Raw genomic sequence first — 288358 nt, forward strand, 5'->3', positions numbered from 1 at the left:
CCACTTTACCTATTCCAACGCATCTAACAAACTACTGAAAAGTCGTCTTCCAAAAGTAGATTTCCAATCAGTGGTTTCCCATTGCCTTTCAAGATAAATACAGTCTCCTTTCTCTAGCTTTTAAGGTTTTGACATGTTAAGCCTGATGGCTCACTCCCAACATTCTCCCAGCATGACCTGCTTTCATGGCTTTATCTCTTCTATGACTGTACTAGAAATATTGTCCCTGATGTTTTTGATTATCAAAATCTTATCTACCTTTCAAGATTCATCATAAAAGCTATTCAGAAAATCTTATGTCACCTCTTGTTATATAGACTCCATTTGTAAATAAAGTGTAATTAGATACTTTATGTATTCAAAATCTGTTGCATTTAAAATTAGGATCATGCAAATTTTCATCTTTAGCTCTATAAATAAACTTTATACAATAGCAAGTAGAAGGAAAAAAGGATTCCACATTTAATTTCTATATCTACAGACACTTTTTTGTTTTTTCCTTCACAACTGTTTATTTTCAAATGGGCTATAGATGTTACAAAATTCAAAAGTTTCAAAAGGGTGTAAAATGTAAAATAAGACTTCCCTTGCTCCTGTTCTCCCCTCCCCCAGTTCCTCCTCCCTAGAGGCAACCATGTTACCGGTTTCTTGCCTGTGTTCATCCAGGGAAAGTTTACTAGAGGTACATGTTTAATTTATATATGGATTTGGGAGTGGTAGAGGTATGCATTCAAACTCAGTAATAAGAAAACATGCTATTCAATTTAAAAATGGGCAAACAATTTGAATAGAGGCTTCTACAAAGAATATATATGGATGGCAAATAAGCACATGAACAGACATTCAACATCAGTAGTCATTAGGGAAATACAAATTAAGGCTACAGTGAGGTATACCACATAACTATTAAAATGGCTAAAATTAAAAAGACTGACTACATCAAGTGTGGGTGAGAAGGAAGAGGAACTGGAACTCTCATATGCTACTGGTGTGAATATAAAATGGTACAACTACTTTGGAAAACAGGCAGTTTCTTAAAAATTTAAACATACACATACCATTTGATCCAGCTATTCCTCTCCTAGGTATTTACTTAAAAGAAAGGGAAACACATGTCTACATTAAGACATATATACACAAATGATCTTAGCAGCATTATTTGCAGTAGTCAAAAACTGGAAACAATTCAATGTTCATCCACAGATGAGCAGATTAACAAACTGTGGTGTGTCCATAAAATAGAATACCACTCAACAATAAAAAGGCACCAACTATTAATACATGCATCAACATGGATGAATCTCAAAATCATTATGTTGAGTGAAAGAAGAAAGAAAAAAGGTACTGTATTATTTTCATATTTATAAAATTCTATAAAAAGGATACTAATCTATAGCGACAGAAAGCAGATGAGTGATTGCCTGAGAATGGGTGGGTAGAACTGGGATAGGGATGGATTGCAAAAGGGACTAGGAAAATTTTAGAGACATTGGATATGCTTATTATTATGACTTTGGTGATGGTTTCACATATGTATGACTATTTTAAACAAATCAAATTTTACACCCTAAATATGTGCAGTCCATTATATGCTAATTTATATTTCCATGAATCTGTTAAAAAACAGTGAAAATCAAGCCTCGCATTCCCCGTTTGGTTTTTTTTTTCACTAATACTTTTTATAGGGTTGGAAGAAACTCCAAGTCTCCCTCTCCCTCCCCGACCCTACCACAAGAAAACCTTAACCAACACCATCTACCTGGTCACTGAGACATCAATCCCGTCTCCCTGGGTGTTTTCTCTCAGCTTCCCGCTAGGGAGCAGGAGGGGGAGGTCGAAGCCCTTGCCTCTCTAGCTCAAAACCAGCGCTTGCATGCACTTCCGGCCCCGCTCTGTTCCGCTTCTTGAAGGATGTACAAGCTGCGGTACGCGATCCCTGTGGTCTGTAAGCGTTGAGGATATTCTGCTCCGCGGGTATTTGCATCTCGGAGTTAGGCAGTCGCAGTCGCTTCTTAGCGGGAAGTGTATCGGGTTCACCGCTGCTCGGAGCGGTCCTTTGTTTTCCACTGGAGCGGAAGGAGAGTGCTGCCATGACGGCCCCTGCTCAGCCCAAGAAAATCGTGGCCCCTACGGTGTCCCAGATCAACGCGGAGTTCGTGACCCAGGTGCGCTTGGGCGAGTCTGGTGTGTGTGAAGGGGTGGGACGCTGAAGCCCCGAGGCCAGGACGTGGGATTTTTCTTGGGAACGGGAGCACCGACGAGGCATTCGTTTGTCAATTCATACACTCAAGTCTTTTTACTAAAGAGTACGTGCTGTGTACCAGCAACTGTGCTAGCTGTTGGGGAGACCGTGGTGAAAGAGGCTCTGCCCCGAGGAGTTCATGTTCCAGGGGAGACAGACACGTGAAAAGAAAGTTATTATGCGAGCTTTTCTATGTTAGAGTTCGTCGCAGGAGAGATGGATTCACAGAAGGAACCACCCCAGTCACCTGAGACTGGCAAGAAGGTTCCATAGCAGAAGTGATACTGAACTGAAGGTCGAAGGAGGGATAGGCTTATTCTTAGCCTTAGAGTAACCTAGATCTTTGAAGGGAATGGTGAGAATTTGACAAGACACCTGCTCCAAATACATGCATCTACGAAGAGAGCAATCCCGTGGTCAGAGAGCGTTTATTTAAAACCTGTTTATTGTGTTGCATGGTGAACCGCGGTTGGCTTTGAATAGGGAAACACAGCCCTGTAGCACTGAGCAACTTTCCTAATCCTTATTTGTTGCTTTGGGTGTTGGATAAGAGTGCAGGTAGCTCTATGCAGAACTTATTACTCACTTGCTTCTTTCTTCTCTGTGCCCTGTTTCAGCAAATTTGCCAAGGCAGAAGCATAAGAGTCATTTTGAATCCTTTCTTAAAGAGTTCTAATTGCCCTTAGGATAATGACTGGAATCATTCACCTTGTTTTGGGATCTGACCCATGCTTATATCCAGTTTCCTCTCTTTTTTTCCTCCTTTTCTCATAGTGTTTAGCCATACTGAACTGCATTTATTTGTGCCATGCAATCTTTCACCTCCTGGCACCTCCTTTCAACATTGTTCCCTCTACTTCATTTTTTTCCCCTACCTTTTCTTATATGGTTAATTCGCTGTCATCCATCTACATTAATTTGGAGAGGTTTTTCTGGACAAGTTAGACTAGAACTCCCTTTTCCCATTGCTTGAATTTTTGTGGTAAAAGTTATTAGTTTCCTCCCCTCAGGGATCTTACATTTTAGAGGGATGAGTGAGATAAGTGAACAGTGTAGTTTCAGACAGTGATTATTGCTATCAGGAAAATGAAATGGCATTGTGGCAGACTGGGTGGGGTTTATGGAGAGCAGTCAGGAGAGTCCTGACTAAGACCCGAATGAGCTAAGACCTGAATGCAAAAGCTAAGACCTGAATGCAAAAAAGGAGCCAGTCTGGGGAAGAGCAGGGAAACAGTCCAGGGAGTAGCAAGTGGAAATGCCTTATGGTGTGTATGTAAAGAAGCCAGGAGAGCGAACTTAAGAAGTAAGAGGGAGGATGGTATGAGATGAGGACAGAGAGTATGAAGGGATCCTACCATTTCCCTGCCCCTCCTCCTCCATTATTTCTGAGCACCTGGCACACCTGACCAGAGAAGGGGCTTTTTAATTATTATTGAATAAGTAAGATGTAGAGGTTAAAATTTAGTTTTAAGAAGATCAGATATCTGAACTCTGTGATCTCACTTTTTTTTTTTTTTTTTTTTTTTTTTTTGCGGTACACGGGCCTCTCACTGTTGTGGCATCTCCCGTTGCGGAGCACAGGCTCCGGACGCGCAGGCTCAGCGGCCATGGCTCACGGGCCCAGCCGCTCCGCGGCATGTGGGATCTTCCCGGACCGGGCACGAACCCGTGTCCGCTGTATCGGCAGGCGGACTATCAACCACTGCGCCACCAGGGAAGCCCTGATCTCACTTTTTTTAATGATGGTTAGCATTTTTTAGCAATAACGTATTTTTAAATTAAGGGATGTTCATTGTTTTTTTTAAGACATAATGCTATTGCCACTTAATAGACTACAGTATAGTGTAAATTATAACTTTTATATGTACTGGGAAACCAAAAAATTCATGTGACTTGCTTTATTGAGGTGGTCACTTTATTGTGGTGGTCTGGAACCAAACCTGCAATATCTCTGAGGTATCCCTGTATATGTATTTAAATTCACATTTTTCAGGTAAAACCTGCTTTGCTGAAATATAACATACTGACTCTTTTATTCTTGGTAATAACCCACTGATAAACTACAATTTTTTTTAGGTTTTGTTTAGGTGTGCCTGAATGTGTACTAATCACTTAAAGATTATTGTTTTGCAAATCAACATTCCTGAGGATTTTGAATTCTGTTTTTTAGTACTGGCTCACCTGTTAACTGATTGTAGTCTTGGGCAGCTCATTTAATCTTTCTAGACCTGGGTTTCATTAGCTCTATGCTGAAGGTGTTTGACTGTGGTTATTAACTTCACCCTATTGTTTCCATAGGAGTAGTTTAAAATATATTTTGTTTTTTTAAAATCATAGTGGCAGGGTGCCGTGCAGGGCATTACTGGCATTCAGTGGATTGGGCCCAAAGATGCTCACTGGTCTGCAAGCCCATGTAGTCCCCTTAATAGGTAAATTACTCTATCGCCTCGCCCTGCGCCAGTGCCCTGTTAAGAAACAGCTTGTTTCTGAATGATCTCAGTCTGTTAGTGGTATGAATCTTCAGTGGTATGAATCTATGACTTACTGTTTATACTGTTTACTTTTGCAGTTAGCTTGTAAATACTGGGCTCCCCATATCAAGAAAAAATCACCTTTTGACATAAAGGTAAGTATTTTTGGTTTGCAACATCCCTTTTGAATAGGTATGCTCTTTGTATCTTTTTCAAGAGCTAATTCGACAGAAGCTCTTCATAATTTTTTTAAAAGTTAAAATGAATGGTTTTCTAAGCTAATAATTACTCATAATAGAAAATTTGGAAAATACAGAAGCTACACGTAAGAAAATAAAAATAACTACCCAGAGATAGTTATTTATTTCCTTTAAGCTTTTTAAAAAATGTGTGTGGATTTTCCTGTTTATAGATTCTTAGATTGCTCTGATTTATCATTATTAGGTGATCATGTAATGAATATCTTTGTAAATACACATCAGTTTTCCTACAGTTTTTTTTTTTTTTTTTTTTGCGGTACGCGGGCCTCTCACTGTTGTGGCCTCTCCCATTGCGGAGCACAGGCTCCGGACGCGCAGGCTCAGCGGACATGGCTCACGGGCCCACCCGCTCCGCGGCATGTGGGATCTTCCCGGACCCAGGCACGAACCTGCGTCCCCTGCATCAGCAGGCAGACTCTCAACCACTGCGCCACCAGGGAAGCCCCTTCCTACAGTTTTTTTGACAGATCATCTAGGATAAAATCTATTGTTTTCTCTTTTATTTTTAGGTTGATGAACTGAAAGATCTGTGATAATGGTGGAAGAGGTGGAAGTTGTTTAGAGAATTAGATGACTGAGGGCCAGTCATATTCAATTAGGGAAGGGACTTAGGATTCAGGTGACACAATTTAGAATAAACGAAAGGCAGGATTCCTAATGGAGGATTAATTCTCATTGACATAGGTTCTTAAAGAGAGGTCTTATAGAGCTAACATACACATGCCATTTAACAAGTAGTGAAGACTCGCTTTAAGTTTGCCATTGTAAATTGAATTGTGATAATCTAGGCCCTCTTATTAAAACTGAACTTAATCCCAAATTTCTCACATTAGTTTAGCTTAAATGTTTTAGTTATAAATATATTTTTGTTTGCCAGCAATCCCATTTTATTCATCAGGAGGATATTCATAAACTTGACATACATTAATTACTCATAATTATCAGCCAGGTTGCTTTATCTTACTATATGCTGTTTGTGTATGTTTGTGCTTGTATATGTTGGGTCTGGGGGTTCCTAGGGTCATTTCTCATTAATAACAAAAATATCTTTATGAAACTACTAGATTGAGTTGAACTTAATTAGATCAAGGTTTTTAGAGATTAAATTTATATTCAGATCATTTTAGTTAACACTAGATGAAGCTATGTATAAGTTGGTATTTAAAGAAGATTATACCCATCATTTTATTATTTAATTTGGATTTTGATAAACAGAAAAGCAATGACAGAAAATTTCATACAAATTCAAGACTTGCTTGCTTCATTGTCTTCCTCCCTTTACCACCCACAAACATTTATTTGAGAAGTATACTTTGAGCAGTTAAAAGACATAGTTGCCATAAAATAATATTATATTATACCATGTTAAAGTACTTCATAATTTTAGAGTAAGTTTTTTTTTTAACTACTCTTGTCACTAGCACTACTATTACTTCTGCTACTGATAACTGTTATTAAAGGCTTACCATGTGCCAGGACCTGTACTGAATTCTTTACATGTGTTGTCTTATAGCAACCCCACGGGGTACTTATTATTAGATCCTTTTTGTATACTGGGAAACTGAGCCTTAGAGCAGTCATGCATTTGCAAAGGTTGTAGTCTCCAGCAGTAAAGGTGGATGGTTTGAACCAGGCTTCCAACCCCAGAACCTGAATTCTTATGTATTATACCATCCTACCCACCCTAACCCAAGTAAGTGGAAATTCTGAGGTTTTATCATATGTGCTTGGAAAACAGGATGTAATGATAAGCATTTGCTTCTGTTATGTCTTTGCACTTTCAGTTTACTTTCTGGTTTCTGAAAGCACTTTGTTAAAACTCTTAGGTGGAGCCTGTTAACATTTATATACTTTGTTAAGTTTTAAAAAATATCCTGATCTTGTGAATTTTTATTTTCCCTAGAAATGAAATAAATACATGATTTTAATAATTATTTCTAGAATTATTTTTATTTAGATATATTTTATTATTTATTTTTTCCTACTGCTTTGCTTTCTGTTATTTTACATTTTGAGGGATATAATGGGATTATAAAAAAATCTCTTAAATATTATTTCAATAGCAGTGATATTTGATAGCTTTCCTAAACCACCTTGTTTTGTGTAATCTCAGTAATTGAAAACTCTCAATTTCGAGTCTGAAAAAAAGTTATTTGAGATATTAAACATTTTTATATTTTTAACAGGTGATTGAAGATATATATGAGAAAGAAATTGTCAAATCAAGGTAGGAATGAGTTTAATTTTCATACATAGGAAGTAGATGGGACTAACTTGGATCTCATTTGAACTTCTAAACTAAATGTTATCATAAACTTGGAACTTTCCTTCTTTTGATTTGGTCATCAAGGAGATGGTGACTAGAAAAACTATATCTAGCTGCTGAAGAGGCATAAGATATTTTTTTGCCTTTTAATTTTTGGCTCAGATTAGAGGGATTAAGTTCTTTAGGGTTTATTTTGTTTTTTAAGGAACGTGAGGAAGAGTAAATATGGAGATTTTAAAATTTCAGTTCAACTAATACTAATTTTCTTATTTTCTGATAAATCTTTTTGAAAGATTATTTAAAAATTGGAAAAGTAAAATATACATGATAATAATTAAATACAAAATAATATGCATTTTGTACGTAATGTACAAACTATATATATAATAAAAAATAAAAATTATTTTGAACCGTACACAGAAAGGGTAAGTTTCAGTACATCTTCTTCCCTGTCCCTTAACCCTCAGTTTCTTTACTTATGTATACATCTGTTCCAGTTCCCTACCCCTTTGATTTTTTTTAAACAGCAAAGAGTTTATACTCTACATACCATTCTGCATCATGACTTTTTTTTTTAAGCAATGTGTCTTGGGCATATTTCCATATCTGCACCTGTAGATATATATGCCCAATGAGTATTTTAAAAGGTAACTAACCGTTTTAATATGACATAGAAACATTTGCGTTATGAATGTCATAGACCTTATAAAATCTCAGATTTTATTTTTTTCATGTGTTTGAGTCTTAGGAGGTAAATTTTACTAAATATTGTAAAGGCAGTGTCAAAATAAGAGGCCAGTCATTTTTTTAAAAAATTTATTTATTTAGTTATTTATGTTTGGCTGTGTTGGGTCTTTGTTGCTACGTGTGGGCTTTCTCCAGTTGCGGCGAGCGGGGGCTACTCTCCGTTGCAGTGCTCAGGCTTCTCATTGCAGTGGCTTCTCTTGTTGTGGAGCACCGGCTCTAAGCACGCAGGCTTCAGAAGTTGTGGTGCGTGGGCTCAGTAGTTGTGGCTCGCAGGCTCTAGAGCACAGGCTCAGTAGTTGTGGCACACTGGCTTAGTTTCTCTGCGGCATGTGGGATCTTCCCGGATCAGTGCTCGAACCTGTGTCGCCTGCATTGGCAGGCGGATTCTCAACCACCAGACCACCAGGGAAGTCCCTGTGCAAACTATTTTAAGAAACAAGTTTTCGGGCAAAATGAAGACAAGAAGAATCTAAGAATGCAAACAACATACGTAAAAGCACTTAAAAATAAAAGACTATTTTACTGACATTGATGATTAATGTCAGCATGTGGGATCTTCCCAGACCAGGGCTCGAACCCATGCCCCTGCATTGGCAGGCAGATTCTTAACCACTGCGCCACCAGGGAAGTCCTCTTGTTGTTTTGTTTTAGCAGTCCCTTCCTGAGCCTGTAGAAGTAGGTTGGGCCAAAGACCATGTTAAGGTTTGTTTGTTTGTTTGTTTGTTTTAAATTTGAAGAGAAGTAGGAAACCAGTGAAGCATGATGGTGGTAGTTTTAAATTTTGGAGGGAGCAAGAGGCAGGAAATTAGTTAGGTGAATATTGTTGTAGTCAGATTGAAGATAATGATGGCATGGACTAGCATGGAAAGTTGGGATAGAGAAGAGTTACCAATCTGAGAGATAGAAGTGCTTGGTGGTTGGATGTGGTGAACACAGGAAGGGAGGAATCAAGGATGACTCCAAAATTTTTGGCAAAGGTTGTCAGGTGATTAGGTGCCATTACTGACTTTTGCTGTTGTTGGTGGTGGTGGGATTGGGTGTAGATCACTAGTCGCTTTTGGAAATGTTGAATTCTAGCCACTAAAGAGCTATAGAGAGAGATGTAGAATAAGCAGTTGGGTATTTAGGTGTAGAGTTCTGAAGAGAGGATTGGGTTGAGCCTACTTTGTATCAACCACCATTTCAATGCTAAGGGTGCATCAGTGAACATGGCAGATGAAGCCTCTACTCATGAAGCTGTGTTCTAATTCTTATCTAGACAGACAAAATATATACATATATATATAGTATCAGCAGGTAGTAAGTGCTATGAATTAAAGTGGGATTAGGGTATAGCGACAGGACTGCCATTTTAGATTGATGATCAGGCAAAGATCCTCTCTTAGAGTGAAGTAAGTCAGAAAGAGAAAAACAAATATCGTACATTAACACATATATGTGGAATCTAGAAAAATGGTGCAGATGAACGTATTTGCAAAGCAGAAATAGAGACACACACGTAGAGAACAAACGTATGGACACCAAGGGGAGAAAGAGGGGGTGGGATGAATTGGGAGATTGGGGTTGACATATATACACTACTGTGTATAAAATAGATATTTAATGAGAACAGAATTTGTAGCACAAGGAGCTCTACTCATTGCTCTGTGGTGACCTAAATGGGAAGGAAATCCAAAAAGAAGGGGATATATGTATACAGATAGCTGATTCACTTTGCTGTACAGCAGAAACTAACACAACATTGTAAAGCAGCTATACTCCAATAAAAGAAAATAAAGATATCACATTTGAACAGATATGTAACATATGACTTGTTGGTTGAAAGTGGGTATGGAGGAGATTGCCTGAGGAAAGTAAACTGAAGATGAGTGGGTAGATAAATTCTAGGACCCTTTTTTATTATATATTAAGGATATACCAATCTGGAATTTACCTTGAACATTCAGAGCTAGTTCTCTGCCTCTTTGTAGAACAGGGTTTCACTCCAATGGATTGCTTAGGGTTATAGGGTTTTTTTAAATTTAAACCTTTGCTACTAATATTGCATCCTTGAATATAATTTTTATATAATTAACAACTAAAAGCTGCCGGTGATTTTTAAGTTACGTAGACTTGGCTAAGTCAGTTTTAATTGCTGAAAGTAGTAACAGTCGTTGGCGGGGCTCCCTAAGTCTTATCACGGCACTCTTAACAGCCATATTCTCATGTTGTACACATTTAAACACTTGAATAAAAGTGACCTGATTGCATTTTGCCCCCAAATCCTTAAGTTCAAAAAGTTAAATAATGCACCTGTGTAGCACAAAAACTGTAGTGTATATTTAAAAATTTAAATGACCATTTTTTTTTAGACTAGTGCCTTGTGGAAGCTGTTTTGCAGAGTTATATGCTTGTAGCTTCTTCATTATTGGGGAATGGCTTAATGTAAGATTTATTTACTTGTTTGTAGGCTATCAAAATAGGCAGTTTACAGCCATAAGGCACTCTTAATATGATACATTAAGGTTCTTATAATACACGTTTTTTTGTACATCATCCCTATTTCCCTAGGAGGCATCTGGGAATTAAATCAATCAGTTCTTATATTCTTATGGTATAAATGATCACTTCTAGAATCTCAAAATTAGGTAGATCTTAAAATACCATATTGTTCAGTCCCCATTGTAGTGTGTGGTATATTACACAAAAGATTCGTATTTGCTATCCTTACCATTATCAGATTTGGTGGATTTGTCTTAATGTATTTTTATCTGTTTGATTTTAAAATATTAAAAGTAACAGTAATTGTCATTTCTGGAGTGCTTGCTATGTGCCAGCTTCTGATCTCAGCACATTGTATATAGCAGCGTATTTATCCTCACAACAATTCTGTGATAGGTACCGTTATCCTCATTTTATGGATGATGAAACTGAGGTATAGAGAGATTAAGTAACTAGCCCAAGATATTTTACCATGGATACAGACAGCGCCAGGTTATTAAATCCTTGTTCTCTGGCTCTTATCCAATACTCTGTTCTTAAATAGGACAGGGTCCATTTGCCCTTTAGGACTCTCTTAACCCACACACTTTGGTATGATTATTAATCCTGTTAATCCATCCAAGTGATTTTTATACTGAAAGATAAAAAAGGGATGACTTTTAGAGCAATTTACTTTTGTCAGTGTTTATATTTCTTTTTATTAAAAATGTTTAAACCTCTTTACTATGAAATTAACAGAAAGCACATAAAATGTACAGAAACATTTAGCCTTCTGAATTTTTACCACCACTGAGGTAAAAAAAACCAACCTTTTAGCATCCCACAAACCCTTATGTGCCCTTGCTATATCATTTAAATATGTAAGTATGCAAACGTGAACACTATAGTTTAGTTTTGCTTGGTTTTAAACTTTAAATAAATGGAATCACATGATATGTACTCGTTTGTGGCTGGCTTTGTTCACAATTATTTTTTGATTTTTTTAATCATCTATTTAACAATAAATCTGGAGTAGGTAGTTCAGAAGTTCATAATGTGAGGGTGTTTGTCAGCCTTTTAACAAACTTTCTGGCTTTCCCTATGTGGTTGCAAAGGGGCTACCACAGCTCCAGACCTCATGTTTTCACACAACCATATCCCAAGAGAGATAGCAGAGGGCAATTATAGCAGCAAAAAAAAACCCCTTTGACTACCCCTCCCCACTGTTTTTTTTTTTTATCAAATTTAATCATCCAGTTAACAATATGGTTAATAGACCCAACGTATTGTATATAAATTATCCAGCTTTGGGAGGATTTAATGAAATGCATGTTAAACCCTTGACCGGAGTCAGGCTTTACAAAGCATGCTCTCAGTAAATATTGGTAACTTAATAAAATAACCATCCCCAAATCCTTTATTTATATTTCTCATTATTTCTTATACTTTTCATCCTTATCTTTAAAGATTTTCTGGCATAATATCTAGTCTCTAGACCCATTTTTATATCTTATATGTATCCCTTTAGTTAAGTTCTTTATCTGTCTCAGAAAGTTTACTGGCAGAAGCGTAAAACCCCCAATTTAATGAATACCACCAAGATTGCTATAAGAGAAATTGAGTGTTTTTGCATTATCTTGACCCATCAAAACTGATTTTTCACTTGTCCAGTCTCATCCACAGGAAAAAAAAAAATTGACCACTTCACCTCTTTTGTACATGAGGAAACTGGGTCCCAGGGTGTTTAAAGATGTTGCCAAGGTAACACTAAATCATGACTAGAATACTGATCTATCTCGTGAACCAAGATTTTCTTTCTTTCATCAATGAGGTCCTGTTTGTGGCTGAAGAAATTAAGGGTGCAGGTATTTGCATAGCAGGGCCTGAATTCTGTTGTCTAACACACATGTAAAGTGAAATGCCTGCAGCTGGAGATCTAGAGTGTACAACACAAGCTTTTGTATCCTCTCAGTGGCTTTGCTGGCTGTAGAAGCCAGTGCCTTGGCAGTGTTCTGTCTTTGTGCTGTTGCACAGTTAGAGCCTTCATTTCATTCTCACTAAAGTTCTCTGACATTGCTTGCTCAGTGAAACTATTTAAGAGATCAGAAATCAGTGGAATAGGATTTTGACAGGATAATGGTCTCTTGGGGTATTATAAATTTATAATGCATACTGATTTAATTTTCAAAGCTGGAGGCTAATATCCAGTGGCATGGTTCTGGTCTGGCTACTTTATTGTCAATATACAAAATGATAAAACTAAATTAGTGGACGTTTGAACCTACCTTTGGAAGGATACCTTGTAACTACTGCATCATTTATCCATATAAAACAAAACACTCTGATTTTTAAAGTATATAAAGAGATATCTGATATTCCCTCCACAATTTTCTAATATTTTAAACTTAATGTCAAGGCTACAGAAGCCTGATTCCCATGTTTGTGATATAGATACATGTGTCCCTTGTGCTTATAGGAGGCCATGATTTCAGCAGAATGTTTTCATTTGATTATTAAATGGAAGAATGTTAGTCAGTGTTTAAGAATTGAGACAGGCTAGCTTTTGGCAGTTGTGATCTAATATTATGAATATTGATGAGCACTTGTGTTTTGATTAAAATTACTTGGCTTATTAATGTATGTGTTGTATCCTCATATGTCATGGTGCTGATTGTGTTTGTTATATGGGTAGGATATAAGTAACTGTTCTTAGTTTTTAAAAATAAAGTAAACTATCTGAAACAAAATACAAACAAAAATAAAAAGAAAATTTGCTTTTTTCAATGCATAAATAAATATAATTATTCTGATATGTGAGTCAAAATTAAAACAAGATTCCAAAATACATCTGCATTAGTAACTCAGAAATGTTTATTTTCTCTATTTAAATATTTTTACTATTTTTATATTTTTAGGTTTGCCATCAGAAAGATAATGCTCTTGGAATTTAGGTGAGTTTAAAGACTTTACTTTGATGAAGTTAAAGATGACAGTGTGACTTAACTTTTAGCTAAGTTTTCTGTACATTTCTGTGAGTGGATAAGAAAATAATTATAAATTTTAAAAGATTTATATTTTTGTGATTGGCTTATTTTGGAATACGTGTATGATAGCCTTTGTTTTCAAAGATGATGTTCCATTATTAGTGTGACTTGTATTTTGAGTTGTTTTTCACTAATTAAGATAGTGTGTGCTGAGCAATTTCTGAACTCTTCTTTGGTTCCTTAGTGATAATGGGAGTAAATTGGAATGCATTCTGTAACCATTTTTTCCTTCCAGGCTAACTTGTTATTACTAAGCCAGCATTGTTCTGACCTAAGCCACTGATAAATATTTCAGATGAAGAGAATATATAATTTTTAGGTTACAATTTAGATTATATTACAACCAGGTATGGCCAGTGGGCTGGAAGTAAAAGCCAAGGTTGCTGTTGATGATAGTAGTATCTGCCGTTTATTGAACCTTGTGCTAGGCACATTGTTAATAAACATTTTACATACAGAACACTCACAGAAACCCTGCAAAGTCAGTATTCTACTCTCCACTTAGTGAAGGAGGAAACTGAGGTCAGAGCAGTTATTTGTTAAAGATAATGCATTTAAGTAATTGGCAGAGCTGGGATGCCAATGTCTGATGCCAAAGCTCATGGTTTTTTCACCTCTCCACACTTCTTGAGGTCTAGTCTGCATCAGAAGTCAGTCTCTATTAACAACTGTTTCTCCCTACATACACTGATATGATCCTCGCAAAAAATGTCCTGATGTAGGTGTTCTTATTATTTTTACGGAGAGAAATTGAAGTTTATAGCTATGAATTAACTTGTAAATAGACTCCTACTATATCCTAAGAACTGTATTGTCACTGAATACTTGATCTCATTTAATCCTCATGATAATCCCAGTAAGAGCTTCCTTATTTTATAGAGAGCACTGAGGCTAGAAATTGGGTCCATCTGGCCCTTAGATTAATATGCCCTTTTTATCATATCATGCCATCTTTCAGAAGGGAAGTAAATAAAAATCAAGAGGATGCTGATATATGATTAGGATAAAGCCAGAATTCTATGGTCCTGGCAAATATCAGATACCAAGAGAATTGCAGGAACTGAAGGAGAAAGCAGCAGAGCATATTGAAGGCATCAGTGACAGTGAAAGTTTTTTGGGTTTTTTTTTTTTTTTTTTTTTTTTGCGGTACGCGGGCCTCTCACTGTTGTGGCCTCTCCCGTTACGGAGCACAGGCTCCGGACGTGCAAACTCAGCGGCCATGGCTCACGGGCCCAGCCACTCTGCGGCATGTGGGATCCTCCCGGATCGGGGCACGAACCCATGTCCCCTGCATCGGCAGGCGGACTCCCAACCATTGCGCCACCAGGGAAGCCCAGTGAAAGATTTTTAATAACTGAAAAAGGGGGTTGTTACCTTCCAGGAACTTTTATGTATAATAATTTCTGGGTTAGAATGCCATTTTCTCTGTGCCAGCCTCCAGACATAATGAGTCTCAAGTTTGTAATAAAGATAATTGATGGTCTCTTGCTAGAGTGAAAACTGAGATGGCATGGAGGAGGTGCCTGGGTACAGGAGAGTGAACTGAATCTTTGATGAAATGCGTAAGAGGGACGTGTTATTATATAGATTACATTTGCTGTGATTGCCAAAATAGAATCAAGGAATTATTGAACAGTCCTTACGTTTGGATTAAAGAGATGTAGTTTGGAGTCAGTTCTGTATCATGTGTATATCATGGAGATAACTGCATCATCTTGGGCAAATCATTGACTCTAATATTCTCAGATTCATCATCTGAAAAATGTAAAGAATAGGTTTGGAGTTTGCTGTGTAGTCAGATAATACCCAAGACATTACTGTTAAAAACTGTGGCAAGACAATATCTGTGGGGCATCTGGCAGGAACAAATATGAAGATACTCTGAAAGGACATGTATTCCAACTATACTGCAAAAATATCCTACAGCTAAAACCCTGGTAAAGATGAGTTCAAACTCCCAATTACAAAGCACATTAAGGCAAGATTTAGTTGAAACAATAAAGAATAGAATTAGATATCCCCCAGAAAATCCCAGGTAATTATATAATTGATACACACTGTCCAATCATGTTTAAAATTATTATGGGCATAATAGAACACATAGAATATGTGAACAAGAAACAGGACACTAAAAATGGACAGTTTGGGGGAAAATGAAAATAAAAATCATTGAAATTTAAAAACTCAATGGGCAAATTAAATAGATGAGACACAGCTAAAGAGGGAATTAATGAATGGGGATTTAGAGCTGAGGAAATTAACAAATAATAGCAAAGAGAAATAAAGATGGAAAGTGTACAAGGCAATTAAGAGATCTAGATGCTAGAATGAGAAGATCCATTAGGAGTTTCAGAAGAGATTTAGAGAGAATGAAGGAGTGTCATTTTAGAAGAGATGATGGTTAAGAATTTTCTACAGTTGAAACATATGAGTCTTTTAGATTCAGGAAGTATGTATAGCAAATTGTGAACAGAGGAACAGTGACAGGGTAAAGATCTTAAAATCTGCTGGAGAGAAAAAGACAGATTACTCAAAGAGGAAGAAGAACAAATTGATTGTAGACTTCTCAATTGTAATGATAGAGAAGATAGTAGTATGAGACTAGTACATAGAAAAAAAGTAGAACTATCAACCTAGAAAGAATTCTATCACCAGCTAAACTGCCATGAAATGAAGAGATTTCAGACAGATTCACATTAACAGACTTGGTAATGGAAGTTCTAAAGGGCATAATTCAGGAAAAAATTTAAGCTTATAAGAAAGGAATGATACGAAGTTTCATGCATTTTATTTATGAAAGAGTAGTCTCTAACTTGGAGCCTTTTGGCCATTGTTTAGGATAAAATACTATTTACCAGTTTCCTAGGCTCTTGCAAATTAAGCAAGAATGATTGCTAAAGATAGACCCATAGAAATACCAATGTGAGCAGACCTTTGAAGAATAAGAGAAAGTAGAAAAATTATATGCTATAGCAGAATCTAAAATGCATAACTCTGCGTGTGTGTGCAAGTATGTGCACGTGCACTTGTAACCAATTGAAAAGTAATACGTGTGGAGTGATTTAAAATGGGAACAAAAAGTCCTTCTTTTTTGCATTAGTGCTTGAGAGTATTTTACAACCCCGTACAGTAACTGATGTTTATAATTACTCTGAATAAGAAATGGCTAAGCTTTGTTTTAGAAATCAGAAATACTTACTTCGTTTAGGAATATTTTCACCAAAGTCTTAGAATAAGAATTTGGCATCTTGAGGGGGAAATGCCAGTTACCTTGAAAACTGACTTATGTTGAATACCTTGTAAATTAAGTAACAAATCCTCTTTTTGATTTGTTAAGTCTCTTAGTTTCCAGAAATCATTTGGTCCTGATGTGAGTTCATGTTAATTTCTCAGATACATTTCTCTGTGAAGCTGCCCGTCATATCATTCCATTTTAGAGCTGATATTTGCCAGATATTTTTATTTTTTACTCCACGAAATGCCTTAGATAAGGGAATATCCAGTGCTCTAATGGTGATAATTATATATGTCAATAACCTTTGAGGTCTTCCTGCTTTAAAAGTATAAGACTCATTCTCCAAAGCCACATTTGCTACATATGTTTATAGTAGGTAGCACTGACCTACATTATAGGTAAATTTGTGAAGGATTCTCAAACTATAAATATAGATTTTGAAAAAGTTATAAATAATTAGGCTTTTTCAGGGGAGTGATATATTACAAAGAAGTGGTGGTAACTAATGAAATATTCTATCCCTTTTCATTCTTCCACAGCCAGTATCTTGAAAATTACCTCTGGATGAATTATTCTCCAGAAGTGTCCAGCAAAGCCTATTTAATGTCAATCTGCTGTATGGTGAATGAGAAGTTCAGAGAAAATGTCCCTGCATGGGAGGTAACAGATTTAAATTACTTCATAGCTTTCTTACTGTGCTCACTTAAGCCATTACAAAGTAGCACACTTTTTACCAATAATAAATAATGTTTTTAGAACAGAACTTTATCCAATAATAAATTAAATGTTGAGAAAAAGAATGGGTGTATGAAAAATAATATTAGGTTTCTTTCAGTTTCAATACTTTCTTTAAACTAATTTACTGTGAATTGAAAAATTATGGATGTGGAGTTATTTTTCTGCTTTGAACTTAAAACAGAGTGGCATGAGTTATAAAGACTTTTACATCAGATAAAGTAAAATTTATATTAAGTAGCACAAACAGATAATGCTTAAATGAGATATTTTTCAGTGCCTTGTTTCACAGCAGGGGGTATATATTTGTAGTTTTATGTGAATAAAGTAGTGTTTCCAAAGTTGAGACAGATATATTGTAATTTCAATTTTCTCTTTGTCTCTGATTTGGGATCTGTTTTCCCTTTTTGACATTTCTAATAGACTGACATTTTCTCTTTGTGCTACTGTAGTAGAGGCTTGATCAGCTAGTAGAGGTCCAAAATTTTGGCTTTCTTTGGCCACCATGAAATGGTCAGCTTATCAAAAGAGTTTCTTCCCCTCCAGTCATACTTTTTTAAATAAGGAAAGGCATGGGTACTTGTCATCTCTTTTGAGGGGATGGTCTCCAAAATGAAAAGGTGTTAACATTCTTTAAGATAAAACCATGGACACTTCACTGAAATATTCATTAAGTGACAACCATCATATGGCAGATTAGAACCCAGAGTAAACTAAGGGCCTTGTGTCTTATTGGGAGATCTTAGGGATTTCGTGAAGTTGCTTCGAACTACCAAAGGAAGGCAGAGGGAAGCCAGAGAATGACTTGATCAGTTTGCAGGTTATAAAAACCACTTTGGTGATTAGAGCTTGAAACAGAGAAAAGACAATACAGATAAAGAGAAGAGGTTACACACAGGTTTGGGAAGTAGAATTGATTAGACTTGATAATTGAAGTAGCTTTAGCTGGGAGAGGTATTATTTCCAATAACTTTCCAGGCTTGGGCAACTGAATGTAAAAGATGAGAGTGCCATTTACCAAGATAGGTAGAAGAGGGTTGAGGAATACTTTGGAGGGTACAAAATTATTGAATTGAGTTTTGGACTTACTGAGTTTAAATTGCTTTTGGAATATCTAGGTGAAATTGTCTAGTAGACAAAGGAATCTAAGGGTCTAGAGAAACCTGGACTGAAAATGTGTATTTAGAATCATTAGCATATGGTATTTGAAGTAATGGGAGGGGGAAAAGAAGAATGAGGCTAGAACCCTAGGAACACTGGTCTGTAAAGTGACAAAGGAGGAGGAGCCTTCAGCACATTGAAAAGGGGTTGAGTGTTGGTAAGAGTCCTTTGCACTTGACAGCTGTAACAACTTCAGGGAGTGCTGTGGGTGGAAACCTGTTGTAGGGAAGTAAGTGAAAACAGCTAGTGTAGGCCACACATTTGGAGCACATGCCTATGAAAGAAGGGAGAGGTAAGTAACAGAAAGAAACTAGGTGGGGAGGTAGATCACAGAGAGGCTTGAATATATTTACATTATTTACCTTTTTTTTTAACATTATATGTTAAGAGTAAAGAGAATATAAAGGAAAGGCTGTCTTTGAGATTAGAGTGGGAAGACTTTAGTTTTTGCTAAAGATGTTGTTTCTTTTGTTTAAATTAGAAGAGTTAAAACACTTTAGATCTTTAATAAGAAAACAAAGCCTAAGCTAATTACCAGCCTAATCCTTGAAGAAAAAATAAAGGAATTGAAGCCATTATTTTATTAGCTGAACGGTTCTGCAACTCTCACATAGTCCTGCCAGAAACCTATATTTGACTTGCTACCGTTAATAAGAAAGCAAATAATCTTTTTGTAATTATTAGGTATTGTTAATGGACTACTAAAAAGTCCACCAGTGTTTGCTTAAAGGAGAAGAGGTGAGCAAGCCATTTCAAAATGAATTTTTATTTCTCTTTTCAGACTTTTAAGAAGAAGCCAGATGACTTCCCATTCTTTTTCAAGTGTATCTTGAAAGCGGCATTAGCTGAAACTGATGGTGAATTTTCACTCCATGAACAGACAGTCTTACTGCTTTTTCTTGATCATTGCTTCAATAGTTTGGTAATTTTTCTTTATCTTTTGGGGAAACGTTCAAGTTTTCTTGTTCTTTTCAGTTGAATGTAGATGAGATTACCTCTGTAGCCAACTCTTCATGGTAGTGGGGAATGAGGATAATGCTAACAGCTTGATTTCAGCCCCTTCTCAGTAAAATCTTTTTATAAGATCTGTTTGCTTTTTAATAGATTTAGACTTGATCACTCCTTTTCTCTATCTAGCCTCTAAGTAAAATGATAATAAGAGCTGAAGTTCTCCAGACGTAGAGCAGCAAAGAGTCTAATATTAACATTGAGTAATGAGATGTGTGTGTAAGCTATACACAGAAACATGGTTTCATTACTTCTCAGTCATACTTCATGCATAAGCTGGCAGGTCAGCAGGAGAGTTATGTTTTGAGTTGACTGTGTAGGGGTGGTTATGGATGATCTTTGAAAGTCTTTTGGGTTGTGTATGACACTTTTCATTCTTCATAGGATTATCTTCTAAAAAATTAATATTTACCGTAATTACTATTTCATTCGTGCTTCTCTACTGTGGTTATCTGAAGGTATATACCTATTTATTTAAAGATAGGTGCTTCTGAACTGATAGTGCATTTAGACCCATACAGGAGAATGCATGGGGTTTTTTCTTTCCCTGAAAACAGTCTTGGTAGATGGATGATTATTATCTGTTTCCATGTAGTACCTCACATGGATCTTGTAAAGACATAAGAAAAAGATTTATGATATGTCACTATTATCTCTTTAACATTTATTAAATTAAACAAAGCAAATATAAATAGATGTGATTCCTTGTCAGCAATTGAACAAAACCAAGATTTAATTAGTATTAGTAGTTTGGTGCTAGGTTTAATTAACTTAAAAGCTAGCTTATTATTGAAATACTTGATTTTTTTCAGCTTACCATCAGTTCTCATTATTTGAGGTAGCTACGCTCTATAAAGTAGCTGCAAACACTGAATTAGCTATAACTGAACCATTGCTCTTGGGGAAAATACAGGGTTAGGTTCATGCAAGCCTCTGGTCACGACAAACTGATCAGCGTATAACTGTTTTATGTGTTTCTGTTTAAAGTCACCTTATGTAATATATGTTGTTGATTCATTAACATTGAACTCGTGGTCAACAGTGCTGTAACTTAAAACAAACCTTATCTAACACACATATTTCCTCTGTAAGGCACATCACAGCCTTCTAACGCCCAGGAACACTGGACGACACTTCAGTCCTGTGCTTGAGGCCATTTTAAATAGCAAAATCACCAACCAAAACCACAATAATGTGAAAAAGTAGCACTAAATAGACCAAAAAAAGATGCTAGTGTATAATGTGAGAGCTGAAGCAAGAAGGCAGAGCATCACCTTGTCCAGCCTCAGCTGGAAATGTGTGTGTCGGGCAGCTCACGTTTTTCTCTGCTCTGTGCTGACAATGAATGACAACAAAAGCTTTGGGAATATTGAATTGGGGATTACAAATACATTTTTGCAGGTGGATGAATTCACAAATATGGAATCTACAAATAATGAGGCTTGACTGTATCTTTTTAAAAAAGTATTGAACTTCTTAATAATAAAATATCATTAATTTGAAAATACTGATGGCATGTTTTCCCCCAGGACTTAAAAAGGCAGTACGCGCCTTATGTAAAGACTTAGGTTAAAGTGCTGGTGTGTTTATATACTTGGTTTCTTCATGCTTTATACAGGAAGTAGACTTGATACGGAGTCAAGTGCAGCAGCTTATCTCCCTTCCAATGTGGATGGGCTTACAGCCTGTAAGTATCTAATTTCAGAAACTTACATATATTTATAAGTGGAACATGTGGTTTTAGACTGTGTAGCTTTAATATGGATATAAAATGGTAGCTAAAAGTCCCCTTTCCTGCTTACAAAATTTGTCTAATTTACTATGCATTAACTTATCATAGATGTAGTTTTTTCCGTTTTAAAGTTTTTATATGTAAGCTAGCATACGTTTCACCTGATTTCATTATTGTAAGGTGAAATAAGGTAATATCTATTGTGCTCAGAGAGGAGTTAATTTAGTAAAATATTATTACTCGTATATATGTCTTTGGATGAGACTAAATACAGACTTGAATTTTTTATTTTTCTTGATTGGAATGTATATACAGCTATAGGAGAAGATCAGAATTATGTTTAGTATTAGCAACTTCATTTTTCTCATCAAATTCTTGTTGGATAATATGTGCCAGTATCAAATGAACAGATCTTAGGGAATAAAGTTAAAACTATCAAATTTCAGTATAATACTGTATTCAGAATTCCATTTCCTGCTCTTGGGTGGTTTTGTAGATGCCCAGATAGGCAAGCTCATTCATAGGTACAGTTGATGAAGGTGAAAACAGGCACGTATAAATAATTAATACTAAGTTAAAAATAGATAAGTGCGGTAAGAAAGAATGTGGTGGTGTGGACATTTCCTTATTGTGATAGCTCTTTTATGTTCATTGTTTCAGACCCTGTTTTTGAACTTTAATGCTCCTAAATGTTAATGCTCATTTTTCAAATTAAAGTCCTTAATTTTAGAAATAAGAAAAAAATATTATTGAGCTTAAAATCTTGACTAGAAAAGGCAGTTTCTTCTGTCTTATTTTTTTCTATTAACAAGTGTCAGAATTGAACAGTTCCTTAAAATATAGGTATTCGTTTCTTAGTTTTCAGGTTTTGTCGTGTTGCTTTCTGGTTTTATCCCATTGCTCTGTATTATATCCATACATTAGAAAACTACCTAATAGTTGATCTAATCTTTATCCTTGTAAGCTTTGGGGTTACTGATAATTTAATGTCACATCACTCTTTCAGGCACGATTGGAATTAGAATTAAAAAAGACACCTAAACTAAGAAAATTCTGGAACTTGATTAAAAAGAATGATGAAAAGATGGATCCAGAAGCAAGAGAACAGTATGTTGCCAAAGCTTTGTTCCATGTTGGTTTCTTATGCTGGGTTGTGAGTCTTAGATATTGCTGACTTGATTTGTTGTTTCCTTTACATACTGCTGAACCAAATAAATGATTAAGAAGCACTTAGACTGTCATAGGAATATTTTTCTCAAAGGTCCAAGGGAGAAGCCAAAACTTCACCATGTTTTTCTCCTTTCCCTTATCTCTGCTCCAGTCATAAGTGTATCACTGGGTCTTCCCCTTGCCTGTTGTCCATCATAGTCTCTGTCGTGGATGGTTCTCAATTTTCTCCACAGTCTGCAGGCTATCATTCCAACTTATCTTTATTTTTCTTACTCCTGCACTCTTAACAATTACTAATACACTCCATTTTATACAGTTCATTCATTCCATAAATATTGAGTGTTTATTATTTTGCTGAGTACTATTATAGGTATAGGGGTTGTGGCAGAGAAGAAAATGGAAAGTAATTCCTGGTCTTGTGGAGCTTACATTCTAGTTGCGGAAGGCAGCAAATAACAGATGAATTATATGGTATATTATATGGTGGTCCATGCTAAGGAGAAAAATAAATCAAGTATAACAATTAAGGAAGCAGATGAGGGTTGCAGGGTATTTCAATAGTAAGTATTACCAATTGGATAAAAGTCTAGTAGCAATTATTTATTTCATCAAACAAAGTGCTGTTAGTAGGACACAGGGGAAGAATCTGTATACTCTAAGAGATTTGTTCCGCTCTCTCTTTGAGGCTAGCTGGTCTAACTGTGTTCTTGCCTTATTTACTCTCTGACTCTTCCAGCAGTGATCCTTTTTCTTTCTTCATCTTTAAGTGCTCTTTTCCACTCACTATTTTTTCCCTCTGCTTATATGCTTAGGACTCGCTTCCCTTGGGCCTATGATAACTTCTTCTGACTCTTATTTTTTCCTCCACTTAGGAGAGTAGTCTGTATACACCTGTAGATAGTAACTGAAGTCATGTGTATGAGTGAGATTATGTAGTGAGTATGTAAACTATGAAAAGAGGGTTGAGGACAAAAAGAAGTGAAGCTTGGAGTTTTGCTGGTGATTACTGAAAATGAGAAGAACTGAAAAAAGCTGGATATCAGAGAAACAAGTTTGGGAGTAAGGAGGTGAGAGCTATAAGGACAGGATATTAGGGTCAGAATAGGAATATCCTTTCTTTAACTTCGAACTCCAGTCTCATCTCTTCCATGGTATCTTTCTAACCAATAGGCTCTTGATTGGGCTAATTACATGATATCTTTGCATTATTTTTTTGACTACTTCTAAAAAATTTAAACTCTCTCTTCCCGTTACCTCAATATGATTTAATTCCAAATCGATAGACTATTCATTGTTTTGTAAACATTCCTTCCCTAACTACCCTTTCCACTCTACTCCACTTAATTGAAGGGTAACCTTCTAAATGCTCTTCCACACCAACTACTTTAGGCCACAGTGCTTTCTTCTTCTGAACTCCTAAAACAGACTGTGTTTCTTATTGAAACATCAGGTCTTTTCATAATGATTAGACTATGTATAGTTGTTTAGAGTATAGGTTCTACAATCAGACTTAACTAGGGTTCACACTCACCTGCCGTGTAAATTTGGTCAAGTTACTATACCTCCTTGAGCCTCAGTGTGAAAGCAAGACAATAGTACCTGTTTCGTAGGACTGTTGTCAGTATGAGACTATTTTGTATGATGTACTTAACACAGCTCACATCCTGGCACGGTAAGTGCTCAGTTAATGTCAGTCAGTTTTATTAATGCTGGCTTGTGCTATTAATTATATTTTATGACTTGTCATTTCAAGTATATTTTAGTCATTCTCCTCCTTTTTATTTCCACCAGGACTGGCATAATCAGTTGTAGCCATCCAGTACCTTATGATTGTTTTTTGATTAGTTGGTACATAGTGCATCTTAAATTAGTAATGAGTAAAAAGTTGTTTTTTAAACTAACATTTAATTTTTATACATCGTAATACTCTGTTTAATAGTTTAAACATATTAAAGTATGTAATTGCTTATCTCATTTTAACTACATACTGAAATGTTAGATTTTTTATGTTTCAAGAGCAGACTGTAAATGAAATTTTGAAAACTTTCTAGTTCTGACCTTTAAATCACAAGTGAAAACTTTTACAGTAAGAAGATAGAGATGCTTTCTTGGCTGGTTTATTAGGCCAGTAATGAGGCTCTTCTTTTCTTCATGTAGTGCTGTACTTACATTCAAAGAAGAAGCTGTGTGTTTAAATTATGGTCCTCATTTCAGAGAGAAATGGAACATTTTGAACAGTGTAAGAAAGGCTGTTCACCATTTAAATTTTACTTTTGAAATAATTATTTCTCAAAAATAATTTGGTCACTGTTTGTTCTCTCTGATTTTAGAGCCTATCAAGAAAGAAGATTTCTTTCACAGCTCATCCAGAAGTTTATCTCTGTGCTGAAATCAGTTCCACTTTCTGGTAACTATCTTCCTCTTCTCAGCTCATTTGTGAAGTTACCATTTAGATTCCCATATAGTATTTACTAATCTTTAGTCTAAAAACTGCTCTCAGAGTGATTTTAAATTATATTGACAAGGGGTTATGTCCTTCCCCTTTCAAATAAGTTACCAGTCTGAGTATCGTGGCTGCCTTAGAAATTCACGTAATTTAAGGGCACCGGCATGGTTATTAAAATGTTCATTTATTTATTTTTGGAGCTTGCTTATAAGCCACAGGTCCTGAACAAGGTTCTGGGACATGGTGAACAAGACACTCACAGACCCTATCTACATGGCATTTACAATTTGCTGAGTAGAGTTTTCAAGCAATATCAAATATTGTTAGGAGGGGAAGAGGAGAATTATTTTGAGATATGAGCTACAAGATGAGATGGGAAGGATTTTCCTCCATTGTGGCCCCCATTTATTGGTGAAACATACATAAATATATGCTATGTTGAGTATAAATTTCAAAATATATCATGATTATACTGTATATAGATGTGTGTGTGTGTGTGTGTGTGTGTGTGTGTGTGTGTGTGAGTGTGCGTGAGAGACCTATGTACCAGGAAGAGCTAATTACATTATTCTGGGTTCGCAAGATCTTTATAAGCATTTATGTATGATATGTCATAGGTTGTTAATATTTTATTTTCTAACTGGAATATAATCTAAGAACAATTGCTGTAGGTGTACCATATTTATATGCACCAGAGATTATAGCATGTATATGAATCAGATTGTAGCTTTGTTTAAACTGAAATACAACAATTATTTACTTATAAATGTTGCTGCCCCCCCCCAAATAATAGTTTACAACGGAAAATCACACCTGTAATTCAGTGACGAGTAGATACTAATGCTATAAATGCTAATTTATGGTACCTGATTTGGGGCATAATATCAGTATTACTACCAGCATCAGTATAAAGAAAAAATTGTCATATGCTTGTAATCTATGTCACTTAATATTTGTGTATTTAAATCTTTCAGTTAAGAACCTTAAACCTGGAAAGAAGACTTAGATTTGGTTTCCTTGGCACAAATAGTAATAATGAGAACCTGTAATGTCTGTAACAATTAGGGTCATAAAAATTGATGTCATCTTGGGAATTCCTTCATGGTCCAGTGTGTAGGACTCAGTGCTTTCACTGCCGTGGGCCTGGGTTTGATCCCTGGTCGGGGAGCTAAGATCCCACAAGCCACGCAGCGTGGCCAAAAAAAAAAAAAATTGATGTCACGTAGAAAGGTTTGAAAGTCAAGTAAATACAACAATATAGGACCTGCAGTAATTTTAACATCCTATAAACTACTAACTGTTGCCATTGTCATAATATATTGTCAGAAAAGAAAATTTCTTAGATTGATCTTGAGCTTTAATCAAAATTTGTTAACTTTCTGGCAAAGGAACCAACAAGGTGATGAAAATAGTGTGCCAGTTCAGAGAGGGCATAAAAACAGATAGAATATATAGTTAGGAAACAGAAAACTAATTTATAAAAGAGTAAAAAAGATTGTGTGTAATTTCATTTTACAGGGTCATTACAGACAGCCTGTTCATATCAATTGTTATAAAGGAAATCTGTATAGGGTGGTCTGAGATGTCAGGACAGCTATCAGAAGAAAGGAAAAATACACAATACACATAAAAAGCAAACAATAAGGATATACTGATGTCTGAAACTGAAATAACAGGGCTTCAGCTCTGAAGAATTATGCCTAGTAGGGCCAATTAGTGTAAAAATATGCTGTTTTATCCACCAGAACTCAGAAATTGAGTACCAAGCATCACGTTCTAATTTTAAATAGGCCATTGCCAGTAATTTTCTCAAGCAATAAATAAAAATACAAATACAGCTCCTGTTCACTTTTAAAATTTTGGACAAAATTATTTTCCTTTGACAGTAATAAGGAAGAAAAGATACAACAGAGGACCGATTTGAATGGATTTAATTTAAAAGTCGCTCTTTTAAATTCTTTAGTTTTAGTTGCTGTGTGACCTAGACTATGTCTCAGAAAACCTGGATTCCAGTTCTAACCAGCCATTACTTTGTTCTATACTTTTATCAAGTCATTTTCCTCTGGTCCTCAGTTTCTTACCTGGAAAATGAAGAGGTAGTACAGATGTTCTCTGAGGTCTTTTCCAGCTGTGAAATTCTATAGTTATGTTATTTTAGGGTTTGGATTATGGGCATGTGTTAGTTACAAAAGTATTCATATTTCTTTCTTCACATAAAGCCTTCTAGTTCCCTGTATGCTACAAGTAAAAGAGTGGATTTATTTAAGCATTTGTAGGATGCCTTCTACAGGTCTAGCACTGGTTTATTTGCTGCTGGGAGACCTTAGCCTAGGGACCCTGAAATTATCTCCTTTTCAATTGAAACAGTCTTGTCAGGTTGGTTTCAGCTGGTAAAATAGCAGAACATTTTCTGACATTAGAAAAAAAAGACATTTGTAATCCGAAAGCATGTCATGTCACAAGGTTTGTAATTCTTTTAAAAACAAAAATGTTTTTAAAAATAGTACATTAATGCTCATGAATAACACAAGATAGTGATTTAAAAAAATATTTTATTGCTCTATGTGTCATTGACATTTTAATGTCAGTTAATACATGTACAGTGAAAAAAAGTCACAAAAATTGTCCCTTTTATTAGTTTGTTTTGTATCTTCCCCACCCATTTTCTGTGCATTTTAAAGATATATATATATATATCTTTGTGTGTATACAGGTACACATATGTGTATGTGTTTATGCATATGAAAGAAATTCTAGATGTTTAGTATGTGAAGAAAATAAGGAAAGTAGGTCAATAACTGAGATAAAACTGCCTTTCTAGTTTTTCTATTCAAGTTTTTTCAACATCTAATCACTTGGTACACATTTTTAAAAATTAACACTTTAAAAATATTTTTGCACGTCTGATTTTTAAAATGTGTCTCTCATCTAAGCTGCATTTTTCATTTTCTCATATTTATAGAGCTTACTGTAAGGGTAAGGCCTGCCCTTTTTGAAATATATGTGAGGTCTGTGCTCTGAACCATAGTTAGTCCAATCCTGATGAATGAGACAAATAACCTTGTTTAGATAACTAAATAACTGCCAATTTTAAGATATAGTACCATAAAACGCCCTAAGTAAGAAAGTTTTAACATGTTTTCTCTGTTATGTCTAGAACCTGTCACTATGGACAAAGTTCATTATTGTGAAAGATTTATTGAACTTATGATTGATCTAGAGGTAAGAAGTGTGCGGTGACTTCTGTTGCATAATCATTAAGGAGGCTAAGATTAAGCCTGTGACTATACATGAAATATTTCTTTATCACCTCAAACTGGCCTTAGTTTGTTTGTACCTATTTCAAAATGTCTTATAGAGAAGAGAGTCATGGACATATACACACTAACAAACGTAGTAAGGTAGATAGCTAGTTGGAAGCAGCCGCATGGCACAGGGATATTGGCTTGGTGCTTTGTGACAGCCTGGAGGGGTGGGATAGGGAGGGTGGGAGGGAGGGAGACGCAAGAGGGAAGAGATATGGGAACATATGTATATGTATAACTGATTCACTTTGTTATAAAACAGAAACTAACACACCATTGTAAAGCAATTATACCCCAATAAAGATGTTAAAAAAAAAAAAAAGTGATTGACCCTTGAAGTTTTCAGATGACTGTCAAATGGCTGCATTTGTATAAAAAACATTATTTAGTGTAGTTATTAAACACGAGTCCAGCAATGGCAATTTATTTTGTATCATATTTAATACCCTTACGTAGAGTTTTAAAAAGGGCTGAAGTTGTAGATTTATGGCCATTGCTTTAATCATCTCACTTTTCTAAATGTGCCTAATATTATTGATGAAGAAAGATATAGCTGCTTGCTATAGTCAATTTTTAAAATTAAGGTTTTTAAAAAAGATTTCATGCTACTAGGTGCAAGATTTTGATACAGAGTTCAGATGCAGAGTTGGTCTAGTTCAGATTGAATTCATTTCCATTCCTTTCCTCTCGCTCTTTAATGCAGAAAATTGAAAGAAAATCTTTTCTGTTCATTCCTTATCAGGAGAGCTAGGGTGGTTTCTAGACCTGAGGATTAGAGTACTGGACTCGCAGTCATTCATGAGATCTTCATTGAGATTCCAGCTCTGCCAGTAACTATAATCTCTGAGGATCTCAGTAACCTCCCCTTTAACATGAGGGTATTTGACTAGATGAGTGGTTTCCAAACTGTGATTGTCATAGTTTCTCAGTATTGTCTTTCTGACTGTCATAGAATGATATGGGAAGAGGAAACTGAGAAAGGGATCTCCATTTAGGGTTTTCCACTCCCTTTTCCCCATTTTTAAACCTGCACACAATACATATTGGGATTTCATATAGGATTTTGTTTGCAAACTAGTGGCCAGGGTATCTGAGGTTTCTTCCAGTGCTGGATTTTATTTAGAAACATTACCACTGAATTTATTTACAGCATGGACCAGACCCTTTGCCTTGTGCAGAGTGTCTTTTGGGGGGCTGAGGGTACTTTGTATGTGATTAACACTTCTGCACTGTGTATCAGTAGACTTCACCTGTAGCTGGGAGAGCATGCAGACTTATTGCTGTGGTGATTATTTTCTTTAGGCCCTACTCCCCACAAGACGCTGGTTTAACACCATCCTGGATGACTCCCACCTTTTGGTTCACTGTTACCTTTCCAATCTTGTTCGTAGAGAAGAGGATGGCCATCTTTTTTCCCAGGTGAGCACTGGTGGATCTGAACGTATTTATTGTTTTCATTTCTAAGTCAATCTTTTCTTTCTTTGCCATGCACCTGGGAGTACTGGGGCATGGTGCAACATATATTTTGCTAAATACTGAATTGAATGATGTAAATTCCTCATTAGTCGTTTTAAAGTAAAACCAGGGCTTTCCTGGTGGCGCAGTGCTTGAGAGTCCGCCTGCCGATGCAGAGGACATGGGTTCGTGCCCCAGTCCGGGAAGATCCCACATGCCGCAGAGCGGCTGGGCCCATAAGCCATGGCCTCTGAGCCTGCGCATCCGGAGCCTGTGCTCTGCAACAGGAGAGGCCACAACAGTGAGAGGCCCGCGTACCGCCAAAAAAAAAGTTAAACCAAGTCTTAATATACAAAACGGATGCCTTCTTGTATAGGTGGCCTATACTAATTTTATATTATAACCTTTTTTTCTCTTCTGAATATTCATTTTATTAATGTAAACAGTAAAACAATTAAGCATTTTAAATTTGAGGGGATTAGGTAATTCAGATAAACGTTTTGTTAATCATATGTGATTTTATTATTGGACTAAATTATGTGTGATGTAGTCCCACATACTCATATATATTTTGATTCTATGTCAGTAACCACCGTGGACTATAATAGATGATAAGCATTACTTTCGAGTGAACTGTGCCCTAATATCATGGCTCTCTTTGCATAAGACGAGGGTGACAGAGGCAGTTGATAGTGTGGAAGTACATATACACTTAGACTGCTGCCTTGAGTTGGAAGGCAAGTGAACTTTGTTTACTGCCTTGGGTAGGAAGACACACTATTAAGGTTTCCCATTTCCTGTAGTGTCATCCAGAAGAAAAGTCTTCTAACAGACTTCTAACACTCGCCTTTCAGATCACAGCTGGAGATAAAATTTTCATGTGTGTATTTGCACACTGTCCTAAGAATTCTTTTATCTTGTATCTGTGAGCATTCCTTTTTTTCCTATTCTGTTATTAATTTTACCCAGTGATTTGTTGCATATATTAAAATACATTAAAATCCTAATATCTGGGGGGGATAAATTGGGATATTGGGATTGACACATAGACACTACTATATATAAAATAGATAACTAATAAGAACCTACTATATAGCACAGGGAACTCTACTCAATACTCTGTAATGGCCTGTATGGGAAAAGAATCTAAAAAACAGTATATATACGTATACGTATAACTGATTCACTTTGCTGTACAGCAGAAACTAGCACAACATTGTAAATCAACTATACACCAATAAAAATTAATTTAAAAAATCCTAATATCTGATCTGCCATAGATTAGAATTAAGAATAATAAAAATTGGGGGAGAATGGAGCCCCAAATTCTGTTGATTCTGTTGATACTGCCAGCACAGGGGGAAAGCAGGCCTTCTTAAAGCACCAGGAACTAAGCCAAAGAGCTTGATGGTCATGGAGACGGAAGAGAGGAATGAATAGCTTAGCTTTTCCCACCTTGCTGTTTTTTCTAATAGAAGCATAGAGAAGAGTATCTCTAATTGTGAATTGCAAAACCCTCATCAGAAAATTTTAAGTGGCATAAGACCTCAGGAGTTCCCTCTAATGGTATAGTTCTATATAGATAGATTTTTTTTTCCATTAAAATGATTGGCTTTCTTTGATTAGTTCCTTAATGTCTCTTTAGTATTGGGATTGCAGTTGAAGTTCTTTCCTGTAGAAGTAGACCATGTGTATGAAATAGACTTAACAGTTTGTTCACAAGGCATATACTTTATGCTCACATAAATAAAACACGTTTGCATATGTGCTGAAATGTTTGTTGCAATGTTTACATTCCAAAACTTTTCAGTACCTCTAAGAAGGTATGTGGATTTTATTATTTTTAATACTGTCGTATTTTTGCTTTCTTGTTCTCATGTTTACATAGTTTATTAATTTAAATGTATCCTTTCAGCTTTTGGACATGCTTAAGTTCTATACTGGTTTTGAGATTAATGATCAGACTGGAAATGCTCTGACAGAGAATGAGATGACTACGATTCACTATGATAGAATTACTTCTCTACAGGTAATTGAAATGCATTATAGCCTTTGCGTCTGCTCCGTGAAGTTGAGTCATAAATAATTTAGGTTTTATGTAGTACTAATTTAATAGTGTGTTCATCTTGAATTTTTAAAATATTGCTAATTCTGATGGATTCGTGAAAAAGAATGCTTTCTTTTATAGTTCTCAATCTTGAGACTCAGTATATTGATATTTGACACTCAAAAAATATTAGTTACTGGGCCAGTGTAGTGTGTTTAAGTATCAGTTTTATTTTATGAAAGGGTATTTCAACTTGACAAAGTATGTGTAAGTGCTTTGTACATTTTAAAGATAAACACATGTAATGGGACTGAAATTTACCAGTGCAGCTCAGATGTGCCCCAAAAGTACCTTTGTTACTATTACTGAGCACATTTTGCTCTTGAACTCAGTTTTGTCTGGTGGCAGCTTTTATTTCTCAATTTAAAGTAATTCAGTTCTTTACATTTTAAAGAGTCTTTTTTTGGGTAAAGACTCAGCCAAACTTAAGTTCAAATTGTCTTTCATAATCAGCTCAGACATGTTTTCCTGCTTTTCTCAGAACATTAGTGTTTTTGTCCTTCTGCCTCTGCCCTTGAAGTGACCACAGCGGGTGTGGTGTGTGGCTGTTCTCTTGGCCACCAGCAAGGCACAATGACTGCGCCCTTGGAGCTTGGTTGTCAGCCTACTGACAAGGCCCCAGCCCTTGTTCTTTTTTTTTTTGCGGTACGCGGGCCTCTCACCGTTGTGGCCTCTGCCATTGCGCAGGCTCAGCGGCCATGGCTCACGGGCCCAGCCGCTCCGCGGCACGTGGGATCTTCCCGGACCGGGGCACGAACCCGTGTCCCCTGCATCGGCAGACGGACTCTCAACCGCTGCACCACCAGGGAAGCCCCCCAGCCCTTGTTCTTGATGGTGCTGGAGTCCTCCTGGGAGCTGACTCGCCTTCATTTCCTAGCTCAGGCAGCTCACTTTCAGGCTTGGTTTCAGGGTCATTTTGCCATTGCCTGTAGTTGTTTCATGGCAGGCTCATCGATAACCTTGGCAACCTTCTGTGTCATCCAGTACAGAGCACGTGAAAACTTGTGGATCTTCCCAGTGCCACATGAGCATTATGGAGGACTAAGAATGTTATTTCACACATACTTAATCAAATCAGCATGATGCTGCTCTTTCTGTTTTCCTTGCAGCTTACCCCACGTTGGTTGGAGGTGTTACCCTGCGAGGTTCTCTCTTTCCAGAGTTCCAAAGTAAAGCAGGGCACAAGCACACTATGCTGTAGGCCTCTCCCTTGAGATACATCTTCATTGGGAGTTGCCCTTGAGACTTTCTTATGGTTTTGTTAGGCCAATTCTTGATCATAAAGTGTTTTGTTTTGTTCTTTCTCTTCTCCTGTCAGTGAAGCTGGCCTTCCTGGCTATTTTCCTTTATATGCAAAATACAGTTTTAGAAATCAAAAACTGAACATTGATTCTTTGTACTCTCCGGCTAGAACAATTCTGTTTTTTTCCCCATTGAATCTAATGCTTTTGAATAAGGCAGAGGTCACATATGAGAAGCATATAAGAAAGAGAATTGCATTAATTAAAAAATTTTTTTTCCATTATACAGTATATAAGTTGTAATTTATTATATTAATATGTAGGCATTAATTAATTAATTAATTCTGTTCTTTTCTAGAGAGCTGCTTTTGCACATTTCCCTGAACTCTATGATTTTGCCCTCTCAAATGTCGCAGAAGTAGATACTCGGGAATCCTTGATCAAGTTTTTTGGACCTCTTAGGTAAGGCAATATGAAAGGACAACTGAATTTTAATGTTCTTTTTTGGTTTTAGTTATTTTTGCACTACTTTAGGTGATGTTACTTGTTGCACTACTGTTTATTGAAAACTAGAGCTAGTGCTTCTCTCTAGCATTTGTTATCTTTGAGTCACTTAAATATAATTATACATCTTCTCTTTATTTTGGTAAAATTTTTATTTTTCGTAACTTTTATATTTTTCCTAGATCTCAAATTTTTTTAGAGTAGAATATAAGCTGGTATCCCATCAGTCGTAAACAACATACAACAGAAACCAGTAAATGTTCATCCTATGTGATATTAGAGGTTAGGCATAAGAAAAATTTTGCATGTTTAAAATTTATTAAATTGTAATGTTCTCTGGCATCTCTGTTAAGTATACTTTTTTGAAAATAGCAATAATAGCATACATTTATTTACTTTGTGATAGGTACTCTACTAGTATATAAATAAGTTAATTCTCAAAATATTCATGTGAGAGGAGTAGGTACCATTTTACATATAAGGTAGCCGAGGCACAGAAGAGTTGAGTACTTTGCCTGAGTCACACAGCAAGTAAGTGGCAAAGATAGGATTTTTTTTTTTTTTATAAATTTATTTTATTTTATCTTTGGCTTCGTTGGGTCTTCGTTGCTGCGCACGGGCTTTCTCTAGTTGCTTCGAGTGAGGGCTACTCTTCATTGCAGTGCACAGGCTTCTCATTGCGGTGGCTTCTCGTCACGGAGCATGGGCTCTAGACACACGGGCTTCAGTAGTTGTGCCACATGGGCTCAGTAGTTGTGGCTCATGGACTCTAGAGCGCAGGCTCAGTAGTTGTGGTGCCTGGACTTAGTTGCTCCGCGGCATGTGGGATCTTCCTGGACCAGGGCTGGAACCCGTGTCCCCCGCATTGGCAGGCGGGTTCTTAAGCACTGCGCCAACAGGGGAGCCCCAAAGATAGGATTTGAACCTAGGTAGTCTGACTTCTGAGCCCTAATTATTTTTTTTTTGAGGTATAATTGACATAAAACATTATATTAGTCTCAGGTGTATAACACAATGATTTAATATTTGTATTTATTGTGAAATTAATCACCACGAGTCTAGGTAGCATTTATCTCCATATATAGAGAACTTTTTGGTCTTGTGGTGAGAACATCTAAGATCTACTTTCTTTGCAACTTGCAAATATGCAGTACACTATTACTAATTATAGTCACCATGCTGTACAATTACATACCCATGACTTATTTATTTTATAACTGGAAGTTTGTACATTTTGATCTCCTTTACCATTTCACCCACCTTTGCCTTGGGCAACCACCAATCTGTTCCCTGTTTCTGTAAGCTTGGTTTTTTTTGGGGGGGAGGGTTGTTTTAAAATTCCACATATAAGTGACTCATTAAATTCCACATATAAGTGACCCATACAGTATTTGTCTTTCTCTTTCTGACTTATTTCAGTTAGCATAATGGCCTTAGGGTCCATCCATGTTGTTGCAAATGGCAAGATTTCATTCTTTTTTATTCTGAGCCCTAACTTTTGACCATTGTGCTCTGTTATCTCCTCATTTTCCTTAACTCTGGGGAGAATTTATGTGTAGTTAATTGGCTATTTAAACTGAAGCAAACTGAGATTGGTCTGGTCATTCATTTTCATATGAGGATATGTAATAACTTATAGTAACACACACGTCTACTTCCTTCTTTTAAATAATGGCATTGAGTTCTATTGAACAGGTCTACCATACTTTTTTTTTTTTTTTTTGCGGTACGCAGGCCTCTCACCATCGTGGCCTCTCCCGTTGCGGAGCACAGGCTCCGGACACACAGGCTCGGCAGCCATGGCTCACAGGCCTAGCTGCTCCGCAGCATGTGGGATCTTCCGAGACCGGGGCACGAACCCGTGTCCCCTGCATCAGCAGGCGGACTCTCAACCACTGCGCCACCAGGGAAGCCCTACCATACTATTTTTTAATCACTCACCTATTGACGGATCTTTAATTTAAAATTTTTTGACTATAACAAACAATTAGGCAATGAACATTCTTTTTACTTCTATTTTTAAAATTTTAGTACTGATTCCCAGAAGCAGAATGGCTGACTCAAAGGGGTTATGTGTTTAAATTTTGTTACATATTGCTAAACTATCTTCCAAAAAAATGCCAATTATACACTTACATCAATAGTGTTTAAAGATTTATTTCTCTCCCTTCCAACACTAGGTAAATTAGTTTTTCATTTTTGCCAATCCAAGGACAAAAAGATTCTCATTGTTTTACTTGCATTCTGTGATTGTATGTTACTTTCTGATTGTTATCCTTTGCTATTTTGTATTCCATTGTTTGTCATTTTATTGATTTGTTAAAATAAGGAACCTTTATATTATATATCCAGGAACCTGGATATTATTATTTTGTCTAGTTCTGTTGCAATTATTTTGTCTCAGTTTCTCCCTTTTAAACTTTGTTTATGGTATATTTTGTTATTACAGATGTTTTAAATTTTTAATCACATCTTTCAGTCTTCTTTTTAATAACAGTAACAAATGTTTTATTTTATTTATGTATTTTATTTATTTATTTATTTTGTGGTACGTGGGCCTCTCACTGTTGTGGCCTCTCCCGCTGCAGAGCACAGGCTCCGGACGTGCAGGCTCAGCGGCCATGGCTCACGGGCCTAGCCGCTCCGCGGCATGTGGGATCTTCCCGAATTGGGGCACGAACCTGTGTCCCCTGCATCGGCAGGCAGACTCTCAACCACTGCACCACCAGGGAAGCCCACAGATGTTTTATTTAGAAGGCCTTCTTCACCAAAAGATTACAAAAAATATTATATTTTTTAAGCACTTTTGTAGATTTTTTTCTTACATTTAATAGCTATATAGTCTGTCCAGGGAATTTATTTTTGTCCATAGAGCTCCTTTATACTCTTACAAATCATTGAGGATCACAAAGAACTTTTTTAATGTGGATTATAGCCATTATATTTACTACATTAGAAATTAAAAGTAGAGGAATTTTAAATATTTAATTTATTTTAAAAATCAAGTAAAATCCATTGTATCTTTCATACATATTGTTAATGAAAAATATATACTCCATAATGAAAAAAAGAATACATAGTGAGAAGAGTAGCATTGTTTTACAGTTTTGCATATCTTTTTAATGTCTGGCTTAATGAAAGACAGTTGGATTTGCAGATCTGTTGTTGGTTTCAGTTTGTTTTAAGATGTTATTTTGCCTGAAGTAAATGAAGATAATCCACTCTTACACAGAGGGAAGTTTATTTTAAAAGCTTTTTCATATTTAGGAATATTATTCTTTGATACATATCAAAACTTGACAGTTGATAGATTTCTTGAAAGTTTCGTTGTGGTATCTGAAACCATGTTAAGGAAGTCTGTGCAATTAAAGTGAATTGATTTTAAAAATGGAGAGATACACCTTGTTCATGGATGAGAGGACTCAGTTGAGGTGTGGATTCTGCCCAAATTGATCTATAGATATAATTCATTTCCAGTCAGAGTCACAGCAGGATATTTGATAGAAACTGACAAGCTTATTCTAAAACTCATATGGAAAGGCAAAGGAACTAGAATAGTCAAGACCATTTTGAAAAAAAACAAAATTGGAGAATTTCCACTACCTAATTTCAAGACTTACTATAAAGTTAAAGTAATCAAGACATTGTGGTATTGAAAACAGGGTAGACATTATAGATCACTGGAACAGGGTCAAGTTCAGGAATAGACCACACGTATACGGTTAGTTGGGTTTTGACTAAGGTGCCAAGGCAACTCAGTGGAAAAGAAATAATTTCAGCAGTGGTTCCGGACAGCCATATGCAAAGTATGAAACTTGACCCATTCCTCACATCTTATACAAAAATTAACTCAAAATGAATCATAGACCTAAATATCAAAATTAAAACTTAGGAAATATAGGAGAAAATCTTTGTGATTGTGCTTTGTGCAAAGATTTCTGTAGACACCAGGGCACGGTCTTTAAAGGAAACAACTGATAAATTGGACTTCATCAAAATTAAAAATTTCTATTTGAAAGACATTGTTAAGAGAATGAAAGACAAACCCCAAACTGGGAGAAAATATTGGCTAAATACATGTCTGATGATGGACTGGTATCTGGAAGTTTCAGAACTCAATTATAAGAAAACAGCTTAATAAAAAAAATGGCTGTAGATTTGAACAGATACTTCACCAAAGAAGATATATAGATTTCAATAAGCCTATAGAAAGGTGCCTAACATCATTAGTCATTAGGAAAAGCGAATTTAAATCATAATGAGATATCATTATGTACCTATTAGAATTGTTTATAAAAACAACAGTGTATTAACTCTTGACCAGTATGTGGAGCAAGTGTAATTCTCATACATTGCTGATGAGAATTCAAAATGGTAGTGCCACTTTGGAAAAATTTGATAGTTTCTTGCAGAAACATGTGCTTACTGTGCGATCTAGTGTTCTCACAGACATACCCAAGAGAAATGGAAACTTACATTCACAGAAAAATCTGTACAGAAATATATATAGTGGCTTTATTTATAGTTGTCAAAAACTGGAATATATAAATATGCTTCAACTGGTGAGTAAATAAACACATTGTGAAATATCCATACAATGGAATATTACTCAGCAATAAAATGGAACCAACTACAGATACACACAACAGTGTGGGTGAATCTCAAATGTATTATGCTGAGTGAAAGCTGCCAGCGTCAAAAGGCTACATAATGTATGATTCCATTTATTTGACCTTCTGGAAAAAGCAGATTTATAGAGATTGAAAACACATTAGTGGTTACCAGGGACAGGGATAGAGAGTTTGAGGGGCTTTGGGGGGTAATGAAACTGTATTTGAGTGGTTGAAAGCTGTCAGGTAAGTAGTGGCAAATGCAAGTTTTTCAAAATTTCAGTTTTTCACTCTGAAATTCAAATTTTATCTTTGGCAACGTATACTGTCAGTTATTTTCCTTGAAGTTAGGTTTATTTTGTTCAGATTTTTTGCTGTTATTCAACTCTGAATAACTAGTTTGTCAGTCGTTTTGACAAACATTCTTTTTACACAAGTAAAAATTGTGTGCAAAATGTGTACTTCCCACTCTGTCACACAGATTTTTTAAAAAACAGATACTCAAGTCCAAATTTAATAACCTTAATAATTTTTTACTCTTTCATCAAGGACATTTTTAAACAAAACTGGTGGGGGTTTTTTTGTTTGTTTTAATAACTGTGTCACAGTGAGGAATGCTGGGACCACTTATTGTACTGGTTGGTGCCACTGCCTTGATCCATGCCACCAGTTTTACCCATTATCGCACTGTCACTGTATATGTAAAGACAGTGAGAAAAAAACTTAATAATGTCTTGGTATTAATATGAAAAAGTATTGTCCTTGTAGCTTCCCTGAAACAATCTTGGGGACCATGAGAGGTTTGCAGAAGACAATTTGAGAATTCTGTATTAGGGGTTTAACTCTTTGCTGATTTCATATATTTGTTGCTTGTGTCATAAGATTATATTTTCTACATAAAAATTTTTAAGCCATCTGTAAAATTATGTTTCAAAAATGAATTAAATTGTAATAAAATATTCTGATCTGAATATTCTTTATTCTGCAGTTCAAATACACTCCACCAGGTGGCATCATACCTCTGCTTGTTACCAACTCTTCCTAAAGGTGAAGACACGACTTTTGATAAAGAATTTCTTCTAGAATTGTTGGTAAATATTAATGTTCTTTGAATTTTGCATGTGGTTTTCCCTACTTTTTTGAATCATTCTTAAAGATGTAGGTTGGTACAGATTTTTTTCTGGGCTAAAAAATTGGTAGGTGATGCCTACTTGTTTGGGAACTATATCATCATTTGATTTTGTCAGATTTCTTTTTCATCTCTTAGATTTCTTTTTTCAAGTCTCTTACCTCTTAAAACTGCTTTATAGGATGGATTTGTTCCATCAGATATTTACGAGCAACATCTGTGTCAGGCACTGGATTCAAGCACTGGGGATACAGAGATGGCCGACACTGTTCCTGCCTTTAAGAGATCACAGTTATACCTACACACACACATACACACACACACACACACACACACACACACACACACAGATATCTATTTATCTGTTTATTTTTAAGTTATTATTTAAATATAGTACCTTGAATATTAAGCCATACCTTTCACTAGAGAGCTCAGGAATGTTTAAAAATAGAAAAAGTTATTACCGACTTAGTGGTTTAAGAATTCTAAGGGATTTCTCAAGCATTTTGGGAAATGAGTATTAGTTTGAGCATCAGCTCTTAAACTAATACTTTTTTGTCTGAGGTTTTATTTTTTTTAGTACAGTTTCAGGTTCATAGCAAAACTGAGGGGAAGGGATGTACTTTATTTTTTAAACTTCCGTGAGATATTTCATAAAGTGGATGAGTATTTAACCATACGCCACTATGAATATCTAGGTTGTTTGCATGCTCACTAGTACAAATAATGATGCAGTCTTAATATATGCCTCTTTGTGCCCATATGTGGACATTTAGGAGAGGTACCCAGAAGTGAAATTATTTGATGTGCTTATTTAAAAGATAAAAGATGCAGCCAAACTGTCCTCCAAAAGCTGTATGTTCCCATCAACAGTGTATTAAAGTATGTCTCCTTAAGCTTTTTTCGGCATTGGTTGCTGAGTCGCCTCAATTTTGCCAGTCTCATGGGTTAACAAAAACTTTTTTGTTTGCTGACTGCTATAAGGTTGAGTTGTCTTTTATACGTTTCAGACATTTTTTATGCCTATACAAATGTACACTGCATGGATTTGTAAATACATTTTTTTACACATATGGAACAATAATGGGCACATGTTTTTGTAACATATTTCAAGCTAATACTTCTAATACAGGGTATAAAATACAGTTCCTTACTGTAGAGAGGAAGATAATATGCTTATTTTGGGGTAGTAACAGGAAACTATTTGTAGCAGGTGTTTTAAGCCTGGTGACAGGTGTTTAAGTGCCATTTGGAGAGAAATCCTTGGGAAGGGTTTTAAATTAACTCAAGTATAGAAAATACTTTTTTATCGATATATTTACTTGCATGAAATGTATGTCTTGGGTCACTATCTTTCCCTTCCTTCTTACAAATCACTTTTTGTTGTCTCTGACTACAAGTGCTTTCTAAAAATTCCTTGTCCTGTTTTCTGATAATGTAAAATCTTCTCTGGTAAGTCAGGTTTTGGAGATTAATAATAAATCCTTACTATAGAAAGAAATGGGGACTTTTCCAGGAACCTTTCTAATGGAAAATAGGTTTGAGTATAAAGTTGATCCTATCTATGCTTTTTAGGGTCTTATAGCTAAGACTTCATCCTTAAAATTTAAATAGTTACTTGAAAAGAAAACAGTTTTAAAAATTTATAGTACTACAGCATTATCTTTCATTTCCTCCCCCTCTTAAAGGAGTTTTTCAGGCTTTGGAATCTTCTAATATCCAACCAAATATGATTAAAAAATTCAACTATGCATATTGTTTAGATGATATCACACTGTCTTCTTTCCTAAAACAATACTATCTCTACTGAAAAGAACGTGACACATTTTTCAAATATATCATTATTTTGGCATCTCTTAATTAGGTAACAAACTTACTTCTGTATTTGAGGTAGATCACTGTAGTATTAACAATGGAGGGGTACATAGAGAACATCAAGTACAACTCTCTCGTTTTACAAAGAAGACTGAGGCCAAGTTATTAGTAAACTTATCCAGATTATTTAGCTAGTTAGTACAAGAATGAAAACTGTAACCTAGGACTTAGGGCTCCCATTTTTTTTTTCTTACATTGGTGAATGCTGTGTTGCTGTGGGTTTTAAGGTCTTGGCATGTGCCAGACACTTTGACATTATTTTACAATATTCCACTTCATTTTCATAAGAAACCTAAGAAGGGAGTGACATTTTAATCTGCTTTACTGAAAAGGAAACTAAAATCAGGGAGTTTGAAGTAACTTGCCCAGCTTTCACATAGCCCATAAGTAGAGGTGCTAGGTGTTGAACTCAGATCTGTCTGATTCCAAAGTCCATCACAATCAGTACCTCTTTCTTCTTTGATTTGTGGAGAACATGAAAAAAGGAAAAAAAAATCTCTTGTTAAGTGCTACAATAACTCAAAGACATGAAACTTCTCATTCCATACTTTGTGTTGAATTTCTCCATAAATTATTTTGATTGAAAAAAGATACTTCTGACTTTCTTTCTAAACCTGTTTCCTTTAGGTATCTCGTCATGAGCGTCGAATTTCTCAGATTCAGCAGTTGAACCAGATGCCTTTGTATCCAACCGAGAAAATCATATGGGATGAAAATATTGTCCCAACTGAGTACTATTCTGGGGAAGGTATGGTAACGAAGTACAGTATTCAGATGTAACATGAAACTTAGTTTAGAATTCATCATATATAACTGAACATACTCCTATCTGCTATATACATTAGGGTAATTTTCTGGTACCTTCAAGTTCAACTTTAGAAGCTAGAAACTATTCAGTGTTTTGAATGCTTAACATTAAGGATTTTTATTAAATTTAAGCATTGCCTAATGAAATGTGTGTTTGTGTGTGTGTGTGTATCATCCTGTATAAAATGTGCCCGTAAAGCTGTGTGTTCAGGAGACCTAATAATACAAGAAGTGTAGCTTTCATTATGTCACTGTAGCAGGCTTTATTTGGTAGTGTTTTATTTTTCAAAGCCTTTTCTAGAGGTTCTTTTGAATTCCTTGTAGAGCCAGCTAATGACCTTCAAAAGAAAGACATTGTCATTAGTTAAGATAAACCCTTAGTTTTGACCCAGAGTAGTATTGCCTAGTATGTTCATCTCCCTCTTTCAACAGATTTGTTTCTAAATGCTTATCCTCTAATGATGAGAATTTGCCACAATTGAGTATATGCCAAAGTGCATTCTGACACATTTTGAAGGCATATTTCAAAAAAAAATTTCTGGAGGTTTTTTGAACAACAGTGTCATGATTAGTAGAGATGTGGCTATTTTAAAGAGATCACCAATATAGGTATTGGTATATTTATTTAAAAGAAAATTGTCTCTTCAGAGTCATATCCTAGAGCCATAATTCCAATAAACCCAGTGCACTAAAATTGTACTAGATTTCAGAATAATCAGTCTTCATATCTTTTTATATTCTGACAGTGATTAATGCATTGCTTTCTCACTTTTCTAATTTGTTCATACTAAAAGCATTTGTGATCATATATGTATGAATAACACTTAAGAATATTTTGTCTTTTTAATGAAAAGTTTGTGTCCTTGAAAATGTAAACAGTCTTATATCTAGCTTTTGGTACTATTCAGTGATGTTGGTCTGAGTTTAAAACATATTTTGCTTAGTATAAAGTGTTGCTTTTCTTTCGCTCCTATGATTAATGAAGTTAAGTAAAAAGAATTACTTCTCAAAATTTGTCTTTGTACCTGTCTTGCCATGGTTCTTCACTGACCATGGGTGAAACTGTGCTTGTGGGGCTCTGTATTCAATGCTGTGAGATAGGCAAAGATCAAAGCCAATCCAGCACAATTATGCAAGCTGCTTCCAGCTCCCAAGGAGAGAAAATAAGTGTGAAATTGGGGCAGATATTTAAAAAATACAGTATAAGAATTGTAAAGAAAGTCTTTGTAAAGTGTTGCCTTTTTAAAACCTTTTTATTGTAAAATAAACACAAATATAGAAAGCCCACACAAAATAAAGATAGAGCTTTACTAATTATCTTAAGGGAAATACCCTAAAACCCTTATAATCACCTTGTCAGCTATCCCAGAATCCTCCTGTGTACCCCTTCCTACTTACTGCTTTCTCCCTCCGCTAGAAAGTAACCATTTCTTGACTTTTATAGCAATCACTGTCTCACTATTTCTTCATAGTTTTATTACCCAGTTGTGCATCCCTAGACACCGTAGTCAGTCCTGTACATTTTAAGATGCCTTTTATTTTACGGGTACCAACTGTATCCCTTTCTTTTGTCTGTTGAAAACCCTGAGTTGTTTGATCTGTATAGTTTTCCACAGTCTAGATTTTTCTGATTGACTACTCACAGTACAGTTCAACATGTCCCTCTGCTCTTTATTTATTTTTTCTACAAATTGGCTTGATCAGGCAGAGGTATTCTCTCTTTGGCAAGATCCTTGGTGGTGGTGTATTCTTTCATCAAGAGGCACATGATGTCTAGTTGTGTCTGTTTTTGTGATATTGCTGTTTAATACCTAGATTTGTTAATTCAGGGAGGGTTACAAAATAGTGATATGTTAATTTTTTTTTAATATAAGTATGCCATCAAAAGAGATGCTTTCAGCTTCTGGCTTGAAAGAAATTGAATTAGATTATAAGTCAGAGTTTACTAACAAATGATGTGAAATTTTTGTACATTGATGTTTCTTGCTTTTAGGTGCATTGTTTCTTTGGTAAGTATGGATAGGGATGATGAAAATAATATGATTTGCTAGTAAAATGTGTTTGGGGGTTCTTTTTTTTTTTAAGATTTTTTTGATGTGGACCATTGTTAAAGTCTTTATTGAATTTGTTACAGTATTGCTTCTGTTTTATGTTTTGGTTCTTTGGCTGCGAGGCATGTGGGATCTTAGCTACCCAATCAGGTATCAAACCCGCACCCCCTGCACTGGAAGGCGAAGTCTTAACCGCTGGACCACCAGGGAAGTCCCTGGGGTTCTTCTTTTTTGACCTTTTTGATATTGGTGCTGAGTGCTTGGTTACTTATTATCCCAGGGAAATAGTGTTAGGTGAAGGTAATGGAAAGAATATGGTTCATCAATGTTGTCAGAGAAGGGAAATAACTCCAGGAATAACATACAATCAATCCCTTATCCCTAAAGGCTAGCAAAACAGCAAAGGTTCAGAGCATAGTAGTGATCACTGAAGATAGAGTTGTGTAATGTAATATACTAATTCAGTTTTCTTGGTAAATTTGGTCATGGGCTATGTTTATGGTAGCATTATTTACTTTGAGATTCGCCAAATACAAATTAGGTGGTAAAGAAAGAATTTTTAAACTACTTGTGTTAGTTTTAAGTATCTTTAAATACTTTTTAGAAGCACTGTTTGCATATGAGTCATTGATGTGCAGATTACATGTATTAATGAAATTCATCCTTTATTCCCAGTCTTAATAGATGGCATTTGTTAACTTGGTTTCAGTTTCTGTGTGGAAATAAGAATACGACCTTATCAAATATGCTGTATTTTAGACACCATTAAACTAGATTCTTAACAAATTTGTGCTGCCTTGTTTTAATATGTAAAGCAGATGTCTGATTAAAACAAATAATTCAAATATGGATGTTATTTTCCTTTTCAGGTTGTCTTGCTCTTCCCAAGTTGAATTTGCAGTTTTTGACTCTTCATGATTACCTCCTAAGGAACTTTAATCTCTTCCGCTTAGAATCAACTTATGAAATTAGGCAGGACATCGAGGATAGTGTCAGCAGAATGAAGCCATGGTTAGTAAATTGGTTCCACTTGCAATGAAGAGATGCAAACAGTGACTGACATACTTCTGTCAGAAACCTCACATGTGTAATTAGAAATAATATATCTGTGGTGAAGATGCCCTTTAAAATATGAGATATTTATTCTGTGAGAAGTTCTTGAATGTGAATTAGATATATCCAAAGTGCTAAAATAGAAAATATGTATCTGGGTCGTTGGAAGTGGGGCTGAGGGTAAGAGAAGAGAGGTCATTGTTCTGGGAAGTGGGGCAGGAGGGAGAAATGTAGCGGGGAGGAGGTTGGGCATTAGTAAAAGGGTAAAGAGGGAAGGGTATGGGCTGGCCAGCAGGCCTGTACTAGGCAGGGCAGTTTAAGTCCTGGGAGAAGCTTATGATAAGGGGGTATTCTGTTACTCCAGCCGCTCTTGTGGCTGTCACCACTAGTCTCAGTCAGCCTCTCTAAAGGACCTGGCAGGAGATGAGGGGCATAGCTGAACATTGCACAGAGTGGAACGTTGGAACATCTTCCCTGCCCTCCATCCATAGGTTGCCTCGAAGAGACTAAATCATCAGCATTTACTTTAAGGGCCTGTTGAGTAGGTTTCGTTATTTGAAGAACTTTTCTGCCTAAACTCAGCTTTCCACCTGCTAGCTTCTGTCTGGACTCCTTTAGCTAAGAAAAGACTTTCATTCTGTTGTAGGCAGCTCTGCATTATAAGATTTGTGAAGGTTCATTTTGCTTTTTAGACATGACTAACTTTGGGTAAATGCCCTTCGTTCACTATTTCATTCTAGGTATGAAATTATTGGAGATAAGTTATATATCACAGTTGACTGTAAATGAGTAAAATAATTCTGTAAAATGAATTTTCATTAAATTATTATCACACCATGCATACATATGTACAATTATACTGCATTCTGTGTGAAAAGCTTAACATATTTTGAGTGTGAACTGATTCAGGTATCTTCCAGGCTTCTCTCCTTACTAATTACAGAGAGCTGCATGGACACTGTGATTATGATGTTTTTTTCACTTCCATATTTTATTTCATACACAGTTCTAGTTTTTAAATAATTATTATGTGAAAAGTTATTCTGGGTGAGAGTCTAAAACACAACAAAGTATTTTTGACTTAATAATCAGTTGAGTCAGTGGGCAGGCTAGCACTGTGCAATTTGTATACCCACTGGCTGATCGTTTCTGCCCACAGCTTTGCTGAAATTATTGCCCATTGTTTGGACCCCAGGGGAGTGCTTGATCAGAAAGCTGCCTTATAATTTATGGTTACCTTGCACTTATATGCTCAGACTCTGGACCTAATTTTGGTCATTTTGCAAAGTAGGGACTTAGTAACTAGCAGCTCATCAAGTAGAATTCATTTATATTTTACTTAAATGCCAAATAAAGCAGTAATACTTGGAGTTCTTATGGTTTACTAATAAAATATATATATTTTTTTCTTGTGTTACGCGGGCCTCTCCTGTTGCGGAGCACAGGCTCTGGACACGCAGGCTCAGCAGCCATGGCTCACGGGCCCAGCCGCTCCTTGGCATGTGGGATCTTCCTGGACTGGGGCACGAACCCGTGTCCCCTGCATTGGCTGGCAGACTCTCAACCCCTGCGCCACCAGGGAAGCCCCATTTTTTTTAAATTTACATTATTTTCTGCTAGTGGAAGAAAATGTTACGTTTTGGAGATAACCATTGATAATAAATTTTTCTAAATTTTCATTCCTAATTGCCCATTATTGGAAACTGTTAAAAAATTATGAGATCTTGAGGGATAGGGCTTCCTTCTGTTTCATGTCTTGAAGGTGGAAAAGTAGCAGAGGCATTTTTACTTATTATGTAGTTCTAATCATGTTTTTAGGCTACTGAAACTACTGAGCAGTGTAAAAGAGGATGTGCTTATGAGGATCAGAAATCTATACTCTTTTAATGCCTCATGTTGCAGGTAGATTTTATAAAGGAGGAAAGAATTGGGGAGAGTAGATTAGTGGTTGCTTGGGAGTAGGAAGGGTTGACTGCAAGTAGACAAGAGGGATCTTTTTAAAGTATGATGAAGATGTTCTAAAATTGGATTGTGGTAATGGATGCGCAACTTTGTAAATTTACTAAAAGTTATTGTACATTTACAGTGAATGAATTTAATGGTATATAAATTATATTGCAATAAAGTTGTGAAAAATGGGGGAGGTGATAGAAAGTTATTACAAAAGCTTTTAGACACAAGGTAATGCCTTTTAGAAATTGTTTTAGTACTGACCAAGTCATTGGATTGCAGAACTTTTATTTTTAATTAGTTTCACTCTTTGATGTTATGAAGTTTTATAATTTTCTGTTATTTACAAAAGCCTTTACTTAGGATATAGGTTTCCTTTATCTTTGTAAGCGTGTCATTTTTGGCAGTACTTTCCAATTTTGGAGTGTTGCTGCAGTTTTTGTATTACAGATTTCCCCAATACACTATTTAATGTAAAAGCTAAAGCACCAATATAAGAAGAAAGAATGAATATTTGCTTGTTAGTGGTTCTGGTTATTACAACTAGCTTGATGATTCCCCACACTGCCATCCATAGCAGTGTCTTTTCAGTGTTTTAAATATTGTGCCCTAAAGAAAGCATTTGCATAGATATTGTCATTTGCTTGTTTTTAATTTCTTAAGGTCTAGCTTGTTCTAAAAGATTTTTGAAGCAACTTATAGAAGTATTTATAATACATAAGATAAAATGTAAACAGTTGAGGCTATCGTGATGAAGAGGGGAAGAGGGGAAGAATATAAAATAAAACTGAATGTGCTGGATTATTTCATTCTTCGACAAAATGGCTCATCTCTTACGTACATAGAGTTATATGTTTTTCTGGTAACGTGGGGGACATTCCTCTACTTCCCTTTCTTTTGTGGGCCATGTTTGCCTGTTTCATCCTACCATATATACTTCCTAAATATTGAGATTTAGGGGTTTTTTTTAGTTTAGAAATAAGAGTTACTAATGTTAGGGCTTAAATACTAGCTAACCATGTATTCTTAGTTACTAGTTTAACTTGTCCAAAGTTGAGCAAAAGTTGATCTTTGCTTGGGTAACCAGTCTTCTGCTTCTGGTTTCCAGGCAGTCTGAGTATGGCGGGGTGGTATTCGGTGGCTGGGCGCGAATGGCCCAGCCCATCGTGGCGTTCACCGTGGTGGAGGTTGCCAAACCCAGCATAGGCGAGAACTGGCCAACCCGGGTTCGCGCAGATGTCAGCATCCATCTGAACGTCAGAGACCACATCAGAGATGAGTGGGAAGGTAACTTTGCCTTTCAAGAAGTGGTCACCTTTTGCTGTTACAATTTATAGACTTTTACTTAGAGCATTAGCAAAGCACATTCACCAGATATTGCCCTTTTAAATTTATTAAATTTTATCTTTAAAATTTGTTTTAAAGAATGGCAATTGATTTATAGTTACTACTAGTAAAAATACCAAAGATCATACAAGAATAATTAAATACCTTCATACTCTAATAAAAAGCATAAAATAGCACGTATATCAGTGTTGTGAAAATTGCAGTTGGCAGAGCTGAGAGGAGAGCATTTTAAATCATAAAATTTAGGAAGATAATGTTTATGAATTTATAGGATCACTATAAAAAGAATAAAATACTTGTGTTCACTAAAGAAAGGGGGGGAACCCACATATAACTTGCACACATGCAAAGCAAGTAAGGAAAATTGGTATTTTTAAGAGATAAAAGCAGTCAAAGTAAAGTGAATAGGGATGCATACAATTTGTACCAAAGAGAAGAAGTCAGATAAAAAAAATCAGTGAAATCAAACGTATTCAAGGATAAATAATAATTGCAGGGAAGTTATTTTCCCTATTCTTTACTAAGCAAGATTTTAGGGATGGGAGTTCTATGTCACAATTTTATATAGAGGCAGATATGTTCTAAGTTACTAAGTCAAATGGAGTTAAAACATCAATACCACCCACCTGTGCCAGAAATGGCATGTAAACTGATTTTTAATTGGCACTTTTGTATTTTTCTCCCAGCTGTCTATGAGAGCTCTTGCTGTCCCATTATGAGAAACAGGAGCTGGTAGGTTTTATCTCCTTCTACCTTCTTGGCATGCCAGAAGGAAAGGGATAGTCCCTTAATGGATCAGTTTTCAGAAATTATTGCTCTCAATATAGCTGTTTATAACCATAGGGTCTGTATGATATATTTATCAAATAATTCTGAAGGAAGCCAGCAACAAAGCTGGCCAAATGTTTAACAAATGGCCACCATAGTTGGTATAGTTTGTGACAGATTGGTTTTTTTGGCTCTTGTATCCTTCAAAATTGTTCAAATCTGGTGCATTACACATCTAGAATAATAGGTACCCTTATTATTGCTGAATTGTGAGAAAGTCATTCAGTTGCTGAAGAAGGTTTTACATTTATTGCCTCTTGGAGCTTAAGGAGGTATTAAAATAAACACTGTTTTACATAGTGGGTAATGAACTGAAATAACTTATTGGCCACCCCTAGAAGCAGTGATGGCTAAGAAGTAAAACTTGAAGGAAAAAAAAGACCTTTTGTAGAAATGTATAGATGACAGATGACAAGCCTGCATTATAGTGTTAAGGAAAAAAAAGGATTTGTTATCCCAAACCCCTTACGAGTCTCTTACCTCCATTACTTTGGAGACTGGTAGTCAGAAGACCATCAAATAGTCTTTTTTGTTTTTTTAAACATAGGCCTCTGGTAGATGAGAAATAGAATGGGTAAATTTTGATGGGCAAGATAGGGAACAATAGGGTATTGTGGGACAGACAAGCAATTCCTCTGGGGCATGGTGGGGAGAAGAGTGTTTTCTGGGAGGCCAAAGCCAAAATGCAGGCCCTTTATTGATTCCAGATAGAGCAACCAAGTAAAAAATGAGAGGGAGGTTCTGTAAATAGCAATGAACACTGTCCTGTAAAAACAGAAAATTTTTGAAGAATTTAAGCTAAATGCTGTAAAACATTGTTGTCCCTTCAAGAAGGTGTGAAGCTCAGGCCCTTATCTTCTCCATTACCCCATTTAAAATTAAGGAAACAGAATTAGTGAAACTGAAATGTTGGATCCTGCCCTAGAAGGCACAGCCAGGAGTAAATGCAAATGGTTGAAAGGAGAGTTCAGCTTATTGTAATACAGGTATTTTTAACATGGATGTAAGACGTCCTACAGCATCCCTCTGTGATGCCAAAAGGTAATATTGGTAGGGATTAAATTACTTCTCAGGGCCACTTCTTTGGCTCTGAGACTGGGAAGTTTTAATGAGTTGTGCAGATCAGAAGTCATATAGGTGGTACAACTCACATAGTAGATCATTTCCCCTTAGTTTTCATTGTTCTCCTGCTTCTTCGCATAGAATTTGTTGGGAAATAAACAATGAAGTCATAATTATGAATCAGTTACTATTTCTAGCACACTTAAACCCTATTCCATATTGAAACAAACCAGAATGGTGCTAATTAATACTATTAGCCACGCACTTACGTGGCTGATTTGATTTAGTTGTATCTCTTATTACCAAGGTTATGAGCAAGCAGACTGTTTAAATTTGCATTTATACTATACAATGACTAACAGAAGTGACTTGGGGGACTTCCCTGGTGGCACAGAGGTTAAGAATCCACCTGCCAATGCAGGGGACACGGGTTCCAGCCCTGGTCCGGGAAGATCCCACATGCTGTGGAGCACCTAAGCTGGTGCACCACAACTACTGAGCCTGCGCTCTAGAGCCTGTGAACCACAACTACTGAGCCCGCGTGCCACAACTGCTGAAGCCCGTGTGCCTAGAGCCCGTGCTCTGCAACAGAGAGAGGCCACCACAATTAGAAGCCTGCAACGAAGAGTAGCCCCCCGCTCACTGCAACTAGAGAAAGCCCGTGCACAGCAACGAAGACACAACACAGCCAAAAATAAATAAATAAATAAAACTAAAGAAAAAATGAATCGGGGGAAAAAAATGAAGATTAAGTGGTGTAACATTATATGCTGTGTGGTCTAATTTTGTGTCCCTTGTCTTCCAGTGTGTATTTTTAATAGAGCTGGGAATCCAGTTGAATCCATAATTTGAGCAATGACTGAGAAACTACAGACTTTGGCACAAGTCTCCTATTTCTTGGCATTTGCTTATAAAAATTTCAGCATTTGCCAACTGAAGCAATATATATTCAGCTGCCTTCTCAAGATGCTATCTATAAACAGTGCTTTTGTGCCTTGATGAATTATTCTAGACTTGACCTCTTCTGGTGAAATACAATTAGACTGTTGAAATGACACTGATGGACAATTTAAACTGATGTTTGAAACCTGCTAAATATGATATAGATGGATTACACGCCAACCATATTTTTGGTTACTTATTAAGAATGTTATAAATAAGAATGATGACAAGCATCCAGTTTTGGAGCTGTAGCATGATCTGGAGGACTTATTCAGTAATGTATATACAGCATAAAAGTTTCTAATTTTAATATAAAGAGAAATTTTTATTTAATTATTGCTGTCAAACATTGAGTATTGAAGGTTATAGGAAAACCCATAATTGTATTACAAAGCACGTATAATCATTGATCACCTCTGATATTTTAAATGCTTTTTATACCTTTTCAAAAGATAAGAGGATGAGAATTTGCCAACAGGAGACAAAGCAATGTCATTCTAATAAGTGGACATGTCTTTTGTGTTTTACTAGGACTTCGGAAGCATGATGTATGCTTTTTAATTACTGTACGTCCCACAAAACCTTATGGTACCAAGTTTGACCGGAGGAGACCTTTTGTTGAGCAGGTTGGCCTGGTTTATGTCAGAGGCTGTGAGGTCCAGGGCATGCTGGACGATAAAGGGCGTGTCATTGAAGACGGTATGGTGATATGCATGTTTGAAAGAGTGTGTATACGTAATGATAAATGTCTTTGCCGTTTTTCCTTTTTGTGTCCTAGGTGATTTTTTTAATTTGTTTTATATACTAAGTCAACACAAAGAATTATATATAAAAGTGTGTAGGGTACCTACCACCCAGTTTTAGAAATAAATAATATGGTTTCTAAACTTCTGTTTTAGATATTGGACAGGATCTTTTGGAATTGCCAATATTTAAAATTCTTCCTTATATGATACTTTACAATATTGCTTTTAAAAACCTCTAAACACCTCTTATAGTTGTTCAGTGATATATTTTTCTCATTTTTCCTTTTTAAGTTTTACTGATTTGATTCATGAGAGCAGTGGTTCTCAATTGGAAACAGTACTACCCTGTGTTTCAAAATACATGGTGGTATGTCATATGACTGGGGTAGAGGAAGGGGATGGTGAGCTCTTGGTGTTTGATGGATGGGGGTCTGGGATGTTGAGTACCTTAGCAGAACCGTCTTCTAGAAGGGACTGTCCTGCCCAAGATGCCAGCATTACCCTATTTAGAAACGCAGTTTGATTTCTTAGGCTTAACTGATTGTTTTTTGAAATTCTTTCTTTTGTTGTCCTGACTTTTTTGATAATACTATTAAATTATAACTGCATCTATGTCCAGTGCTTATTTTACAATTTGTTTATGAAACTTCTGTCAGAACTTGAATCAGCTTCTACTACCTGTGATTTCAAGATTGAATCATTGCTAAGGGGCTGAAAGTTAGGCTACTCTTATCACTAGAATGAAAGAAAAAGGAGAAGAGAATGGAGGACAGGTAGAATAAACATAAGGCCACGTCCTGGGACCAGAGTTGGAGGTCTAAGGCAAAAAGAAAGGAGAGAGGGCAAAGGGGCAAGAAAAAGTGTCTGAGCTTTCAGCCACTAGTATATGAAATTTCCTGTTATACTAGTGATGTTACACATGGAATATGGAAGGACAAAAAGAGTAATCAGACGAGTACCTATTATATGTATGACGATAGGAGGAGCTATGAGTAACTGACACAAGTAAAGTTCTTTGACCTCTAAGGATCCTATTCTAGTTGAGGGCATACACAAATAATTGCAATTCATGGCATTGCACCATAAACGTCACATGACTGTTCTGGAAAGAAATAGTGACAGTTTAGAGAAAGGAGAAAATATTTTCAGCTTGGAACTCAAAATGGATGAGTGGAAGGCATTCTAGTTGGGGGAATTGCTGGAGTTAAATCTGGACACTTTACTCATCATTTCTAGAAAAGGAGTTCTGCTAACTTACTATGATATTTGAAAAGTATATATTTCATTTAATAAACTTTAAAAAAATGTCTAGGACCTGAACCCAGACCCAATCTTAGAGGAGAATCAAGGACATTTAGAGTGTTTTTGGATCCAAACCAGTATCAACAAGATATGACCAATACGATACAAAATGGAGCAGAAGATGTGTATGAAACTTTCAATATAATAATGAGGAGAAAACCGAAGGAAAATAACTTTAAGGTAATTTGGGGGCTATAAACTAAAAGTAGTATTTCATAATTTGAATAACTTTTAAGACATAAATATGTAGATCCTAGGTTAAAAAAGATTTGTCAAAATAACGATCACTGCTTTTGTTTAGATTCTAAACAAATCTCTTAAATTCTTAACATATAGATTAAATATAAAAACTTAAGTAAATTTATTTGCTAAATCTTACTTTGTCTTTTGATGAGTTTGGAAACTTAAAATATAAATTAATCCAGGTGTTATTTTAAAAACCAGCCTCCCTTCTTGCTTTTTGTATATTAGATACTCAGTTTATGCTTCAGTCTGAGATGAAGAAAACTGCTTGTTTGTTTACTGAGACTTCTTTTTAAAATCAAATGTAGGTGTATTTTCAAATTACTTTAAGAGTACAGATGTGGAACCTCAGAGTTCTAAATTACTCTGTGATATTTTGTATTTATACTTTACTCATTAGTGGGAAAAGGGAAGTTTGGGGGCTAGAGAGTTTTACCTTTATAATAACTTTATGGAGAGAAAAGGAGTTTTAGTAAGGAAGAATTTGAAAGTATTATTTGAAGTTATACTATAAAACTTAAACATTGAGCAGGTCTAGCATTTGATAACACTAGCTTTTGCACAAATGCCTTTCTTTTCTCTCTCCCCCAAAACAGTGCTTCTTATACATTACCACTTTATTACCATTTTTAAAAAAAGAAAATCTCATATACAAAGGAATTTATTTTCTATCTCACACTCCACATCCAATCCATCAATCAGTCTAATTACCTCACCACCTCCACTGATGCCATGTGCAAGACACCTTCATCTCTCACATGCCTGCTTCTCTTCTTGACTGCTCCTCCCCTTATATTATTCTCCACATAGTGACTGAATGTGAATTATACCTTGGTACCCCTGTTCACGCTCTTTAGTGGTCTCCCATCACAGTAGAAAGTTGTTACCGTAATCCAAAAGTCCCATTATTATCTGTCCTCTGGCTGCCTCTCCAACACCATTTTCTAACACTTTTTCCTTATTCACTCCATGCCAGTCACACTGACCCTTTTGCTCCTCTTTAATAATGCAGGCTTCTGTACATGGTATTTCCGCTTACCTAGACAGTCTTCTCCCAGGTAACTACATGGTTTTTCCTTTCACTTTACATGGGCAGCTCTGCTTAAATGTCACCTCCTAAGAGAAGTCCTCTCTGACAACCTTATCTAAAGTAGCATTTCCCTTTCTCATCGTTCCTTATCCAATTATCTTTATTTTTCCTCACAGCTTTTATTATACCTGATGATTATATATTTGTTAGTTATCTGACTTTAGAAGGACTTTATATTTGTTAATTCTCTAGCATTAGAATGCAAACTTATGCGGGCAGGGCCTCTGTTTGGTCTGTCTCTGTTTTATTGCTCAGTAATGAGTGAATTTCAGTTAGTTTACTAAAAGAAAAATAGTTTCTTTCTTATATTCATTTCTTTCACCATTTTATTTAATGTCTGTTGTGTGTCTAGTATTGTGATAAGTTATATGGAGCTAATAAAGATGAGTAAGACACAGCTTATACCTTTAGGGAGCCTAGACTACTAATAAGAGAAGTTAGAAATATAAACAGGTAACTGTTTTGAAAGGTTAGAAGTCATAAGAACGATGCATGGAAGTTCAAAAGAGGCATTCAGTTTCTGATTCAAGGAAGAGAGGGAATGATTAACTTGCCTATGTTGGGAAAAGGAAGAACACTCTTTTAGTATCTTTGGTGTTTCACTATATAGCTGGGCAACATCCCTCATCTATTTCCTTCTCTCTTTCAGTATCCTGTCCTAGCCTGGATACTCTACCTCTTGCCTAAGTAGTTGCATTAAATAGCCTCCTCTGTCTCTGCTCTTATTGTCCTCATAGTCAGTCACCTGTTTTACATTCACTTCTCCTGATCATTTCACTGTTTCTCAAAACATTTCTGTGACTATCCATTAATGGTGAAATAAGCTTTTCCACAAATCTTTTCCTTGAACTAAATTGAAATGCCACTGTCCTGCTTGAAACCTTTCCTAATATCAAAAGTCTCCACTACATCCATTTCTCACTCACTTTGAACTGTTTTCCTATTGTATTTTGTAATATTCTTTACTATTTGCCACTTTCTGCTGCTTTGTATCATTGGGAAAGACATATTTTATCTCCCTACTAGAGTTGTAATTACCTTAGGGAGTAGAGCCCTCATCTGGGGGCTCCATTATGTGAACATACTCATTTATCTGCCCATCTATCCATTTACCTACCCCATATTTAAGCTGTTCTAGATCCCTGCTCTCATTGGAAATTGTATTCTGATGGGGATTAGACAAATGATAAACAAGTAACCAGTTCTCTCATGAATAAGAGAATTTTAGGTAGAGGTAAGTGCAAGAAAATAAAATAAGGCAATATAAGTGTGATTAACATCACTATCCTGTTATTTTATTATCTTGTTAGATGTGTAGCATTTATGATATAAAAATGTCTGGTTTGGTTATTTTATTCTTTGAAATTAATAGCCTAGCCTTCTGATTTCCATATGTGGCATAGATCACTTTGTTGAAATAATTTTTGGAAAGCTTAAGAATTTGCCTTAACTTTTAGCAATTACTCTTGACAATGTATATATTAACTGCTATAATGACCTTTCATTGTAGTTCTAATTCTTTCATTCTGAAATTTTGACGTTTCATTTTTATCATCGTTCACTTTATATTTTATTTCTTTTTTCTAACAATGTTAATTTTAGTATTTCTAAACCATATGTTTCACAATCGAGGCATACATTAATGTGCCTCTGGTTGTATGTGGTCTTAGCATTGAGGAACTATGGGCTATAAAGAGGAGAAAACTCCAGTAATTTCTAAGAGGAAGCATTTTTTTAAGGGTTTGTTCTATAATGGTCTATAATTATAGACCACATCAGGTCTATAATGTGTAGACCTGATCAGATTTTCATCCTGCTCAACAGAAGTCAAGTGGTAAACTCGTCTATGACATTCTGTCTAAATGAACTACTAATGGATAAACTGTTCTTGCTGAGTTTGGTCTTTTGTTTAACTCAGTGTATGGTATCAGCTGAAAATATAGCTGTTGATTCAGTCTAGCCAAGCACCTGTCAGCAGAAAATAGCTTCTTGCCCTGAAACACTCAGGAATTCTGGTTAGTGCAGCCAGCTCGGCATTCCATTGAAGTGCAAATGTTTGAGATGTCTTCTTCACAAAATCCGTTTTTGTCCTCTTACTGACAGGCTGTGCTGGAGACTATTCGGAACCTGATGAATACTGATTGTGTGGTACCTGACTGGCTGCATGACATCATTTTAGGTTATGGGGATCCAAGTAGTGCACATTATTCCAAAATGCCCAATCAGATCGCCACCCTTGATTTCAATGATACATTTTTCTCCATTGAGCATTTAAAAACCAGCTTTCCTGGTCATAATGTTAAAGTAACTGTGGATGACCCAGCTCTACAGATACCCCCTTTCAGGTAAAGTCAAAACTGGATATACTCCTTTTAAGCTTTCTGTAGTGAGTCTGAGTTAGGCCATCAGGACTGTAGCTAAAGTAAGTTTTGAGTATCATATCTGGATTATGTTTGGGTAGTCTTTACCCTCACCATATAATCACTGGGATAAATTTATTTCTAATTCTTTGTGTAGTAGCTATTTTAAGACCACAGTAAAAGTAGCCTCATGTCTTACAAGGGTTCAATAAATGCTTTTTGTCTGAAGAGTACTATATAAACGTAGCTGTAGCATTTGACTGAAGAAATATGTGCTAATTAATACACATAGCCATGTGATTTTGAACTTTCTTTTGTTTTAGGAAAAAATTCTCTTTTTTTCTTTTAACCCTGATTGCTTTTACAGATTTTAAATATTCATAATATAGTTATACGCAAAGTTAAAGGAGCTTTGGTTTAATTTGAGTAGAAAAAGAACAAAGTACCTGAAGTGCTGATTGCTTCATGAATTCTGTCATATGGATTAGTGGTGAAGCACTAAGTATACCTTGGTGGTAGCAGAGGACTTAATTACTTTCTTAGTTGCAAATTAGAATGTTTTTAATTAACTGTTATATATAAATATAATAATTCTGCATATTAAAAGCATGTATGCTTTATAACTCCCAAACCTAGTCTTCCTCTGTACTTTCCTCATCTTGTTAATGGCAAAATCATCTTGAAATCTCAGCAGTGTTTTTTTTGTTTTATTTTTTGTTTTTGCGATACGCGGGCCTCTCACCGATGTGGCCTCTCCCGTCGCGGAGCACAGGCTCCGGACGCGCAGGCTCAGCAGCCATGGCTCACGGGCCCAGCCGCTCCGCGGCATGTGGGATCCTCCTGGACTGGGACCCAAAGCCGTGTCCCCTGCATCGGCAGGCGGACTCTCAACCACTGAGCCACCAGGGAAGCCCAACACTTCAGTCTTTATAATGGCAATGTCTTTGCTCCCTCTGTCTCCTTGCTTAAACCCATTACATGCCTTACTGCTAGAGTCATTCCATTGTCTAACAGTTTAATTTTAGGGTATTCATCGACTTCCTCAGGCACCTATGGGAAGTTGCCTGCTGAGGTATCCCTGACCCCAGGCTAAGAACTTCTGCCTTAAAGGCTTGATATTCCAAAGGTGTCAGAACAAGGCTCCAGCCTTTCTCTCTAGCCCTTATTTTACTCTGTTGTATCCTACACTTCAGCAGAACTGGCTACTTCTTTCTTCCTGGAATGTCTATTGAGATTCATTTTAGATGCCACCTTTCCCATAAAGCCTTTTCTGATTAAATGAAGGACAGTGTGTAAGGCACTTTACAGTGCATGTGCCGTAAGCATATAAATTTTCTTTTGTAAACATGCTAAGTGAAAGAAGCCAGACAGAAGAAAACAAATATTGTATGATTCCATTTACATGAAATGTCCAGAATAGGACAGTATAAAGACAGACTGATTGCCAGAGGCTGGGTTTAGGTTGGAATACAGAGTGACTACTTAATTGCATGGGTTTTCCTTTGGACTGATTAAAATATTCTGGCATTAGAGAATAGTGATGACTATACAACATTGTATAAAACCCATTGAATTGAACCTTTAAAATGGTAAATTTTATATTATGTGAATATTACCCCAATTAAAAAAATAGTTAATTATTTCCCCTAAAAAAAAAAATAAATATATAAATAAATGTTTCTTCTTTGATTCTCCTTTAATCAGATGACTTTTTTCTTAATCTAAACACCCTTAACTGCATTTTAATGCTTTTAAATATACTTTTTTCAAAATTTATATGCAGATAGTAAGTTCCTTTAAACTATAAATGTTTCTTACTCATCTGATTATCCTCTATACAATGTCATGCACAAGATAGGTGCTTGGTAAATTGTTGTTAATTGTAGAAATGAACAAGGTTTTGGTCTTGTAGGATAACTTTTCCAGTAAGAAATGGAAAGGGGAAGAAAAGGAAAGATGCAGAGAAGGAAGATGAAGACACTGAAGAGGCAAAAACCTTAATTGTTGAACCTCATGTTATTCCTAATAGAGGTCCTTATCCTTACAACCAGCCCAAACGGTAATTTCACTATTTCTGCTAATTGTAATAATGAATAATAGTTTGCTATTTCAAGTGGATTAGTAATATTTAAAAATTTTTCTGATTTTAAAAATTATTTAGAAACTTCTGTTTCTGGACCCTGTTTACTTCTCTTCTGTTAGTTTTGGCCATTTGTAGTAATATTTTTGGCCATTCTGTAGTAATATTTCAAAAAGAAACATTTTCAGGTACTATGAGAAATAAATATTAACAGTCTACCTTAATGGGAGCACAAGGTTCTTACTTCATGACCATGTGTTGCATTTAGCAGCTACCCTTGTGCTTGTGTGCCATGACTAATAAAGTGGCATCGTATTTGGTGTTAGATTTGGAACTAGAATTTTGACACTCTTGTTAAGATCTGGGCTGGGCTAAATATATTGGAAAATAACTGTAGTCTTTTCTTTCCACAAAATTCATTCAGTTTTAATTGGTCTGTGGAGGGGCGGAGGTAAAGAGGGTCATTCAGAAGAGATTGGGCCAGTCATGTAGGATGTAAAGTTCTTGAGATCTGCTGTGCAACATTGTGCTTATAGTTAACAACACTGTACTGTACATTTAAAATTTGTTAAGAGGGTATATCTTATTTTATGTACTTTTTACTGCACACACACCCACAGAAAGGGCTGGATTGGGAGGAGGAAGAAATTGGGAAACAAGGGGCAAATATAGAGCCGATGTTCAGACCTCTGGTCATTGTTGTCTAAATTCTTACTAACGTCATCCATCATTATTTTTAACGAACTTCTTATCAACTCTTATTTGAAGGAATACAATTCAGTTCACTCATACACAGATAGAGGCCATCCGTGCTGGAATGCAGCCTGGGCTAACTATGGTAAGATAGTCACTGTTCTACAAGTTCTTAAATGGATTCAGACTAGAACTGTCAGATTTTCAGCGTGTATTCTGTTTTAAGCCCAAAAACCCAACTGAATTAAGTGTTTATAAGTAATTGTGGCATCTTATGTGTATGGACGCTACTCATTTCAATGTTCATAAATAAAGTTTTGTTAGAACCTCGCTGTGGCCATTCATTTATGTATTGCCTATAGCCATTTTTGTGCCACCACAGCAGAGTTTAAATACTTGCAGCAGAGACTGTATGGGCCACAAAGAGTAAAATGTTTACTTGCTGGCCCTGTACAGAAAAAGTCTGTTGACAGTGCTTTAGAAATGTGTTTAATTTCCAAGTATTTGAAGGTTTTTACTGATTTCTGGTCTAAGTCCATTATGGTCAGAGAACATACTTTCTATGATTTCAATTTTTTAATTTATTAAGGTTTGTTTTATGGCCCAGGATATGATTTATTGGTGAATATTCTGTGTGCACTTGAAAAGAATGTGTGTTCTGTTGTCTTGGGTGGAGTGTCCTGTTTATGTCAATGAGATCCATTTGGTTGATGCTGTTATTCAGTACTTGTCTATCCCTGCTGGTATTCCACGTACTATTGCTGTTGCTGACTGAGAGAGGAGTATTGAAGTCTCCAACTGTAATTGTGAATTTGTTTCTCCTTTCAGTTCTGTCCATTTTTGCTTCATGTATTTTAAAGCTTTATGGATATGTACATACACTTTCAGGGTTGTTGTGTCTTCTTGGTGAATTGACACTTTTGTCATGTATAATGTCTGTCTTTATCACTGGTAATTTTCTTTACTCTAAAGTTTACTTTGATATTAATATAGCCACCACAGCTTTCTTTTGATTAGTGTTTACATGATATATCTTTTCCCATCAGTTTACTTCTAACCTACCTATTATATTTGAAGTGAGTTCCTTGTAGACAGCATATAGTTGGTGTGTGGTTTTTTTCCTCCATTCTGACAAATCTCTGCTTTTAATTGGTGTGTTCAGTCCATTTACATTTAATGTACTTATTAATGTGTTTGGGTTTAGGCCTACCATTTCATTATTTGTTTTATGTTTGTTCCCTTTTTTGTGTGTTCCTGTTTCCCTTTTCCTGCCTTCTTCTGAGTTATTTGGATAGTTTTTAGTGTTTCATTTATATTTATCTATTTTGTTCTTTTATTATATCTCTTGTATAGGTTTTTCTTAATGGCTGCGCTAGAGAATTACAATATACATACTTACTCTTTCACAGCCTACTTAGAATCAGTATTCTGTCTCTTAAATTGATTGGAGGATCCTTGCTTCTGTATAGGTCCCTTTACCTTCCCCTTTTATGTTGTAGCTGTCATATGTTTTACCTGTAAATACACTGAAAATACCATCAGGCAATATTAGAACTTTTTCTTGCAGACATCAAACATATTTTAAAGAACTCCAGAGGAGAAGAATAGTCTGTTATATTTACCATTTATCCTTTATTCCTGATATCTCAAGTATCCTCTGGTATCATTTCCTTTGTCTGAGGATTTCTTTTACCAGTTTTCTTTTTGTTGGGTTTTTTTTGCGGAGGGGATAGGCGGGCCTCTCACTGTTGTGGCTTCTCTCGTTGCGGAGCACGGGACGCGCAGGCTCCGGACGCGCAGGCTCAGCAGCCATGGCTCATGGGCCCAGCCGCTCCGTGGCATGTGGGATCCTCCCAGACTGGGGCACGAACCCGTGTCTCCTGCATCGGCAGGCGGACTCTCAACCACTGCGCCACCAGTGAAGCCCCCTTTTACTAGTTTTAAGAGCAGATCAGCTAGCAATGAATTACCTTTATTTTCCTTCATATGAGAATGTCTCTAATTCATCTTCATTCTTTAAAGATATTTTCACTGGACAAAGAATATTGCATTGATAGTTTTCTCCTTTCAGCACTTTAAAAATGTTATTCCACTTCCTTTTGGCTTCCATATTCTGATGAGAAGTCCACAGTCATTTGAAACATCTTTTTGCTATATGTAATATATCATTTTTCTCTGGTTGCTATTAAGATTTTTTTCTCTGTCTTTAGATTCCAACCATTTAATTATTATGTGTGTGGCCTTAGATTTCTTTGGGATTATTCTGTTTATGGTCAAACGAGCTTCTTGAATCTGCGATTTATGTCTTTTGCCAGATTTGGGAAATTTTCAGCCATTATTTCTTTAAATACTTTTTCTACACTGCATGCTTTTCCCCTTCTTTCTAGGATTAGAAAGATATGTTATACCTTTTAATATTGCCTCATAGATTCACAAGGCTGTGTGTATTATTTTTTTAATCTTTTTTTTTCTGCCTGTTGTTCAGGTTGGGTGATTTCTATTGATTTGTCTTCAAGTTCACTAACTCTGTCTTGTCCATTCTGCATTGAACTTACCCAGTGAATTTTTACATTTATTTTATCTTTCAGTTTTAAAATCTCCATTTTCTAACTATGCGATAACTTAGTAGTTTGCTATGTGTTCATCTGCTTTTTAGGTTGTGGGCCCACCAGGTACAGGAAAAACAGATGTGGCAGTCCAAATCATATCCAACATCTACCACAATTTCCCAGAGCAGAGGACTCTGATTGTTACTCATTCCAATCAGGTAAAAGAGAGAGTATGTATGTGCGTGTGCATGCATGCACTCCATACATGCATGTATGAAGTGGACATGCATGTATGGAGTGGGAGATGCATGAAAGCACAGTGGAGATTTCTGCTTATATGATAACCTGATTATGGACTCACAGAGTACCAGGAAAGGCTGATGAGCATAGTGTTTGTTATTGAGTTAATCTTGGATTATCTCTGGTCATGACCAGACCATATTGAGAAAAATATAAAAACAATCTTTTATTTCGAATAGAGGCAGTCCAAATGTGGAAAAGCTGAGAAGAATATTTGGATATGTGGTAATTGCCTTTTTCTCCTATCATCCATGCTAAGCTAGACCTTTTACTTTGAGATCAAAAGCATTACCCTTTACTAGTAGTATTTTTCTACTAGTAGAATGGATATTCCTAAAAGACTAAATCCAGATCATATTAATACTGGATTAAATTTTAAATCCTTATAAAATATGCATATGAATATGTATATTACATGGAAGGACAATTTTAGGTTGCAGGTCCAATACATAAGGCATTTATAAATAGCTAAAACAAGGAAAACAAACTCCTTTCTTGTAAATAATGGATGAAAAATGGTCTTTACATCTGTATGTGTGCTGAGGTAATTATTCTGAAGCTGTCACTACCATAGAAATGAAAAAGAACAAGTGATATTAACTCTAATGTAAAATGTGACAGGGAACTAGCTCTCAGAACATTCTGAAACATGTTATGAAACTCACATGGTAGTCTAAATCTCCAAAGGTACTTGTTTTCTCTGAATACATATTAACAATAGTGATTTCAGTTGACCAATTCTTTAAAAAAGTTGGTCTACAGAGAAACACTGAGTTTTTAGAATGCTAAATGTTATTTATGGTTATTCATCAACTTAATCTCAGAATTTTAAAATTAATACTATCCAATTCATTCACTTATGTTTTTATTTCTTTAAAGTTTATAAGTAACTGGCCTGGTGTACTAAAATTGTGCACAAGAGAGGGTTAAGACTTTATCTTGATAAAAGAAACAAACTGTGTAAAGACTTCTTTCATCTATTTAATAAAATTCAGTCTATAATAATGTTACCTATTTGCAGGTACTTAGAATGAATAAGGAATTATTCAGTGTTGTTTTAACATAATATTTTTTAGTAAATTTTGTCATAACTTGATAATGACTTTCTATAGTATCCTCTACTTATGACTGTCTTGTGTAGCACAATTATAGAGAAGGTTATTTTGCAAAAATAGCCAAAGATTTCTTTGCTCCTTTGATAATCAGACCATCCTCTTAAACGCAAATTGTTGATATTTCACAACTGTTTTGTTTACCAGATCTTGGTTCCCATCTATAATTCTAGCAGTTCTCCAACATCACTTTAATTCACGATGAAATCTTGCAGTTTTTTCTGAGATTGCAATGTGCTAGTATTTTTTGTCCCCTAAATCTATGTGGTTCGTGAGTTTGGATAGGAAAGGTTTGGACAGTGAGTAATGCCATGTGGTCTGATCTATTGCATCTCAAGTTTTAGATGGAAAATACCAAGAGTTTAGATAGCGTGAATTTTTTTCCTGAAGATTTATGTTTATCTCATCAGTTTCTGAGCTCTAATTGCTAGAATTTTGATAGCAAAGGATATCTGTATACCTTACGTAGCCTGGATGTTTACAAGACTGGATGCTGACCTCATGGGCGGGGTTAAACTAGTGGTAAAGTGGGAGAAATATTTGAGTGGGGGCTAATTTTTAAATGTCATTTTATTAGCATATCTTTCCATGCAATGAAACTTTTGCCTTTCTGCAAAACCTTATAACTGCAGATGTTCAGATAGTAAATACTAGGATTTCAGGGAGCCCCAAATACGAACATTTCATAGGTAAATGGCTTTCATCAGAACAGTTTGCAATGAGTGCTCTGCTTCTTAGTGTATAGAGAGCTAATTTAGACTTTCAGTCTAAGGTTTGAATGTTGCACTTTACCTTTCCTCTCTGTGATCCTTTTGAAGTATTCTACCCACACATCTCCTAAGAGGACTTCTCCAACCACAAAAACTTTTCAGTTTTCTGCAACTCATGGAAATTCTGTTAAATAAAATGAAACTTAATGTGATTGTTAATTATTTTACTAATTTTTACTACTTGAGAGAAATATATACTGAGCCAAAGCCTTCTCTTTTCATAAATTATCAGAGATGTAATGGATAGATGGTTTTTATGATTTCCAGTTACTAATTTGACCAAGTATATGTATGTAGCAATATCAGAAATCAATAAAAATACTGTTTTGTTTAAATTATAAATGGCCTTAATATAAGATGTTTCCTTCTGTGTTTTTACTTTGGTTCTTATCTGACTGGGCAATGCTCATTCGTTTCTATCCTTCTGATTGTTAGTTTTTGTTACTTTTAAAGGAGCCTACTGATTCTATAAAATTCTCCATCATTCTTTTTCTTTTTATTCTCCAGGCCCTGAACCAGTTGTTTGAGAAAATCATGGCTTTAGACATTGATGAGCGTCACCTCCTGCGTCTTGGTCATGGAGAAGAAGAGCTGGAGACGGAGAAAGATTTCAGCAGGTGAGCAAATGGGGATTAGTTTTGAAACGGTATATAAAGAATTTTTAACCTTCTCCTCTTTTTCTTTAATAAAGAACAGGAAAAGAGAGCAGTAAATACTCCAACTGAATTCTGAAGGGTTCTAGTGTAACCTACTTAGGCTATCCTAATTGAACCTAAAGTCTGTTCAGGATTTCCCTCTGCTCCAGTTCTGCATGTTTATGCCATTTTTTTCCTCATACAGTTATTTCAGTGAAGAGAGTTATCTTTTCATCTTGTTTAAATTGCATATATCCATTTGCTTTCTCTTTATTGAAGTAATTTTTAATGTTGCCAAGCCCAAACTGTACAACGTTACGCAATTCCTGTTCACATTTCATCTGCACATTTAATTTGCATATATTTTAGGCACCAATTAACTGGATTCATTTAATGAAATGCAGTTGGAGATTAATGATAGTATAAGCTTTGGGGTTGTAAATACTAATTCAGGAACTTATTGCCAGTTTAGCTGGACTTTATGCTTAATATTACATATTGTAAGGTGACTAAAACTTTAGAAGTCAAATTTCTTCTGCTGTTAGTATTTTGGGTTTTTCCTCATTTCATTTATATTTAAATTCATTTTTAAAGCATAGTTTCAGTCAATAGGCATAATTAACAGCTGTACATAATAAATACAGCCTTTGACTATTGAACATTACTTTTGACTAAATTGATTATAGACATCAAAAGAGCTAAAAGAGTGTTAACTTATTATGTTGCATTTATTTTGAGTTCTTGTATTAAAGAGATCACGCAACAGTATTTCTTTTTAACCTCTTTATAGGAGTATAATTGCTTTACAGTGTTGTGTTAGTTTCCGCTGTATAACAAAGTGAATCAGCTAAATGTATACATATATCCCCATATGCCCTCCGTCTTGCGTCTCCCTCCCACCCTCCCTATCTCACCCCTCTAGGTGGTCACAAAGCACCGAGCTGATCTCCCTGTGCTATGCAGCTGCTTCCCAATAGCTATCTATTTTACGTTTGGTAGTGTATATATGTCCATGCCACTCTCTCACTTTGTCCCAGCTTACCCTTTCGCCTCCCCATATCCTCAAGTCCATTCTCTAGTAGGTCTGCATCTTTATTCCTGTCTTGCCCCTAGGTTCTTCATGACCTTTTTTTTTAGATTCCATATATATGTGTTAGCATATGGTATTTGTTTTTCTCTTTCTGACTTACTTCACTCTGTGTGACAGTCTCTAGGTCCATGCACCTCACTACAAATAACTCAGTTTCGTTCCTTTTTATGGCTGAGTAATATTCCATTGTATATGTGTGCCACATCTTCTTTATCCATTCATCTGTTGATGGACACTTAGGTTACTTCCATGTCCTGGCTATTGTAAATAATGCTGCAGTGAACATTGTGGTACTTGTCTCTTTTTGAATTATGGTTTTCTCAGGATATATGCCCAGTAGTGAGATTGCTAGGTCATATGCCAGTCCTATTTTTAGTTTTTTAGGGAACCTCCATACTGTTCTCCATAGTGGCTGTATCAATTTACATTCCCACCAACAGTGCAAGAGGGTTCCCTTTTCTCCACACCCTCTCCAGCATTTATTGTTTCTAGATTTTTTGATGATGGCCATTCTGACCAGTGTGAGATGATACCTCATTGTGGTTTTGATTTGCATTTCTCTAATGATTAGTGATGTTGAGCATCCTTTCATGTGTTTGTTGGCAGTCTGTGTATCTTCTTGGGAGAAATGTCTATTTAGATCTTCTGCCTATTTTTGCATTTGGGTTGTTTGTTTTCTTGATATTGAGCTGCATGAGCTGTTTGTAAAGTTTGGAGATTAATCCTTTGTCAGTTGCTTCATTTGCAAATATTTTCACCTATTCTGAGGGTTGTCTTTTCGTCTTGCTTATGGTTTCCTTTGCTGTGCAAAAGCTTTGAAGCTTCATTAGGTCCCATTTGTTTATTTTTGTTTTTATCTCCATTTCTCTAGGAGGTGGGTCAAAAAGGGTCTTGCTATGATTTATGTCATAGAGTGTTCTGCCTATGTTTTCCTCTAAGAGTTTTATAGTGTCTGGCCTTACATTTAGGTCTTTAATTCATTTTGAGTTTATTTTTGTGTATGGTGTTAGGAATTGTTCTAATTTCATGCTTTCACACGTAGCTGTCCAGTTTTCCCACCACCACTATTGAAGAGGTTGTCTTTTCTCCATTGTATATTCTTGCCTCCTTTATCAAAGATAAGGGGACCATATGTGTGTGAGTTTATCTCTGGGCTTTCTATCCTGTTCCACTGATCTATATTTCTGTTTTTGTGCCAGTACCATACTGTCTTGATTACTGTAGTTTTGTAGTATAGTCTGAAGTCAGGGAGCCTGATTCCTCCAGCTCCGTTTTTCTTTCTCAAGATTGCTTTGGCTATGAAGGGTCTTTTGTGTTTCCATATAAATTGTGAAATTTTTTGTTCTAGTTCTGTGAAAAATGCCATTGGTAGTTTGATGGGGATTGCATTGAATCTGTAGATTGCTTTGAGTAGTATAGTCATTTGCACAGTGTTGATTCTTTCAACCCAAGAACATGGTATATCTCTCCATCTGTTTGTATCATCTTTAATTTCTTTCATCAGTGTCTTATAGTTTTCTGCATGCAGGTCTTTTGTCTCCTTAGGTTGGTTTATTCCTAGGTATTTTATTCTTTTTGTTGCAATGGTAAATGGAATTGTTTCCTTAATTTCTCTTTCAGATTATTCATCATTAGTATGTAAGAAGCAAGAGATCTCTGTGCATTAATTTTGTATCCTGCTACTGTACCAAATTCATTGATTAGCTCTAGCAGTTTTCTGGTAGCATCTTTACGATTCTCTATGTATAGTATCATGTGACCTGCAAACAGTGACAGTTTTACTTCTTCTTTTCCAATTTGGATTCCTTTTATTTCTTTTTCTTCTCTGATTTCTATGGCTAAAACTTCCAAAACTATGTTAAATAATAGTCGTGAGAGTGGGCAACCTTTGGTCCTGATCTTAGTGGAAATGGTTTCAGTTTTTCACCATTGAGAATGATGTTGGCTGTGGGTTTGTCATATATGGACTTTATTATGTTGAGGTAGGTTCCCTCTCTGCCTCCTTTCTGGAGAGTTTTTATCATAAATGGGTGTTGAATTTTGTCAAAAGCCTTTTCTGCATCTACTGAGATTATCATATGGTTTTTATCCTTCAATTTGTTAATATGGTGTATCACATTGATTGATTTGTGTATATTGAAGAATCCTTGCATTCCTGGGGTAAACCCCACTTGATCATGCTGTATGATCCTTTTACTGTGCTTTTGGATTCTGTTTGCTAGTATTTTGTTGAGGACTTTTGCATCTATGTTCATCAATGATACTGGCCTGTAGTTTTCTTTTTTTGTGAAATCTTTGTCTGGATTTGGTATCAGAGTGATGGTGGCCTCATAGAATGACATTTGGAGTGTTCCTCCCTCTGGTATATTTTGGAAGATTTTGAGAAGGATAGTTGTTAGCTCTTCTCTAAATGTTTGATAGAATTTGCCTGTGAAACCATCTGGTCCTGGGCTTTTGTTTGTTGGAAGATTTTTAATTAGAGTTTCAATTTCATTGCTGGTGATTGGTCTGTTTATATTTTCTATTCCTTCCTGATTCAGTCTTGGAAGGTTGTGCTTTTCTAAGAATTTGTCCATTTCTTCCAGGTTGTCCATTTTACTGGCATATAGTGGGTTGTAGTAATCTCTCATGATCCTTTATATTTCTGCAGTATCACTTGTTGCTTCTCCTTTTTCATTTCTAATTCTGTTGATTTGAGTCTTCTCCCTTTTTTTCTTGATGAGTCTGGCTAATGGTTTATTAATTTTTTTTAAGCTTCCCAAAGAACCAGCTTTTAGTTTTATTGATCTTTGCTATTGTTTCCTTCATTTCTCTTTCATTTACTTCTGATCTGATCTTTATGATTTCTTTCATTCTGCTAACTTTGGGGTTTTTTTGTTCTTTCTCTGATTGCTTTAGGTGTAAGTTTAGGTTGTTTATTTGAGATGTTTCTTGTTTCTTGAGGTAGGATTGTATTGCTATAAACTTCCCTCTTAGAACTGCTTTTGCTGCATTCCATAGGCTTTGGGTCGTCATGTTTTCATTGTCATTTGTTTCTAGTTATTTTTTGGTTTCCACTTCGTTTTCTTCAGTGATCTCTTGGTTATTTAGTAGTGTATTGTTTAGCCTCTATGTGTTTGTAGTTTTTACAGTTTTTTTCCTGTAATTGATATCTGGTCTCATAGCATTGTGGTCGGAAAAGATACTTGATACGATCTCAGTTTTCTTAAATTTACCAAGGCTTGATTTGTGATGCAAGGTATGGTCTATACTGGGGAATGTTCCATAAACATTTGAGAAGAAAGTGTATTCTGTTGTTTTTGGAAGGAATGTCCTATGAATATCAATTAAGTCCATCTTTTTTAATACATCCTTTAAACCTTGTGTTTCCTTATTTATTTTCATTTTGGATGATCTGTGCACTGGTGAAAGTGGGGTGTTAAAGTCCTGTACTTTTATTGTGTTAATGTCAATTTCCCCTTTAATTGCTGTAAGCATTTGCCTTATGTATTGAGGAGCTCCTATGTTGGGCGCATAAATATTTACAATTGTTATCTTCTTGGATTGATCCCTTGATCATTATGTCGTGTCCTTCTTTGTCTCTTGTAATAGTCTTTAAAGTCTATATTTTCTGATACAAGAATTGCTACTCCAGCTTTCTTTTGATTTCCATTTGCATGGAATATCTTTTTCCATCCCCTCACTTTCAGTCTGTTTGTGTCCCTACGTCTGAAGTGGGTCTCTTGTAGACAGCATATGTACGGGTCTTGTTTTTGTATCCATTCCGCCAGTCTGTGTCTTTTGGTTGGAGCATTTATTTTTTTTTATTTTTTTTTTTTTATTTTTTTTTTTGCGGTACGCGGGCCTCTCACTGCTGTGGCCTCTCCCGTTGCGGAGCACAGGCTCCGGACGCGCAGGCTCAGTGGCCATGGCTCACGGGCCCAGCCGCTCCGCGGCATGTGGAATCTTCCCGGACAGGGGCACGAACCCGCGTCCCCTGCATCGGCAGGCGGACTCTCAACCACTGCGCCACCAGGGAAGCCCTGGTTGGAGCATTTAATCCATTTACATTTAAGGTAATTATTGATATGTATGTTCCTATTACCATTTTCTTAATTGTGTTGGGTTTGTTTTTGTAGGTCTTTTCCTTCTCTTGTGTTTCCTGCCTAGAGAAGTTCCTTTAGTGTTTGTTGTAAGGCTAGTTTGGCAGTGCTGAATTCTCTTGGCTTTTGCTTGTCTGTAAAAGTTTTAATTTCTCCATTGAATCTGAATGAGATCCTTGCTGGGTAGAGTAATCTTGGTTGTAGGTTTTCCCTTTCATCACTTTGAACATGTCCTGCCAGTCCCTTCTGGCTTGCAGAGTTTCTGCTGAAAGATCAGCTGTTAACCTTTATGGGGATTCCCTTGTATGTTATTTGTTGCTTTTCCCTTGCTGCTTTTAATATTTTTTTCTTTGTATTTATTTTTTGATAGTTTGATTAATATGTGTCTTGGCATGTTTCCCCTGGGATTTATCCTGTATGGGACTCTCTATGCTTCCTGGACTTGATTGACTATTTCCTTTCCCATGTTAGGGAAATTTTCAACTATAATCTCTTCAAATATTTTCTCAGGCCCTTTCTTTTCGTCTTCTTCTTCTGGGACGCATATAATTCTAATGTTGTTGCTTTTAATGTTGTCCCAGAGGTCTCTGAGACTGTCCTCAATTCTTTTCATTCTTTCTTCTTTATTCTGCTCTATGGTAGTTATTTCCATTATTTTATCTTCCAGGTCACTTATCCCTTCTTCTGCCTGTTATTCTGCTATGGAGTCCTTCTAGAGAATTTTAAATTTTATTTATTGTGCTGTTCATTATTGTTTGTTTGCTCTTTAGTTTTTCTAGGTGCTTGTTAAACGTTTCTTGTATTTTCTCCATTCTGTTTCCAAGATTTGGGATCATCTTTACTGTCATTACTTTGAATTCTTTTTCAGGTAGACTGCCTATTACCACTTCATTTATTTGGTCTGATGGGTTTTTATCTTGCTCCTTCATCTGCTGCGTATTTCTCTGTCTTCTCATTCTGTTTATCTTACTGCGTTTGGGGTCTCCTTTTCGCAGGCTGCAGTTGCATAGTTCCTGTTGTTCTTGTTTCTGCCCCTAGTGGCTGAGGTTGGTTCAGTGGCTTGTGGAGGGGTCTGGTGCCTATGGTCTGGTGGGTGGCGCTGAATTTTGTCTTTCTGGAGGGCAGGGCCGTGTCCATTTGTTGTGTTTTGGGGTCTCTGTGAACTTAGTATGATTTTAGGCAGCCTTTCTGCTAATGGGTGGGGTTGTGTTCCTGTCTTGCTAGTTGTTTGGTATGGAGCATCCAGCACTGTAGTTTGCTGGCTGTTGGGTGGAGCTTGGTCTTAGCATTGAGATGGAGATCTGTGGGAGAACTCTTGCCGATTGATATCACATGGGACTGGGAGGCCTCTGGTGGTCCAATGTCCTGATCTCAGCTCTCCCACCTCAGAGGCTCAGGCCTGACACCAGGCTGGAGCACCAAGACCCTGTCAGCCACATGGCTCAGAATAAAAGGGAGAAAAAAAGAAAGAAAGAAGGAAAGAAAAAAATATATAGACATGTATATTTTTTTAAGTTATTAAAATAAAGAAAATAATAAAAATAAAAAAGAGAGCAACCAAACCAGGAAACAAATCCACTAATGATAACAAGCACTAAACACTAAACTAAGATAAACATAAAAATCAGAAACAAATCAGTCGCAGACAGCAAACCCCAAGTCTACAGTTGCTCCCAAAGTCCACCGCCACAATTTTGGGATGATTCGTTGTCTATTCAGGTATTCCGGAGAGGCAGGGTACATCAAGTTGATTGTGGGGATTTAATCTGCTGCTCCTGAGGCTTCACGGAGAAGTTTCCCTTTCTCTTTGTTTGCACAGCTCTTGGGGTTCAGCTTTAATTTTGGCCCACCTCAGCATGTAGGTTGCCCTCTGGCATCTGTTCACCACCCAGATAGGAGGGGGTTAAAGCAGTGGCTGATTAGGGGGCTCTTGCTTATTCAGGCCAGGGGGAGGGAGAGGTGTGCTAGTTACAATTGGAATGTGGGGTGAGCCTGAGGTGGCAGAGGCTGGCGTGATGTTGCAACAGCCTGGGTGCGCCATGTGGTCTCCCAGGGAAGTTGTCCCTGGATCACGGGACCCTGGCAGTGGTGGGCTGCACAGGCTCCCAGGGGTTGGGAAGGGGAGGCGGGTGTGGACAGTGACCTGTGTTTGCACACAGGCTTCTTGGTGGCTGCAGGAGCAGCCTTAGCATCTCATGCCCATCTCTGGGGTCCGCGCTGTTAGCCACGGCTCGCGCCCGTTTCTGGAGCTCGTTTAGGTGGTGCTCTGAATCCCCTCTTCTCTCGCACCCCGAAACAGTGGCCTCTTGCCTTTTTTTTTTTTTTTTTTTTGCTGTACGCGGGCCTCTCACTGTTGCGGCCCCTCCTGTTGCAGAGCACAGGCTCAGCACACGCAGGCCCAGTGGCCATGGCTCACGGGCCCAGCCGCTCTGCAGCATGTGGGGTCCTCCCGGACCGGGGCACGAACCCGCATCCCCTGCATCAGCAGGCGGACTACCTCTTGCCATTTAGGCAGCTCCAGACTTTTTCCCGGACTCCCTCCGGCTGTGGTGCACTAGCCCCCTTCAGGCTATGTTCACGCAGCCAACCCCAGTCGTCTCCCTGGGATCCGACTGAAGCCCGAGCCTTAGCTCCCAGCCCCCACCTGCCTCGGTGGGTGAGCAGACAAGCCTCTATGGCTGGTGAGTGCCAGTCGGCACCGATCCTCTGTGCAGGAATCTCTCCACTTTGCCCTCCGCACCCCTGTTGCTGCGCTCTCCTCCGCAGCTCTGAAGCTTCCCCACTCCATCACCCGCAGTCTCCGCCCGCGAAGGGGCTTCCTAGTGTGTGGAAACTTTTCCTCCTCCACAGCTCCCTCCCACTGGTGCAGGTCCCGTCCCTATTCTTTTGTCTCTGTTTTTCCTTTTTTCTTTTGGCCTACCCAGGTATGTGGGGAGTTTATTGCCTTTTGGGAGGTCTGAGGTCTTCTGCCAGCGTTCACCTGTTCTGTAGGAGTTGTTCCACGTGTAGATGTATTTTTGATGTATTTGTGGGGAGGAAGGTGATCTCCACGTCTTACTCCTCTGCCATCTTGAAGGTCCCCCTCCCAAAATATTTTAGCTTCTGAAAAGTCAGAGGGCAAGATCAACACACATTAATTTATTTAGGGCTGTAGATTCTTAATTTTGGATCAGCTTGTAATGCTTCCCTGAGTTCTTCCCATGGGTATTTCTTATTATTAAACCTAACTTACACAAGTGGGCTCAACTCTAAAATCTACCAATCCATAATTCATCGAATGTATGGGTGCTCATGGTATGCTGAATAGTGTAATTGTAAGTGTGGTACAGTTCAATTCCTGGTATTTAAAGATATTATAATAGAAAAGCAGCAGAATTTTAAAAATGATTTCAGGTGCTACCATGTTTCTCAGGAAAAACGTACTTTTTGCTTTCTGATAGGAAAGTCAAGCTCCAGACCTTGTTAATAATGTGTGTGCTTGTTTGTTCATTTATTTCATATTTCTCTCTTTGTCATAATTAAAAAGAAAAATAGTGACTATTGTTTCACAATAAAATTAATATCACTTTCCATAAACAAAAATTTTCGTATCTAGTAAGATAGCGGAGAGGAAGTGATCACTCATAATGCTACTTCTCCCAAACAAGTTTTTATTAGTCTCTTTTTCAATAATCATCTGTAACTATGCTATTGTTTATAATTGTGTACAGGCATACCGCAGAGACTTTGCAGATTCAGTTCCAGACCATCATAATCAAGTGCATATCACAATAAAGCGAGTCACATGGATTTTTTGGCTTCCCAGTGCATATAAAAGTATTGTTTACACTATACTATAGTCTACTAAGCATGCAATAGCATTATGTCTAAAAAAACAATGTACATGCCTTAGTTAAAAAATACTTTACTACTAAAAAATGCTAGGCATCATCTGAGCCTTCAACAGGCTGTAATCTTTGCTGGTGAGGGTCTTGCCTCAACGTTGATAGCTGCTGACTGATCAGGGTGGTGGTTGCTGAAGGTAGGCGGGGGGGGGGGCGGCTATGGCAGCTTACTAAAATGAGACAGCAATGGGGGCTTCCCTGGTGGCGCAGTGGTTGAGAGTCCACCTGCGGATGCAGGGGACGTGGGTTCGTGCCCCGGTCCGGGAAGATCCCACATGCCGTGGAGCGGCTGGGCCCATGAGCCATGGCCGCTGAGCCTGCGCGTCCGGAGCCTGTGCTCCGCAAGGGGAGAGGCCACAACAGTGAGAGGCTCACGTACCGCAAAAAAAAAAAAAGAGAGAAAAAAAAAAAAAAATGAGACAGCAATGAAGTTTGCCATGTTTATTGAATCTTGATTTCTCTGTAGCAGGCAATGCTGCTTGGTAGTATTTTACCCATGATAGAACTTTCAAAATTAGAGTCAGTCCTACCAAACTCTGCTGCTACTTTGTCAACTAAATTTATGTAATATTCTAAATCCTTTGTGGTTATTTCAACAGTCTTCATGTCACCTTCACCAGGAATAGATTCCATCTCAAGAAACTTCTTTCTTTGCTCTCCCATAAGAGGCAACTCCTCATCTGTTAAAGTGTTATCTTGAGATTGAGGCAATTCAGTCCCATCTTCAGGTTCTACTTCTGATTCTGGTTCTCTTGCTACTTCTACCACAACTACAGTTTTTTTTTCCTCCACTGAAATCTTAATCCCATGAAAGTCATCCAGGAGGGTTAGGATCAACTTCTTCCAAACTCCTGTTAATTTTGATATTTTGACCTCTTCCGGTGAATCACGAATGACCTTAATGGCATCTAAAATGGTGAATCCTTTCCAGAAGGTTTTCAGTTTACTTTGCCCAGAACCATCAGAGGAATCACTGTCTATGGCAGCTATAGTCTTACAAAATGTGTTTCTTAAATAATAAGACTTGAAAGTCAAATGACTCCTTGATGCATGGGCTGCAGAACAGATGTTGTGTTAGCAGGCCTGAAAACAACATGAATCTCATTGTACATCTCCTTCAGAGTTCTTGGGTACCAGGTGCATTGTCAATGAGCAGTAATATTTTGAAAGGAATCTTTTTCTGAGCAGGAGGTGCAAACAGTGAGCTTAAAATATTCAGTAAACCATGTTGTAAACAGATGTGCTGTCATCCAGGCTTTGTTGCATTAACAGAGCGCAAGCAGAGTAGACTTAGCATAAGTCTTAAGGGCCCTAGGATTTCTGGAATGGTGAATGAGCATTGGCTTCAACTTAGAGTCGCCAGCAGCATTAGCCCCTAACAGGAGAGTCAGCCTGTCCTTTGAACCTTTGAAGATGGGCACTGACTTCTCCTCTCTAGCTATGGAAGTCCTAGATGGCATCTTCTTCCAATAGAAAGCTGTATTTTTTCCACACTGAAAATCTGTTGTTTAGTGTAGCCACCTTCGTTATCACAGCTAGATCTTTTGTATAACTTGCTGCAGCATCTACATCAGCACTTGCTGCTTCACGCTGCACTTTTACGTTTTGGAGGCAGCTTCTTTCCTAAAACCTCATGAACCAGCCTTGGCTAGATTGAAACTATTCTGCTGCTGCTCCCTCACCTATGTCAACCTTACTAGAATTAAAGGTAGTGAGTTATGGCCTTGCTTTGTCTGGATTAGGCTTTGGCTTAAGAGAATGTTGTGGCTAGTTTGATCTTCTGTCCAAACCACTAAAGCTTTTTTCATATCAACAATAAGGCTGTTTTACTTTCTTATCATTCGTGTGTTCACTGGAGTAGTACTTTTTTAAATATTTATTTATTTATTTATTTTTGGCTGTGTTGGGTCTTTGTTGCTGTGTGTGGGCTTTCTCTAGTTGCGGTGAGCGGGGGCTACTCTTCATTGTGGTGCGTGGGCTTCTCATTGTGGTGGCTTCTTATTGTGGAGCATGGGCTCTAGGTGCACGGGCTTCAGTAGTTGTGGCACGCGGGCTCAGTAGTTGTGGCTCATGGGCCCTAGAGCACAGGCTCAGTAGTTGTAGTGCACAGGCTTGGTTGCTCCATGGCACGTAGGATCTTCCCGGACCAGGGATCAAACGTGCGTCCCCTGCATTGGCAGGCGGAGTTTTAACCACTGCGCCACCAGGGAAGTCCCTGGAATAGCACTTTTAATTCCCTTCAAGAACTTTTCCTGTGCGTTCACAACTTCACTAACTGTTTGGTGCAAGAGACCTAGCTTTTGGCCTGTCTCAGCTTTCAACATGCCTTGCTCCCTAACCTTAATTATTTCTAGCTTTTGATTTGAAGTGAGACATGCAACTGAACACTGAGAGGCCATTGTAGGGTTATTAATTGGCCTTAACTTCAATATTGTTGTGTCTCAGGGAATAAGGAGGCCTGAGGAGAGGGAGAAAGACGGGGGAATGGCCAATTGATGGAGCACATCAGAACACACACACAACATTTATCGGTTAAGTTTGCCATCTTGCATGGTCATGGTTTGTGGCACCCCAAAACAATGACAATAGTAATATCAAAGATTACATATCACAGATAGCAAATGTAATAATAATGAAAATGTTTGAAATAGTTCAAGAATTTCCAAAATGTGACACAGAGACATGAAGTTAGCAAATGCTGTTGGAAAAAACAGCACTGATAGACTTGCTCAATGCAGGGTTACCACAAACCTTCAATTTGTAAAAAATGCAGTATCTGCAAAGTGCAATAAAGTGAAGCACAATAAAATGAGGTGTTCCTGTACCTTGCTTTTAAAATTAATTAGTAGACTTTTTTTAGTATAGTTTTAGATTTACAGAATAATTGAGCAAATATTACATAGAATTCCATTGTATGTTGCTTTTTTTTTTTTTTAATTAGTGTTAAAGGATTGAAGGAGGCACTTTTTATGGCGGAAAGAGTATACATAGGCTTTGGGATCCAATTCTGGTTCCACTTTTTTTCTTAACTACCTATCTCTGGGCCGGGTACTCTCCAAATTTTAGTTTTCTTACTCATTCAGCAAACATTTATGAACATACTTGGTCCAGATGCCAAGCTCCATGCTCTATGCCAAAGAATGATCAAATAAATTTTAAAATTACTTTTCAAAACCTTTAGAGCTAATCTACTTTTATGATAGTGCTATTAAGAGTAGCTAATCTGTAAACTATATTCTGGTCTGTTATGAGATGAACTAGCACCTGAATGCACTGTAGTGTTTCCTTTTTTGTGAAGGTCTTTTTATGAAGAAAAGAAAAAAGCCAAACTAGAGGTGTGTTTAGTAATGTAGTTGATTTTCCTGTCTCACAGACCACTAACACATTTGCAGATCAGCCCTGATCCATAGGGTACATTTTAAGTAGCTTTAGTATAAAATAACTCAAGAACTGTTACTTATAGTAAATATAAACTTATGTTTTCTACCGTTCTTTTTTTCTCTTTGACCATTTATCGTTTCTATTATGATTTTCTTCAATATTTTGCTGACAGTTTCCTTGCAAGTCTCTTCATTATGTAATTTTGCCTTTTTGCTTAATTGAAATTTTTAGGTATGGAAGAGTTAATTATGTCCTAGCTCGAAGAATAGAACTTTTAGAAGAAGTCAAACGATTGCAGAAGAGTCTAGGGGTTCCAGGAGATGCGTCATATACTTGTGAAACTGCAGGCTATTTCTTCTTATATCAGGTAAGAGATTAAGGGTTTTAAAATCACACTTTATTGTAATATGGTCTTCAGTTGGAAACTGGGATGGGTTCTGGAGATCCTTTCTTGAAAGCTTACTTTTTTATTGAGTAGATTAAAATATATGCTATTGCCAAAGCTATATTTGTGAGTGTTAAATGTTTGTACTTCCTATTCCCTTCACTTTTCTTTGCTAAATAACTTTGCTTGATGACTCATTCAGTGAAAGGCCAATGTTGCTACTTTATAAATATATATTACATTTTTTTCTTGCTATTGACAAAGTTTCTAGTCTCTCTCTCTCTCTTTTTTTTTTTTTTTCATTTTTTTCCATTACTATAGAACTATAACCAAACAGTCTAGCTACCCAGTGGTAACAAATACAGTTCTTTAACTTGCTTTTGCTATGCATATTAATCAAGTAATGAAGAAAAACATACTTCCTTTTTAAATTTCTAGAAGTACATTTTGTTTTAGAATTAATTTCAAAGTAGGAGTTTAAGTTAAAAATTCTTTGACTTCAATTTAGAGGCATGTTTTTGCTTTTGTTTGGGGGTGTGAAAATTAATGAGAAATGTAAAGCCAAATAAAATAAATAAAAATAAACTTTAAAAGTCAACTGGTTTACTAATAATTTTAAATGGATTAAACATAAATAATGAAGATTTTTGTATAACTGTATTTGTTCTCTTTGTTCTAATGGTATTTGTATGTTTTAGGTATAAATCGTAACACTGAAATTGTAAAATATATATGAAAAAAGAGTTTATGCTCATTATAAGCAGGTAAACCAGTTGAGTCCGTTCAGAATGAGCTGATTTCATGGTTCCTTGTGAAACACAGGACATAGGCATGATCTTGCAAAGTTGTCTGTATTAGACTCAGACTGTTGAGAACTTCGAATAATGGAGTAAAGATCATGCTTAAATGCATGTTTGTCACAAAATAAAAATCACTAGGCTCTCAGTGAAAACTAGTTTTAAAAGTAATAGAAATAATATATAAATTATAGAACCTTAAGTAATAAATTTGAGAAATATGAACCTGAGGCCTCAGAAGGCCTCACAGTTTTGAACACACAATAATCACATTGGGAAAGTTGTTTAAAAAGGGAATTCTCAAGCTCTGTCCCCAGAGACTTTGTTTTAGTAAGGTGTGGCACCAGGTATCTACATTTTTATTTAGCTTTTCAGATATTCTGCCTAAGGACCACACTTTGAGAAACACTGAAATTATAACAGAAAAATTGAGAGAATTACAAAAATGGAGATTAAGTAGGAACTGAGTAGAGCCATAGTTAACATTTATAGCAGGAGGTAATTGAACTACTTATGTCACAAAAGTCATAAAATGAGCTTTCAAATATATACACAGCTTAACCAGAAGTTCTTTATAAGTATACTAAAGAGAATTGGAAAAATTATGAAGGTCTAGGAGAAGGGTTGACAAGTGCTAAATTGATTAAAAAGCTACTAGAGCTGAACTTAACCATATATGGAGAGAAACTGAGATAGTGAAAAAATGAGGAATTTCTTTGTCCAGAGAGGTTTGGTGGTTTTTTTTTGATCATCAATCATAAATTGTTTTGAATATGCATAGAAAATCTGAAATGTCTGAGATAAAGTCCCATGAGATGATCCTGAGGTTCTTACCCATCCCATCCGTACATTTTTTATCAAAGAGGTTTTTTTCCTACAGTCTTAAAGGTTACTTTTATAAAAGAAGGGCAGTCTGTCAGTGACTTGGATAAGCAATAGTCCTGTTGGCTCAAAGGTTGCTTTTCTTTTCCTTTTCTTTTACCTACCAAATCTTATTTTCACTCAATTCGTTTTTTATTTTATTATTTAAAACATAAGAGCCGGCAAATTTAACCTCAAGTCTCTTTTGTTCTTACAGGTAATGTCTCGTTGGGAAGAGTATATCAGCAAAGTGAAAAATAAAGGTAACACGTTGCCAGATGTTACTGAAGTCTCCACTTTCTTCCCTTTTCATGAGTACTTTGCAAATGCCCCTCAACCCATTTTTAAAGGCCGATCTTATGAAGAAGACATGGAAATTGCTGAAGGATGTTTCAGGCATATTAAGAAAATCTTTACTCAGCTTGAGGTAAGGGTTCTCAAGTTCTTTTAACTTTCCTTTAAAGGTTTTAAGCTTAGTTTGTTGTTTTTTTTTAAATGTAGTAAGTGGAATATTCAAATCTAGCAAACCAGATTATTACTTTTAAGTGAGATTATTGGAAGCATTTATTTTTCTAGTTGAAGAAATAAGTAAAAATTAAGATATGAATTGAATCCCCATTTTTCTGGTGTGAAAGTCTTAGTATTAAGAAAGGAATGCTTTCATTAGGAGATTTAACAGTGGTTCTTTGATTTGGAATTTGGCCATTCTAAGTTCTTTATGCCTTTGATCTGTAAACAAAAAATGAGGTTGCTATGTTAGCCAGGATGACTGTTCCTGATTATTAAGGTGAAATAAGAATCACCACTATATAAAGGGGACAGAGAAGAATATATTTGGAACCCAGGGAGCCCTGGGATGCTTCATAGTTTTCTCATTCCTTATTGGAAACATCATTGGAAGACTACAGCAATGCTGTAGAAGGATCGCATTCAGGCTCAGATTCCTCAGTAAGAACATTTAGGATTACTTCAGATAAAAAGGGCAAAGACTGTGTCTTTTTTAAAGTCTTTGTACCTTTTAGATATGATTTTATCCCTACTTCCTACAACAATATCTGGCACGTAATAGATGTTCAGTAAACACTGATGTATTGTGTGAGTTAGGTGGCTAGAGATGGATGGATGGTAGGTACAGAATAATAAATAAATAATGTATATACATATGTAGTATGATAATGATAAATAAAATTTTAAAACCTGCAAAACAGTATTATAGTATGTTTATGATTACATAAATAGAATGTAAAAGGATAAAAACATATAATTTCTAGTAGCTGCCTGGGGAGAGAGTGGGAAGAAGGATATATACAGGATACCTCCACCTGTACCTGTGATGCTTTAATTATTTTAAAAAAAAAAAAAAAAATGTTTAAAAGTCTGAAGTAAGTATGATATAATGTTCCGATGTGATAAAACTTGATCTTAGGTGCTCTGCACTGGCTTGTTTGCTCCTCATGTCCATCTGCTGTCCATTCCCCTCCTCTCCTCTATGGGGATCCTCTGCCATGGTCAGGGCTGAGACTGGTCCTTGGAGTTTTAATTTCCCAGCCTCTCATGTCAGCTGACTTTTGTCTGGGTTTAGCCAATGAGAAATGTGGCAAAAATAGAATAAAGAGAGAAGCCAGGATATTTCTGCACCAGCTCTCTCGGCCTGAGGTTTCGTCTCTTCCATGGCTCCAGTTTCTGCTGGCCTGGCCCACCGCAGTTCCAGCTTATTCTGGTACCCCAGTTTCTGGGCTCTGATAGCACTTCCTCCTCATTATCCTTCCTAGCCTAGGAATGGTCATAATTTCCTGCTGTTGCCAGTCTCTGGCTTACTTCGCCATTCCCTGGTTGGCTTTTCTGCTCCTCCATCACCTGTATAACGAGCTCCCTGCAATAAATTCCCTTTGTTATGAATGCTTGAAGTAGTTTCTGTTTTCCTGGAGAGACCTTGAGTAATATAGACACAATGGTGATGGATATTTTATTCAGTATTTTTGTTGATACTGTAAATATTTTATCTTATACCAAAAAAAACAGTCCAAATTGTAGCTTGACTGTCAGTTATTATTTGAACTCAATTAGTACCTTATTAATTATGGACAGAATTACGATTCTTTAGGCTTAGCTTATGAGATATTTATATTAATTTCTCATATTGTCTCATAAACTGGATTGTATGAATATATGCATGAGCTGTTTATTTTCCTAAAATAATATCTCATTGTTCCCCCACTTCCGTAGGAGTTTAGAGCCTCCGAACTGCTTCGAAGTGGACTAGACAGATCTAAATACCTTTTGGTGAAAGAAGCCAAAATCATTGCTATGACCTGTACTCATGCTGCCTTAAAACGACATGATTTAGTCAAGTTAGGCTTCAAGGTAAAGACTTATATTTTAGTTCCTTAATTCATCTATGCAGCTGTTAGTTCTCTTCCCCTCCCCTCCCCCTCCCCTCCCCTCCCCCTCCCCTCCCCTCCCCTCCCCTCCCCTCCCCTCCCCTCTCCCTCCCCTCCCCCTCCCCTCCCCTCCCCTCCCCTCCCCTCCCCCTCCCCTCCCCTCCCCTCCCCTCCCCTCCCCTCCCCTCCCCTCCCCCTCCCCTCCCCTCCCCCTCCCCTCCCCCTCCCCTCCCTCCCCCTCCCCTCCCCTCCCCTCCCCCTCCCCTCCCCTCCCCTCCCCTCCCCTCCCCTCCCCTCCCCCTCCCCTCCCCCTCCCCTCCCCTCCCCTCCCCTCCCCCTCCCCTCCCCTCCCCCTCCCCTCCCCTCCCCTCCCTCCCCTCCCCTCCCCCTCCCCTCCCCTCCCCTCCCCTCCCCCTCCCCTCCCCTCCTCTCCCCTTCCTTCCCCTCCCCTTCCCTTCCCTTCCCTAGGCCATTTCCCTTGGACATCTGCTTCTCACTGAAGTTTGCATTTGTAATTACTTTAAAATGTCTCTTTTAAAAGTGACGATAACCTCCCATGTTTATATGATTAGTAAACTCTAAATCTAATTTTTCTAAATTTAGTTATCAGACATATGTCCTTTAAGTAACATTATAACCACATGATTGTCTAACTTCTAATACTTGTTAAGGTACATTAATTTATTTTCACTATGTTAAAAAAAATCTCCAAACAGAAGTAAAAGCTTTATACAAATAATATTTGACAACGTTTTTCACCTATTAGAAATATGTACACTTGTTTACCTTTTAAGCACACATACACTCCCAGTTATTTGTTCATTCAGTAAATAAAAAGCCATCTATGTGAGGATGTGTAATACAGTTACTTATACTGTCAAAGGAGATATTTAAATGACTTCATCTTAAGATAAGGACTGGAGAGCTAAAGGGCAAGACAGCCTGTTACTCAGTTGAAATGGAATGTAATAATTGAGCAGTAAATTTGAATTTGCAGACACTTTGTGACTTTGCTATTGATACTGACTAAACTCTGATTTTAATGCACATCATTTAACTTGCCTCAACTGTTTCATCTGTCATTAGTTATAGTGTTTGTGTACTGGTTTGAATTTAAAGTTAGCAAAAGCATTTGTTGTTGATGAAAATAACTGACAATTTTTAAATGTTATGAGCTCACTGGAAGATAGGTGCTAAATAAATTCAAGGTGATAGAATTATTGTTAACTTGGATGAAAGTTTCCTCAGTTGCAAGGTAGGACAAATATGATAATTTATTAAAAGGTAGTGTGAACTTACCTAGTGGTGTGAACTTACCTTTTGCAAATTTTCACCTAAATATTTTTTTCTTGGGGCTGACACATAAAATATACTTTGGATTGATATTAAAGTATATCAGTTTAATAATACAGGGAAATGATGCAGTCTAAATAGAGCATTTTATGCTTTCATGCAGCTGTTCACATGCATATTTTACAAAACATTACTTGTAGCTTATCACATTTCCATTGATCATTTTCTTACATTGTGTTATATACATCTAAAGATAGTTAACATGAGTGCTGATAGTATCCCGTACATCTTTTATATTTTTAATTTTGAAGTTTTATTTTTATCAAACTAACACATGCATCTGATGTAAGAGCTTAAAAACTTTGTAGCTCTACTTAACGTTAAAAAAAAGCAGTCCCCTACTCCCCTTTACTCTCTAATTAATCTTTCAACTCTTCTAGTATTTCCTTTGTCCTTTCATTTATATCAATAAAGAATGTTAAATTTCCATTAGGCATATGTTTTGATTCTGTGCTGTCCCCAAGGAGACATGCAAGCACATTTGTGTACTCTTTTCCTTCCTTAAAACACCCAGTATAGTTGTGTCATAATTTTGCTCTGTGATTAAAATCTCCTTTTCAACAGAATCTATAGATATGTTTTTTTTTAATTAGAAATAATTTTTTAATTTTCAAAGCAGAGCCACAGTAAATTCCCATAAAACCTATTCATTAATCATCCAAGTTTAAGCAAAGACAGCTTCTCAGTAAATATTCTAGGGTGTTAGTTACTTATGAAATGTATCTGGTGCAGAGAATTTTTATTATTTTATTTTATTTTTTTATAGATATGTTTTTATAAGTTAAATCACATTAGATTTGCAGAATTATTTCTCGGGAAAGAGGCTCTTTTTTTTTTTTAACATCTTTATTGGGGTGTAATTGCTTTACAATGGTGTGTTAGTTTCTGCTTTATAACAAAGTGAATCAGTTATACATATACATATGTTCCCATATCTCTCCCCCCTTGCGTCTCCCTCCCTCCCACCCTCCCTATCCCACCCCTCCAGGTGGTCACAAAGCACCAAGCCGATATCCCTGTGCCATGTGGCTGCTTCCCACTAGCTATCTACCTTACGTTTGTTAGTGTGTACATGTCTATGACTCTCTCTCGCCCTGTCACAGCTCACCCTTCCCCCTCCGCATATCCTCAAGTCAGTTCTTCAGTAGGTCTGTGTCTTTATTCCTGTCTTACCCCTGGGTTCTTCATGACATTTTTTTTTCTTCTTAAATTCCATATATATGTGTTAGCATACGGTATTTGTCTTTTTCTTTCTGACTTACTTCACTCTGTATGACAGACTCTAGGTCTATCCACCTCATTACAAATAGCTCAATTTCGTTTCTTTTTATGGCTGAGTAATATTCTATTGTATATATGTGCCACATCTTCTTTATCCATTCATCCGATGATGGGCACTTAGGTTGTTTCCATCTCCGGGCTATTGTAAATAGAGCTGCAGTGAACATTTTGGTACATGACTCTTTTTGGATTTTGGTTTTCTCAGGGTATATGCCCAGTAGTGGGATTGCTGGGTAGGAAAGAGGCTCTTTAAGCTGTCGTCTTTGAGCTGTTCCCACTCTGTTTTCCATATTGTGTCTATCACCTTCAGAGTCCACGTGGGAACTTCTGAGAAAACATGGCTTTTGGAACCTCTCCCTTCTCCTAGGTTCCTACCAGGATGACCTAATTAATCATTGTAATAGGGAAATTTAGCATTAGATAGAGCTAGAGAAGACACCCATCCACATGCCTAAAACTTTCAGGTAGTTTCGATAGAAACAGTGCAGAACTGAACCTTAACTTTATCATGTACAGTGGAAATCCAGCTCAGCTACCAGTTTTGAACAAATATAAGCATATTTTGGTAAAATGAGTAGCACAGAAATTAGAGGATATATGAACACAGTTAGTTTAAAAGAGTTAATTAAGTATTAAGAGCAAATATGCTCCCCCTACCTTCCACTTCCTTAGAAAACAAAATAAGGGGAGAAAATTTTGAAAATAGAAAATAAAGGAACTCTAATTGTTCTAGGTGAAAGTCTCAAAGAAAGTATTTTACCGATAAAACAAGGAATAGGATATCTTACTATCATAAGTAGCAATCAGAATTAGAAGTGGAAGGGAAAAGATAAAACCTGTTGAGAATAAATCTAGAAGAAAATTGGGCACATCGAAGAGCAGGTACATGAAAGAAAGAATGAAATTTCCTTAGGTTGGAGAAAGACTTGACTTTTCATTATTTTACAAATGTGCAGTGCCTAACATTCCTGGAAACTGGGCTAGAGGGAAGATTCAGGCATCAAACAAGTACATAAATATACAGGTAGCATTATAAATGTGATGTGCCGTGAGACAAAGGCACAGAGTACTGTGAAACCCGTTTTAGATTGAGAGGTCGGAGAAGGCCTGGATAAAGTGGGTTTTAAGCTGATACTTTAAAAATGAGAACGAGCCAAGCAGACAAAAAGTGAAGAGAAAATAGCATGTTCAGAGGGCCTGAGGCGTGAGTGGTTTTACCATTTCTGAGAAAACGAAATAGGTCAATGTAGTTGAAGCTTAGTGAGTAAGGAGGAAGGTGACATGTAAAGTATGAGAGGAAGGCAGGGGCCAGCTTGAATACAGGCCCTAGTTAACACATCTCTTACAGTCCACATTAAGGGTCTTTTTTTTCCTAGGAAAGATGGAAACCAATGAAGGGTTAGAAACCAGGTGACGTGATGTGATGACTTGTTATATGAGTGGTTTAGAGGAGGCAAGACAGGAAGGAGAGGGACTAGTAAAGAGATTGCTGGCGGTAGTCAGAGTAGCAGCTTGGATTAGAGTGGTGGTGGTAGTAGAAATGTAGAAAAATGAATAGATTCTAGAGGGAGTTTTGAAGGTAAAATTGACATGCTTTGGTGATGGATTGAATGCCGGGGGTGGGGAACAAAAGGAGATTGTTGAGTGCCAAGTAGGATTCATAAGGGAAAAAAATTACTGCAAAATACTACCTAGGATAAGAGTACCAATGGAAATGACCTCATATATGAACATAGGTTGATTCTTGCTTATATAGAACTTCAAAACTGAACTGGAAATAACTAAATTGATAATCTCAATCCAAGAAATGATAAACGAGGCTTCCTTAATGTAGAGTTGTATGTTTAGGGCACTTCCTTAAAGTTAAAGACTTGAATTGGAGAAGCGGTAGCATAATGGTAAAGAAGATCATGAACTTCCTGTTTGAATAATCTGTTGTTATTTTGATCTGAATTATTTGAGGGGTTTGGGGATGCTTATTACGGTCATGGTGGTAGCTGTTTGGCTTTCAAGCTCTCTTTTTGACAAGCTTTCTTTTTTCTCCCTTTCTCAGTATGACAACATTTTAATGGAAGAGGCTGCTCAGATTCTGGAGATAGAAACTTTTATACCTCTTCTTCTACAGGTAAGATACTGAGATTGAGACAAAGAAAGTAGAGTTTTGGGCTTCCCTGGTGGCGCAGTGGTTAAGAATCCACCTGCCAATGCAGGGGACACGGGTTCGAGCCCTGGTCTGGGAAGATCCCACATGCCACAGAGCAACTAAGCCCGTGTGGCACAACTACTGAAGCCTGTGCGCCTAGAGCCCGTGCTCTGCAACAAGAGAAGCCACCGCAATGAGAAGCCCGCACACCACAATGAAGAGTAGCCCCTGCTTGCTGCAACTGCAACTGCAGCTAGAGAAAGCCCACATGCAGCAACGAAGACCCAACACAGCCAAAAATAAATTTATTTTTTAAAAAGTAGAGTTTTAAGAATTCTGGGGGGTAGCATCAGAAAACTACCCAGTTTGGGGGTGCCAATTGCTATGATTATGTGTTCTCCTTAACTTCATTATGTTTGGTATTCTATTTTAATCTATTCGCTGGTTATTGAGTAGTTTGTATTGTTTGGGAGCACTATTTAAAAATTCATAGTTTATCTCTAAGTTTTAAAAAGACTTAGTAATTTTAATCAAGAAAATTACATTGTTAGGCAGTTTGGAGGGAAGATGAGCTTCTTTTTCATTTCTTTTATTTAGAGTTGTTTCTGGAACTGTTTTTGATCCCTGGGTACATGGCTTTTCTTTATTTTGTGCCTGAATTTTTTTAGATAAATGATGTTTAAGAATGTTTTCTTATTTTACAATAGTCTTTACTATGGAGCATAAAAAACAAAATGTGGAATTCCTAATTGAAGAATAGAGGCTACTCTAATTTATAGATAAATTGGGTTCCGAAAATTGTTTTATAAAGCCAAGTTATTTGGGACTTGTATTTTATCAGAATATGTTACAAGGAACAAGGAGACAGAGTAGGAAACTGAAGTACTAGTGTAGGAAATTAAAGAAGGTATAATTTCTACTGCCTTGGGGGGTTCGCAAACTGGCTCTTGGCGTAATTGTGATACAAGGTATTTACTTTGACATCTTTCCATTTCCCGGCTTGGTCATCTGTTTCTTTCTGTGCACCCTTTGCCTAATTATGACCTAAGTCTCCCAGACCTCTTTGGGTTACCCTGCATATTAAAGTACGGTAATTCCGTGCTTGCCTCTCAATCCCTCCATCCTCCCTCACACACTGTCAGCCAAGAGCAGTGGTACCCATACAAGTCGCTCTGTAAATTTGCCAGATTCTTTTCTGTGGAACTGGGGAAGAGCAAGAATTAATAAGCTGTTAAAGCCATCTTGTGAATAGCAAGAATCTTGTGCAATAAATTGGAGATTAACAGGGTAATATATTAGAATATTTTGCCATTTCCTCACTTTTTATTTCTAGAATCCTCAGGATGGTTTTAGCCGACTAAAACGTTGGATTATGATTGGTGATCATCACCAGTTACCTCCAGTCATTAAGAACATGGCCTTTCAGAAGTATTCAAACATGGAGCAATCTCTCTTCACTCGCTTTGTCAGAGTTGGAGTTCCTACTGTGGACCTCGATGCCCAAGGGAGGGCCAGAGCAAGGTAAAGGAGACAGGGCAACGGGGGCCAGGGAGGGTGGATGGTAGGGATATTATTTCTATTTAAGGACATCATTTCGATGATCCAAGTATTCAATAACATCTTCTGTATAGACTCTTATCTGTTATCCAGGAACTTGCCTGGATACAAATCTGCAAATTGGAAAGTACCTTTGTTACCTTCAGCATGGGGTGTGAATTGACCAAATTATATCCTTCATTTTATTCATTGAGAATAATTTAAGTGACTTCTCAGCTAAGAGCTTCTTTTCACTGTCACCTCCCTTTTTTTCATGCCCCCAAAAGATATACGATTAATATCATTTTGAAATCTAAAGCTAGAGGTGAACAAGAGGAGAACACACTAATTCTTAGTTCATGAAATGTACAGGTCCCCTCTCATAGTTACCTCAAAAATTTTTTCACTGTGCAGACTCTTCCCTGATGTTTTTACTTAAGGAATAAAGGTAGCATTTACCTCAGAGAACGTAATGGAGCTATCATTTCTTGTAATATCATCAATCTTCTGATTTGGTTACTTACAGGGAGACAAAGGTTGCAAAAGCATTATTGTTAAAAAGAGCACAATGTGGATAATATGAAAATTAACAGGAAGAGCCCATCCCTTAGAAACCCCCTTATAAATATTAAAAGGGGATTTACAATGCTAATATTTCCTGTTTTGGGGGGGATTTGTCTTTGAAAGCTTGTGCAACCTCTACAACTGGCGATACAAGAATCTAGGAAACTTACCCCATGTGCAGCTCTTGCCGGAGTTTAGTACAGCAAATGCTGGCTTGCTTTATGACTTCCAGCTCATTAATGTTGAAGATTTTCAGGGAGTTGGAGAATCTGAGCCTAATCCTTACTTTTATCAGGTAAGAAAAAATAGGAAACTTTTAAGTTTATTTTGCATTTTCCTGGCTGAATTACTACCTAAATCAGTATTACTGAACCACTTGGACAAACCATTAAATAAAGCAAAGTTAGATCTCCACCTACACACAACACACAATTTTCCATTTCAGATGGATTAAAGATATATACACCAAAGAAAAGAAACTTATATAAACATACTAAAAAAGAAGAAAATAATGATGAATATATAATGTTGGGGTAAGAAATGTCTTTTTTAAGCTCATTACCAAAATCATAAAGAAAAATATTGCTTGATTGAGAGCAAAATTTATTTTCAGCCTTTAAAAAACAATGGGTTGAAGTCTGGATGTGTATAGAATTCTTTAAAATCACTTACAAAAGAATCAACCCCCCAACAGAAAAATGCAATAAGGACTAGAATATGCAATTCACAGAAGAAGATATAGATTTGTAGCAAGTATAAATCACTGGAATATATTTTCACCTCTGTTGGGTTAGGTTTGGGAAACTATATTCATGCAATGCTCGTAGGAAAGTAATTTGGTGAACATATTGTTAGTATGTATTAAAAGCAATACTCTCACTTATAGGAATTTATCCTTTAAAAAATGGACAAATTTGCAAAGACTTACATGCTAAAATGTTCATCACATCTTTTTTTTATTGCAAATTATTTTTGAAAGGAGAAACAACCTTAATTACACTTTCACCTATTCCATATAATACTGAATAGCCACTAAGGGTGACATTATAACTTGGTTTACTGACAGGGAGAACTTTTATGCTATATTAATGAAAAAATCAGCTTGCAAAGTGTATCTATAGTATCCCGTTTTGCTTTTTAAAAAGCAAAACATACATATAGAAATATGTACAGATAATCTCTACAAAAAGATCTGGCAGCATATGCACCAAAAGATTTGTTCTTTTATCTATATTAGCTGATGCTTAGATAAATGTAGTTTGTTATCAATACAGAAAATGGAAAGATTTACACAGTCATGTGGCTCCTGTCTTCCAAAGAACGAGAAAATTTAGATGAAGAGTTAACTGAAGCTGTGTGTCACCAGAATACAAATGATTTTTCTGAAGGTCTTCCTGTAATTTTCCTGTTGCCTTTACATGAAATCCAGCTTCTTGTCTTTTTTGATTTTCATGTTATGTTTATGTTCTCATTTTACTTTCTTCTCTCATCTGTTACTTTCAATTTAGTCTCTGTTGAACTGTACTAAGCAGCCTTGTGTATGCTTTCTCACTCTCAAGTAGTGTATTTAAGTCTTGGTCCTAAACTCCTTCCCATCCATCTTTACCTAGACCCTCTAAGGTCACAGCAGGACAGAATGATCAATTTGAGGCCACATCCTCTTCCCATCTGAAGTGGTCTGGTAGAGGTGGCAACCATTAGTAAGAGAACGAACATAATACACACACAAAAAAACTAAGAAGTATGAAGGAAAAAGGAAAAACATTGTGTCAAAATTGAGAGCCAACTACGGTACTGCTGGATGTGTATGTTAGACTGGATTTTCTGCTGGCTTCTAAGATAGTTACCTTGCTTCTTTATGTTAATATTTCTTTCCATAACTATAGTTGCAGTACACTGTAACAGGATATTATTGATCTGTATTGTGATTGTTATGGTCCCAGAAATATTAAGCCTTTAAGTTGGTGACTTTTATTTTATGATTGTTCCATGTATTGCAAGTATATTGCAAATGTTAAAGGGAAGTAATTACCACATACTCTATTTTTATTTATCGTTGTTAATTTAGGATAAGTTATTGCTCAGTTTTATGAGAGGTATTCACTTGTCCAAGATATTAACTGTTCACTTCTTGAGGTGTGATAAATGAACAAATTGTGCTAGTTAACTGTTTTTTCTTTAAAGGGAAATAAATACACAATCTGATTAATGTTTTCATTACAGAATCTTGGAGAGGCAGAATACGTAGTGGCACTTTTTATGTACATGTGCTTACTTGGTTACCCTGCTGACAAGATTAGCATTCTAACAACATATAATGGACAAAAGCATCTTATTCGTGACATCATCAATAGACGATGCGGGAGCAATCCATTGATTGGAAGACCAAATAAGGTAGTTTTACAAGTATAATATGTTCTCTTATTCATGTTGTTGGCAAGATGGAAAGATTTATATTTATTATGAGTTATTTATGTTGTTCTACCTTGTCTCTTTGCTATCTCCTTTTAAAATATGTGAGAAAATGAAATAATAGGAACTCTATAAATCATTCTCTGGCAATTCTGACAGTGTTATTAGTTTGCTGTGAACATCTGTCTCAACTATCACATTGAAGATTTTTGTTGACAGTAGTCAGAAATAAATGCTTCTGAAACTTTTTGTCGGTAAAATGATGTCTAATGAAATTATTTATGTCCTTTATATTAGAAATAGGAATTGTAGCATTTTTTTATTTTGTTTGTCTTACAAAGGTATAATTTGTACTGCTTCTTATTGTGTGTGTGTTTAGGGGGGTGTTTTTTCTTGAGGCTAAAGGAAAATCATAAAGTACATTCAGACCTTAGGATTTTTTTTATACTTCTTTATGTGATATGATGGAGTAATTGCAAATAAAAATGAAGATGCTTGATTTTGTCAATTAGAAAGAATAACAAACATAAATATAGTATTAGTAATGATGCAATTAGTACTTTGGCTGTGAACATAGCTATATAAAAGCTCTTTTACCTTTTCTTGGAAATCATCCACAAGTAAGAGAAAAATGGGAGGAAGAAAAAACAAATTCCATTTTTAGTGAGAGGACATGTGACTAAGATCAAGAAGAAAAAATGGGAAGAGAATTTAGGGTCTTGAAAGTGCCAGCAAAAGCACACTTTCTGAAAGTGGTGGCATACTTTGAAGTATAAGAGCCACATCCCTATTATTCAGCAACGGATATGGGTATTGGGGTGAGCAGAAGCCTTCCTGGTTCCACGCTGATTCAAAGAAGACTACAGATGAGCTATATTTGAAAAAAATACACCGTCTCTATAGTAACAGTGAAAAAGAGAACCATCTGTTGTTAAAATCACTGAGCCTTTAGAAGAAAGTTCCGCTCACCCTAACCTAACCTCTTGTGCATAGCTAATCTGAGAAACCCGCCTAATCAGTGGTAAAATAGAGGAGAAAAGGAAACTAGCACAAGCTCAATTTATAAATGAGGGAAAGAGCATCCAAACAAACTAATTGACAAGATAACATTCTCCAGAAAACATGTTGGCCTAGAATAGATGAAAATTTTGAATGCATATTTGGGTATGAATTTTAAGATACTTAATGAAGTATGCATTTCTGTGAGGGAAGGCTACAAAACAGAAATTGAAGAACCCAGGAAGAGATGAAATGTGAACTGGCAGAAAATAAAACAAAATCAAAGAAATGGAGACAAAATTAAAAGGAATGGGGAGGAACAGGCACTGTAGAACACTCCATAAGGGATATAGAGAGTGAAAATGAGAAACTAATAACTTTGAAATATAGGAAGTTTAGAAATAGAAGAACCTCAGTGTCTGAGTCCTTTTATTTATGAGTAATAGAAAAACTTAAACAATAAGGAAAGTTACTCTCTCTCATAAGAAGAAGATGAAAGTAGTGTGGCTCCAGGTTAGGTTACAGTGTGACGCAATGATGTCATGAAAGACCAAGGTTCATTTCATCTTTCTGCTCTGCTGTCCTCAATCTGTGAGCCCAGTTCTCAGACAAGCTCTCCACATGGTCAGGATGACAACAGAATTTCCAGGTATAATATCCACACTTAAGAGCAAAGGACTATATCCAGAATATATGAACTCCTATAAAAGTCATTGTAAAATATAGACAACCCAATACAGAATTGGCAAATGAATTGGACAGCATACAAATGGACAATAAGCACATGAAAAAATGCTTACCATCACTAGTTGTCAGGGAAAATGCAATTAAAACTACAGTGATGCACCACTACACATCCAACAGAATGGCTAAAATTATAAAGATTGACAGTATACCACGTGTTGGCAAGGATATGGAGCAACTAGAACTCTGGAACTGGAACAGTGCTAGTGAATGTGTGTACAGCAACTTTGGAAAACAGTTTGACAGTTTCTTATAAACACCCACACAGTCCAGCAATTTTACCCCCAGATATTTATCCAAGAGCAATAAAAATGTATTTATACAAAAGTATTTGGACATGAATATTCATTGCAGCTTTATTCAAAATAGCCCTAAACTAGAAACAACCCAAATTCCGTGAACAAGGGAATGAATAAACAAATTGTAGTGTATTCGCTCAGTAGAATACTATTCACCAGTAAAAAGGTATGAACTTCTAATTTATGATTCCATTTTTATGGAATTCTAGAACTGGCAACAAAATATAGTGACAGAAAGCTGATCAGTGGTTGCCTGGGGCTGGGGGATACAGATTTGATGACAAAAGGGACTGAGGTAATGGAAATTGTGATTGTGATGGTGGTTATTTGGGAGTATATATTGTCAAAATTTATCAAATTGTACATTTAAAATGTTGCTTATCAGGTATATAATTAGCTGAACCCCAGTCCCTGCTTTCATGGAGCTGAGTAGTCTAGTAGGGGGAAGATTGTTAATTCCACAAATATAATAGTTACTTAGGTATCTGCAGAGTTAAAGATGAGTGCTATAAGTGTGAATAACATAGGGACATAGCCGAATATGGTTACCATGGTTTATTTCATAGTGTTCATTAACTTGTTCTTTCAATTCCAAGTATATAGTCATGTTCTTTGGGGATTGATTATTTTAAGGATAAGATTTTTATTTCTAGCACTTTATTTAAATGATCTCTATAGAGTTTTTGCTTTTGAAAATATACCATATTCCCCCTTTTTTTGGGCCTCAGGTGACAACCGTTGACAGATTTCAAGGTCAACAGAATGATTATATTCTTCTTTCTCTAGTACGAACCAGGGCAGTGGGCCATCTGAGGTATGTAAGGAAACATTTTCATAATAGTGTTGAACTTTACTGTATGCTTTAATTTTGAGCTTCTCTGGCTAAGTAGTTTTAAATTTTATGTTGAAATTTAATCAATTAACTTTTGGTGCTTTTTGTTGGACTGTAGCAGTATCATATTCTTTGTATAGTTAATCATTGCCATTGCTTCTGAATTTTTTGAATCTTAAATGTTTTAGTAATTTTAACTTTTTTACTCTTCAGGAACAGTCAGAGATAGCATTTAATCATAATATATATATATATGTATGTATGTATGTATCTCCTATGTCTGTTTGAAACTTAATGTCAGAAATTAAAGGAGGTAAAGTGGTAAAAAGTCTAAGAGTAAACTTTGCATTGCACAGGATTTCTCACTTTTCCCTACACAGTCTTTTAGCTTCAGTGTTAGGATAAAGGAACCATTTGTTCTCCCATGATTAAGAATTGTCAAAACGAACAGTAATATATTTTTGTCATTTATTGTGATGTATTTATGTGCTGGGGATTTATGGGTATAATATCTCCTTGTTACAAAGCAGCCATTTAGTTTTATATAAACGTTCATCTCATATGACTTACTAGCAAAACTATAAGGAGAGTTCATTTTATTATTTTATTTGATGAATATAAAAAGAAAATTCTGCAAGCTCTCATAATGTTGTCATTAAGTCAAGATCTATTTGGTGCTTAACCCAGAGTGATCAGGTTCCATTAGACCGATAACTTTTACGTAAGAGTAAACAAAGATGTACTGTTTCAAGAAATTGTTTCAATACTATAGCATTCTAAAATACAGTGTGTTTTTACTTAAGTGTCAAACATGTTTTGGAGACTAACTTTTCTAAAAAGCGGTTTCATTTCCACATTGAAATTTATAGCTGCTGCTGCATAGGGTATCATTATGATTTACATAATTAAAATCTCTTACCCAAACTCACAGTATGAATACGTGAATACTGCTTCCTCCCCTTCCCTTTTTCTTACTCTGTAGTGCTTTTCTTGTCTTTTTCACATTCCCATGACTTTATTTCTATGCTGTTTTTTACCTGACTTCTGGAAACTTAAAAAAAAATAAAGAGAAAGATGATGATAATAAAATGCTTATAAATGAAGGCTTAAAAAAGAACCTGATCTCATTGTCGTCTTACATATCTAAATTTTCTTTATCCAGATAAATTAGTCTTCTTTGTATTTGCCAAACTTCCCTTTTGGAAGTCTACCTTCTTCAGGGGCTGCTGGTGGTGGTGGTAGTGTTATTAAATCGTAGAGGGGAAAAAGTCAATTGACCTATGATTTACAATTCAACTCTCCAGATAGGTTAGGTATCTTAGCTAGAATTTTATCAAACTCCTCATAGAATTTTTTGGTTTGTAGATACAATCTTTCATATCTTTCCTTTTCTAGGAAGTAGTAAAATATTTTGTTTTTCAAGTCTCAAGAGACCAAGGAAACCTACTTTCTTCCATATTTCTCTTTTTACTAATAGCTTTATTGGGATATAATTCACATACCATACAATTCACCTATTTTAAGTGTACAGTTCAATGATTTTTAGTATATTCATAGTTACACAGCTATCTTCACGATTTTAGAACATTTTTATCACCCTATACCTGTCAGCAGTTACTCCCCTCCCCTCTCCCCTAAGCCCTTGGCAACCACTATTCTACTATATGTCTATACATTTGCCTATTCTGGACACTTCATATAAATGAAATCACTTAGCATAATGTGTTCAAGATTCATCCATGTTGTAGCATATGTCAGTACTTCATTACTTTTAATTGCTAAATAATATTTCATTATTTTTTGTGTGAATTTTTTACTTTTTATTTATCCAATCATCAGTTGGTGGACACTTGGGTTGTTTCTACTTTTTGGCTATTAGGACTAATGCTGTTGTGAACATTCATGTACAAGTTTTGTGTGGAAGTATGTTTTCCTTTCTCTTGGGTGTAGACCTTGGAGTGGAATTGCTGGGTCATATAGTAACTCTGTGTTTAACCCTTTAAGAAACTGCTAAGCCGTTTTCCCAAGTGCCTGCCTTTCTTCTTTTACCCACATCTTTTTTTCATCCAGGATAGACTAATCAGGTGATTAGGAGCCAGGCTACTGAGCGTCAGTTCCAGAGACCTGTTTTAGGACACTGTGGAGCTGTTTAGAAGCTAGAGTAGTGAGACATTTCTGGTTCCTTTTCCAACATTCATTGTTCTTGTCCCTACTGACTTGAATAGCCCAGCTACAAATAGAAATGCTTGTGACTTGTTCAGAGCAAAGCAGTGAAACTGTAACTTTCCTGTGTTGTCTCCTTGTAGGGGCTCTATCAGAGTGATGGCTTGTTGTTTAACAGTGCTGTTTCTGTCCAGCCATCTTCTGGGGACTGTGAAAGAAGGTGGTAGTTCTCATTGCCCTGGTTTCAAGATACAGCTCCAAGGAACCCTGGCTTTTCATGCTGCCACCCTTTGCTTTTTTTCCCTGGTAGTTTGTTATGTTTATAGTGTTTGCTCATTCATTTAACAGATGTTCTCAGATCCTTCTATTATTTGGCAATGTGATGGGTTCTTGATATATAGTAGTAAATCTAACATTCATTATCTCTGTCCGCATGGAGCTTAGAATCCAGTGGAGGAGACATTAAACATGTCCTTGGAAAATACCTACATTTGATTCTGCAGAAGATTTTAGTCTAACTCTCCTCATGTACAGTGGAGATCGAGCTTAGTAGAGCCACTTAACTGTCCTACAGTACTAAGGACTGGAGGGAAAAGTTCCTCAGAGGAACAGGTTCATTGTCACTGCTCTGCCTAGAGATAGAGCCTTCTGGATGAGAAAGGGAGAACTGAATATCATAATACAGGGATTACCATGAAAACAACGGCTTAGGTCACCTCCTTCCACCATGCCCTCCCCACCTTTTTCCCTGACAACATTGTTTTAACAAGTGTTTTTATTAAGTTTATAATACTTAGGTGAGAACTCATGCTAAGTATTTCTAGCATTGTACATCCAGTTACTAGTTTTGGAACCACCCACCTATAGCGTGACCCCTCGGGCTTCTAAGGGATGTGGAGGAAGTAAAAACAATTTGGCCTGTAGTGACCTAGAAGGTGACATTTCCTTCGTGAATCCAGGGTGTCACAAGTGTAGAAATTCCTCAAAGCTACTGCAAATGGGTGTGCTTTCTCCTCATACCTAAATGAACTTCTCTTAGTTTGGGTTGCTGGGAGGTGGGGATACCCCCTCAACATAACTGCTATTATATATGATGTTGCACAGTCCCTCCTGATAAGGGAAACTAGATCCTTATCAAGGCCATAAAACACAATAGAAAATGAGGCTGAATTAGAGATATTCCCCAAATATCTTGCATTATGCAGAGACAAAGAAAAGCCATTTGATAAATATTCCAGTTCCCGATTCTCTGTCTAGTTATTATATGATCTTTGTAACATTTGACCTCTGTAACACTCTTTAACACTTTCTTTCAGGAGTTAGGGATGACTGTACTAGATTTTATTATTATTCATGAAAGCCTTCTCTTTTGTAGAATACTCGCAAATTTAAATAGCCGTCTAAGAGCATCTCAAGAAAACAAGCTGTCCTCTGTATTTGAAACCAAAACTATATTTTCTTACTAAAACACATTCTAACTAATAGTGAAGTGAAATTAAACTTACATAGCCACTCTTTTATAATTTTTTTTTCCTTTTACACATAGCCACTCTTTTGTAATTTTTTTTTTCTTTTTTACATGGTCCTTGTTGGTTATCTGTTTTAAATATAGCAGTGTGTACATGTCAATCCCAAACTCCCAATCTATCCCTCCCCACCCCACTTCCCCCCTGGTAACCATAAGTTCATTCTCTAAGTCTGTTTCTGTTTTGGAAATAAGTTCATTTGATTCAAGTAAATTCAGATAAAGTTTTAAGAACATGTTCTTTCTGAAAGATAAAGAAAACTGCTATCGTTCATCAGATAGACAGCTACATGTATAGCTGGCTCATGCATTTTGACATTTTTATTACTGTTTATGTGAACACTGAGACCTAGTATAGTCCAGCCATTGGGCGTAGGTACTAGAGTAAATGCGTGAATAAGAGATGGTATTATTATGTTATATCATTCGTCATACTGTATTTCTGTTTGTATTTGTAATTATTATTATAAATAAGTATAAAACAGTATGATAAGAGTTATCTAGGAAGTAAAATTTGACCCATTAACCTTAACAGAGCATGGGAATTTGGTAGGTGAAATGGAGCAAGGGCTGGTTTGAATTGACTCAATGGTGGTGATACAGTAAATTGGTAACTGACAACCAAACTGTATCGTAATACTAGTGTAGCAACTTACACCTTTTTAATCAGTCATTGGTTATTTTGTGATTCTCCCCACCCTCTCCCCGCAAAAAAAACATGGAAGTTGATAATAAAGCATTAACTTCTTACTTGGTTAACTAGTTACATAGCATTGATTAACTTAATGTTTATTCTCTTAAGTTTTTAAGAAGCTTAACTCTTTATTGCCACAGCTTAACAGGAATATTTAATGGAATATGTTTTAAAAATAAAAGGCTGCATAAATATGTTACTAATCTTGATATGTTTTAATTCATTCTATTTGTTTCTCAAAGGGATGTCCGTCGCTTAGTGGTGGCCATGTCTAGAGCCAGACTTGGACTTTATATCTTCGCCAGAGTATCCCTCTTCCAAAACTGTTTTGAACTAACTCCAGCTTTCAGCCAGCTCACAGCCCGCCCACTTCATTTGCATATAATTCCAACAGAACCTTTCCCAACCAGTAGAAAGGTAAGCCTACAGGTGACCACATTAGCAAAGAGCATCATCACATAAATCATCTGAACACTGGTTTAGAGTGCTCCGTACGCTAAGGAACTGAATTAAGATTTTCTATGTAAAAATAATACCAGCTAACATTTACTGAGCACTCACCACATATCAGGCAACTTCTCTGATCCAGTCTCCAACATATGGGAAATGGGGTTAATAAAACCTATTGAACAGATTACTAATAGGAAATAAAATAATGTATGTCAAAGCTAATAGCCTGATACATGGTGAGTACTCAATAAATGTTACATTACATACATGATCTCATTTCATCTCAGTAACAGCCCTGTTCAATAGGTTTTCTTATTAACCTCACTTTCCATATGTTGGAAACTGTGGCTCCGAGAAGTTAAGTAGTTAAGCCACACATCTGAGTAGATGGAGAGTCCAAGATTTAAAAACCCAGACAGCCTGACTCCAGAGTCCATGTTAATCATCATCATACTATACTGCCTCTCTTCAGCTTTGTAAGGAGAACTTAACCAATTACTTGATAACAGAGTAATAACTGGTTTAACTCTTGGAGAACCCTCAAGAAGCTTGCATTCTGAGGGAAGGTGTCAGGGAATAGCACAAACACTTAACTCAGAAGTGCCACTCTCTCCTCATCCCTGCTACCCATCTCCTATCTCCCCTTCTTTCTTCCCTTTTCCACCCTCAGCTCCCAGAGGTAACATTATCTCTTCAGTTTCTGGCTTAGCCTTACTTTTGCACAAAGGAGCAGGTAACTTTATTTTCTTACGTTGTTTTCTTTCTTACATGAAGGTCAGCATACTATAGACTTTTGGGCTTTGTGTTTTTCATTTAATGAAATGTCTTGGAGGTCCATTGAATTTTAAATAAAACTGTCTTAAATGTTCACAGTATATTTCTTTTCCCCACCTCTCTTTTTTTTATTTTTAAAAATTTTTTTTTATTTTTTCATTTTTTGGCCTCACTTGTGTGGCTTGCAGGATCTTAGTTCCCTGACCAGGGATTGAACCCAGGCCCTTGGCAATGAGAGCATAGAGTCCTAACCACTGGACTGCCAGGGAATTCCACCCACCCCTCTTTAAAAAAAAAAAAAAAAGTTAAATTCTGTGTGTTTGTTTTGTAATAATGTTAAGAACTTTTTTTTAATTGTTTTTTTTCCTTTAAATAAAAGAAATGCTGCTGTGGAGGAATAGCAGGGAAAGGATTGAACGATACAATGGGGTGGGGCCATGTGCAGCCTTGAGTGTCAGGCTCTGAGGTCTGGACACAGTCCTATAGCTATGAGGTTCTCAATCTTTTGTGGACTGATTATTAAACAGGCACATTGCTGATGAGAGGTCTGGGGCAGAGGCTAGGTGTCTTCAGGTTTAACACACTCTCCAGGTGCTTCCTAGCCAAGGGCTGCAGACACACCTGGAGGCAATACCAAGAAACAGAAGGTTTGGAAAGTGGTGCTCTAGGCAGTACCATGGACTCAAGCCCTGGGGGCTGAGGGCTGGGAGCATCTCCCCATCCTCTGCTCAGGAGACAGTGTGAGGGGTGAGGAGGACTGCGCAGCCCTGAATCTCAGGAGAGGCTGCTCCCAGCAAAGCCGCCAGAAAATATGCAAATACAAACAAACAGAAAGACTTCCATGCTTTAAAGGCAATATTCCATAGTTGTAACAGCATGGCAGTCTTTGCACACAGAAGTTGTGACCGTTACAGGAAGTGACCACCGTCCAAAGAACACCTGCTTATGTGCAATACCGCCGTCCTGCTTAATTCTGAGAAATGCTATTTAATGTACTAAATATTTCTAACTTTATGTGCTTTAAATAATTTGTCACTTTAAGGTGAAATCCTTTTTCTTGATATCTTTTTTACCTCTATGATTTTCTGAATTGTACAGTAAGATAGGATGAGACTTTATAAAAATTTTACAATTGACTTTAAATAGGAAAGTTCTTAATCTTTATTCTCAGATGGTTTAGAAGAAGTGCACATTTTCTGTTTTCTTCATTTGCTTTACCACTTTACCTACACCGATAGAGTGGTGTTTCTCGGGTTGTTGTCAGAAGCCACTGCATCAGAATCACCTCGTTCTCCCTCAGACCTACTGAATCGAAATCACTGGGGGGCTACAGCCCAGGCCTCTGTTATTTAACACTTTCCCCACATGGTTCTGATGGGTACTACAAAGTTTACACCTTAAACTACTATTTGCCAACATTTTTGACCATACGCTTTATTAGTAAAGAAAAAACAATCTTGCCGGAATTCACTGGGGATCCAGTGGTTAGGACTTCACGCTTCCACAGCAGGGGGCACAGGTTTGATCCCTGGTTGGGGAACTAAGATCCCACAAGCAGCATGGCATGACCGAAAAAAAAAAAACTGGCAAATATTAACCCTCATGACTAACAGTCTATATATTAAGTAATAATAAATGATAGCTTCTTATTTTTTAGAAAAACATAAATGGGAAGAATAATTTTAATATTTTCTTTGTGAATAGTCTTGAGACTTGCCTTTGGAGCCTATGTGGTATTGGAGACCACTACTTGAGACCATGTTGATGGTTTTTTTCTATTCAAATGATTGCTTATTTGTTATGAATTCTTCTACATTAGTTAGTAGACCAAAACTCATGTTTTACTTACCAACTTGAAATTATATTAAAAGCTAGTGACTCTTAGCTCTCTCCTCATCTCTGCCTTTTCTCAATTTAAATTGAATCACTTCTCTTCATGAAATCCTTATTCGACTCTAACACTTACATCTTAATGTCCACTTACTGTTCTTATTTCCTCCAAACCCTAATAGTCAAATAGTGTTCATACGTAAGATGGAGACATGGGCTTCTGTTGAAGTGTTAGCTTTCAGTGTCTTTCACTCTATACTTAACTTTCTTTTTCTTTTTTTTTTAAATTTATTTTATTGATGTATAGTTGATTTACAATGCTGCGTTAGTTTCTGATGTACAGGAAGTGATTGAGTTATACAAATATACACTCTTTTTCATACTCTTTTCCATTATGGTTTATCACAGGATATTGAATATAGCTCCCTGTGCTATACAGTAGGACCTTGTTGTTTATCCATTCTATACATAATAGTTTGCATCTGCTAATCCCAAACTCCCAATCCATACCTCCCTTACCCACCCACCCCCACCCCCCCGGCAACCACAAATCTGTTCTCTATGTCTCTGAGTCTGTTTCTGTCTCGTAGTTAAGTTCATTTGTGTCATATTTTAGATTTCCACATATAAGTGATTATACTTAACTTTCTTTTTGCCGTCTTCTAGAATGGAGAGAGACCATCTCATGAAGTACAGATAATAAAGAATATGCCCCAGATGGCAAACTTTGTATACAACATGTATATGCATTTGATACAGACCACACATCATTATCATCAGGTAAGTTTTCTCAAAATTGACTCTTATTTTTCTTGCTGGAGAATCTTCTCTGTTGCCGAATAAATCTTTAACATACTTGATTCCTTGCAGGAAACCAGCTAAACCAAAGTAGATTACTATTCATGTAACATCCATATTTTAAAAACATCTTTTGTAGATATAATTTGGCATACAATAAATTCCACATATCTAAAGTATACAGTTTGATATGTTCTGATATTTGTATATATCCATGAGACCATCACCATAATCGAGATGATGAACATATCCATTATCCCCAAAAGTCTTCCACGTACACCTTGATAATCCCTCTCCTCTCTCACCAGTTCCTTTTCCACCTTCTCCAGGAAACCAAGGATCTACTTTATGTCACAATAGATTAGTCGCCATTTTTTAGACATTTATGTAAATAGACTCATACAGCATGTACTCTTTTTTCCTACTTTTATTCAGCATTATTTTGATATTCATTTATGTTTCAGAATGTATCAATAGTCCTTTTCCTTTTATTGCTGAATAAGTAATCCATTATACAGATTACCAAGTTTACCCATTCATCCAGTGATGGACATTTGGGTTGTTTCCAATTTTGGCTGCTACAAATAAAGCTACTATGAACGTTCTCCTACAAGTCTTTGTACTTTCTCTCGGGTAAATTTCTAGGAGTGGAATGGTTGGATAGTATGGTAAGTATGTATTCAACTTCTTTTAAGAAACTGCCCACCTGTCTTACAAAGTGGTTGTACCATTTTATATTCCCACCAGCAATGTATGAGAGCTCACACACACTTACTATGTTTGGTCTTTTTATTTTAGCATTCCGGTAGGTGTGTAATGGTCTCGTTGTGGTTTTAATTGGCACTTCTCTAATAACAATTGATATTGAACATCTTTTCATGTGATTATTTACCATCTGCATATCTTTGAGGATGTGTCTGTTTAGGCCTCTCACTCACTTTTTTGGGTTGTATTATTGAGTTTTGAGAGTTTTAAAATTTATTCTGACTACAAGTTCCTCCTCAGATGTTTGTTTTATGAATATTTTCTCCTAGTCTGTGACCTGTGTTTTCATTTTTAAGTGTCTTTCAAAAAACAGTTTTAAATTTTGACAAAGTCCCAGTGTATCAAGTTGTTCTTCTGTGATTCATGCTTTTTATGTTCTAAAAGAACTTAGCCTGACCCAAAATTACAGGGATTTTTTCCCCTAATGTTTTCTTCTAGAAGTTGTATAGTTTAATTTGCTATTTAGAGGTATGCTACATTGTGGGTTAATTTTTTTTATATGGTGCAAGGTAAGGTTGCATTTTACTCATTTGCGTGTGGATATCCAGTTGTTTCAGCACCATTTCCTGAAAAGGCTATCTTTTCCCTCTGTTGACTTGCCTTGTCATTTTTTTTTTTTTGAGATTAAAAAAGCAGTTTTTCAAATTGAGATATAATTGACATATAATTTTAGTTTCAGGTATATAAAATAATGATTTGCTATTTCTATATATTACAAAACAATCACCACAATAAATCTGATTAACATCCTTCACCACACAGAGTTACACTTTTTTTTTTTCTTATTTTGAGAACTTTTAGGATCTCACCTTGTTTTAGTAGAAAAATCAATTGGCCACGTGTGTGAGAGTCTACTTCTGGGCTTTCTATTCTGTTCTGTTGATCTTTGCATCTTTCCTTTTTGCCTTTACTACACTACCTTTATTAGAGTTTCTTTATCGTAAATCTTGAAATTAGATAATGTGAGTCCTTCAGTTTTGTTATGTTTCAAAATGGTTTTGGCTGTTCTAGTTCCTTTGCTTTTCTGTATAAATTTTAGAATCAGCTTGTCTATTTCAACCCCCAGAAAAAGCACGTTGAGGTTTTGATTAGGATTTTGGAGTATAACTGCTTAGGATCAATTTGGGGAAATTAACATCTTAACAATATTGAGTCTTCTTTCCATGAATATGATATCTCTCTCCACTTCCTTAGGTCTTCTTTGAATTCTCTCCTCAGTGTTTGGCAGTTTTCAGCATACAGGCTTTATACATATGTTGTTAGTTTTATTGCTGAGTATTTCACATTTTGTGCTGCCATTGTGAATACTACTTTAAAATTTTTTCAGTTTCCAACAAGAGAAACAGTTCCTGAAGAGAGAAGCCCAGCTTTAGCTCCAGACTGCCATGGGGTAAAAGGGAAGCCAGGCATATAGAGCTGCTCCAGTGTTCTGGTTAAGTGGGACAGGAGCCTTGTGCCCTGCTGCTCTCTCCCTTCCGTGGCCTTGTCTCAAGGCTTGGTTCCTTCTCACCCCTCACAGGACCCCTTGATTGAAGTTGGTCCTTTCTTGAGTTGGTGTGGCAGTCAGTCCTAATCAGCCACTGTTTTTCCAGAGTGTTACAATAAATTCCTTTGCTAAAAAATTTAATAGCTTTTGATATTGTTTTTCTCCCTGAGGATGTAATGTATGATCTCATCATTATTATCTGATATCTAGGCAGGCATGTTCCATGGAGTCAGTAAAACTTAGGCCATTATCATCAGAGTTGTTACATCTGTAATATAACATGGCCAGCAGTGTTTTGGAGAATTCTACAGTGACAGTATCAATTAGGAAGATAATGTGAGAACTTAACTTTATAAGCCAGTGTCTTTTTATTTGGATTCTTTGATGTCTTCCCTCTCTCTCTCTTTCTTTTTTCTCTTTAGACTTTATTACAGCTACCACCTGCTATGCTAGAAGAAGGTGAAGAAGTTCAAAGTCAGGAAACAGAATTGGAAACAGAAGAAGAGGCCACGCCTGCTCAAGCTGACATTGTACCTAGTCTAACAGATGCCAGCTCCAGTCAAGAAACCTCAGCCTCTCAGACTGAGACCATCCCCAGTCACACAGGAGACAGTTCCAGTTCAGAGGCCATCCCTACTGAATCCGAGATCACTGCTACTGTGGCAGAACCTGTAGCTGTACCAGCGGAGAATAACACCCCTCAAGATGCCACATCCGCCCCCAGAGAAACCAAGTAGCCAAACTGTAGCCCTTCTTAGGGAGGACATTTCATTTATAAAGTCTAGGTAAAGTTACCTTTTGTATTTTACATATTCTTCTGCCAATTTAATGGTCCTTATTTTTGTTAGCTGATCTCAATGTTTGTCTTCTGGTATATATGAAAAAAGAATGTGTGTGAACAACTCCAACTTTATTTGTTCAGTCAGAAGAATAAATAACCATTCCTTTGATATTTTGATTATTAAATAACTATATCTATAATCATACCTACATTAGAAGAATTTTCTACAGAGTAATAGTTCACATTTTTAGTGAACTTCGCTAAAGAAAAGGACAAAATATACTGGAATTAACTACAAATGACTTCAAGCAAGTGTCCAAATTGGGGAGGAAATCATTTCTTCTACCATAATGTAAGATGCTCAAGTCATGTTTCTTTCTATCCCTCCTTTCTTTGCTGTCTTCCTTGATGGAAAGGCGTCAACACCATAGGATATAAGTTGCTCCGATCCATTAAAGAAGACATGCATTTCCTTCCCCCAAATCTCAGAATGTGTAAAATCACCTAGAATGTCTCTTTATTTTGGGGGCCACTCCAGGCCTAATGAATCAGAATCTCAGGGTTAGAGCCTAGGAACCTGCATTTTTATTTTTGCAGGTGCTACACAATTAATGTTTGAGTTGCTGGCCGAATGATATCAGATAAGGCTGGTGAGGCTGGGCCAAGATTTGTCATTCATCTAAGCAAGAAGGATCTGGCAGATCCATTTGGGCAGGAACAAAGGTCCAGGGTCCGGGCAGTGAAAATCAGTGAACTTAATTAATTCCTGTATTCAGGATGGATTTCTTCCAATGCAGAGCTTCTGAGTTTTCTGCCCTGTTTAGTTCTCTTGATAGATAACCAGCCATAAGGAGACCTTAAGGTAAAATGTGCTCCAGATTTGGGAAGGCATCTGTACTAGGACCTTGCTACTCAGGTGTGGTTTGCAAATCAGCAGCATCAGTGTTGCATTGAAATTTGCTAGAAATGCAAAAGTTTGGGCTGTACCCCAGATCTGTTAAATCTCAATCCGCATTACAGCAAAGTCCCCAGGTGATTCAAATGCACTTTGTAGTTTTAGGAGCGCTGTACTGAGATTACTGTGCCATCCTCACATCAGTGAGAGGTTGAATGGTGATCCTATGATGGTAGAGTTTACAGTGAGTATGACTGTTTTCTGACAATGGACCTCTGCTTATAAGGTCCCTGGGCATGGTGACCAGAGAAGAGATGAATGTATGTATGTGGGAAGGGTCAACTTGTCCACTAGTTCTCTTCCGCATTCCCACATCTGCTAGAGTTGCTAAGGGGAGCATTTCCCCAAATCTAGTGCATCTACCTTTAGGCTTGACCGTGTCCAACGAACTTTTTTTTTTTTTTTTTTTTTTTTTTGGGTAATTACAATGATTTTATTCTGCATTTATCTTTAGTTTATTTCAAGCAAAAAGGAGTGTTTTCAATATCAAGAGGCATGCATATATGTGTGTCTTCCATGATATTTCTTTTCAATAAGGTGCTTTCATTGCAAATTAAAAGAAATGGAGTTCAGCTCCTTGGTGACCCAGGAGAAAAAAAAAGTAAGAACTAGAATATTATTACTTATTAACAGCGAGGCTCTTGTCATGTATTATCTCAATTACTTTTTATATTAATGATACAGGTAGGTACTTATTGTTGCTTTCAAGTTATATGGGGAAACAGGCTCAGAGAGGGTCAGGTCCATGGTCATATAGTTCGTAGAGGACAAACACAGTATTTGAACCCAAGTCTATGCTCTGAATCCAGATGTACATGACATTGTAGGGAATACTCCCAAAGGGTAGGGTCTTTGCCTTTCAAACTAAAAAACTAGAATAATCACAATTATAACTGTAGGGAACTGTGTTTTAAATGAATAGGATCTATATTTCCTGGCAGATGATCTCAGAGTCACTTGGAGGCACTGAATAAAAGCAGAAATGAACCCAAATTCTAGGTGTTCTAGCTATTGGGACTCTGTTCTTTCTCCAGACACTGTGGTTGGCACCTTCACTGTGGATTTTTTTACAATACAGGACCAGGGAGGGTCAGACTGTGGCCTGCACTCCTGCAATACCCAGCCATCTGCCCTGCCGTCTGAGGTACTAGGGCAGTTGTCTTCTTCCTGGAGTCATTTCACTGCTCAGGCCTGAAGGTCGCTGCGGTGCCAGCCAAAGGCTTTGGAGCCCACGTTGGTGGGCGTGAAGCTGTTCTTAACCACACTGTCAGACCTGCTCAGCCAGCCCGCCATCTTATGGGTCACACAGGTCGCAGTGTTACAGGATCTCTTCTGGGCAGTGATGCATTTTGGAGGCTGGGAAGTCCAAGATTAAGGTACTGGCAGATTTGGTGTCTGGTGAGAGCCCACTTGCTGGTTCATACTTAGATGGCTGTCTTCTCGCATGGCAGAGGGCCAACGAACTTTTGAAGAATTAAGCAAGCACTGCACACTGCCAGTGACCAGACCAGTGCTTCTCATCTTGATATTTTGAAGCAATGATGAATTCATAAGGAAATTAAACCCAGAACGTCAAGTCAATGATGTTTTTGAGTGACTAATGTTTGCTTAAGTTTACCAGTCTATGGTGGGTAAAATTTAGACTCCTGTCTTACAGTGCTTCTTGCAGCATCAACAATTGTGTCGGGTGGGGAAGGGGACGATGAAAGTGATGGGATAACAAGGGGAGTGAAATGCCAAGGAAACGAATGTAGGAAGCCTAGGTCTGTTTGTTATCAGAGTTAGGATGGAGCCAAATGGTCTGTTACATAATTTCTCTGAGTATAAGAATTTGAAAGCAGGTGTCATGGGCATCTGTATGAGGACTTGCACTCAGAATTATGTTCATCTGTGAATATATAGTATCAGGCTAAGCAAGAGGGAAAGAAGCTTTACCATATTACTGTCTTTCCTGGAAAAGATTGATTTTTCCCTCTGCCCTTTGGAGGAAATGACTCTGAGACCTGCAACCAAAGTAAAGCAAAACTGTTGTGCTGCTTTCTCCTTAAATAAACCATTTTCCTAACACTGTATGTCACTCTGTCTAGCTGGGTGGCTGAACGTTTTTCTCTGCTGCTTGGTTTTCTATCACACTGAAAAGAAAATTTTAACTGGAAGATGAATAACTCCTTTGCCTCTGTCAAATTAAGAAAGGGATGATGAAAGTGGGACTTGCATTATTTTAAATTGTTTATTCACTGGAAAGGCCAGTGAACTGCAATTGACTATAGAATTGTGGAATTTTTAAAGGAACTTAAGAGATCTTTTCTAAACTTAAATAATGAGGAAACTGAATCAGATGGTCGTAACCAGGGTGGCAACTGTGGGAGACTGGGGTAGAATCCAATCTATAGTCCAGGGCAGTTTTGTGCCTTTTTTTTTTAATCAACCACACATGAGTAATTGCTTCATAAATTCAAAATTTTTCCATTTAATTTGGGATTACTACAGACACAGGTATTCTACCCAGGTGACCATTTCAGATTAGTGTTCCCATTGCTCTCCATCCTGTTTTTCATATCCGAATATGTCGTGATTTTGGAGTTTATTTTTAAAAGCAGACCAAAAAGTCACATGCCAAGAGAAAGAGCATGAAATGAAGCAATTCAAGTATTTAGCCTTTTTTTCACAAAATGCTGAGTTAAGAAAGTACATTACCAGCAGTTGGGAATAAATAGCTCTATTGATTTGGGCAAATGAATGAGAAGATCTAAATATTATCAGGTCTCTTGAAGTTAGTGCGATGATAAAAGTTGATATTTTGCTAGATACTGAGAGAAATGGTATACATGGGCCATTTGTGCTCCTATAAAAAATGAAGTTTTTATTATCAGGGGACAACATGATATTGTAAAACAGACTTTGGACTCATCCAGACCTGACTCAAATTGTACGTAATTTGCTCATCAGCATTTGGTTTGACCTTGACAGGTGTTATAACCTCTGTAAGTCACAGTTTTATCTACAAAATGGGGAAAAGATCTGTTTGTTTGTTAATGGGGTAATGTTTATGAAAACATCTGGCACCTGGTTGCTTGGTAAATACCAGTCCCACCCTCTGCATTTTCCCCCAAATCTTTGAGACAGTGTAGGATATTGCCAGCCAGTCCTCTGACTTGGGTGCGTAGCTATGCCCCTATCCAGGGAGTATGGAGGAGGATTAAGAAGGGAACACGTGGTGGCAGTTGACCTTTGAAGATCAAGGGTCAAATTTACTGATTGGAAACCTCGAAATCAGCCTATGGCAGCATTGAGGATGGTCTCTGCTGAAATTAAAATTTCTAGCAGAACAGCATACCCAGATGGAGATAGTAGGTACCATTGTGCTTGGATATATTGGTAACATCAATTCTGTATCCTGTACTCCCCCACCCCGAGATCATCTATATTGTTGCACTTACCTAGCTTGACTGTGCTTTTTCCTTTTTATCTTGTACTCACATGGTATTTTAGAGGTGTTTCTTCAATTAAAATAAGATAAAAAAGATTTTTTAAAGAACGCTGACCCTTTTGCATGCACCAGAAGAGCAGTTAAAAACAAGCAGTGCCTTGCTTCCTGTGAAAAATGCTTGGCAGTTAGCCTTTGTAATTATGAAGCAATCATGTTAATAGATGTTTAAGAATAATACAACTGGAGCTGAACAGAGCCAAGGATGGAAATGAGCACATGAGACCATTTTTTCTTTATCCATTGCTATTCTTCAGTGCCCGAGAAGGGGTTTTAATTCAGCGGTAACCAGAAGCTTTGGACAATTTTTTTCTTCATAGGGACAACCCTGAGCTCAGTCCCCTGGAGCATGACTCAGAATGCAGCACAGTTACTGCTGGCTGCCACCTTTATTGCCAGCTCTACCTTTTGGCTTACACTTACTTCATTAGCTACTTAAACTTCTGCACTTACATATAAAAGATGGCTAATCCCAGTATTTCTCAACATATGTTACAAAACCACCCGTCTTCAAAAATACTTTGAAAAACATGTTCCATGGTCAAATAAGTTTGAGGAACACAATTAATTATCATTCCCCATTTGCAGAATAACAATGCATTGTTAGCTAATTAAAGGTTCTTTCCTGCAGGAAAAAATCATGTTAACTTTGTTTAATCTAGCATTTGATTATCGCAAGCTTATTTGACCATAGAACTCTTTCTTTTTCTTTTTTTTTTTTTTTAAATAAGACATTCTAAAGAACTAGTTCCTCAGAACAGTTTGGGAGCCAGTATTTTTACATTAGCAAGTGAACTTTGATTCCCCCTTAGAAAATTAAGGGGATAAGAATATACCAGCCCCAATATGCTACTTTGTCATAAGGATTATTTTGAGCTGAAGGCAGTTGACAAACAGCAGATGCAGAAAGTATTCTCTGTCCTTGTGCTTCTGCCTAAAAGCAGGGCATAAATTTCCCTTTGTAAAGATGACATAAATTTCCATTTGTAAAGGTATCCCCTCTCTCCTGTACCAGGAAGAAGACAACAACCCTTATCACGGGACACAGAGATGATGCTGTGAAATGAGTCTGCATAAACAAACCTTACTAAAATGACCCTTATCTTCCATTAATTTCCCCGTGTATTTACTTGCCCACAATCTACCACCCCTAAAAGCCCAAACTCCCCCCCCTTATTTTTTTGTCTATTGACTTCTCCATAATTTATTGTCCTTTGTTAAAATGATATATAAACTTCAAAGCCTAACAGCTTTTGGGGGGAGTTTTTACTTCTCTGTGTAGCCCCCCTGGAAGTAAAGTTAAAAACATCAATTAAATTTGCATGCTGTTTCTCCTATTAATTTGTCTTTTGACAGTTTAATTCACAGGCCCCAGGTACAGACCTAAGAAGGTAAAGTCTTCCCTCCCCTACAAAAATAAGACTTTAATACATCGTTTTTCCATTAAGTAACCAGAGGCTAAAGTAGCACAGCTGAAGAAGAACGTAGAGGCGAAGTGATTTGGACAAAATGTCATATTATAGTGTAATTAACTGTTGAGTGTCACATGGTATTAATAGCAACATCCTGAAAATACAAATGAATAAAAGTTTGATCAATGTACCATGACATTCATTCGTGTGAGCCTTCTAAGAAAAGGTCACTGAGCATTCTCTGTTTACATTTTAATTTTAGAGTCCAGGATTTCACACTAACCTTTTCTCATTTCTTACTGTGCAGTAGAAGGACAGTCCGTATTTCCAGTGTGTCTTGTTTTCTCAGTTCTCTAAATGTTTGTTTTCTTTAAAAGTCTGTTTCAAAAGGGGAAAAGATTTAGCATGGTAAATAGGGGTGGACAAGAAATAATAGAAGAAAATTTAGGCAAATATGAAGAAATTTTCCTTAAAGAAGAGTGTAAGAGAAAGGACCCCAAAAGTTACCTTGCATAGGACATGTTGAATTGTCTCTTGGTTGATCTCCAGAGATAATCGTCCCCACCATCCTCTTTCTCTCTATCTTTGACTTACGTCGTACATTCACCCAACACTCTTCTTGCAGTAAATCTAAGTGCAAGAACCTCAATGGTAACTGCTGCTCCTTGGGAGATACCTTGTTTAATATAAATGGCTCTTTTGAGAAACTGATTTTATTGACCTTTTTAAAAAAGTCAAGAGTTCTTGATAGGAAGTGGTCGTATAAAATACCTTTTTCTACTCTCATTCATTGGTTCATTTTGAGGGGAGTTTTCTTCTGGTTTTTAGTTCAGTTATTTACAATAAATGTGGTTACTGTATTATGGTATTTTCATTACCCATTTTCTTCTAGTAGCACTTTCCAGTGCTGATTTCTTCTAATCCCAGACTTCCCCAAGAATAGTAGTGGAACAAGAATAGAGCTAGTTAATTTGCATTTTATTTTGCTGGTTGACTACTTTTCACAGAAGTGAATTGAATTAAAAATAGTAAAAAGTTGGGGCTTCCCTGGTGGCACAGTGGTTGGGAGTCCGCCTGCCGATGCACGGGACACGGGTTCGTGCCCCGGTCCGGGAGGATCCCACATGCTGCGGAGCGGCTGGGCCTGTGAGCCATGGCTGCTGAGCTTGCGAGTCCAGAGCCTGTGCTCTGCAATGGGAGAGGCCACTACAGTGAGAGGCCCGTGTACTGCAAAAAAAAAAAAAAAAAATAGTAAAGAGTTGGAAGGTGTCTTTGAAACTATCTAATTCTTGTGCATTCATAGACTGAGTACCTACTGTATGTCAGGCAACAATGCCATAGTTCATAGGTGAGAACACTGAGGCATTGGATGGTTTGCCTAGGACACTATGGTTAGTTGAACTGGGACCAGAACCACCATCTGACATTCAGGCAAATTCCTTACCTTGCTGTTCTTTAAACTTATTTGCTTGAAACAAATCCAAGTAGAAGGAGCAACACTTAATATTTCACAGATGAGCAAGGCAAGCCTACTAAAGAATTCCTCTCAGGTTTAGAATACCAGAGAGGAGACCAGGTTGCCAAAATCAGGATAGGAAATAAGAGGTCTATGAAAGAATATGCTTTAATGTTACAGTGCTTATACTTACAGGTGAAAGCCAAATTAATACTTGTTTTGGATTGAAAAAGGTATGAGAAACATATAATGGGGAGGGGCTATAGTAAGTAGTATTTAAGTGCCAAAATGTGAATTATCCTAACGCTGTTTTAGTTTTAGGCAAAGTCAGAACAGTTTAAATAACAACAGTTTTAAAAGAATGTAATATATGATAAGGGAAAAGTTAGAATTTACCAAGACCTGTACTTTAAATTGCCATTATAGGCAAACCTCAGAGATATTGTGGGTTCATTCCAGACCGCTGCAATAAATTGAATATCACAATAAAGAGAGTCACACTAATTTTTTAGTTTCCCAGTGCATATAGAAGTTATTTTTATACTATATTGTAGTCTATTAAGTATGCTAAATAGTATTATATCTAAAAAGGCATACATACCTTAATTTAAAAATACTTTATTGCAAAAAGAAAAATGCTAACCATCATCTGAGCCTTCAGCGAGTCATAATCTTCTTGCAGTAATAACATGCAGGATCCCAGATCACCATAATAAATATAACAATAATGAAAAAGTTTGAAATATTGTAAGAATTACCAAAATGTGACACAGAGACACAAAGTGAGTAAATGCCCATGGGGAAGTGTTGCTGATAGACTTACTTGACACAAGGTTGCTTCAAACCTTCAATTTGTTAAAAACATAGTATCTACAAAACAATAAAGTGAAGTGCAATAAAATGAGGAATGCCTGGTTCAGCCTTCCAGTTTAACTCTACCTGCCGCAAACCCAACGTTAGCACATTTGGGAGCTGAAAAGAACATCTGTGTGAGCTAAAGTTCCCAGGAGCAAACGTCTGTTTCTAAAACAACTCAAAGCAAGACGCTCTTATGCAATTACAGAAATCAGTTGCGGTTTTTTAGAGGTCGCCATTGCAACTCTTGGTCTAGTTGGGCTCATTAAATGAATGGGCTCATCTGAGCAAGTAGAGAATGTGTTTCCTCTGCAGAAATACAGTCGTAGCTTTGGTGAAAAGACTCATGAATGTCAACTGTCATTGACACTTGAGAAATTAAATTGGTCAAGTGGTTCTCTTAAATTGACATGGTACTATGAATATTGGGCATGGGTAGTTTGGCCTGCTTTTGAGCTACATAAAAATGGAATCGTACAAAATGTACTTTTTTTTGTCTGCCTTCTCACATAGATTGTAATAACATGAGGTAGGAATCAAGATTAACTGAGCACTATTTATTAGATCATTCTTTCTCTCAACACTATACTGTAATCTTTGTCATAAATCAAGTAATTGTATATGTGTGGGTCTGTTTCTGGAATTGTTCCATTGGTATAGTTTTCTTGTGCCAACATTTAACTGTCTTAATTACTGTAGCTTTACATTAAACCTTGACATCTGGTTGTGTATTCTCCCTTAGCTATATTCTTCAAGATATTGGCCACTCTTAATCTGTGTATACACTTTAGAATCATCCCATCAATTCTAAAAAAAAGTGAAAAAAAACTTGCTTGGATTTTTATTGGGATTGTATTGATTCTATAGGTCAATTTGGAGGAAAACTGATGTCTTTATCATTTAGGAATATGGTGTTTCTTTCCATTTACTTAAGCATTCTTTAATCTCAATAATGTTTTGTAGTTTTCTAGATAAAGGTTTTGGCCATCTTTTGTTAAATTTATTCATATTTGATTTTTTATGCTACTATAAATGGTACTTTTAAAACTACATTTTATTATGTTTTGTCATTATTTGTTACTGGTATATAGAGATACAGTATCTTTCTTGTATGTTGCCCTGGTATGTAGCGATCTTGTTGAATTCACTTATTATAGTATGACAGTAGATTATTTTGGGTTATCTGCATACATAATTATGTCATCTGTGAATAATGGTAGTTTTATTTCTTCTTCTTTGATCATTATACTTCTTATTTCCTTTTTAATCTCTGTGCCTTTTACTTCCCTTTTCTGCTTATTGGCTTATTGAAGACCTCCAGTACAGTGTTGAATGGAGGCAATCAAAATGAGTATCTTTGTTTCCCCCCAATCTTAGGGACAAAGCTTTTGATATTTCACCTATTGCTATAGGTCTTTGTGACACCCTGTATCAGATTTTAAGAGTTTCTGTCTATGCCTAATTTGCCAAGTGTTGTTGTTGTCATTGTTTTTAACAGGAATGGATGTTGAAATCTCACAAATACTTTTTCAGTGTATCCTCAACATGATTATATGCTTTTTCTCCCTTATTCTGTTAATGTGGTGAATTGCCTTGGTTTATTTTTCAACCTTTTTTTTCTTTTTTAATTTAGTTTTGGCTGTGTTGGGTCTTCGTTGCTGTGTGCGGGCTTTCTCTAATTGTGGCAAGCGGGGGCTGCTCTTCGTTGTGGTGCGTGGGCTTCTCATTGCGATCGCTTCTCTTGTTGCGGAGCACGGGCTCTAGGCGCGCAGGCTTCAGTAGATGTGGCACACAGGCTCAGCAGTTGTGACTCGCGGGCTCTAGAGAGCAGGCTCAGTAGTTGTGGCACACGTGGTTAGTTGCTCTGCAGCATGTGGGATCTTCCCAGACCAGGGCTCGAACCTGTGTCCCCTGCATTGGCAGGCAAATTCTAACCACCAGGGAAGTCCCTGGGTTTATTTTTCTATTGATTTTTTTTTCTTCTCGTCATGGGCCAAAATTGCTACTCTTTACATGCCGAATAAATTTTTAGTTGAATACTGGAAATTACAAATGCTATGTTGTTGAATGTTTGGATTTTGTTGTCTTCCTTTAAAGACTGTTGAAGTCTGTTTTAGCAGGCAGTGACTTGTGGGTATTAGTTGACCTTTTTGATGTTTGTTTTTAAGCTTTGTTACACAGGTATAGAGTACTTTACTCTAGGACTAGTTTAGCTCTTTCACTAAATTGTGACCTTTCTGTGGTCACTGCCCAAGGTGTTCAATGAGATGTCTCTACTCGAGCTGGTAGAAATTTAAACCTTAATTTTCATCAAGGTGAGCTCTGGGAAATGTTTAGCTTATAGCTCCCAGGCAGTTGTTATTCAATTGACTTCATGGAGTTTCACACTGTGCATGTATAGATCAGTATTCAGCCAAAGACTTGAGGGGACCCCTCTTCAGACTTCTGGAGTTCTTCCTATGCATAACTCTCTCCTTTCATAGACTCTGCCCCCAAATTCCACCCAGCTCAGCCTCCTCACGTTTTAGTTCCTAAAGTCGGTGAGACTGCTGGGCTTCTACTTAGGTTCTCCTTCCCTGTGCTGCCGTTTGGAAATTACCTCTCGGCAAAAAGCCAGCGCAATCACAGGGCTCACCTTGTTTTGTTGTGTTTCCTTTCTTTCAGGGATCAAAGACCTTTGCTGCCTGTTGTTCAACGTCTGAAAATAGTTGCTTCGTATATTTTGTCCAGTTTTCTAGTTGATTTTAGTGGGATGATGAGTTACTACTTCATGAGCAGAAGCAGAGGTTCTCACATTGATTGGTTTTTCAAATATTAAAGTGACCTCACATTCCTAATAATTTTAAAATAATTGCTGTATTAAGTTACTAATATTTTTATTAGGATTCTTGCATCTGTGAGAATTATAGAGATTGGTCTATAATTATTAAGATGATGATGATATTACTTTTATCAGATTGGGTATCAAGATTATGCTGACCTCATAAATTGAGTTGTAAGTATTCTCTTTCTTCTTTTAGTGGAAGAGATTTTGTAAAAGTGGTATTATTTCTTTTTTTAGCATTTGGAACAATTTACCAGTGAAGTCATCTAAGCCTGGAGATTTCTTTGTGATGTTTTAAATTTCAGATTTAATTTATTAAATGGTATAAGACTATTCTGTTTCTTGTTGTGTTGGTTTTGGTAAGTTGTGTTTTTATAGGAATTTGTCCATTTAAGCTGAATTTTAAAATTTATATGGGCAAAAGTAACGTATAATAACTTTTCAGCACAACTTTAGCTATATCACGCACATCCCATATCATGTTTTCATTAACATCCAGTTCAAGATGTTTCCTAATTTCCATTGGGACTTTTTTAAACACATTTTTTCATTTTCTTTGAAAATGTTTTGGAACTTAATAGAGGTGGTGGTTACACAAACTTGTGAATGCACTAAATACCACTTAATTGTTCTCTTTAAAATGGTTAACTTTATGTTATGTGAATTTCACCTCAATTTAAAAAAAAAACACAAGAATGCCTTTTAAGAAGTGGGTTTCTTAATTTCCAAGCATTTGGGCATCTTTCTTATCTTTTTGTTATTAACTTCTAGCTTTGTTCCACCATGGTCAGAGAACGTACTCTGTATGATGAAAATCCCTTGAACTTTGTCAGGACTTTTATGGTACATGTTTCACATGCACTTGAAAAGATTGTGTATTCTGTAGAAGTTAGGTACCATCATATGTATATACACACACATATAAATTAGTGTTATAAATTGTTAATTATTTTGTTCAAATCCCTTATATTCTCACTTTTTGTCTGCTTGTTCTATCAGTTACTGAGAGAGGTGTGTTTTTAAAAAAATCTGAGTGTGTTATAGGCTTATTTCTTCTTTTAGTTCTATCAAGTTTTGCTTGGTGTATTTTGAGACCATGTTATTAAAAGCATACAAACATAGAATTATTATACCTTCTTGATGGATGGATTTTTTCAGTTATTTAGAAATGTGTCTCTTTAAGTCTAGATATGCTTCTGGCCTTGAAGCACTACCTTGTCTAACATTAATATAGCTATACCAGCTTTCATTTGGTTGCTTTCTGTATGGCATATTTTTTCCATTCTCCTACTTGAACTTTCTAGGTCCTTATATTTAGGGTTTTCCTGTTGTAAGGAACATATCCTTAGGTTTAGGATTTGATTTTACCTATTTATAAGTAATACGTTGAAGACACAAGACTTCTGGGTGAGAAGCAAAAGACTGCATCACTCACAGAACAGCAAGCAGCATGGGCATCAGCATGTTTGTTTGCATCAGTTCCTCTTGCTTCCCGAGTCCCACAGAGGTGACCTGGAGGGCCCTAACGTGTCCCTGCATAGTCATGGGTTGTGTTATAGGAGAGGAACACTGGGGAATCCCCCACTTTTACAGTAAGCAGCAAGCAAACCTGTTTGTTGTCCTCACCCCTCAAGGTTTCTTGCTGCAAACTCAGCCCTCTTGGGAAATGACCTGAGTGAAGAGCAGCCTTGTATTCTTGACACACCCACCAAGAGCGTGTTGGGATACTCTGTGAGCTTATTTATTTCTCCTTGTAATTCTGTCAATTTTTGTATGATGTATTTTGAGACTATTTTATTAAAAGTATACATATTTAGAATCATTATACCTTCCTGATCAGCAGACTTCTTTATCATGAAAAAAATGTCCCTCTTTAACTCTAGTAATGCTCCTTGCCTTAAAGTCTACCTTCCCTTATATTAGTTTTAACTACACCAGTTTTCCTTGGGTTAGATTTTTCATGCTGTATCTTTTTCCATCCTTACTCAGTCTTTCTGTGTCCTTATATTTAATTTTTTTCTTTTGTAAGCAACATGTATAATTAATATAACCTTTGTCTTTAGAGTAGATCATTTTAATTTTATATAATTTAAAAATTTTTATTTTATAATTATATAAAATTATATTTTTATTTTATATAATTATAAAATTATATAAATTATATTTGGGTTTATTTTAACCATTTTCCTCTCCTGTGTTTTATGTTCACTTTTCTCATCTTTCTTGCCTTTCTTTGGATATATAAAGTATTCGTTATTATTTTATTTTTCCCATTCTTTTAGTTTGTAAATAACACCTTTTTTTGGGGGGGGGGGCACACTGCTCAGCTTGTGGGATTTTAGTTCCCCAACCAGGGATTGAACCCGGGTCCTTGGCAGTGAAATCACCAAGTCCTAACCACTGGACCCCCAGGGAATTCCCAATAATACATTCTTTTACCTGTTATCTTCAAAAGTACAGCAGGCATTCTTGACTTATTACAGTCTACTAAGAATTAATACCTGTTCCACCTCTCACATGATACTAAGACTTTGTAATACTGATTTTATTCAACCCCTCCTACTTTGTGTTATTATTCTTATACATTTTATTTCTACATAAATTTTTGTAGAAATTTTTCTACACTCCAATAAAAACATTATTATTGTTTTGCAAGTTAATATTTATTTTGATTAACCCATACATTTACCCTTTCCATTGCTCTTCTTTCCTTCATATATCTTTATTTTTCATCTGGAAAATTTTCTTTCCTTATGAAGAGTTAAATCTGTTTAATATTTCCTTCAGTGTAAGTGTGCTACTGACAAATTTCTCTCAGTTTTTGTTTATCTATTTCACCTTTGTTTTTTGTTTTTTTTGCGGTACGTGGGCCTCTCACTGTTGTGGCCTCTCCCGCTGCGGAGCACAGGCTCCGGACGCGTAGGCCCAGCGTCCATGGCTCACGGGCCCAGCTGCGCCGCGGCATGTGGGATCCTCCTGGACCAGGGCACGAACCCGTGTCCCCTGCATCGGCAGGTGGACTCTTAACCACTGCGCCACCAGGGAATCCCTCACCTTTGTTTTTGAAGGATATTTTCCCATGTATCTAAACTGTCAATTATTTTCTTTGAGCACATAAAAAATGTCATTTTATTTTCTTCTACTTCCATCTCTCTTTGGAAAAGTCAGGTGTCAGTCTTTTGTTGCTTCTTTCAAAATGATATCTCTTTTCTCTAGCTGTTTTTTACAATTTCTAGCTTTGTTGTTGATTTTTAGCAGTTTGCCTTGCATGTGCCAGCGTGTGCGGTCTGGTTGTTTTCTACTCATCTACCTTCCACTCCACTAATCTTATCTTCTGCTCTGCTCTATTTGCTGTTAAAGCTACCTATTGAGTGCTACTATTAGTTTTTGCATTTTCCACCTCCACAATTTTCATTTTATTCTCTTTTAACAAATTCCATTTCTCCATCTTGTAATCTATTTTCTTGAACATATTAATCACAGTTGTTTCAGTGTGTCTGATAACTCCAGTATCTGGATTACCTGTCTATGTTTCTGTTGCCTGTTTTTCTCTCAGTCCTGTTTCTTGCTATGCCTGGCAGTACTTTAATGAATGTCTGACATTGTATGTGAAACATTGCACGGGCTCTGGATGATGTTTTCTCCCTCCAGAGAGGATTTACCCTCTCCTCTCACAGGCAGCCTGGAGGCAGATCACCTCAATCCAGTTGGGGCCACACCTCTCCCAGGCTGGTGTGCGGTCTTTGGGAAGGTCAGTCGAGTTCTGGCTCGCTCTTATTCCTAGGGTGTAACCATCTAGACATCCCAGCTGAGGGCCTGAGATATTTGGGGGGGATCAGTCCTTTTGGGTAGGTTCCAAATTCAGTTTTTGTCTCCATAGCATTATGAAATTGCTAAATATTCTGCTTTGCTTTTTCAGCCACTTTCTGTTTGGCTCTAAGCCTCTTGCCTGCACAACTTAATCAGTAAATAACTTGAAGAAAACTTATGCTGATGTTGGGATCACATTTTTGCACCCCTCTTCTCTAGGATCTTGATTCTACATGTCCTAATTGCCGTGGCAGCTTCAAACTTCAATTTTTATCTTCCCAGCCCCGTCAAATTACTGCTAACTTCTCAGCCATTTGCCCTGCACCAAGAATTGCCAAATGCCCTGTCTTATTCCATGTGGGTAACAAAAATACCATAAACTGGGTGGCTTAAGCAGCAAACATTTATTTCTCAGAGTTCTTTAGGAAGCCTAAGATCAAGGTGCTGGCAGATTTAGGTCAGGTGAGAGCCAACTCCCTGGTTCATAAAGGACCACCTTTTCTCTGTGACCACACACGTTGGAAAGAGGGCAAGAATGTTCTCTGGGGTCCCCTTTGTAAGGACACTAATCCCATCCACGAAGGATCCACCCTCATAATTTAATTATTTCCTAAAGGCCACACCTCCAAATATCGTCACATTGTGAGTTAGGATTTCAACGTAAGAATTTTGCGAGTATACCCATTCAGTCCATTGCATGCCCCTAGGGGTAAAGCAGTGTGAAAAAACTTGGGATCACCTCAATAAGTCGCCTCCCCTCAAGTCCTGACTATCTCGGCAGGTTTCCAGTGCCTTCGGACAGATTTTTTTCTCAATTTCTATCCAGCTTTTTCAGTTGTTCTTGGTGAGGATCGGTCAGGCCATTCCATCACAGCTGGACTGGACCACATTTGAAAAACACTGATTTAATGCCTTTCTGTACCTATTTGGTACTGTCTCATTTCCCTTACTGAACTCTAAGTCTCTAGGGAATTACCATTAATCCTCAGGTTGATCACACTCTGCCTCATTCCTGATACCACTGACTCTTCTTTTCGTCAAGGAATGTTTAGACTCCACCTGCAGGTATAGCCTTATCCTTGACCTTTGACCAATCCTGGGACTCATTAGAAGAAGGTGAAAGAAAGACAGGTAAGGCTAGCCCTGTGACCCACAGCTTCAGGTCACCCCTGCTACCAGATGGGCTCAGAGCATATTCACTAGACACGGGCAGTTCCAGGTTTTGGTGGGCCCAAAGTGTATACAAATTTAAGAGCCATATTTAAGAAAAAGGATGCAAAATTATGAACACAAAATTAGGTATAAGGCTTTGGAAGGGGCCATGCAAGAGAGGAGTCTTGAGACTTAACCTTCATTAGCTTCATACTAACTCTCTCTGGTGTTGGTTTAAATTTGGGGTCCTAGCTTTCTTTCTCCACCATATTTAAACCCCTATCTTAAGGAGCAACTACTCTAGAATTGTTTCTTTCACACAAGGTTTGGGGTTCTGACATGGAGTTGGGTTCTATTTCTTTACCTGGCCTATTTCCCTGAAAGTGGCTGGCAGGAAGGAGTGTCCTAAGGTCCTCCAGAAATAAGAACCATGGAGCCAGGAAAAGGAGGCTCAGAATCAATGAGAGACACTGAAGATAGACTTTCAGACAAAATATTAAAGATGTTTACTGAGTATTTACTATATGCTAAATACTGTGCTTTTAAATGCCTTCTCTCATTTAATTTTCTCAATAACCCTGAGGCTTTGGTATTACTTTGAAATCTCCACGGTACAGATGAGAAAACTTCTCTAAGCCTTATTTGTCCAAAGTAACAAAATTTATAAGTGAGAGAACTGGGATTTGAGCTTCGAGTCCAAAGTCCATCATTCTCTAAACTGTTTTCAGAATATAACCACAGAGGCCTTGCTCAGAGCGGGGTTGTATTGTCTGTGACGATACTGGAAACGTTGCTTTATGATGTGGAGTTCAGGACACGTTGGAAATCTACTTTTCTCTCTGTTTGCTGGAGATGATAATGTTTTGCTTATAACAGCCATAGAGTTTGCTTCAGGCAGGTCCTCTTTGGTTCAGTCACCATGGATATGAATTTATTTACATCATTTGTATTTAAGCATTTTTTAGTTATTTGTGAATCGAGTGTCAGAGAACTCTCCATTGCCATTTATTCCTAACTTGTACCATAGTGCGCTTAATTTAAAATATCATAGAGGGATACAGACTCATGATCATTTCATTATTAATTACCAGAAGAGTCAGTATTCCTCTAGCACCAGAAGAGAAACCCAACAAACACTATTTCATCTTAGCAGGATCTGGAGTCGTACTGCTGCCTTTTGTCAGCTCTGCTTATGTAACTGGGAAGAAGAGCACTTATCACTGTTCAACAGACTTTTTCTCAGACAGGGCCTGGGTGTGCAGCACCCTGCCAAGTTCCCCATTAGTTATGGAGAAAAGCCATTCGTATTCTGAAATTGCAAATCAGCGAGGCAATCACCACACAGAAATAGCCCCCATGAAAATACAGCAGTGCTATATTTGAATCCTTAGTCATGTATATTTATAGACCTGAGTTGAGTTCTATTTGGAAATTTTCACATTATACAGTAACATTGTGATTACCCACATGCTCAGAGGGTGAAGGGGGATGGGATGTTTGATCCACTTAAATTTTCTGAGTAATGGGGAGTTAGTCACAAAGAACTTTTCTGTCTATCTTTTGCTGAATGCCTTTCAAAAATTGCTTTGGTAGGCTCATAAGGAGATCAGAAAGCCACCTATGAGGTACTGGGGGTGGGAGGAGTAGGGAAGTGTGTCCTCACCAGATTTGTCACTGACATATAGAAATCCACCATTAGAGATTCAGTTTTGTGGCTTAGGATCTGTTCCCACAGTGAGACGAAAAGTACTTGGGTTGGCCAACGCATTGCACATGTTAGTGTTTATTAGCACATTTCCTGAGAGAAGATTTGAAAAGATGTAGGGTACCTGAGGGCCTGTGGTACCTGGAGTAAGCAGTTCACCTGTTTCCAAATGCTGCCCAGGGCCAGGCCTGTGGGTGACCGTCTGCCCTCCTTCAGGGAATACTCATCCCTGATCTGTGTGACTCAGATTCTGTGGGCTCCTCAGACCTGCTCCTGTGACATTCACTGTCTTCCTGTGTCCTAGGCACTCATGCTGGTGAGGGAAGGCCCCACTGAGCAAATGCTGGAAGAGGGTGAGGCAGAGAGAATAGCAGTGGAAGGCCCTGACCCAGGACATGGCCCAGGTGTTTAAGACGGGGGGGGGGGGGGGTGCCAGGCAGACCTAAATTAGAAATCCCTGAAGGAGCTCCGCCGCTCGCTCACTGGGTGACCCTGACCCACATTGCTTTAGTTTCCTCATCTGCATAATTGAGGTAATAAGACTTTCCTTGAAGAGTTGTTATAAGGATTAAGTATGTGGAGATACAGGATTGACTAGTGTAATGCCAGACCCAGAGTGGGAACGCAGTAAATCATAGCTGTCATTACCGTTATTATCATCTACCTGAATGGTGGTGTTACCACATGATGTTATAGTTCCTTGCTTATGAATCTTCTTCTCTCCCACATTAGATTGGATTCCAGAGGGGCAGGTTTCAAGCAGGTTAGAAGCCACCTGATATAAAGAAGGAATATGTGACTTGGTTTGCTAGACAGAAATTTTTCAGGAATCATTTATTTGGCTAAAAATGTTTAGGGCATCCTTACTGTGTCGCAGCATCCTTCTGTCAGACCAGTAGTATAATAAGTATGTACATCCGAACCTGCTGAGCATGGTTTTAAATAGTTGAAAAGATCTGGACAAGAAGGTTCCTTCTTATTCCTGGCAGTGTCCAAATCCTCCGCTCCTGTCATACGCTGGTTTAGCAGAACAACGTCAGGGAACAACACATGCGATGGGGCTGCTGTCGTCTGCCTCTGACATGGAGCAGGCATGATCTGGGGAAAAGACCTGAGATGATGACAGTGATGGTGATGATAATGGTGTTTACTGAGTATTTATACATCAGATGCTGTGGTATGTGTTTTACACAGATGGTTACATTTGATTCTCACAACAACCCCAGGGCAATAGATTTCCTGTTTTATAGATGAGGTCATCGAAGCTTAAAGTAATTAAGAAACCCATTCAAGGTTGACACAGCCAGTAAGTGGTAGAGCCAGGATTTGAACCAGGATATTTGAGTACGGGCCTTATAACTGTGACTGGTTCGTGCGTGGAGGTGCTACCCAGAAGGGCAGACCCACGTTTTGGGAAAGGGGAGGGGTGGCTGGTGTGTAGAGTTCTGTGCCACCAGGAAGCAAGGTGGAGGCTCTGGGGGAGTGGAGAGGGGCCTGCTGACAGGCAGCAGGCACGGAGTCCATTTTCATCTGTTCCTGAAATACGTGTAGTGGGTGAGCAGCTCACTCTGGCCTCTCAAATTAGCAAAAGCACCACTTGGCTTTCTGAAATGTATTTCTAGTGGCGGTGGTGCCCTGACAGAGCCTCATGTGTTGCTGCTGGGCAAGCTCTACCTATCCTTTGGCACCATGGACGGCAGCATCACTGATGGACAAAAGGTATTCAAGGAGCATTCATTCCCCAATGCCACGCTGCTCTTAAGATGTGAATGCTTTTATTAGTAAGACACATAATGGGTTCACTCACATCCGTTCTGAAGGTGAAAAACCAGCTCCTCCTCAATCATTTTTCTTTTTTCAGAAATGACTAGAGACTTGGCTTCAAAAAAGGATGAACAACGGCCCAGCGCTGACTCACCGCTCAGCTGCAAGTGCCTGGCCGAGAGGGAGGCCGCAGGCGTCCGCACAGGAGCGCATCCCACTAAGGTGGCGTGTGCTGGGGGGCGCACAAAGCCTTCTCTTCTGCTCTGGCTCACGGCCCAGGCTCTCCCCTGGGTCCCTTTCCCCTCCTCCTTGTCAACATTTGCTGCGACTTCCAGTGCCAGAGGTCTTGAACTCTTCACTGCCCTCCGCAGGCCCATCCCAGCCACCGTGCTCACCGGCCTCTTTTCGCCTCCACTCCTGCATTCCTGCGCGGGGCAGGGAGCCTGTGCTCACCTCCTTTCCTTCCCACGCCCACCTTGGCCCAGCCGAAATGTTTCCTCCCTCCTTCCTTCGCTGTGGTGGAGAAGCTGTCCAACAGCCTTCAGATGAAGACATCGCAAAGCACATATCCAATCCCAGTGGCCGTGCCCTGAGCTGCTCTGGTTAAACCCTGCCTGGAGCTTCGAACAAAGAGGACCTTTGCCATCACAGACAAACTAAAACGTCAAACATTTGACCACTGGGAGGAAAGTGGTGCACATACTGACAGACATTCGCATTGAGAGAGGAGCTGTGAGAAAGCGCACCAGCTAAGGTCACCTGTATGGCATGTGCGCCGCGCTCTGCTAGGGTGTTACCGACTGAATTTCTTTTCAAGCCTGGGAAGCTAGCACAGCGCCATTTAACAGCTCAACAGGGACAGTGTACTGATCCTGTGGCCATGTGTTTGCAGCATCTGAAGGATGCCAGCCATCCCGCAGCTTTCTAGTTGCTCAGGGTCAGCATCAATCATTACCTAGTAAGCACCAAATGCTCACTCACCTGAATGTAGTGTGCTAATGAAATCTTGAAGTGGTGGAATTTATAACTGGGTATCTGTGCTTCTCCCCAGTCATTTAAAAAAATTCATTCCCATGCCTGGAGAGCCAAAGAAAGATAATATATCTCTAGGCCACTGTCATCACCACCACCTTTAGAATGAGTGAGAGGAAACCAATCAAGGGTCCCTCTCACAGCCCCTCACTGCTCCAGACTGCCTGCAGTGTATGTAATCCATGCAATTTGGGGAGTAAATTAAATAGAAGTTCTGTGCTATTGTTGATTTGAGGAAGCATCAAGGTGTTGCACAAAAGCTTCTTCAAACAGAAAGAGACTTTTATGAGGAAACTAGATATGAAGGCCTTCCCACGTCTTTGTCCCAGGAAAACAGAACGAAACTTGCCTTGTCCCCGGCTCCTAAGAAATAGAAGACCCATCATGCCCGTGTTAGAAATGTGAGCTGCAGGACTACTCAGGTTAACAAAATAATAATGACTCAGTGCTTGAAGATGGTCTACAAATAAGTGCATCCAGTGAAGACCAAATCTGGAAACTATGATCCTTGAAGAAAACGCCAGCATTCACACACAGATCCATGCCTGCATGACAGAAGTAATTTGCACCATAAAGGTGGGTCCAAATACAGTTCATTCCCCATCCACACTGGTTGAGGGTCACCAGCAGCTTCTTCATGAGGCAGAGCATGAGATTGATACTGGAATCCTCTGTATTCCCGTTACAGTACAGTAGGGTGTCGGTTGAAATTCTCCAAAAATACCCTTTGTCATTATCATTAGGTTTTGTCAGAGGTAAGCAACCCTTTTAGGCACAGTTATTTATAGATAGATACATCTTCTTACCCCATTGTGGAAAGAAGGCTTACATAAAAGAATACATATGTTACGATTCCACTTATATAAAATTCAAAAACATGGTCACTGGAATCTATGGTGATAGGAATCAGAACAATAATTGCTTGTGGGTATAGAGATTGACTGGAAGGGGCCTAAGAAAACTTTCTGGGGTGATAGAGGTGTTCTATATCTAGACTGGGGGTACTGGTTACATGGGTGTAAACATTTTTTAAATTCATCAAGCTACACACTAAAATATGTACGCATCAGATTTGTAATTCTCAGGAAAATTTATAGAACTTTAAGTCAACCTAAAAGGAAAAAAATTACTCAAGCCCTTAGGTTACTGTAGTGGATAGCATTTTCTAGACTAGCCCCTTCATCAGAACACATCCTTACCTCTCAGGTTTTCAGTTGCCTCTTCCTTTTATTCTTTTTTTTTTTTTGCCTTTTTTTTCCATTTCTTCCCCCCATCCCCCCACTCTTCCTTTCTAGCATCTGGAGATTTTCTTTCTTTTTTTTTTTTTTTTTACAAAGACTTCTATACACTTATTAAAAAATACTCCTATTTTCTATCCAACATTTCTAGTTGTTTTTCCTAGGTTAGTTTAAGATTATCCTGTTATACCATCTGCTGGAACCAGAAGTCTTTACATTCTGTAATAACTTTGTAGTATCTTTTACCTTGCATTTGAAATATATTATATATACATATTTATGTGTGTGTGTGTGTGTGTGTGTATATATATATATATACACACACACACACACTCACACACACTTATATGTAAAAAGTCTATCTTCTCTTTAGTAGCCTTGAGCTTCTTATCTTGGATTAAAACATGTGCTTTAAAACCATTGTCCAAAATCTGCTAGGGGACAAGCCAGGTTATATATCAGGGATACCTAAAGGCAGTCACCTCTTATCAGTAGTATCTGTCCCAATCCTATACCTGAATGTTGCTTACTGAACAGCATGCTGCTGGGTAAAGCATTGAAAAAGAAAACAGAAAACACTGTCATGAAAACCAGCATATCCTTTGGGAGCTGACAGATGGCTATATGTCATCTTCTATTCTTGTTTATCTTTTCTCCTTTGCCGTACATTTTTCTCCTGTGGTTAGGAGCCATGTTTAACTTCCCCCACAAATGTCCCATCTAACCTCTTTATTGAGTTTTAGAAAGTGATTGTTCCTAAATAATTAAAATTATATAAATCAACGTAAAAAAAATCCAGTCCCGTATGTGATACGATTTAAATGCCTCTAAACACAATGAAAATCAGTGTTGGGATCACCACTGCTATTTATACTTAGCTGTGTTCGCATGTGACGTTTAGAAGTTCTTCATCTGCTTTGGGAATTTCCTGACTGCCGTAAATTTAAACTAACCATGATATCGTTGCACTGAAATTCTCATTTGCACTGTAATATCTAAAGAAGGGAGAATGGCACCCAAACTGTGAAAATCGTTTCACTTATGTGAGAAGTGTGTCTACTGGTGGCATGTGTTCATCAGGATGTGAGATTGAAATATATTTACTGTGATGTTGGAGGTTTTCCCACGTAGATAATGATGACGATGGTGTGTGTGTGTGTGTGTGTGTGTGTGTGTGTGTGTTTGAGAGAGGGAGAGATATTAAAATATATATAGGTATGCTTATGAGAAAAAATACACATTATGTATGTATGACATATATATATGTATGTTTATAAGAAAATCATGTTACTTGGACTCTAAGATGTACCTTTCTCTCTAACATTTATAACCATGTATACATTTTATAGGGTGGCTTCTTTTTCCCCAAATATCAATTGTTGAATTGATGGTGGGTTTACAATCGATAGCCTCCTAGTCATGGGAGTGCTGTGTGCACACATGGAGAACCGAGACTTTTGGTGGAAGGGGTGGCATCCAAGCATGCATTTCATCAGCACCCAGATGCTCATACCTACTAACCCAGTGGGGAATTTCACAGAATCAACATTTTCTGTTTATCAGGTTGTGCTTTCTGGGGACTACCTCGAACATGCTTTTCAGATCATTCAAGCCCCCCCAAAATACCACATTTGAGAAATATTTATTTAATTAAAGGTGAATTGGCTTGATCGACGTTTCTTCAAAGAAGTTAGGTTAAATGAACAAATATGTAACCATTTTTATGGCATTTTAAGATATATAGATTGGATGCCTCTAAGAGAAACATGGATGGGTAGAAACAAGGAAATACATTTTAAAACTTAAGAAACTTGGAGAATAAATCTTCCACCTTTCAGTCAACCTGTTTTACAGTAGCAAGCACAGTGTCTTGCACATAGTTGATATACAAGTATTTATTTAATGATTGCAAATATTTATTTAGTGAACTATATTTAGCTGTCAAAAAAGAATAATTTCAATCTTTCAATGAAAAACAATCAGTCTGCAATGCTAATACTTTGCTTGATGCAGCTATGATCTGAGATGCTTTTTCCAGTATCCTCTCTTCATAGTATTGGCTGTTACATTAAAATGTAGATATAGCTGAAAATTCTGGAATGCATGCATGCTGAGAAGTGCATTTGGAAGACCTCAGACTTGGCCCCTTATTTGAGATTCATTTCTTCCACTCTAGTTAGGATTACTGAGTTACCGAGCTGATTACTGAGCTGATGAAATCATGAGCAATATTGTTTTTTAATACAAACTTCATTAAGTTGATTCAGTAAAGTAATAAAAGTTGATTAAAATGAAGTGTGGGCAATTTGAAAACACTAACTCTAAGTGGAAACTATAACTGTAGCAGAGCGTAGGTGGTGGCTTTTCTTATTTCAGTGTTTAGTCCTAACTGCCCAAAATATCTACCAGTATTAGCATAGCAGAAATAAGACCATATGCTAAAATAACGTAACTGCAGACCTCGCTGCTTTATATGGAAATGTGGGGACTCTTAGCTGTAATGCTGAACAGAAGAAAAAAACAGGCTGTTAAATTTCCAACAGTGATCCAGCTGACTATTACAAGACTCTAGAAAAACTCTGCCAAGATCCAGCCATCTTTCCTAGTCTGTTGCTTACAGAGCTGTGCATTCTCCAGTTCATTCAATGCAATTCATTCCATTCCTCCCATATTTTCAGAACTTTCTAATGAGATTGTTAGCTTTGATTCCTCCTCCACTTCCACATAATCTTTTGGGTTTTTTTTTTGCGGTACGCGGGCCTCTCACTGTTGTGGCCTCTCCCGCTGCGGAGCACAGGCTCCGGACGCGCAGGCTCAGCGGCCATGGCTCACGGGCCCAGCCGCTCCGGCGGCATGTGGGATCTTCCCGGACCGGGGCACGAACCCATGTCCCCTGCATCGGCAGGCGGACTGTCAACCACTGCGCCACCAGGGAAGCCCCAATCTTTTTGGTTTTGTGGTTTGTTTTATTCCTGAAATATTAACAAAGCAAGTCAGAAGTGCATCTGATTCTCTATTTTGGAAAAAATTAGAGTTTTAGTAGACATTTCATAGTCACATCTTTTACTAGAATTTTCTCTTTTTGCCAGTTTTATAATCTATGTCACGAAAATATTACCCTTATCTTTATTCTGGCTCGATGGTCTGTAGCATATCCTGCAAAAATAGCATGTGTCTTTTTCTTTTCTTTTATCCCTAGACAAGTGTTCTCTGCTGTATGACTATCCATGACCATGGATTTCCATATGATTTAAATACGTTTTAAAAATGCAGTTCTATACAATGCAATAGCAAAAAATAATAATAATAATAATCTGATTTTAAAATGGGCAGAGGAATTGAATAGACATTTTCCAAAGAAGACATAAAAATGGCTAACGGGTACTTGAAAAGGTATTCAACATCACTAATCATCAAGGAAATGTGAATCAAAACCACAATGAGATATCATCTCATACCTGTTAGGATGGCAGTCATCAAAAAGACAAGAGATAGGGCTTCCCTGGTGGCGCAGTGGTTGAGAGTCCGCCTGCCGATGCAGGGGACACGGGTTCGTGCCCGGGTCCGGGAAGATCCCACATGCCGTGGAGCGGCTAGGCCCGTGAGCTATGGCCGCTGAGCCTGCGCGTCCGGAGCCTGTGCTCTGCAACGGGAGAGGCCACAACAGTGACAGGCCCGCGTACCACAAAAAAAAAAAGACAAGAGATAACAAGTTTTGGCAAAGACATGGAAGAAAGGGAACCCTTGTGTACCATTGGTGGGAATGTAAATTTGTGTAGCTACTATGGAAAACAGTATGGAGTTTCCTCAAAAAATTAAAAATAGGGGCTTCCCTGGTGGCGCAGTGGTTGAGAGTCCGCCTGCCGATGCAGGGGACACGGCTTTGTTCCCTGGTCCGGGAAGATCCCACATGCCGCGGAACAGCTGGGCCCGTGAGCCATGGCCGCTGAGCCTGTGCGTCCGGAGCCTGTGCCCCGCAACGGGAGAGTCCACACCAGTGAGAGGCCCGCGTACCGCAAAAAAAAAAAAAAAAAAAAATTTAAAAATAGAACTACTATATGATCCATCAGTTCCACTTCTGGGTATATGAAGGAAACAAATCGCTTTCTTGAAGAAATATCTGCACCCCCATGTTCACGGCAGCATTATTTACAATAACGAAGACATGGAAATAACCTGTGTCCAACAATGGACGAATGGACCAAGAAGATGTGGTGTATGTGTGTGTGTATATATATATATATATATATATATATATATACACACATACACAAGGGAGTACTATTCAACCATAAAAAATAAGGAAATCCTGCCATTTGGAACAACATGGGTGGACCCTGAGGGCATTATGCTAAGTGAAGTAAGTCAGACAAAGAAAGACAAATACTGTATGATATTTATATATGAAAACCAAGAGAAAATTAACTCATAGAAACAGAAAGCAGATGAGTGGTTGCCAGAGGTAAGGGGTAGAGGGTTGGAGAAATGGGTGAAGGTGGTCAAAAGATACAAATTTCCAGTTATATGATAAATGATATATGATAAATAACTCTGTGGATATAATGTACAGCACGTACATTACTTTCAAATATACAGTGTTTATCTTGTTATATACAACTATAGTTAACAATACTGTATTGTATATTTTAAAATTGCTAAGAGAATAGATCTTAAAAGTTCTCATCACAAGAAAAACATCTGTAACTGTGAGGTGATGGATGTTAACTAAATATGTATTATTTCACAATATATACCTATATCAAATCATTATGTTGTACACCTTAAACTAATTCAATATTTTATGTCAATTTTAACTCAATGAAACTGAAAAATATAAAAAGGCAGTTCTATTCCCCTCAGATTACTTTCAGCATCTTCTGGTTATGAGTTTTATTTCACCAAGTCCATGATAGCTAGGAGATAATTCCAAGTTTATTTAATTTGTTGTCCACTAATGTGTGGAAATATATAAAGAACTTCCAAATGAGAACAGTGGCTCTATTTTTCAGAGCTGTCTATAGTAAGGGACTCAGCCACTTTCAATGGTGTTTGGCAGAGACTCAAAGGCAGGTAGGAAGTAGAAAAGCTTCATAGTACAAACAGGAGGGGGCCTCAGGTATGTGCTGATTGGAGGCTGTTCACCTGTGGAAGCTGGATGCAGGCTAACTAGAAGCAGGGCAGCTTACGTGATTGGTCTGGGGAGCATATTTGACTTCCTCCTGTTGGTCCTGCACTGGAAGCAGGGATTAAAGGTAGGGAAGCTGGCAGTCTTTGCCCAAGTCCTGATCCTTCTGGGCTGATTGCTACAGAGGTTGAGGTTTGGCTTCCTGGATTGGTTGCTGCAGACCTTGTGGGTCTATTGTCCTATATACCGTCTTACTTTACTGTTAGCTGTTTACATACTCATTCCCTCAAATGTCAGAGTTTTGGCTTAGTAGCTGTTTGCATCAGACCCAGGAATGGCTGCTAACTGGCTGGGTTCACTGGGACATGGCATGTGAGTTGGGACAGGTAATGGAGCATCCTGACGTCTGACAGCCAAATTCTACATAGTAGACAATGGACAAAGTAGCACGATGGGGGAACATATGTAATGACCCCAAAGACCTCCTTCAACTCTAAGAATCCCAAGATTCTGTGAGATAGTTGTTGAGAAATGCAGTCTTTCAACTCCTGCACAGCCACATAAGAATGGGCCTTGGCCCTGGAAACCTTCCTTAAGAAAATAAAAAGCCCTCACAGCCTGTGCTGGGCCTATTGCCTTGTGCGGAAATATCTTTTCCTGTTTTAGACTCAAATGTCCTCCTTTTGTTCTGTGTAAGCCTGTGTGTCATGTGGCACCTGGTTAACTCCTCTACTGTAGCCATTACTGGTGAGGAGGGAATCGGGTCCTTCTCTTGCAGCAGGAGAAGGGTGTGTGCAGACCATCACCCTGCATCAGCTGCAGGGCGAGACCCGCTGGCCATGGGGGAACCAATATGCAAACACTGAAGCTGATCTTGCTTTTTCTCTTCTCTATTTGAGGGAAACGTTGTTCCATCCAGTTCCTGCATGAATTGTGTCTTTCTTCGTGACTTTGAACCATGGAGCGGGTTAACATCCTGGGACTCCTCTCCTGGAGGTGACAGTGGGTGTCACTTGCCTGATAGCTGTCATCAAGGAAATCTGGCTGTAGGAAGAGGGAACCCAGCCATGAGAATAGGATTCCAGAGGAAGATTTAAAGCCTAGTTCCTAGAGCACTACCAGGTACGTAGTATGTAGATGAATGAAGGGAGGACTGAGAAGAAGAAAAAAATCAACCTTATCCAGCAACTTATGAGGATAAAAAACGGTGCTAGATCTGGACAATAAGGTTCTGAGCCAGAACCCAGGCACTATTCATAGAACAAGAACATGAGGTCCCGCTCGATGCTGAGCTACTCGAAATTCCTCATTAGAAATTAAATGGGCCCCAAACAACTCTATGTGAAACTGCGGCTGCCAGGCAACCTCACAAGCCATGGGTCTCCATCAGGCCCAGGGCCGAGCTGCCTGCAGGAGACTGTTGAGATTGGGTTATTCGTGCTGCTCCGCCCAGCACGCACCCTCTCTCCTTGCCTCCTTTCCAGAGTCTTCCTGTGCCTCCAGAGCATCCGCCAGATCCCCTCATCTCTCCACCTCCCCTGGTTTCTCCCTGAGGTCTTCTGCCACCAGCCCATCGGAGGGGCAGCTACCTTCCTCTCACACTCACCCAGAGTCCTTTCTTTCCACTTGTCACCACTGCTGCCCTTTCTCTTGTAACCAACGTCCTCCTTGGAAGCTATAGTACCCTCTTCCTTCCTCTAAATCCTGTCATCTCACAGTTTAAATCCTTTGATATCTTCTAATTTCTCTTAAGATAAAGACCAACACCCTTAACAAGGCCACGTAAGGCCCTGAGTGAGCTGGCCCTTGCCAACAGCGTCAGCTGAGGATGAATAAGTTCCCACGACGCGCATGGATTTATGTGGTAGAGAGTTTATCTTTAACCTAAATGAATATGCTCCCTACTGCCAGGCATAGAGACCTCCACCTCAGATTCTTGAGCCTTACACTCGTGCAACAAGTATTTATCAAGTGCATACCTGACACAGGACACTGAGGCAGACACTGAGGATATAGCAGTAGAAAAAAACAAAAAAAGCAGGTGTGACCCTTGCCCCTCAAGGAGTTAAGACTCTAGCCCATTGGCTCTCAAACTTCAGTTTGCATCAGAATCACCCTGCGGGCTGCTTAAAACCCGGCCCCACCCCCAGAGTTTCTGACTAAGTAGGTCTGGAGTGGGGCTGGAAGATTTGCATATTCCTAACAAGTCGATAGGCTGATGCTGTTGGTCCACAGCCCACACTTTGAGAACTCCTGCTCTAGGAAGGCATAAAGGTAAAACAATTAATTACACAGTACTTTATTTACTTACAATATATGCTGAGGAGAAGCATAGGGTATTATGGTCTAAGTTAGCCAAGGCTTCCTTGAGAAGTCATTGAGCTGAACCTTGGGAATGAACCAGAATGGGATGGATGAAAAAGGAGAGGGAGTAAGATCATTCTAGGCAGAGGGCCTTTGTGAAGTTTTGATGCATTTGGAGAATTGAAAAAAGGCCTTGGTTGGAGGTCAGAACAAGAGTGAGAGCGTGCTCTCAGATGAAGTTGGACTCTTACCTTCCTTTACCAATCTGCTTAACAGGTGGTGTTTCCTGCTCGTCAACTAACAGAACACTTCTCAACCCAGGATGCACATTGGAATCACCTGGGGAACTTATAAAACTACTAATGCCCAGAAATTCTGATTTAATTGGTCTAGGTCGGGACCTGGATTTTGATAATTTTTTAAATCTCCCCAAGTGATTCTATTTCGCAGCCAGGGTTGAGAATCTAAGAAGATTGCAATTTCCATCTTTTGTATCCCTTCTCCAAAGGACTTAGGATTTCTTAGGATTTTCTTCTTTTCCAGTAGCTTGACATATTCTTGAATACGAATTCTTCACTTCCTCTTTAAGATATATCCCCTGGGATCCGTTGTAAGATGAGAGAATGCAACACAAAATTCACTAGTAGTTTCTTCTTTTAAGCAATCAACAAAGTAAAAATGGAAACAGGAGAGAAAAAGACTGATTTTAGTCAGCTGAGAATATCATTTTAAGTTGTGGTCATTGGCTTTTAGGCCATAGAATTTCTGTTTGAGGTTGAAATTTTCCACAATTTAATCTTATTTCAAGTAAACGTTCTGTTGTTGCTCATACTTGTAGTTATAAACATCTAGAGAGAAGGACTATGTCTTATAGAGTCAGATATTTCCCACATAACATAATTTTCAATGACCGAATAAAAAGTTAATATAGAAGTGGTCATTATTTTATATTTCTATCCCCATTTACCTGTAGGCTCATGGTTTTCCCCCATTACACTTCTTTAAGGGAGACCAATCTTATTCCACTCTCCCCTCACACTGTCACTGCAGTCAATGAACACTTATGAAGGGAAAGAAGAGAAGGAAGGAAGCCTGAGAGAATGGGAGCAGGGAGAGGAGAGAAAAAGCACCGAGAACAAGGGTGACCTCAGGATCCTGCGCACATGGCAGGAAAGGAGAAGCAAGGGGGCCATCTGTGGGTGGAGCGTTGAGGCACTCCGCACACGCTGCTTCATTTTATCCTCCCAAATACCCTGTATGATGGGTACTATTATTCTCATTTTGCCCACAAGGAGCCAAGACTGAGAGAGTTTAAGGTTGCACATTTTTTACTCCATGCTAGACACTGTGTTAAGTGCTTCCCATGAATTATTTTCTTAAACCCTTACAACTGCTTGAGTTGGGCACCACTATCCCGTTTTTACAAAGAAATCATTTTGGAGAGGCAAAATCACCTACCTGATCATACATACCTAATCAGGGGAGCAAGTGGGATTTGAACTCAGGCAGGACCTTCTCACCCCACTTCCAGGCTCTTCACACTAAGTGGGAAGGAGGTGGTTCTCTATGACCCAGGGTCCCTGGCGTTTTCAGTGATACCGTATTGCAGAGGAAGAATATGTTTGAAGCATAGAAAAAGGAAGGTCAGTCAAGGAAGGACTTAAAGAGGAACAGGGGGAAGACTTCCCTGGTGGTCCAGTGGTTAAGACTCCGCGATTCCAATGCAGGGGGTGCAGGTTCGATCCCTGGTCAGGAAACTAAGATCTCGCATGCTGTGCAGAGCGGCCAAAACTAATAATAATAATAAAATAAAAAGCATTTGAAAATTAACCTATCTCTGTGGACAGACAAAAATTTTAAAAAAGAAGGAACAGGGAAGATGAGACACTAGAAGACACTGGTTGACACTTACGAATGTTGTCTCCCTGGGACGACCTGTGTGGAACTACATACCTGGCTCCGAGCAGAGGACAAAAGGGAGAAAAGTCACGACTTCTGTTCTTAAAGACTCACGAGAGGATGTAAATAGATGTTATGTGCGTGAGAACACAAATGGAAAAGGGACACCGTGTAAATAGCCCCAGTTAAAAATGCACATGTACCAAGGGCACTGTGGAAACTGGACCAAGGACCTGGAACCAGGGAGTGTAAGCTGGGACCAGAGGTTGGTTGGTGGGAAAGAAGGGGTAAGCAGGAGAAATGCTTTGAAGGTGACTGTGTGAGGAGCAGAGGATGTGGACTTTGCCAGGGTGGGATGTACTAGTCGACAATTTAGCCAAGATGTGGCAAAAGGTGAGGGCAGCGGGGTCACAGAGTTGAAAGGCTGGCAGACCTCGCTAGAGTCCTTAGAACTGCTGAGTGTTAATGAAGAGTCCTACTCAACAGGCCAACCAACCTTCTCCAGCCAGAGTTGGAAAGGACCTTAGAGGTCATCCGGTCTGCTGCTACTCAAAGTGTGGTCCTCAGAGCCTGTTAAGGATGCAAACGCTCAGCGCCCTCCCACTCCTGAATTAGGATCTACTGGGTTTTTTTTGTTTTGTTTTGTTTTTTTTGCGGTACGCGGGCCTCTCACTGTTGTGGCCTCTCCCGTTGCGGAGCACAGGCTCCGGACGCGCAGGCTCAGCGGCCATGGCTCACGGGCCCAGCCGCTCCGCGGCATGTGGGATCTTCCTGGACCAGGGCACGAACCCTTGTTCCCTGCATCGGCAGGCGGCCTATCAATCACTGTGCCACCAGGGAAGCTCAGGATCTACGTTTTAACAAGATCCCCTGGTAATGGTACAAACATTGAAGTGTATGAGGCACTGAAGGAGAATTCATCAGGGATAAGAGCTCTTGCCTCCTGTCAGTGTGCAAAAGAACAATGCCCAGAATGCTAAGGAACCAGAATTTCGTTGAAGAGGGAACAGGCTTTTTCATGCATCTTGTTGTTTAATGCTTCCCTAACATTGCCTGGTACTGCTAGAATATTGAACTTCGTGAGAGATGAAAGGTGAGCCCTAAGCCGTGGAACAGTAAAAGTTGTGGTTTAGCATCCTAGAGGTCTAACGTCAGTGATTTCAGGATACTTCAGCCAGCTGATCCTGGTTGCTGCGACCCTATTATGAAGCACAAAACCCCTACAAAGGCCAGAGAGTAGAGGCCCCTGGGAAGAGTGGTCTGAGGAATGAGAAGGGAGCCCGGTGTGACGCAGGTGATCCAGAGAGCCAGACCTGCCTCCCAGGATCTTGGTGGTTGTTAAGCATTTCAAGCTGGTGGTAGCTTGAAAGCAGCTGTGGTGGGAATCTTTATACCACAGAAATCAACAAACGCTAACAAATCCAGGCTTGCTTTCTTTCAGAGAGCCAGTTTAGCGGCACACCACTGTGGGAGAGTACAGGTGGGAGGAGAAAAAGTCCAGGAGTTAGTACATGTAAAGTGTGGAGGGAGAAATTCAGGGAAGAAGACAAGTGAAATCCTAGGAAATGATGCTACTAGAGGTCCTTCATTCCAAACTCCTGGTAGTAACTGGGATTCATCCACTAGCCGTACTTCTAAAAGTCCTTTTCACAGGGCTGTCTCAGGAGTGGGAGTTCATTGAAGCTTTGAAGGAAGTGAAAAGGTGTGAACTAATGTGGAGAATCAAGTCATGAACTGACCAGAGAACATATAAAGATGGCTGGGCAGCTAATGCTCTATGTGGGTAAAATGTCCCGGTAAGTTTTCATCTGCTGGGGTATAAGCCCGGAGAAGGTGCATGGTGGGTTCATGTAGGATGGGGGCTTTTTGTCAAACACATGGATGTGTGTTTCATTCTTACTATGTTTGCATCCAAACCAGTCTTTTCTGGTGACTTAGATGTACCCCTTGTGCTCCTGATATTATCATTACTTCTGGTTAAAAAACAAGTTTCTGATAAAGAAGCGTGTCATTAGAATGCATCTCTCTCTCTCCTTTTAATTAAGTTGTCAAATGCATTTCATAAACTATATCCCCAAACATCTGTGCTTCAGCCAGGCCACGTTCCTTAGTTTCCATTGAAAATGTCTTGAACTTTCCCACCTCTAAGGCTTTGCTTCTTCTGTGCTCTTGTTTGGGATGCCACTCCCTTTCCTGTCCTCCTTGTCAACTCTACTCAAACCTCAAGACCGAACACTACCTCCTCCAGGAAGTCTTCCCTGATCACTCCAGCCTGTAGTAAACTCTTTCTCCATTCAACACTAACTGTCTGGACAATGTCCTTGGGGATTGTGTCTTCTATTTTTTCAAATGAGTATCAGGAGGTATGGTCTATCTACTGCAGAGCTCCAACTATGCAGACTTATGACAGTCAACAGTTGCCTTCAGGAGGGCACTTGATAAAAATAATACACATTTTCTGCCTTCACAAATCTTCTCTCCACCGTCAAGTTCCTCAGTAGTCTTCTAAGCATGCATCCCCTGTGCCAGTTATCATTCTTCTCTGTTTGTTGTTCTAAAACTAGACATTGTGACAATACCAGCGGCACTGCTGCCCTTCCTTTCATCATACCAGCCAGCTCAAGCTGGCAAAAAGGATCAACTGACTTTGGTTCCAATCTAAATCTTTGCTTTTAGATGATCAAATAACATAAACCTAATTTAAGTAAACAAGAATAATGTGTTTTTATAATACAATAGGCTTACCCTTATTGGGGCAAAGGGAAAAAAAGAAATACCTTGATAATCCCAACTGAGTCTCTAATTAGCTAAACAGAAAGGAATATAGTTTTGAGAACTGGGAGAAGGGAGCAGTGCAAATATTCCCAGACCCCCTCCCTGGCACCCCCATGGCAGCACAGTTAGGTAGTAGGGAGGCCTGATCATGTAGGCACGTTTCTTACACGTACAGAGATTTTCCTTGAAGAGAGGATTTTTTTTTTTGCCTCCTGGTGCCTTATGAAATACTAAGACTGGGTCGTGTCACACATGGACATGACCAGATCTCTGGAAGAGCTAATTATAAACATGGTGTTTATTTTCTAGGCCTCGTGTCATCTGGTTTTCTTTTCATTTATATGAAATAGGAGACATCAGCTTTGAAGACTTGCTGACACTTTAATGAAAAGAACTTTGGTTGTGAGTTCGTTGCTTTTTATTTCTGTTTCCATGCAGTCCCTAAATTGAATATCTCAAATTCACTTTGGAGGTGAGATTCACATCTTACTTTCTACTAGAGAAAATCCACAAATTAGCACAGGATAGGAATCTCTCCCTGACTCCGAAGGCAGGGCAGAGGGACAAGTCCAGTACAAGTCTCTGATACATTCATGATTTCCCCTCCTTTGTTTGGCCAAGGTTAAATTGTTCTATATTGTACTGACACAATGTTATACATAAACACCCAGGTTACAAACCCCTTCCTTCCCTTCCCCCAATTTACACATACCCTAATTTTTTTTTAGAGCAACTCAACAGAATCTGGAGATAATTTATCACAGGATAAGAATTCTTTCTCAGTTCATTGCTCAGAAAATTTATAATCCTTTGGTGGTTTTTCAAGACCATCAAAGAAGTAAGTTGAAAATAAGTAATAGCAAAGGCAACTAAATTCTTAAATAGTGTTTTTCACATTCAAATATCCTTAAGAGTCAAAATATAGAATAAAACTTCCTCCTTAAAACAGATAAAAATAACATTCTTAAAAACTGTTGTATTTTTCTTAGCTTCACTCAATCAAAACTATACCTTATTAGCAGGCTGTGAGGGAGATAATACACTATGGTTCCTGGACTTTGGAAGCCAACATTTCAAAAGAAGAACACGGGTAAGCACAAAGAAGTTATTAAAGACATCTGACTGAAGTGCATGTGTTTATGACCTGCAATAAACATAGAACAAGCAACCTGTATCTGTTAGAAGAAGGGAGAGCAGGGGCTGGCTAGGGGTGACACACAGGAAGGAGTGTTGGGAATCAAGTTGGCTTGCCATTGTGCTGGAAAGATCTTTTGAAAGGGAATGCCTACAGAGATTAGAAGAAAAGGAGAAATGATTTGGCAGGAAAGATTAGAGATAATACTTATGTAGGTCTTCTTTAACTTATTGTACTAATGTTTTCTAGTTTTGTGTACAGAGGTCTTAAATATCTTTAATTGGCTTTAATCCTAGGTATTGATGTTTTCTGATGCTATCTTAAATGGCATATTTTATTTATTTAAAAAAATTTTTTTATTTAAGTATAATTGATTTACAATGTTGTGTTAATCTCTGCTGTGAAGCAAAGTGACTCAGTTATACACATATAAACATTCTTTCTTACATTCTTTTCCATTATGGTTTATCACAGGATATTGAATATAGTTCCCTGTGCTATACAGTAGGACCTTGTCATTTATTCATTCTATATATAATAGTTTGCATCTGCTATCCCCGAACTACCAATCCTTCCCTCCCCCACCTCCCTCCCCCTTGGCAACCACAAGTCTGTTTTCTATGTCTATGAGTCTGTTTATGTTTTGTAGACAGGTTCATTTGTGCTATATTTTAGATTCCACATATAAGTGATATCATATGGTATTTGTCTTTCTCTTTCTGACTTACTTCACTTATTATGATAATCTCTAGTTGCATCCATGTTGCTGCAAATGGCATTGTTTCATTCTTTTTTATGGCTGGGTAGTATTCCATTGTATATATATACCACATCTTCTTTATCCATTCATCTGTCGATAGACATTTACATTGTTTCCATGTTTTGGCTATTGTAAATAGTGCTGCAATGAACATTGGGGTGCGCATGTATCTTTTTGAATTATAGTTTTGTCCAGGTATATGCCCAGGAATGGGATTGCTGGATCATATGGTAATCCTATTTTTAGTTTTCTGAGGAACCTTCACACTGTTTTCCATAATGGCTGCACCAATTTACATTCCCACCAACAGTGTAGGAGGGTTCCCTTTTCTCCACACCCTCTCCAGCATTTGTTATTTGTAGACTTTTTGATGATGGCCATTCTGACCCATGTGAGGTGGTACTTCATTGCAGTTTTGATTTGCATTTCTTTAATCGTTAGTGATGTTGAGCATCTTTTCATGTGTGAAATGGCATATTTTAAATTTTTTAAAAAATTTGTTTATTGCTGACAGGTAGAGATAGAGTTGATTTTTGTATATTGTCCTTTCATTCACTGACTTTGTTATATTCATTTATTAAATTAGTTTGGCTATAAATCCTTTCTTTTTTTTTTTTTTTTTTTTTTTTTTTTTTTTTTTTGCAGTACGTGGGCCTCTCACTGCTGCGGCCTCTCCCATTGCGGAGCACAGGCTCCGGACGCGCAGGCTCAGTGGCCATGGCTCACAGGCCCAGCCGCTCCGCAGCATGTGGGATCCTCCCGGACCGGGGCACGAACCCATGTCCCCTGCATCAGCAGGCGGACTCTCAACCACTGCGCCACCAGGGAAGCCCCAATCCTTTCATATTTTTTACACTCACTATTATTACAGCTTTGTTTCTTCCTTTCCAATTCTTATACCTTTGACTCTATTTCCTGCCTTAGTGCACTGCTTAGGATCACTGGTATAATGTAGAATAGAAGCGATGCTACCAGGCATCTCTGTCCTCTTTACAGTCTCAGGGAACAAGACATAAATGTGCTGTCTGCTTTAGCTTTGATGTAGATACTCTTCATTAGACTAAGAGTTTTCTTCCTGTTCTTTATTTACTAGGAGCTTTTATTATGAATGGGTGTTAACTTTTATCAAATGTGTTTTCTGCATATATTGGATGGATCACGTGATTACTCCCCTGTATTCTGTTAATGTGCTGAATTACACAAACTGACTTTTAAATGTTAAACCAACCTTGCATTCTTTTGTTCTCTGTGCTTTAGTTCTCTATCTTAAAGCTCGTTAATCCTTCCTTCAACTGTGTCAATCTGCTTTTAAGTTGATCCCAGTTATTATATTTATTATGTGCTTTAGTTTTACAATCTCATGTCATTCTTTTTCATAGATTCCAATTCTTTGATGAAATGCTCCATTTTGCCATTTATTTTCTTGAACATATTAATCAGTTTTTAAAAAAATATACTTAACATTCATGTCAGATAATTTCAGTGTCTGGATCTCCTGATGGTCTCTTTCCATTGTCTCTTACTTTTTTCCTTGTGGGTTTTCGATTATTTGGTCTTGCCAAGTACTCTTTTAATACATACCAGACATTATGTATGAAAAACCGTAGAGATTATTTAAAGCTCTGTAGTATATCTTCCTCCTTTTGATTTTGACAGATAGGGTAAGGCCGGTCACTTTAAACTATCCCGGGACTGAGCTGACTCAAAGTCTGTTTACTGTCAGCCGGGCTTTACTCCTGAGGAGTACCTCCCTGTGGGGCTTGGCCGAGGCCCGGACTTTTTCCTGGGCCAGTCTTTCTTGGCACACCCTATACTCCAACTCTGCCTCTCCCCGACCCCAGCCCACGGAGACTGTTTTCATCTCTGCTTAGTTCTTAGCTTCTGGCTGCCACCTTCTTCTCAGCTTCTGCTGTAGCTGCCATTCCCCACCCCTGACAAATTGGCAAAGGCCTCAAGGGGAAAAGCAGCAACATATATCGGGCTACACTCTTTTTTTTTTTTTTTTTTTTTTTTTGCGGTACGCGGGCCTCTCACTGCTGTGGCCTCTCCCGTTGCGGAGCACAGGCTCCGGACGCGCAGGCCCAGCGGCCACGGCTCACGGGCCCAGCTACTCCGCGGCATGCGGGACCCTCCCGGACCAGGGCACGAACCCGTGTCCCCTGCATCAGCAGGTGGACCCTCAACCACTGCGCCACCAGGGGAGCCCCCGGGCTATACTCTTTACTTCCCTTCTCTCTGATGATCTTGGCCCCTAAAGTCTTCCCTTCCTTGATAGTTCTTCAGTGCCATCAAATAAATGTGTTTTTTTAATGCTTTATCCAACTTTCCTAGTTGTGTTGGATGGGAACATGCTAGTCCATCATAGCCAGTGTGGAGGTTTATATCATTCGCAATTAAGTGTTCATTGACAACATAGAATCAGAGGAATTTTTCAGGTGGGAATGGTTTTCTGTGAAATGTCACTGTATCAATTAACCTTATGTTAAAAAGTCTTAACTCCTCGGCTGTTTAAATTGAGGAGGTACAACAGGGAGGTCAGAAATGTAGCTATACTTTCATTTTTTTTCTCTGAAATGAAATGATGTGCCTATTTTATCTGTTAAGTTGGGTTCTCAAGCTACCGTACATGGTAATGGTCTAGGGTTTTTTTTTGTTTGTTTGTTTGTTTTGTTTGTTTTTTTATAGTTGTAGCTCGTGGACTCTAGATCACGGGCTCAGTAGCTTTGGCACATGGGCTTAGTTGCTCCACAGCATGTGGGATCTTCGGACCAGGGATCGAACCCATGTCCCCTGCGTTGGTAGGTGGATTCTTAACCACTGCACCATTGGGAAGTCCCGTAATGGTCTAGTTTTTAAACCAGATATTTCATGCATTATTTTCTTTGCACACTTATGAAAGCCTAAAGGAAAGACATATTATTTCTCAAACTATAGACCATTCTACTTGAGCTGCTCCAACTAATATATTATAAATTCATAAGAAGTAGCATTGAGAGGAACACTAGAACAGTCTAAGACATAGGAGAATACAAAATATGTTCAATTTGAAGCATGGAACTCAGACTTCTGCCCCCAGGAGATTGTGATTCCATAGATTTGAAGTAGGAAATTTCCAGATGATTCCTTTGCAGGTAATCTGAAGATATACTTTGAGAAACACTAGTTTGTAGATTTAACCCTAGTAATTCCCAAGGTTTACTGTTACTCAACTGTGTTATATTTGTTTCATGAAAACAAGAAACTGATCTGAAGTTTTTGGAATTCCATGTACATTTAATTTTTAATGTGATTACTGTCCAAAATAGTATTCATTGCACTAGTGTAGTGTAATACTTAAGTGTATGAGTTTGGGAATCAGATTGCCTAATGTTCAAATTCTAATCCTGTCCTAAATAGCTGTGTGACTTTGGACAAGTAACCTAACTTCTCTGAACCCTGGTTGGCGATTAAATTGTTGAAATGTATGCAATGCGTTTATCATTGATAAAAGCACTTTTAAAATACTAATTATTACAACAACCTTGTGAGTAGATGGCATAATTTTTCTTGCTTTCCTAGTGGGGAAATTTAAGTCTAGAAAATTTGAGTAAACTATTTAAGCTGAAGTAGTTACGGAGTGGCAGAGGCAGTGGTGAGGCTCAGGTCTTTATGAGCCTATTCGTTGGCTCGTACTCTAAACTTCTTCCCACTGTCCAATGTCCCCGACACCCACACCACCTGGTGGGTATAAATGTTATCTCAAGAAACATTTTCCCTAGCTCAGTGCCACTCGGAGTGTTTCTTCAGCATCGATATCATGCAGGAGCATTTTAGAAATGCAAATACTCATGCCCCACCTCAGGCTTACTGAATCAGAAACTCTAGGGATGGGACCCAGCAATCTGAGGTTTACCAAGCTCTCTGGGTGATTCTGCTGTAAGTTTGAGAAGCACACAAGTAGATCAGTGGTTCTCATCTTTGGCTAGTCATTAGCATTACCTGAGGAGCTTCAAAAAAAAAAAAGAAAGAAAAAAAAAACCCAGATGCCAGGTGCAACCAGACCAATTAAATCAAAATCTATGGAGGCAAGACCCAGCTATCAGCTTCCCAGGTGATTCTATGTGTGGACAAGATTGAGAACAACTGGCTAGATTTTTGTCTGCTAGATAGCCCCTATCCACAAAACTGATAGTTCCTTTATCCCTTACACACTCCCGCCTTTTTTAGGTTCCCAACGGTCCCTGGGGATATCTCGTAGATGCTCAGGGTAAAGTGTGGACTATGCTCTCTGGCTACTGCCATGCCTGGTCTACCCTGACCATCATTTGCACAGCCTGTGCCACTTGCTCCCAGCTGCCAACATCCCAGCCTCATAGATGCCTTGTCCCGGTGCTGCATCTCAGGCTAAACACCATTCACTGCTCAGTGGTGGATCTGGACCAGAGCAGGAAACTGGCTTCCCATCCTCTAAGTTCTGCTCTTTCATTGTGGGATGGCTCTCTTTGTTTGCAAAATAGGCCTTTCAGTTCAAGGTGTTCACCTGCTCCTGGAGTAGCTCAGCTGGGATGATTTTTTTTTTTTTTTTTTTTTTTTTTTTTTGCGGTACGCGGGCCTCTCACCGCTGTGGCCTCTCCCGTTGCGGAGCACAGGCTCTGGACGAGCAGGCTCAGTGGCCATGGCTCACGGACCCAGCCGCTCCGCGGCATGTGGGATCCTCCCGGACCGGGGCACGAACCCGTGTCCCCTGCATCGGCAGGCGGGCTCTCAACCACTGCGCCACCAGGGAAGCCCAGCTGGAATGTTTTAAAGAGCTACCATGCTGTTAATCAGGGGCATCTCTCCTCTCCAATCTTCAGGTCCTATTGCTGAGCCTGCTCGTTGTGCCAGGTTCCACCTTAAGTAGGGATAAACCCTCTTTCTGGAGCTCCTCCATCACACTGCGGTTTGCCTGCTGTCACCAGCATCTTATTCATCAGACCTGCCCATGGATGTTGGAACCGCTTCAGCCTAAATGGCGCCTAACTGCACCTGCCATATCTATAAATTGGGCCAGCCAGTATTCTTGCTATAAATATAGGGAATGAGATATATTTAGTGAGGCTAGTATTTAAATTTCATAACTATGGTAACATGAACATAGGAACTAATTCATTCAGAATCAGACTGAATGGAAAACTGAATTTTGGTGGGTGTACCTTATATTTTATTTTCAATACTTTTATATTTTGAGATAATTGTAGATTTGCATGCAATTATAAAAAAACAATTGAGAGAGCCCGCATACGCTTCATCTAGTTTCCCCAATGGAACTAACTATGGAAGCATATCACAGCTAGGAAATTGGCACTGATACAATCCATCAACGACATTCAGAGATCACCAGTTTTAGTTTTACATGCACTCATGTGTGTGTCTGTGCATGTATTTAATGCTATGTAATTTTATCACACACATAGATTGATATGGCCACCAAACTACAGAACATTTCCATCACAAGGATCTCTTATGCCACCCTGCTGACACCACCCTGGTGGGAGAATAGGAGCATTGCCTGCTTCCAACAGGCAGGAAATGTTAGAGCAGCTCCCAGATCAGTCCTACTAACACCACCGGGCAAGAGAATTGGAGTACCACCGCCTGACTCTGCATGGGTGGGGTGGGGAGGGAGATCAGCTCCCAGTGAAATGAAGGGTGAGCAAGATGAAATTTCCCCTTAGGGTCTGGCTAGGGTAGGACGGGTATTGCCACAAAGGCTTTCCACGTGAGGCTTCTCTTTTGTTGGTTCCTTGACTGGAGGAACAGACTTTTCTTAGAGCTTACTTTATCTGTGTCTGTTGGCAGTTCCAGGATGGAGGCCACTAGAGTTCCTGTCTGGGATTTATGGAAGGCAGTAAAGAAACCTAAAAAACTCATCCCTCATCACCGTCCCAAAGTCCCTAGCAGTCCACCTTCTTCTTTCCTCCTTGGAGTGTTCCTCTGTTTGCTTGTTGTGTTATGTCCACAGTTATAAGAGGGAGGACCTGGGAGGCTCCATCTTGGCTAGAACCAGAAGTCTGATCTATACTTGATTTTTTTTTTTTTTTTTTTTTTTTTTTGCAGTACGCGGGCCTCTCACGGTTGTGGCCTCTCCCGTTGCGGAGCACAGTCTCTGGACGCACAGGCTCAGCGGCCATGGCTCACAGGCCCAGCCGCTCCGCGGCATGTGGGATCTTCCCGGACCGGGGCACGAACCCGTGTCCCCTGCATCGGCAGGCGGACTCTCAACCACTGCGCCACCAGGGAAGCCCAATACTTGATTTTTAAGAGGAATAAGTAGATAACAGGTATGTTGATACCAATAATTAATTCACAGAAGCAACTTTTCATGATGTTATCATTTTAGTTTCACTCAATACTCTACATGTGTCATAAATATTATGCCATAGTAAGTGACAAGAGTTCACTTTCAAAATGAGACTATTCTGTAAATAACTCCTGAAGCATCAAAGAAAATTAAATTCTCTCTGTCGTTTTGTGTGGGTGTACTGAGATGAGTTTAATTCTCCAAACAATGGTTGTTTTCCACTTAACAAGAAACCTAACAGCGAACCAATTTGGCTAAAAGAGATTTTATTGCACATGGAAAACTTGGAGCAGAGTTAGATAATTGACCAAATATGAGGACAGTTTTAAAAATAGCACCACTGAAGATAAAGATCCTAAACAGCACTCAGAGATGCAATGTCTTTCTTCAAGTACGTGGAGCTTATTATGTAGAAATATCCACTGGCTAAGCAAGACAAAAGCATTGATTGAATAAACCACATCTGGATTTCAAGGGAACCCCATTTAGCCACAAAATTGGATTCTTCCTCTTGTTCGTATCTACATTTGCAAAATAAGCATCACTATTTTGATTCTGTTTAGTTAGAAATAATGTTTTTTCAAATCAGAGAGCTTATTCCTTTAAAATATTTTGGTAAGTGATGTGTAAAATGAAAGACTAAGAACACTTTGGAGTTTCCACATTAGGTGAAAGCAAGTCTGTATCTCCCAAAATTATTTGAAGTCCTTTGTTCAGAATCAGTCACTGAGAACTGAATATCTTCTTGATCGATGCTGAGAATTTAAATAGTGTTCAGAAAAAAAAAATAGTGTTCAGAGAGACTGGAAGGGTAAAAGATACTTTATTGGAAATGACACAAGCTCTGAAAACAGTACTATATTTTCCTAGCAAGACACTTCTTCTGGTAAAAGGTATATTGGGACACATCACAGTCTCAGGGTGGTGACATTATGAAATGTTAACTAGACCTTCTACTCCCACAAATATCTGAGGAAACAAAGAGCATTTGTTCAGTCTTAACCACTGCCCAAGACCAACTTTTTTTTGATTAAATTTAATTTTTTTTATTGAAGTATAGTTGATTTACAATGTTGTGTTAGTTTCAGGTGTACAGCAAAGTGATTCAGTTATATACACATTCTTTTTCAGATTCTTTTCCCTTATAGGTTATTACAGGTTATTACAAAATATTGAGTATAGTTCCCTGTGCTACACAGTAGGTCCTTGTTTTTCTATTTTACATATAGTAGTGTGTATATGTTAATTCCAAACTCCTAATTTATCTCTCCCTGCCACCCTTTCCCCTTTGGTAACCATATTTGTTTTCTATGTCTGTGGGTCTATTTCTGGTTTGTATATAGCACCAACTTTTTAAAAACTCTGTCTCCATGATTGCAACTGAAGTAGATGCTTGGGGAAGGTGTGCTTGGTCTCTCCACAGTGATCTCCCTATGAAGTAGAGGAAACAGAAGGATAAAACTCTTACTCATGACGGATTCTCTCAGTTTCACGTAAACGTGTTCCACGTGAGAAAGTAGGCAAGCTTAACATTTAAGCTTTCACGTTTAGTCAGAATAAAGGTTAGTTTCCAGGTAGATCAAAGAAAACTCTGACTACACAAAGATATAAACTATGGAACAATATTTTAGGGTTTGCTCTTTAGGCCCGAAGCATGGGCCCTTCTAGAACACTGGAGCTGTTCTAATAAACAAGGGTTTCTGCCTCTTGGGATCGCTTTTGCCACTTCCATTACCATTTTGGGGCCCACACCCCTGAGTTGGACAAAATGAGCACAGTATACCTAAAGTTTTCCATTGCCCGGTGTGGAAGCAAAGCCTCAGCCCTTGTACCGGTATCTACGATGTGTTTCCGATTTATCATCTTCCGTTTTCTATTCGGATAGAAACTCATGGGAAGGGTGGAGGGGATATAGGTCTGCACCCCCATCACCATCTCCCTACCTGCTCTCCTCATCTCTCCCACCACTTTGGGCCGGCGGTTTAGTGATGTGATCCTTGAGTGGACACAGAAGGGACTGATTGTGCCAGTCTAAGGGCTCCCTTTCTGCACCCGCAGGAGTAGGGCTCTGGACAGAGGATACGGAGTGAAGACGGCTCTACCCACTGGTGGAGAGATGAGCCTAGCATGAATCTTTTGTGACAGTTATAAATATTGAGCTACAATATTATACAGCAACTGGAACCCCTCCCTGGAAAATAGCATATTTAAATAGAGTTTGCAAAAGGGTTAACTGAACAGAGGTCACCCTTCCTGTTCACCCATAAAGAATGTTCTCAGCTGAGGACTACCCAGTCCTTGCAGGTGTGTCTTGGGTGATATGATGCTTTATCTGGTTACATCCTTTGGGTCATGCTCATGATTGTTCTGCTCACTTGTCAAAGCCACACCAGGGGTCAACGGCAGATTCTTTTCTCAGTTCTCAAAGGCTGGCTCGTCTCTCTGAAATGCCACACACACGGAGACCTACTTATTTGTGTGAGTGCCAGTATTCTCAATCGAGTAACTGCTCGAGACACCTTTTCAGCTGTTTTTATTTTGGAGGAACAATCTCGGTTTCCTGCCTCTGGTTAACACGGGTGATTGGCTTTAGGGAAAGCCTTTATTTTTATTATTTTTTCATTTACGAAATTAAGTTAGAATCTGTAAATGTAAGAGGAATTGGTTATTTGTAGACCTAACCAAGAGGAGTTTGGAAATACTCATCATAAAATAGCTGTAAATATTCCCTAAAGCAACTGCTTTCAGACTCTCCACAGAAAGACAAAGCCTACAGTAATATATGTGGTTTCATTTTATGTTCATGATAGATTCCTCTTTTTAGACTGTAATTTGGAAACAGTTCAACAGCTGAGTTGGCAACTAAAACCCACCCTCTAAAACATATAAGTGAAATGTGGATGCTATAATCCTAAGGGCAGAGCCTGCTCCCAGTTTGGCATTCTTTGGTTCCAGCTGTTGACTAGAGATAAGTTAGATTATAATAGTAAAACCAGAAAATGCTGTTAATGCAAATTCCTTGCATTGCATGTCTCTCTTTAAAGAGCAAGTGGACATTCTTGCAAATGACCAGAATAGGAGGCTATTTGTCTTTTCTCACACCAGCGACTGTAAGTAGATATGGAAGGCAAGGCCTCATGAATTTTATGTCACATTTAATTTTATTTTAAGGAGGTTAAAATAGAGGGCTTTAAAGCCTCAACCAGGCATGTCATTTTCTTTGTCCTTCTCTGTTCAGTGTTTCCTAGTTCACCACAACAAGCACTTACAATTTTCATAGTGAGGGAAAGGTTATTTTAGATCCCCAGTTATACATACCATGACGTTAAGACGAAAATTAAAATGATACAATCCCTTATACAGTACCTTATATAGACAAAGCATGTTTTCATGAAGCAATATATGCTTGCATGGGGATGGAAGAAACCGGCAGACATACGCAAGGCATCTTGGACTCTTGGATACTTGTACAGTGATCACTCCAATTTCAATTATTCTCTCCATGGTCCCCATGAGTTCATTTTTATCTATCTATCCATCCATCCTTTGTTTTCTCTCACAAAAGATGTATGACAGCTTACAAAGATAGATGGACAAATAAAATTTAATAGTGGAAGGAAAATGAAAAATAGATGTGGGTGTGCAAGATAGACGATAATGATTTGTAATCATGTTAACAATTGGGCCACAAGTGTAGTCTTCTAAGATTTTTCTTGGCCACTGCCAAAGGAAAAATCTGGTTGGTCACTAGATTCAGGATCTACGGGATCAAAACAAACCATTTACTTGGTAGAAGCCCTTTGTTCTTGGAACTAGAGCCAGACAGGAAATTCTTCTAAGAGGCTCGTAAGAAAGACAGTATCCTGTGATGAACACCCGTGACAACATCTTTGCAATAGAGGTGGTGACCTATTTCTTACACAACGCGCCCCCATGTAGGCTGGTGACATCATATTCAAGAGCAGGTCTGTAAAAATGGATTCTGCAGCTGGCAGTCAGTCCAGCTTCATCTAGAATCTGACCGTGTACACATATGAAGTCTCAGGATAGTGTATGGACCCAGTCTGTACTTAATAAAGGTAAGCAATTAGTATTATTGCTACACACTGTTGCGTGTCAGATGTGTGCCTACTTTTGATGGCGAAGAGATGGGCTCCACGCATGCAGCGGAGTGAACTTGTTGGGCAAGAGCATCTCTGAGCTCACAGCTCTCACCTCCCACGCACTTGTGTGATCTCAAAATGCAGCCGCGTTCAAGTTGGGTGATGCCACATGTGGGCTCTCTAGGGAAGACAGGCTTGCTCCAGGTAACGCTTGAAAAGCCGAAACTCCATAGTTACAGCCAGTATGGGGAGGAAGCCAAATCTGAGCTAAGTGGAGTACCTTCCCAGCAGAAACCTGCCAGCTTCAGCTCTTCATTCTAGGAAGATTCAGACTCCTTTTAAGGAGTTAAAAAGATGAGAAGTCCTTTGGGATTTCCCAGGATAGAAGAGAGTGAAGATTTGGCTTTTCGCTCATTAGTCCCAGGTGACTCCGAGATCCAGAAGGATCTCCCGTCTACATTCTGCTCCCCTTCCCTCATCCTCCCTGTCTTGCCCTCTTTTTCTAAATCTCATTAAATGGTTCATCACAGTTGGTCCTATCATGTCAGAAGGCAGGGACTGCCAGAACCTGCCTAGAACAGAATTCATCTGGAGTTGAAATACCCTCCGCCTGGGTTAATCTCCTCGGTGGTTGCACGTAAAGCACGGGGCAGCATGTGGTGGAGATTAGGCATGCCTTGGTGTTGAATTCTGAGCTCCAGGATGTGTGTGGGCCTGCATCCCTCACAGCCACGTCACTTTCTTCTTTTAATGAAAGCTGAAACCCAGCTCCTGCCAGAGGACAGTGGGAGTGAACAAATGTGTAGGAAAAGAAAATAGAAATGGTTAGGAAGGCTGGCTGCCCGACCCCTGGTCTGGGCTAGAAACAGCCCACCCCCTCCTTCCTAGCCCATGGAATGCAGGAGGGGCTGCAAGAGAAGCCAGGAGGGCTCCTGGGGAGGAATTAAGTGTGGTTCGGTATGTTTCTGGCTTCTCTGTAAATACTGGACACCTCCGAATGGAAGAACAGCTGAGAAGAGTGACTGCTAATCCCCCAGTGCCAGGAGGAGGCCTGCCTCTCCCTTCTAGATCCCAGCAGATGGTGGATGAAACAGGCTTCCCTCGAGGCAAGGGCAGCAGGAACTGTCCCACCTTCTGTTCCTTCAGCCAGCCCTGCACGTCTCCCTCATGGCCTGTCCCTGCCCAGAAGGGCCTCGCCGGCCCTCGAGAGCCTTGGGGACACGCCCCGGCTTTGGCTTTCGCCGTCCGGCTGGGATGCTCAAGGTCAGCCAAGCTGGACTCGGGCCAGCACTGGCAGCTTGGGAAGCCTTCAGCGAAATTCCGCGGGCCTGGGGAAGAACAGCCAGGCAGTGTCGCCACGTCTCTCCCTCTGTGAATTACCTGGGGAAGAGGGGCGGTGACTTATTTAAAATGCACATGCACTCTTCCAGGGTGAAACCTGGGAATCTGAATTGCTGTTAGAGGTAACTTGGCTGCAAGTGGTTCTAGCATTCTACTTGGGGAAACAGCAGCCCGAGTGGACTGGAAGGCATTTGGGGTGGTGGATAGGAACAGGGTGTCGTCTGGTGCCTGGATTTGAAGCCTTACTCTTCCGTTTGCTCAGCCGTGTGACCTTGAGCAAAGCAGGCGCAACGGTTCCCTACCTCATAGGATACAAACCAGTCTTTCTCAAACTGCAGGGCACAGCCATTCTCGGGTTTTTAAATCAATTTAGTCACAATCCATATCAAAAAATGTAACTGGGAGGTTGGCTACACAGCAATGTGAATGTGCTTAATGCTACTGAACTGTACAATTTTAGTTGGTTAAGGTGGGACATTTTATGTTATGTATATTTTACCGAAATTAAAAAAAAAGAGAAATGTCTAGACTACACCACAGAAGGTTAAGTCATTTTTATATACTTAAGTAGACACGACAGAAGCCAATCTCAATTTTCAAATTAAATAGATCCCTGAAAAAATTGTGTCAAATGAAAATCAGTCATTGAATCTTATTTTCCATTGACTTATAATTTAAGTAAATATATAAAAACAGCGTTTAGAGTTTTAAAACGTGGAAATTGAGCAGTATTGCAATGAACAAATATCGAACCATCATAGATATTTAAGGGGAAAAAAGTGTTCTTACCATAAATATAGTGCATAAGAAACTATGTTTTGTTCTAAGTGGGAAAAAGTGAAATTGTTTTTAAACATTTTAAGGGTGAAGATTATTTCATGAAACTGGTCTCAGTATTCCACTGACCTACCCACCCCTGCTCCCGGGCAGACTGATTCCTAGGTGGGTGGACTGGAATTGGCCTCCTGAGCCCTGCAAGTATTTACAAAGGATTCAGGGAATAACCGTGGTGTTCAGTGATCTGCTAGACTTTCCAGGAGTTCCCTTTACACATATGGCAGTGAATGTGGGAATGTGCCACCAGTCACTCCCAAGGAGAAACTCTTTCTTTCACACAAGTGTTAATGCACTTCAGTCCTACTCTGCTTTAAAAATAATGAAATACTTCCTCAGGAAGGCTTTCTCTGGACCCTCTTTTGAATCCCTCTTTTTGTGACTATCTCAATGATTCCCTCATTCTTCCTAGTGTGTACCATAACTGTCCCTGACTTGTCTGTAGCTGCTCTGCAGTACGAGTCCTGCTCTGTTTTATTTGTGTCTTCCAGCGACTAGCACAGTTCTTGTGCCATAAATATTTGCTGAATCAATAAGTGAATGACATTGACCCAAATCTTCCAAAGTGAGAGCTATAGCTGCCCCCAAAAGTATCATTATTACTGAATTGTAATAGTTACAATTTGCTTTGTATCTTCTATGTGGCTTATATCACTTGTCTCTAATTATTACAATAACTAATCATCTCTGCCTGAAAAGAGTTACTGTGCCCTTTGTCAGAGGGGAAAATTGAGGCTTATGAAAGTGAAGTGACTTGCCCAAGAGCAAAATAGGTAGTAAGTGACAGAGGCAGGATTCAAACCTAGGGATGTTGGGCTGTACCACCCGTCCCATTTCTCCTTCTTTTTGGTTCTTCTGCATCTGCCTGAGCCAAAACAGCTCCGCTCTTTGCATCCTGTCAACAGGCATTTTCGCTGAAAAAGGCTTACCGTGTGGCAGAGGGTGATTCCAGCTGGCGTGACCCTCACCTGGCTCCATCACCCAGCCGCCCTCATACTTTCTTCCCCAGACCAACCCAAACATGGTTGGGGAGCTCAGCGGGGAGGGCCCAGCATTCCCCAGTCTGGACAAGTATCTAATCAGCAGGCCTCCTTAGCATATCAATCCAAGACCACTCCAGAGATGGATGCCTGAGCCCAGTTTCTATTTTTAACTGGTGTGAAGGGGAGGAAAAACACAAGCATTAAAAATCAAAGTGCCAGTGAAGAACTGAGAATACAGGGCAACCCAGGGCAAACCAGTGATCTGTGTCTTTATGTCTCTCTGTTTCTTTCTCTTCTCCTTGATTCAAGTAATCCCTTTCTCCAAAGTCTCAGGATCCTCCACAAAGAAGCTGATACCATTTATACCAGTCCTTCTCACACTTCAGCATACGTATGACTCAACTAAGCATCTTGCTAAAATGCAGATTCTGATTCAATAGTTCTGGGGTGGGGCCTGGGACTGCTTTTCTATTTCATTCCTGGTTATGACCATACTGTGCATCCCGGTGATATGTTCAGTCGGTTGAAGTTGCTGTTATCTTCTTGACAAGAACATTTCTCTTTCAGTCTTGTCTTTGTCTGGAATAAACGCTTTTGCGTTATTAAGATGAATGTTCATCTCTCCACCAGCAGGTGGACAAGCAACCCTTGGCATTTGTTCCTTCATTCCCTTTGGCAGCAGGGGAGTCTTTCCTGGCCTAAAGGCAGGAGTCTGAGTTTGAGAAAAACCCTGGAATTATGGAGAAGAGCCCCCTGATGTCCCAGCTGGGGTAAACCTGCCCTCTCCTCCAACAAGACTGGGCAGGCTCTCACAGCAGCTGTTTCCAGCCTCTTTCCCTGACCAGCCCCTGAGCCATGCGTAAATTGGGGACCAAGGTGGCCTTGGTTAATCTCAGCTTTCTGCACAGCCCCAGCTCTCCGAGTTGTCATGCAGGTTGGTGGGGACTAAGCCAGGAGGGTGCCCTGTCCCAGGCACCCCTTTTCTGGCCACCCAAATGTGCTGCTGTGGTGCCCTTTGGGCCCACGAGGACTGCCAGGGCTCTGCTCCCCCAGCTCTCCGTCCGGGAAGATGAGAAGCTGCCGTCACTCCCCTGCTGCCCTGGCCCAGCTGTCAGGACCCCTCAGCAGAGGGCGGGGTGCCAAGCCTTCCCCCTTGCGTGTGGCTTGCTGTCTCTTAGGCTGGCGGGGCTGCGGCGAAGCCAGCCACAGCACACCCAGGGGGCACCTCCACCCAAGAAGGGGGAGGGGGCGGGCTGGCGTCACCCGGTCTTCCCCTGCCCCCTACCCTTCACCGCCTGCCCCTCCCTAGCTCCCTATTTGGCCATTCCCCTGGTTGCCCCCTCCCCTTCCTTACATGGTCTGGGGGGCCCCCGGGCTGATCCTCTCCCCTGCCCTTGGCTCCATGAATGGCCTCGGCGCTCCTCAGTGGTGCGAAGGCGACCAAATAAGGCAAGGTGGCCGACCGGGCCCCCCACCCCTGCCCCCGGCGGCTGCAACTGACCCCGTCCATCAGCGCGCTATAAAGCCGCGCGCCGCGCGCGGGGCACCAGCGCCTGCCACCGCCCGAGCAGCCGAGCCGAGCCCGCCCCGCGGACGGTGAGTCAGCGCCGCCCGCCCCGCGCCTGGAGCCGGTGCCCCGCGCCCCCGCCGCTCCATCACTTTTTTTCTCCTTAAGACCAAACTTTTCATTTGGTTCGAACTTCTTTTGTCCTGAGTCTCGGTCTTCACTGGAGAGGGGCGCGTGGAGGGGTAGCCTTGGGCCCCAGTGGGGCTTTTGGGGTCCCTGCTGCCGTGTGCTTTTCCCTCCAGCTGGGGCTCGAACATGGATCGGGGTGTGGATGGGCCCGAAGTGGCTTCCCGGTTCGTGAGAAGGCGAAAATGTAAAGGGCCGGGGAGGACCTGCTAAGGGGTGACCGTCCCTCTTGCACTGGGGCAGGGGAGGAGCCTCCTGGCCTGGGAGCCTGGGCGGTTCCTCTCCCCTGCTCTGCAGCTTCTTCCCACGCTCCTTTTTCTGCCCCGAGGGGAAGGGAGACGACAGCGTCCCCCGCCCCCCTCCCCTGCCCGGTGACCCCCATCTGCCCTGTCCCTTCCTCCGGGGACGCGGACGAGGCCAGCCCCGCAGGCACTGAACGTAGGCCGCCTTGCTCTCCTCCATCCGTAGACCCCACTGAAGCTGTGACAAGATGTGCGACGACGAGGAGACCACCGCCCTGGTGTGCGACAACGGCTCCGGGCTGGTGAAGGCCGGCTTCGCGGGCGACGACGCGCCCCGCGCGGTCTTCCCTTCCATCGTGGGCCGCCCGCGCCACCAGGTAAACTTCCCGCCCAGCACAGCCTGCCCTCACCTGGAGCCGTCTCCAGCCCCGCTCCACACCCCTTCCCGCCACCTCTTCGGCCCAGCAATCCAGGAAATGTCTCACCTGCCCCTCCTGTTCCATGAACTCATTAGATCAGATAGGAAACGCTGGATTCGCTTCCAATCTCAGCCCAGACAAGCAATACTCACACCCTCCAGCAAACCAGGAAACGTGCAGCACCGCCCCCCCTCCCCCAGTCCACTTCAGGGACACAGCTCTGCCAGGGGTCCAACTTCCTCCTGTGAAAAGGCGGCAGCTTCTCTTTTCCACTCCTGACCTGCATTTTTAGTCCTCAGTATCTTCTCTAGCTCTTATACATCTCACTTTACTCCTTGGCCTCCCTTTTCAGTCCTGTTCAAAACTCAGAATAATACAACGTATCCGAACCAACCAGGAGCCAAGCCACATTGCTCCCTCTTGTTCACAGCCAGTTAATAGGGCTCCCAAAATGTAATCCATCTGCTTCCTGGCTGTTGCATTTTTAGAAGCCGGTTATGACAGAGGCAGTAAAGTGCCGTGGTGACAGTGACATACCACCTTGTTTATTAAAAGAAATGCCACGCTCTCTGGCTTTGCCTCGGTGCCTGGCCAGACACGCTGCCAGGGAGGAGAGTGGTATTCCTCAGTGTTGGTGGACCATGCGTACTCCAGGACAGCTCTAGGAGGGCTGGATTTCCCAGACAGGATGGTAATAGCACATCAGTCCATCTTTTTATGTTTACTTGATGAATGTCAAACTCTTTCCTTGGGAGAAATACAGTGTGTCATTAATTCAGTCATTCCACAGTGTAGTCATTTATATTCCAGTTGACATAGGTGATGAGCTTAATAATTTAATGAAGGCATTATGGTATTTTAAAAATGAGGTGAGGCTCTGCTTCTTCCGTGAAATAGCTTCATTTCTCCCCATCCCTAGTTATATTCTAAACAATAGAATTATACCTCTTGGGGGTGGGGTGGGGAGAAGGTACAAGATTAACTTTAAATGATATTTCTGAATTGGGGTAAATTCCTATTGTTTCTTATTTCTCGTATTCATAAGATGTCACTTGACTTGGACAGTTACGTAGAAATGAATAAGGCATTGATTGTATTCCTGACACGGTGGAAGCTTGATTTTCTCATTACTTTCTTCTTGTAGGGAGTCATGGTGGGTATGGGTCAGAAGGATTCCTACGTAGGTGATGAGGCTCAGAGCAAGCGAGGTATCCTGACTCTCAAGTACCCCATTGAGCACGGCATCATCACCAACTGGGATGACATGGAGAAGATCTGGCACCATACCTTCTACAATGAGCTCCGCGTGGCCCCTGAGGAGCACCCCACTCTGCTCACTGAGGCCCCACTGAACCCCAAGGCCAACCGTGAGAAGATGACCCAGATCATGTTTGAGACCTTCAATGTCCCCGCCATGTATGTGGCCATCCAGGCGGTGCTGTCCCTGTATGCTTCTGGCCGTACCACAGGTGTGTTGGGATTGTAAGATAGTCCCTGATTAATTACATTCCCAAGTCTTCGACCTTGCTGGGAATCAGTCTCCCCAGTGAGAAAGGAATGATCCCTTTCCTCACACTCCCTGGGAAGGTGTCTCTGCTAAGGGAGAGGGGTAACAATAATACCCTGAGGTTGGTCTCAGAGCACACTTATTTCTAAGAACTGAAAGAATACAGAGTTAGATCCTCCCCTTGCCTAAAGTATGTGATGTCACATATTGAGGCTTTGCACAACTATCAACCTGGAATGCAGCAGTCATTGGTGTGTGTTCACACCATCACAGCCCCTGGGCAAACATCCCTACAGGGTCTGAGTCAAAAAAGAGAAGAACACGTGTAAGTTAGAGGAGAGGAAAGAAAAACACACCTGGTTGCTTGCATAAGGTGCTAATAGCTGGTAAGAGGGATGGTCATTTGAAAGTGTCCTGGGAAAATTTTTCTACTACAATATTTAAGAGGATGAACTGTTGCTGGCTTCAGATTTGGCATCCATTATGCTCATTTTTATTCTTCATGTGTAAGGGATCTAATTTTATCTGGATCCTTGCCCAGCGCGAGTATCTCTTAGCCAGGATTGGAAGCAGGCTTTGACATGGTTAAAGCAGTGGTGTCCTCAGAGATTTACCTTGTTCTTGTCGATTTTCTCTGACAGGCATTGTTCTGGACTCTGGGGACGGCGTAACCCACAACGTCCCCATCTATGAGGGCTATGCTTTGCCCCATGCCATCATGCGTCTGGATCTAGCTGGTCGGGATCTCACTGACTACCTCATGAAGATCCTCACTGAGCGTGGCTACTCCTTTGTCACCACCGGTGAGTGTGTGTGTATCTCATCTGCCGTAGTATGTGTCTTGTTTTTTACCCTCCCCCAGCGAACCCCCCGACCTCCTCAAGGTTGATTTCATCTTTCAGAGCTTAACTGTGACACGCTTTATTTCTGCAGCTGAACGTGAAATTGTTCGCGATATTAAAGAGAAGTTGTGCTATGTCGCTCTGGATTTTGAGAATGAGATGGCTACGGCTGCTTCTTCCTCCTCCCTGGAGAAGAGCTATGAACTGCCTGATGGCCAAGTCATCACTATTGGCAATGAACGCTTCCGCTGCCCTGAGACGCTCTTCCAGCCCTCCTTCATTGGTGAGTTGTAGGGTCTGGTGCAGAAACACCGCTTGGTGACTCCCAGGGTAAAAGCTATTATAATCAACAATGATTAAGGGGCCCTTGTGTTAAAAGAAGTCATAGCTTGGAGTCCCACACAGCTCAGCCTCAGGTCCCGATGGCTTCTTACAGGGATGGCCATCACCGCTCTGTAGCAATGATATGATAAAGGATGACACACTGGCTTCATCTCAAAATAAGGAATGAGACAGAGTAGTAACTGAATAATCCATACCTGCAAGGAAGAGATGATGACTCAAGAGTGCTGCCTTATTCTGATATGTTCCGTCACCAAGTAGCTGGACGTTGCTTTCATCACTCATTATTAAGTGTAACAACAATCCAACTCATAGTAATAACTGGACCTTTGTATGTCACCAAACATCTTTCCTAAGGAGTGATTTCCAAGAGGAAGCTTGTCAGGATCTTATTTTAGTCCATAAATAAGAATTGCATTAATTTACCGTAAACGTGTGTCTCCTCCTTTTCTAATCCATCTCCATACTCTGATGGGTACAGCAAGTGTTCCCTCCAAACAGGTGCTAAACACAGTTGTTTGTTTCTTGGCAGTCCGTTGTGGATTTACTGTCTGCACTTTTAAGACACCTGTTCCACAAAACCCTGCAATGTATCTTATAGAGGAACATATGTTTCAGAGACAAATGGTGACAGTTTACCAGCATAGAGGGGTACTATTCTCTTCCCTCTACCCTGGCCCCCTGGCCTGAGGGCACTGTGATTTTTCTTTTTTACACTTGTTCCTAGGTATGGAATCTGCTGGCATCCATGAAACAACTTACAACAGCATCATGAAATGTGACATTGATATTCGCAAGGATCTGTATGCCAACAATGTCTTATCTGGAGGTACCACCATGTACCCTGGTATTGCTGATCGCATGCAAAAGGAAATCACTGCCCTGGCTCCCAGCACCATGAAGATCAAGGTGAGTGGGGGAAGCAAAGCAGGTCTCTCCGTATTCCAAGCAGAATTCCTAACTCCTTTCCCCTCACCGCCTAGCTTCCCGTTTCCCATAAACTTTTAGCTTTTCTAACACTTTCTCTGATTTTTCTAGCACTTTTCCCAAGATAGGAGACTTGGAAACACTTTCAAGCAGTGGATAAAAATAAATCTTTGAAGGAAAAAAAATATCTAAATCTTTGAACACATTTTAAAAGACCCCTGCTTTCGGGCTAGCCTCCACCATGCATGTAGCTTATTGCCACATTATATTCTGTTTCAGAGAAGTGGGGAAGTTCTATTTTATAGTGACTTTGATAGTGGAAATGATGAAATAGAGGAAATGCATTAAATTTGACTCAGCCATATTCATTTGTGGGAATGAAGTATCACATTACAGTGAATTGATCACCAATATACTTTCTGTGAATCTCCCCAACGTGCGCTCTGTTGCTTGGAACTTCAGAGTTCACTGGTGGTTTTTGTTTTCATTCTGCAGATTATTGCTCCCCCTGAGCGTAAGTACTCTGTCTGGATCGGGGGCTCCATCCTGGCCTCCCTGTCCACCTTCCAGCAGATGTGGATTAGCAAGCAAGAGTATGATGAGGCAGGACCATCCATTGTCCACCGCAAATGCTTCTAAGGTGCCTTCTCTCTTAGTCTACCTTATGTTCAGGATGACGGTATGATGCTTCTTGGAGTCTTCTGAACCACCCTCCCTCATCTCTCATCATTGTACAGTTTGTTTACACACGTGCAATTTATTTGTGCTTCTAATATTTATTGCTTTATAAATAAACCAGACCAGGACTTGCAACCTACAAAAGCAAACCTCTCTTATTTCTTTTTGGGGCTTGGGGTTTGGGGTAGGAGTAGGATGGGGCCAGTGTTTGTGTACTCAGTCTGTGAACTCGTATAATGGCGGCCTTGACACCGGGAGCATTGTAATATCACAGCACCACAAAGTTTATCAGATGAATTAGCGTGACTTTTAGCTGGCAGTTACAATATTAAATTTTGATTTTACCCTTTGGGACAGAATCATGAGGATATTTTATATCTGAAAAGCAGATTAGGTTTAGCTCCACATAAGCGAGAAACAGAATTGGAGAACACAATTCTCTAAGATTCGTTTCTATGATGACACTGAAAATTGTTGTCTTAGCACATGTTCCAGTTGTTTTTGTGACTTTGCAGAAACCACATAGATATTGATAATGAGAAAGTCAAAGATTATTTTAAACAGATTAGTTTCAATTCTTATTCTCTTCAGTTATCTTCCTGAGGGCCATACATGTTAACAGTGAAACACGGAGGCCAGCTGACAGATAAGCCCAGCCATGTCCCATTCCAGATATTCCCTAAATAAATCAAGACCACTGGGCATGTTCAAAACAAATGTGAGGAAACAGGCACCAGATACCTTTGCCTAATCAGTGACTAACTTCTGGGACAGACGTCTTCAGTCTCTTCAGTTCTTTGAAATCCTGGGATCGTGGGTCGAATGGAGTGAAGTCTATAAAATCCTGAGGAGTTAAGGGGAGCAGAAAGCCATGATATTCCCTTTACTCCATGCTGGGCTGTTTGCAAAGCATGCTGGGGATAGTGATGCATCCAAAAGCATCTATTGTGCTCTGTCCTTGAGGGGTTCACATACACACTACCCATAAACCCCCAGTGTATGTGGTCTGGGAGGCTACAAGGAGATGGACATATGAGACTGGGTCTTGATGAATGTTTAAGAATTGGAGAGGTAAGAAGAGCAGGGAGGAAATCTCAGCAGAAGGCAACAGGGCAGAAGCCATCATACAAAGCACAGGGCAGGCTGGTGGGAGCTGATGAATGTTAGGAAGTCAGTTTGAAAAGGGAGATTTCAACCTGATTGCAGAAGCTTTAAAATTTTTCACTTTCAAATTAATTGTCCATGAACCATTTGACCATTTGAATGGACTTAATTAAACTTTTATCTGTTGATGAGGGAATCAAGACACAGAGAGATTAAGCAATGGGTGCAATGTTATACAGCTTATTTGTGGAATACCCAAGGCAGTCAGGAACCCAGATTTTTTGACAGCTAATCTAATGGTGCTTCTAAAACAATCTTTCCTAACTTAGTCATAGTTATCAAGAGTAACCACATTCTATCACACACCGTTTTGAGAGTCTGGGTTCAAAACCTGGAGTACTTTAAGCTCATCAGACAGCTTTAATAAGTTGCCAATGTCATTATCATTCAAGGTAGTAATTGTGTCCCATGTTCATTCATTCATAAAACATCTCTTGATCCCTGATTCTGGGCCAGGCACAGTAGTAGGTGTCTGGGACACAAACATGGAGCAGAGCATATTTTCTGTGCTTACAGAGTTTAGAGTTCCATATTTAGCAAAGCTGAATGGAAGTCTTTCTCTGCATTAAGGGTTAAAAAATAAATTTAGTGACATTTATGTTAGATACGAAAAACTTTATTGGAGATTTTCATTTTTTCCTGCAACTATTTCTTGTAGCACAGATAGATTGATTTAAAAGCTAGGTAGGTCTTCCCTGGTGGCGCAGTGGTTGGGAGTCCACCTGCCGATGCAGGGGACGCGGGTTCATGCCCCGGTCCGGGAGGATCCCATGTGCCGCGGAGCGGCTGGGCCCGTGAGCCATGGCCGCTGGGCCTGCGCGTCCGGAGCCTGTGCTCCGCAACAGTGAGAGGCCCACATACTGCAAAAAATTAAATAAATACCTAAAATAAAAGCTAGGTATCAGGACTTCCCTGGTGGTGCAGTGGTTAAGAATCCACCTGCCAATGCAGGGGACACAGGTTCGAGCCCTGGTCCGGGAAGATCCCACATGATGCGGAGCAACTAAGCCCGTGCACCACAACTACTGAGCCAGCACTCTACAGCCCATGAGCCACAACTACTGAGCCTGCGTGCCACAACTACTGAAGCCTGCACTCCTAGAGCCCATGCTCTGCAACAAGAGAAGCCACCACAATGAGAAGCCCACGCACTACAACGAAGAGTAGCCCCAGCTCACTGCAACTAGAGGAAGCCCACGTGCACCAAGGAAGACCCAACGCAGCCAAAAAATATATATAAATAAATTAATTTTAAAAATAGTAAGAATAATTTTAAAAAGCTAAGTATCAGCCAGAGACAGATTTGGAGCATATATGGGGAAATATGATTTAGCCAGTCTCTGTGTCTCTTTTTTCCTCACTTCTCAAATTGGGTATGTTAAGTATTATGAATTTTATCCTCTAAATACATTATTAATACTAGAGGTTTAGAGAGCTGGCTGGGCTATCACCTGTGGTTCTTTCTATGTGTCAATTTAAATGGAATGGGTATTGCTGTCTCTACTTAAAAGGAGAAGCTTTTGGAATCAGCTTCTGATATTTGTATCAGAAGTGGTAAGCACACAGATTCTCATTGAATTCTGAGGTTTTCTCATCTCTGCTTGATGACAGGGTGTAAGATGTTAGAACAACTGACTCGTAATGATTGTGCTTAAGAAAGGCATTAAGGCAATAGGGTTTTCTTAAGGCCACCTTCACGTTGTATAAAGTAATTGAGATGTCTACAGTCAATAGATCTTTAGTTAAGATGCAATGTAACGAACCTATATAGATCATGATATTTTTCTCAATTTATAATGAAAAGAGTACTTTTATTAATTTCTAACACCCCCAGACACTATTTCTTTATTTTCCTTAACAATGCTCACTTCTTAGCAATGGTTATCATGTAGATGTGTTTAAATAATTAAGAGAGTAGAGTTAGAGAGAAAAGGAAAATAACTGAAGAAAATGGACTATTTAGAGGGGTAGGATTGGTTTACTATACCCAGGGCCTAAAACAATGTCACTGGGCTTTCTCTCCATTTCTTCTACGAAATCTGTTATGGACTGAATTAGGTCCTCCCAAAATTCGTAAGTTGAAACCCTAACCCCCTAATGTGACTGTATTTGGAGATAGGGCCTTTAAGGAGTCATTAAGGTTAAATGAGGTCATAAAGGTGGGGCCCCAATCCAACAGGACAGGTGTTCTTAGAAGAAGAAGAGATACCTGGACTGTGTCCATACAGAGGAAAGGGCAGGTGAGGACACAGCAAGAAGGTGACTGTCTGCAAGCCAGGTAGAGAGGCCTCACCAGAACCAACCCTGCTAGCACCTTGATCTTGGATTTCTAGCCTCCAGAACAGTGAAGAAACACATTTCTATTGTTTAAGCCACCCAGTCTGTGCTATTAAGTTACGGCAGCCCAAGCAGACTAATACAAGATTTTTCCATGTATTGGATACGATGGTCCAAGATTCATGGTCTGAATTTATCAGCCTCTGGAACAAAAGTGTATCTTTCCATATAGTTCTGACAAAACATTCCAGGGAGCCTCAGTCTGGCCAGGCTTGAGGACTGAGTCATACCATTCCCACCATAGAAACCGATCAATATTATTGAGCGGGGGACGGGTAATTCTCCAAAGGAAGGGAACAAAACAGCATAAACACTATTCCCAATGATCTAAGGCAGGAGAAAAATCACAGCAGTTTGTAGTGGAGGGACCGATTGTTGGAGAGCTCGAACTTCCAGTTCAGGAATTTTATTTGATTAAACAGGCCTTGAGAAAGACTTGAGAAGAGCAATGACTTCACCCAAACAAACCTGGGGGCGAGACTAAGAAGCTTTGGATGGTGACATGTGTGACCGATCAGACGCTCTCCAGACTCCACTGTGGCCCTGGGATCCAGAAACCCAACAATCTCTATATGACCAGATTAGCCAGGTGTTGAAAAGGAAATAAGAAGTCAGATTCACTTTATTAATTAAATGATACAAATACTATAAATATTTCCTAGGAACTAATAGGTAGTGAAGAAATTGTGAGTCTTTTAGGCCTAAAATAGCAAAAGTTATAGCAAAAGTCTATATTCAACCTGAGGTCTTCCAGGCTCATAATAAAAGGAATCTCTCCTTCAGGCAGAACTTGGCTGTTGCTATGGCAACCAAGCTCACACTAGGAAGACAGGGGGAAAAACTCCTGGGGAGAATGCAAAAGTATACCTCTGGTATACTCATGCTAGAAGATGTTCCTTGCAGTTCACTCATCAGCTCTGCACGCAATAGATGTAAGCAAGATTGACTAGGAGGATAAAGAACTTCCATGTAAGCGTAGCTGAGTCCTGGTGATTCTGGGCCCTCTCTCCTGCCCGGGAAAGCCAACCGAGTCAGGTGAGATGTAAGCAGGGGTGGTCTGCACATCCCTCAGCAGCTTTGCTGATTGTTCTGCATTGTTTTCCTGCAGCTTCCATGGGCATCAGCGTTGGGGAGGGGAGGCAGAGAGAAACCAGACCCACGTGAAGATTGCAGTAAAGCTGAACTAAAATGTGGCATTAATAGTAGATGAGAAGTGGACTCTGGAGTCAAGAGTAACAAGAAATTCAGTCAACAGGTTTAGTGTTGAACACAGAAATTTGATTTGAAGAACTCTGGAAATACTACTGGATGGTGACATCCTATAGGGTAGGATATGATGCAGCAGGCCACGTGTGGGAAATTTAAAAGCACATCTGCCTTAGGCCAAATATTGAAATTTTCCCAAGACATCTTTAACTCTAGGATCTACCCTTTGGACTTCTTCTCCAGTGCCTTCCGCCCAATGGTGGCTACCTGCGACAGTCTTCTTACTCCTCATATCTTTTTTTTTTTTTTTTACTTGCCTGTCATTTACGTGCATTCCTCAAGAGCAGACTATGCTAATTAAGATATTAGTAACCTAATCTATGTTCCTGGGGAAAAGTTAGAACTTATGTTCCCACTAGAGAGCATACTGATAATTTAACAATAATTTTCCTGTATATGTATAGCTTTTTATACTAACCTGAAGGACTGATGTTGCATGGGCTTTCAGTCAAAAAGATCCTAGAGTGCAAATCCTAGTTCTGCCATTGACTAGTTGAGTGGACCTTAAGTAAATTAATTACTTAGCCTCTCTGAACCTCAGAACAGAGGAGCTAACTAAAATCGTGGTCCGAGAGTTGTGAGAATGTGATGATATCGTGCATTTAAGACACTAAGCACAGGGCACAGCACAAGGGCATTTGTGCTCCAGATCAACAACAAGAAAGTTTACTTTCCTTCCCTCCCCCTTTCGTCCTTTCTAGCATGGACTTTGGAGGCTGGGTTGGGTGGGTAGAGGGGGAGGTGAGCTGTAAATATCTCTTCACAGTGCAGGGGTGTTTCTATAGATCCTGAGTTTTTCTGGAGCCAAAGAATCAGAATGGGAAAAATGAAGGACTAGAAAGCACAGGAGGGAGAAAACAGTTAAAGCAGATTCGTATAAGGAAATGAAGGAAGGCAAAGAGGAAACCAAGTCTCTTCCCTGGAGACTTGGAAGACAAATTAAAGAGAGATGTGGCCTGGGCAGGAGGAGCAGAGGCTGTGTGTGTGTGTGTGTGTGTGTGTGTGTGTGTGTGTGTGTGTGTGTGTGTATGTGCAGGTGTGTGTGCTCCCACACAGAACACAGGTGAAAGCAATGAACAGAGAGCCAGGCTGTTGGCTGTGTGAAGAGGATTTCCTTTCTGTTCTTCTGTGCTCTTCAACTCCCAGCACCCTCGTCACCCCTTCTTCTCATCCCCGTTCAAGAGCCTGGTTTTCCACTCTTTACTCTGCATCTGTAGAATCAGCATAGATAGACAAACAGATGCACAACTGTTTCACGAAAAGTTGACCTGAGAGAATTTGGTCCCACAAGCCCCGTCTTCCAGGTAACCCCTTTTGTGCCAGCTAGACCCATGCAGGAGCGAGCACTTAGGGAGGAACTTTGTCCCCATCGCACCCCCACTCAGCTTCCCGGCTCCACACCCTGTTTCAGCCTCACCAAGTTTCTCTTGTCTTCTTTTGGGCCTTGGGTTCTACGTTCTTTGGCCCCAGCTTCTGGTCAGGAACAGAAGCTCCCTTAAACCAGCTCAGGTTAGGAAGGGAGTTTATTAAAAATATAGAGAGGAGGGCTTCCCTGGTGGCGCAGTGGTTGAGAGTCCGCCTGCCGATGCAGGGGACATGGGTTCGTGCCCCGGTCCGGGAAGACCCCACATGTCGCGGAGTGGCTGGGCCCGTGAGCCATGGCCGCTGAGCCTGCGTGTCTGGAGCCTGTGCTCCGCAACGGGAGAGGCCACAACAGTGAGAGGCCCACGTACCGCAAAAAAAAAAAAAAAAAAAAAAAAAAAAAAATATATATATATATATATATATAGAGAGAGAGAGAGAGAGAGAGAGAGAGGAGCTCCTAGAACCTGAGGACATAAAATAGGGCAGGACATCATAGGGAATGGGAACTTAGAACTAGAAAGTCATCAGGAGCTGAGGGCATTCTCTATCCCTTCAGTGGCCTTTCTCCATGAACCTGACCTATGTTTCACACAGCTCCTCCCAAAGGAAGGACCCTCAACAGACAGGTGTGTTTCATGCATGATTCTCAAGACTAATGGGATGAGGAGGATAGATCTGACATGAGGACTCGGGCATTTAAGGGCCAGCAACCAATCAGACATTTTTTTCCCTCTCTAGTTTGAAGAGGCACAGACAGGGTTGTTAGTTGTTTGTGGTTTTCAGAACTGACACAGAGCAGGTGGTGGCCAAGATGGGCTGAGAAAACTAAAACCTGCAGAGAGGAGTGAGAAAACGGAGCGGTTACAGCTCAGGAAACAAACACGACTGCTTAAACACACCTGTTGTGTTTAGGGATTGTGGGTAGGGATGTGTGTATGCGTAAGGCAGTTTCTTTATTGTGGTGGAGTTTGGGTGGAATAACACCCCACAGAGGAAGGAATAAAAGAGTTCAGTGAAAGGAGATTCTGGTGGAGAGGAGAATTCTGCTTGGATCAGGCTGTCAGGAATAACCTCTTTGAAAAGGTAACATTAAATCTGAGACCTGACGAGTGGAAAAAGCAGGCAGTGAAAATAGCACCTGCAAAGACCCGGATGTAGGAGAGTCTATCATGTTCAAAGACGTGAGAGGACCCAAGTGGATGGACAGCGATGGGGGGCTGAGGGGGAGTAGAGTACGTGATTCTGGAGAGGTGGTCAGAAGAGCCATTATACAGGGCCTTTAGACAGTGATGAAAGTTTAGATTCTAAGTATAACAGAGTGATGCTAAAGGGTTTAAAGCATGGAAATATAAAACATATATTTAAAAAACTCATTCTAGGTACAATGTGGAAACTGGATTGGAGAAGCAAGAGTGGAGGCAAGTACATCCCCGGGAGGCTCTTCCACTGATGTAGGTGGGAGACCCTGGGGCTCGGACCTGGGGGAAGCTGTGAAGATGGAGCGCAGTGTGGACATGGTCCAGATGGGCCTCATAAGCAGCAAAGACAGGGTGTGCTGCTGGTCTGGAGAGGGCCAGGCAAGAAGAGGGCAGGACCACGGAGGCTGCCCAGGCTGCCGGCTTGAGTGGACCATGTGTTTTCAAGGAAATGAAAATTTCAAGGTAATTCAAATGCAGCTTCAGTCCAACATTGGAGAGGAAGGTTTTGCTCTCTCAAACCTCAAAAATGGGGTTTGCTCTGGGTCTTGGAAAGTGTTTTCTGGGAGAAAGAGAGGGAGACTGAATGAGCAGAAGTGGTTTGGGAGAGAGGGAGGCGGTGGGCAGAGCTGACTAGAGCAGGGAGTGTGTGTTGGGATACAGCAGTCAGGAGGATTGGGACCCTGTAGGGTGAGGGCCAGAGCATGGGTTTAGGAGACACAGGTGGGCTGTGTTCTTGCCTATAAAACACAAATGGTGATAGAACTGCCCTTTGAAGTTGCTGTGAGGATTAAATGGGATAAAGTTGATACTAGGCTCAGGCTTTGACATATAGTGGAACATTAATTAATGCTCAATAATCGTTGTTATTAATATTATACATATATATTTATATATAGCATATATAATTTATATTATACATTAAACACACGTGTGTGTGTATATTGTGGAAGAATCGAAAGACGAATGTAGGAATTCGGATGATATGAAAGAGTGTGCGTTTAGTGATGACATTTCCTGAGAAGTGGTTCATTCAATGATATTTGAAGAAGGTGAATTCTGGCATCTGGGTCCAGAATGGTATAGTGAGCAGAGATCCTTACTGAACGACCCACTAGTGCAAGAGCAACTAGAGAATGTTGGGAGCACATACTCCAAAGGCTGAGACTGTGGAGCTAGATTCTCCTTCATCTGTCAAAGGAGTTACTGACCTAGATAGCTTCAAGAAGTCAGGAAAAGTATGGCTTCATGATACAGGGTTTAAAGCGTTTGATTAATAATCACCATGGCCTTACATTACATGGACTGTTAAGAAAATCTAAATTGGTTTCCTGAATTCTCAGTGTAGGAAGCACTTTTTATACCACTTTGAGCCTCCTCTCAAGTTGAAGGAATTTATTTTAAAACTGTTTAAATCCTACAGCAAGGGGTGGCCGTATTCTCTTTTATACCCATTACCCTGGAGCGTCAATTCCATTGTGTTATAATAACTGGTTTGATTTTAATATATAAAAGGAAGCTCCATCACTGAAATATGGCATGAGGATTCCAGTTTTTAAAAAGAAAACTGTAGGTTGGTAGGGATAAGGGATTCAGCAGGAAGAATTTGACGAGTGTTTACTCCAAATATAAATCTTAATTGGGAGGACATAAAATATAAAATATGTATTCAAACTCTAAGAGAATGAAGTATGATACAAGGAATCAAAAATCTACTACAGGGGGCTTCCCTGGTGGCACAGTGGTTGGGAGTCCGCCTGCTGATGCAGGGGACGCAGGTTCATGTCCCGGTCCGGGAGGATCCCACATGCCGTGGAGCGGCTGGGCCCGTGAGCCATGGCCAATGGGCATGCGCATCCGGAGCCTGTGCTCCGCAACGGGAGAGGCCACAACAGTGAGAGGCCCACATACCTCAAAAAAAAAAAAAAAAAAAAATCTACTACAGGGACTTCCCTGATGGTCCATAGTTAACAATCCACCTTCCAATGCAGGATTCGACGCGGATTCGATCCCTGGTCAGGGAAATAAAGTCCCACATGCCGCGGGGCAACTAAGCCTGCGCACCGCAACTACTGAGCCTGTGAGGTCTAGAGCCCACGCGCCACAACTAGAGAGAAACCCGCATGCTGCAACGAAGTGTCCACACACCGCAAGGAAAGATCTCACGTGCCACAAGGAAAGATCTGGCATGCCACAATGAACATCCCCGAGGGCTGCAACTTAGACCCAACACAGCGAAAGAAAGAAAGAAAGAAAGAAAGAAAGAAAGAAAGAAAGATTTTTTTAAAAATCTACTACAATGTTCACATGTTGAATTGAAGCCTCCATCAGCCTGGGTCCCCACAGGATTAGAATGAGTGGCGCCCCCTGCAGACAGAAAGCATGAGTGAGAAATAAACTGTTAAAGTAAACCACTGAGATTGTGTTTGGTACAACTGCATAACTTAGCCTGTTCTGACTGTTATCACCAGCTTTTCACTCACCTCCCCAGGATTCCACTTTGCTCTGGGGCTCTGAGGTGATTTCATGCCAGCTGAATAATACATTTCAAATAATAAATGTAAGCCAGGACTTTTGTTATTTCAGTAGGGACGTTTGTTCAGGGTGTTCAAAATGCCACCCTATCAGAAACGGAAGTTTAGTATTGGGTAATTTTATTCCATTTTTGGAGGGGAGGGCATGGAATTTTGTTTTTCTTTGGCGTGTGAATGAAATAGAAAATCTATCTGAAGTTACTCTAGATACATCTTGTTGGTTCAACATGTGAGTAGGATGCTAAGAAGGTAAAAATGAAGGGTTTCATCCAGATTACTTTGTTTTAGTCTATGTTTAAAGTTTGCACCTGAACTGGCCTCATCATGGAATTATATTACCTAACTTTTTAAAGCTTCAAGATATAATTCACATATACAATTCACTCATTTAGATAATTCAACTGTTTTTTAGTAGATTCATAGATAAATGCCACCATCGCACAATTTTAGAACCTTTCCATCACTTTAAAAAGAGGCCTCAGTCCTAAAAATGAAAAGGGAAAGAAAAGAAAAGGAAAGAAAAGAAAAAGCCTCAGACCCTTTAGCTCTTACTCCTTTGTTCCCCCCACCCCATGGAAGGAGTTGGTGGGATGATCTGGTTGCATATACTATCTCTCCAGAGAAGAGTAAAATTGGGATGTTTGTCTTAATAAAGTCCTCTATTGCAAGAAACATAAAGAGAACTATCAGGGCCTTTGCTCGTGTGATTCCTTCTGCACCAACCTCTTTCCTCCTCGCGTCTGAGAACCTTAGAAGCCTTCTTGAGATACTCATCTCTGTTGGACTCCTACCTCACTTCCACTCTTGGTTTGTTTCTTTCATAACCTATATTATATTACCTTTTGTTTCAACTTAACTTGATTGATGTGTAATTTGAATACAATAAAATGTGCCCATTTTAAGCATGCAATTCAATGAGTTTTGACAAATGCATAAACCCAGTAACCATCACCCCAATCAAAATATAGCACATTCCACCATCACCCTCCAAATTCCCTCCTGCTTCTCCGGATTTAACCCTCTCCACCTCAACTCCAGATAACACTTTTTGTCATTATGGATTAGTTTTCTCTATCCTCAAACTTTATAATAATCATAAGTTAAATTGTTCGCTTATCTTTCTTCTCTGTTTCTACTAGACTTTTTTTTTTTAAACCTTGATTTTCTAGCACAGAGAGTCTAGCACCGGGCCAGACAGTGTCAGAAGGGATAAATCCCAAATCATTCTATTATCAGCTTTAAGTTAAAAAATTGAAGCATCTAAATATTTGATTGTAAGAGTGAGGATTTTATTACGAGGGTTAATAAACAGGAGGAGGCTTTTATTCATCTTTTTTGCTTTCTTGCCTTCCCTGCCCCCATCTTTTTCATCACAACAATGTCAAAGGTAGCCTTGAATGGGAGAGAAAGCTGTGTCAGGAGTCACGTTCCTTTGCCTTTGGGCAAAATGTGTTACCATTTTGAATGAACAGGTAGGAAGAGTCTCATTCTTTTGTTTCGTGGCTTTCAACTTTGAGCTTTCAGTTTCCTTGATGAAGACATTTTTAAGGGTATCTTGTAACTCTATGCCCTTGATAACAAGATATGAGATCAACTCAAACCATATCTCTACTTCTGAAAAATACCCGAGACTTGTGTTCTACCAACGATATCATAGCAGTTCTGTTAATTTTTGACAAGCTATTTCTCTCACTCTAATGTAATCAAACTTCACATCACATACCTGCAAACTGGCCTTTCTCATCCACGCACAGGAGAGGGAGGGGTCGTGTTCAGCATCTCTTCCTTATAGATGCAGGAGCTGAGGTACAGAGACCCTTCTACGGCTGCTTTTCCCTGCATCCTTCGTGTGCATTCATTTCCTCTTTGGCAGTGTGTGCATCCTTCAGCCCAAGTTCTAAATCTCTTTCTCTCTCACTATCTAGGACACATGAGAATTAACCTACTCATGTAGATTACAGGGCCCCAGCCCTCATTAACCTTAATATTGAAAGAAATGCAGCTTTTGCGGCAGGAGAAGCGGAAATGCCCTTCCTTTCGGCACAAATAGCGACACTGGCATGAGCTGAGTGGATGGGCTTTTTAGGAGGTCGTTCATCCAATATTAACATCTGCTTCCAGTCGGTGACAATTTCACACGGATTATATTCCTGGATTTGTGGGCCCCTTCATCCACTATTGTAAAATTGCATCCCTGAGGTTATTTTAGAGTAGATCAAGGTACTGTCTAGTCTGTATTTTCTTCATGTCCTTTGAATTAATGACTCCATCCTGAAATTCTCATCTTCCTGCCCAGTGGGTACTCAACTACTACTTGTTGAAGGACTGAACAGCTGACATTTCTCTCTTAAACGCTGTAGTCAACGAACACTTGACCTCCTCTTTTCCGGACATCAGGTGCTCCGTCTGTTCCCTGCTTGCCGGGCCTGACTTTTGCTTTAATGGGATTTAAGTACTGAGCAAATCTCAGCCATGTCCTCATTCCTCCTCTTTGGAAGATGTTGCTTTTGTCGATGACACTGAGTTTGGGGAGGACAGTCACCATTCGGGGATGGAGAAGGGGGAAGAGAGGACAGGATATAAATTCATAACCAGGGCAAGTTAGAGGAATGCTGAGGACGGACTTGAACCTCAGAGAAGGCAAAACTAGGAAACAGGTGGGAAGAAAAGCTGCTCAGAGCAGCCCAGGCCATGACCTCTAGCTGGCTGTACAATATCTAGAATCAAACCTGTGTAAGAAAAGTTGGGCAATGGGCCCAGGTGCAAAGAAGTGGCAGGTTATGAAACTCTCTCATTTTGCTAAGCTTGAAGATACCCCTTTGCCAGATGAGGGTCAGGCTTTTCCAAGAAGGGCTAGGCAAATTTTCATTTATTGTCTTCCATCAGTCCCAGAGTAGTCACTACTCTTCTCTTGATGCAGGACAATAGGAAAATATTTAACTGCCCACCAGATGATCTGACACCATTTAGAACTGTGTTTTTCAAGCTGTGGATCATGACCCATTAATTGAGTTTTGAATCAGTTGAGTAGGTTTCGACTAGTATTAAAACAAAAGCAAAAACAAAAACAAACTACCCAAGCAGGACAGAGAATAGAAAATATCAAAGTATACTGTATGTAGTGAGGGTAAATAATGTTTTGTGGAGCTCTGTTTAGTCTCTACGTATATGCACTAGGTTGCAACATGAAATGTTTTTTGTGGATCATGGTGAAAAAAAGTTTACCACCCGTTTACAATGATCAATTTTCAGATATTATTAAACTTTTTATGAGGAAAAATTTCAAATATACATAAAATAGCAACAGTAGTGAGATAGACCCTGTGTATCCTCATCTAGTTTCCAAATTGTCTTTTGTATGTAGTACAATCCTATTTATTTCCTTCACTAATTTATTTTTATTTCTTTTCTCCATCCCTACCAAATGCAGGGATACGTCAGGTAGAATTGAAGTAATCCTTCCTAATGGGTTGAGTTGTGAACATTTCAGGTCAATTGGGAGTCTTCCTGAGAGGCTACAGGAAACTACTGGGAAAAACAAGTTTGGAAGAAAAACTTAGGCAAAACTCACAGATGCTGCTTGCACTCCAGGCTCTATGCCTTTCTGGAAGAGTCATTCATTTCACCTGGTTTAGTTCAAAGTTCCCCTTTTACCCCATGCCCCTTACAGAATAGAGAAAAGTAGAGCTGGGTGGGATGTGAGAACACTCAGTCCAGCTTTTTGTTTTACAGATGAAGAAACTGAACTCTCTAGGAGTGGGAACTGGGTTACCCAAGAGAGCTTCTCATCTAATACCTCTCTCACATCCCCCATCTGATTTCAGGAGCCATGTATATTTTGGATGCAATGAAAAGTTTTTTTTTATACTCAGCCTTACTCCCCTTCTCTATTTTTTCCTGCAGTCTCTTGAAATGGGTGCCTGTTTTTCTAATCCATGAGTTTGCATTTTTTATACATTTACCAACTATCCACATAGCTACTAAACATCCATGTAGAAAATATAGGTTGTTGCTTCCTGTGTTTAACATTTATACAAATGGAGTTATAGTCTACTTACTATGCAGCATCTTGCTTTTTTCATTCAGTATTTAGTTTTGGAGATCTATCCTTGTTGATATATATAGATCAATTTCATTCATTTTTCACTTCTAGGTATTATGCCATCAAATGAATAAATCACATTTTGATACTTTTATCACTGAATTTTGTGTTTTTCATTTTCATGCTTTTTCTTTTGTTTCCTTTCCTTCCTTTACTGACCGTTATGGACTGAATGTTTGTATCCTCCCAGAATTCATATGTTGAAGCCCTAAACCTCACTGTGATGGAGGTTGGGCCTTTGTGAGTAATTAGGGTTAGATGGGCTCATGAGGGTGGGACCCTTGGGATGGGATTAGTGCCCTTACCAGAAGAGACACCAGAGAGCTTGCTTTCTCTCTTTCTTCTCCATCTGAGGACATAGCAAGAAGGTGGACATCTACAATTCCTGCAATGCAGGAAAAGATCCCTCACTAGCAATCAGCTGGCATTTTGATCTTGGACTTCCAAAAACTGTGAGAAAATACATTTCTGTTGTTTAAGCCACCTAGTCTATGGTACTTTGTTGTGACAGTTTGAGCAGACTAAGACATTGACCTCTACTGAATTGATGTTTTCTCTAGTAGTTTTCTTCTCTACTAGCCTGGAAGTTTTACATTCCATTTCTACTCCTTTTTTATTTGCTCTAAAGCTTTTAATACACATTTAACTAAGCACAATCTAAAATTAATTTATATGTTCCTCCTGTTATAGTTGCCTTGTTTTTATCCCTATTCTGCCTACATTAAGTATCTACAGCAGATACTTCTATAAACGAGACTGTCTTTCTTTTTTCATACTTTTTTCTCACATCCCACTCTGGGTTTAATTTCTTTCTTGATTGATAGTTCTTCATAATTATTTCAGTGAAGATCTGTGCATAGGAAATGCTTTCATTCTTTGTCTCAAAAAAATATTTTCCTCTCCATCATTAATATAGTTGGGTATATAGGCATAGAAAAATAACTGCAAGGCAGTGATTATATCTGAATGGGAAAACCACTGGTAGTTTTCTTTAGTTACTTGCATGTTCTAATTTTCCTATGCTGGATATTATTTGTGCAATTTCCCAAAAGTTAAAAAATTCACACCAAAATGCAGTAAGAGACAAAATACTTTGATCACCGGCTCATCAAATCAGTGCCAAAACTTCATGTATTCTGATCCTGTTTCTGTAAGATTTTCTTCAGGAGAACCATTGAAGGTGATGCTGTTGCCATGGCACCATACAAGTAATCCCCTTAGATATTAAAATGGAGGAGTCTCATCATTCTAGGCTCAGGTTTCAGCTGTTCTGGGCAGCTTTTATTTGCACACCTTCAATGCAAATGTGCTTTTAATCCTGCTTTCTACTTGACATTAGAAATTCTTCTTTACGGTGATGGAATGCAATGTCTGTCTTCATGCAAGACTTGAAGCTGGAGTGTGAAAGAATCATAGCCAGCACCCACTGTACCTGGGAAGTGTGGCTACATCCCCTCTCTGTTTTCAAAGCTGATTTTTTTTTTTAATGCAAATGATGCTCCAGTTGGCCTTAACAGCAGCATCTGTGCATGAGATGGAAATCCAGAGCATAATCCAGGTCCCCTCCAAAGTCACCAAATTTCAAAGGACAGCAGTGAAAATTAGATTGAGAGAGAGAGAGAGAGAGAGAGAGAGAGAGAGAGATCACAGGCAGTGACACTGAGCTAACATTTTTCAGGGAGCTGGTTAGCTGGAGAAATCTGAATTCTTTTCACGCAGAACTTCAGTTACTCAATTAGTCCACACTGCTATTTTATTTTTAGCAGATTATGTTTGGATTCTTGTTTTCTCTTGGGTTTAGGTTTAAAAAAAATGGTTTTTTCCTGGCTCCTATCACACTGCATCCTGCAGATTTAATAGCCTCCAAATTAGCTTCTCCTCCTATTTGTAGTCAGTAGATTTATGTAATGAGGAAAAAAAAACCCACTAGACATAAAAACCCATTTAGCAACATGCATATGCAAACTGGCCATGAGGGATTCAACGGAATGCAGATATCTTACCTGGTATTCAGTATACGTACAGTTTTCCGGGTTCCCTTAATGGAGAATACCGGTGAATGCTTCAGCATGAAAAATAAAATTGTGGGACCTCCACATAACAGATGGAGGTCTACATGCATGTACTCTCATTTACTCTCATTCCCTTCAGAAGTCTCACTAATCAGACAGTAAAAAGATTTTAAGAAGGCATAATCTGTAAAGGCAAAGAGAATAGAAAACTGGAAAGCAGATAGACAAGTGATAATTATTAAGCTCAGCTGTAGAAAAAGCTAAACAGCAACTATTTTATTCAGCAGAAACCCACCTCTGCCGCCCAATAAAGATTTAGGAACCGGGCATGAAAAGGAGGTAAGAATGTAGCTAAAATCAGGATGATTGTTTAAAAATATATTTAAGAAGAAACTAAAATTCTATATTTCCTTTCCCATTCCATATAGCCAAGTAACTGCTTTTCCTTCACCCTGGCAGAAAACTGGATGTTTAGTCTCTGGAGGGGGGCCTCTGGATTGGGGGAACAGTGGCCATAGTTGATGCTGGGGAGACAATATTGTCAACAGAGTGGTTAAGTGACCTCTGCCCACTGACTGTTAAAACCCCCAGCCCACCATTCCTGGCTTTTATCCCCACCAGGCAGGAGGCTGGTAGATTCTTGTCTGCAGAACTGACCTGCCCAAGAGAAAGATTAAAAACAAACAACAAAAAAACAAAACCATCAGGGATTTCCTAGCTAACTGGTCCAATGAGATACTCGATACCAGGATTTCTCAACCAAAACCACTGACACTTTGGGCAGGGTAACTTTTTGTTGTGGGGTTGTCCTGTGCAATGTAGGATGTTTAGCAGCATCCCTGCCCTCTACGCACTAGATGCCAGCAGCACTGCTCTACACTGAAGCGCACAGTCAGCAGGCCCCGCTCATGCACTTGGAGTTTTCAATCGGTTTCTTAGCGCTTCATTCACTTGCCAGTGTGAGCTGACAACCAAAAGTCAGAAGACACCTGAAGAGGAAAGCCTCTAATGTGAAATATGGAGATGAAAATAATGGAAATGTGGAGAGGATGGTGCATTGGGGAACTGCACAGTGATCTGGGCCAATGAGTTAGAGCCAACCAGTGGGAAAGTTGACGTATGGGCACTCTCAGCAGAGAACAGCACCTGTAAAAGTACGGAAATGTGCAAGAGGATGGTGCGTTGGGGAACTGCACAGAGATGTGGCTGGCTGGAGTGTAGGCAGTGTGTGGGAAGAGGACAGACCATTAAACTAGAGAGTAAGTTCAGGCCAGATCTAAGGAACTCTCCTCACTGGTTTGTTTATGGTCAGGCCATTCAAGACAGCTGTTCTCTTGCTCTGTGGACATCCCCTGCTTGACCAGTCCCTGCTTCACCTGCACCCTACTCATGTGAACGTGCTTGCCCCCAGCCCCAGCTAGTGATCATTCTAATCCTTAGGCCAGAACGGCTCCATCTGCTAGTTTATTTAAGGGAAACATCTGCCCTCAGGATGGTTGTTAAGCTGAGTGGCTGTGCTGGATGTGCCCCCGCTTCTGGTTTCCCTGGTAACTGATGAGCCAACCTGAGGTCAATTCCCCCTATAAACGGTAGCCTTCTTCTCCGCGAGGAGTGTTGTCATGTCCTGCCTGCCCTTTGCCATCCACGGTGGGGTGTCGCTCCAGGAGTCTTGTTTTTGTTTTTTTTTTTTTGCGGTACGCGGGCCTCTCACTGTTGTGGCCTCTCCCGTTGCGGAGCACAGGCTCCGGAGGCGCAGGCTCAGCCTCTCCCGTTGCGGAGCACAGGCTCCGGACGCGCAGGCTCAGCGGCCATGGCTCACGGGCCCAGCCGCTCCGCGGCATGTGGGATCTTCCCGGACCGGGGCACGAACCCGTGTCCCCTGCATCGGCAGGCGGACTCAACCACTGCGCCACCAGGGAAGCCCCCAACTCCAGGACTCTTTTGTTTCAGACTTGTAAGATGCCGTCTCTGATACAGCACTGATATCTCCATCACTGTCTCCAGGCTCTTTCTTCAGACTTGAGGCTGGGCAATTACAGTAAGTCCCCTACATACAAACCTTCAAGTTGCGAGCTTTCAAAGTTGTGAACGTGTGTTCCATCAACGTCAGGCGTGAGTGAAATTGCAGCTTGCCCTCTGTCTTCTATTGCTGACGATCCTTCGGCTCTACTATCTCCCACCTCCTCTCCCTCCTCCAGTCAGTAACTCTTCTTGCCGGTTCACTCGATGCCAGCCCCTGTGTGCCAGCTGTTGTACTGCACTTCTGTACTTTTCAAGGTACTGTACTATAAGGTTAAAAATGTTTTCTTTATTTTCTTGTGTTTGTTTTTTATGTATTATTTGTGTGAAAAGTATTATAAACCTATATACTATATAGCCGATTGTGTTAGTTGGGTACCTAGGCCGATTTTGTTGGACTTTCGAACAAATTGGACTTACAAACGTGCCCTCAGAACGGAACTCGTTCATATGTAGGGGACTTACAAGTACAAGGCTTGTAGGCCTGCGGGGTGCAGCCCAACAGCTTCCTAAAGAGTCTGACCTACCCAGAAGGCCATAGGAAGCAATGAAGAACTGTAAGTAGGTTGGGCTATTATTGTAATAATATTCCTGGGAAACACACTTTGAGTGAAAGGTAAACCTATCCTGTATGATCTGTCCATTCATCCAAAAAGCTATGCGGACTCTCACCCCATCTTATCAACACACACACTTGACAATGTGAACCACAACCTATTTCTAAGTAGCTCCTCTTGTACACCCCTTGGAAGTTCCCATGTATGCATTACAGAGTGCCACCAGTACACAGAACATTTCAGGAACTCATTTCTTGTTATTTGCTCTGGGGCTGGCAAATATGTGTATGAATATTTTCGGTGATGGTGAACCTACTCTTCGAAGGGTAATCTGATTTCGTAAATGGCCAAAAGCCATTGGATATCCAGGGACCACACAAGGAAACGTTCCAGCTTGAATGCTGGAGAAGCAAAAGGACCATGAATCCCAGCTCACCGTTGCCAAGAAACTATATGATGCAGGTGCAAATCATTTTGCCTCCCTCTTTTAAATTCAGACTCATTAAAATATGTATTTTCAGACGTCACTAATGAAAATAAATTGGGTAATCAAGGCGGCTCATACAACTTGTAGTAAAAGTTCAAGTGTGAGTTTTCAAGTAATGAGGATTTTCTTATGTGCTAACAAGGGGCTCTGCAGAGCCTCAGAACTAGTTTGAGTTATGGCACGAAATTTGGAGTAAATTTATATTCTAGGGAGACAATTTTCATTCGTGTTCTTTGCAGGATTCATTTTATCAACAGTAGTTTTGATCTCCTTCGTCCTATTTGATACTTGCACCATCTTTAAACACTGCTCCTTAAAACGAACGGCCAAAAATCTCAGGAAATTCTTAAATATTAACGTCTCCACATGCTTTTCCTCCTTCCAAGAACCCCGCCCTCCGCCTGCACTTTGCTCTGGCGCTTAGTGAACTGTAGAACTCAGGCAAAACCTGAATTTCTAATGCAAAAAAACAGGGAGCCCTGGCCTCCCTGGTTGGGGGACCCACTCTTACCTTTTCTTTAAAATTGTTAAGTGCCAAGGGGTAACCCACTACAATTTGTTTCCTGTGCCCAGAGATGAGCATGTTTGAAAGGGGCACCACAATTTGCAAGATTCAGTGAATCATGGAGGTATTATGTTGACCATTACAGTCAGGGCCCATTTATTTCCTACGTAATTAAAGATGTTGATGAGCTTGGGATGGTTCCTGAGGAGCCCTCTGGTTCATTTCCCTGAAAGCAGACAGGGTTAGATACTAGAGGCATTTCCTGGTGTGGCCACCCAGTCTCCAAGGGAAGGAAGGCAAGTGCATATGGGTGTTACTGAGCGTAGCCCATCAGCAGTGTTGGTGCTGTCACTGGTTTCCCTGCATCCACTGTTGCCCAGCCCCTCCAAACTGTTCTCTCCATAATGCAAATAGATTGAGCTTTCTAAAACAAGCCTGATCATGTCACTCCCCTCTTACAAGCCGTCAAAAGCTGCACATTATTTTTGGAGAAAAAGCCAACCCCTTTACCCTGGCCTCTAAGGTTCTGCTTGATCAGATCCTCGCCTGCCTCTCCAGCCTCCCCGCCTTGCTCTGTGAACCACCCACGTTAGCCCTTGCAGTTCTTTGAATGTGCTACTTTCTCCTGCCCCAGGGTCTGTTCACTCCTGTCCCCCCAGCTCAGAAGGTCCTCTTTCACCCCTTTTACTTGGTTTAGGACTCTTCCTTTAGGTCTCAGCTAGAAAATGCCTTTTACCCCTGACCCTTCCCCACAAAGTAGGCCTGCCACCCCTTGCCCCATTCTATACTCAGGGCTGCAGATCTATCTCAGAGCTATCTACTGGTAGCACTTAGCCCAGTTTTAAACTTATACATTAGTATTTGAGATTATTTGATTAATTAGTATATCTCTCCTAATAGACTTTCAATTCATGAGGTCAAGGACCATGTGGTTCTGCTTACCCTTGTATCCCCCTGGCACAGAGAAGGAGATGAATAACTCTCCACTGAACAAAAAAATGAGAGGGCCAAGAATCTATCTGCAAAGATGAAGTTTAACGGGTTGGTGGAATTTGATTGTAGCAATGCATATCTATGCACACAGTAGATACACATGCATCTCTGTCAATTGTTTAAATATATGCTCTAGGAAGGTAAAGGGGTAGGAGAGTACATGACTAGTTAAAGGTGTGAGTAGCATGTTAATTAATCCCTTCATCCATCTTTCATTCGTTTTTGCTCATTCAGATGTCAAAAGAATTGTTTTCTTTGAACAGTTGGTACTATAATTTCCCTTAGGAAGTGAATTGTCTTCATTGCAGCAACACAAAAGACTGTGGTAAGAATTCAGGTTAAGAAGTGGGTTCCCCCACTCCCACGGGCAACCCTTCCCTCCTCCACCAAGAAATGGCAGAAAGATATAGTCTAGGCATGTGGCTTTCTGACCATCTGAGCTGCTGCAGAAACAAAGCCTAGACAGACTAAGAAAAGGGTGATTAACTTAGCTCTTAGGTGATCCTTCTTGTAATACCATCTGTCACAACGTTGTTATTGATATGAACTATATGATGGACATTTAAAAATGGAGACCACTAACAAGTGGTTTATGCTTTTCACTGAAATATCTATATTATAGATACCAGGCAGCAAAGTTAAAAGTTTATTGAAAGCAACAACATATTTGATTTATACTCTTACCTTAATGGAAGATTATCCCATCTCTGCATGAAATAGAAAGAATAACTTGATTATTGACATCCTGACAGAAACGGTGATGCTGGAGAGAATACATGGACTCTTCTTGTGCTCTGAATAAAAGATGTAATTGGATGCAATCATTTCATTAATACACACATGGCCCTGTAATAGGAGTACAGGGGACCAGATGGCCAGGAGTGGACTGAGATGAAATGAAATGGGTGTTTGCAGTTTAGCAACTAACTACTTAGCCTGTATGGATTATACTAAGTCCTTACAGACCACAGGAACACATTTTTAGTATGAAATTCTGGCTTTGTGTCCAGAAGCACCATTCCTAACACAAGGAGAAAGCCTATTTTACGGAAGTCCTAGAGGGCTGTTGTGTATAAGTAGTTGATGGTGGGGATAACCGCACTAGTGCTCCAACTTGACTGCATATTGGAATCACCTGGAGAGTTTTGTTTTTTCTTTAAAAATACCAGTGCATTGGGCTCATCTTCAGAAATGCTGATTTAATTGATCTGGGGTACAGCCTAGGCACTGGGATTTTTCAAATTTCCCCAAGGTGGTTCTAAGGTGCAGTAAAATTTAAGAACAACAGCATTAATGCAATTCCTGTATTTCCACAAGGAGGCCCACTTTATAGACCGATAAAACAAGCAAGCACTTGTGTGGTGTGATTTGGGAGGGCTCAGAACATCCCTGGCCCTCAAACAGCTATTCTCTCCTTCTGTGTAGTGTTTGGAAAACTACCGAGAAAAATTCATTTCTTTGAATGAAGGCTTTGCAACTTAAATGAGGATAATTCCTCTGAGAAGGATAATACATTAAGTGGTTATCAGTTATTAACACCCTGGTGTGCCTGTTTATTGGATTACTTTCCTTTAATGAGTGAGGGGCGGGGAGTGAGTGGAGCATGATGGTGGGAAGCTCAAAGGTCAATAGGATGTGGATTCAAGGTGAATTCCAGGGGTGGGAGATATGACCAAAAGCAGTCCACGGTCAAGGTGGAAGGATAAGTTTATATCAAAAAGATACATTTTTGTGTGGGGTTCTGAAGGTCAGAGAACACTGTGAACCAAATCCAATGGGCAAGTTGGTGGGTTCTCTTGGCAAACCCTCAGCTGACTATTAAAATACTGCAGTAAGGGAGCTGAACATGTGAGTGACAAGTGAGTGGAAGCCCCTTTCCAATCTCAACCAGCTCCAGAAACAGGAGGCTCTCTGGACCAGACTTGGATGTTGGTGTCCAAGAGGGATCAGAAGGCGTGTAGATTGATGAGAATTGGAAAATCGCAAAAGCCTCTGGGTTGATAATGCCTGAGTTGGCCGAGTCCTGACAAAAACAGGAATCGGCTAGATTTCAGGAGGTGAAGATACCAGGCAACCAGGAGCGCCCACGTATGATTATGAGAGCACGGAAGAACCTTGAAAATCAGCTCCACGTCTTAGAGAATGTTCCTTTGGGGACAAATAGCAATTCGACATAATTAACTTGGCTGTAGATATGAAGCAACAGGGTGAATTCAACTTTTAGCAGCACACTCTGATGTGGAAAAAGTGCAGGAAGGGTGCCTTTGGGAACTGACATATATTCTCCCAGCTTAACAGTTCTATCAAGGGTAGGTCCTACCCATGTGCGTTTCCCCTGCAATTTCTTCATCTTTTCCCTACAGACTGGAAACACACTCAGTAGGAAGCCCAGCTACATCCTGCGTGGCTGGGACTCTGGCTGGACCATGACAATGAGAGTGTGAAGAGGCGGGTGCTCAGACCCCAGGCAGGCTCTTCTGCACTGTAGCTGAATGACTTTTGAATAGTGTTGATTTAAATCTCTTCCTTCAGGTTTAATTAGCCCCTCCTGGGAATCTCCTGATGTGAATGGGAATCACGACTTGACATAAACATGAAAGATTATGTGTCAGCAGTGCTGATTTGATTCTTAATGAGTGTTAATTTATTTGCTGTGGTTTCACACATCTGCTTTGGCCACAATGTCATATTACGTTAATCCCTGAGATATTACTACACATACCTATATTCTCTATACACAAGGTGGGGAATGGGGAATTTGCTCATGTGATTTTTTTAAAGGGATACATACCCTTTTATTCAAAGGACTAGCAGGCAGATTAGATTGCCCCACTATTTGGATATACAATCTCTTAAGGCTAAAACATAATTTGGCATTTGTGTCCATGACATTGCAGAATGGTTTCAAAGGGAACAGGCTCAGGGCAGTCCTAGGCAACACATCAAGCCACCATATTTAGGGGTATTTATGATTGGTGGATTGGACAGCTCTACTCCTGTATGGAATATTACTCTCTAAATTTTGTCTGGACAGTAAAACCCAAAAAGTGTTTCCCTAAACATTTAAGTCAGGGATTAAACAGAGGGAAGGAAACACACACACCAAAAAAGAGAAAACTCATTCTGCAGCAAATAGGAGTCGATTTCATCGAGCGCTTATGTTCTTTCAAGTCTCACAAGACAGGTTGGGTTTGCCCCGTCAGAAGAAAATTTGATGGTTTCATTAGGAAACAGATGTACGTAGGCCACTGGGGGAGATAAAGCTCAGTTAATCCTAGCGTTTTGTGAATGAAACGTGGAGGACTTTAACACAGAGACCAATCCCAAACCAAATGCAGTCCCTCTCAAGCCACACGAATCCTGGAGGCTACAGATGCTGGCGCTTCCCGGAGCCTGTATATCCAGGGCTGTGATCAGCTTTCTGAAGCTGCCTCCTTGATGCTGTAGCCCAAACCCTGCACACTCAGCAGCATTTTCTGGGTTAGTTCAGCAGGTACTGGGACCACAGTGAGTGACAGCAGCACAAAGTGAGACCAGGGGCTAGTGGTCAGCAAGAAGGCTTTCTAGTGAGCACTCCAGCTGCCCCAAGTGTGTAGGGACTTTCCCTTAACAAAGGGAACGCCTTTCTCTTCTTGGTTGGAATGTAACTTATGGTCTTGGGGGAGGCAGGACCCACCTCTGCTCAAGGACCGTGCAGCCTTCCCAGGTTGAGGGGAATAGAGAGCCAGAATAGCTACCCTGTTCCTCCAACAAACTTAAGTTTCCACAGTGCTAAAGATACTATGGAAAGCAGCATGAGGTATAAGGCATGTCCTCTGCTCCCCAAGAATTTATGGTCCAGGAGAGGAGAGGTCAGTGGATTCACTAACATTCTTACACCTTAACAAAGTTCCTAAGGAGTTTCATTTACCAAATATTTAAAGCTACTAAGCTAACAGGTTCACCTGGGAATCTGTGATTGAAAGGAGAATGAAGTTGGATGAAGGTGATCAAAAGGGACAAACCTCCAGTTATAAGATAAATAAGTACTAAGGAGGTATGTACCTGATAAATATAATGATAACATGAGAAATATAATTAACACAGCTGTATGTTATATAAGAACGTTGTTAAGAGAGCAAATCCTAAGAGTTCTCATCTCCAGGAATAAATTTTTTCTATTTCCTTTATTTTGTATCTTATGAGTTGATGGATGTTCACTAAACTTGTGACAATTATTTCATGATGTATGTGAGTCAAATCATTATGCTGTACAACTTAAATTTATACAGTGCTGTATGTCAATTGTATCTTTAAAAAAACTAGAAGGAACAGAAAAAAAGAAAATTCTAAGCATATATAAGGATAAGAGCAAATCCAGGTATATTCATGTGGAAAATTGGATTATTCTTGGTAACTCTCCATTCCCTCCCTGTATTAGAATATTTAACTATGCCTTTTGCTATGTGCCTTTACAGTTTTTTCCACTAGACGTGGAGAATATTTCGCTGATCTGTCAGTGGAAATTTCTGCTTGGTAAGACTTGGCTTCACAAAGCCAGCCATCCAGGTATTATTTCCCTTTAAATGCTTGCAGGTGGCTACGTTCTCATGATCCAAACCACCTTAATTCCTTCTTCCTTCCTTTAAGGTCACATTTTCCATCTTTTAAAATTATTTAGTCCTCTTCTCTAGGACGCTTAAACAGCACTTTCTTCATAGCTTTTTCCTTACCTACTTGTCTGACTTGAGATACCTAATCTTTGGGTCAATTTTAACATCTATGAATCAAAGGGATAGGATTTCCTGATTTCTAGCATTCCTTCCTGACCTAATACTCATGGAAATAAACGTTCACAACCTTTTATTGTTATCAGAGCCACTGGTGAGAACTTAATAAAAATGCAGGTACCTAAACCTCACTTCTATAGATTTTAATTTAGCAGGTTTGGGGGGGGCGGACCCCAGCATGTGTATTTGTAACGAGTATCCCTACTTGGGCTAATGTACACCAAAGTTTATTCTATGAGTTCTTTTACTTTTGTCCATCCAAAACTATTACTTTAAGAGAGTTGAATGAGTTTTAAATAAGAGTTAATGGAAAGAACTTCCCAACTGACTTAAATGGGATCTTCAATCAGAGGGGAATTGAGAGAGTCAGAATCTAGTTGGTTGAGACAATGTGCTGAGGAAACAGAGATGCCTAGCTCTACATAGAACCTTTTCATATTATTGCTGCACGACCAGGACAATTTATTAATTAAAAGTGATTGGGGGGGCTTCCCTGGTGGTGCAGTGGTTGAGAGTCCGCCTGCCGATGCAGGGGACACGGGTTCGTGCCCCGGTCCGGGAAGATCCCACATGCCGCAGAGCGGCTGGGCCCGTGAGCCATGGCCGCTGAGCCTGCGTGTCTGGAGCCTGTGCTCCGCAGCGGGAGAGGCCACAACAGTGAGAGGCCCGTGTACCGCAAAAAAAAAAAAAAAAAAAAAAAAAGTGATTGGGCTCAAAAAAAGGAAACACGTAAAAGAATGAAATTTTGCCATTTGCAGCAACATGGCTGGACTTGGAGGGCTTTATGCTAGCTGAAATTTCAGACAAAGACGAATGCTGTATGATATCACTTATATGTGAAATCTTAAAAAAATACAACAAACTAGTGAATATAACAGAAAAGAAGCAGACTCACAGGTACAGAGAACAAACTGGTGGTTACCAGTGAGGAGAGGGAAGGGGGGAGGGGCAGTGTGGGGTAAAGGGTTAAGAGGTACAAACTATTAGGTATAAAATAAGCTATAAGGATATATTGTACAACATGGGGAATATAACCAATATTTTATAATAATTATAAAGGGAGTATAACATTTACGAATTGTGAATCATATTGTACACCTGTAACTCATATAATATTGTACATTAACTATACTTCAAAAAAAAATTTAAAGATAAAAAGAAACAACATAGTAATGTAAAACACAATTTATGAATGATTTTTTTTTTTCGGTACACGGGCCTCTCACTGTCATGGCCTCTCCCATTGCGGAGCACAGGCTCCGGACGCGCAGGCTCAGTGGCCACGGCTCACGGGCCCAGTCGCTGCACGGCACGTGAGATCTTCCCGGACCAGGGCACGAACCCGTGTCCCCTGCAACGGCAGGCGGACTCTCAACCACTGCGCCACCAGGGAAGACCTGAATGATTTTTTAAAATAAAAACAGTGCACTGTTTTCAAAGTGTAGTGGTGAGAATAAGGTTTTTATCTAAAAGCAGCCTACCAGGGAATTCCCTGGAAGTTCAGTGGTTAGGACTTGGTGCTTTCACTGCCTGGGCCTAGGTTTAATCCCTGGCAAAGGAACTAAGATGCCGCAAGCCACGAGGAGCACCCAAAATAAATAAATAAATGAATAAATAAAAAATAATTAAAGAAAAAAAGGCTACCAAATCTAATAGAAGAGTCTTTTTCAAATATAGATTCTGTATATAGGTGTTTTTGTGTGTTACACACATGTATACACATGTGCTCATATGTTGAATCTATATGTCATGTTAATGTATATTTTAAAATAATTAATTAATGGTCAACAATTTAGTCATAGCCTAGTGCTTCAAAACTGCACTGTGGGGATTTCCCTGGTGACACAGTAGTTAAGAATCTGCCTGCCAATGCAGGGGACACGGGTTCAAGCCCTGGTCTGGGAAGATCTCACATGCCGCAGAACAGCTAACCCGTGCGCCACAACTACCGAGCCTGCACTCTAGAGCCCGTGAACACAACTACTGAGCCCAGGTGTCACAACTACTGAAGCCCGCGCGCCTAGAGTCGGTGCTCCGCAACAAGAGAAGCCATTGCACTAAGCCCGCGCACTGCAACGAAGAGTAGCCCCTGCTCGCCACAGCTAGAGAAAGCCCACGCACAGCAGCGAAGACCCAAAAAATAAATTAAGTAAATACATTTAAAAAAACTGCACTGTGAGAACATTTAAGATGTCTTTCCTGCAATCTGTGTCCTTCGATCACTATCTTTAAAGGTTTGGGAAAGCCATGTATATGAAACGTAATGATTTTGAATTGTGCAGCCTATTTTGGGACATTTAATATGTGAAACAGATTTCCCTTGGGACTTTCTCATTCATTCACTTCTTGTCTGAGATCCTTTGACCCAAACAGTCTGCTGGAGAAGGAGGGAATACAGGGAGCCAGAGCCTGAGGGAGCAGGAGGGAAGTCTGAGAAAAAACACCAAGTCTGAGTTGGGAGATCACCATTCCATCTGGAGGTGGATTCGACAATAGGATATCCAACCATTCCCATCTTTGCACCTCCTCTCTACCCAGCAGGAAATAAGGAGCACCTGCCATAACCCTAAAGTTCCATTTACACCCTATGCCTTTCTCCATTGTCAGTGGACTCTTTTACTCCTTTGCAGTGAAAAGTGGCTTCCTTGGCGTACAGGTGTCAGGTCTACGCGAGATCTCACCGATCCCTCTCTCACCGAAGCTTGGGTTGTGCCTTTACACATCATTTTATGCAGAGGTGCACTGTGAGTGAACTCAAGCCTATGCTCTGTACCCTTCTTCCCAGTCGCTGGGCCACCAGCTACCCAAGCAACTCCTATGGTCTCAAACTGAAGGCTCATCACAGTGTGCCTTATGCAATACATATATATGTGCTACGATCCCTGTGGATAATTAAGGCTGCATTACCTGCCTAGAGCAAGTCAGCAACTTTTTCACAGCTGTATTTTTTAAAGGGTGACAACCACTTATTCATTGTGTTTTTGGAACATATACATGAAACACTCAACTGCTATGTCTTCTAATACTGACCCCCTGAGCTAATTAGCAGCCTGGTGTGATTGTTTTAATTTTCTAGTGACCAGTTAAGCGGTTGCTCTAGATAGAACTGACAGCAAAACGTAAATTTAAAAACACAAAGCAGAATCTGCTGATTGAGCGAGGAGAAAGCCGAGGTCGGAAAACGAAAGTGAGGGCGGGGTGAGACTGTGAGTGGCTATTCTTGCTAGTTGAATACTGGGCCTCCTTAGATTCCGATTAGATCACAGTTTACCCGAGAAGTACCCCCTCCAAACAAACAAACAAATAAGAGATGGATGGATCGATAGATAGATAATAGATAGATAGACATTTAAGAATAGCAGAGCGTCTGGATTTGCGCTGCGGAAGCGAGTCCTTCAACCATGGTCACCCACTCGCTCAAACTAGGCACCTCTTTGGTAGAGTCTTGTGCTCAGACCCCCATCCTCAGAGGCAGCTTCACACCTACATTTAAGCTTCAGCCTAAATGGACTCTAATCAAGCTTTCCTCACCCCTGCGTCGGATCCACGAAGGCACCGACCGCAGACTTACTCTTAGCCAAGCAGTCCTCTCCAAGGGAGACTGAAAAGCGTCCTATTGTTGCCCCTGCTCTCCTTCCCCCATCCAGCGTCTGCATTCAGTGAGGGAATTTCAGTTGTATCACCAAAGACAAAAAGCAAAAGGTGAGGGATGCGCGGAGAGACCCCAAACTACCTACTCACGCCCCTCCCCACTCACCCGCGAGTCTGCTCCAGGCTGCCCCTCCTGCCGGGGACTGGCGGTCAGGTGAGGTTACCTGGGCACCCGGAGAAGCCCCGAGGGGCGCTGCGATCCTTCCTCTCGAAGTCGCCCCACTCCCTGCCGGGGCCCCAGGACTCTGGCCCCCTCTCTCCCTGCGCGCATCCCCTGCCCCTCAGGCTCCGGCGCGCAGCTACAGCCGCCCGCAGCGCTCGACTCCCCTCCGCCGACCTGGCGTGACGCAGGCGGAGACTACTTAAAGCCAGATTAGAGGCGGCGGCCGCGGATTCCCGAGCCCTGCAGCCGGCTCCGCGCGCTCCGCCCCGGCTTCGCAGGCGGCAGCGCGGGAGCGCCCGGTGCCCGCTGAAGTGCCAGGCGCGGGGGCTGGGGCCTGGACCCTTTTTTGGCTCCCAACCCCCGGCGGTGAGTGGGGCCCAAAGACCTCGCTCGGGCGGGCGGGAGCTCGAGGACCTGCACGCGGCCACCCCCGCTCCGCCCCGCCCCTCCCCCGGGCATCCGCCGGCTCCAGACCTGACGCCCGGACGGCGCTGGCGGTTCGTGGCCGACCTCCGGACCGCGCCAGCTGCCCATCAGTTGGGCGTGCTTGGGTTTCCTTCCCCATTTCCCTCTTTTAAGTACAATAAAAGGGAGAGGGGAATCGTGGATTTTTAAAAAATTTTGTTTGATTCTTTAATTGGGGGGCAATTCGCTCCCAGTCGGGAGGTGCGGCCCGGGGAGTGGCCAGGAGCGGGGACGTGCCCGGTACTGCCCAGTCTTTGTCTGCTGCCTCCGGATGCACAGCGATGGGGGAATGGACCATCTTGGAGAGGCTGCTGGAAGCCGCGGTGCAGCAGCACTCCACTATGATCGGGAGGTAAGGGCGCCGAGCCGGTCATCAGCCGGCCCCGTCGGGCGGCCCCCGGGAGTCCTTTCTAAAGTCCAGACCGAGTCCCGACAGCCCTCAGACCATCCTCTGACCCCTTGCCATCATCCTTGGCCCATGCGCCTGTGTTCCTGGCATTGAGGGATTGCCTGATGCCCAGTGATGCCCTCCTCCTCCGGCAGCTCCTCGTCCCTTCCCTATGAGGCACCACCAGGGGATTCACTCCTCTCCCATTAGCAAAGGAGTTATTGGCTCCGTCGTGGTCCCCCCACTCTCTGGAGTCGGAGCCAATCTTCATCCGGTTCCTTAAATAGAATCTACAAAGAAGGCAGGATTGTATTTGGACAGAGAAGGGCAAATGGGGAGACAGATTTGCTCTTCAGAGCAGATGTATCTTTTCCCAACAAACATTTATTAAGCTAAACTGATTTGCCTGTTAAAACTTACAGTGCCAGAAACCGACACACCCAATTGACACTTTGTGTGTCTCTATATGTGTATATATTTATATTCACATACATAAATACTATATATATTCATGTATATATGTGTATATATAGTCATAGCTATCTGTTTATATAAAGCTTAAGTTCCATATTCATACTGAGGCTAAACTAAATATCCTCTTGGAGTAGTTATATACATATTCTGTGTGTAGACTTTGTATTCTCTGTGTTCAGCTAGTCCAGGTACATTTGCCGTATCCAGAGTGAAGGTGTGTTTTGTGCCTCTCTACATTCCATGTAATCGATCTGTTGCCAATACACCATGTCCAGTGTAGGGAGGTACACATGCTTGAGATCCCTGTAGTATGAAGTGTTCCCAGTCTACCAACATCCTGCAGAAAGGGAAGAGACAAAAAGGTTTGCTGGATTCGCAGTTCAGTACCACGAAGGATGGATAGCTCCCCAATCAAGGATGGAGCTGGGAAGGGAGGCGTAGGGGTTTCCTAAGTCAGTGACTCAGCCCATGAGAACCTCTCTCCCTCCTTTGTCCACTGCTCAGGATCCTGTTGACTGTGGTGGTGATCTTCCGCATCCTCATTGTGGCCATTGTCGGGGAGACGGTGTACGATGATGAGCAGACCATGTTTGTGTGCAACACCCTGCAGCCCGGCTGTAACCAGGCCTGCTATGACCGCGCCTTCCCCATCTCCCACATACGTTACTGGGTCTTCCAGATCATAATGGTGTGTACCCCCAGTCTCTGCTTCATCACTTACTCTGTGCACCAGTCTGCCAAGCAGCGAGAACGCCGCTACTCTACTGTCTTCCTAGCCCTGGACAGAGATCCCCCTGAGTCCATGGGGAGCGCTGGAGGACCTGGGGGTGGGAGCAGTGGTGTTGGCAAACGAGAAGACAAGAAGTTGCAAAGTGCCATTGTCAATGGGGTGCTGCAGAACACAGAGAACACAAGCAAGGAGATGGAGCCAGATTGTTTAGAGGTTAAGGAGCTGACTCCACACCCATCGGGGTTGCGCACTGCAGCACGATCCAAGCTCCGAAGGCAGGAAGGCATCTCCCGCTTCTACATTATCCAAGTGGTGTTCCGAAATGCCCTGGAGATTGGGTTTCTGGTGGGCCAATACTTTCTGTACGGCTTCAGCGTCCCAGGGTTGTATGAGTGTGACCGCTACCCCTGCATCAAGGAGGTGGAATGTTACGTGTCCCGGCCTACTGAGAAGACTGTTTTTCTAGTGTTCATGTTTGCTGTGAGTGGCATCTGTGTGGTGCTGAACCTGGCTGAACTCAACCACCTGGGCTGGCGCAAGATCAAGCTGGCCGTGCGAGGGGCCCAGGCCAAGAGGAAGTCAGTCTATGAGATCCGCAACAAGGACCTGCCACGGGTCAGTGTTCCCAATTTTGGCAGGACTCAGTCCAGCGACTCTGCCTATGTGTGAAAGGGCAGGTTTTGGAAAGGCCTGGGGGATGACAAGTAGCCCCAAGGCAGACGACTGTGGAGAGTGGCTCTATCTGCCCTCATTTATGTGGCTGTCATCACTGAGACGTAGAATAAGGCTGGTTAAGAGAAGATCTTGCCTCAATGGGAGAGGAGAGAAAGTAGAATGATTACGTCACACCACTGGTTCCAGAGACAGTTGGATAGAGTGCTGAGAGGATGAGTTGGGCTTCTTTGAGTCCTTTTGTTTCGTGGTCCAGTTTGATCCTGATCATAGTGGACTTGCACAGCTACCAAGCAGGACTTAGCTCTGCTAAGCTCTGTATTCTGGTGAATGGCGTGAGTCAAATATTTTATTGGTACACAATTTGTGACCTATCTCAACACATCCTTCCATCCTGGGCTGCAGGACAAACATCCTTGAGGCATCCTTCATGTACCTCTCCCATCAGCATGCCCCTCTCCCTCCGCCCAGGATAGCATGCCAGCTTTTCTCTCAATCTGGCCTTACAGTAGACCTACTATGGTTTATCTGCAAGCTAGAGGGAATTCCATGGGGTGCTTTTTGGAGAATGGCCATGGCAGAGGTTTGCATTATAGCCCCATCTGACTGGCCCTTAGTCATTATGAAAACCTTAGGAATGTCTCAATATTTCCAGTTTTCTAACTCGAACTGCACTGGTGCTGTTTATTAGGGGCAGGGTGTTGGGTGGGAGGGAGGGAATTGAAATATGCAACTATAATAGTCCTGTGGGATGGTTGTTGCCCTGTTAGGCATGTGGTTATGAGCTTTGGGATATTTCTGCCTTCCAGATTGTGGACTTTGGACAGCATTAAAAATATATTTGCTGTTGTTGTTGTTAATATCAAGGGTGTCTACCCGAGCCACAGAATTTCTAACTGGTGTATTTCACTCATTTTCTTGTATAGTTTTGCTGTGCAACACAGCTTCACTTCATTTTGCCATGGTTTGAATTTACCTGTGTGCTCACACCAGAGACCTTAATCAGCCCATGTCAATCCTGATTTATTATTTTATCAGCCATTTTTGAAACACACACAATCACTGGCTTAAGAAACCTGGAACTAAACACTATTGGCTAACACGTGTTTACGGATGCTTATTTGAGATATATACCAAAGGTTCAAAAACCTGTTGCTTTGGACTGTGAACATGTTTCCTTCTCTTTGCTCCTATTTATTTAAGTGCCATCCTGTACCTTTCACATCCACTGCGTATTTAGTTAAAGCATTGGCCAAGAATAATATTTGGCTAACGTGCTTTTATGAAGCCCTCTGTTTCCTTTGCATTATCATTATGATTTTTGGTTTAGATATGGACGTGGTGTAACACACAACTGAGGATCTGTTTAAAATAAAGTTCTTGCCTTTTTTTTTTTAATGGGAAGAGTCTGCAATTTTCTATTTTGATTGGGATTCTATTTATTCAAATATATGTTCAAACTGTTTTGTTACATATTCAAAAAAAAAAAAAAAACAGAACTTTGGGGGCAGGAAGTGAAGGACGGTTGAAAAGTATTTGAGGGATGACTGATGAAGTCCAGCCACTAACAGATGAGAAGAGGCTGGTGCATTTTGTGAATGTATAGAAGTGTGTGAGGAGGTATTCAAATAGTAGTATTTACTAACTCCTTTCCATTCTAGTCCAAGATTTCTCTGCTTGTCTAAGGATATTTCTTGTAATAAAATGTCAATGCTATAATATATTAGTTCATTCCAGGAGTGGAATTATTTTTCCCTTTCCACCATACTTTCATGCTATCAGTTGTTACATCTAGCAGCATGCTGTGCTCCCTATCATCTCTTTAAGGCCTGATGTTTAAATGATGCTAACCCAATAGTCAAACAGAACCTTCTAGACCAGCACTGTCCAATACAACTTTGTGTAATGATGGTAATGTCTACTATCTTTGCTGCTCAGTATGACAATGACTGTTGAGCTCTAAGAATGTGGCTAGTGCAACTGAAGAACTAAATTTCTAATTCTATTTAATTTTAATTAATTTAAATAGCCATATATGGTTGGTTGCTACTGTATCATACAGCACAATTCTAGACTTTTAATCAAGCATTTCTTATTGGGTTCTTGCAAAGGAGACTGATCCTTTGCTTATATGTCCTAAGATATTACATTTTACCGACACATTTTACTAGCATGTTTGGCATTTTCTGTCTACATGCGGTCCCATTAGTTCGGTAGACCAGTACACTTCCTCAGTTCTTAAATGCTATTCACCTTCTAATTCCAATGCGTCCTTTGTCTGAATATTGCAAAGCAATGTGGAATTTCCTGGATGCTTGCTTTTCAAACACAATTGTTGCATCCTTTAACTATTGCAGTGCGGATGCCAATTTTAGAATGAAAATACGTTTATTTCAATCTATAGGTTTCCATCTGCAGTATAAACAGGCAGTTGAAAAGGATTATTCTTGAATAAAGAAACAGATCCTCCTCTGTTTTGTATCTGGTGAGCTAAAAATGTTTTAAGACACCTCCCAGAGATGGAGGAAGAGTGTTTTTTGAGAGCTCTTAGCTTACGCTTGGGCGTGAAAGAAGTAGGAAGCTGTGTGGAAAACAAGGGCTGTTGTATTTATGCCGTGATGTGAGATTGGAGAAGCGATAGTATTTCCTGGTAGAAATGCATCCCATATCAGTGGGGCTGATCTATGTCAGCTCTTTGATGTTTCCAAACACCCTCAAATGGTAAGATTATTAATTCACTTGTCGGTAGTGGAGCAGGGAACACACCTTCCTCTGGGCATATAGAGTCATCCCTCAGAATGACTGATGTGTGTCAGTTTGATTCTTTTGCTTTCTATTTAATGAAGGAAACACACTGATAATTTGATGGTTCACATAGCTATGTGATGGATGTGACCTTAACCTGTACTTTTGATAGGACAACACCAATCTATTCTCTTAAATTTAAGAGCCTTTTGGCGAACCACAGGCCCTTTTGGCCCGTGTGTGCACAATGTGTGTGTGTGTGTGTGTGTGTGTGTGTGTGAATGTGTGTGTGGGCGCATGCACGTTGGTGGGGTGATGAGTGCTAATGTGTGAACTGTGAATTTAAAATCTTGAAGAATAGCCTAGAGAGACTGAAATTACTTAGCCCGGGGAAAAGAAAGCTTAAAGTACAGAATTTGTCATTTTTAAGTCCTCAAATCTTTAAAGGGTTAAGAAATATGAAGGATAATAGCTGTACTCACTGACCTCTGAGAGCAGAGGAAAAGGACTGGATTTATAATCAAGGGTGCGGGAAATGAAGAAAGTACCAGAAAGAACACGGTTTCCCTTTCACCTCTGCTTTTCTTTCTTTCTTTTTTTTAAAATGCTGTTTCTTCTGCAGGGAATACCTGTCCCACTACCTCCTTTCACTGGGTGTGTTCCTCTTCACCCACTAAAAATCAGTCTGGCTGTCTGTTCACACAGAAACTTATTCTAAACTCTCCTCCAGGCTAGCTAAGTGCACCTGCACTAAGCCTCCATAAAAGTCACTCTGTCCCTTGCTGCGTGGAGATGAGATGTTTCCAGATCAGTGTGTGGCTCCTTGAGGGTGGGAACCGTGCCTAACCCACTGTAACCATATGTGACATTCATTATCACCATCTTATCTACTACCAGAGAGATGGGTGCCTCAGTTTTCCATCTGGCAACAGTCTTCCAGACTCAGAATATACAGATGCTAAAAGCATCCTTTGGAAACATTAAGTCAAGCCCTTTATTGAATGGTTGAGGAAACCGAAAGATTTAAGATCAAGACAGTGAGTTTCCTGGAAAATGATGTAAGCATTCGTCCTGGAGGATTGGAATATTTAGGAAACGATATTTATATTGGTTTTACTTACTTTATATTTTACCAAGTATATTAGTCTGCTCAGGCTGCCATAACAAAATATCACGGACTTGGTGACTTGAAAAACAAGAATTTATTTTCTCACAGTTCTGGAAACTGGAAGTCCAAGATCAAGGTGTTGGCAGGATTAGTTTCTTCTGAGCCCTCTCCTTGCTTTGCAGGTGGTCACCTTCTCTCTGTGTCCTCATGTGGTCATTCCTCTGTACATGTGCACCCCTAGTATCTCCCTCTGTGTCTTAATCTCCTCTTCTTTATGAGGACACTAGTCAGATTGAATTAGGGAAGACCCTAATGACCTCATTTTAACTTAATCACCCTTTAAAGGCCCTATCTTTAAATACAGTCACATTCTGCCCTGGAAGATGCAATTTAGCCCATAACACTAAGTATTTTCAAACCTTAAGTACCCATATGGTTGCAGGGGGGAGGCTTATATAATTTATTGTACAAAATGGGATACCTTTGAGAATGAAAGGGGCAGATAGCTAATTGAATGGAACACCAGAACAATGGGTGTAAACTGGATCTGTCCTGAGCAAACCAAGTTGTGTGGCTACTTTACTTAAGACAATCCACTGCCATTGAGTTCCTGCTCCAGGGCCTCGAACCCTGGAGATAATAACACCTAAGTCTCAGCTCTTGAGAAGGGCTGTCAAAGCTGTTTCTCAGACAAACAGATAAAATTTTTTGTCAGGAATAATGGGAAAATAATACTTAAAGAATATGAATGCCTTTGCCCCACTCCAGACAACCTAAATTAGAATCTCTGATGCTGTAGCCTGGGCATCTGTATTTTATTTTCCAATTTCTAGGGGATCGAATGTGTAGTCAGGGTGGAGGACTAGGGATTCAGAGACATTAGCATAAAATTATGACAACCAGATATTTGGAGGAGAAATTGGGAAAGGGCCAGAAGGGAAGTGTGAGGTCCTCACAACAGAGCTGCCCTTGCTTACGCCACGTGCGAGGTTAGTGATGAGATGCTCTAGATGGAAGGCTAGCAAAAATTCTCAGACTTTAGGAGTAGAAGCAGTGGCCCTGGCGGTGAGAGGGGCTGACCAAGGATAGAGCCTGGGGTGGACAGAGGAGGAGAAGCTCAGTTTGGGGGGTGAAAGGGCAAGTTGCAAAGGCAAGTTGCAAAGTGGTTTCATAAAGTTCAGGGAGGTGGAATCTCAAGGAAGAAGGCCTGTTCTGAGTATGCAACTTTAATAAGCATTCAGCTAGATAAAATAGCTAAATACCAGATAGCTAAAGGCCTCGAAACCATCCACTAGACTTGGTGAGTGAGTGAGTGGGAAGTGAGAAAGAAGAAATGGTGAGCACAGACCATCCTCTGCTTTTCATACTTCCAGACCTCCTGCAGGTTCCACAGAAGCAATTAAAATCAGAGCAGACCAAGGGTAAATTATCCATCCCATCCCAGCCAGGCCTCTGATACTCAATCAGGTATGGCGAGCCAGCTTTATGACTGCTCAAAGATTACGTTCCTTTAGGAGATTGTCACACACCAGACAGATGGCGTGTTAGCTCAAGAAGACCTGGTGGAACCCAGCCCAAATGAGTATTGTGGCTAAAATGTGTTCAGTGGCTCTTGTCAGCTTTGGATCTTGGGGCTGTAAGCCAAATGAGTGTATAGAGAAGTGTCTGAGAGGACACTGGTGCCAAATACCAATGCACAACTTGCCGTTGTGAATCAGATCCTTGGTTCACCCAGGCCAGTGTTCTAAGTGTCTGTCAAGCTGGGGCAAACCAGTTCTGAGGAATGGATCAGTTCTTCTCTCTGACTCCAAAGACGAGGATGCTCTCTAAATCATGTTTATTTAACTTAATAAATAAAAGACCTATCATCTATAACTACACCCCAGCTCCCCCATACCCAACCCCTTCCCTGAAAGTTCCAGTCCCCCAAAACATCATGCAATAGAAAGTCATTCAATTCAATTCACTGCTTTCTTGGGCACTGATGGTGTGCAAGGGCTTAGACTAGGTGTTAAAGGAAATTTAAAGACAAGTGTGTTGCCTCACAGGGCCTACAGTTTATCTGAGGGAAATAAGACAAGTTCATAAGGCAGAATGTGAAGCGCCGCGTTCAAGGCTCAAGGTATTCTGAGATCTAAGGAGGGAGCCGTCACATCCAGTGTGTGTATGTGTGTGTGTTGAAGGCGGGGAGCAGGTCTAGAAAAATGTCACCATCGAGGTGGTATTGAGATGGGTCTCCTTGAAGAATAAAGAAGGAAGTGGGGACCAACATAAACATTCACCTCCAGCAGAGAAGTCTGGGACATAGTGGAGAACTGGGGTATTTTGTTCTGCCTGGACTTCACAGAGAGAAGTGGTGGCAAGTGAGTTTGGAAGGTGAGCGGAGTGGACCACATTGTACACCGGGGAAAGGAAGCTGCACTGAATTGGGGAGAAATGTGAAGACACACCTTTCAGCAAAGCCTCTTAATGCCATTGTTTTGAGTACTTTTAGGTCCCCAGGCATCAGCCATACTGTCCCTTTCTGACCAAGCTGAGATTCCATCTCAGGATCAGCCTTGATTTGGAAAACACATTTCAATCTCAACAGTAAAGGATTGGAACAAATATCCAGGGTGAAGGTTGGGGATTTGGCAGCATGGCTCCATTAACATTAGTGGGAGTTAGTCAGCTAAATCCCAGACACTGAGCAGAATCCTCATGTTTATTTACCACGATGGCCTTCCTGCTGTGAATTGATACAATATTTCAGAATCACTTAGAACAGATTAAGCTTTGTATCATCTCCCTCTCCTGAAAGGGAAATCTTTTTGAAAATTGCTGCTCTGTGCACTGAAATGTCTGTATTTGTGGGCAACTCTGGCCAGTGGGAACATATGGGCACCTAAATATAGAATTGGTGAATTTCGATACCTCTGAGACATTTGATCTGGGGAAATTTTATCACTTGTACCTGTCTCCAGGTAGGGACCAAGCTTTTTGCAAATGAATTGCTTTCTCCAAAAAATCCTTTTGTTTCCTTTTTGATTAATTTTCTATTTCCTTCCCTCCATATTTTCTATTTTCCCAAATATAATAAAAGAAAAAATTCCTGAAGGTTTTTTTATACGAAATCTGAATGGTCTAAAGATTTCTCTTCATGATCTCAATAATAGCAAATACATGTTAAACACTTCCTCCTTAACCCTCACAACAACCCTGAAAGAAGAGTGCTACGTATGATTACCTCCATTTTTTAGATGAGGAAACCAAAATATGTAGATGTTAAGTCAACTTGCCTAGGGCATACAGCTAGTCCATGGCTATGTCTAGACTTCAGTCCATGCAATGTGATGTTGAAGCCAAGTTTTAACACTTCATGACATTACCATCAAGAAAGCTCTGCTGGATAAGGTCTCAGGAAACCTGGTGTCGTGGTCTGCTACCTTTCTCTCAGTACATCTTTCATTGGGACATTTCTCCTTCCCCTTCTCCCCACCAAATGTTCTTTTCTTGGCGTGTCTTTGTGCAACATGAGACTGTGAGGTTTTCCAAGGCATTGCCACATCATGGTCACCATTGTTTCTGCAGTTCCTGGTCCAGACAGAACAAGGCTTCATAAATGTCTATCGATTGAGTAAGTAAATCCCCTTGAGGTGGGATGGGAAAGGTCATTCCATTCACTTCTTCATTTTGTAGATACAACTTAGATCCAGAGAGTATGCCTGAATACAGAGCTCCAGGTTAGATGGAAGTTGAGGCAGGGTGGGATTAAGAAAGTAGCTTGTCAAGTTGTCAGGAAAGGATAGCCTGGATGGACAAAGGTTGCTAGCAATTATTTGCAAAGTCAGAGGTCCTCTGACTCCTAGCCCATAGCTCTCCCAGCATAGGTCATGAGAATCATGAGTTGGCAACAGTGTTGGAGAGAAAGAGATCTTGTCTTGGTTAAGCATATGGCCCATCCAGCTTTGAGACACCATATTCCTGGGCTTGATCCAGGTCAGAGGATTAACTCAAGGCCACAGACCTATGGTCTTTTTCCCCAGTTGTGCATGTGGGTAAACGTCTATCTCTGGGAGCACCTTGGGCATCTCCACACTCCCTACTCTGAGAGACCATGTTCTTGAACATTTCTTCCAGAACCCCTGGTCAGTATGGGGGGTTACAGATGGACCTCAGGCTCCCTTAGGCCATGAAGAATACCTCTGACTCTTACCCATCCTGACTGCAGGTTCTCTGCAGGTTTCTCTCTCTCTCTTCCAGGAGCCCATGGATGACCTGCCCTGCATGCTCATTGGCGAGTGTTTCCCAGTGTTGTTTAGAAGCTTCTCTCCCTGCCCCATTTTTTCCATCACTATGCTTTGCCTAAAAGGAACTCAGAAAATTCATTTATTATTTTCGCACATATATACTGAGTGCAGTATTTATACATGCTCAGCTCTGAGCTAGGCACTAAAGATACAGAAGACATGTCAGAGAAAACCAAAGGAAGCAGCTTGGGGCTGGTCTTTCTTTACAAGGAAAAAGGCAGAGGTGAGAGAGAGCCAATCACAGATGGAAAAGAGCATGAGCAATAGAGTTCCAGAGCCTTCCTTTAGAGAAGCAAGCAGACTATATGCATCTGATGCCAAAAGTCAATCTTTTCTTTTATAAAAATATAAGAATATAACCTCAATTGATGCTGTAGGCCAAAGATAACTTTGTGAACTGGGCATAGGGATATTTTTTCTCCCTTTCCAGAAACTAAAGTCAAATTATAATATCAGCTATTGGTTTCTTCAGTTATAAGAGCTGTAATAGTGATAATAATGACAATTTTAACAATCATGATAGTGATAGTAAACATTTGAGTAGATGCTTTTTCTCATCTCTTCCCTGTGTACTGTCTTATTGGGTCTCTGCAACCCCTGTTTATGGAGTGTGCAGAGTACAGAATGGGTGGTACTTGCTTTTCCTTAAAGGAACAAAACCTCAGAGCTTCAGTTTTGGTGGCTTGTCCAAAACCACTGTTAGTTTTAATACAGGTGAGACAGAGCCCTGTTCTCTGACTTATAATCTGATGTACTTTCCATCTTGACTAGTCAAATGCTAAGCTTTAGATTGTCAAGAGAGATATCTAGAAATGTAAGGAGGGAAATGAATATATTCTCAGAAAGTGGTTTCCTATACTTCCAAAGAGGTTGCAAGGAAATTTGACAGTCCAGTCTTTAGAGAAGGATGTCGGTCTTGGTCCCTTGGGAACTGCAGTTTGTTCAGGACAGTTAGAACAGTCTTTCACCTGGACTGCAGACCAGAGGAAGCTGAAGTGAGCATCCTGACAAGGTAGCCAGGTCTGACATGGGATCTTCCCCTTAGCTATCTTCTGTGATTCCAGAGATGAGAGAGGAAATTGAAAAGCAGCACTTTTTCTTTTCCAAAAACCCCAGCACTTATTTCCCCTCATTACAAAAGTAATGCACATTCAGGGCAGAGAGAAGCACAACAAAAAAATTCTGTCACTCAAAGAGAATCATTGTTACCTGTGTCTGTCCTTTCGTGTACACCTGTGTAAGACTTCTATTCAGTAGCTAGAGAGATGGGTACACACAGGACCATGGATGCGGGGTTCCTAAAGGTAACATCACAGTGTCCATACTATTTTGTAGACTTTTTTCCACTTGGAAATAGATAGTATTTTCCACATCAAAAATACCTTCACAACATGTTTTTGATTAGTGGATATATGTTCCATAATATGGTGGTACCACAATCTACTTGAACAGTTCCCTAATTTTGGATATTTGGATTGTTACCAGTTGTCACTGTCATGCACAATAGTGAGGTTAACATCTTCGTACACTTCTTGGATTGCTTCTTCAGGATAACTGGATTACAGAGTAGGCACTTAACGTTTGTCACTATGTTTTGCCAAATTTTCAAAAAGTGACTGTGAGAGTGTTAGTAGATGTTGGTCATTCATGAGAAGTTCAAGAAGCAGGTAATTTCTGAGATTCTCGCAAAACTAGCTTATGAGACAGGAAGACACAGAAAGTCTCCTCAAATTTGTTTTGGGTGGAAAGGTGAAGGAAAAAAAATGTTTAGATTCATTTTTGTCTGTTATTGGAAACAGTAAGTGTGTGTGTGTGTGTGTGTGTGTGTGTGTGTGTGTGTTTGTAATGGGAGCTAACCCTCTAAATACAAGATGTCAACACTGAGACTCTGGGAGGCTGTGACTCCTGAGATTGAGACAAAATTCTTGGTCCAAGGGTTGAGGATGAGCATAATGCGTAACCAGGTCAGGGAAGCATCCTGGAGTAACCATAAAAGGACGGCACAGCTGTGAGAAAACAAATGCGTATAATTAAATCCTGAAGGCCAGCTCATGCATTGGGTCATGAAGCAGCCTTGGCTAAAGGAATCATATGGTTGGAACCCACACGAAGTAGTCAAAAGCCAGCTGGTGAATCACAAGGAAGGCATGAAGCCCTATCTCCTGGGCACAGAGGTGGCACTCCACTCAGCCACAAAGCTTTTATACGTCTCCTGTCAGGCCTATGCCTGGGCTAGAACCCAAGTGGCTGAGATGGAGAGTTAATAAAGAAACCGGTGTCAAAACTTATAAGTTACTTATCTGGGGATACAGCTAGGCTAGAAAGGGCACGTAAGATAACCAGTCCTTATTAAAAGGAACACATATTTCCAAAGGAACTCTTTTTCTATCAAGTTACCCTGAAATTTATTTAAATGAAGGTGCATTTGATAAAAATAGCAGTTTCCTTCTCTGTGCCTGGGTGCTAATGAGCTCAGAAGGCACTGATTCCTCACTTTGATATATTCGCTCTCCTCACCACACCTCTCTCTGGCACTCCTAGGATCCCAGGGTGTTGAAATGAGGCTGGCTGGTACTTAAAAAGACTTTCCTGGGTGAGAAAATACAATGACGTAACAATTTCTTTTTTAAGGAATGAGGGAAGAAGGGAGGTGAGTGGTGGGTAGAAAGAGTATTGTTTTAAGAATATTGGAAGGCCAACTAATTTCACTTGTCTGCATACTTTGTGGGGGTAGATTTCATATCTAGCATGTACTTTCTGGGGTCAAAGGAATAATAATAAATTAGGAATATAGGAGAATGACAGGTAGCTGGTAAGCAGTTGCAAGCACAGGCTTTAGAGTCACCTGCCCTACAAAAATAATAGTGACATGCAATGTAGTAGTGTCCCATGATCATCTCTGATTAATATTGACACATTCATTCTACAGGTATTTACTGAGACTCAGCTGTGGGTCAGACACTGAATTAGCTTCTTGACTCTCACTTTCTAGTTGTGTGATCTGGGCAGTGACTTAACCTTGCTAAACCTCCGATTCCAGAACTGTGAAATGGAAATAATAAAGCCATCTATCTCATTGGTTGTTGGGAGTCATAAACTTGATTATGTTTGTAAAGAACTCTTCTCATTGCTTGTTACCTACTAAGTGCTTAGTAAATGTTATTGATTTATTATAATCATGATTATTACTATTAATGAGACTCTAGGTGATTGGATGTGGCTACTGGTACATTGAATTTATCACAGCCCTGTCTGCAAGAGGATACTGAAGAAGGAGAAAAGAAACATAGAAAGAGGAACCTGGCAAGGACATCAGCTTTTTCTCATCCCACAGTTTGTCTCAGGCCAATGTCGTGACTCCAACGGTCAATTTGACGGGAGGACCAGGTGATATGTATAGGGAGTACATGATATAATCCAGCTTTGACACCAGAGAAGGTGGACTGGGCAGCCAGGACATTGGCCCCCTTGCTGAAGAAGTGGTTAGAAAGAGAAATGGAGGAGCTGGAAATCCCTTTTTATTTACCTAGAACTTGGCTCTGTTGCAAGATCTAAATAAACTACTTCCATATGTATAGACTTTTATATTGTCCAACAAGATGCTATCATCCACATTCTCCCACAATCCTCCCTCAACAACCTTGTAAGACAGAATAGAAAATAGCCCTGTCTTACAGATGAGAAAATAGGGTTTAGAGACACTTATTCTTTAATACCAAACAACCAGGCACAGAGTCAGGATTGAAGCGAAGCATGCTCGAAACCCAAACCTCCAGTTACTAGAATGTCTGCTATTCCTAATACTGACGCCTTTACGGTTCATGTGGATATCTGTGCTCTTCAGAGGGCTTTTCTGGGCAAAGGGAAACTTATTTTAACCTTGGACAGACAAGAACATGATTAAATAAACAAAATTTTTGGAGACATTGCAAAGCACATAGAACAAAGTCTAAAGCCACGGAGAAGAGAACAGTATGGAGGTTCCTTAAAAAATTAAGAATAGAACTACTATATGACCCAGCAATCCCACTCCTGGGCATATACCCTGAGAAAACCATAATTCAAAAAGAGTCATGTACCAAAATGTTCATTGCAGCACTATTTACAATAGCCAGGACCTGGAAGCAACCTAAGTGTCCATCGACAGATGAATGGATAAAGAAGATGTGGCACATATATACAATGGAATATTACTCAACCATAAAAAGAAACGAAATTGAGTTATTTGTAGTGAGGTGGATGGACCTAGAGTCTGTCATACAGAGTGAAGTGAGTCAGAAAGAGAAAAACAAATACCGTATGCTAAAACATATATATGGAATCTAAAATTTTAAAAAATGGTTCTGAAGAACCTAGAGGTAGGACAGGAATAAAGATGCAAACATAGAGAATGGACTTGAGGACATGGGGAGGAGGAAGGGTAAGCTGGGACGAAGTGAGAGAGTAGCATGGACATATATACACTACCAAATGTAAAATAGATAGCTAGTGGGAAGCAGCCGCATAGCACAGGGAGATCAGCTTGGTGCTTTGTGACCACCTAGAGGGGTGGATAGGGAGGGTGGGAAGGAGATGTAAGAGGGAGGAGATATGGGGATATATGCATATGTATAGCTGATTCACTTTGTATACAGCAGAAACACAACAATGTAAAGCAATTATATTCCAATAAAGATGTTAAAAATAAATAAATAAAAGGAGAAATATAAATAAAGCCACAGAGAAATTTGAACATTATTGTTATTTATTATCCATGACCCTGATCTTATTGAGGCACTACTAATGGACTCATTTATTGAATTAATAGATGTGAAGTTCTTATGTACATTGTCCGGCATATAGTATGTCCTCAATGAACTCCTGTATTGCTGAGTGAAAAACAAATAATATTACTTATTGAGTGCTTATTAAGAGCTTTACATGTAATAATGCATTGGTAACCACAACAAGCCTCTGGGCCCATTTTAGAGTTAGAGAAGAGGAAGCTGGGGCCCAGAGAGGTTACAGAGCACTAAGTGTGGTATGAACTCATTTTGGGCTGTATGTATTTGCATGTAGAGAAGTCTGCAAGGAATATACTTGTCCTTGAGTGGTAAAGAAATTGGGGAAATTTAAATTTAATTCACCTTACGGATTTTCCACAAATAGAATATAATTTATGATACTTTAATATGATACAATTATGATATATTTAATTTTATAATCTTCAAGAATTTTAACTTACTGCATTTAGAGGAAAGTAGGAGGTTTAACACTGTCTGGCCTTCTGTGGCTTAACTTTCGTCAATTGTTTATTCATGAAAGTCTTCTCAAAACACTCAGATTAAATGTGCCACGTCCAGCCTGGGCCCTGACTGACACAAGCATCAACTCTGTGCTACGCTAATGCAATATTCTTGTGAGGAAGGTAGTTTAGACCCAAACTGTAAACTACAGGTGGAAAAACTGAGGTGAGTGGCTAGCTTGCCCTAGGCTATGAGGAAAGAGTACCTAATTACAAAGCCTTTTGTTAATTTTGTCTTCACCAGAATCTTATAATGAGCTTAAGGGAGCAACCGGAGGTGGAAGGGCAGAGATAAGAGCTCAAGTCACTGACAGGTAAAGAGGGGAAGGCTCTTGGCAGAATTTACCCTCCCCACTGACAATCTTAGAATTCTGAAACTTGGTGCGTGGGGGAGTTGGGTGGAGTAAGGGATAAGGTCCGGGAGGCAGTGGGTAGATTTGAAGGTAGAATCTCTACTGAGATTGGCCAGGTACAAAGCTAGATTATTGGGATGTTGGAGAGGAAATATTTGTAAGACATACTCCACAAATATTCGAGAAATTCTAAAGGTGGCTCAGCCCTTATCAGACTTGGTCCCAAACAACTGTGCTGTGGGCAAAATTTCTCATAGACCTTCCTCCCTCCCCCCTCCCTCCCTCCTCCCTCCCCCTCCCTCCTCCCTTCCCCTCCCTTCTCCCTCCATCCTTCCTTCCTTCCTTCCTCCCTCCCTCCCTTCCTTCCTCCCTCCCTCCCTCCTTCTTTCGTTCTCTCTCCCTCTCTGTCTGTCTCTCTCTTTACTTCCTTACTTCGTTTTTGCTTTCTGTTCATGATTTTATGGGGTTTCCATCTTTTCTCTCTTGGGAGGGGGGAGGAATTTTTGTAAGTTCATTTACTCCAAGGATGAAGTTTTTAAATTACTACTCCTTTAAAAAAAAAGAAAAAACCTTAATAAAAGAAAAATGTTTGACCCGAAAGAGGATATTACTGATGATGGAATAATAGGTGTCAATGAAAATATTTTTAAGCGTGATCTTTCTAGCTCACTCAAGCAATACCACCGGGGGCTCTCCTACTTTTGCTTTTTAATTTATTTTATTCAAGTATAGTTGATTTACAATGTTGTGTTTATTTCTGCTGTACAGCAAAGTGATTCGGTTATATATATATGTGTGTATATATAATATATATAATCTTTTTCATATTCTTTTCCATTATGGTTTATCACAGGACACTGAATATAGTTCCCTGTGCTATACAGTAGGACCTTGTTGTTTATCTATTCTATATATAACAGTTTGCATCTGCTAACCCCAGACTCCCACTCCATCCCTCCCTCACCCGCCTCCGCCTTGGCAACCACAGGTCTGTTCTCTATGTCTGTGAGTCTGTTTCATAGATAAGTTCACTTGTGTCATATTTTAGATTCCACGTATAAGTAATATCATATGGTATTTGCCTTTCCCTTTCTGACTTACTTCACTTAGTATGATAATCTCCAGGCCCATCCATGTTGCTGCAAATGCCATTATTTCATTCTCGTTGATGGCTGAGTAATATTCCATTGTGTATATATATATATATACACACCCCATATTTTCCACGTCTTGGCTACTGTGAATAGTGTTGTTGCAGGAAGGGGAACCCCTTTCCAGGGCCCAAGCGGGGGCTCTTGTCTAACACTCAGGAATGAATTGTCTGAGGAGACACATGTGCTGACAAAGCGAAAGACTTTATTGGCGAGGGGCGCCCAGGTAGAGAGCAGAACGACTGCTCTGCCACGTGGCTCACAGCGTCAGGTTTTATGGTGATGGGCTTAGTTTCCGGCTTGTCTCTGGCCAATCATTCTGACTCAGGGTCCTTCCTGGTGGTGCGCGCATCTCTGTCTCAGCCAGCATGAGGATTCTGGGAGGTTGGCAGGACAGATCTTCTCCTCCCTCCCGTGGGCTGGCGTGCCCTCCCTCCTTTCGGCCCCTCCTGAATTCTTCCGGTTAGCTTTTGTTGGCAGCCCCACGGTCTTTATTGGGACCTCCTGTTGTGCGACAGTTGAGCCAAGTGGCTATCATCGTGCCTGGCCGAGGCAGGAGGTTTCGGTCAACAGTTCCCTAACGGTGTTGCTATGAACGTCAGGGTGCATGTATCTTTTTGAATTACAGTTTGGTCTGGATATATGCCCAGGAGTGGGATTGCTAGATCATATGACAACGCTATTTTTAGGTTTTTTGAGGAACCTCTATACTGTTCTCCATAGTGGCTGCACCAGTTTACATTCCCACCAGCAGCGTAGGGGGGACTCCTACTTTTTTTTTTTTTTTTTTTTTTTTTTTTTTTTTGCGGTACGCGGGCCTCTCACTGTTGTGGCCTCTCCCATTGTGGAGCACAGGCTCCGGATGCGCAGGCTCAGCGGCCATGGCTCACGGGCCCAGCCGCTCAGCGGCACGTGGGATCCTCCCGGACCGGGGCACGAACCCGTGTCCCCTGCATCGGCAGGCGGACTCTCAACCACTGCGCCACCAGGGAAGCCCGGGACTCCTACCTTTTATCAGCCGTTCAGCTCTCTCATAGGCTCACAGGCTCCCGGGGTGGCAGTGGTGTTGTATGCAGCTAGTCCAGCCTCTTCTTGGATGTTTGAATTCCCCATACAGCATCCGTTCCCAGTGGCTGCTCCCATCTGCTGGTGAGGAGCTGGTTCCCTTCAAGAGAGTCTGCTCTCTGTTCTGGCAGCTCTGATGGCTTGAAAGTTCTTCCCTGTGTTGAGCTGAAATCTCCTCCCTGGACCTGAGGCAAGAGCCCAGTAGAAAAAGTGTTTCTTTCTTGCAGGACATAGAGGTGTGTTGGAACCTCAGAGGACATACACGCTAGATTCAATGGTCGTCTCTCTTTGCCAGGAATACACATTTCACTCTGAAAAAATAGAGATAACTAAATTCAAGCAGCAAGAGTGTCATTTACCTCCCACACAGGCAATAATACTTGTACCAGGTTCCCATTTGGAAAAATAGACAAGTTTGTTTGTTCACTCAGATTGAGTTGGTATCAACTAACCACAAGCTCCATATGTTGCTTTTTCTGTTTGGGTTGCTAGGCATGAGGAATTCATGGGGAGCTTACTAAACATGTTTGACACATTTTCGCATGTGAATCATAAATATTGGTGGATTCTTTTCAGGAGCGGCTGTCATTCAGAAATAGATCCTGACTGAAGCTTTCCTCCTCAAGAAGAAGACCTGGTTTTCAGGCTGCACAAAGGCCTGACTGAATGCAGGAAGCAGGTCCCCCCGTGCGATGCAAAAGAGTAGAAATGTGAGCCCTTTGCAACAGCCGTGGCATTTTGCAGTTAACAAAATGCCTCCCCATTCACAATCTCATCTGACCTCCCAACTCCCCTGTGAGATAGGTATCAGGGCTGGTAGCTGCCTCCGTCCCAGGAATAAAGTCCTGAGCCCCAAAGAGCCATGATGGGAGGACAAACCCCCAGCATGAGAATCTCCTGAGGATGACTGGCTCATCTTGGCAGTGCCGGGGCTGTGCTTCCTCGGTGTGGGAACATGCACTCCACTACCCTGCTGAGTCCAGCCATTTCATTTCTTATCTTGGTTTACTCAGTACCGAGCCAGTGGCACTTACATAAATGTCCTTCTGGCATGAGGGAGGGAGAGAGAGGGGAAAGAGAGGGAGAGGGAAAGAGAGAGAGAGAGAGAAAGGGGGTGGGGGAAACAGCAGCTGTCAGCAGAGTGTCAGGCTGGGGACCTGCCATCTCATTGAGCAAAGCTCCAGTCATCTCCAACAATGTCCTGGGTGCAGCTCTAATCATGGGTGATGGGTTTGTCCCCGGGCTCAGGATTACTTCCTGCCCTTAAAGAGAACAGGGAGAGAGAGTCCTTTAGCTGTTACCACGGTGTCACTTGTAAATCATTAACCAGGACAGAGAGGAACCAGAGCAAGATCAAAACAAGTGAATCCTGATACCAAGGCCCCTCAAGACCATGTCTCAGTGGCAACATCTGAGCATTAATCTTACGTGGCTATCACCAACAGGCCATCTGTTTAGGTGGGACAGTGGGGACTACACTTTGCATTTCTTTTAACTCTAAAGAGTCTTCCAATATTTAGCATTTTCCACTGGGGCTGGAAAAACTCCCTCTTGTGTAATCTGCTCCACCTTCCTGCCTCTGACGGCACTGGAGACCTCCGCTCTTGGTGGCCGTGCTCCTGGAGTTCAATGCCTCTTCTTTTTCTGCAGTTCCCCCATGGAGGAGACTGTGCAACCATCCTGTAGACCTCACTCCAAGGCCCCTAACCCTACAGAGTTATTTTTCTCTCTGAGGGCCCCCAGCTTAAAAGACCATCAAGAACCAAGATTGATGAATGTGGATATGGTTGAAGCTTGTTGACTGTTACATGGGGAATCATACTAGTCTGTCTACTTTATGTGTGTAAAATCTCTATAATAACATTTTTTAAACACCTTTATTAGAGTATAATTGTTTTACAGTGGTGTGTTAGTTTCTGCTGTATAACAAAGTGAATCAGCTATATGTATACATATATCCCCAAATCCCCTCCCTGTTGCATCTCCCTCCCACCCTCCCTATCCCACCCCTCCAGGTGGTCACAAAGCACTGAGCTGACCTCCCTGTGCTATGCGGCTGCTTCCCACTAGCTATCTATTTTATCTATTTATCTATTTTGGTAGTGTATATATGTCCATGCCACTCCCTCACTTTGTCCCAGCTTTCACTCCCCGCCCCATGTGCTCAAGTCCATTCTCTACGTCTGTGTCTTTATTTCTGTCCTGCTCCTAGGTCCATCAGTACCTTTTTTTTTTAGATTCCATATATATGTGTTAGCATATGGTATTTGTTTTTCTATTTCTGACTTACTTCACTCTGTATGACAGACTCTAGGTCCATCCACCTCACTACAAATAACTCAATTATAATAAAAAACTTTTTAAAGACATAGCATCAGGTTGATTGGACTTGACAGAATTACAAAACGGAAGTCTTGACTCAAGCTCTGAAATCTGGCTGGCCTGAGATAAAATCCCAGCTTTGCCGCTTTCCAATAGTAATTGGACATGACACTTAACCTTTCTAAGACTTCCTCATCTGTAAAACCAGAGAAAGATTAGTTACCCCATCAGGTTTCTATCAGCATTGAGTGAGATAATAAATTTTCTTTCTTTTCCATTTTTAAAAATTGAAGTATGGTTGACATACAATATTACATAAGTTACTGGTGTATGACGTAGTGATTCACAGTTTTTAAAGGTTATACTCCATTAGCAGTTACGACAAAATGCTGGCTATATTCTGTGTTGTGTAATACATCCTTGTAGCTTATTTATTTTATTCCTAATGATTTGTACCTCTTAATCCTCTACTCCTATCTTAACAAGTAGTTTTCTTAACAAGTGACAGAAATCATCTTTAATTAGTTTAAAAAAAAAGAGGGATTGCAGTATAAGGATATAAGGGTACTTCAAAATTCTAAGATGGGAGTGCAGCTGACTCTCAAGAGTAAATTGAAAGCAGGGACTCCAAGAGCATCAGGACCATGATACTTGGTTTGACTTCTCTGTGCCTCTCTGCATGATCGTTCCACTCTTCTCTTTACTGCAGACCACTTTCCTGTTTGTCAGTCAGCACGATTGAAAACGTGGCCCCCAACAGCAGTTCCCAGGTTTATATTTTCTCAATCCAATAGCACAGCCAGTCTGAGTTTGGATCCCCTGGTCTGGATTCCAAGTTTTCTGGGGCAGGTCTTTTGTCTAGCTTGAACAAGAAGTCTACCCCTATACCCAACAACGAAGGCTGGAGCTGAGGTCAAGCTGTGATAAAATGAAGGCTCCCGTGGTGACCATATGGATGGAGTTGGCCAATAGAAGTTCCCAGAGGAAGGGAGAGCAGTCTCCAAAACATTGTCGGGGTTGGGGTGGCAGTGGTACTGGGCAGACAACATGATGAGAGTCAAAATGCAAAATGCTCAGGACACAGCCATTTGTAGCCAAGTATTGGTTCCCATTCCTTTGAACTGACCCATCTCCATGCCTCCGGGCAAAGTCTTAGGTTAGCGCATCTGACAAGATGGGAGGAGAACTACAGTTACAACCATTCATGCCTTCATTCCAGAGTGCCTACTCCATACCAGAGAAAGAGGGTACAGCAGGGAACAGAGACAAGAATCCCTGCCCTCATGGGAACTTATAATGGGTGGGATGCAATAACAAACATTTTTAAATATAATGTTTTGCACCTCCAAGGAGAAATTGAACAGGAAAGTGGGATAGGAAGTGCTGGGGGCTATAACTGTAAACAGGGTGGACAAGGAAGTGATGTTTGAACAATGGCCTGAAGAAGGTGAAGGAGTGAGCCTTGTGGCTCTCTGGGAGATGAGTGGTCCAGGTAGAGGGGCCAGCAGGTGACAAAGCCCTGAGTCAGAGGGAACAGCAACAAGGCCAGTGCAGCTGGAGCGGAGTAAGAGAGAGGAAGAGGACAGGACATATAAGACCAATGACCTTCACTGGGGTTTTCAGGATTTTCTACCTGGGGAAGAGGAGAGGTGTGGTAAAATACTGATGCTGGCGACCAGAGCATCAGCCCCATCCATTCTTTAGTGATTCATAAGTAATCCATTTCTAATGGGAGACAGCCTGTAATACGGCAGTTTCTCACACTGTAAGAATAACAGGAAATTATAGACACGGTTGCAAACGGAAGGCCCAGCTGCATGGAAATGCCAGGACACCCCTCACCTCCAGGGCACTGTTTATCAAGCAACTGAGATAGTTGCATAGTGCTGGCGGGAGAACCAAAGTTTTCATGAAGGGTGAATGTCCTTTTGCACACAGATGGGCCAGTGAGGGAAGAAAATGCAAGGCTGGTAAGAAAGAAATTTAATAACCACTTCTAAAAGATGCCAACATAATAATTGTTCTCAGTGCCTTGAATTCTGAATATTGATTAAGAGATGGTCCATGTAGTCCCAGAGGAGAAAACCCCTGTTATGTGATTGTGCCCTGGAGCCCTTTCTGCGATGATCACAGCTGAGTATTTTGAGGGAGGACATTAGCTAACAAACAGCTAGGAGAAAATGGAAAGGGAGAGCCAGAGAGAAACCCTTTCATGTTCCCAGGAAATCAGTATCAACCCAAAGCCCACACTGATGTGCTGTTCTCTGGAAGCCACGATTTGTACAGTACAAGAGTAGTTTGTACTATCAAACAAAATGCAGTTCACTTCTGAGCCTCGGACAACTACATACAAGAAAGAATGTGTGGCGATTGGGTGAGGGATTCCAGAAGTTAAGCACCTGTCAAACATCTGGGCAGAATGAAAGAGGGAGATGTAATTTAGACAGAGGAAATGAATTACAAAGGAGAAGCACAGCAAATCCAGTCCTCCTGCAGCAAGCGGTCCAGGAAAAGTGGGGGGGGGCGTGCTACGAAATAAGCCTCTTAACTGACCTAGATTAATAACGATATTCTCCCCTTTAATAATTGATTCCAATGATCAGAAGAGAGAACTTCTTTCTGTAGTTTGGAATAGCTGTTGTCTCAAAGAGGAACCACTTCTAACAGGTAATTTGCATCTATCTTTAAACTCATGTGACAAAATGTATGTACAAACATACACAAAAATATTGGTTACAATGAGGAATGAAATGAGCAAAGGGAGAGGAAGGAGGACATTCCTTCCATGTCTTTCTCATATGTGTACACTTTGGTACGTTGACCAATGGCACATGAATTTGGGTTTCTAATTATGATACGGATTATGATAATTACCATTTCTTTCTTCTGGGCATCTTTGATACCAAGAACAGAGGATTTGGGGGTAAAATATGCCAGATCACACTATATCACAGAGCATGTCATTGTTAAAATGTAGGTCTATCTATCTACCCATTCTATCTATCTACCTATCTATCCACCTATCTATCTAGCTATCTAATAAACAGTACAAATATATGGCACAAAATTCAAAGATTATATATTCTTTCTCCCACTCTATCTTCAGACAGTTTCCCCAGAGATAAGAGACATTATGTGCATCCGTTGTTTAATGCTACAACATACACTATTCTCACCTTGCCCTTTTCGCTTAACAAAATAACATTGGGTTGGGTCCATATAGCACTGTGCCTCATTTTATTTCAAAGGCTGCATAGTATTCCATTGCATGTTTGCACCATAATTTATTTAACCACTCACCTAGTGATGGATATTTTCGTTGTTTCCAAGCTTTGGTTGCTGCAAACAATACTCTACTTTGGGACGTTAGGCATTAGGTAAAGACAGTCAGTTGAGAAACTGCTCAATGTTTTGTTAGATAATGCTTCACTATTGAAGCATTGAACTGAAAATGAACTGAAAATGTGGAACGACAGTCTTGAGACTCAGCCTGATGTGATGGGGAGTAAAGAAGAGCTATCTTTTTCTACCATCAATTACCACGAAGTAAATGAACAGTGTTAGGAGGGAAGGAGTGAAATAGTCTTGATTATTTTTTTAAATCGATTTTCAGTCTTTTCTTCAAGAGGGTGGGTAAGAGCTTTCTGTATTCCGATTCAAGGAATATTTTCAGTACCTTTATTTAAGCTCAGTCTAGACATTAGTTGCAAGACAGAAAGGTGATACAATATGTTAGATTGTGCTATTTCAATTTGGGTTATGCTTATAATTACACGGTCCAGAGTTAGAGTTGGACAAAGAAGACACGTGTGAGATTTGGAAGATGGAAGCAAACCAAATCATGAATGTTGTGTGATCGTACATGGTGATGGGCAAAAAAGCAAGGCATCTGGCAGGTTCCAGCTGGTCCTTGTTCTCTTCTGCTCTGCTTCCCGGTCATCTTCTTAACCTCCACGGTGCTTAGTTATGGCCCTAGACAGCTGCACAGAGGCACCGCCATGAGCGGACCTTAGGCCTTCTCATGAGCTCCTCCTTAAGATCTACGTTGTCAGCTAGACAGACCTGCGTTCTCAGATTTCCCTGAAAGGTCCGACATGTCCGTCCGTATCAGTTCTTCAAATGGACTAGTTGGTGATTCTTGCTTTAATCCTCTGACTCTTCCTTCTAGGCCTTTATTAACTTCTCCCGTACTAGTGATGGTCTCATTCCTATAATAAGTCCCTTAGGCCTGTCATCATCATCTTGGCTCTGATTTCCTGCCTGAACCCAGACTGCTACATACAGGATATGCACCATTAGTTATATCCTTCCTAAAATTCCTTATCCATTTCTGGGCTCTGTGTTATAAGAGACAGATGAGAAACTTGACAGTGACAACAAGATGATGATGGCTTCCCATCTACTTCCAATTAGGCAGGAAAAAAGGAGTGGTTTAAGCTCTCATTAGGAGATGTCAATTAGATAGCCAAGGGATTTTGGAGGTCTTTAAGAAAAGTGCAAGTTCTCAGCTGAGATAGCTTGAGATCCTACTTCAAGTCAAAGGGATGAATAAATGGCCATGAGAGTCCTTTCTAGTACTAATGTCATACCACAGCCACATAAAAACTCAAGAAATGCCACATTAAGTCAGTTCACTGGTCCCAGCCTGTCATTCTTTTTCTCCCCATGGCCCCAAGAGATGTTTGTGGGAGGATATAGCTGTACTCCAGTATATCACCTAAAGGTGAAGGATGCCCTAGAGCAGCCTTTCCCCAAACCTAACAACATCCTTTCTCTGCCTCCTATTTAATGCCTTTGGATATTATTTCATTGCTGTTGTTTGGAGGACATCCTTCTTTCCCTATAAAATGTTACTTGTCAAAATCAAAGTCTGGAAGTTAAATGTTCTCTATATGACTTTGCTGAGCTAAATACCTGGGTTAAACTTGGCTGTTGACCTCTCCCAAAGAGTGTTGTTTTTCTTTTAAGTAAGACCTACTGGGTTACCCAATTATTTTTTTTCTTATTATGATAAAATATATATAACATAAAAATGGTCATGTTAACCAATTTTAAGTGTAAGATTTAGTGGCATCGATTATATTCATGATATTGTGCAACTATCACCACTATCTACTTCCAAAACTTTTTCATCCTCCCTTCCCCACCCCTTCTCCTGCAAACAGAAGCTCTGTAACCATTAAGCAATATTTCCCAGTCCTTCCTCTCCCCAGTCCTTTGTAACCTTGAATCTACTCTCTATCTCTAAGAATTTGCCCATTCCAGGTATTTCGTATAAGTAATATAATACAATATTTGTCCTTTTGCATCTGGGTTATTTTGCTTAGCATAATGTTTTGGGTTACTCAGTTCTTAAAATCCCAGACTCCTTCTATTCAGATTGAATATAAGTTTCCCTCCTCCTCTTGTTTTGGGAATCTTCTTATGACTTCATTTTATCTTGGTTCTTCAACTGTCATCCCAGGAGGAGAAAACTGACCCAAATGTATAACGCCTTCTTCAAATGTGATGTTTTAAAAACATAAAATGATGATGAAATAAATTCAACAACATGAAGATATTCTTTTACAAGTCCCAATAGCCTCAAAAACAATTATCATTCAGATGAAGTATCCATGAAATATTTGCTTCTATCTTTGTATTGAGACAGTTGCGGTCATAGAGCTACTGATATAAACATTATTTCAAGGCTGCCAAGTCCATGACTATCTCATGATGGTCTACAAGTATTTAAACACAACCCAGTCCTTCGATATATGAGAGGGATAACATGTCCATGCATCTTTAATGTATGATTAATCTTTTTTGACATTTCTCTTCAGTGCCGAGGAAGATGGTTGAATTTGCTTGTGGCTGCATGGAGAATAACTTATCTCTTTCTCTTTCATTCCTGAAGGGAAATGTCATAACGAGAACCCACCATTAAATAAAACATGTACATCACAGTTGTTTTTTTTTATTTCTGAAAAACAAAAGAGGCTGACCTCAGAGTCAGAATGAATTTATACTGAGCAAAGAAAAAGTGAGACCTAAATATAGAATATGGTTTATTTGTTTTAGCATTTGCTATTTTTCCTGTAGCAAGAAAACTACTACAGAGTATAACACAACAGGAAAGTAGTTACTTATAGAAGTATCAGCACTGTAACAGGTATAGTTTATAGTTTGGTTCATGTAATCACTTATTCATCCATCCAGCCAATAAATATTACTGAGCGTCTACTTTGTGCAAAGTGCAGGCATTGTCTGCTCTGTCCAGTGTGGTAGCCACTAGCCACATTGGACTTTGTAATGTAAATTGACTGAATTCAGTACAATAAAAAACTCAGTTCCTTTGTTGTACTAGCCATGTTTCAAGTACTCAACACTCACATGTAGCTAGTGGCTACGATCTTGGACAGCAAAGATGGTAGACCATTTTCATCACTGCAGAAAGTTCTACTGGACAGCACTATATATAGAGTATAAAAAATGTATAGAGACTTCCCTGGTGGCGCAGCAGTTAAGAATCCGCCTGCCAATGCAGGGGACACGGGTTCGAGCCCTGGTCTGGGAAGATCCCACATGCCGCAACTAAGCCCGTGTGCCACAACTACTGAGCCTGTGCTCTAGAGCCAGCGAGACACAAAGACTGAACCCATGTGCCACAACCACTGAAGACCATATATGAAGAGTAGCCCCCGCTCGCCGCAACTAGAGAAAGCCCACATGCAGCAACGAAGACCAAACACAGCCAAAAATAAATAAATAAAATAAATTAAAAATAAATTAAATAAATAAAAATAAAATAAATTAAAAAAAATTTTTTCTTTAATAAAAAAAATTTTTTTTAATTTTTAAAAAAAAGGAGATCTGGAGGCCATGGATTGGATCTAAGCAATATTCTTACAGCCAAAAAACTTAATAGTCTCCCCAGACTTCGAAGATAAACTTTATCCAAACAGCATGACTTTGAGTAACAAAATAAAATGAGAAAGGGATAAATAGACTATCCAAGAAAGGCAAGGAAGTTTTGTCACCAGACATTGGTTTGGGAATGTTATGTTCATGAGCCTACCTGGTATCACTCTGAAAATCATCTGCAAGTAGAGACAAGCAATCCCAAAATAGCAAAATGATCAAGCTTCGGTTCTTCAGCTAAGTAGGGCAACTTGTTCCATTGAGTCAGACTCTGGGGTTAGCCCTGTTCCAGCCAGAGTATGGACTTCTTTTTCCAGAGTAACCTTTGCCACATGGAACAGTTAGATCAAGGGTTCTCAACCTGGAGAGATTAAAACAAACAAACTTGGAGCTGGGCCCTACCTCCAGTATTAGGATTTTAATTCTTTGGATGGAAATCTAGCATGAATAAATTTCCAGTACTCTAGTGATTCTAAAATGCAACCAGGACTGAGAAGCACTCATCTAGACCATTCTACAGCAATAACCCATATAGGACCAAGACATCCCTAGTTTAGCCTACATATTCTGAGGAGAATTAGATTCTTATGTAATTTTGCCAGAATAAGGCAGAGACCACATCCTTCCCTTCCTACTTTCCCTGTTGGGTAGCAACTCAGGAGTGTCTTTTAGGGGGCTGCTCTTCCCTCTCTTTCCTCCATATTCATCTGTTCCCTGTCACCCTCTTCTTAGGCTAAGCCTTTGCTTTTTGAGGTACGGTCCTCAGACAAGCCCCAGGGCTGTTACCTGGGTGCTTAATAGAAGTGCAGAATCCCAGGCCCAACCTAATGGGTTCAATTCTACACTTGAATAAGATCCTCAGGTGATTTTTGTGCACTTTAAAATTTGTGACTCACTATTCTACACCACCTCTAAATGGATCCCACTGGGATAAATGCCCTAACAAGGCCCTGACACTGGGACATTTGTGCACTCTGTTCCTTCTTTCATCTTCTTTCATCTTTCATCTGAGGTCAATTATTTCTCTACCGCAAAGCCTATTCTTTATATCAGTCGCTAAGTGAAATTAATGCGTACTCAGAGTCAAATATATATGTACGTTGGGGGAAAAGAGGGCCACCAGTTGTCTCTGCAGTTGGCCCGACAACTGGTTGATGGAGGGATGAGTGGAGGTGGGGAGGAGCTGAATGCCAGAGCTCAGCACTCAGTTATGCACTCAGTGCACAACAGCTGAATGTGTGAGCTATTCCGATGCCATCCATCTTTCTTGAGTCTCTTGTTTTCTCCTTAACTTGGCTGGGGTCTCTCTTAGCTTGTGTCGGGTGGGATCTCTTTCCTTTATGGCTTAGTGACTGCAGGGCAGGCACTGGCAGCTGGGTCTGAGCAATGCCTTAGGTATTTGACTATTTCAACAGGACATGCCAAGGGACTGCTGGATCCAAAATAAATCTCTTGAGCACACGCTGCTCTTCATCTTCTCATTATTAGTCGATGAAGGAGTCTTTTGGTATTGAGAGTAGAAGCCCAGAGAAGTTTAAGTCAAGATGAGGTTCCTCTCTTCCTATACTCTCTCAACCTTGATCACCACCATTTAGTGAGGCCTGTGTCTGGTTCCACTGAGGGCAGCATAACAATACATAGCATTGAGATTAAGAATATGGGTTTTGGAGTCAGATAATTTTTGCTTGAATCCCACTTCTGCCACATCTGAACTTTGACCTTGGATATGTTCCTTCTTGTGTTAAATATACAGTACATAGCATTGCATTGGGTATATAGAAGGGCTCCATAAATAGTATTATTGCAATCATCATTATTATCATACTCTGAGTTATACAAATTAGCAACCACGGTAGATCCGGCGTGAGTCTGGGATTCCCTTAGGGACTGTAGTTTTTTGGTTTTTTTTTTTAATAAAGTATAGTTGATGTACAATATTATATAAGTTGTAGGTATAATATACAATGATTCACAATTTTTAAAGGGTATACTCCATCTATAGTTATTATAATATATTGGCTATATTCCACGTGTTGTAACATATGCTTGCAGTTTATTTTATACCTAATAGTTTGTACCTATTAGTCCCCTACCCCTATATTGCCCCACCCCCACCCTGTTCCCTCTCTCCACTGGTAACCACTAGTTTGTTCTCTGTATCTGTGAGTCCGCTTCTTTCTGTTATATTCACTAGCTTGTTGTGTTTTTTAGGTTCCACGTATAAGTGACATCACACAGTATCTGTCTCCTCGGTCTGACTTATTTCACTCAGCATAATGCCCTCCAAGTCCATTCATGTTGCTGCAAATGGCAAAACTTCATTCTTTCTTATGGCTGAGTAGTATTCCACTGTATATATATATATAACACATCTTCTTTATGAACTCAAAACTTGATGGACACAGGTTGCTTCCATATCTTGGCAATTGTAAATAGTGCTGCTATGAACACTGGTGTGCGTGTATCTTTTCAAGTTGGTGTTTTCATTTTTTCAGATATGTGCCCACGAGTGGAATTGCTGGGTCCTACGGTAGTTCTATTTTTAGTGTTTTGAGAAACCTCCATACTGTTTTCCACAGTGGCTGCACCGATTTCCATTCCCACCAGCAGTGTATGAGTGTATGTCTTTAGTATACATAGTGTTCTGTGTGAGTTGCTTTGAGAGTAAAGAACATAGTCATCCTTCTCCAAAAAACAGCAGGGATATTTAATAATACACATGCATTTAGGCTCCTGAGGAAACACACTTTCTGAAGAAAAAGGTACAAGCTGAAGGGGATTTGGGTAAGTCTTAGGAATCCACGACTATACAGAAACAAAATTCAAGTCCTAATGCAAAAGGAGTTAGCACTGTGCATGTTTGTTTAAAGAAAGCTGCTACCATGTTTATCACTGTGATCATTTTCCAGCCATGCTCTAGTTCCACCCAAGTCCTAGAGTGCATTTACTGTCCTCAGCCTGCTGAGCTTCCCTGTGACGTCTCCAACTCAGCCTTTACTGGAATAGCAGAGATTAAAGGCAAAGAGTTTGAATCCCCAGATGCCAGGTTATTCTTGGCAATAATCCACCGTGGCCGGGATGGAGTCCTGAGGTTCTGTCCTCATTGTTTGGGGCTGGAACCAGGAGTGATCTCTTCTGTGTGGATTAACACAGGCATGGGTATCCCACCTGGGCACACCCCTGTGGATAATGAAAGGATAGAATGGAACCACTTTTTAAATAATAGAATCCTTTATCACACAGTGAAGTAGCCCAATACATAAAACAGATAACAGTCTTTTGTTCTGGTTGATACATATGTATGCGTGCATTAAGGCACTTTTAAAGCCTCTGTTTTTCCAGATAACAGTCACCTCTGCATATCCATGGGTTTCGCATCCACAGATTCAAGCAACCTCGGATCAGTTGGTTGAATCAGTGGATGTTGAACCCGCAGATGCGGAGGGCCAACCGAATTTCACCATTTTTGTAAGGGATGTGAGCATCCCAGGATTCTGGTATCCTCACGGGTCCTAGAACCAATCCCCTGCGGACACCGAGGGACGACTGTACTTACTGCTGTGAGTACTTGCTCACTCATGCATACTTAGTGGCCTCTGTTGCTTGCTACCCGAGGAACCCCAAGGCTCCTTGAACCTTGTTTAAAAATCACTGCATTGGGCTTCCCTGGTGGCACAGTGGTTAAGAAGACGCCTGCCAATGCAGGGGACACGGGTTCGAGCCCTGGTCCGGAAAGATCCCACATGCCACGGAGCAACTAAGCCCGTGCACCACAAGTATTAAGCCTGTGCTCCAGAGCCCGCAAGCCACAACTACTGAGCCCACGTGCCACAACTTCTGAAGCCCGCGCGCCTAGAGCCTGTGCTCCGCAACAAGAGAAGCCACCGCAATGAGAAGCCCGGGTGCCACAGTGAAGAGTAGCCCCCACTCGCCACAACTAGAGAAAGCCCGCACACAGCAACGAAGACCCAATGCAGCCAAAAATAAATAAGTTTATTAACAACAAAAAAAAATCACTGCATTAACTGATCTCCAAAACATACTCAGCTCTTGTTTTCCATTATACCAATGAACTCAATATAGCTTTGGGGGTGGAGGTTGGGGGATAGAGTCTGTAAGAAAAGCCAAAGCTCAGAGAGCGAGCCTGCGGCTGAAGCAGAGAAAGAGCAAAGGGCCAAGCAAGTGGAGGGCTGAGTGGTAGTGGTAGAGGTGAGGAGCTTTTTAAGAGCAAATGAGGCAGGTGCGGATTATTTGTGGGTTCTCAGGCATGAAACACGTACCATTAGCTCACCTGAGGCAGTGTTTGTCATCCACTCATGGCCTGGATTATTCATATACCATCAAAGTATCAAATATGCTTCCCGTGCCCAGTTTGGTAAGACACCTCTCCTCTGTGGTCTGTTGCTTGTGTGGGCCGAGTAGGAGGCCTGGGAGGTTGGCAGTGGGCAGAGGGCAGAAGGCAGCAGGAGGACCCAAGTTTCCATGTACTGAAGTCCAGCTAGGACTCCACTGACAGAGTCTTAGAGAAATGAGTGGTCTAGATGGAAACAGGGAAAACGTGAAGTAGTAACTGGGTTAGGCAAACACACAGGTAGGATTAGAAAATTTACAGGAAAAGAATACCAGCCAACCACTTTTTAAAAAATTGAATTGTAGTTAATTTAACGAAGCTGTGTTAGTTTCAAGTGTACAGCAAAGTGATTCCATTATATAGGCCCCAAATACCCACAGAGCCAGAGACGATCCCTTTCCCCTCTAAATACTGTCAGAACTTCCATTTCAGATACTTAGTTAAAGCTGTAGATTTGTAAAAGTCTCTCACAGAATCTCTAATGAAACCTGTAAACATGCTTTGCTCCATGATCCAAAATATGCTTCTTTCTGCCTGCGGGGGGGACTGATACCTACAAAGGAGTCGTCAAGCCATGAAGATTGATTTCAAAGGCGATTGCATTTCAAAATAGGGCTTTCTAACCCATAGTGCCCCACCACTGTTTTTCCTTTTTTTTTCCACTCCCCTCCCTGACCTATCTTTTTTTTTTTTTTTTTTGTGGTACGCGGGCCTCTCACTGTTGTGGCCTTTCCCGTTGCGGAGCACAGGCTCCGGACGCGCAGGCTCAGCGGCCATGGCTCACGGGCCCAGCCGCTCCGCGGCACCGGACCAGGGCACGAACCCGCGTCCTCTGCATTGGCAGGCGCACTCTCAACCACGGCGCCACCAGGGAAGCCCTCCCTGACCTATCTTGAGAGTGCAGTCACTGAAGGAATCACTGGGCTGCTCTGTCCAGTTCAATGCAAGCAGGGAAACAAGTGGTCAAAGGTTATGGGAGGGAGGAGGCTGCAGGACATAATCTCCACAGGAGCACAAAAATGCTGCTCTGCATCAGAAAGCGAGGACTTCCGGCCACCGGAACACCCTGAGATGGAACTACCCTGGGGGCAGCAGCCGTGAGTTGATTTCCTTTCCTTAATTTAGAGACTGGGGTGGTGATTGACGGCCAGTCATCAGGCTCCCATATGGATTTAGGAGAAAAATCCGCTGTCCTGGGAGTGGAAGCGGAGAGGCAGGAGGGTGGATCAAGAGGTAAGGAGTGGTTTCCACCTGGAGGGGTGGGATAGGGAGGGTGGGAGGGAGGGAGACGCAAGAGGGAAGAGATATGGGAACATATGTATATGTATAACTGATTCACTTTGTTATAAAGCAGAAACTGACACACCATTGTAAAGCAATTATACTCCAATAAAGATGTTAAAAAAAAAAAAAGACAAGAAATAACAAGCATTAGTGAGGATATAGAGCTAAAGGTTCCTTTTTCTGTGCCCTGTTAGTGAGAATGTAATTGGTGTTGCCACTATGGAAATCAGTATGGAGGTTACCCAAAGAGTTAAAAATGGAACTACCATATGATCCAGCAATTCTGCTTCTGGGCCTATACACAAAACAATTGAAAGCTTGGTCTTGGAGACATGTTCGTATATCTGTGTTCACTGCAGCATTATTTAAAATAGCCAAGACGTGGAAACAACCTAAGTGTCCACTGATGGATGAATAGATAAAGAAAATGTGATATGGGGGGTGGGAGGAATTGGGAGATTGGCAGCCGACATAAATACACTATTGATACTATGTATAAAATAGATAACTAATGAGAACCGACTGTGTAGCACAGGGAACTCTACTCAATGCTCTGTGGTGACCTAAATGGGAAGGAAATCCAAAAAAGAGGGGATATATGTATACGTACAGCTGATTCACTTTGCTCTACGGTAGAGACTAACACAACACTGTAAAGCAACTAGACTCCAATAAAAATTAAAACAAAAACAAAACCCAAAAAAGAGGGAAGGAGTGGGATGGATTTGTAAGGAAAGTGAGGTAATGGACGTGGTTTTGGCAGGTTCTAAACGTAGTCGAGGTAAGAGAGTTGGGTTTCTCAGAAGGGCCCACCTAAGAGATTCCAGTGGCGCCAAGTCTAGTTTTGATTGTCCTAACGCTTCGGCAGGGAACCGGCTGCCTCCGTGCAGTCCCTTTCTCCTCATTGGGCAGCGGGTGGAGTCGTGAGTGCGAAAGGGCCTGTGTGGGCACGTCCCTGCGCGCTGCCTCCGCGATGTGCAGACTCTGGGCATCTGCTCCTACCGCCTGCCCAAAATAGAACGTCCATTTTGTGATGGATTAGTCCTTTGGCTCGGATCCTGTCCGGGTCATCAGCTCAGCCTGCGAGGCGTGTTGGGAGGGCGGTGAGGTGGGGACAGGAGACACTTAACTCCTTCAGCACATTCCCTCTTCTCTCCTGGGGGAGTGCCCTGTCCAGTTGCTCAGCCCTTATGTGGACACACAGATGGGGCCGGCAGGTGCTCTGATGGGCCTCCAACAAGAGGATTGTTTGCTTTCAGTGCCGCGTAGACCCCTGGGGGCAGAGAACCTAAGGAAGGGAGACCTTTCTCTTCTCTCTGAACATTTACTTTCTACTTCTCCCTTAACCTCTCTGTATTTCAATGTCCTCATCTGTAAAATGGGTTAATCATCTTACCTTACAGAGATAGTATTATGATTAAAAAGTTCATATACCTAGAGTGCTTATAACTTCACAAGAGGACAGATATTGAAGGATTCCAGTTGTATGAGGTACCTAGAGTAGTCAAATTCACAGAGACAGAAAGTAGAATGGTGGTTGCCAGGGGCGGAGGGGAGGGGAAAACGGGGGTTATTGTTTAATGGGTACAGAGTTTCAGTTTGGGAAGATGAGAAAGTTCTGGAGATGGATGGTGGTGATGACTGCCCAACAATGTGAATGGACTTAATGACATCAGACTCTACCCTTAAATGTGGCTTAAATGGTAAATTCTTTGTACGTTTTACCACAATAAAACACACACAGACAAACTTTCCCAGGTATGTAAGGTGCTATGTTGCTCTATTATTTATTATTATTATTCCCTTCTTACTTTATTTTATACACATTTATGTAGATATATTCTCTCAAAAAAAAAAAAAAAAAGCCTCTTGCTCATACATAACTCTCCTGTCACCTCACTCATGGGCAGCTTCATTTTACCTGCACAGAATGAAAGACTATATTTGGGGCCAGACAATAGAATATCCCCAGAGTAAACTCTGTTGCCCTTAACGTCTTGACTTCAAAGGAGACAGTGTCCTCCCCCCAGAGGTAATCCTGAAGGTAGCCCAGACGAGACGCTGGGAAAGGCTGCAACAGAGTGATGACTGGTACTGGTTCTGGAGTTTACTTGGTGAATTAGTTCCGAAGTTTAGGAAAAATCAGGGTTACCCTGTGAGAGCTGCTCAGGGACCCACCTCAGGGCATCCTGTGTTTGGAAGATTGTTTGGAGACAGAGTCAGGATGGCAGGACCTCCAAGGGTTTGGGCCCAGCCTAGGGTGAATTTGAGGCTCCATTCAAGATTCCCTGACGCCGGTCTCCCAGGACTGGCTTCTAAGCAGCCCAGCCTTTGGAGGAAGAAGCCGGGAGGGCTGTGCTCTCAAATTTTCTTACCACCTTATCACCCATCCAAAGTGAGGGAGGGAGGGAGAGCGAGTCTGTAGTTTTCAGTAAGTGTTCCAAACCTAACTGTTGTGAGTCTTATGGGACATTGTTTAAAAAAAAAAAAGCCCTTGAATCAACTCATAGAATTCTTTGGAAAGATCCAGAAATGATTAACTGTATCTTGTAAGCTTGGAGGAAAACAAGAGGGAGTAATTTGAGGCTAAGTATGTGAAAACTCTTGACTTTAACACAGCACGACGCTATTTTTGTGTGGAATATTTTCACAAGCTCACTGGGGTTGTGAGGCTTCCTCAGAAAGCAACAGTTCACCTTGTGGGAGACTAAAGTGAACTTTCAAGGACCTTAAATCACCTTTGGCCCTGGCTTGGGAGGCTGGGGAAGGAGGAGGAGTTGAGTGACACTGGGCAGCAGAAATGCAAAGCCACGAGGCCGATGATTAAAATGGTGGCTGAAAAGGGCAGGAGAACACGGTGAGCCAATGGCTTGAAGATGATGAAAGAGCATCACATGGAAAAAGTTTAGGCTCTGGTCTCCAGCCCTCCCACTGACCTGAATAGTTTCTGCCCCAGGCTGACCTCCAGTTTCACACACTTTCGTCTTCTAAAGCGGATTTTGCTTAAATTCCCTGTTAGCTAGAGATTACAGATGAGTCACTGTGTATAAAGGGTTGTACCCTCTGTGCCACCTTGGGAAGGCACATTCTGCTGGTGACAAGTCGATGCCTTGTCAGCCAAAGGCTCCCTTTTGAAGCCTCCCCAGGGGGTCTCTGCAGGGACATGGGCAGGACGGCCTGTAGGAGCTGGAGAACAGGAACCTGATCTGAGCTGCGTCACTTCTGCTCCTTTGTGTGGGATCGATGTAAAGATGTTACCCTCACAGGGGTCCTGACCCACTCGGGCCCTCAAGATCGGCTTGGTGCACACACACCACAAGTGTGCGCGTGCACACACACACACACACACACACACCCCGTAGAGCCTGGGACCAGCTTCTGAAGCCAGGCCTGGGGCCCCATGGAACCTTGTTCCAGAAGGGGATGGAACTGCTGCTACTTCCAGCCATAGGACTGAGATACACAGTCCATGTGCACTTTGCATGCAGATAGAAATCCAAAATAAAAATTAATTCAAATAAAAATATTTGACGTTCGTGCTAAAGTGAGGAGAGGCAGTGCCCAGAGAATCAAGAAGCAATCATTTCTAAATCCATCTCTGCTGCTGGTGCCCTTGAACAAATAACTTAACCTCTCTGTTTCTTGATTTCTCTAAGTGTAAGTCAGGAGCTGTGAGTTTGATCAGTTATTCAGCTATGAAAGGATAACTGGCGGGGGGGACGAGGGGGAGAGAGAATGTTAGTAAGATTCCTTGTCTATATGCAAAAGTATGAAGTGTTGAGGAATGCAATGACGCTTTTATAGTGACATTTGGATATGTATGTTGTAATTTCATGTCTCCATCTCATATCTTTGGGCTAAGTGTTCTCACTAACTCAAGCTGAGATACACCCACCTTTCAATGCTGAGCACCCCATAGACACTACTTGTCTCAGTGATTACAGTGTAACCAAACAGAGCATACAACCTCACCTTACAACCTTACCTGCCAACTGATCAAGTAAATTTCAGTAAGAGCCCTGACTTATCACTCATAGACATCTACACTTCAGGCTTCTTGTTTTGCTCAGGTTTCTTAGAGACTTTTCTCTCCTCATATTCCCAAGTGGCGGTCTCCATGTAAAAATGAAAATGTCATCATTTTATTAATTTACATTGAATTTATCTAAGAGCTGACCACTTTGGAATTTGGATATAGAAATATTCAATTGTTCTGCACTTGTCAGAGGCAGAAATAATGGTTTCTCTTGAGAGTCATATTCTGTTTAAGGGGATTGTGAATTACCAACTAGTCTTTATTCATTCGGACAAAATCACATCTGCTATGAACCTCTTCTTCATGGCTTACATATTTAGATCTTCATGGGGATAGATGAAGAGAGATAGGCTGAAGAGTATGAATAAGATCTATAACATTCTATCAAGGGATGGGGTAAAGGAGGTTACTGGTATAAACATTTCATCTATGTCCGATAGCCAATTTGCTTGAGACAGTGAGACCTAGCCTGTTTGCTCAGTCCTCTACGGAGAGACTAATCTGGTATATTTCTGTTTTATTTGGAGTCTGTGCTCTAAAACTAAACAGTTGCTTTGAAGTGAAATGAATTAATTTCTCTTTAGCCAATGCAATTATTCTCACTGACTTGAATATTCTGCACGTCTGTGTTATTTTCTACAGCATTTCAATATAAATGTCTAACAAGGTGACCAGAAATAATAAGCTCTTGACATTTCCCTCCCCCTCTCCAACAGGACCTAATTATTCCCTGACACCAACTTTCCTTGTCAGAAGAGTCCCACAGAGCCTAGAAGCAAGGACATTTTAGACTTTACAGATTAGCAGAGCTGAGGAACTTGTACATGTAGCTTTAAAATAGCTGAGGTGTCAAGCAGGGGTCAGTTTTCACGTAGGACATTTATGGTGAAGAGACTGGTAAGTAACTCACATTGCTTAGCATATTTATTTATAGTAAATTAACTATTGCCAAGCTTAGTCCCAATTTATTTCAGGGGCTGTAGGGAATTACATACACACACACACACACACACACACACACACACACACACACACAAGACACAGACATCATTTAAATACCAGTTCTTCAAGCTTATTCTACCTTCTAATAATGATTTAGAGAAATTGAGAGGAATTGCCAGAGTCAAATACCCAAAGATTTGATATAAAAACAAGGCTTGGGCTTCCCTGGGGGCGCAGTGGTTGAGAGTCCGCCTGCCGATGCAGGGGACGCAGGTTCGTGCCCCAGTCTGGGAAGATCCCACATGCCATGGAGCGGCTGGGCCCGTGAGCCATGGCCGCTGAGCCTGCGCGTCCGGAGCCTGTGCTCCGCAACGGGAGACGCCACAACAGTGAGAGGCCCGCGTACCGCAAAAAGCAAACAAACAAACAAAAAAACAAGGCTTTATGCTTACAAAGGGGAATTTTCATTAGCCGGTTTTGCAGATTCGTGTGCATCTTAGCATGGGCCCACCCTTCATGGAGCAGGGAAGGCTGTTCCTAGTTCCCTACGTGGGCCCTTTGTTCCCCTTTTCTCATCCTAACCATCTCCCTCTTCCAAAGACCCAGAGCTCTTCCGTGGGATCAGGGCTGAAAGCAAGCTGAAAAGGTCATAACCGGTAAGATATTAGGTGCTAACAGGGTACCCCGTTTAAAGGTATTTACATATTAAAGGAGAAGCCTAGAAAAGGTGCAGCCTGAAAGAACTAAATCTCTATCACTGAAAAATTGGGGTCTTCTTGGGGCATCTATAGGGAGGGGCATCTTCCCGATGACCTTAACAACATACGATAGATGTCATCTTCTATTCTCCGTACTTATAAAGCCACTGCTTGGCCCTTCTAATGAAATTTGGTGATTCAACAAACTAGGTTCAGTTCCACATTGCTTTCTTCGTTCCCAGAAGATGTTCATATGACTGCAAACGTGTTTATTGGTAAACACTGGACATGCTTTTAGCAGCAAGCTGTCTGATCAGCCTTTTCAGGGTTTTTGGCAGATGGCCACGGTGCACCCCATTTCTGCTCTTTTTCGACTCTTTCCTGACACAGTCCTTCTCCTCCAGGAAACTCACTCAGTCCTGTCCATCTTAGCACTGCTGTGGCTGGGCAGTCTGCATCAAACAGTTAAACACTCCAGGTTCAAGGGGAGACGTATGTCAATCCACTGTACACAGTGACCTGCATGTGAGGACAACTGACATGACATGCCAGGTCTGTGAGGCTCCTGCTTGAGGAACAGCAGGGTCTTGTTCTGAAAGACAGGGGACAGCATGGTCACCGGGGAGGGCTGAAGAGCAGTAAACACCATGTACTTTCCAGTCTCTGTCCGAGCCGTCCTGGCGGCTGGACAGAGCAGAGATGGCTGCAGGCAGCGAGGGCACATCTGTTCACCAGCCCTGCGTCTCTTGAGCCACAGACACAGTTCAGTTGTGAGGAAGCCTGTGTCATGACTTCCCTCACCCGGGCACAAAGAGCATATTCCTCAGAAACAATCATGAAGCATGGCTAGCTTTTCAAGTTAGAGCTGGTTTTTATACTCAGCCAAATTCTGGGGAGGGTGGTAAGGTGCTGGGCCCCAGAGTTTAAGGTAGGAGTTCCTTTGTGTTACTGAACACGTTTTACTCACTGTGGGTCTGAAAGAATGATGGCCACTGGGCAGGCTCCTTGGAGGTGTTTTGGTGGATACAGCCTTTTCCACCTTCTCTGCAGTTTAACTCAAACTCCTGTACCCCAGAGTCCTTGGAATGAGCTCAAACAACTATGGACTCTTTCTGGTGGATGAACTCTGTCTGGTCGACTTGATTGTCCTTCACACATGATTGATATTTCTCTAACATCACTGAGGTGGCAGGACTTGAAGAGCCTTGGTTGCTGTTATTATCTGTCTTGGTTGGAAACCATTTTCATGGGCTCCCCTATGATGCAGCTCGTGGAGCCCAGAATCCTGGTCTGGACTCTGTGCTTCTGCGCTACTTGAGAAAACCGCTTCCACTTTTCTATCTGGTTCTCCCATGTCTGAGATAAGAGGGTGTTTTTAGTCACTCCTCTCAGGGATTCTGTCAGGTAGGGAGAGGAGGAAGTGCTGAGGCTTGACACTAAGGCCTTCCAAGAAGGTGACATGTGTTGTCAGGGGAAAGACACTTTGGCTGGGAGACTTGGCCATAGCTTTAATCCCACCTCTTCAGCCTCTTCTACGGCAGCAGGGATCAAGCAGCCTGGAATTGGGTGTGGTGTGAAGCGGTCTTGTGGTTACACAAGCTGTACTGCAGGTGTGTTTACCCTGTGTTGTTTTCTTTCACTGGGACCTCAGTGCCTGCAAGCAGTTCAACAAGTACCTGTTGAATAAATGAATGAGTGGCAAAATGAAAATACCCTTTTCTGGACTTTAAGTGCAGCGCCTCGTATGCAGCGGCCACTCAGTAAGTGCTTGGTCGATAATGTTATATTTCAACTCACTGCATGTACAGAACTTAGAGCCTAGTGTCAGCTGCTTTGGCATCGTGTTGTTTTAAGATGGATAAGGGGTGGTGTTCAGGGCTGCCCACACCAGCACCCTATTAGCAATGAGGGTGCAGATATCTCTGCAGTGCAGTGAGAGGCGATGCAATTCTGTGGCTTCACTTGGGAAACCCAAGCAGTCAGGAAGTTGCTAGGAAGTCACTGTTTACTCTAAAGAACAAATGGATCCATTCTTTCAACTTCTCATGGAGCAAAAAAGCTGGATATAGCCATATCTAGCTGTGCCCAGCCAACACCCTCACTGAGCCCCTACTCTTTGCTATTTATTCAGAAAACCCAGAACTGCATTTACGTTTATTTCTAGGTCCTTCTCCAGGTTGCACAGTGAGCGAGCACATCTTACTTACTGCACAGCTCCAGGTCTTCTGGTACCTGTGTGGAGCAGAGGGTGCAGGTCCATACACCACTCACGTGTTTTCTCCAAGTGAGAGCAGAGATGTGCTGGGTCTTTGGTCCTGTCTCATATGCAAGTTTTCATATGTATGTGGTGAAGACAGTGCATGAGGGAAGTCCTTGTACTTAGACTGCCTCATGTCCATGTGTGGTTGCAATGCTGTTTCCATTTGACAAAAACTTATTGTATTATGAAATGAGTATTAAGTGAGTATTAAATGGGTAGTTATTCTGGTTGCCAATAAATTCACCAGCCTCGGTATTTGTTAAGGAGAGTGATAACTGATCATAGAAGTGATCAGAACAGAAAAGACACCAAGTTTCAGGACTTTATCATGAAATGACAGGGGAAAATAATATTGAAATTGTGACAGAAGGCAATGGGAAATTGTGGCTGGATTCACATAAAGTGATGACATGCACCTGAATGTGATGATTTCCAAAAAGCTTAAGAATTTTAGTTTTAACCACCAGCCCATTGGAATAAATATCTTACCGTCTCTGAACCAGGCTCCATAAAGGCTATGCCTCTTTCCTACAAGGAGAGATGCTTGCCTGCATCTCTGTGTTGTGATGGGTGTAGAGTCTACCTTGTAAATGCTTCATAGGAAGACTTAATATCAAATTACTGAAATAATAGTGCATTTTCCAAAAGTCCCTTCCATCTCCTCTGCTCCATCGGCTAAATGCGCTCGAGGCCTTGCATGGTTCAGCATTTAGAACACTCCAAACATTTGAGGGCAAAGTGACCTTCCCCCAGGTTGGAGAACTCTGTGCTGTGACCCAATGAGGACATTCCCTTCAAATCTGAAGGCCAGGAACCCCTTCTCCTCTGGATGCTCTCAAGATGTCTGCTGACCACCTTGGCTTCCACTTCTGTGCATTCCTCCACATAGGGTGGCCTGTCAACAATTGAACGATATCCACTTTTTTTTTTTTTTTTGCGGTACACTGTTGTGGCCTCTCCCGTTGTGGTGCACAGGCTCCAGACGCACAGGCTCAGCGGCCATGGCTCACGGGACCAGCCGCTCCGCGGCATGTGGGATCTTTCCGGACCGGGGCACGAACCCGTGTCCCCTGCATCAGCAGGCGGACCCTCAACCACTGCGCCACCAGGGAAGCCCCACAGCCTCCCTTCTTAACAGAAGTGGGAAAGGTGTAGGAGATGTAGGGTCCTGGGTAGAAGTATGTTCTGGAAACTGTTCCTAGTCCAGCTCTTAATGTCCCTAATGAGGATGCAGGCTCTCATCTCCAGACTTTCCGTTAGTCCTGAGCAATAAGTGATTTTTAGATGAGAAACTAAGGATTATGGCTACCTCAATGCTCACTATTTTTTTTTAAAGAATTTTTTTGATGTGGTCCACCTTTTTTAAAGTGTTCATTGAAATTGTTATAATATTGCTTCTGTTTTATGTTTTGGTTTTTTGGCCCCCAGGCATGTGAGATCTTAGCTCCCCAACCAGGGATCGAACCCGCACCCCCTGCATTGGAAGGCTAAGTCTTAACCACTGGACAGCTAGGGAAGTCCCTCAATGCTCACATTTTTAAAGTACCTACCTGACCTTAGGACTACCCTCTTCCTGTGAAGCTATTCTTTACCCTAGCTCTAAAGGAAATGGCCATATCTTGTTTTTTTTAGCTGAAGCTACTGTGGTTGCTGAGGGCTTATTCAGAAAATATCTTCACAGGAGTGGAATGGCTATTCCAGGGCTGAGCTGCCCAGTTCAGTTTTTCAGATGACTCATGTGGGGAGAACTGAACTGACTCAAGGGAGCCAACAGCCTCGCAGCGCTGGTAGGTGAGGCACTGCCCTGGCATTGGGTTGGATAGGTGAATCCATGCTGTCACATCCCTTTTTAGGAGCTGTGGAAAGGGAAAGAAATGTGGCTCTCAGAGCCACTCTAAGCTTTTCTTAGGAAGGGGGAGAGGATTCTCTACTGGGTTTGTTCAGAGCCTGGCAATGCAAATTGAAGAGGAAAGTCTGAGACTCATGAACTGTGAAGATGCTGATGGTGTGTTTTATTGTCCTTGTTGTTGTGATTGTGTTTATTTGTTTTAGAAATAATACTTTTTTTTTTTTACCAATTCAAAGTAAAGTGCAGGAAAAAAAGAGCAATTCTGATTTATTTAGAGAAAATGTTTGTGTATGGTGAAGAAGAGGGAGAATGCATGTCTCATTATTTTATAGCCATATCTTACAAAGATATTTTTTTATTCTGGAAGTGTTAAGCAAAGTTCAAGATAAACAAATGGGGAACACTCAGTTATTTGGGGAGACACCCTCTGGTAATGATGATTTCTTGGACAAATTAAAATAGATCTAAATGGGGGCTTCCCTGGTGGTGCAGTGGTTAAGACTCCGCCTGCCAATGCAGGGGACTCTGGTTCGAGCCCTGGTCTGAAAAGATCCCACATGCCACGGAGCAGTTAAGCCCATGTGCCACAACTACTGAGACTGTGCTCTAGAGCCCGTGAGCCACAACTACTGAGCCCATGTGCTGCAACTACTGAAGCCTGCGTGCCTAGAGGCCATGCTCTGTAACAAGAGAAGCCCGCGCACCGCAACAAAGAACCAAAGCAGGCAAAAATAAATAGATAAAATAAATTTATATATATATAAAAAAGATCTAAATGAATCTCAGCTACATGGACTGGGCTGCTGTTTGGGTCTGAGCAGTTCTGCAGAGGTTGACATATACTGCAGGAAATCACAACTGATGCATTTGTCCAGGTGAGTCAGTACCTGTCAAGGTACTTCCTTCCTTCAGGAAAGGAAGGTGAGATGTCTCCAGGATGAGAGTTTTCTCCTCGGAGGCATTATAGGCAGGATGCTCTGTCTCATGGGAACTAGTTCACAAAGTGAAGCTTTCTATTCTCGTTCATCAGTTCCCTAATATTGAGAGATTTGTAATATTCCAGATATTAAGAGAGAGCTGCTCTCTGCAAGACACTGTACATAGTGCTATAATCTAGGTCTCGACTGAAAACCATTTTCATGGGGTCTCCTATGATGCAGCTCACGGAGCCCAGAATGCTGGTTCGGCCCTTGTCCTTCTACATGACTTGAGAAAACCTCTTCCACTTTTCTGTTTTGCTTCCCCCACATCTGAGATAAGGGTTTTTTTTTGGTCTCCCCCTCTTAGGGATGCTGTCGGGTGGGGAGAAAAGGAAGTGAGGAGGTGTTGAGGCTATGACACTAAGACCCTCCAAGGTGACATGGGTTGCTAGGGGAGAGTTAGTCCGGCCGGGAGACATGGCCATAGATTTAATCCCACCTCTACGGCCTCTTCTAAGCCAGGAGGGATGAAGCAGCCTGGAGTTGGTCTTGTTGTTACACAAGCTGTTCTGTGGGTGTGTTTACCCTGTGTTATTTTCTTCATCACTGGGACCGCAACGCCTGGGAGGAGTTTAATAAGTACTTGCTGAATAATTGAACGACTGGCTGAATGAAAATACCCTTTTCTGGATTTCAAGTGCAGTGCCCTGTGAGCCTGGATGTTGAAGAAATGCTTGGTTGTTGATAAGCTGTTACATTTCAACCCACCTTAGGTACAGAATTCAGAGCCTGCTGTTGGCTGCCTTGGCATTTCGTTGCCTTTAAGATGAATGAGGGGTGGTGCTCAGAATACACCAGCACCCTATTGGCCACAAGGGTGCAGATACCTATATGGTGAAAAGTAGCGGCATTCCATGGCTCGCCTTGGGAAATGAAAAGCCTGGTTTTTGGTCTTTCTTCCACCTCACCTGGTTTAGGGCTTGGGCTTTGCAGTGAAGAGCTCTGTTGAAAGGCTAGTAGCTAGGAGACATTCACACTAAATAAGTCCTGTTGAAATCTGCTAGGTTTCTGCATCATAATGACCATGTTCATATGATGACAAAGAAGCCCCCTTAGATAAGAGTTAATGGCTTTGAGCAAATGAGTTAATTACTGGGTAAGCAGCACAGTTGGAGGAGAGATGGGAAAGTCTGACGCCTAGTGGTCATTAGGAAGGGCCTGGAACTAACCACGCATGATTCAAGGAGGAAAATGTCTAAAGAGCATTACTGAATCCTAGATCTGGAAGGGACTTACAGAGAACCATTTCCACCTTAAAATTTTTTGGTTTGTTTTAAGACACCAAGTCTGAGATCCTGTCTGCACCCTGACTGTTGGTGTACATGGTGAAAAAAATTGTGGTGGAAAGGACTGATTACCAAAAACAATAGAGACCCATTTTTTAAAAAAAGTCTAGAGCTTATAACGCTGGAGTGGCAGGATGACTCCCTGTCAAGTTGCAGACATCAGCTTCCAGTTCAAGGAAGGACTAAAGAGAGAAGCCCTTGAATTCAGAAATTACACACCTTCCTTCCTCAGTTTGCTATAAAAATAGTAGACTTAGATGAAGTGATTTCAGTTGATATCTCCAGCTCTAAAACATCTCAAGTTTTTAACAGATGGATATATAGGTACCTCAGTGAGTGATTGGATTATCTTCAGCAAGCCATTGAGATTCTCTCTATGCCACTGTCCATGAAAAAGTGAAAAGTAATTCTATTCCCTGAAAACCTTTCTGGAAGGTAACTTAGCTGTAGGTAACACAGGAGTTTAAAAGTGCAAAACCCTTTAACCCAGAATCTGGGAATACCTCCTAAGAAAGTAATAAAGTAAGTCCTGAAAGATGTACAGATGAGTTATTCATCGTAAAAAAATGTTAAAAACCGTCTAAATGTCCATCAATAGAGAATCGGTTAAGTGAGTCAAGTACTTTTATATCATAGAATACTAAATATAAAGGAATTTTTAAGAAAATACAAAACTAGGTCTCTATATTCTAATATTGTAAGATGTTAAGAATATCTTGATAAAAGCAGGCTACAAGACATTATGATCTTTTTTTGGCAGTGCATTTAAATATATATTGAAATGTTTGAAAATCTCAACACTCAGTGGTGGGATTATTTGTGTCATCTTTTACTCTTTACGCCCTTTTTTATTGTCTGATTTAGAAACTAACACACCATTGTAAGGCAGTTATACTCCAATAAAGATGTAAAAAAAAAAAAAAAAACCCAGGGCATAGGAAAAACCATTTTACAGATGAAGAAACCAAGGCTCAGAGAGGTTACCGTAACTTCTATAAAACAACACTTGTCTCTTCTCACCCAGTTCTACTCCTAACTATGTTATAAACTCCTCTAGAGAAGGTCTTATATCCTATTCAACCTTGAACCTTTGGGCCCAGCTGCTTCAAAATCACTACTGCAGAATCTAAGTCAGCTTTTGAACTTATGTCAAGGGTCAGTTATCATTAGCAACAACCTCAGCAGCTAATAGTTATTGGACAAAATGAGGGGCAGTTTAGCAGAATAGTAATGCATTTGACTCCTGAAATAAGAATTCTGGCTCCAAAACTTACTGGCTGTCCTGATGGGTGCAAATGACTTAACCTCTCTGTCTCTAGTTTCCTCAGTTGCAAAATAAGGAATGGAACCCTAACCACACAAGGTTGTTACGAGGAGTCAGGGAGTTGGTATCTAGAAAGTGCTCATAGAGTGTAGTACACACCAATAAACATTAGTCATCTTTATTATTATCATAACTGTGTTCTTAATGCTTAGTATCTTGCATGCATCATCTCACTGAATCCTTGCGGTAAGTCTATTCAGATAGGACACTAAGGTTCGGGAGGTTAAATAACCAGTGAAGGAGAAGGGACTAGCCTGTGGAAGGGCTGGGATTCCAACTCAGATCGGATTCCAGAGCGCACCCTCCGCAGCTGCGCAGGTTGCTCGTCTGACCAAGACAGTAACGAAATATCATGGATGAAGGAGGACTGTTGAATTTGCTTTCCATGTTGTAACAGGAAGATTGATTTCAGAGTATGAGAAAATACTCAGGTTTGTTCCTGAGGCTAGAACTATGCGATATATTTTTTAAATGTTTGTGTAAGTCAGAACTTTTTTGGTGAGAGTGACAGCAGCCAGTTTATTGGCTGACTAAATGAAATGCCCAAGGGTAGGTCTCCCCCATTTTCAGATGTGGCTTGATCCAAGTGTCAGGTGATGCCACCAGGGCTATTCCTCTCTCCATTTGTTAGCTATCTTTCCCTCTGTTGGCTTCTTTTTCACTCAGCCTTCACCCTCTTAAAGGCAAGATGATCACCAAGGGCTCTGAGCTTATATCTTAATAGTCACATCTATTGGACAGGGGCTTCTCTCTCCAGTTGTTCCAGCTGGAACTGGATGGCATCTCATTAACCTGGAGTCGCGCATTCCTCCCTGAACCAAACCCTGTGGCCAGGATGGAATACTCTGATTGTCCAGGCCTGGCTTAAGGGACACTCCTTTGCTCCCCCGAAATAAAGTGAGGCACATGGACTAAGAGTGGGGGTCAAGGGACTTTCCAAAGGAAACCTTAATTTGCTGTTACCTGAAGAAAGAGGAATGGGTGCCGTTTAGGCAGCAAGGAACTATGTCCCCTACCAGCGTGCTGTTCACTGATGGCAGATGGTGCTATGGACTGAAGAAGTCCATTGCTGACTAGCTGAGGAAACGTAACACAAATCCCTTAACTCCACAGCTTCAGTTCTCCTATTTGTAGTAACATCTAACATATACGTATAGCCCCACTTACTTCTTTTTTTTTTTTACATCTTTATTGGAGTATAATTGCTTTACAATGGTGTATTAGTTTCTGCTTATAACAAAGTGAATCAGTTATACATATACATATGTTCCCATATCTCTTCCCTCTTGCGTCTCCCTCCCTCCCACCCTCCCTATCCCACCCCTCCAGGCGGTCACAAAGCACTGAGCTGATCTCCCTGTGCTATGCGGCTTCTTCCCACTAGCTATCTACCTTACGTTTGGTAGTGTATATATGTCCATGCCGCTTTCTCACTTTGTCCCAGCTTACCCTTCCCCCTCCCCATATCCTCAAGTCCATTCTCTAGTAGGTCTGTGTCTTTATTCCCACCTTACCCCTAGGTTCTTCATGACATTTTTTTTTTCTTAAATTCCATATATATGTGTTAGCATACGGTATTTGTCTTTCTCTTTCTGACTTACTTCACTCTGTATGACAGCCTGTATGTCCTCCACTTACTTCTTATAGTAACCCAAGACTGTACATACTTTCATTAGTCTGTAACTTTCACTTTGTAGTTCAGAAAAACCAAGTACAGACAAATAAATCACTTGGCCAAGGTCACACAACTGGAAAGTGACTGAGCCAGGATTTGAGCTCAGCCAGGCTGACTCCTGAGCCTCCACTGTTAACCACTAGGCATTACTGTTACTTATCTGTATAATGATGAGACTGGACAACATGAGGTCTTTTTTTTTGAGGGGGGGCCTCAATGTTTTTGCCTGAGTGAAGAAGGAGAAGAACAGGAAGAATAGTTAATAATAGAATGGAAACTCCTGAAAGCCCCCATTTTACAATAAATGCTCATTTGGAGGGATAATGTAGACCTGGTCTCTTGGTTTCATGCATTCTTATCTTGAGTGGATGTTCTCTGAATTTGTTAACAGGAAAGCAGTTGCTCGGCCATTTCCAAATGAATTTGGAGTCTGTCTTTTATAATAACCAACACACCAAAGGCTTTATTCACTGTCAGTTTAGTTGCAGAAATGTAATGATTTCTTAATGCAGTTGTGTAAAACACACCACTTAATGAAAACTTAACAGCTGAATATGATGGTGAAGAGGACATTTTTCTGGCCAACAGTAACTTCCTTTTCACTGTTTCCTTTTAATGAATTATTGAGTAAACATCAAGCTGACTTCAATATTCACCTGCTTTAAGCTGCTTATCTTCAAAGTCTACTTCTGGAGCAGTGCTTTGTCACCAGATGACTTAGGGTAAAAGCAGTCTATAAATTAGTAACTTACATCAAAGTGAAAAGTAGCTACTTATGTTGAATAATGAATAAGGCAAAGCCTTCCAAGGTTAGCAGCTCATGGTTAAATAAATAAAAATAGCCATGTAATGTGGAAAGTTAGCTTATTTTAGATGGTTCAATAATATGAAAGATTAAGCTATAGCTTTTGGTATAAAAATGTCAACATTAAATATATATTATATTCATTTTTAACTTGTCCAGCAAAAGAATACTTACCTTAAACTTCTTGGTGTCTTGAAGAAATTTTTGAGTTTATAGGTTGCTCTGTGTATGTTCCAAATTGTCATCTTCTTTTTGGGGATTATTTGTTCAAACTTCTCACCTCCGTGACATATTAAGATTTTGAAGAGGTTACGACTGGTGTTATGATTCTATTTTAATTGTCTATATGATAGTCATGTGACTTGTTCAGTACTAAGAAAAATATAGCAACCATGAATATTAATTTTCTTCCGAGTTCCCTTCCTAAAAGCAAGAGTGGTATGGACTTCCCTAGCCGTCCAGTGGTTAAGACTCCGAGCTTCCACTGCAAGGGGCACGGGTTCAATTCCTGGTCGGGGAACCAAGATCCCACATGCAGCAAGCACAGCAACAACAACAACAACAAAAAAAAAAAAAAAAAAAAAAAAACCAAGGATGGTACGTGTAATAATAGCTACAATATAGCATCAGCAACAACTCCTATTTATGTAGAATTTTCATTGGGCCAGGCTTCGTGCAAAGTATTTCACTTACATTTAATCATGTAATTCTAACAAGTCTATAAAGTGGATGTCACTATATCTTTTTTTACAGTGAGGGTAAGAGAAGTTAACTCAAATTCGCCAAGTCGCACAGATGGTAACCGGTAGACCTAGGATTTCAACTTTCTTAAAATCCTATTCTGAGGCTAATATCTTCCTCTCAGGTTCAGATAAATTTAAATTCCGGACTCAAACAGAGGCCGTGTATAAAATTTCCCCTTGCCACTCTGTTGAGAGCTTAAGAGTTCCTGAACAGAGAAGGATTTCTCTTCATGGCCTCCCAAGGACCAGATCTATAGACTATTTTGTAGGAATAGTCTTGAGGGTGAAAAAAGGTGACCATGAATTGGGTCCCATACAGATCATATGTCACATTGAATCTGTGCTTGAATCACTGGGAAGTTTTGTTCTTTAAGCCACTGGCACTGATTTTTTTTAGCACAAAACACCACAGGTATTATGTTGTCATCAGAGCCATCCTCGGTGATAATTGTAACATGCCAGCAATAAAAACACCCAGCCCTGGCTCCCATGGCCTATTTCTGAAAGGAACTGCATGGCTTTACAATTATCACTCAGACTGGCAGGGAGAAGGGACGAGTGGCAGAGCAGCAGGAGAAGAAATCTTTTCAATCTGGATGAACAGATCAGCTGCCTTGGACACCATGCTGTTCTGGCCAAGCCAGGGTTCCTGTGACGTCATGCCCTACTCTCATACTGTCAGCAAAATTCCCTGAGGACAAGAGCTGCCGCTGCCTACAAACGAGTATTTCTGCTCACTCCATTCAAGAACGCATGGCAATTCCTCCTTTTCGTGAGGTTGCTCATCTCCTTTCTACCCCACAAAGATGCTGAGTTCAGTGAGGATGAGGGTGCTGGAAGAATACTTTTTCATGATAGTTAGAGGACCACGGGTGAGGTGGCCAAAACCTGGCCATCTCCAGACCTTCCCTGTCAGGGTGCCACAGATGGGTTCCAGGTGAGCAGAGAGGTAGGTCTATTTTACCTTTGAGCCAGCAGGAAGAGGCACTGAGAAGCCAGAGCCCAGCAGCCTCCTCCATCTTTCCAGGGTGCCATTCGCGGATTATTATTTACCATTTGTGCCAGGATGTGAGAGAGTTTGGGAAGTACTGATAAAATGATAGGGAGAGGCTTAACCCTTTTCCATCTATCGATCGATCAATCTATCTAACAATGTCATCACTTTGTGATCTATGTTAAGCCTGTAATTATGTCCAAATAACCAGAAAATGCAAGTGTCTAGGTTTTCATGGTTCAAAGTGAAGGTTCTGAAGCATAATCCTAGAGTGTGGTGGGATTATTAAGGCCTCTGAATTATTATTGAAAGCTAAGGTGTTTCCTGTCACTATTGGATATTTGTTTGTAGTCTAATTCATCACAAAATTGTAATCCATTTATGATGTGATGTTAGAATATTTTAGTTTTATCACTGTGAGTTTAGCCCTTCTGAAGTACTTTGTGGTTAAGGTAATCTAGCAAATCCTCAATAATGAAACAGTGATTATGCCTTGGTTACGGAGTAGTGACATTATCACGTAGATTTCCTAACTTTGTTGCTTTGTCAACCGGGTTAATGGAGAGACTGCCTTGGTCTTCTACTCAACAGTCATTACGTTTTTTAAAAAATTAAGTATGGCAAATTTAAACAGGCTGTATCTCCGAAGGATGATACCTAAGGAGAAAGGAATAAAGTAATGGAGACATATTTTCTATTAATCCTTAACTTCTATCCATTAGGGCCGGGGTCCCCAACCCCCCAGGGGCTACAGACCCCTACTGATCCGCAGCCTGTTAGGAACCAGACCGCACAGCAGGAGGTGGGCGGCCAGCGAGGAGGAAGCGAAGCTTCATCTGTTTCTCCCCATCGCTCTCATTACTGACTAAGCCACACTCCTCCGCCCCTCCCCCGCCCCGGCTGTGGCAAAATTGTCTTCCATGAACCCGGTCCTTGGTGCCAAAAAGGTTGGAGACCGCTGCATTAGGGCATTAAGTTGATCATTGTGTCTAGACCACAGTGGACTTTTTTTTTCTTCACTCTAAAAACAGACCATTGCTGGGAATTTGTCTGTAGGTTCCTAGGATTCTAGACTCATTTGGTATCAAAAGTCTCTGGGATAATTTTCCCAGACAACAAAGTAACCCATCACTGTCTACATTTGACTGCTGGTCCTAAACCATCACTCTTGTCATCCTCTTGGGTTCCACCAATCTTCCTGTTTTACACTTAACTGCAAATGTCAAGACAGACTGTCTTATTAGTATGCTCTCTATATGTAGTATTCTCCACTCTTAGCTTTTTCAGTCAAGGTGTCTTCTGTTCAATTTTCAAATAAAATTTGTTCTCCAACTCTTCCTTTCTGCATTCAGGAATCTAGTTTCTAAAGTGTGTTTACTAGTACTTTGTATATATCATGTCCTAAGTGCCCAACATCTTGCCTGTAACAAAACACCTGTTTAACAAAATCTTAGTTTACACTAGAGACTGTTTTCTGAAAGTGCTAATGTTTGAGAAAATTGCTAAACAAAGATTTGAAAGCACCTCAAATGTGGTAGATGCTCAATGAATATTAAATTACGTATATACAATTTATTTGATATTTATTTTGCTGTCAGTCAATAAAATCTTATTAAACTGTAGCCTCTGCACTCTAGGGAAAATGACAAAGTATAAAATATTGCCTCTGCCTTACTGACCTGGCAATGAGCTGGGATTAAAAACTGACAGTGGGCCCATGATAAAGAATACAAAGTAGCTTAAGGTCAGCTGCTGAATGTGTGGCAAAGACCATGCATACTGCAGAGCATAGAAGCATGGCCGACATCCTGAGAACTGGAGTGGTCAAGTATGGACTTCTGAAGGAGGATAGATGGGCCTGGGAAAATCTCAAACACAGGGAAGAAGACAGTGAAAGCATAAGGGCAAGAGCACATACAAAAACCACCCCTGAGCTTAACCATTTTCAATACATTTGGGTTAAATTAACTTAATTCAACTAAAAAGAGACATATTACTTGATTAAGAATGACTTTGAAAGGTTAACTGGTACACCCTCCTATCTTCTGATACGTCATTTCTTAGCCTACTCCCAGGCAAACACAGATTCGAGCTATTTTTAAAGACCTAAGGAGGCAGATTTCAGAACTTTCTTCAGTGACCTGGCCTGTTAACAGCCCTTGTTAAGAAGTAAGCCTTCATGTGAAGATAATATTATAGTCCTGCTACCCTGTAAGCTGGCTTCTTTCTTGTTCTGTCCTCTGTGATGTTAAAAAGACATGTTGATTACTCTTCTTTTGGTTAGATGCCCTCTGTGTAGTTAAATCTCTTGTTGGCTTTCTCTTCCATGTTACCAAACTATTTCTGAGTTGAAGCATCCTTTTTCCTTTTCTGTCTGGTTTTCCCTTGTTCATTCTGCCTGTGGCAGTGAGAGGCCCACATCCCCTCCATTCCGTGAGGGCCTAATGAGGAGTGATGACCTGCCTGAGTGAAGACTGCCCTCTCCCCATGGCCACTAAAGTCACACTGTGCCTGCCCCTGTGGGCGCCTGGGACATGCAGCAGGTGAAGAGAGTAGTTTGGTTTCTAGAGAAGGCTAGGAAGTGAATAGATTATAGCTGCATCTCATTAGCAGCCTTTGGAATATCTAGCAAACCACATCACCGTGATCTGAGAGATGTGGGTTACAGGGAAAATGAGAACTGTTAAAGGGGAGAGAATTGCCTTCCATTCCCATTTCTGTGCTATGTATCTAGGCCAGAGGGATGTTAATTTCCTATTCTAATTGGAAGTGTTCCTTTTCATTAAATTGTCTGGTATAATGGGAGGGAAGTGTCACTTTCATTAGTGATGACCATTGGTCTCTTGTCCTAAAGAAACTATGTTCTTCATAGTGTCCCCCAGCTCAGGATCATGACAATGGCTATCTCTCCCCTGTAGTATCAAATTGGAATTCCTTTGCCGAATATTCAAGACATTCAATAGCCTGGTCCAGTCTACACTTTCAACCACATTTCTCATTATTTTCTGGAGAAAATCTTGGCTTTACCACAGAGATCTCTCCACCCACTCTAGCATAAGCCACTACTGTTCCTACCAGTGTCCTTTGTTAACATGTTATGGAAAGCTGTCCCTTCTTGTCTCCTCTCCACAAAATCCCATGAATTCTTCCAGACCCACTTCAATTTCCTCTTGGAATTACTTATTCTCAAATTTGGAAGGGATCACTAAGGTGATCCAATCCCAATCCAGCACCTAGCTTATAACAGAAATATTTTGTAAATATGTGTAGATGAATTAATGGGCTACATCTCGGCTAGAAACCCCAGCTGAAAAAAATATAAATAAAATATACTGTGAGTCAGAGCAAAGGCTAATTAGATTCTCCCAAAGAGCTCGCCCTGAAAACTTCAGTTCTACTTTTCAAAGATCTGGGAAAAGCAATTTGATGGCTTGTGTTGGTTATTGTAATTCATTGTAATTATGAAAATGTACAACAATTGTTTCAAATGGTTAGAATGGACCATGGAGGGTGCCTTGGCTCAATAAGGCCTCCATCAGTGCTTAAGGAATTTTAGACCAGGGAGCTCTTTGTTAAGGGCATTTACTCTTTTTTTTTTTTTTTTGCGGTACACGGGCCTCTCACTCTTGTGGCCTCTCCCATTGCGGAGCACAGGCTCTGGACGCGCAGGCTCTGCGGCATGTGGGATCTTCCCGGACCGGGGCACGAACCCGTGTCCCCTGCATCGGCAGGCGGACTCTCAACCACTGCGCCACCAGGGAAGCCCCAAGGGCATTTACTCTTGCTAATTCATTCTCTTAAGTTGGCAGAAAGAGTGGGCAGATAAGGAATAAGGGATGCCCACCAAGGATGTGACTGAACAGATGCCATCTCATCTTTTAGGAAGTACAGAGAGGACATACCAGAACCAGAGGAGATACTGGAGTTTCCCCATGTGTAAACTGAGGAAAATTCACAGTACCTGGGAGGATTTTTGGAGAAAAGCAAGAGTTGCTTCAATCAAGCAGTAAGCACTGCATCTGCCACAAGGTAACTTTTCATTAAACGTGAGGGGGAAAAAATGACTTATCTTGTAGAAGGGAAATAGTGAGAACTAAAAGGGAGAATAGTAGGAGTTTTTCACTTTCTGAAACACCTCTTGTTGGCAGGGGCAGGGAGTAAGGCTCAGGAAGAGGAATGAATATTTTTCCGGGGGAAGAGATGATAATGAATGAAAGATTTTGTGAATCAGGAGACACGAGGTCATGTGAAAGAGTTTGATGTAGTTTCACAGTGAGAACTCAGTGTTGTACAAACAGTATGGAAGGTTATGGGTGTGAAGTTAGTAAAAAGTAAGAATAGGTCCCTTGGAGCCTGGGCTGAGGGTTCCAGCAGAGCAGCAGAGTTGGGAATGCAATGGGTGGCTTGAGAAAGGAGACAATTCCTGGGTATGAGAATATGGAGGAAAAAAATAATCAAACATTTTATAGACTAGTGGCCGAAAGGCCCAAGGTGGAGTCCTCTCAGTGACCATTGGATTGGCCCAGAGTAAATACTCAGCCTTCCTGAAAGTAGTCCATAGAGGAGATGGGGCAAAGGAATGTGTATTGAAGGCAGGTGAGGGAGGCATGTGGTGGGGAGGCTGGGGCAACCCCACGGGTTTAGGGACCTGAGCTAACATATTGTTCTTCTATTAAGGTTCGATGTTTGGAAGATGGCTTCTTAGGGAAGAAGTGGTCCCACGGAAGGTCAGTATAAGCAGAATTTGCCTGCCCTACTTTACAGAAGTGTTCATCCTAGGGCGTGCTCTAGGTAGCTCCAGGAGTTCTGAGCAAGGCATATATGCCTAAGTTCATGTTTGGTTACTCACATTCTGAAGTCACTGACACCTATTGGTCCATCTTTGCCCTTGAGAAAAGACTTTGCATTGCAAGTTCTGCTTGGGCTGTTCCCTGAGAAGCCAGGAGATCAATGGGTGTCAATGTTGGCTCCTTGAGAGAGGTCACTTTGCTTGGTGAGAGACTATAAGTAAAAATAGAAGCTCCAGTGTGGCCTCTTGGGCAAATGACTTATTCATGGGTTCTAAATTATTGAGGTCATTGAAGAGAGTGCTATTTTTAATCTTTGAGAGAGGAAAAAATGGGGTGAACTGCGTTTTAAGAAAGGCTGTGCCTTCACAGGGCAAAAGGTGGATGGTGCAAACAGTGACTGAAAGAAGAGGGGTGGGTGTGCTCACCTATGATGGGCATGTGCTCCATGGGTGACCTTCAGAAGCCTTGTGTCTGTAGACCAGTCTGCCTCATCTGTGGCCCTTGCAGAGCTGGGCTTTAGGCACTTTAGCTAGAGCGATTTTACAGAGTGCTGGGAAGAGCTCTCTGCCCCCGAATACTGTCCCCGCCTTTTGTCACTCCTCCAGAACTGGAAGGCCTTGCTTTTCTCTTGAAACAGAAGTGCTTGCTGAGGAGCTGCACACATTGACGATTGGTTTATCAGCTGCCACCTCCATCGTTGGTGAACACCTTTGCCAACAAACAAACAAACAAAATGATTTAATAGTTGATTAAGAGCAGAAATGGAATGCAGAACAACCCTTGAGGTGAGGGTAGGGGAGGAAGGTTGCAGTAGATGAAGGGCCTGGCATGTGGGGACGTAGAAGTGAGGACCTTGAGAAAGGAGGGAGAAATTGACAAAGGCAAACTTCTGTTTAAAAACATAGTATTTCCCCTGCACTGTCCCTGAGCTCCTTAAGGAATCCCAGATGATTTTCGCCTCTGTTAAGTTTTCATGCTCTTATAACAACTTCTCACCCACATTGATCAATAAGTACTGTAGATAGCCTATAATTTATCAAGTCTGTGTGTGGATTTGCTGGTTCTTTCATTTAAGATTCTTATAATCCTTCTTTCTTGGTACCCCCTACCCATTTAGCACTCTTGTTGACTTCCTACTGAATTTCATTTCTAAAATTGGGGGATCCCCAAATTTGTGAGGCAGAGCTTATCTCCCACTGTAGAAGCTATGATGTGAGCCCTAACCTACCCCACCCCAGATATGAGTGCCCACCCTAGACATGGAATTGGAGGGTGATGACCCAAGGAATCAGGGAGGCTATAGAATGCCCTCTGGGGAGAATGGGGGCAGCTACCTGCAGTTCCCAGTGACAGCATCCTGGGTCCAGCAATGTGGCCTTGGCAACCTGCAGTGTCTGTTGTGTCTTTGCCCTTCACACCTATACTGTCTTCATGGGACAGCTCTGTGGTCTGTCCACCTATTCCTCCCAGATATTCTATGAGGAGCCAATACCCTCTGAATTAAGGTCCAAATCTGCTTAAGTTGACAAGGATTGGTATTTGCTGTGTGCAACTTAGAGTTCTGATTTTTAGTTTATTTAACACATACAAATGTTTCTATGTACCAGCACTTTACAAATATTAACTCATTTAATCAATTAGCTCTGATACCCAGTAGGGACTATTATCATCCCTATTTTATACATAAGGAACTATTGTAATCCTGATACCCAGTAGGGACTATTATCATCCCTATTTTATACATAAGGAAACTAAGATACAGACAGGGCACCTAATTTGCCTTAGATAACTCAGTTGGTCAGGGGTAGAGCTGGGATTCAAACCCAAGCCCTTAACCACTATGTTCCCCTGCCTCCTAGGCAGATCTTTCCCCATTGTCTTCCTTGGCAATCTTCCCCACTACTTCTGTCTGCTTTCATGCTTGGGCTTCCACATCCTGTAATGAAACAGGGCCTGTTTCTCAGACTTGCCTGGTTACTTCACCAATCTACAAACCTAAGTTGTTAAAAAAAAAAAAACGTTAGGTGTTTTGCTCCTGAGACCTAAAAGCATTTCATTACAATTGTAAGAAACAATTTCTCCTGAAAGATCTTAACTAAGTTTGTCTTAACTAAGTAGCTGTGGGAATTTCTAATACCTTTAGATGAGGAAGAAATATTGCTATCAGTCTATCAGTTAAGGAAGAGCAAGGCCAAAAGAAATACTGATATTAATTCAAGCCAATTTATGAGACCTTTCTCTGTGTGCAATAGCTTTTGATGAAATTTTGAATAAAGTAGGTTATTTCTATGTAGGATATTGGATAAAGTAGGTTATTTCTATGTGGGATAAATATCAAGGCTGTTTCTGATCGTGTTTTGATTTCTGTTTCTCACTGTCCGTCTTCGTCTTTCTCTTTCCAAGCCTTCTGTCTTTGTATTTATTTGCTCATGATCCTGAGCAAAACACTAACTGGTGTCTAAGAGGACATGACTTTCACTTGACAGGAAGCCATACAAGGAGAACTGTGGTCCCGAAGACCTGTCAGTGCTCTGTTATCATTTATTCCTTCCAGATCTGTCAAAGCCTCCTAACAACTTGATTCCTTCTGCTGGCTGTTTCTAAGTGTCCATCATTCCCTTTGAAGAGGTTAAAAACCATCCCAATTACATTCCACTTAGGTACCCTTGAGAGATTTAACAAGAAGGTTCCAGTATGTGAAGAGACTTTCCACAAGTGAGAGGCAAGAGTTGAGGACTGGGTAAGAGAACAGTGGTCATTCACATCAGCAGGGGGATCTGAGTGAAAGGTGGAAAGGAATTCTCAGATGGTGAAAGGCAAAAATACTGCACAAGAGAGACTCTTGGATTCTCCTCCTTGGCTTTTTTTTTTGTTTTAAAGTACAGGCAATTGCCAGTTAGAAATGAGAGAGTAGAACCTGCCTCAGAGCATGAGTGTAGATATCCCACTTTGCCACCTGAGTGGCACTGATAGGCTGAGAGTATGTAGGAAGTGCCAAGAGGAGCAGGGAGGGAGAGAGAAAGAGAAGAGAATGGAATTAGGCTTTTCTGTAGTGCTGTGCTCTTCAACATTCCCAAGGACTTTACAAAGCTTGTGTCTGAATAAACAAAAATGCCCATAAAGGGTAGCCAATGTACAGATGAGTAAAAATGATAGGTTCACATGTTCTGCAACGTAAGGAAATACATACTTTGACCCTAGGAACTCTTGTAGCCAACAAAACAAGGCTCTGGGTGGCATTTTAAGGAGTCTCTCCAGTTATCTCCCCCCGTGGCATGAAATGCTATTTATTCCCTCTTTTCTCAAACCTCATTCGTTCTTTATGACCTGACCCAAACCCCATCTCTTCCATGAAGCTGTCACTGGTGACTCTAATCTTGATTAAACTTTATTCTGAAATCCTATTAAATTCAGAGTCTGTGCCACTCAGTGTAAAAAACAGATACTTATAATCTGTGTTGGATTGTTTGTCCTTGTTTCCTGTAAGTTAGTCTCATCTCCCAGTCAGAAGTTGAGCTTCCTAAGAGGCCAGTTTATCCTGTGCTTTTATATCTCCAAACTCCCTTCAGAGTAGGAAACAACTTAACTTTCAGCTGCAAGTAACTGAAATCTCCAATTCAAACTAGCCTAAACAATAAGGACATTGATTATGTCGTGTAACAAGAGGATAGGCAATAGGGTGGGCTCCGGGTGTGGCTTCCAGCTCCACCTCTCTGTGATACTGATGGCTCTACCTTCCTTTATAGGTTGATTTCCCCCAGCTGTAGGAAAATGGCTGTGGTCACTCCTGACACTCTCATGACACTATCTGAGAGAGAAAGGGGACGGACCATTTCTCCCTGTGCCCTTTTTCTAGGAATGAGGAAACTTCCTCCACAGCTCCTCCAGCAGACTTTACCTCATACCTTCTTAGCCAGAATTGAGTTACAAGACCTTTAACTATGCAAAGGGACTGGGATTACCAGGGCTAGGGTTAGGGACAGGCTGCCCCTAGAACTGAGGACAAGGTCATCTTCCTCCAAGTCATGTGTGGCAATGGTGAAGGAGGTGAGATCTTTGAACACAAATGAAGGAACGAGCGCTGGGTAGACAACCAGTGGTGTCCTGGGGCTGCCTTTTGCAGGCTTGTAAAAGCCAGCTGCTAGATTCAGGAATTTTGAGTGCTGGTGGTTAAACACAGTCACTATAAAAATTGAATTATATAATCTTACAATTAAAGTATATTAAAGCAAAGGTAATAAATACTCAAAAGTCATCACTTCCTAATTATTTTTATTACATCATACTATTATCTATGCTTCTGATGTTATTGACAGCTGTGTATCTGTACAGTGGAAATGCTATAATGGTGAGCTACAGTGCATCATTCCCAGCTCTGCATTCAGTAACATCATGTTGGCTATTTGAAAAAGACAATGGTGCTAGTATTCCACCATGGGAATAGTCAAATGATACAAATCGGGGCTCGATTTATTGTTTTGCTGATTGTCTAGATGCAAGAAAGTGACAGAGAATATGTTACTAATGCCGATTAAACTTAAAATTCTGTTGTCTGTAGACATTTTATTGTGAATAGTACAAAATACTGAAGAAGTATTCTTCAGTTTTCAAAAGCCATTATTTGAACCAGCGAAGTCATTCACATTGACAAATGAGTGAAGTTTTGACATATATCTTCTTTGTTTCACTTTCATATTACTCAGTAACATAAATGAAAATATCAACCAACATTCAGATCAGAATTACACTCATTTATTAATTGCAACCATAAAATGATTGTGAATACAAGAGTTCAGAAAATAATCCACAAAAGCATGCTGTGAGAATTGGTTTTATGGAATTTATAACAAAAAGTGTTGTATACTTTATGATTATTTATAAATTATATGTTGCACATCCTTTATATTAGTAAAATTTGTAACATATATAAGTACTAATATATAGTATAATACTAATATATATATAGTTTAATACCTGAGTGTGTGTGTGTGTGTGTGTGTGTGTGTGTGTGTGTATCTCCCTGAAAGCCTGTTATTACACATTTATCAGTACAACACTGGGACTGTCAATAGATTTAAAAATCTACAGCATCCTCAATGACCAACCAACTATGGTTACTTTTCTTCAGGGGCCATTTAGAAAATATATTTATCTGATTTTAGATTTCCTCAATAAGTTAAAAAATGGTTCACTAAGTTTATCTTTGTGGAGGTAAAGGCTTTAATGAACAACTCTGCTTTGGTTTAGTTTGGTGGTGATTTCAGCAGATCAGGGAGGTTTATTTCCCCATTGAGTCCATAGTTTGAATCAGTTCAAGTTCCTGGTAATAATAAGCCACACTGACAAAGAGATCTACCATAATCACATTATTCTGTCTCATCATGATGAATCCTCCAGGGCAGGGCACATCTAGGTATTTTGACACCCACTGAGCCAGTGTTCAGCTCTGAGCTTATACCAAGGGAAGCAAGGAATGTCATTCATAAAATGTTTCTTCCTCCTTTTTGAGTTGCTTTACCCAGGAGAACAGATTAGCATTCACCTGCTGTTCTGTACCTTTATCACGTTACCCGATGGTGAGCGGGAAGAAGAGGTTTTGGCCCCTGGAAATGCACGTTCAAGTTTGACTCTCAGGAATTCCCTGGCGGTCCAGTAGTTAGGACTCAGCGCTTTCAGTGCTGTGGGCCTGGGTTAAATCCCTGGTCTGGGAGCTAAGATCCCGCAAGCTGTGCGGCGCAGCCAAAAGGAAAAAAAAAAAAAAAGATCTGACTCTCTTCTCAGGCCAGATGTGAGTTGATGATGTGCCCTCTTTGGGGAAGTTGCCCTCTGGGCTTTAGTCCTGAGGGATGGTTTCTCTTCTCAGTAAATGTGATATATGTTGAAATGGGGAATGAAGGGAACCCAGTCATTATGGTTTCCTCCATTATCTTACATATCTTTGTTGCTTATTTCAGCAATGCTTCTCTTTTAGGTTCTCAGCGTGGTTAAACAAATCTTGACCCCTCATCTATGGTTATTGTTATTATTATTGTTATTATTAATATAAGGGCAATGGTGGTTATTTATTTGTCCTCTGCTATGTGTCAGGCACTAGGCCAAATACTTACCCATATCTTCTCTAATACTCAGAACAACCGCACAGATAGAGATAATCATTTTCTTTTCTAAATAAGAAAACTGAAACCCGAAGAGATTTAATAACCAAGGTTTTAACCAGAGTCTGTCTGACTCTAAAGCACATCCTTTATATTAGTAAATATATTTTTTCCCACTATACCAGGATTTCTTTCCTCCCTCAATAACTCATTAGGGCTGAACCCTACTGGAGCAACATATCGAATGATGAAAAAATTCAAACGTTGCATTTGGGTAATATAGGCCAATAATCCACATTAGGACATTCTTACTTTAAGCTTGACCATTTGCTAATGGGTTCAACGGATACCAATTTTATTTTTTTTAAATGCACTTTCGGTGTCCTTACAAGTCTACAAAGGTCAGGTGGAGCCAGGGCAATAAGGGCTCAGGGACACTTCCTGAAAACCTAGTGACTATCTGGGGCACAGAGTCCTCTGTTTCATTGGTTTCATGAACCTCTTTGTATTTGAATCTCAGAAAATAGGCTGAGGCCACACAGAATTTTTTCATTGTGTAGGTGTAATGCTGTAGATAGAGGTCCAGCAGTTCCAGAAACAAAATGTGCCCTGCCTGATGTGACTAGTTTTCCTGGTGGAATCCCAGCTTTCAGGTCAGAAAAGGAATGCATTAGGTGTAAGGCCAACCAGACAAGGAACAAGCAGCCTTTCAACAAGATGATCCTGTACTAGTTACAGAATATTATTCTATATCCTGCATCATGCAATCAGAAGAAATTAAAAAGGCCAGATCATCAGCATAGAACCATGGCAGTTCCTAGCACCCACAACCAAGTGGCATTATGCCTAGAGAGAGAAAGGCTATTGCTGGCATCCTTTTTCTTCCATGGATTGCTTCTAAACATCAGAATTAAAAACAGATGGAGGGCTTCCCTGGTGGCGCAGTGGTTGGGAGACCGCCTGCCGATGCAGGGGACACGGGTTCGTGTCCCGGTCTAGGAAGATCCCACATGCCATGGAGCGGCTGGGTCCGTGAGCCATGGCCACTGAGCCTGTGCGTCCGGAGCCTGTGCTCCGCAATGGGAGAGGCCACAACAGTGAGAGGCCCGCGTACCGCAAAAAAACCCCAGAAAAAACAAAAAAAACAGATGGAGATGCTTTATATCATAACAGTTGAGATGCTTCAATGTCATTACAGGTCAAGGTAGGCTTGTCCACATTTATAAGTTCAACACAGTCCTCAGACACACAACATAGGTTCAGCCTCACCCAAGCCCTCATGAAATCATTGAAATGAGCAATCGGGGCATCCTTGAAATAAAGGAGGTATCACTAAAGGGCAACCAAGCCTATGGCAGTGTATTCAAATGGTTTTCCTCCTGTACCCACTTAAAAAATTATGAAAAGCTATATACCCCTCATGTATTTTTAAGTTTACAAGTTTTATCATCAATTTTTTATAGCTGCAAAGGATGTAGTTTCTGACATACCGTGTTGTACAACACATTGGCATTCAAGATCTTTTCAACAAAATCTTGAAGTTACAGAGCTAGTAGCATCCAATCTATTGAAAATATCTACCATGTCTAATTGACAAAGGCAGTCCTCATTGTCAAACTAATAAAGAAATCAGGAATAGTTTGTGTCAGAAAAAAACAGTAATGTAAAAACTTCAAAATAAAATATACATTTCCCCTTGACAGTCTTCTCCCTTCTGAATCCTAATTGTGAGAAAGAGGGAGATTGAGAGACAACAGTGTGTCGCCTGGATGACCTAAAGCCACTGCCCTCTCCAGTGTCTGTCAGCCAGTCTTTCTTGGCTTTCTTGCAGAGGCCTCTCCTGCTGGAATGATGTGTTCTTGATTTGGCCCTTTGTTTTTACTCCCAGAGCAATGGACCTTGGTAACATTGGGGGTGGTTAGTATGCTTTTCTTTTTAAAGTGGGAGAAGGTCTGTTGTGAAAGTGGAGGTGGGAAGGGAGAGCCTGTGACAGCAGGAAAGTTCTCAGACGGAGGTTTTAGCAAAGGGTTATAGGGAAGCTGAGTCTGAAAATTTATTCTCTCAAAGCTCTCAATACTGTGTATGGCTTGGAAAGTCTTCCTTATGCCCAGCAGTAAGCAAACCGTTTCTGAAAACCACTGTTCTAAGCCATGGAAACAAATAGGGTTTTGTTGCTAGGACACTGTGTTTATGAATTTTAGGGTCGTCTTTCCTTCTTCTTCCCTTTTCCTTCTTCCCTCCCTTCATCGATGGATAGGATCAGGGAGCATGTGTTTCTCCTCCACTATCTGATGTTCCCACAGCCATTTAAATTCCCTCCTCCCCGAAGGGGAGAAATCCTTCCCTACTTGCCATACCTTAGGGCTGACATACAGAGTTTACCTTGAGAAATGGCACAGAGGGAAATTTACCATGAAGCTCATGAAGATGAAGTGTCTAGTCTCTCACTTTCACGGCCTCTTCCAAAGTCTTGGGAGGGTCCCGAACGTGTGTTTACAATGTCATGTATTTCTGTAAATTCTTTTTTTAATTAATTAATTAATTTATTTATTGGGTCTTCGTTTCTGTGCGAGGGCTTTCTCTAGTTGTGGCGAGTGGGGGCCACTCTTCATCGTGGTGCGTGGGCCTCTCACTATTGCGGCCTCTCTTGTTGCGGAGCACGAGCTCCAGACGCGCAGGCTCAGTAGTTGTGGCTCACAGGCCCAGTTGCTCCACGGCATGTGGGATCTTCCCAGACCAGGGCTCGAACCTGTGTCTCCTGCGTTGGCAGGCAGATTTCTCCACCACTGCGCCACCAGGGAAGCCCTGTAAATTCTTTTTTAAAAAGTATGTCTGTATTCTCTTACTTAAAGAGGATCCCTTCCCCCAAATATAAGCTTCCCATCCCTTGAGGGTTTCCAGATTTAGCAAATTAAAATACAAGATGCCCAGTTAAATTTGAATTGAAGATAAATTATTAATAATTTTTTTATTATTCCAAATATTGCATGGGACAGAGTTATACCAAAAAAATTATTTGTTGTTCATCTGAAATTTTGTCTAGCAGCAAATTTTGTCTATCAACTGCCCTACCTCTCTCAAAATTTTGATTCTCTACTGTTTGGACACAAAATGGTAAGGTAAGCCTTGCCCTTCCCAAATCATATGAAGATATATTGAGTTTATATTGTAAACTCTTCTTAAACTATAATTTGAGACTTTGAAAGTCAGTCCTGACAGATCTTATGCAACCTTATTTTTTTGGCACATTTTTGCTACAGAAGCACAGATCAAAATAATTTCCCAACTCTGTGGGAAAATGAGAAACTCTTTTGTTTGGTGAGATACAAGAGAACAGTGAAATGTCACTGTTGGGCTTTGAATTGGGATCCAGTGTGGAACATGAGTGTTGGGAAAGGAAGCTCTGTAAGTGGCTGCAGGGGAACAATAACTAGTGGGGGAGGAGAGAATCATGGCTCAAGAAGATTTGGGTCGCAATAGGAAGTACTAGAGAGTATTTCTTAGTTTTACACCCTGACCTACAGTGAGAAACACATTTTCCACTGTGACCCAAAATTTACCTCCCTATGTATGTGATTGAAACAAAAGTTTCATGAAACATTCACCATTACTACATGTACAATTACTGTGTGTAACGCACACTGATATTTTCTACTCTAACTTATTTGATTTTTTTAAAAAAAGCTAATCGCACTCAGTTGATTTCACAGCCAACTGATAGATCACGAACTGTGGTTTAAAAACCACTGCATGGGAGCACTGCTACTCAAAGCAACTGTTCAGGGCACTGGCTGTGGTGGTCTCCAACAGAAAAGGAGCTTGTGGGAATTCCCTGGCGGTCCAGTGGTTAGGACTTGGTGCTTTCACTGCCAGGGCCTGGGTTCGTTCCCTGGCTGGGGAACTAAGGTCCCACAAGCCATGCGGTGAGGCCAAAAAAAAAAAAAAGAAAAGAAAGAAAGAGAGAAAAGGAGCTTGCGTCACAATGTAAATCAATGAGCTGCTTTCTTCATTGAGAAAATCTTTCTCTGAAAACAATGTCAGCTGAAGAGCATGCTTAGGGACAGCTGAGTCATCTTCTGGTGTGAGTTCCTTACCCTGTCACAACAGGTAACAAACAGTTCGCAGGTGAGTGCCAATCCTCAGATGACCCTTTGAGAAGCAGTGTGAGCTAGAGTGTGGCCCAGAAGAGATGAGCTAAACCCGCGGAGCAGGGGGCCAGAGGAGCACAGACAGAATGCAGTCTAAAGTGTGAGGGGAGGGAAGCAAGAGCAAGTGCTACCTGCCGCTTGGAACGTCCATGAATACACATCACTGAGACCAAGGGGCCTGCTTCAGAGAAGGGCGAGCCCCCTTTCCACGGATGCCGTGCAACTGAAGGAGAAAGTCCGTTTCAAACAACTGGCTCAACAACAGAAATTTAATTCCTGCATTCAGAGGGATGGGTCGAAGAAACTGTGAGGATTTTACTGCAAAGAACAAGATTGGTTTTTCTTACCCTGAAGAAAGTAAACTTCATCTCTTGCTCTCTCTAGCATCTATGTCAGACCCTCTCCTTTATCCTGGAATCACCAGTTCTTTCATTTGGTCCCCTCTCTCTAACTTAATGACCTTTCTTTACACTTCATAAAGCAAACAGAAGCCCATGTAAAGGAATTCTTTCATCTTTTCTCCACTAAAACTACCAGTCCACCAGCACAGCCCTCAGTCTCCCTTCCCAAGGAATGTACTGCCTGGTGATGTGAAAAATTATGAGAACTTTCATTGTCCCGTTACAGTGGGGGTCTATACTCCTTCAAGCCCAGTACACAAACCTTAAATTGTATTGCTGTGTTCATTAACAGGGAAAAAGACTGATGACTAACACTTAACAAAACAGACCCATTCTGGCTGCCAAACAGCTTTATTCTCTTTGCACTCTACGTCTCTAAATTTAAGAAAATACCGTGGAACCACAAGGTCCGTTTCTCTTTAGGTAGTAAAATATGTTAGCCACGCCTTTGGGAAGTTGTCTCTGTGTCATATTGGTTGGGAGAAAACTATCAAATGCTAGTCCTTCCGTTTGTGACAGGACCCTGTGTCCCATCTGATTTTCAGGCACTTGCACCATTGATTACCTTCTCTCTTCTCCATCTTCTAGCATTTGCTCTCTACCGGATCCTTTCCCAAGCACTCAGTATATCCCATCTGTTAAAGCATGCCTCCATTTATTCCATGTCCTCCCCCAGTGACTGCGCTCTCTCTCTACACTCCTTCACAGATAATTTTCTCTAAAGAGTTGCCATCTCCATTTATTTCCTTTTGCTAGTCCGCCTTCAGTACCTACCACGCCACCAAAAATACTCTTGCTATAAAAGTCATCAGTGACTTCTGTATTGCTGAATCTAACAGAGACTTTTCAATTCTCACCTTCCTCAACATTTTAGCAGCTTTCGACCCAGTTCCAGCTCCCTTCTCCTTGAAAAACTCTGATCTTTGCTTCCCTGATAACACACCTACTCTCCCAGCTTTTCCTCCTATCCTTCAGTTGTCTATTCTTTACTGGCTTATCCATCTTTCACTGATCTTTGCTTGTTGGGAGATCCCCTCCTTCCCTCAAGAAAAAGTTACTCCCTTGGTCTCCTCACCCAGGTAAATGGCAACTCCATTCATACAGTTGTTCCCTAAAACAAGCCCCCTTGATTCCACCTCCATTATACATCTCAGGTCTGTTCACTTTACACTGTCTCCATTACTCTTACCCCAGACCAAGCCACCATCACACTTCACCTCTACTCTGCAATCATTTCCTTATTGGTCTCCCCGTTTCTACTTTTGCCCCCTACCACCATCCCACCCACCAATCTATTTCCCCTATAGCAATTCTAGTAATATTTCTGATACATAAATCAAATTATGTCACTTCCTTGTTTGGAAATAATAAATCATTTCTCACTGAACTTCAGAGAGAATCCAAGCTCTTAAACATGGTCTGCAAGGCCCAGTGTGGTCCAGCCCCTGCCTACCTCTCCAGCCTCACCTCCTTGCCTTTCCCCTTCACTGACTACTCTCCTGCCACACAGCCCTTCTTTCATTTTCTTATAGGATCAAGATCTTTCCTGCTTCGGGTTCTTTGTACACACTCTCCCCTCTTCTAAGATTGCCAGGCCCTCCACTTCCCACTTCACCTGCTCCTCTACTGCTCATCTGTCCTTCAGGCAGAAGTCGAAATATTAATTCTTGAGAAAAATCTCTCCTGAGTCACTCACTCCCAGCTGATCATCAATTTGAATTAAGTTCCCTTGGTTATATTCTCTTAGTGTCCTGTATTTTCTTCATAACACATACTGCAATTTATAATTAAACAATGAGCTCTGTGTTCTCTTGTTTGCGTAATATCTGTTTTCCCCATTTAACTGTAGGTCCTATGAGGCTAGTGCCTAGAACAGTACCTAAAACATTAGTAAATGCTCAACAATTTTTAAATGAATGAATGAGGGATATGGTGACTAATTTTTCAAATGTATGCTAAACATTGACAAACTGTATCTCTTTCAACCCCAAGGTTGCTGGCAAATGTGCTTCACACAGTGGGTGCACAATGGGTCTTATGCCTGTTTATTAGCATCTATCAGTGTTGTGCTGGAGCAGGCTTGTGTAGGCTTGATAGAGCCGGTTCTGGGCATCTTTCTTCCCAACTTCACACTGAGTGACACTGTGTTGGTAGCCATGATAGTATACATACCACAAAAATCAGCAAATGCTACAAATCACAACTTGTTTTTCCCTTTGGTGAGCCACTACTGGCTGACCACTGGTGTCTACTATATATCCAACATGTTAGGTATTACAGAACCACCATTAAAAAAAAGTCATAGTCCCAGACCAGCATTAGTTTCCAGTCTAATCTGGGGAATATGACATACATCAAGACTCAAGGAGAATCAGGGTATAGTAGTGCCATATGAGTGCATCCATGGTCAGAAAAGGATGAGACCAGTAGGGGTTGGAGTAAGTACCAGTGGGCATCCGGGAGGTGGAACCAATGCTGAAACTGGGGGACAGAGAGGATGTATGTAGCTGAACAGGACCATGGAGGGTAATCCCAATGGAGGAGCAGTGAGGACCCAGGGCTGGTCACGAGCTGGGGAAATGTAGTTGGAATGGAAGTAGGAAGAAGTAGAAGAGATTGTCTTAGTTGGAAAGAGTTTCCCTTGAAATTTCTTTTTACATGTAATTTTGCTAAATCAGATCATTTTTTTAAATGAAGGGTCCAGATGTTAAAGAATTCTTAAGGCATATCTTATTTTGAAAATGAAGTAAAGGGTAAATAATCTTCCTTTATTTTTGAGATTTGGGTTTTGCTGGAATAATTTTTCCTTGAAGCCATGCACATCTCTACCGCATACTCCCAGCCACATCTTCAGCCTGCCAGATCTTCTGGCAGGCTGGGGATTTCTCCTGTCTTTGCCCTCAGTTCCTCATCTGTGAAATGAAATGGTCCAAGTTGATTGTCTCTCAGATCCTTTATAGCTCAGAAAAATCGCATGGTTCTAAACGGTTAGACATGTGAACCCTATTTCTAAATGCGTCTAAGAAGAAGGCCAGGAAAACACGATTCTGAAATGCCTTTGCCTGTGATAAAAGGAGGCTCAGCAATTCCATTTGGGGATAAAAGGGTGAAGTAAAATGATCCACTTGCTACAGAGTTAAGTCAGTTTTCTTGTGGCCAATGAAGAGATTTGGCGTCTGAGGATAGCAGGCGATCTCATGGGTTTTCCGCATGGGCATCATTAGGTAAATCCAGTGGCCATTTGACAGGAAGATAAGGTCACTATTTTTAAATCAACAGGAAAAGGGCAGAGCAGCAAGATAGAAAGAACTGACTGGAGAAACTAACCGAATCAGGCTTGATAGAGCTGATGCTGCCTTAGATCCCCTGTGCGTAGAAGCCTTGTTGGAGCTGGTCTGCCACAGATCCTGATTTAAGAGAATGGACTTGAGGAGATGGGGAGGGGGAGGGGTGAGCTGTGACAAAGCGAGAGAGAGGCATGGACACATATACACTACCAAACATAAGGTAGATAGCTAGTGGGAAGCAGCCGCATAGCACAGGGAGATCAGCTCGGTGCTTTGTGACCGCCTAGAGGGGTGGGATAGGGAGGGTGGGAGGGAGGGAGACACAAGAGGGAAGAGATATGGGAACATATGTATATGTATAACTGATTCACTTTGTTATAAAACAGAAACTAACACACCATTGTAAAGCAATTATACTCCAATAAATATGTAAAAAAAAAAAGATATAGTCTGACTCATTCACCTCTTCTGAGTAGCAATTCAGCTGCATGCATTTCAATTACACGAGGCTTTGATGGTGCTAAGTAGTGGCAAAAGCCTGGTATCTGCTGAAGGGACCTGTTCCCAGGCATCCATGGACCCCCAGCTAGGGCTGGTTCTGGGCCCCCAAGGCCCTCTTTTCCCTCTCCCTCTTTGCTTCCTCCTCTTCTCTAGAGGCAGGAACAGCTGCTGCCAGGTTGGCTAGTTCAGCCCACTCATCTCAAGCCTCCCTGAAGCTGCAGGACAGCCGGAAGCCAGAGTCGTGTGCTTTCCCCATCAGCACAGCCCAGCTGTGGCTCTGCACTGCTGCAGGCAGCCATGCTGACATCTGGCTCAGAGAGAAGAAAGGCCGAATGAAGTCTTCTGTGTGTGGAGTTACCCAGCCCAGGTGGCTGTGGCCCTGGCAGAAAATGCAGGTCAGGGCTCGGCCACCCCAGAGGGCAACTAGACATTTGTTTGCCCCTGAACCTTTTGATTTCTCCTTTTGGGGGATGAAGACAGTAAAAATCTGGTTCTCAGAAAGGTTTGATTCACCACAGATTTAACAAGGACCTGCACCAAAGGTAGACAGGTGAGTACTGTGGGCCAAGAAGAAGAAGAACACAGTTTCTGCATTTGAAGAGTTCACAGTCTCCTGTGTGACATGAGAGTGAGATGAAAGGCAGGCAGGTCCTTTGTGCAAAGGGATCGGTGCTCCAAGGCAGTAGTGGTGGTTATAGAAAGGAGTGGGCAAGTCTGAGAATCATTTAGGAGGTAAGCTCAGAAGAACTAGAAAAACTTGATGATGGACTGAATATGTCAGATGGGAGAGAGGGATTTGCCTAGGATGGCTGCCAGATTTCTTGCCTGGGTGACATGGGTAGATCTGCATTTCTCAAAGTATGTGCCTTGTAACACTGGATGTGAAAAGGTATTGTGTCAAGAGTGGCTATATCCTCAGATAAATCTGAGAAATGTGGGCTTAAACAAAAGTAAACCAGATCTCTTTACTATAGGACTTCTCAGAGCCCTTGATATGCTGCTACTGCCGCAAGTAATAGTAGCTATCATTATTAAGCACTTACACGAGTTCCACTTATTATGTCTTTGAGCAATTTGGAAAGAAGGAAAGTCCCGAGAACACTGTTCTGTAACTTGAAAATAATGTGTGAGCAAGTACACAAATACAAACTAATAACGTAGTAATCTTGGTCACCAGGCAAGAAGCTCCTAGGGCAGGCTATATGAGCCAGAGGCACTGTGGGAAATGGGCGGTGCACGACTAAATATTTGATATACATTATTTCAGGTTCCCATAACAACACTGTGGGGTATGCACTTTGTACCTATTTTGCATGTGGGGAAACTGGGGCTCTAAAGATTAAACAACCAACCAAAATTGCCACACATCTAGTAAAGAGTAGAGTCTCAGCCTTAACAATTACATCATATCATTTCTGTGTGCTAATGTATATAGCGAATCTGCAAGGAAGGGAAGGGTGTAGTATGCTGTGTCTCCTGTTAAGCTAAAACAATAAAACAGCCAGTTATTTTACCAGCAAAATGGGTTTATTTAGGAACAGCAAAGGATTGCAATTCAGGACATGCAATCTGCGGAAACCACGGGCAAGTCTGGAGAACAAAGGAGAGGAACGTTCTTTTATAGAAGAGAAGTGGGTGCTGGAAGGGGCTGTTATAAACAGAGTCCATTGGAGGAAACTGGGAGTCCTTTTTAGTGGTCGAGTTGTGACAGTCTCTCACTGGCTGGACTGCTGCCAGGCAAGGAGAAATTCTTCCTTCCTCCTGCTGGGTAGTAAAGTAGTAACCTTCTTCCCATGGACATGAAAAGGTACATCTTTTCCTGTTGGGTATGCAATTGCTGTTGAGTGGTAGGGTGTGAGAGCGCCTCCTTCTGGTCTCTTGACTCCATTTTAAATGACGCGTCTGCTTATTAATTTTCAAACTCCCAAACTTGTGACCACAGAACCCTGTGTTTATGGAGCATCTCACAGGATTAGTGGTACTTAGAGGGCATTTTGTGGAGAATAATGCTATTAATGAAGATCAGGAGTACAGATAAGAGGGAAATTATATTTTTGTAAGTCATGGTAATACAAGGCTGAAAGTTGCCGTAATAGAAATGTGGCTAAAAAGTTATAGAAATTCAAAGTGGGCCGAGATTACTTCCAATATCAGTGTTCAGAGAAAATGTTTAGTTAAATTGTTATCAGCTTCAATTAGCAGAAGACCCAACTAAACATGGCTAAACAAACAAATTTATTAAAGCACAGAACCAAAGCCCAGAGGTAGAACAATTCCACTGTTGGTGAATTCAGGGGTTTAGCATCATCATCAAAGATGCAAGTTTTTTTTTTTTCTTATTTTTCTGCCTTGCCATTTTCAATATGTTAGATCATCCTCTGAGGCTCCAAGGTGGCTGGCACAGTTCCAGGTGCCGGATGCCAACAGCAGCACAGAGTCCCAAGACTGCACATCAGGCTCTCAGGAAAGAGTGGTTGAAGAGGGAAGCTATTAAGTGATGCTACTAAGAAAACATCTCCTTACACTGCAAGAAGAAAGTGATGCTTCCTCCTAAAAAGCATTTCAATCATTTCTCGAGTCCATTGCACATACAGACTGAACTGGGCCAAGTGCACCCAGACACAGTGCACTTGGGTTGAGAGAGACAGGCTACCATGAGCAAGCAGGGAGCTGGTGTTCCCCTGAACCAAACCTCAGTGAGTACTTTCCTGAAAGCTAATTGTGAGTCAGCATAGGATGAGGACTGATAACTTTGAAATAAAGCCTATCCCAATGCAAGAAGCATCCTGCTGCAGTTGGCTTAGGCCAGGGGCATTGTGGGCCCAGGGACACAGAGATGATCAAAGTTGATTACCAGTTCCCTAGTGGATTGCGTGATAGACTATCACTTGGGACCTCAGACAGGAGGTATGTTAGGAGTGTGCCTCCTGCCAGTTCTCAAAAATCCTATTGTTACCTTCATAACTGAGCAATCAGAACACTTCATGGTTTGTTATTTGATGTACCTGGACTACGTGAGGTCTATTTCTGGCTCAAATTGATTCTAAGCATCAAAATGAGCACAATTTAAGAATTCTGTCCTATGGAGGCTCATTTCTGAATTACAAAAGCACTTGGTACACTGTAAGCCCCCGTGCAAATAGTAGCCTTGTTATTAGGAAGCATGTTGAATGAGTTCTTGGCATGCACTTTGGAGGACAAGAAAATGCACACGAAAAAGGGGGGGGGGGATGGGAATTCCCTGGCGTCCCAGTGGTTACAACTCCGAGCTCTCACTGCCAAGGTCTCGGGTTTGATTCCCTGGTCGGAGAACTAAGATCTCACAAGCTGGGCAGCCCGGCCCCGCCCCCCCCCACAAAAAATATATATATATGTATATATATATACATACACACATACACATATAAAGTGGGGTGGGGATTAAAAATAAAAAGAAAGTAAATGTGTAATAATTTAAATAATAGACAACAAAAAAATCTAAGAGAACATCTCTGGTGTCAGTTTTCTTGCAGATTATTTCTGTTTTTCTGTGGCATCAGAGATGTGGTAGAACTGATGGGTTCTCATTTTATGATGCACTAATCACAGTGTAATGGAGTAACAGGGCAAAAACAGTCAGAGGGCATCTCACACTGCAGCCTCTGGAACAGCTCTATCGTCTAGTAGTTTGGAGTTTCAAGTTTTAAGGCAGGAGATGACAGTAAAAGTGTACCCAGTTAATATTTCATCTGCAAGTGTTACAGAGTGGTGAGAAAGAAGTGCTATGTTGAAGAGCAAAGTTTTCAAAAACAGAACATCCCAACCTACAAAATGATATTGGAAAGAAGCTGCAGAGGAGTATGTGAAGGCCAAGGACCTAAAAAGGAAAAGCAGACATGGGGGAATGGGGCTGGAGAGGCAACAAACATTTATGGGCATGCAGCTGCTCGGCTAAGTGCTTTCACATGTCAAAACATTTAATCAGGAAGGTATCATTTCAAGGCCATATCAAACAACGTTTAGACTTATAAAACAGAATTTATGTTACGGGCTAAAAGCAATATCAAGTTCTGGAGGAAGAGACACAATGTCTGCCCAAGAGACAGATGTGGGAAGAACATAGCAATAGTTTGTCTCGGAATGACCCATAATAACCAATCACTGGCCAAGGTTATCAGGAAAGCAGTAGATATGCTGTGGTCAGAAGGAAAGACTTGTCTGGGGCCTTATTAAACAGCAGGTGTTGTGGGATCTGCAGCATTTCTTTCTCCTGGTTTCAAGTTACTAGTGGAGGAGGCTATAGCTTCTTATTCCATCTGTTCCTCTCTCTCCTCTCCAAGAAAGGAGGAATAGCTCATATAATTGATGAGCTTGGGAGAAGCTAAAAGTACCCATCTCAGCCCCTTTCTCCTTCCTCTTTGGGAATCTGCCACCCCTCAGAGAACACACATCCCTCCACGGTACCCACAGGGGAGACTTGGAGACCTGGCACCACCATGACCGACGGGAGCTAAATCTGAATCAGGGATGCACTTTGGGGAATTCATTGTCGCTGCACTCAAAACCCATGTCCTCCAAGTCCAACCGACCCTGTAGCAGAAATGCAGGCAATATTTTTATTACTACCTGCCTGACTCCTACATCTATGTCTCAATTGTCTCTAAACCCAAGGGGACTGGGAGGGATTTCTGACCATTTCTGACCTCAACCCCCAATATCCAGAACTGAGGAAGAAGAACCAATCAAAATTTTTTTCTTTTCTTTTTTTTTTTGCGTTACGCAGGCCTCGCACTCACTGTTGTGGCCTCTCCCGTTGTGGAGCACAGGCTCCGGACACGCAAGGCTCAGTGGCCATGGCTCACGGGCCCAGCCGCTCCGCGGCATGTGGGATCCTCCCGGACCGGGGCACGAACCCGTGTCCCCTGCATCAGCAGGCAGACTCTCAACCACTGCGCCACCAGGGAAGCCCCAGAATCAAAAATTTTAAGCATACAATTAAATGTAGTAGGCTTTAACTTATTTTACTAAATAAAATTCTGATTCTATTGCCTTGGCATTCAAGGCCCTCTATGATCTGAAGCTATAAGCAGATAGGGTAGGGGGTCCGTAGAGAAGGAGAACCAAGCATGGCTTTCTTGACATAAGAGAAGCCACTTTTGGCCTAAGCCATCTTGTGATCTAAGTCTGGCCACAATGCTTGGCCTCGAGTAGATCTCTTGAATAATGATATTAAGGGAACAAGAGGACAAACTGTTATCAGGCAAGAGAAGTAACAATAGCAAAGATAATAAATCAGGTGTAAAGACCCCCAGTTCTGTTTCAACGGTAAAGACTAGGCTGAAGGACTGTCTTGAGCTGTTTTGCAGAATTTAAACCCCTCTCAGGAGTTCAACCAACAGACCAACTGTAACTTAAGGGATGATGATGTTGACCTTTTCTGACTCCTGACTTCTGTCGACTGAAGCTTGGACTCTTTCGACCGCCCAAGCCCCTTCGTGAATATGCATGTATCTTTAGCTTAAAACATCCCCAGTTTTGCTGTTCAGTGAGACACTGCTTTGGGAAGGATCCCCGGTGTTCTCCTTACCTGCTGCAGGTAATAATAAATCCCTCCTTCTCCTGATCGTTGGCTTGGTTGTGTCTTTTGGCTTGACAGCCACCAAGAGGTGAACCCAGTTTTTTGGGTAACAATGCCAATATATCCTTGCATGTGATCTAACACTACTTCCCCATATGCACACCACCATCTGATAGCATCAGGCAGAAGCACGCTCAGCGCCTTTCTGTCTCTGTGCCTTCCCTCAGGGTGTTCCCTCCAAATGGAAAGCCCTTTTGCCCATTTTTTCATGTCTATATCTGACCCATTCTTCAAGGACTAGCCCAAATTTCACCAAATCCATAGGTGCTTCTGTAGCAGGTTCTATTTAGAGGTTCCCTACCTGATAGCCACCCCCACTTTCTTCTTTTTCCACAGAATCCCAATTTCTTTTTTTTTTTTTTTTTTTTAGTTTGTAGGTGGCTATACACTTCAGAGGAGGCAGCATCTCTGACTACCTGAATCAAACTAGGTAGTGCCATTCCCCTTGCCAATGACTGATTTAGGAGTGAATGTGTGACTCGGTTTTGGACATGAGCCATTTAGAAAGAAACTGTCAAGGCTGGGAAAATACTTTCCATCTGAGTCTCGATACTCTGGAAATATTGTGTCAAAACTCTTCCAACACTGGAAGTTTCTCTTTTAGCAGCATTTTAACCTTCCTCATTTTTCTCTCTGTAAGAGTGCTACCACCATTTCTCCTTTCCTTTTTTTTTTTATCCTTAGTGACATTCCGTTTTATTCTTCCTTGCCCTTTCTTGACTTTTTCTCATAACCTTGACTTGACTTTGTTTTACCTACCCAGCTACCCCTCACCAATTAAGTGTATTCTAGTGAATTCTCTCCCAGAAATGTCTATTTTGGTTTGTGAATCCTTTTGTTCGACTCTCCTGCTTGAGAGGTTTCTATATATCACACGTTCATATGTTCCACCTCTTGGATACCTTTTATTTCCTTCCTGTTACAGAAGAGATGTGCTGCTGTCTTCAAACAGGATTCACTTAGCTATTCCAGACCTCTATCTTTCACTTTACATGTAACCATGTCTAATCTTTCTTGCATACAAATTATATCAATTCACCTACTTACTCCCTTTTTAATGTAAAGTACAAATGGCCAAACTACAATAAATAAATAATGTTCAATCTTGTTTAATATCCTGATTCTAAAAATTTGGTTTCATGGGTCACTTCATTACTTCTATTCCTTCTGCTACCGACCCTCCTGATTGGATCCCCCAACAAGCGTCCTTCTGCCCGGTGTTGCTTGGGCCAATAGAATGAGACTGAATTCAGTGCAGAAGCAAAGGAAAGCTTTATTTTTCGATCAAAGAATGGAGAAGTGCAAGCTTGAGCTCTAGACGACACGCTCTTCCTGACAGGCCATGGGTGGGGCTTCTTTATAGGATTCTGCTCTGCAGGGAGGGGGTGGAGTCGTTGCGGTCCTGCACATGCGTGTTGCTCACAGCTCCGCCGCCGCCATCTTGAATCACAGCGTCCAGCGCAGCTTCTGAGCGAGGGCTGCTGAGCTGAAGAGTCTGCACAGGCTTTTTGCGCGGGGAACGAGGAACTCCGGTGTGAAGTGAAGCGTACAAGGCCTCTGCATGCCACCGGCTGTGACGGTAGACTCAGCGTAAAGGAAAAGAAAAAAAAAAGGTCAGACTTTATTATTTTTACCCAGGTTCCATTTTTATTTCTCAGGAATTGTTAATGGGCTCCGCCAGTGACATTTTCACTTTTGCCCAAGGTTATGTTTCAAAATTTGTTCTAAAACCAACTTCCTGGTCTCATAGGAATGGCTCCCAAATCTTAAGAACCTGAAATCGTTTTCTCTTTCAGATTTCCTTATGGGTTGCGTGTGGAGGTGTTTCTTCCTAATGCACATGGCAATCCTATGTTCATGGAAGTGGGGGAATGAACACATTTATTAGTATCCGTAATTCACCAGGTTTCCCGTGCCCTTCTCCCCCTCCCCTGCTAGGACTAGGTAAAGGAGAATACACAGGCTTTCTTTTTCTAAGAGAGAGAATATTTAGAGATGGGAGCCCCTGGTAAAAGCTGGAGCAAGGCGCTAGCACTTAGCAGAGAAGCTAAGGTGATGCATAGAATAAAAGTCTGGGTGAGAAGGAGAGAAAACCTGGAGAAAAAATTAAAGGGGAGGAGGAATGGGGCGAGGTGTGGGGAAGAGAGAGAGAGATTTGCATTCAAGAGGCTCCAGAACGTCCTCCCTCAGGGGAAAACTAGGGAGGGAACGAACAGCTTTTGAGAAGTTCCTGGGAAGAAATGGCTGGTAGAGTAAAACTCCTGGTACCATCTTTTCATCAGCCTCACTTAATATTAAAAGCAAATGGCGCGGGCTTCCCTGGTGGCGCAGTGATTGGGGGTCCGCCTGCCAGTGCAGGGGACACGGGTTCGTGCCCCGGTCCGGGAAGATCCCACATGCCGCGGAGCGGCTGGGCCCATGAACCATGGCCGCTGAGCCTGCGCGTCCGGAGCCTGTGCTCCGCAACGGGAGAGGCCACAGCAGTGAGAGGCCCGCGTACCGCAAAAAAAAAAAAAAAAAAAAAAAATGGCGGGGCTTCCCTGGTTGTGCAGTGGTTAAGAATCCGCCTGCCAATGCAGGGGACATGGGTTCGAGCCCTGGTCTGGGAAGATCCCACATGCCACGCAGTGACTAAGCCCACGTGCCACAACTACTGAAGCCGGCATGCCTGAACCCCGTGCTTCGTAACAAGAGAAGCCACCGCAATGAGAAGCCCGTGCACCACAATGAAGAGTAGCCCCCGCTCACCGCAACTAGAGAAAAGCCTGCATGTAGCAGCGAAGACCCAGTGCAGCCAAAACAAATAAAATAATAAATAAATTTATAATAAATAAATAAACCAATGGAGATCTAATCAGAGCAGAAAGAATTGGCCCCCCAAAGCCTACATTTCTATGAATGTGTGAGACTTAGATTCATTATTTTTAACAATGAACCTTGACCTTAATGTGTAATGTGCCTTCAGGTGTTTGCTGAAGTCATCATGGCTGACTCAATGTTAAAAATATTATTTCTTCCATCTTTAACTCATCCCTTTGATGTGTTTGATTTAAAATGAGTGGTGTATACGAACACAGGAAAACATATATATGATTTATGAAGGAAATATAAGTATACTTGGAGGAAGGTGCTCAATATTTTTTATTGATGGGGTTCATAGTCAAAATTGTTTAAAGACCACTCCTTTATATTCTACACTAGTCGTGGGTCCAGTCTCCACTGTGTGGCCAGGACTTTCCCAGGCCCTTTGCTCTCTGAAAAAGAGGTGGCATGAGGACATTAGCTAATTAAGAGACAGTGAAACGTGAAGTGAATCTTCCCTGACCCTCCTATTTAAAATATAACCCATGCTCTTCTGTATGCCTCTCCTAACCTGATTTCTCTCTACAGCAGTTATCACTTATCATATCCTATTAAATTCCCTTATTCCATTTATAGCTATCCCCCTCCTTACTAGACTGTAAGCTCTTTGAAGGCAGATTTTTTTTCTGTTTTGTTATTTCCTATATCCCTGTGCCTGGAACATTGCCTGGCACGTAGTAGACCCTCAATTCATGTTGGTTGAATGAAAAGGATAAATACCCATTCATCTCTGAGAAGCAGTTCCAAGAACACTCAGTCTGGTAGATTTGGTAGCAGTTTTAAGCCACTGAGTCTTCATTGGCCTTCTGTTCGTAAAGTGGCCAGGACGGGAATTCTTCTCTGGCATGTTTCCATCTCTGTTGTCCACATTCTTATACTGCTTCCCCGCTGCCAAGAAGGGATGCCATGTCCCTCCCCCGCCCGCTCCCACAATTCGGGTACTCATTGTGCTGTACTTCATCTCTCCTCCCTGTCCCCTGATTCACACACACTTTAGGTTTCTGTTTCGAATATCATTTCTAAATGAATTGGTGTGCTGCACCGGGCCATGGCTGACTGTTGACCGGGTACATACTTGCATCACAACTCGTAACTGATGAAGCAGTGCCTCAGCTAGGGAGCCTCACTCTAATGGGAGCATTTCAGGAGGGTGCAGAATCCAGAGCAGAGAGATTTTGGTATTTTAGGATTTCTTCAAATCACCCTCTCTGGGCAGCTGCCTTGGTGTCAGCCTTCACCCTCAGAGGTGTACGGACTCCCTTGTGGCTGCTTTTGGGTTTCCGGAAATTGCTGAGTTGAGAAACGGGCTGGTGATGATGATCAGTAGGCACTGCATGGGCGCTCCTTTCCCTCCAGCGAGTCTTTCAGTGAAGGACCTGAGTCTGAGGTTTCAGATTTTTTGTGCTCTGGGTGGCTGGTGTCAACAGAGGCAGAGAAAGAGGCTCTTGCTGTGTTTCCTTCTGCTCTAGTTGGTACTGAGTGTTGCTGACACTAACCAGGACTGAACAGGGTGCTCCCTAACTTGAATCTTAGGTGGGGAAGGCATTTGAAATCTCCACATGCCTGAAAACCAGAGACTTGTTTTTCTGGCACATTCTTGGTTTGGAGATAAAGCAACAGATGTTTTGTTTTTGCCTCTTTCCTTTCTGTTTGTGGCTCCAAACATGGGTGATACTAAGTGTGACAGGTTTCAGGGTTTTATTTACAGCAGTGGAAAACGGTTTGCAGGTCTTTGCAGAGCTCTGGGCCTCAGAGGCTGTCTTTCTACAGCCTCAGCTTAAAATCCTGAAGGCTGGGAGTGCAAGAAGCTTGAAGGTTCTACAAGTTAGGAGTTGCATTCCAAGGGTGGGAGAGAGCATGAGGAATCTGGTGGAACTTCCTCATCCCTTTCACTAAGGCAAGATACATAATGGCTTAGCTGGAAATGTGGGGTTTATAATTACAAAAATCTTTACATCATCATAGTAGAAGCCCTCTTGTCTGACATCATTAAAACTGTTAGCAAGACTGAAAAACTATTAAATTGGGGAATCAATATGATGCCTATCTTAAACATTTTATTTTAGGTCATGTAAATATACATATTCATTTACCAATCATTTGATGTAGAGCCAAAGCCTTTACTTTGAGATGGACCTACTGAGTATAGTTCTGTATTATCTTTCTTAAATAAATCACATCTATAATGCATTTTCTTTTTTTTTTTTTTTTATGAAAGAAAAAGAATATTCATTTATTTTTAATGACTTATTAGAACAAATACCTATAGATATCATTATATATATGATATATAAATTAATTATACAATATATCATGTATTAATTATTAAAACATACTCTGGTAAATATTATATATTCAATATGAAACAGGAGGAAAGGGGGCAGGGCACAACCTTTAAAAGAATTACATAGCCCAAGGACACAACATAAACTGATTAGAACAAAATAGGTCCAAGATGGCGGACGAGTCTACTTCCACTAGACCTTGAGCCTCAGTATACACTCATTGTAACACATCAGCAAGCTAAGCGACACACCCACAGGTGCCACGACAGTTCCAAGGATGACCATAAAGGTCAAAAAGTGGGCGGTGGCTCAATTCCTAGAAATCCCCACCCCTTCCCCAAAATAGCTGGAATACTCCTCCCACTCATCAGCGTATGAAATTACTCACCCCTATAAAACTAACAACCCCATACCCTGGTGCTGCCCTCGCCTTCTTTTTTTTTTTTATTTTTTTATTTTTTTTTATAGGTATACCTGGATTTAATTCTCACTTCTACCGCTTGGTAGCTGGATAGCCTTAGGCAAGTTTCATACCTCCCTGAAATTCACTTAATTCAGTCTGTAAAATGGCATAATAACTTATTATAGCATCCTTTTAGGAATTTTAAATCAGTTCTTGAAATAAAAGTACACAATATATAGACAAGTATGGATTCCTCAATAGATGTTTGACCTTTCATTTCTCCAGTATCCCACCCGCATCAAATAAAGAAAAATACTTTTTAAAATTTACGAATATTTCATTGTTGTAAAGTTAAAGCCATAAAAATAATCAAATGGCCTACTATCATACCGTTAGAAGAAAAAAAAAAAGGTGTTCATGAGAGTTCCATATTAGAATACAAGTTTTCCTTAGGCACCTGTTTATGTATGCTATTCTGCTCTTTACAATAAATAATTAAATTTAAAAGACTTAATTCCTCACTTTTAAGACCTTATTAGTTTACAAATTACATATTGACCTATGCTAAATTTTATACCGACCCATGCTAATGAATTCAGTACAGAAAACAAAAAACACTGCACTCAAGCAAACTACACACACATATATATATATATATATATATAACTTATATGAGAATTGCTACTCCAGCTTTCTTTTGGTTTCCATTTGCATGAAATACCTTTTTCCATCCCCTTACTTTCAGTCTGTATGTGTCTCTAGGTCTGAAGTGGGTCTCTTGTAGACAGCAAATATATGGGTCTTGTTTTTGTATCCATTCAGCCAATCTGTGTCTTTTGGTGGGAGCATTTAGTCCATTTACATTTAAGGTAATTTTCGATATGTGTGTTCCCATTCCCATTTTCTTAATTGTTTGGGGTTTGTTATTGTAGGTCTTTTCCTTCTTTTGTGTTTCTTGCCTAGAGAAGTTCCTTTAGCAGTTGTTGTAGAGCTGGTTTGGTGGTGCTGAACTCTCTCAGCTTTTGCTTGTCTGTAAAGGTTTTTAATTTCTCCATCAAATCTGAATGAGATCCTTGCTGGGTAGAGTAATCTTGGTTGCAGGTTTTTCTCCTTCAACACTTTGAATATGTCCTGCCACTCCCTTCTGGCTTGCAGAGTTTCTGCTGAAAGATCAGCTGTTAACCTTATGGGGATTCCCTTGTGTGTTATTTGTTGTTTTTCCCTTGCTGCTTTTAATATGTTTTCTTTGTATTTAATTTTTGACAGTTTGATTAATATGTGTCTTGGCGTATTTCTCCTTGGATTTATCCTATATGGGACTCTCTGTGCTTCCTGGACTTGATTAACTATTTCCTTTCCCATATTAGGGAAGTTTTCAACTATAATCTCTTCAAATATTTTCTCAGTCCCTTTCTTTTTCTCTTCTTCTTCTGGAACCCCTATAATTCGAATGTTGGTGCGTTTAATGTTGTCCCAGAGGTCTCTGAGACTGTCCTCAGTTCTTTTCATTCTTTTTTCTTTATTCTGCTCTGCAGTAGTTATTTCCACTATTTTATCTTCCAGGTCACTTATCCGTTCTTCTGCCTCAGTTATTCTGCTATTGATCCCATCTAGAGTACTTTTAATTTCATTTATTGTGTTGTTCATCGTTGCTTGTTTCATCTTTAGTTCTTCTAGGTCCTTGTTAACTGATTCTTGCATTTTGTCCATTCTATTGTCCATTCTATCTCCAAGATTTCGGATCAACCTTACTATCATTATTCTGAATTCTTTTTCCGGTAGACTGCCTATTTCCTCTTCATTTGTTAGGTCTGGTGGGTTTTTATCTTGCTCCTTCATCTGCTGTGTGTTTTTCTGTCTTTTCATTTTGCTTATCTTACTGTGTTTGTGGTCTCCTTTTTTGCAGGCTGAAGGTTCGTAGTTCCTGTTGTTTTTTGTGTCTGTCCCCAGTGGCTAAGGTTGGTTCAGTGGGTTGTGTCGGCTTCCTGGTGGAGGGTACTAGTGCCTGTGTTCTGGTGGATGAGGCTGGATCTTGTCTTTCTGGTGGGCAGGTCCACGTCTGGTGGTGTGTTTTGGGGTGTCTGTGGACTTATTATGATTTTGGGCAGCCTCTCTGCTAATGGGTGGGGTTGTGTTCCTGTCTTGCTAGTTGTTTGGCATAGGATGTCCAGCACTGTAGCTTGCTGGTCGTTGAGTGAAGCTGGGTGCTGGCGTTGAGATGGAGATCTCTCGGAGATTTTTGCTGTTTGATATTATGTGCAGCTGGGAGGCCTCTTGTGGACCAGTGTCCTGAAGTTGGCTCTCCCACCTCAGAGGCACAGCACTGACTCCTGGCTGCAGCACCAAGAGCCTTTCATCCACAGGGCTCCTTAATTTGGGATGATTCGTTGACTATTCAGGTATTCCACAGATGCAGGGTATATCAAGTTGATTGTGGAGCTTTAATCCGCTGCTTCTGAGGCTGCTGGGAGAGATTTCCCTTTCTCTTCTTTGTTCTCACAGCTCCCAGGGGCTCAGCTTTGGATTTGGCCCCGCCTGTGCGTGTAGGTCGCCCGAGGGCGTCTGTTCTTTGCTCAGACAGGACGGGGTTAAAGGAGCCGCTGATTCGGAGGCTCTGGCTCACTCAGGCCGGGGGGTAGGGAGGGTCACGGAGTGTGGGGCGGGCCTGCAGCGGCAGAGGCCGGCGTGACGTTGCAGCCTGAGGCGCGCCGCGCGATCTCCCGGGCGAGTTGTCCCTGGATCCCGGGACCCTGGCAGTGGCGGGCTGCACAGGCTCCCCGGAAGGGCGTGTGGCTAGTGACCTGTGTTCGCACACAGGCCTCCTGGTGGCGGCAGCAGCGGCCTTAGCATCTCATGTCCGTCTCTGGGCTCCGCACTTTTAGCCGCGGCTCGCGCCCGTCCCTGGAGCTCTCTCAAGCAGCGTTCCCAATCCCCTCTCCTCGTGCACCAGGAAACAAAGAGGGACGTAAAAGTCTCTTGCCTCTTCGGCAGGTCCAGACTTTTCCCCGGACTCTCTCCCGGCTAGCCGCGGTGCACTAACGCCCTGCAGGCTGTGTTCACGCCGCCAACCTCAGTCCTCTCCCGGCACTCCGACAAAAGCCGGAGCCTCAGCTCCCAGTCCCGCCCGCCCCGGCGGGCGAGCAGAAAAGCCTCTCAGCTGGTGAGTTCCGGTCGGCCCGATCCTCTGCGCTGGAATCTGTCCGCTTTGCCCTCCGCACCCCTGTTGCTGTGCTCTCCTCCGCGGCTCCCAAGCTCCCCCACTCCGCCTCCCGAAGTCTCCAACCGCGAAGGGGCTTCCTAGTGTGTGGACACTTTTCCTCCTTCACAGCTCTCTCCCGCTGGTGCAGGACCCGTCCCTATCCTTTGTCTCTGTTTAGTTTTTTCTTTTGCCCTAACCAGGTACGTGGGGGGTTCCTTGCCTTTTGGGAGGTCTGAGGTCTTCTGCCAGCGTTCAGTAGGTGCTCCGTAGGAGTTGTTCCACGCGTAGATGTATTTCTGGTGTATCTGTGGGGAGGAAGGTGATCTCTGCGTCTTACTCTTCCGCCATCTTCCCGGAAGTCCTCTATAATGCATTTTCTTTAATTTACAAATTATTATTTCTCAAGTGGAAAAATAACTTTAAAACACTTGCAAAGCACTCTAAGTACATCTTCCTTCTGGATTTTAAAAAATTCTTCCCACCTCCCCCATCACCACACACACTGCCCCATCTGTAATATTTGCTTTTTCTGCACCTAATTGATGACGTTTTTAAAATAAAAATATAGTGGGTTATTCCAAAGCATTCAACTATATTTTTATAGAATCAATAACTCCATTTAAAATTCCTTTTTAAAAACAACGAGGTATAATTGACAAACAATAAACTGCACATTTTTAAATGGTACAATGTGGTAAGTTTTAATATATGTATATAACTGTGAAGCCATCACCACAATCAAGATGATCACCCCAAAAGTTTCCTCGTGCCCCTCTGTAATTTCTCCATTCTGTTCCTCCCAAACCATCACCCTCTCCCTTTCCCCCCAACCACTGATCTGCTTCTTATCACTGTGGGTTAGTTTGCATCTCCTGGAGTTGTACAGAAATCAAATCACACAGTATGCACTCTTTTTTGACTGGCTTCTTTCACTTGGCATAATTATTTTGTGATTTACAATGTATCAATAGTTCATTCCTTTTTATTGCTTAGAATTCCATTTTGTGGACATACTACAATTTGTTCATTCACCTACTGAGCATTTGGGTTGTGTCTTAGTTCATTTAGGATGCTTTAACAAGATATCAGAGACTGGGCAACTTAGAAACCATAGAAGTTTATTTCTCACATATCTGGAGGCTGGGTAGTCCAAGATCAAGGCACCAGCATGGTGAAATCTGTTGGGAGTCCTCTTGCTGGTTCATAGCCAGTGCCTTCTTGCTGTTTCCTCACACGGTGGGAGGGTCTCTGTGGGGTCTCTCTTGTAAAAACACTAATCCCATTCATGAAGGCTCCATCCTCATGACCTAAGAACATCTCAAAGCCTGCACCTCCTAATACGTCATCTTTCAGGTTAGGATTTCAACATCTGAATTTGGGGGGAGCACAAACATTCTGACTATAGCAGATTTTTCCCACTTGTTGGCTATTACAAATAAAGCTGCTATGAATATTCATGATCAAGTATTTGTATAAAGATCTGCTTTCATTTCTCTTGGGTAAATACCTAGGAATAGAATGACTAGATCATATGGTAAAAATATACTTAACCTTTTAAAAAAACTGCCAAACTGATTTCCAAAATGAATGTACTATTTTACATTCCCCCCAGCAATGTATGAGAGTTCTAGTTCTTCCACATCTTCATCAATGCTTGGTATGGTCAGTCTTTTTTTTTTTTCTTTTTTTTTTTTTGCTGTACGCAGGCCTCTCACTGTTGTGGCCTCTCCCGTTGTGGAGCACAGGCTCCGGACGCGCAGGCTCCGCAGCCATGGCTCATGAGACCAGCCGCTCCGCGGCATGTGGGATCTTCCCGGACTGGGGCACAAACCTGTGTCCCCTGCATTGGCAGGCGGACTCTCAACCACTGCGCCACCAGGGAAGCCCGGTCAATCTTTTTAATTTGGGCTATTTTAATAGGTGTGCAGTAATATCTCATTGGATTTTAATTTGCATTTCTGTGATGTCTAATGATGTTGAGCATGTTTTCATGCTGTTATTTGCCGTCTATATATGTCTCGGTGAAGTGTCTATTAAAGCCTTTTGCCCATTTGTAACTGGGCTGTTAGTTTTCTTAGTATTAAGTTTTGAGAGCTCTTTGTATATTCTGCATATAAGTCCTTCATCAGATATATGATTTGTAAATATTTTCTCTCAGTCTGTGGCTTGTATTTTTTTAATTGAAATTTTTATTAAAATAATTATAGATACACATGCAGTTATAAGAAATAATATAGAGAGATTTTCCCCTAATGATAGGATTTTACAAAAGTATATAATATCACAACCAGGGCAGAAATCTTGATACAATCCACCCATTTTATTCATATTTCCCCAGTTTTGCTTGTACTTATTTGTGTATATGTGTTTGTATATGTGTGTATGTGTGCATTAAATTCTACACAATTTTATCATTTGTGTAGAATCCTGTATCTGCCACCCGTCAAGATATTAAACAGTTTCAACACCACAGTGACCCCTCAGGTTGCCCTTTTAGAACACACCCATCTCCTTCTAGCAACGCCACCCCCATCTGTAATCCCTGGCAATCATCAATCTGTTCTCCATTTCTAAAATTTTGTCATTTCAAAAATGTTCTACAAATGGATCATACAGTTTGTAACCTTTTGGGATTTGCTTTTTTCCACTCAGTATAATTCTCTGAATATTTATTCAATCATTATGTGTTTCAGTAGTTCATTCTTTTATTGCTTTGTAATATTTCACGGTTTATGTGTAGAGTAGTTTCCCCTATCCATTGGGGATATATTCCAAGACCCCCCAGTGGGTGCTTGAAAGAGCAGATAGTACTGAACACTATATATACTATGTTTTTTCTATAGATGCATACCTATGATAAAGTTTAATTTATAAATTACAGCATCACTACTCTTGTACTTTGGGGCCATTATTAACTAAAGGTTACTTGGACACAAGCACTGTGCTACCATGACAGTAGATCTGGTAACTGAGTCTACAACTAAGTGACTAAAGGGCGGGTAGCATATACAGCATGGATACGCTGGACAAAGGGTGATTCACATCCTGGACAGGATGGAGCAGGATGGAGTGAGATTCCATCCCCCTACTCAGAAAAGGCATGCAATTTAAAACATGAATTGTTGGGAATTCCCTGGTGGTCCAGTGGTTAGGACTCAGCGCTTTCACTGCCGTGGCCCAGGTTCAATCCCTGGTCAGGGAACTAAGATCCTGCAAGCCGTGTGGCAATTAATCAATCGTGAATTGTTTACTTTTGGATTTTTCCATTTAATATTTTTGGACCACAGTTGACCATGGGAAGCAAAACCATGGCTAATAAGGGACTACTGTACTATAATTTGTTTAACCATTCACCTGTTGAAAGACATTTGAGCTGATTCTAGTTTGGGGCAATTACAAATAAAGCTGCTATGAACGTTCATGTATAAGTTTTTGTGTGACCATAAGTTTCCAGTGTTCTGGAATAAATACCCAAGAGCACAGTCGCTAGGTCACATGGCAATTGCATATTTAGCTTTATAAGAAAATTTCAAGCTGTTTTCCAGAGGGACTGTACCATTTTAGATTCCCATTAGCAATGTATGAAGGATCCATTTTCTCTGCATCCTTACCAGTATTAGGTGTTATCACTATTTTTTAAATTTTAACTCTTCTGATAGGTGTGTATTGATATCTCATTGTGGTTTTAATTTGCATTTCCACACGACAGCTAGTAATGTTGAACATCTTTTCATGTGTTTGTCATCTGTGTATCAACTGCAATGAAATACCTGTTCATATCTTTAGCCCATTTTCTAACTGTATTGTTTGATTTTTTTACTGTTGAATTTTGAGACTTCTTTATATATTCTAGATACTAGTCCTTTGTTGGCTCTGTGGGTTACAAATATTTTTTCCCAGCTTGTCTTTTTATCCTCTTCACATGGGCTTCCACAGAGCAAAAGTTTTCCATTTGATGAGGTTCAGCTTATCAATTTTTCCTTTTATGGATTGTGGTTTTGGTGTCAGGTCTAATAACTCTTTGCCTAGCCCTAGACCCTGAAGATTTTCTCCTATGTTTTATTCTAAAAATTTCATATTGTTACATTTTACATTTAAGTATGATCCATTTTGAGTTAACTTTCATGTAAGTTGTGAGATTTAGGTTGAGGTTTATATATCAGTCCTCCAAATGCCTCCTGTGCTCTTTGCATGCAGAATCGCTTGTGGTTCCCTGGCAGGAGATGTTCTCCCACACCTCTTCCCCAGGCCTGTGTGCACACTTCCTCCTCCTTTCTTCTCACCAAGCTGGTTCCTTGTCCACTGAGACTCTACTCACTCTACCTGCACTCAGGATCCTACTCCTCTTGCCTGCACAAGAACTTTGCCTTTTTAGTTGTCGCCCCCTCTCTTCCACTGTTAACTTCTCTCTCTTTTTCCTGGACCATTCCTATCACTGTACAAACATGCTTTTATATTGCCCTTTAAAATAATAATCCTTCCTTAACTCCATATCCTCCTCTATCTATCTGCCCTATATCACTGTATCTTGCATAAACAAACTTACTGAAAAGAGTGATCTGTACCCTCGCTACTCAAGTTGAAGTTTGTGGACCAGCAACATTGGCATCACAGGGGGCTCCAGTTGTGAGAAATGCAAGATCTCAGGCCCCAACCCTCAAACACTATTCTAGATGTTTCTGTGAAGGCATTTTTTAGATGAGATTAACATTTAAATCAGTAGACTGTTTTTTTGTGGGGGAGGGGCTGCGCCACACAGCCTGTGGGATCTTAGTTCCCCATCCAGGGATCGAACCCACGTCCCCTGCATTGGAAGCACAGAGTCTTAACTGCTGGACCTCCAGAGAAGTCCCTAAATCAATAGACTTTAAACTTAGTCGATTAACTTCCATAATGTGGGTGGGTCTCATCCAATCAGTTGAAAGCCTAAATAGCAAAAGAGGACCTCCCTGGAAGAAGAGGGAATTCTGCAAGCAGATGACCTTTAGACTAACTACAACTCTTCCCTGGGTCTCCAGCTTGCTAGCTTGTCTGCCGATGTTAAACTCGCCAAGCTTCCACAACTACATGAGCAAATTCCTTAAAACAAATCTCTCAATAAATAGACACAGGTAAAGATACCCTGTTGGTGCAGTTTCTCTGGAGAACTCTAATACACAAACAAACTTCATGTTGTCAAAAACGAATGATTAATTCTCTGCCTCCCATCTTACCTAAACTCTTAGCACTTTTTTTCTTGAAAAATTCTTTGTCTTAGGTTCCCTGACAGTATAATTTCCTGGATTTCTACTTACCTCATTGGCCACTCCTTCTCAGTTTACTTTGTTGACTTCAAAATATAATATTGAAGTTCCTCAGGACTACCTCAGTCCTGGGTGCTTTGCTCTTCTCTCTCTTCACTCTTTCTCTAGGTTATCCCATCTAGTCCTTCTGATGACACCCAATTTTTCATCTCAAAGTAAGCTCTCCACTCTAAATTGATATGTGCATATCCGTATCACCTACTCACTTCCTCCATCTGGCTGTCTCATTGCCACCTCAAACTCAGCACACCCAGAACTAAACCTCTGATTTCCACTCTCCCCCTTTTACAAACCTGTCCTGCCCCAGCCTACTCTATTGTGGTAGCTGAAACTAGCAATCCATGTAGATGCTCAAGGCAGAGTCCAAAGAGTCATCCTGGATACCATCCTCTTTCTCAACCCCCCATCCAATTTGACAGTGCTTCTGATCCAGTCTATTTCTGTAGTATCTTAAATTTGTCTACTTTTTTATCTTCACAGATCTCCTAGTCTAAACCTCATTTGTGTCTCTAACACCATTCCATGCGTTTATTTTAAATTGAAATATAGTTGATTTACAATGTTGTGTTAGTTTCGGCAAAGTGACTCAGATCTATCTGTCTGTCTGTCTGTCTATCTATCATCTATTCCTTTTCAGATTCTTTTCCACTATAGGTTATTACAAGATATTGAATATAGTTCCCTGTGTTATACTGTAGGTCCTTGTTGTTTCTCTATTTATATATAATAATGTGTATCTGTTAATCCCAAACTCCTATTTTATCCCTCCTGCACCCTTTCCCCTTTGTTAATCATAATTTTGTTTTCTATGTCTGTGACTCTATTTCTGGTTTGTAAATGAGTTCATTTGTATCATTTTTTTTAGATTCTACATATAAGTGATATCGTGATATTTGTCTTTCTCTGTCTGGCTTACTTCACTTAGTAAGACAATCTCATTCATGTTACTACAAATGGCATCATTTCATTCTTTTTTATGGCTGAGTAATATCCCATAATGTTTGTTTGTGTGTGTGTGTGTGTGTGTGTGTGTGTGTGTATGTCACGTCTCTTTATCCATTCATCTGTCAATGGACACTTAGGTTGCTTCCATGTCTTGGCTATTGTAAATAGTGCTACTATGAACATCAGGATGCATGTATCTTTTCGAATTAGAGTTTTTGTCTTTTCCAGATATATGCCCAAGAGTGGGATTGCTGGATCATATGGTGACTCTATTTTTAGTTTTTAAAGGAACCTCCATACTGTTCTCCATAGTGGCTGCACTAATTTACATTCCCACCAACAGTGTAGGAAAGTTCCCTTTTCTCTATACCCTCTCTAGTATTTATTATTTGTAGACTTTTTGATGATGGCCATTCTGACTCCACCCAGTGTCTTTTAATGTGCAGTCATCATTCATCACCTCCTCTGTGAAGCCTTCCTTGACTTCTCCCTCCTAGTTTGGGTTAGGTGCATGTCCTATATACTTTCATGGTACTTTGTTTTTATAAGTAGCATAGTGCCTATTATACCATATTATACTTTTACGTTTACTTGTTTGTCCATCCTGTTAGACTGTGGTCCTTAAGAGTAGGAAAATGATTTTTAAATCTTTATTCCCAGTGTCTAGCATGATGTCTGGCATGGAATATGTCTTTTATAAATGTTTGTTGAAAGTTGAGTGAATGAATGCATAGCGTAGTAGAATTGGGAAAACCATATTTGGAACTAGTTGCTACTTTACAAAATTATCTTATGGCTCCAAAGATTTCTTTATTTCATATCTTGCTAAAGATCCATAAAAATGAAATTCCTTTAACACTCTTTACCCAAGACATTTTAACTATTAGACTATGATTCATTCCCTACACAAAGCACTTAATTTTTTGAGGCTTAACTTTACATCTTACTCTTATTTAAAGTTCAGTTATAGGGACGTCCTCTTAGCTGTTTCTATGCAGTTACTGCAGTGTCCCTTTCTTTCTTAGTAAAACAGACATAGAAATATGACTTAGAACACAAGGAGAAAAGTCAGGACACAATTTTTCTTCAGTTTCACAAGCTACCCATGCCCATGAGATTTTCTGCCTTAGAATCATTCTACCAGCCTATTAAATATGTTCTCTTGCCTGGGGCAGTATTCCTGAGAAGGGAGAAAGTTGCCTAGAATCTCCTTAGCAAGTTGTAGAATATTGAGTAATGAGTACCCTTCCTGCCTGACCTTCATTATGTTTACATACCCTCTGCAGTGCGTAACCTTCACATATTTTATTTCAGGTATTAAGGCAGAGCAATTAAGTTTTTCAAGGATTCAAACAAAATTCCATGCAATTTCCAAATCTTAGTCTCCATTATGTCTCAGTACTTGGTTGTTAGAGATTTTTATCTGCAGTGGATCTACTTTATTAAGCTTCACGGAATGAGTAACAGCTACTAAGATGGTACTAGTAGATGTCAGAGACTGGGACAGAATGGCTGAGTGAGTGGGAAACTGCACAGCTGAGAGCAACCATGGCAGTTACAGAAGTAGGACGTGGGCGTTGGAAAGCGCGAAAGGATAATTTTTAAAAGAGGATATAATCATGATTCCCTTGTAATATGAAGATATGTCAAAGATTCTATTTAACTCACTAATTAATGAAGGAACTCGTAAGATGTTATAACTGGCTCAAATGAGGATTTGACTTATAGAGATTTACATTCTTTACTGGAAAAAAAATCCACTTGCCTTGCCACATACAGGAATCATAAGAACGAGAAACATTTGCATTGTTATTGATTTTCTACAACTTTTCTCTCTAAAGAGCTGTAAAATAAGCCTGTCAAAGACAACCAAAGGTGGAAAAGACCCAGATGGACGAGCTAGACAGGACAGCCACTAACCTCTTTTGTTGCCCAATTCAAAGTCTTTCATAATTTTTCTTAATAGAAGAATATAAACATATGGACAGATGTTCTGCTCCTAAAGAGAGACTAGAGAATGTTGGAATATATTAATCTTAATGGATACTTACTGAGCACTTACTTATTATCTACCAAGAACTATTCTAGGCCTTTACCTGTATTATTTCATGTTCCTTAAACAAGCTAGTAAGGAAAGTATTACAGATAGGAAAGTGGAGACTCGTTGATTTTGGGTACCGCGACCAAGGACACACAGCTGAGTCAGGACTGAGACTCAAATCATCACACTGGATTATAGTAAACCTAGCATCCCTACCCGCAACTGTGGTTTTTATATTTGGAGCAATGGGAAAGTTGTGATTTTCAAGGTCACAAGTCTCCGAGCCCAGAACTCTTCTCACTCACCATTTTGCCTGTTAGATCTGGTGATGAAAGAACCAGAATAACACACAGGACAGATGGTTCCGCGCTCATTATCTAGCTGTATGATCTTGGGCAAGTCAGCTGTTGAGATGTTATTTCATTTTTGAAACAGGAGGAAAGTATCATACCTACCCAGGTCATGAAATTCTTTGAAAATCAATTGAAAAAATATATGTGTAACTCTTTGAAATATAACATCCTGAGTGGGTGTTAGTTTTCCCTATTATTAAGTTTTAAAAGTGAGGGTAAATGCTGGAAGCAGGATATTTAATGGAATGAGCCATAGCATGCATTAAAACAATATATATAAAATATTTTTAAATTTTAATTTTTGTATATATACACTTTCCCCCTAGTATACAGCCCATCACTTCTGAGAATAGAGAGTATCTGAAAACTGAAAGGCCCTATAGGAATGCCGACAATGTCTCAGAACTCTTCAACCCAAATAAAAGATGAAAAAGTGAAGTTGATGATAAGTGTAAGTGGCTTCCCATACTCAGGGTCCCTACTGTTTAATTCATGATTCTCTCTGGGAAAGCTTCTGATTCTGACCTAATTACCTCCCCATGGAACTCACCGGCTCAGTGATAGACTAAATCAGCAGCTTCAGTGGAGCCCTCAGCCCTCAAATTAGAAGGTGGGGTTGTACCCATGGTTCATAAGAGGATTCTATAAGGTGTTTGCCCTGCTGAAGTAGAGAGAACTTTAATAGGCATCTTATCAAACTAAGCACAGAAGGTACTGGCTTAACTCTTCATAGCCTTTCAGCACTTTCCATCTCTCTAAGTAGGAAAATTCTGCACTTCTTGGTCTGGTGGGATTGCTGATTCTATTTTAGTCCCCATATATTATACATGATAAATATAAAAGGAATTCATTTTTTTCTGATGAAAGAGGCTTTTATTCCTACATAAGAGAATCATAACTTTTAGTAAAAAATGGAAATTCACCCTGTTTTCATTAAATGTTTTGCATTTGTTTTGTTTAAGTGGAAGAAGCCATGAAGAAAAGTGGGCACAATTCTACCCTAGCACCTAGTGGTAACTGAACTGTGTGATTAGAAAAAGCATCCTCTTCAGACACACAAATTGTAAAAAGGCGCCTCCACCGGACATGGCAGTTAGACCGGAGCTTGCGGCCTTGCCCCAAGAGCAGAGGTGGAATTCAGCCCCCACTGCTTCCTTCTTACCTACTGGAAGGGGCCCAAACAGCACAATGTAGCCCTCTATGCCGAACAGTCTATTTCTTAACACTCAACCTTCTTAGAAAGTCAAGAATGGGAGAGGGAGGGCTGTATAACTAAAGCATATCTTTTCTTCCTATCTCAACGCTATGACTAGCACAACTGTAAATGCTGAATAATAATAACAAGGATGATGAGAGTGTACCCTGAAGAGGAGGGACAGGTGAGGGATGTGTCAGAGGGCTGGAGGATGAGTAAACCTCCTGGGGACAGGGATGTGGGCTTTGAAATGAGTTCTAGTGAAGGGAGTCAGCAGGAAGAGAGAGGTTGTTCTATGAACAGTTTGGACAAAAGCTCAGAAGTTATGAAGAGAGGAAAGTCGGATTCACTGGGAAGGAGTAGAGTTGAACCTAACAATGGAGAGGTGTAAGCTAGACAGTGAGTTCTTTGAAAAGATGGCTGGGTCGTCTTCAGTCTAACATCGGCATTGTTTAGCATGGAGCCTGGTTCAATTTATTTACTTAATAGATTGATTAATTAATAGATTTTAGGCAATGTCAGATTGACCTAGAGTCGGTCAGTGCAGCAGCAGGTGAAGTCATCCCCTACTCTTTATTGATGACCCAGCCAGTCCCTTCTGCCTTCACACTATAGCACTCACATCTGCCTGTAAAAGCTGCACTTCAGAACTCCCCGATCGGCTCAGTCATTTCAACCAGGGATTGCAAAAACTGAGTAACCACTGAAACACTCAGGGCACATTTAAACACAGCTCCTGGGTCCGCAGATGCTTCTGGTCATCAGCCAAGTGGAGCAACCATTCAGTTAACCAATAGCAGGAAAGAGGAGAAATTAGAGGCCTTAAGCTGAGGGAATGTGGGGAGTGGGAGCTTGCTGACTTCAGGCTCTGGGAGCATTCCCTTCTTATGCCCTTTCCCTGCACATCTCGGTTTCCTGTATCACCTAATGTTGACGCTACAGCAGCATCTGGGCTACTTCAGGTTCACAACCTTCGGGGCCACAGCATCGTGTCAGCTGTCACTTTGAATTCAACCTAGGTCGTCAAAGTAATTGTGCAGAAAGGCAGCAGAATGCTCAGGACCCAGCCCCTCATATGGTTCCATCTTCCAACCTCTCCTATTCAAAATACACCTTCTGAGCTGAATCACTGTTTTTTCCCAGCTCCCACGTCCATCCCCTGTCTTCAACCCCACTCTTCGAAAATCCTCCTTTCTAAACTACACAATTGTTATAGGATATTTCTAAGGTATAAGGGATTATACATATTCCAAAAATTTCTTTGTTGGAATTCCTTTGGAACTCAAAGCACATTTCCCAGAAAAATGATGTCAGACAGATTCTTAGGTCACCCATAAAGTTCTATTTAACATATGATTAAATTAATTCATGACATTTTACTCTCTCTAGTTGCTACTCATTTAACTGATGAGCAAACCAAGGCCCAGTGAAAGTGAGTTGCCCAACCCAAGGTTCTCAAGAAGGTTGGAGTGAGGACAGGGAATGCTTGGTGGTTGTGTGACAGGTGGCTTTGATGGGCTGGAGCTCAGGCAGTGGAGAACAGCTGGAGACAGGGTTATGTGGACACAGTTAGAAAGGCATCAGAGGAAAAGGGCTGGGTGGCCACCTGGATTCAATAACCAACAGAGTGCTACTTGCACAGTGTGGGGACTACCCATCTTCCCCCATGGGCCCTCCGTGACTGAACATAACCCTCCTCTTTTAGGAAGGAGGTGGTGTCTTGCCCTGACTCATGCCTAGTGTGTAGGTGTCCAGAAAGCGGGGAGGCCCTTGAGTTTGTAGACACACCGTGGTTCTCAGGAGGACTCCAACACTGGAGAAGAGGGAGGCTGGGGAATGCCTTCACTTGCACCCAGGAAGAAGTGGTGTGGTGAACGCGAGCGGCAGCTGCCACGGTGGTCCTTTCATTTAGGTGAATATTCAACATGTAGTGAGCACCTACCATGGTGTGACGTATTTCCATATATTGTCCTTGAAGTTTGCTTTAAGTTGATTCTACCTATATAAAAGTAACTAAATGGGGGCAGGGGTGGTGCAGGAAGGCTACTCTCCCACTCCTGCTTTTATAAGTGGATATATATTTTACAGTTTTCATGTCATAAGCATATGAAGAAGGCCTGCTTTGTGTAAAACCTTGTGATCAATTGTATGTTGTGGCAGGAAGCAGGAAAGTTTGCAAATATGAAAACAGTCCTTCAAAAGACTTTGCAATTTATATGGGGAAGCAAATGTGCCTCAGTTATATGGGAACGTCAGGGAGAGGAATGCTGACTGTGCAAGGGATGTACAGAGGGTCAGCCTTGATATCGCAAATTGGGATTCTGCTCCTAAGAATGCACTTTTTCATAGTTTATTTCTTATGTATAAGTAAAGCATGCACAGAACACGAACTCCAGTAGGGACAAAACAATATTCAATGAAAAGCCTATCTCTCCTTCATCCTAGCCTGCTTTCTGTCCCCAGATGCAACCATATTTACAGGTTCTTATACAGCCTTCCAGGGTATTCTCTGTACTTACATACATCAGTTATGTTTTTCCTCTTTGGTTTACTTTACTTAACAACGTATCTTAGAATTTTTTCCAGAGTAGTATGTAGAGAGACTTCCCTCATTTCTTTAAATTTTCTTTAAACTACAGCCCACAGGTCAAATCTGGGCTCTGTCTGTTTTTGTAAATATAATTTTATTGGAACAAAATCACCTCCATTCATTCACACATTGTCAGTGGCTGCTGTTGCACTACAATGGCAGGGCTGAGAAACTGCAACAGAGAATGTATGATCTGCAAAACCTAACATATTTTCTATATCCCCTTTGCAGAATAAGATTGCTGACCCCTGCTTTAAATGACTACATAATGTTCTATGTATGAACTGTTATAATTTAAGAGTCCCCTATTAAAGGATACTTAAGTTATTTCTAATCCTTTGTTATAATTAACATAGCTGTAATGAACATATTAATATTTGTGTTATTCTCAAATATGTGAGTGTATCTGTATAAGAACCCAGGAGTGGGATCACTGGGCAAAAAATATCATAGGTTTTTCATAAATTTATGCATTAATGATGTAAAGGAAGTCTAAGGCCAGAAGATGGACCAATAGCGAGAATGAATTGAGAACTCTGGGCTGCTAGGAGATGAAATGAAGAACACTATTGCAAAGGAGAGTAAAAGGTGGTTGCTTTCAGCCACATGCCTTGAATGGGACTGTAGGAATCTGATGGATGGAAAGTATGTATTTCCATTCAAATAAATCTACTGATGTATCAGGACTGTGGAAACCAATGCAAGAGCATTCACTC

The 288358-nt window shown here is 40.5% G+C and overlaps 3 protein-coding genes across 9 annotated transcripts; all 3 read left to right on the top strand.

Annotated features, from left to right (window-relative positions):
- The first annotated feature begins 1882 nt into the window (after positions 1 to 1882).
- Positions 1883 to 125069, top strand: AQR (aquarius intron-binding spliceosomal factor). Of its 6 annotated transcripts, none has more exons than XR_007475324.1 (36): positions 1883 to 2165; positions 4812 to 4868; positions 7160 to 7200; positions 13362 to 13397; positions 17265 to 17385; positions 19403 to 19543; positions 21248 to 21316; positions 22368 to 22468; positions 24862 to 24938; positions 28135 to 28199; positions 29585 to 29701; positions 31653 to 31766; positions 33444 to 33547; positions 39188 to 39290; positions 41831 to 41951; positions 44931 to 45072; positions 48173 to 48351; positions 51775 to 51942; positions 53302 to 53471; positions 56728 to 56969; positions 58897 to 59043; positions 59833 to 59902; positions 62414 to 62524; positions 64996 to 65105; positions 77792 to 77927; positions 79821 to 80030; positions 81830 to 81967; positions 86672 to 86743; positions 88095 to 88282; positions 88985 to 89156; positions 91085 to 91255; positions 94044 to 94129; positions 98772 to 98946; positions 102250 to 102363; positions 105055 to 106747; positions 107822 to 114628. XR_007475324.1 is itself a non-coding variant. In XM_049705477.1 (36 exons), the coding sequence occupies exons 1-35, from the start codon at positions 2091 to 2093 to the stop codon at positions 105367 to 105369; spliced, it is 4458 nt and encodes a 1485-aa protein (XP_049561434.1). In that variant the 5' UTR covers positions 1883 to 2090; the 3' UTR covers positions 105370 to 105417; positions 124931 to 125069. The 6 variants fall into 6 exon arrangements, 3 of the variants coding, with proteins under 3 accessions (XP_049561434.1, XP_049561433.1, XP_049561435.1); XM_049705477.1 differs by lacking the exon at positions 107822 to 114628 and adding an exon at positions 124931 to 125069 and having other exon boundaries at positions 105055 to 105417; XM_049705476.1 differs by having other exon boundaries at positions 105055 to 105417; positions 111212 to 116735.
- A 22220-nt stretch (positions 125070 to 147289) lies between these two features.
- ACTC1 (actin alpha cardiac muscle 1) lies at positions 147290 to 161478 on the top strand. 2 transcript variants are annotated; one of them, XM_033435856.2, is made up of 7 exons: positions 147290 to 147403; positions 156846 to 156996; positions 158183 to 158507; positions 159187 to 159348; positions 159479 to 159670; positions 160457 to 160638; positions 161152 to 161478. In XM_033435856.2, the coding sequence occupies exons 2-7, from the start codon at positions 156868 to 156870 to the stop codon at positions 161293 to 161295; spliced, it is 1134 nt and encodes a 377-aa protein (XP_033291747.1). In that variant the 5' UTR covers positions 147290 to 147403; positions 156846 to 156867; the 3' UTR covers positions 161296 to 161478. The 2 variants fall into 2 exon arrangements, with proteins under 2 accessions (XP_033291747.1, XP_049561447.1); XM_049705490.1 differs by lacking the exon at positions 147290 to 147403 and adding an exon at positions 150032 to 156280.
- A 28964-nt stretch (positions 161479 to 190442) lies between these two features.
- GJD2 (gap junction protein delta 2) lies at positions 190443 to 194587 on the top strand. Its single transcript, XM_004274031.3, has 2 exons — positions 190443 to 191271; positions 192286 to 194587. Exons 1-2 carry the CDS (start codon positions 191201 to 191203, stop codon positions 193178 to 193180), a joined length of 966 nt encoding a protein of 321 aa, XP_004274079.1. The 5' UTR covers positions 190443 to 191200; the 3' UTR covers positions 193181 to 194587.
- Positions 194588 to 288358: the final 93771 nt, after the last annotated feature.

The sequence above is a fragment of the Orcinus orca genome, chromosome 2 (assembly GCF_937001465.1).
Source record: "Orcinus orca chromosome 2, mOrcOrc1.1, whole genome shotgun sequence".
Taxonomy (NCBI): Eukaryota; Metazoa; Chordata; class Mammalia; order Artiodactyla; family Delphinidae; genus Orcinus; species Orcinus orca.

Excerpts from the sequence above, each read along its gene's own strand:
- GJD2 (XM_004274031.3), top strand. The coding sequence starts at position 191,201 with ATGGGGGAATGGACCATCTTGGAGAGGCTGCTGGAAGCCGCGGTGCAG. Across the intron at positions 191,272-192,285 it reads CACTCCACTATGATCGGGAG|GATCCTGTTGACTGTGGTGG; the intron begins GTAAGGGCGCCG and ends TCCACTGCTCAG.
- ACTC1 (XM_033435856.2), top strand. The coding sequence starts at position 156,868 with ATGTGCGACGACGAGGAGACCACCGCCCTGGTGTGCGACAACGGCTCC. Across the intron at positions 159,671-160,456 it reads CTTCCAGCCCTCCTTCATTG|GTATGGAATCTGCTGGCATC; the intron begins GTGAGTTGTAGG and ends ACTTGTTCCTAG. Across the intron at positions 160,639-161,151 it reads CCAGCACCATGAAGATCAAG|ATTATTGCTCCCCCTGAGCG; the intron begins GTGAGTGGGGGA and ends TTCATTCTGCAG.
- AQR (XM_049705477.1), top strand. The coding sequence starts at position 2,091 with ATGACGGCCCCTGCTCAGCCCAAGAAAATCGTGGCCCCTACGGTGTCC. Across the intron at positions 2,166-4,811 it reads ACGCGGAGTTCGTGACCCAG|TTAGCTTGTAAATACTGGGC; the intron begins GTGCGCTTGGGC and ends TTACTTTTGCAG. Across the intron at positions 81,968-86,671 it reads TAGTCAAGTTAGGCTTCAAG|TATGACAACATTTTAATGGA; the intron begins GTAAAGACTTAT and ends TCCCTTTCTCAG.